At 42.0% G+C, this 288,358-nt stretch overlaps 4 protein-coding genes and 1 long non-coding RNA gene across 21 annotated transcripts in view; 1 reads left to right on the forward strand and 4 right to left on the reverse strand.

The window, feature by feature from the left end:
- Nucleotides 1-10,685: 10,685 nt before the first annotated feature.
- Nucleotides 10,686-15,159, reverse strand: LOC133211603 (uncharacterized). Its single transcript, XM_061352117.1, has 2 exons — nt 14,798-15,159; nt 10,686-13,237 (listed from the first exon to the last, which is right to left on the reverse strand). Exon 2 carries the CDS (start codon nt 13,233-13,235, stop codon nt 12,255-12,257), a length of 981 nt encoding a protein of 326 aa, XP_061208101.1. The 5' UTR covers nt 13,236-13,237; nt 14,798-15,159; the 3' UTR covers nt 10,686-12,254.
- A 6,959-nt stretch (nt 15,160-22,118) lies between these two features.
- Nucleotides 22,119-200,086, reverse strand: LOC133211604 (A disintegrin and metalloproteinase with thrombospondin motifs 2-like). Of its 6 annotated transcripts, XM_061352118.1 has the most exons (22): nt 199,880-200,086; nt 198,639-199,000; nt 133,977-134,136; nt 80,760-80,962; nt 69,759-69,842; nt 59,425-59,581; nt 58,460-58,565; nt 56,693-56,836; nt 54,661-54,793; nt 52,794-52,907; nt 45,816-45,961; nt 44,260-44,435; nt 41,079-41,212; nt 40,151-40,274; nt 39,432-39,512; nt 37,840-38,003; nt 36,161-36,320; nt 35,487-35,619; nt 32,947-33,154; nt 32,439-32,568; nt 31,528-31,617; nt 22,119-27,198 (listed from the first exon to the last, which is right to left on the reverse strand). In XM_061352118.1, the coding sequence occupies exons 1-22, from the start codon at nt 199,965-199,967 to the stop codon at nt 26,735-26,737; spliced, it is 3,561 nt and encodes a 1,186-aa protein (XP_061208102.1). In that variant the 5' UTR covers nt 199,968-200,086; the 3' UTR covers nt 22,119-26,734. The 6 variants fall into 6 exon arrangements, with proteins under 6 accessions (XP_061208102.1, XP_061208104.1, XP_061208103.1 ...); XM_061352120.1 differs by lacking the exons at nt 198,639-199,000; nt 199,880-200,086 and adding an exon at nt 148,477-148,591; XM_061352119.1 differs by lacking the exons at nt 198,639-199,000; nt 199,880-200,086 and adding an exon at nt 142,237-142,410.
- A 47,287-nt stretch (nt 200,087-247,373) lies between these two features.
- LOC133211552 (uncharacterized) lies at nt 247,374-252,111 on the reverse strand. Its single transcript, XR_009725226.1, has 4 exons — nt 251,796-252,111; nt 251,536-251,589; nt 249,533-249,605; nt 247,374-248,591 (listed from the first exon to the last, which is right to left on the reverse strand). It is a non-coding gene; the product is annotated as an uncharacterized LOC133211552 (long non-coding RNA).
- A 12,251-nt stretch (nt 252,112-264,362) lies between these two features.
- RUFY1 (RUN and FYVE domain containing 1) lies at nt 264,363-279,600 on the forward strand. 3 transcript variants are annotated; one of them, XM_061352124.1, is made up of 18 exons: nt 264,363-264,710; nt 267,593-267,766; nt 268,379-268,496; nt 269,108-269,209; nt 269,532-269,655; nt 270,032-270,090; nt 270,677-270,742; nt 271,324-271,393; nt 272,322-272,423; nt 272,840-272,956; nt 273,627-273,794; nt 275,297-275,394; nt 275,854-275,973; nt 276,643-276,772; nt 277,478-277,572; nt 278,009-278,057; nt 278,245-278,322; nt 278,902-279,600. In XM_061352124.1, the coding sequence occupies exons 1-18, from the start codon at nt 264,443-264,445 to the stop codon at nt 279,043-279,045; spliced, it is 2,082 nt and encodes a 693-aa protein (XP_061208108.1). In that variant the 5' UTR covers nt 264,363-264,442; the 3' UTR covers nt 279,046-279,600. The 3 variants fall into 3 exon arrangements, with proteins under 3 accessions (XP_061208108.1, XP_061208110.1, XP_061208109.1); XM_061352126.1 differs by having other exon boundaries at nt 264,529-264,661; XM_061352125.1 differs by lacking the exon at nt 264,363-264,710 and adding an exon at nt 267,136-267,275.
- Nucleotides 279,601-280,585: 985 nt separating this feature from the next.
- HNRNPH1 (heterogeneous nuclear ribonucleoprotein H1) overlaps nt 280,586-288,358 on the reverse strand; it is a 16,199-nt gene continuing 8,426 nt past the window's right edge. For 5 of the 10 annotated variants that reach the window (XM_061352132.1, XM_061352129.1, XM_061352127.1 and 2 more), the window contains 11 exons: nt 287,369-287,524; nt 287,032-287,175; nt 285,413-285,551; nt 284,217-284,395; nt 283,916-283,987; nt 283,702-283,835; nt 283,395-283,530; nt 283,160-283,243; nt 282,975-283,025; nt 281,981-282,073; nt 280,586-281,396 (listed from right to left, as the gene is read on the reverse strand). In XM_061352132.1, coding sequence (XP_061208116.1) covers nt 281,272-281,396; nt 281,981-282,073; nt 282,975-283,025; nt 283,160-283,243; nt 283,395-283,530; nt 283,702-283,835; nt 283,916-283,987; nt 284,217-284,395; nt 285,413-285,551; nt 287,032-287,175; nt 287,369-287,524 — 1,313 coding nt within the window. In that variant the 3' untranslated portion in view covers nt 280,586-281,271. Of the gene's footprint in view, nt 281,512-281,980; nt 282,074-282,725; nt 282,806-282,974; nt 283,026-283,159; nt 283,244-283,394; nt 283,531-283,701; nt 283,836-283,915; nt 283,988-284,216; nt 284,396-285,412; nt 285,552-287,031; nt 287,176-287,368; nt 287,525-288,358 lie in introns of all 10 variants that reach the window. The other 5 variants (XM_061352133.1, XM_061352130.1, XM_061352137.1 and 2 more) reach the window with 4 other exon arrangements.

Consider the following 288,358-nt stretch of genomic DNA (forward strand, 5'->3'; position numbering starts at 1 on the left):
GGAAAGACCAGATGGCACCAAAACAGCTGAGAGAACCTTTGTCAAACAATCCTTCACAGAAAACAGATCCCTGTGTCAAACAAATCTAACTCAGAAGTCTCAATTTCCAGCTATAACATAGAATAAGGCAATAAACAGTGTCTTCACAAAATGAAAATGTTTCCTTCATAGTTTGTAACACAAGAATGGTTAATTGCAATATTTTTGTTTGAGGTGGTTTTGGGTGTTGCCATAATGTACCTTCAGTGTTCTTGTTGTAAAAGCACATAGAGCAAAAGTCACAGAACGTCCTTGGGGTTGAAAGGATTTATTTAGGTTAGACCAGGCTTTTTGTCCACTTACAGTACAGTCAGCCATATCTTGTCTGCTTTTATTTACCTTTACCAAGAGTTCTTGGGTGTCAAAGTGTAAATTGAAATATACCTTTAACTAAAAGAACGGATTAGAGTACAAGACTAATACCACGAGTTACCGCTTTTATAACACAAGGGGGGGGGGGGGAAGAGCATATAAGTCAGTGCGTGTTGTAATTATTTTGTCCTTTTAGCAGCTTTAAAAAGTCCGATTTGGTTAGTATTTGACAAAACTGGGTGTAAGAACATTCTGTGTCAGCGTTTTGGATGCAACTTCAGCTAATCTCAAAGGGTTTTTTGCAACAGAATCAGAAGATAGTTTATGGTTTGCTTTTGCGACCACACAAAAGCTTTAAGAAAGGCAAAATAATTACACCACCACTGGGGAGAAAGAAAAAACCAAACTAATTACACTGTAAAACTTAAAAGATTGAGTTAACTGCTTAAGTAGCAAGCCTTTCTCATCCAGCCAGACACAGTATTTTTTAGTATGTTAACTGCTATTCTTTTCCTTTGGTTGCATAAACTTGTAACACTTTAAGTGTCTTGGTATGTTTAAGTAGTGTCTAAAATAGAGTATCTTAGTCTTTATTCACAGTACTTCTGTATAATGTGTAATGCACTGGACTAACTCTTGTTTACCATTCATGTAACAAAAACCAGCACATTATCTGCACTAAGCTCAAAGAATGTTGCATTTGTCTATAGGCAGCTCTTCAATAAGATAAATGGGAAACTGAATATGGTCTGATGGTAAACAAGGGCTTTTACTGTTCTCTTCAGTGGAACTTTCTTCTTGGTCAAATTTTAACTAGTTAGTATTATATTTATATACAGGGTCTTTTTTTTCTTTACCAATGTATTTTCCTACTCATAGCTGACCAATAAATCCAATATCTGTTTCAAAGCTTCTTGAAGTCTAATTCATATTTTAATTCCTAAAGCTTTTCCTGAAGACTTGCAAGTACAGCAAAGTGAGGGAAGTGGGTAAAATGTAGGAAACTTGATAATCCCTGAAAGACCTTCCCATACTTTGTTATTTTATGGATCTGCAGATCAGAAAGCTGCTTGAATCATTTGGGTTTGGATTGTGAAGACCCAACTAGTAATGCCTCCAAACCCGCGTCCAAACCTACTCCAGTCTCTGCTCCGTATCTTCATCTCTGGCCATCCTCTGATCTTCCCAAGTCAATTAGTAAGGTCAGTTGTGCAGTTTAGGATCCACAAGTTTTGTCTGGATCCTGTAGACCCTGCTCCTTCCTTCCTCTTCCCTTGCCACACCAGAAAGCGTAAAGTACATTTGGTCTGGCAGCAGGAAGGATTCAAATATGCCATTAATTTGTCATTGGAAGCAAAGTAGAGATTTCTTGCATTTAATTTTCCCTCAGGAATGCGATTCAGCCAACTCTTGTTCTATTGGGAGAGATGTCATCTTTATCAGGGCATATGTGTAACAGTGGAGGCTCATGTTTTACATGATGGGCCTATCGCTAACAGCAGAAAACATCTGAGCACACTTGCTGTTTAAAGCCCTGAAGCAGGCAAGACTCCTGATTGGCATCCCTGTGTCTTTTCAGAACTCATGTGCAGTATGTTGGCACTGCTTTGCTTTGAAATAAATGGTCTAGCTAGGTGTTTCCATGAATACCACATGCCCCAGAGTGTTCAGCTTGTTTGTAGTTTTAAATCCGCTGTCTGGAAGCAGCTCTAACTCCCCAACAGGGTGATGAGTCCATCCCAGGCTTCAGCAATGAGTGTTTTGTTTCTGTCTCATGGCTGAGGGTTTAATTTCCATCATCGCATCTGCAGCCTGGCCACTAGATGGTGTGGGTAACACAGGCATCGTGCGCAGAGTGCGGCTGGATTCGAGTACCATCCCGAAAGTGTGGCTTGTAGAATTCTCATTAGGAGTATTTGTGGGAACTCTGGCCCAGGAATGAGCCTTTTCTGGTGGCAGCAGTGGGTTTGGTAACATCCATGCCAATTAAATACTGGCTTTATAGATCCAAATAGGAATAGAAAAGGACCTGCTTGGTCCTCAGTGGTAAAATCAATCTAGGGCCTTTGCTTACTGCATTTAATCTGTTTAGTGCTGTGTTTTGAATACAATTGTTATGTGGTTCCGCATTGGAGTTTATGAGCTCTTAAATAGTATCTGCTAACCTGGCATGTAAGTACTGGGAGATCTATCTGTAGGGAAACTGGGCCAAAATTAATGGAGAACCTGGTGTCCTGTCCAGAGAGTGTGTATGGAAAACAGCATCTCGCACTCGAAGGATGGAGTGTCCTGTGGTCGTAAACCAGGTAGGACAAAATTCAGCTTTCCTTAGCTTGCAGTACAATAACTACAGCTATTTCAATACAATTGCATATACAAATCACTGAGGCCAGACTCTGAGTTACTGGACCTTCATATTTGCTGGCTCTTAGATGGTAGCACAAAGCTGGGTTTGTGCATTATAGGGTGGAGATTTCCCAAATCAGTGCAGGTGACTGCATTCCTTTTCTAGTGACATGGGTAGAGCAGAGGAGCCTTAAAACATCCGGAGTTGAGCCAAGAGAGAGGGAAGGAGGAGAAACGGACAAAGATAAGTGGAACACACAAGACTATGCAAGGTACATGGGGTGACCTTTTGGAAGAAGCTGTACTTCATTAAAGGTGAGTGTTCTGGTTATTTTCTTGCTTTTCATCTTCCCCTCCTAACCTAGAGGCACTAATTGTTCACTCTTCAAATGTTCCCTTACTCTCTTTGCATGGAAAGCAGTAAAGCTGATTTAAGCTACAGGGACCTTTGGTGCATTTGAATGTTTTCTTATTCCAAAATAAGCCTAGTACTCTCACAGATTATCAGTTTTTAGAAGGTAGCAAGGTATGTTCCGGTTAAATCTTCCCAGTGCATTAGTGGGCAGTATTCCTTTTAAAAATGCTAGGAGATTATTGTGCAAAAGTGTACATTGCAGAAGATAAAAACATACACACTCGCTGGGTTTTAATGACCACAAAGATCAAATTGTTCCCAGTTAGTTTTGGGGTTTTTCTAGGTTTTTCCTGGTTTTTTTTCTAGTGCCAGGTGCAGGCTGCTCTCTTTGCTATAGTGACCAACCAGTAGTTTCTCAGCTGTGGTTAATGGTCCTGGTAGCTCTTTGGAGGCTGGATTTCTTGCTTTTATTTCCCCTCTTCCTTTTCAAAGCATAGCACACCAATTAACAGTCTGCTTTTTGGCCAAGAGGGCTAAGACCTGTTGCATCTAAAGGCCTGAACCAAGCTGTGGGCTGGTTTTGCTGACCCTCATAGCAGGGCACCACCAAGACACAGATTGGATGGGGGAAAGCCACAGATGCACACAGACTGCTTTTGGCTCTCACCTTCCCTTGTAAAGCAGTGGGAGAAGGGAGTGTTAGGAATCACAGACAGACTTCTCGTGAGCAGCATGGGTGAAGCATCCTGTCTGACATCGTGTCCGGGATACCCCCTATGGCAGGGCTGTTGCTCCTAAGACATCAGTCATTTGACAAAGCTCCACCTTTTCTTCTCTCATTTAGCTGTTGGGGTACTGCAAACCAAGTTTTTGTTACACATGTGCAGTCACAGAGGTCATGGGGTGCATAAGGTGCGCTCCATGGAGGAGCTGCTGCTGAAGTCACAGAAATACGAATTAGAGGTTCTGTGCAAAGGAAGCCAACAGAGATATTTAATACCTGTCTTGGTTAAGACCTCTGAAGACTGAGCTTCCTTTGTCTCAGCGTGGTTATGAGTTTTCCAGTGAACAATAGCAACTCTAGCCAGTAAAGTGTGTACACATACTGCCCAGTGAGAGAGGAGCAAGTGAAACACCCTTCAGACTACAGTCTGATTTTCTGTTCTCACTTCATTAATTTATGTGTTTTCATCCCCTTTGCAATGTTCTCAAGTGAAGTGTAAAGCAGCTGAAGGTTTATACTGCCCTAGTTGTTCTATGGGGGGCTGTACCTCTGTAGTGATGTGGGCTATTCCTGCAAATGCTTGTGTCTATTAAACTAGAAACATTTCTGACGTAAGGTTAGGTAATGGACTACAGGAAGGGCTGAGATTGCTCTGTGTAACTTATTTCCCCTTAGCTGGGATCCGTTATCCCAGACACTAGTGAGTGAAGAGGGAGATGAACAAAAGGTAGAAATTTGGGATTTGGCCCAAGATGACCAAAAAGTGTTCCATTACATCACTGGGAAAAGAGATATTCAGGAGTACAAGAAGTGAAGGTACCATGCGTGCATGTAGAACAGACTGTCTTCCCTAAGACCTGTCCTAACGCACCAAACCACTGCAGGCAGGAGGGCAAGCCTCTGACTTGCAGCACCGAACATGGGAATTCACATCCTACTGAGCTGGGTTTACCCTTTTTGCTGGGTCCAGCCTTAAGTGCTTGGTCTGGCTGTACAACTTAATTAAGCTTTCCCATCTGACAATGTGAAAACTCTGCTTTCACCTGGTTACATCATCTTCAGCAGCCAGACAGCCTTTCCATTACATTTGTCTTTGTATTACTCATGTCCTGCAGGAGCTATTGAAATGAATAAAGAGAAAGAACTCGCCCAGTGCTGCAGCACGTGCTCCTTTTTTACCCCTGTGATTCTTTGCTGGCTATGAAAAGTTTCTATATAATTACCTTTTCTTGTAGGCTTGGCTGATCTTACAAATCCTCCTGCTTCCCCTAAGAATAATTCTCATTCTACAGAAGGCAAAAAATAACTCAAAAAGCCAGAGTGCCTTCATTCTGCTGGGTGGGTTGGTTCCCTCCTCTGTCCCCAGTAAAAGAAATCCGTGCAGTGCTTTGTTTTCATAGTGATGAAAGATACTGCTGGTTTGGAACATGTTGTACATTGCTCTGAAAGCAGTGGCTCCTTAACTGTCTGCAAAGGCCCTGATCCATAAAGATACATGTTGTCTGTTGCACAACAGAGCTGAAATAGCTTGGGAGTTGATGTGCATCCGGATGGGGGTACTTGTACCAGGAGCAGTAAAATCTTGTACTTTGACTGTTGCATTATGATCCAAACCAGAAAGACCTCTTCAGGAAACAGCATGTATAATGTGACAAACTGCCCTGTAAGTGCAGCCCTTGATACTGGCAATGAAAAGAAAGAATTCCAATAGAACGTTCTGTCTGATAGCTGGGTCCCTGCAGCCCTGTCGTGTCCCAGAGCCTGACAAAGTTGTGACAGACCAGATTAAGTGTTGCTGTTCCTGGAGAGGCAGGAAAATGGGAAGCACGATGCAACTTTGCAGCACGTTTTGAACTTCATTTTGAGATGGAATTGTGGGAATTGACCAAAGAGCGCAGGATGTAGCAGAATTTGGTGGGGAGGTCTGGGGAGGGTTTGTTTCCTTGGCAATTTTGGCAGTGGTTGTTTTCAGCCTGGTTTTCAAACACCAAAATTCCCAAGGCAATGGGCATGCCTCTGCGAGCCCGATGGGATGACATTTAAATGTTGATGTGATTTCCTTTCTGTTCCTTATGGTTTACAATGGGTCGTAGGAAGAAGCTTTTGTCTTTGGGCACAGAATCAGAAGGTTTCTGCTGTTACCAAGTGATTTTCTGTTGCCAGCATTACCCTTAGTGAGACATTTCAAAGGCAGTGAAACCCAATGAAGTGAACTGCTGAGCTCAGAGTGGGTTGTGCTTCCCTTGCTGTCCCACACAGTGCATCGTGCCTTCTGGCCAGTTGTGCCAGGAGCGTTTTTACACTGTCAGAAAGATGTGCAGAGTCTGTCGGGTTTTGTCAGCATCTTCCTAATGGAAAAGACAATCTGGGGGAAAAAAAGACACTTGCTGCCCCAGCTACCAGCTACTCCCCCCATGGTAGTGACCTCCATGAAGCAGCCAGTGGGCATCTGCCTGCATGGAGAGTGAAGTCTGTGTTTCACACAGGATTCTGCTGCTTTGCTTATGTGCAGCAAGACATGATTTCGCCTCTTCTCTCGTGGTAGAAACCATCACTCCTGTTAGCCCCATGACAGTTACCACTAGTGCTGGCTTTTGGATTCAGCTGTTATCCCTGTGTGTTTTTCTGGTTGATGGTATCACACGGTTAAATAACTAATTTATTAAATGGAAGGTAAAACTTGTTTCCTATCTTTAAAGTGAGGGGAGGGTTTCCCCACACACCATAGCATGGACCAGCCGTCACTGTGGTTCTCCAGGACTTCCCAGAGCAGGCGATGCTTTATTATTCTAAGGAAAGAGAAGGCACTGCAATAGGTCCTGCTATTTGCTTGTTGCTAAAACAAAGGTTGGGAAGGGGAGGTGGGGAGGAATCTGCTTCAAATCCAGCTGGTACCAGCCTAGCCCTTCAGGGAAGCACGACACTTCATTTCTCTTGTCTTTCTTTGACCCAGTTAGCATTGCCCAAATGTTCCTGATCACAGGACTGTCTAATCCTCTCTCGACTCCTGCTGACTTTTATCCCGTTGACATCCTGCAGCAATTAATTGCAGGAGATGACCCTGCACAGCAAGGAGGCCTCATGCCTGCTCTCTGAATCATCTACTTTTCGCTTTCCGTCCTTGTTCCAGCCACCAGGTCTGAGCAGAGGCAGCACACGTGTCACCTCGTAGAAGTGATGCTGCAGATGTTTCAGGGAGCACTGTGGGGCTAAAGCAGGCCTGGTAATGACAGCAGCAGAGCCCCAGCTGCAGCATGTCCAGCTCACCCTTACCTGCTCGTCCTGGTCAGGACCAGTAATATCTGCAACAATATCTGTACTACCAGCTTGCTGCTGACTACAAAGCCACTCAGCCCTGCGTCCTTAAATTCCAGGTCCTGCTCGGGACGTGGATGTTTCTGGATTCAAAAGTGGACATCATCAAGCCTGTGCTTTTATTTGCTTCCCCTAAAGCAGTATTGTTCACTAATAGTGATGTCTCTGCTGGAAGCATGCACAGGTTCCTCTGCTCTTCATGCAAATTAATCTTGATCCAACACATCTCACTAATGATGGCTCATAGACTCACAAGTCAGGGATGGATGCTCTCTGCGCATTCATACAGGACCTGCTGGGTAGTTGGCACTGCTGACCCACGAAGGGCAGCTGTGAGCAAACATCACCATGTTTTCTACTTTGGTGCTTCTATACAATCAGCTGAGGGGGAACATGGAGAGCATCTCGAGCAAAGCTGTTGGTTCTTGTGTAATTGCTTTGGAGCCTGGACACTCGAGATGCAGCATCTCCCTTTTCTGAAGCTGAGCCGTGAGCCAGTTAAGTCCCCCCCAGTGCTCCACTGAGTGACTTGGAAAGACAAAAATCTGCAGCCCAGCACCTCTGGTATAAACCAGAGGCCGTTTTCAATCCTACACACTTGTGACCAAGGGGACAATAGCAGAACATTCTGCGAAGCTCAGCAGACTTGTGGGTGTTCATGATTTATCATATTCCACCATCAGATGAGATGTGGCAGCGTCCCTGCTGGCTGATTTTGCTTCCACCTTGCCTGACCATCCTGCTTTGCAGAACAGACTTGCTGATGGCAGAGGGGAAGAGCGACTGTGATCTGGGTGAAGAGCAGGCAGATTAAACCTTGTGGTCAGTGCGGTTTGCTAAGCACACAGCAGGCTGATGGGCTTTCTGCTGGATTAATTCGAAAGCAAAGACAAGCAATGGTTGACAAAATGCAAACACACACACATAAATACACTCATAATTTGATTTCCCTCATCAGCTGCTACTAGAAATCTATGCTTTAAATGCAGCAGAAAATTATTCCCATTACAAGGCCATTCTGAAGCCCTTACAGGCTCCCTTTGATTTCAAATGGCATTTGGTCAAACATTATGGAGCAACTAGACGGCATTCCAAAAATGCCAAGTTTTTCTTCAGCTCTTCACAACAGTCCTTGGAAGTGTTGCCTCCAGGAGCATTAATTCCAGGAAGGCTGCAATTGCCAGGAACATTGTATCTGTATTTACACAACATGCTCATGCCAGGCAAATTAAGTTATACTTGAGAATCCCAGAACATGGGAAAAGGCCACGAGCGCAAGATGTGGTGCTTCAGAGGTCATCACTGCTGTCACCTGTGGCCCACTTGAGTGATGCCAGCCACAAAACCATGCATAGGCTCTGGTGAGCAAGGCACAGAGCTGTGCTTCAGTGATCTGACTCTTCAAACACAAGCAGAAAAGCTTTCAGCATCGTTGCAGGTCTCTCTTCTGCCCATGGTAACAGCTGCAAATGCAGAATGCTTTGCCATTAATCACGCTGCTGATGGCACAGGCAAGGTTTTCGTTCAAAGCGAAGGGATTCCTGCTTAGTCACTAAATGCAGTTTAACTTCATGTGCACCATTTATCATTATCCTCCACTTAGGAAAGCTCAAAGTTAATTAAAATATGCCCTCAACAAGCAATTAGGCCCAATTGCAGACACTTCAGGGCACGGGGAAAGCCTGATGCAGTTCCTGCAAAGCCCCAGCTTTAAGCAGTGGGATGCTGTGTTCTGCCTCAGGCTTGGGTCTGATCCCCTGAAATTAAGCCCCATGTTTTCTCTTGTAGCTTTAAGATTTCTTAAAACAGAAATAGCTGCTTTTATCCCCACTTCAGCGTTCAAAACCATTCTAGAAACTACTTTTGCTAACCCCTGTCACACACCTCCTGCATCTACCTGTCTGTGTGCAGCCCTTAAATCTGCTTCAGCTCATCTCAGGTCATTATAATCCCTTCCTGGGAGCCGGGTTGGTGCCTTACCCCTGTCTGTAATCACGTTGCATTGGCCCATATTTTAGCTTCTGATCGACCTGTGTCTTCCTGCGTGTCTGTGTTGGTACAGAAATCTCCTCCTGGGTGGATAGGGGTCTCTGTAGGAGTTTTTGAGCTGACTCTGCACTGCACAGGTCTAATCACCAAATCCCATTAGCAAGGCTCATGGAGCTGCTGCTTCCTTGCCTTTGGTTTGAGCTGATCAGTATCTTTGTCGTGTGAAAGACAAGCATAGGAGGAAAGAGCAGGGCAGTTTTGTTTCTGCCTCACCAGCCCTGGTTTGTGAATTCCGGTCATGGTTTTCTGTCTCCAAATGCATTTAACGTTTGCAGCAGGAAGAGGCCTCACGATCATGGAAGCAAAATCTCATGTTAGCCCAAAGAGTGCTTGTGAGCTGGTTGTGAAGGCTGAGACTGAAAGCTGCCGGTGGGATGTGGATACCAATTCCCCATTCAAATTACTCCAAATCCCTTTTGCAGTTGTGGCATCTCCATAAATGAGAGTTTGCTGCCAGTGACTTCAAATGCGGAGCCTGCCATGGAACTGGCCATGGAGGCAGCACAGCTTCTGTCGCACTCTGTGACCTAAATTCCTCTATAAGGCTTCCTTTCTTTTCTGGGAACACTTATGAACAGGCTGCAGCTTCTGCAGGTTTATCGTGAGTGGCAATGCCTCATCTGCTGCTTTGAGTAGAGGACAAAAGGGAGAGCATTCGCAATAGCCCCAGATGTACGTCCATGGGCAGTATGGTCACCAAAGGGAAGAACAGGGAGAAAAGTGCTAGATAACTACGTGCCACATCACCTCATCAGACAGTGTCTGATTTACCTTCCTCTGGTAACACTGCATGCTCGCTCTCAGCACCCTGGGGAGTCCTCACTGTTACAGCAGCCGATGCTGGCTGCTACAATGCACCCAATGCTGTGGGGTGAAGGAGCTGCCGCACACCCCAGCTCCTCACCAAACCAGCCCCAAACTTATCCAGGGATCTGTTGAGATTTCATGGGGCCAATGTGCTCATTTCCAGCAGAGATGGTGAAGAAAGTGAGGGCTGTGCTTTCCCAACCAGGATTTATCTGAACCCGGTAGAAACAACTCTCCCTATCTGCTGTTTCTGTACTATGTAAATCAGGTTTCTCTTTCTTACCTCAGCCACAGCCTTTACTGCACAGCTTAAATCCCCCCCCATCCCAAGGCTCCCAGTCCACTGGCATCCCACTCCTGCTGCTTTGTCACCCCACGACCCCCATTTCCCTGTGCTTCTGTTTGTCCCAGCAGCTTTGTTTGCTCCTCTTGCAAAACCCAGTTGCTTGAGTAGAACCTCAGTTTCCACTAAGGGAATAGCACACACCAGAAGAAGCCAATTCACCCCAAAGCTGCATTCCTGAAAGCCTTTCTGCACCTAACACTAAACACCTAGTGCTCCATGTAGCTTTGCAAGGCTTTGAATGGCAGAGGAGAGGGAAGAGCCTGGGAGCTGGTTCTGTTGGTGACCTGGTGGGGTGAGAAGGTGTTGGTGTGGTGAGTCAGAAGCTCATGTGCTATGGACCAGCCCTGCACTGGAAATAATCACCCGTGTTCTACAGTAATGGAAACAGCAAGTGGATGTCATGATTTTATTTGTTTTCTCTGTCGAAAGCAGGGCACATGCAGCTCAAGGCACAAGACAAGGCATTGGTGTCATAAATATTCACGTGGAGAGAAATCAAAATGTCAGCAGGGCAATGAGGACAAGCATCACTTCGGAAGGAAGGGAAAGAGGAGGAGGAGGCAGAGCAGGCTGGCACCCCCACAATCCAAATCTCTCCATCAGCTATAATAAATGCTGGAGCCATCTTCACTTTTGTTCTTGCTGTGTGGTTGGTTCAAAAACCAAGATGAGAAGCAGTTCATGTTAATGAGTTTCAACAGGACAAAAACTACTTGAGGTAAGAGATGTGAAAATGAAAGCCCGAATATGCTCACCTTTTGAACCTCGGGCATATTTACCCTCCTGTTGGTACTGAGCAGAAGTTGCCTTCTGATTTAATCTGCCCGAGGGTGGTTTAGGAATCGTTTGTTAGCATTTTTATAATTGCAGCTTTCCAATGGTGTTTCCCATCTTGGCTGCTGCTGAACAAACAGCCTGGTCCCTGGGCTCTTCTCTGTGCCAAAGGAGTTATTCCTAGTAGTAGTAGTAGTAATAATTAATCTAGTATTGCTTTGCAGTTTTCTCACCTACTGCTCTTGGCTGACTACAGAGACTGTGGTACTAAACACAGGTACACAAGGATGCTCTGACTGCAGGAGAAAGCACCAATGAGAGACAGTTTGAACAGTGAAGCCCAGCAGCTAGGGATGACCTGATGCTCACCACAGCACACCTGATGCGGATGTGACAGTGCAGGAACCAGCGGGATACCTGTTTTACAGCTGGCATCACAGGTTGGTACAGCTCCAGGAGAGCTGCAGCACTGGCACAGCAATGCCCACCTGGGGCTCCTCGCTCAAGGGTGCATCAAGGAGTAAAGATAACAGGGATGTGCCAGGGAAAGCAATGGGAATATCACCACCCGGAGGAGCTGGTGTTCTCCATGCTGCCCTTTAGCAAATCCTCACAAAAGGCTTCTTATGACTTTTAAAAACTGTTTCTTGATGCTACTGCACTAAGAGGTGACCTATCCAGTGGTATTCCGGTTGTTGACACAGTGATCTCTGAAGGGTCTCCTAGTAAATGCATATGTCAGAGAGAGCACATTTAGTATTGTTCAAGCGTTGGTCAAAATGTTCCTTTCAGGATAACAGTACCCAAGTGTGAGCTACATCTGGCTGGCATTTGCTGGAAAACATCAGGAGTTTGATGTTCCTGAAAGTCACTTTTCCTCCAGAACAGACGGGCTTTGTACTCTCTCCAGCTTTCTTCATGCTCAGGGCAGTTCCAGGCAATAGGTGGGGGGAGATGCTCTATGGACTGTTGCCTTTCCAAAATGAGAACTGAGTGCTTGTTTCCTTAGTGGATGAGACTCTGAATCATCCCTTTGCCCACTACTGAGGGATACAACGGGACACAAAGGTCTGCCTGACTTGCATGCACATTCAAGCCATGTTTTCTGTGTAAGAACTCCAGGGATTGCTTCTAGAGCACAGGGTGGTTATATCTTGTGAATAAAATTACTCCGAGCAGCTACTTCTTCACACTTCAGCAATGGCTGGGAGCAAACAAGCTTTTATCTTTGCTTCTTTCCAGATGCATCTGTGCTCTGAAATCCAGTTGTGGATCATGGCTCTTTTAGGTACCTGGAAATATCTCTGCTTGCTGGGAATATCACCCCCTTCATTTTTGTTGTCACAGTGAGAAGTTTCTCTCCCTTCTTGTTCATCAGTGCCTGTTGTATTGAACAAGCAGCTTCTGCCTGAGCAGCGCAAGGCTGGGCTTCCAACCAGCTTCCCTCCGGCTGAGGATGGAGATAGCTCTTCGCCACTGATGAACATGGGGCCATTTTCTTTCTGACTGTGGTTACTCCCTAAAACTGTTCCCTCATCTCTTCTGAGATACTTCATCTCTGAGCAGACTGCTTCTTTCTGCGCTGGTCTTGGGGAGGGAAGCCTTGGAAAACTGAACACTCGTGGAAAAGTGGGTTTCCCTGTGGCTTTTCCTTTCATGGCTGGAGGATGAAGTTCACTGTTCGGGGAGGAAGACTTGCACTGTGAGTATTCAGTGCTGGAGCTTTTGCTGTACAAAGAAGCCTTGGAGGAGCAGAGCTTTCCTGCATGGGTGTAGATCTGAGCCAGGGGGTCCTCTCTGGACCAGAGCTCCGTTTCTGCAGGACCACCCTTTCCCAGCGGCACCACATTTGAGATTAAATTGGTTAATTTACATTTTGACATTTCCTGTTGTATCCCCCCAAGGGATGGAGACCATGAAATGTCTTCAGTGGTCTTCAGGGTCCTCCTGTCCTGGCCCTTGTGGCTGCTTTCAGGAAGGCCCAGGAAGGTGGGGCTGGCGAGGTGGCAAATAGACTGGATGTAATCATCACTGGAGTACGAGTCTGGGCTGGTGGCAGCGCTTCCAGTGCACTTCGGGCTGGTGCTTGAGTCTTCCATCGCCTCCTCGTGGGTTTCACATATGGTTGGGAGAGGCTTTGAAAGGCTTAATCTTATCCGGGGTGCCATGGCTGCAAAGAACAAACCAGACATGGTCAGCGGCAAAGGCAGCTGCCCTAAAGAGATTCTGGGCTTGCTGCTTTGAAGTCCACGCTCCCTGAGACACCTGAGGTTTTCTTGTGGCCAATGGTGGTGTTTACAGAAACTGCACTTGACAAGTCTGATGGGAAAGTGGTTTTATATCCCTGGCTTCATAAGGAGCCAAGGAAGCCATAAGGGTACCAAGGAAGCCAAGTGATTACATGCAGCAGGAAATGAAAGGTTCATTAAATGAGATCAGAAATGATGCTCCCTTCTGAAGCAACACAAGCGCTCAGCAGCTGAAGCAGCATGGTGCAGGTGCACCAGCTCACCTCACTGTCTCTGTTGTAGCAGTGGGGGACAAACTCCTCTCCTTATTTAATACTCCACTGCTCTGCTCACTGTAAAAGGGCTCTGCGTTCACGTTGTGTCCTAACAGGCAAGGGCTGATCTCAACAGGGATGTAATCCATGTCTTTTCTATTCACATGGTTATTCTCAACCCTTTTTAGGATGGATTCCCATCCAGCTGCTCCCACTAGCCAGGTAAACCTTTCCTTTACAAGTATTTCATGATGCAGCATTTGCTAACTGTACTGGTGAGTTTTTTCTCTCTCAAAACACTCTCCCCTGTGCTTTGCTTTATCTCCCTTTCTGGCAGAAATGACCACATAGCATGGGTCCTTTTCATTTTATTTGATATTTTACTATTCCCCCCCCCCCGTGGAATTTATATGTGAATAATCTGCCAACACAATATAGCTTTGTTGTGTGATCAACAACAAAAGTGCTTTGCTAGCTATTTTAACACTGCTTGTCATTGCTGGAAATAAATCAGGCTTTGTTGAACCTCCCTGTGAGCTGTGGATCACATATGGAGCTCAGCTCCTGCTGAGCCCAGGGTGGAGCTGATGGGTTATCCATCCCCACCCTGAGCTGCTGCTGGCTTTTACTGGTTTTCATCTCAGGTACTTCTGATAAAGTCAGCCAAGCTGGTATTGACTGAGAGTAGGAGATGCTTCCTGTAAATGTTATGGCCTGTTTATTCCCTTTCTTTATGCGGTCTGCTCCTTCCTTCTCATTTCTTTAAGCATTAAGAAAGCGACTTGCCCCTTTGCCTTTCATCTCACCCCTTGCCTGAGCTCAGCAGCATCAGCATCTGGGCCTGCTCTGACCCCAGCATTGAGGAGGGCAGCCGGATGCTCCAGCTAATAGGCACACATGTGTCGTGTTAACTTACGATAGCAGTAATCATTAACAGAGTCCTGTTAATGTGCCATTTCTCCGGAAGGAAATTAAATTACCTATTCACAGCAAAACTGTTCTGATGGGATGGATCAGTTCCAGCCCGGATACGATCCCTTTGCCCTGGGCACTGCACCAGCATCCAAGCCAAGCTCCCCTTCCATCAGCACCCAGCAGTCCCCAGAGAGCACAGCCCCTGCCCTGCAGCTTCCCCTCCATCCACACCACAGCATCCCCAGCTGCAGCCCTGCTGGGTCCTGCCCAGCAACACCCAGGACACAGCCCAGCTCCAGACCCAGCCCTTACCTGCACTGCTGCTGGTGCGGAGGGGTGGGCGGCTTTCGTCTCCCCTGGCTCCCACGTCTCTCCCCTGCTGTGTCCCTCCCTGTTTTCAGTACGGAGTATGTGCTGTCTACAACTAAACCATGCATCAGGCTCCCTGCCTCCAGTCAGCTGATTCTGCTGCCTGTTTTGTTGCTGTAGCTAAATATAGCCCTCTGGCTGCCTGCCTGCCCTGGCAAGAGCCCGCATCTCACAAACGCCACGTGCCATCGGGACAGCAAACGGGCACCAGGGAGGCACAGCCAGCCCGACCCAGCAGGATGCTCCACGACAAATCCCTGCCGACCGACTGCCTTGTTCTATTTCCCCATGTGAAATGCGAGCGTGGTGCCGCAGGAGGGGCTGCTCAGGTGAAAAGGGGAGCCACAGTACCATTGTATTTCATTGCTGAAAGGTGGAGCCCCAAGATTTCAGGCTGATTTTGCAACTTCTCTGCTTATATTTCATGAGCAAATTCATGCCACTATGCCAGGTTTATCCAAGGCAGGGCACCTGCAGCATCCTTGTCACTGCTCTCCTCCCTCTCAGTTCTGTGCTTAGCTGTATACTCACTGCAGAGGTACAGCACAGCCAGCTCTGCCACTGCACTGACAGCTTTATCCCTCCCCAGGCCACACAGCATCACCCTTTTGTGTTCTGCTGAGCTGGCAAAGACCAACCACACACTTGCATTATGGCAAATTGCTTTGCCAGGAGGACTGGCAGCATCCAGGTCTGTGGGCAGCAGGGATTTGTCTTTGTTTTATGGCTTATTGACATGCTGCAAACTGATTGCAATTCTAGTGCAATTGCAGTGCCCCTTGCACAGCCTCTTGCAGCATCACATTGGGTGGGGAGGTGAATAGTTATTCTGCAGCAGAACCTTCCTGCTGCTTTCATTTCCCAATACTGTCCTCAGAGGGAGCCTTAACAGACACTGTTCACTACTGAGGAATAGCCACGCTGCACAACACCCCTGTGTGAGCAAGCAGCGTGTGACTGTGTTTCTGAAGCTTGCTGCTCCCCAAACAATCTGCCCTGAGCTGCTGGGAGAGATGAGACTAAGGTAACCCCCTAGATTAAAGATCACTGCTTTAGTTTTAATGCAAATATTCTCAGCATTGGGCTGGAATTGGCTTTGTTGATTTCATCCCCCAAGCCCATGCTCATCATCCAGGGTCTGTCTTTATCTCCAGTGGCAAAAAATAAGCAGCTCAAAAGACCTGTGCATCCCTTCAGGAGGATATGGTTCAAAGCAGAGATTATTTGCTCTCTGGAATTAGCCATTGTTTAGCACTTAAATATAAAAGGTGTGCAAACTTCAGCCATTTGTCTAGTTTTCTGATGCCAAACAGCTGAAGTTAGCTGAAATGACCCTTAAACTTCATGCATTGAATTTGCAATGACCAGCTGGGATCATGCTGTAGTAACAACTTAGAGCTTCTGTTTCTTCTTGCTTGCAGGCACCATTATTACCATCAAATCAAAAAACAAAACCTCAGACCCCAGCTACTCTGAGCAGCTGCAGAGTAAAGCTTGGGAAAGCTATTTCATGAGGAAAATCACTGATCTGGAGAAAACCCATCCCCACCTGCAGATGTGCACAGATACATTCTCTTCATAACACGCTTCAAGATCATTCCCTTCCCCTGGAAAATCCCTCCTCCCAGATGGAGATGTCTCCTTCTCAAAGGCCGCATGATCTGATGGAGCAAGTAGAAACGGGGCTGTGCAAGGTGCCAACCCTCACCCTGCCCTGCGAGCAGCCGAATTAGGCTCAGTGTTGGGTTATCAGGTGTTAGACAGGGTCAAGGCTTATCCTGGTGCTTTGCCATATCTCTTTGGTGGTGGCCATATCATGGCTCTGGTGGTGTCTAGCGGGATGTGGCAGCCTTCTCTAGGAGGATGGGGCAGCAGAGACTCACACCCCGCAATAAGAAGCTGCCCAAAAGCCTCTAAAGTGAGCAAAGTCCTCACTAAATGTGGTTGGGTAAGGTGTTTCTTTAGGAATCTACACTAAAAGTATGGATTTGCAATACAAGTCCCTTCTATCTATTGAAATCAGTTTCTTCCCAGCATTATTTTAGGAAAATCACATTATTGGAATCACAGTTATTGGAATTAAACCCATATAAATGATTTGTTCTCTATCATTGTTTTTACATTCTTGATGATACGAAAATCAAACTGTAAATTTACAAACACCAGATGCAGTGTAATCAGTAGCTATCACTTACCAAATACCATTTACAGCAATACCTCTGCTTTCTTTACCTCAACCCCAGCCATTCGGTTCCCTCTTTACCAAGTGGTTGCTCAAAAACTGGGAATTAGGGAAACCAAAAGAAGCACCTTTGAACGCTTGTGTGTCTCTTTGCAAGGTTTTTCCCAAGCACTTCTGAGGCCAGCTCTGGTTAAACCATCCCGGTCTCCTGTATTTATACTCCCCTGGGAGAGAATGGTGAATCAGCATTCCTGAGTGCATGAAAACAGTAACCAAATGGGATTAAAAACCAAATGGGAAAGAAAACAGCAACAGCAGTGCCGAGGCAAACAGGAGGTATTAGTTCTGCAAGGCTTGGCTGAGTGACTGACATCTTCATGCTACAGAGTGACTTTTTTGTCTGGTTGTTTATCCGTTAGCTCTATTTTTTGAATGCTTCCAGTTTTGGGGAAGGTTTTGTATTCCAGCGGCTTAGCAGAGTTGCACAAGTGTAACAGGCTGCTCTCCTTTGGGCATTTATGAAGCTTGTTGATGTTTGGACAAACAAACCCATTAATCTTTGGGAGCATTAAATGGATACCACAGTCAATTCCCATTTTGGGTTTTCTCAGGAAAAATGCTCTTAATGCCAAGCAGGGGCTTTGGGCCGGCTCCAGCACTGCTGGCTAAAGGCAGTGTCCCCCCAGTGGGGCATCAGCAGTGCTAAGGCTGCTCCATGACTAATTTTTGCTTTGGAATATTGCAAGGAATATTTATTTTCTGGGGAAAGATATCACCTTATGCTTTCCAAAGTGAAAAATCTGCACAGAAAAGCTAGAAGAGAGAAAGCTCCTCCTGCCTGGATTGGCTCGTGGATATCCATGTGGATACGAGGAGCTGGGCATCGTGTTGAGCTCACTGGCTGGATTCAGGCCAGAGCTGGTGGCACCTATGTGATAGCTCAGTGATGGCTGCTTTGCTCCACATCTGAGCCTTGGTTTTGGCACTGGCAGCACTGCAGTAATCCCAGTTTGAAAGAAATCCCAGTTTTCCAGCTCCTCACTGGGAGGCTGTGCTGGGAGACACTGAGATGAAGGTGCATTGCCTTTCTGATCACAAGGTCTCCAAGGGACATTCAGGGTGCCAGATTCAAGCTTTCCCAGTAATCACTAGAACTGTAAATACACTTTCTTTTTCTTCTTATTAAGCGGTTTCCACCCTGATGAGCATCTCTTTGCCTCCACTCACTTCTGCCTTCTCTTCCTGCTGGAGCTGCTGCAGCACCCAAAAGGACTAGCATCACAAAGAGACTGCCATCAGCCAGCACACACCATCCTGCCACACTCCTGCCTTGGAAAGGAGGCTCTTTGGTAAACCAGCAAATACTGTGACTGGTGCATGGTTGGGTGATGCTGCCACTCTGGTTCCTGCCCTGGAGCTGGTATCTAAGAACATGTCAGAGTGCGAGTTAGGGAGCAGAGTTAGTGCCAGGGGACAGGGTCAGCATGACCCTGGGCACCGCCAAGCCTCGGTGCAGCCAGCTGCTTCCCTCTTGCATGTTTGTTGTTAAAAGTCCAGGAAAGGAAAACAGTTTGACCTGATTTGTGCCAGATTCCGCATGATTTGTGCTCCCTAATTATACCCCTCATCCCATTAACCTCCTGTGCATTACAGTGAGCAGCTGCTACGGTACATGGCGAAGATATTCCCATGAAACAGTAATAAGCTGGTTTTGTATTAACCAGCCAGAGCTGGGTTAGAAATGTGGCACCCACAGCTGATGCCTTGACTGCAGCTCACGCAGTAACCGGTGGCAGCTCCTTGTCCAAACACTGCCACTGCTGCACACAGATTTTCTGGAAGTTACCAGGTATTTCTTGTCTCTTGCCATGAGGAACCGGTTGCTGCGAGGGCTGAGCTGCTGCAGCCCATCACAAGGGTTGTTTGCTGAGCTCTCCATCCAGCTGGGAGCACAGGTGGAGCCCTTTCAGGCGGCTTTAACAAGGCTTGCAGTGGGTTAGGCACTTATTTTCCTTAGGATTTCAATTAAGCTTGGAAAATGACTCCAGGGAGTCTTTGCTGGTTCCTAAGTGATGCTGGTGCAATGGGTTCATCTGCCTGGCTCCCACTGGTGCTGGCTGCCCACAGTTCAGTGCTGGTACAGGCTGGTTTTAAAGTAATTGGAGGTCTCACAAAGTGCAAACCGCGGTGGCTGCTGGCTGGAGCTCCCTGGGGAATCCAGGGTTTTTACTTGAAATAACACAAATATTTTTCATTTATATTATTACTGGCCTGCAAAGGTTCCATTGTGCATTTGTGCACTTGCCTTTTCACTGAATCGTAGAACCCCAGACTGGTTTGGGTTGAAGGGACCTTATAGCTCATGCAGTTCCAACCCCTGCCGTGGGACACCTTCCACTGGAGGGGCTTGCTCCAAGCCCCTGTGTCCAACCTGGCCCTGAACACTGCCAGGGATGGGGCAGCCACAGCTTCTCTGGGCACCCTTTGCCAGCGCCTCAGCACCCTCACAGGGAAGAGCTTCTTCATAAAACCTAGTCTCAACCTACTCGCTTTCAGTTTAAAACCGTTCCCCCTTGTCCTGTCACTACATGTCCCTGTTAAAGGGGCATGGGGGTCTAAATGTGCTGTGCTGCTGATCCACCCCCCCTCATGCTGAAAACAAACCCAGATGGACTCCTTTTGCAGTACAAAGGTGCTGTGCAGAAGAATGGGTGAGTGCTCAGCTCCCAGGAAACCCCATGTACTTCCCTTTGCTCTGCAGACCAAAACTGCACCGAAGTCCAGCTTCCATTTTTTTGAGGCCCTTTAAATACAGAGATCAATTTTGTTTTAGAAGCAGTACCCATCATTCCTGCAGAGCCCCCAGCACAGCTTGGAAAGGACCCAAACCATTCCAGTAAACCTGCCATAAATGACTTGTTGCAGTGAGAGACTGCTGAATCACAAACAGCACCAGGAACATCCAGTCACTTAAAACCAGAAAACGGATCCTGTTTTGCTGAATAAATGGTTTATTACGAATTGCTCAGCATTTGGCAGCTAATCCAAGCCGGCAGCTCACCTGAAACAGGTTGGTCTTCCCATAGCTGATGTGATTCTTTAATAGTAGAGCTTTGCCTGATTAAAACAATTGCAAGACCAGTTAATGATAACTGTCAGTGGGAAACCCTGTAAGGGTGTTATCCTCTAAACTTTATTATCAGCCAGAGTTTAGGTATCAGCTGGGCTGTGTTTAGGTGACTGAAGAACTAACACTCCCAGAAAATAGCTTAATTATTGAACTACTTTCTGTCATTTGGGTGCTGGGGGCTGCTCATGGCTCTTTCTCCACTGCTGCTGTTGGATCTGTTTCTTCCTCACAGGATTCATGCTCGTTCTTCAGCAAGGCACAGCCAGCATACAACAGCGTCTTCAAATACCTCCACACTGTGCTGGGGACCGAGTTGAACAGGTTTTACTCCATCTGGTCCTTCCTGCAGCCCTGGGATGCAGAGAGCCCCTCTCACCACATCCAGGGATTTTTCACCCTGCTCCCAAAGTCCAGCTACTGTACCATAACTGTACTTCTTGTGCCGTGCCACCATCTAGTGGTAACTCAGCTAGAAACTCTGCATCCGGAGATGCAATGCAGCCTGAGTGGCTCCTCCATCACTGGCCTGCCTGGAGCCCGGTGCTGCTGGGGGTAGCATGGATGCAAAGTGCAATTTCATTGCCTAGGGCTGGTGGGGGCAATCTGCTGATGAAGTATAAAACCCAGCACATCAACTATGCTGAGGTTTCTCTGCATATGGTATCCTGCTCTGCTTCTCTCTGTAATGAGTGTAAAGAGGGCTCCTCTTGCACTTGATTTGGTTCTGTGCTGTGTACCAAAAAGCTGAGCCCCTGGCACTTCCATTTCTTCACTTGGCACTTGGCATCACCCCCAGGCTAGGGAAATGCTACTCAGGAGCTTTAATACCTAGAGAGGCCAGAGGTGTCCCCATGGGGCCATGTGTACATGTGTGAAGTTCTATGTGCATCTGTCTGGGCTCCCACATAGGCACCAGTTATAGCTCAAGTCTGAAGAATGGAGGGAAATGGGCTAAAAAGGTGATGTAGGACAGGAAAGTAAGAGACAGGCTCCTGTAATTGTCATCTTTAGGCATTTCAGACAGAAAGAGGAAGACCAGGGGGAAAGAGGGGTGTTGGAAGTGTTTGACCCCATGCGTTTGACCCAACATGTTTGACCCATGTTTGTCATGTCTGAGCTTTGGATGTGAAACCCTTCCACATGGCAACTCTAAACTCTCAAAATCTTTGGGTTGGGAAAGCAAAAGCCACTTAAATATAACCCTTGTCACAGCTGGAAATTAGATACTACATGAATTGCTGCAGTAAATGAAACCCAGATTTTGGCTGGGTCACTGTTTTACCAGGACATTTAAGTAAGTAAATGATTTTCCATATTGAAAATGCTGAGGCTGCTCGTTACCTGATTAAAGAACATGTTGGACTTCAACGCACTGCATGGTGCTAAGTGAATAATCAAGGTAAGTGGGGACCTTTCAAATCCTCAAGCAACAAACTTCAATTAGATGGAAGCGATTCAATTACGCATTAAAGGGAACCTGGCTCCGAGCACTCAGGATGTGGCAGGAAAATGTATGCAAAAGAATTTCATGGAAAGGAGCAATTATTTTATCAATAGGACATGCAAAGTGAAATTTGCTCATCAGTCCTGAATAGAAGCCTAAATTTGCTAAGCCTTTTAAAGAGATGATGCACGGACCAGGATGGATTTCAGCCCAGTGTAAAGGCCGAGAGCTTCGAGCAGGTTTAAGTGTATTTGATTAATTTCTGTGTGGTTATCAGCTGAGGTTTTAGTCTTCACAATATTTGGCCTTGGATAATATTAATGTGTTGTAACAAGGGTATAGGACTTTGGCAGTAAGTGTATCCCAATCCCATTTCATTAAGATGATGTTTTGGAAACTGAATTGGGTTTTAGCCTAGAGATGCTGATTCGTCCTCCCCCCACCTCTGCATAATGTCAATTCAGTGAAAAAAGCACAGGGAAAAACCACTTGAACCACTTTGCAAAAGAACACAGACATTTGAATTTAATAAATTATAAAATTAAAGATTCTAATTTGTATATACATTTTTAATATACAAGAAATGGCTATTTATTGCAATTTCTGTTAAGGTATATGTAAGTGAATGGAAGTTGCATATAGATATTCAGATGAAGATAGCTAATACTGTGCTCTGTAGGTGAGTAAATAAGACATTAAATGCATTACGTAATAAAATAAAACATAAACCCCTTTGAGTACTGGTAAAGCACCATTTCTAGAGTTCTCCAAATATCTGAAAGCATTCTATGGAGATGCTGTGAGACTCTAAATACTGAACAGATAAAACGAATATAAAAAGTGATGCATTTATAACAGATTAGAGGAATTTCTAAAGGAATGTTAGTGAAAAACAATGGCAGCAGATTGGAGCCAAAGGCACCAGGAAAGGTTTGGGATTTTTCATGAGGGGCTGTCACTTGGATTTTAAGTTTAGACCAACAGAAAAATGACAATTTAGGAAGCTGTGTACTTGGTGGTTATATCACAAAATGTGTTTTAATGGGAGCAGATTGCTTTAGCTCTGGGATCTCTGAGATGGCCTCTGCAGGGATGTATTACTTATAAATCTGCTTTTGTTTTGGGGGATTAGGTTGCATCAAAGTACCACTCTCTGCTCATTACGGCTCAAAATGCAGTACCCAGGAAACTGCAAAAGGGTACAGAAGACACACTATGACGATGCCCTTGGCCAATGACAGCATTGTAGAAAAGGGGAAAGGGTTGTCAAAGTTCAACCAAACAAAAAATGACCAAAATTTCACTGCATGACATGGAATAAATATCAGCTGAATGCAAATGCCCACCCATTGCCTTGGGATGCTTTTTCTTTATCAATAGAGCTCTGCTCTGTGTTTTCTAGAAGTGAGGTACGTGGTCTTAGGAAACAACCATCGTGAGGAACTGCTGAAAACACCTTCTGAAAAACTGATGCCATCTCGACAAGAAGGCATCTTTCCTGGTCTGAAGAGACTTTTTCCTCCCTTCATACAGCAAGACTGTAAAGAGAAGGCAGCTGGTGGCTCCGCTCCATTAAGGAGATGAACCAGTGTGTGTCCATCAGCATCTGTCTTGAGCAACCTAGACTGAAGCTGCTCCTTCAAATATTATTTCAGTGTTCCTCAAATAACAGCTAGAGAAATGTTCAGTAGAATTAAAAACAGAGAGAAATAAGTTAAATCTCCCAAAGGTGACACTGAGAAAGGAGCAAGCACTTCCTAAATGCAGGCATCAGCAGGCATTACACTGAGTCCCTAATGAACACCAGACCTAGGCTAGCACCACACCAGCCATTTGGAAGTCTGCTCCTGATCCAAGATGCAGCAGAAGTTTCCACTTCATCTGGAAAGATGCTTTTGGTTTGTTTGGTTGAGAACTGACTCACTCTAGAGAAAGAACAAAATGGGCAGGATGCTGAACTTTGAACTAGCTTTGCAAGTTCAGCTTGGGTGTCCACGCCATGCATGTGGATTGCCAGCCTATAGCAGTCTTGGCCCTGGGAGACCCTGGAAATGCTCAGCACAGAACAGCCCACTCCTTTTCAAACGTTGGGTCACTGCACTGGAAGAGCCCTTTCCTTGTGCTGTTTGCAGACAGGTCACTGGAAGTTGCACCAAATAATTCCTGCCCCATTTTCTATTGGGACACAACTTGGAAGTCATTTGTACAGAAGAGGCAGCATTTGAGCTGTAGGCACTTGTCCTGTGGCATTTCTTCATATTACCTGGTTGACTAAGCCTGTTCCAGATGCTAAGGGAGAACAGAAGCTCTTACTTGGGTTATTTCAGGCTTCTGGAGGTCAGAGAAATGTGTCTTCATAGAGCCTCAGAGAATAAGGCAGCAAATTTGTACCTCCTCACCTATATAATTTCAAGACCCAACCCCTGTCTACCTTTGGGTTTGTGAGGGTTTTTCCTAAGTTTATCATATGCTTGGATGTGTGTCTAGGTTATGAAAAAGCTGGAGGTTGTGGTTTATTTTTATTGTCCACAGAGCTAAAAGCAGGATAATAACTTGAAGGGGGAAAGACAAGTTTTACACTAACCACATCTGTGTAAAGGAAACGTGGAAGGCAAGAAGTATTAAGCCCTCAGGCTGGGAACCCCGCTACAGCTTGTGTCTCCCATGGCACACCAGCTGGAGTGATGTTGACTTAGATACATCTTCCTTGCTTATAAATAGCATGATGGGTTTTTTTTCCCTTCAGTGCTCATTGCTACACTGCTCTGTTCTGCACAGATGTGACCTGACCCTATGCTGATACTGAAACTTGTCCTCTCTGTAGGCAACCACAAACCCCTTGCCACAAGGCTTCTGTGCCAGTGCTGGGCTTGCGAGTACATGGTGGCTCTGTAACGACAGGCAGGGAATGGAGCAAGGCTGGCACAAGTGAAGGCCACTAAAGGTAAGCAGTCTTCAACTGCAGGAAAGCGTTTAGTGTCTCATGAGTTAAAGTGTGAGTTGAGACTCCTGTCACTGCCCAGCCAACTGATGCTCAATGCTGCCAAACTGTGGAGCTTTAGTTTTACTTTGCAAAACAAGAACAGATGACTTTGTTGTTTGCTTTCACATCTGCAGCCATGTCTGCTTCGCCCAGGGGATGTTTCCTAGCACTCTGGACTTCTACCAGGCCCATCGCGCTTCCTGGTCTTCATGGTCTTTGGTCTAACTCCCATCCCTGTACTGCCTGAGCTGCTCCTGAATACTCACCCAAATGTATCACCCCAGTCCTTTGTAAGAAGGGATGCTTGATGCCATCACACCAGCTGAATGCATTCCTTCTCTGCTTTGACCAGTATCTCCAAAAGTATCTCTTAAACCAGGTCTTGTCCTTCATACTTCTGGCCACAGTTCAGGCCAGAACAGTTTCACATCTCACTGCTGCAAAGTCTGCTGATCCTGCAGGCTCTTGCCTCCTTTCCAGCAGGACTGGCTTGTTTTGGAGAAGAGACTGGGCAGCTCATTCATCCACGGTGGTTGAGAGCAGAAGGGAAAGAAGCAGGAAGCCACATGTGGTTCACCTTGAGATACTTCTGAAGCTCTTTGCCAGCAGCCCGGCCACAGAAGAGCTGGAAACTCAGCACATTTCCAATAACTATGTGACTATATAGAGGCTTATAACTGGCACTGCAGCAAACTGAGACCAGCTTGGGCTGGAGGACGAGGTCTTACTGGAAAATCTGAACTAGGAGCCATCAGATGTGCTAGTGGTAAAGGAGGATTTCAGGGAAGCCCTGGGCTCTGCAGGAGGTTTACCAGCAAAGAGGAAACAAATGGAAGAGCCCAAGCCAGGAGACGGGAGAAAAACTGCACAGACGTCACCCACGGCAGGAACCAGTCCATGCTCCCATCTCTGCAGTGTTAGAGCCAAGCTGAATTCATCTTCTGATCACCAATCAGGAATTCAAAATGACCTATGAAAACCATGATGACCCTGAGGGGGAAGGAAGTACTCAAAGGGTTGTCAGGTTACAAATCTTAATGTTTCTAGCAGACCTGGTACTGTGAGTACATGTGTGTGTCTGTGTATATGTAAGGGTACAGCAAACGATTGTTCACTTCTACATCAGTAAAGCTGTCATAAGGAAGATAATGCAAAAATGTTTCCTCCAAAATAATCTCATCCTATGGGAGAAAAAGAATGTTTTCTTAACAAAGCACCAAAGAAAAGGCAACAACAATCCAGTCATCTTTAAGTTAAACAGTATGTGGGTAGGAAAAAAATCATACCAGTAAAAAAAGCACCAACCAACAAAGATCACTGAGGCTGTTGCATTACAGGGACTTAAAGACTCAAATATATGGATAATTGTAAACAGAAAGACTCGGATGTTGTCAGTCCAAGTTGGCCGGATCTACCCTATGTCTTGCATGTATTCAAAAGTTTAGGAGAATCCTGTGAAATCATTTACGGAAATATGTAAAGCACTGTTTGCCAGCTCTTAATCTACACATGAATTTATGGCTACAGCATGTTCTATGTATTTTCTTATGCAGGCCCGGTTCAGAAAGCTACATAAGCACATTCCTGGCTGTGACCACCAAGGCAGCTCTACCAAAGTCACCTAAGCTTAGCCTGGCATGTTCTTACGTACCCTCCTGAACCGGGGGCTGAGCCAGTGCCCGGTTATGCAGTGCACAGAAGCATCACAGGGTGCTGGCCACCTGCTTGTCAGTGTGAAGAGGGTTTATCATGTCTTGGGACTGTTTTCCTCCATCCTAAATGTAACTCCCATTACTATTCCCAAGCAGTGTTACACAAGCATAGAAGACTTAAAAAGAGCTCATGAACTAGAAACCTGCTAACCTGGCCTAGGTATTACAGTTTGTTTGGATTCAGTGAAATGCTGTAATGATATTGCACTAATACTCTACCGTACCCTGTAAACCTAGATGTCAAAGTGTTCAGATTAGCACTTGTGAAACAATCTGTCATTTCCATCTATAGTAGGCTTCAAAATTTGGCATCTTTGCCATAGCACCACTTCGATTTTCCCCCATTTTTAGTCTTTATGACACGGGCAATACCATGATGTTGGTGACATCTCTATAAGAGAAAAATGTTGTTTGTGCCACATTCTCAGTTTAGTTTGTTTTCCTAAGAGTCTCTTTTTTCCTTTTCTCGGCAATCAGTTCCTGAATTCTTTTATTCCTTGTCTTTTCATAAGGTATCCTCCTCCGTGTAATGATGTTGTGCTGTGATACTTCATTATCCAGCCCCTCGATTTTATAGGGAACATCCACTGCATTGATTTCTGGGTGCTCCTCAGTTGCATTGGAAGGAGGTGCACGTGTTTTGGGAACAAGAGGAGGGCTGGTGGAAGACTGTGTAGTGGACAGGCCCATGGGAGGGCTGAGAGTGGTCAGGAGCTCCTCCTCAATGACATTATTCTTATTTATGTTAGAATCAGTTACACCGTCCACCTCTGTTACGTTGCTGTACATGTTACAGGACTTGCAACACAGCTTATTGTAACTAGGAAGCGAGCAGTAACGAGAGAGAACTTCCATGCGACAAAACATTGACTTGTCTCCTTGACAATGATCTTCTGAAAGAGAAAAAGGGAACAGATAAATAAAGAGCATCTTCACATTAATCAGAAAAAAAGAAACAAAGCTGAAGCTTTGGCAGTGGGCAGAGAGTTTGATATTTAAAGTGGGATGGGAAACTGGCAAATGAGCCTTCTGTAAGCAGAAGCAGGATTAATATTAAACCTAAAACTCAGTTCACTACAAGGGATGCAAAGCTGATCTGAACTGTTTGTACCAGCCTCATCCACACTATAGACTGTAACACTGATTTTTGCGTTCAGGCTCTGGAAGTGCTACCCTGAAGACCATGCAGCCACGATGAATTCCATTACCGCTTTGGCTTAGAGTTCAAAGCACTCCCATATTACTGTGTTGTTGGTAAAACTACATTAAACCCCCAGAAAGTCATCAAGGTTTATATTGAGAAAACTTTTTTCACTACTTCACTCTCTTTAATGCTCTTCTACGCTCTAGCAGTGAGCAACCACAGTCAGAGGTAATTTATATCTATTTGGACTGTCTCAAGAAAGTCAAGTCTTATTTTCGATGTGTACCATGTAACTGTCAGGATGAATCCATCTCCCGCTGGAGTGATATTTATGCTATTAGAGTGATATTTTTGCCAGGCATCTCTATTCTGAAATAAGCAGCGTTGCCTGAGTATGTCCCTTGCTCAAGAGAAAAGGGGAGATGATATTTTCAGAACAAACTTCAGTGCAAAGGGGCCAACCCAGTCCGTTGATGACCGGGAGACTCAGTAATGAGTCCTGATTTTTGTCTCACTGACTGTAAAACTGTAATAAAAGAGAAAGAAGGATAATTGGTCAATAGCTGTTTTGACAATCTGCACTGCAATAGAGGTGTTACAGCAGATCTTGAGCTTGCTGAAACAGAGGTGGCAGAATGTAGTCTAAGGCATTAAAGGTGAGCTGGCCAAGTTGCACTACTGCCTGAGGAACATAGAAGCCTATTCAGAGATTACTCAAGCCCTTGTCATTTCTGTTCAGAGAAGGAAGAGGACCATATGAATTGGCAGTGGATGGACAGTGAAGGGTCTAGGAGGCTCCTTGGAAAGAAAGCTGCATGTGTCCTACACAAATGGTCTACAGCTCCTCTGCCTTCAGGTTGAAGTGATGGAGTGAGGAACTATTGGGAACTGCAGGGAAGGAAAAACCCCAACACACAACCCATGCTGAGAGAAAGAGGAGTCGGAGGGCTTGTAGGAGAGGAGAGTGCTGAGGAGAAAGGCAGACTGACCAACACTTGGCATAATGAGTAACAAAACATCCCTGTGACCAGAATGCTGAGACAGAGATGAAATCACTTCTGCCTTTCTCCCTGCTCTTACTACATTTCCACCTACTCTTACAGTAAAGGATGAGTAACTCCAATTACTCGCCTTTATTTAGAGCATACCCGATGGCACATGGTGTGCTCAAGTCAGCGTGGTACTGGAGCTCGTATTTCACCATCCTGCTATGAATACTGACTTACCCTGTCAACAACCTTAGAGCAAAGCAGAGAACCAGAGCAGACCCAGAGATATCAAGTGAACTCAGAAAGGGTAGGTGTCACCTCTTCACTCACCCTCAGTTAATGAAATAGGGCATTATAGGTGTTTAATTGGCAAACATATCAGTCTATAATAAACTACTAACTCTTGCTGCTGCTTTAAAATGCTAGTGCTGGCTGATGAAGGTGAAAACACCTTCTCTGCATTGTATTTATGCCCCAATTGTTGCGTTTGTTGCAGAAAAGCAAAATCCTGGCTCCTGTTTTCAAACGCATCAATTCTTTTTCATATTTGTCAAATGCTAAAATGAGATGGTGCTGGAAATAAAGAACAACTTCTTCCTTAGGAACCTAAGAATAGTACCTTGGCTTTGGAGACATTTTGAAACCAGTCTTTAAGAGCTGGAACTGTTCCTACGTGCATGCACAACTCTATACAAAGGACTCCATGTGTCTATACAACTATATATATATATATTTACAAATGATGTAGAGCTCTCTTTGTACATTTTTGCCTTGTGTTGCATGACCTATCCAAGAAGCAAGCTTCTCCAAATAGCTTGCAAAATGAAATCCAGCCATGTTCAAATGTAGTTTTCAACAAGGCAGATCTGTTCTTAGCTTTGTAAGAATCACTAAATGCACCTTTAGAAAAACGTCTTTTCCCCCCCCCCCGCCAAAAAGTATGTAATGACAAGCTTAAAATTACATGAAAATAAAACTGCATTATGTAATCTGTTTAGTGACATCTGATATGTTGTATAAATAAACTCTGTAGCGTATGAATGCTAGAATGAATTTTTTATCCTCTATCCAAACCAAAATATCCAGATTTGCTGAACTTTTATTTATTTTTACTTGCAGTATGCATGACAGACTGGAAGTATATCTCCAAAACATCAGTAAGAAAAAAATAAATCAGTTTCACAGTCACTTTGGTACACATTAGTCCCATAAAAAAATATTGAAAAGCAAACTGAATTGGCACATCTTTAATATTATGTTAAATACATACAAAACACTAATAAAATATCCCTGATAAACCAAAGTGCATATAGACATAGTGCACAATTCCCAGATACCTTATTGCACCATTCTCTATAGCCACCCATCTCTTGAAACATCACTAAACATTGTCTATTTAAAGGTAACAGTCATGAATATATTTATACAGTTAAACACCAATTATTTTACATAACAGTATTCAGTGCCAGATACGTGTCTTTGCTTTTTCACCTTGTCGTGTAAATTGTTAACATGTTTCAGGAAATTATCATATTAACAGCAAAAATTTCAGTATGTGATCACATGATAATGACAAGTTTGAAGTGCTACACTGTTGATGACCCAAAGATGCCAAAATGCCACTTTGCCAAAAGATATGATCAAAGCAATAAGGTAGCAATCTGCTCCAAGGCTGCGGATTTAAAGTGGATGCGCGTCTACTATTGGTACTGACTGTCACAAACAGGTTTATGACTTGTGAATTCCAAATCTTCAACACAAACACGGAAGGTGAAGCAAGAATGCCAGTTAAATTTCAGTAAGTCAGGTCACAATCCTGTCCTGATGAAGATATGGATATGCGCTGTGCAAATTAACCTTGGATTAAATTTACTGCCTTCTAATACTTATCATTCAAGTAAAAACACTCCATATGAAGATTAACTCAAGGTACCAGTGTACTGTTTGTATTTAAAGCTGGATCTGGTAAATTAATGCCATTTACATTTCAACATTAAGGCATTTTTCTAAAATTCTTCTAAGCAAAAAAAAAAAAAAAAAAAAGCAATAAAAATTGAGGTAATTCTGTAGTAGTTCACACTGTTATGTTTGCCAGTTGACACATCTATAGAGCATACACACACACAATCGCACATACAACCGCACCAGTCAAGTCAGACATGCACATGGTGAAAAAAGACCAAAGATGTAATGAGTATAAACAGCTCCTTGCTGAGCAGCTGGAGACATCGTAGGCAATGAAAACACCGTATTGCCTCTGCCAGGTTAAGAAAAACACCACCACACAACCTTCCACATGGACCATGCCTGTTCTGCTCCCGTTCTGTTTCTAAAGTGAAAGTACACAAAACTGGCGAAAAATTGTGCAAGGGGGAAAGGAATGCAGCTTTCCTCAAGGAAAAATATCCCATGTCACCACCAGGAGTTTGGTGAGAGCAGATGGTGTCATAGCAGCACAGAAAGTACCGACAGAAACTGAGCTTCTGCCTCCCACTGAGCCCTCCACAGGTTACAAACATAAATGTGAGGGTCAGGAAGAAAACATGGGCAGCAAGGGTGAGTAAAGCGATGGCACCACAAAGGAAAATGGAATGAGAAAAGTCTTTCACTCATCAGACTACCCTGTCAGCGAACTGAAACTAGAGAGTTATGAGATTTAGGGTTTCTAGATAAAGGAGAACTTTAGCACTACAAGGTGTCATTATTGTGATGTGATCACATTCACAATAAGTTCTCAGTTTTGCTATCAAACTGAACATCATGAACCAGTAAGAGCCTTTTTTCACCATCACCAAGCAACAAGCAAACCGATCCCAGCTCCCTTTCAGAGGACCGCAACATACTTTGGAGATCCAACTTCACACATCCAACACTTCAAGACCTCCATCACCAGTGCTACGCAAGCTCCAGAGAAGAAAGACACCGAGCACCAAGTGCCTGGTGTGAAAAAAAGATTCAGCCCAGGATTTAAACTTGGCAAAGTCAAGGGAACTTTCCGCATAGAGAGAAGAAGAGAGCAAAAGGCAAAGTCCACATTCGATGTGGCATGCATTTAAGGGCAAAGGCAGAGTTATAAATGGGTCTTTTACTTGAAGATATTTTCTGGATGGGGTAGTCTGGATCAGGTCTTGACAGCCATTGTATCATGTAGGTTTTCTTTGAAGGATCAGAAACGTTTCCTTGAATAGAGGGAAAAAAAGATGTAAACATATATTAGCATTACGTAGCTGACCTGTTAGAACCGGATAAGGCATGACCATCAGTGTGCTCCAACAGTGAAGGAGCCTGGGGAAGGACTGTGACTGGGCTGTGTAGTTTTGGGCAGAGAGTGTTATTTTTCAGTTTGCTACTGCAAAAACCAACACTGAAGGCAGCCTGAAGGCCAGCTCTCCAGCAGAACTTCTCACGGCAGCATTAAGTACCTCCTAGGATACACCCGATCTAGTTTAATTATACTGGGTTTTTTAAATCTTTGCATTGGAGACCATAATTGACAGCTTGGTTCTAATTAATTAGGAATCAAAAGCTACCCTGAGAAACACATCAAGAATAAAAGAAAAATATCAATTACTTAATGATAGGAATATATTAAATGATCTCATAAGTATCATTTGCAAACAGCTGAAAAGCTAATAAGGATAAAGGCATTAGTGTCCTGGATTAAGTAAGAATAAATATATTATAGCTTAAAAAAATTGAGTTAGATAACCCCTAAAGACAACTTGTGTTTGACAGAATGGAAAAGAAGCCTGGAACTGTTGCTGGAGATGGGGAAAGCAAAGAGGCATCTTTGTACATGATGCCCTTGATTAGCCACAAGCCCAGCAGCCTCTTGCCAAGCCCAGCACGCTCCACATTTGGGAAGTCTGCTCAAAACCAGAGCTATGAAGAATTGGCACCCCAGGCAGATGCAACACACAAGTATAAATTCAATGAAGGCATTTCAAATAACATAACTTTTTCCAGCAAGTAACATATGCCAGAGAAGACAAGCACTTACTTGAACATGGAGGTAGTCTGCAAATCCTTACAGTCTCTGGTTTATTTTCTTTGCAAAGGCCAATGGCATTGTCCCTGGTCCGGCACAGGACCGGGCGATCCTGCGTGCCATTGCCACAGCTGACAGAGCACTGGAAGGACAAGCACCAGTTAGACCCTAGCCACCCTTGGGAAACAATGGATTAGAAATCAGTGCCAACAGGTAAATGATTGTGGGCAGAATAAAGAGCAGGTAGAAGTCTGCTTTCCTGATGCTGACATCTTGTATGGATGGCTCACAGGATCTGGATCAGCCAGCATCACTGCAGGATGGCTTCAGCAGCTGTTTCTCTACTACCATCTCTCCATCTAACTCACTTTCTGTGGCATTAGTAGCAAGGGAAGTAATACACCCTCCATGTAGTTTATTGTGTCAATACATTTGAATAGAAAGCCCAGAACAAATGCCAAGAATTTATCCCCTGCATTATAAGAGATCAGTTGCTTGAGAACTCCGGAAAGGGACTGACCTGTGACCAGGCTCCAATTCTCCACTGTGCTGGGCAAAGCTCCCGGTTGCAAGGCCTCCTGCCCTCTGGACGGTTGTTGTTGCAGTACTTGGTATGAACGGATCTATTTGTATTATCATGTAGGGGTTGGATACATCGGACAGATCGTACTTGATACCCTGTTTTCCCACAACTTTTGCTGCAAGGCTCCCATTCTCCTGTAACCCATCTGGGTTGGTGAACAGAAAATAAGTTGAGTGAAATTATCTCTCGCCTAAATCAGGTGAGTTCAAACTGTCTGTTGAACAGTAACTCTTAAACACAGGTTTAACAATGTTAATACTAGTTCTGATACGGAAAAAGAATAAGATGTATGAAAAACCGTAAGCAGTCATGGTGAGGGTTATTTTATCATGTCCCTGAAAAGTCAATAGTAAGACCCAGACCTTTAACATGACTCTTTCCTGAGTCTCTCTCTCTTTCTCTTTCTCTTTATCTCTGAGATAAGCATTAATCTTACTTTGCTTCATTTGCTTTGATTTTAAGCTCGCCCTTCCAAGACTGCACATGGAAAATACAGTAGTTTTTATGTCAAAAGCAGCCACCTAAGGGTGCTGCTGAGCTTTCCCAAGTCTTGGCACAAGAACTGCGCCTTGTCTCATAATGTAGCAAACATCAGTCATCCCTACAGCTGGTTCCCACAGGAGTGAATCCAAACCAGCTGGGTTAGAAATGCAGCTCCAGCCTGGCCAATATCTGGATACTCCATTGAGCACATCCCTGGAGATCTCAGACACCATCTGCTGAAGCACTGGCAAACCTAGCTGCACCATCAGTGCTCTGCATGCTGAGCTTGGGGTGACCAAGGGTCCTCAGCATCATAAATGTTTGGTTTAGGCAAAGGCAAAATTACACTGAAAATCAGAAGGTCCGAATTCATAATGTGGAAATCAGTTGGGCCACTGTAAAATGCAACCTATGGTTTGTGATGTGGCATAGTTGAAAACCAATCATCCAAACTGGCTCAAGGATTACAGCTACAACAGTAAGCAACTTAGAGAGGAGTAACAAGGACAGACAGGCCTAGAGGAAATTTATGTAGACTACTGAAAGGTTGGTTATAATCAAGTAATGGAGATATAGAGCAGTCTATAAATACTTACAGAATGTAGAGATATCCAAGAAGGAAATATTGTCCAATAAAAACAGTATTCATGGGATAAACTTAACAGAAAAATATAAAATATAAAATAATATCCCAAGTTCAAAGCAATTGTCCTAAAGTACTCATAAAACCCTGGGTTTAGAAATAGTCAAGAGCGAGCATGGGCAGCAGGCAATGCCCTAAATGCTCAAGTTAAACAAGAAGTGGCAATTTCACCCAACTTTCTCTTTGTAGCCTATTGAAAGTACACAGCTGTAGAGGAAGACAAGCACAGCAGAGCACAATGCCATGAATCCTAAGGTGATTTCAGAGACAAAGATGGCTTTTTCCCAGAAGTGAAGAAGCAGCATATTAGTGTAATGGGTGTCACAGAGCATCATAAAATCTCTTAAATAATGGCCTCTCCTACGTACACGTGTGAAATGCTCCAATACCATTCTATGGAAACAGAAGTGACTAAAACATTCAAGAATCCAAGTACAATTTAGGATCCTATTGAGTCTTTGTGGTACCTGGGTCCAATTATATTTGCAGCTGAAAGAAGAATACAGTGCTTTCCAGAGAGCCTGACATACAGTTAGGTCATTACTTCAGTTTTCCAATAAATAAACGTTAAACCATGACCCATGCTGAGTTTATGGGGCACAGTTTCTGGACTTTTCTATCTTTTTTTTTAAGGGAAGTTAGGAAATACTGTGTGGTATGTTCTACTTGCTGTGCTTCCTGGAATCCAGACTTGGTCCCCAGAGGTAAATGCTGGCATCGACATACTCCTTTCTCGTTGCAGTAGCAACACAAGGATATGTGAGTCCTACATGTGGCAGAAGCAACCTGCTGCCAGTCAAACTGTGAATTAAAGTATTTGTAACACTTGACTATGTCTAGCAAAGGTGAAGGTGTACCAGGCTTTCCATGCTGTACAAGAGTAGTTGGAGAAACCGATCAGGTCAAATATTTTTTCCTGTGTTCAAATGTCCAAAAATATGCTGTGAACTTTAGGAAGATTTGGATCTGAGAGCCTGTATGACAATTGTTTTCTTATGTAGCACTCTGTAAATTTGTTCTTACATGGTTAATTCACACTGTGTAAAATCAACTGGTATAAATTGAATTTATGTCTATTTTTTATTACCTCAAGATGGCCTGAACACAAAAGTCTGGATCAAGACAGCACTTATTTTCTAATCCAACTTATTTCAGCAGTAATAGGAACCAGCAGTCCCAGAAATAGAACTTCTACAAGCAGAACCTAGCATCACGTGCTCACAGTTCTATGTCTCTGCAATGATGCATGGAGAGGAAGCTAAAGTCACCTTCTTTCAGGTGACAAGTGCCATCTGGGTACAGAGCCTGCTGCAGCTGCCACCAAGCAGTGCTCGTGGGCAGTGATGCTTACATGGGCTGGGAGCACTCCTGGAGGTTGCACACCCTGCGAATGGGCTTCGGCTTCTGGATCAGCTCGCAGTAACTCCGATGAACCATCTTGTGGTCTGTCTTCCTCCGGCAGCCGTACTTTGTGAACTGGTAGCCTGAGGAAAGACACTCCTCTTATTTTCAGCACTGGCACATCTAGCACAGGACTCAGGTTTCAAACAAACTGCACAAGCACCGTCAAAGGTTGCAGCTGGAACTACAGGTGAACACACTACAAAAGGAACTGTACATTGCAATGAATGAACACTTATTCATGCAGATTTAGCACCCAGAATTGTTCTGCCCCATGGCACCTTGAGGTCTGGCACCCTGGCAGCTTGGAGACCCTCATCCATGTCTTGCACATTTGTACAGTATTTCAGTCTCACAAACATAAATCAGGAATGAGGCACCCCACATCTGCCCGCAAACCCATTCCAGATCTTTAACTCCATTCATTATTTATTTCTCTGTTTCTTAACTTAAATAAAACCCATAGTCCTGGTCTCCACTAATGTCTTGTGGCAATGAATTCCACATGTAGTGTTCATTCTTTCTCTTAATCAGAATTAAAATGGGTCAGAAGAAAAATGTCTTAAGTGTCATCAATTCTTTCTCTCTTAATCAATTTTGAGCACTCTGGGGTTTTGTTTTTACCTCCTCCGCAAGGTTTTGAGCACTGGGACCATTTCTTCAAAGCCCATTCATATGACACTGAATCCTCTTCCAAAACATTATTATTATCTACATTCAAGGAATCTTCATGGATCATGTACTTGTAAGTCAAAGATATCTTGGCACTTCCATGAGGAATCACCTGGTAAGCAAAACAAACATAGGGAAAAATGATATGAAAGACTCCTATCAGAAGCGATGTGAGATGACGTGAAATAGCAATCATCATGGCTCAGATATAAAAGCATCCCCAGAGGGATTTAAACCTTTTAGCTGCACTCAACACATTTTTTTCTCCTTATAATGAAGTATCTCTATCCTTATGACACACAGTTTCTAAAGTGCATATTAAGACAGACTGTTGTTGATTTAGACTGATTTCTCTTGCCAGCATTGGACTGACTTCACGATACCAAATTTTTTCCATATCCCTTCATAAAGGAAGGAAATGTTGCACTAAAATGATAATGGGTAGTTCCACTGAAAGATGAGGCAAATTCAAGTACACAGATAACTGAAAGTAGTGAAGAAAATTGCTTATATTTCTGATAAAACATGAATGTTCTTATGGTAATCCTGGGAATTCTGTGAAGCGTGCTACTTAATCCTGACAGAAATGTAAACTACTTAGAGTTTTTGCTATCACACTGCACTAAGACAAATGCAAGAAAACAGAACTCAATGTGAATAAAGTGCAAAACATTGGTCCTTCGAAAACATAATATTTATTCCTCCTTTGACATTCAGCTGCTGTAGACCAACACGTTACAGCTGCTTCTTGAACCAAACTACCCCTGTTCATAGTAGTCTATCTTTTGCTGGTATAGTCGGGTGGGTTTGGGAACAGCAGAACTGGATGTGTCCTGACACAGTCAGCCTGGGAGCACAAGAATCCTGCATCTGCCTTTGCAGGTTACATTTTCAAAACACAGACAGGAGGAGGAGCTTGTGGAACCACCTGATATGAACCATTTTGACCTTTTTTTATTTACTGCTCATGAGTCAGATATGGTAAGTAACCAAGAGAGCCTTCACACAGTGCCAGTTTGCTAAGCCATCCACAGGAAATAATCATAGAATCATAGAATAGTTAGGGTTGGAAAGGGCCTTCAGTTCATCAAGTTCCAACCCCCCTGCCATGGGAAGGGACACCTCACACTAAACCATATCACCCAAGGCCTTGTCCAACCTGGCCTTGAACGCTGCCAGGGATGGAGCATTCACAACCTCCCTGGACAACCCATTCCAGTGCCTCACCACCCTCACAGGAAAGAATTTCCTCCTTATATCCAACCTAAACTTCCCCTGTTTGAGTTTGAACCCATTACCCCTTGTCCTATCACTACAGTCCCTAATGAAGAGTCCCTCCCCAGCATCCCTATAGGCCCCCTTCAGATACTGGAAGGCTGCTATGAGGTCTCCACGCAGCCTTCTCTTCATCAAGAGAGCTGGCTACTCAACACATAACCTCTAGTTAGAAAAACTCTTGTACAGAGCAATGAATTAGGAGAAAGGAATTAAAATACATCTTACTATTGCCTTAGAACTGAAGCAGATGTGTTCTTGTAGCTCACAAGAGGAATCTAAAATACATTATAGCACATTATGGCTCTGTAATCCTGACACTGTGTTCCACAGAAGAAGGTTTCCGTTTGACTTACCAGAATGACTATTCCATTACGCAGCGGCCCCATGGTCTGCACGGTTTCTCTATCATCATCATTCCGATATTCCCACTCCACACCCATGTCAATGAATACTTTAGAGTCTGGCACGTAGTTGTCTTCGCTGAGAATGAACTTCCCTGTTTCACGATTTTTAATTGCTAGGAACAACATAAGAAAAGTGAACACGAGAGGTTCTCTTCTCATCTCAAGTTCTGTTGGGCTCTTGTCCCAGGGGATGAAGCAGACAAAGCCAGCGTGTCCTTTCCCTCTGTTCCTTCACTGGTTTGGAAAGACTTTTTCAGGTGTTTCACTCAGCTGCCAATGCTTTCCTGCTCAGCTCCAGAAACATCAATCGTCCTTTTTTATCTTTTTCATAGCCTGCCTTGCCAGCGAAATGAGGCCAGGACAATTGCACCGCATGCCTCCCCCTGTCTGCTCCCAGCTAACAACTTCTAAATCCACCAGCTAAATCTGAGCTAATTTGAGACCTGGTGGGGGTCCCACAGCTACTCAGCTCTCTCACATGTTATAAGGCAGCTTGGGGGGCTGTTACTGCTCCATGAGAGAAAGGCTACTGGGCTAACCCAAGCAGGTCCCCACAGCAGGAGAGGTGCTAGAAATTGCACTAATTCTCTTGCTCAGAACAAGCTCTGACATCAACACGGCCCTGCTTAAACATGTGTTGCTTCAAAGTCCTCTTCCCATTGCACACAGCACCTAATTCCTCTGTTCCAGCTGCCATCAATGCCCCATCCTTCACCTGGAGAGATTTTAGCAACCTTTGTATTAAGACTCTTGGTTTTCTGAAATGGACAATTTTCTCTCCTCGTTAGAAGCAGCAGGGACTGTTTGTTATTTAACACCAGATTTTAATTCCCCTCTGTCTCTAGCAGCTACCTGAGCATCCTGCACCCTCAGCAGTGGCCTAGACAGAGAACAAGCTGCTTGTGTCCCCTGTGCATCACTTGCCTCACACCTAAAGAAGAACCTTGTCTGAATCAGTGCGAGATCACTATCCTCATCCATAGGTCAGGCTGCACTGAGCAGCAAGGGAAGCAAGTTGGGATGACTCAAGACATAATTAAGCCATTCACTGTGAATCTACTTCTAATTAATAATGGCCACTGCTTCCCATTGATTACAGGGCATGGGGAGGAGCAGATTTCAATTACTTTATAAGTTGCTGGATTGATCAGGCAGCCTCGCATCAATACTGTTAGCAATGGGGCAGATCTGAAATGGATTTGGATGTAGCTGGGAAATGACCGAGGATGGGAAGTGCATTACAAAATGCACATGAAGATAACTCATTGCACCTCATAATGTCATTCAGTTCCTCTTCCAACAGCTTTCACACATGCACATGCCAAAGCAGTGATCTTCATGCTAGGACACTGGGGAATCCAGCAGAGGGAAATCGAATTGCCAAACAAGTTTCCTGATTTAACATACTTAAAGGAGGTATGTGGTGTGGGAAGATAATGGGTAAACAAATGCATAAACACGTTGTCAGGCTCCAGAGGCAAAAATAAACAGCAGGAAAAAGATATTCTGACTGAAAGTTTTCCTACTTGTTGCATACTTACCGAGATTATGACTGGTGGCGTCTGTTTCCTGTATAAGTAAATGTCTTGCACCAACAGGAATTTCAAACATCTTAATGTGCCCTTTATTGTAGTATTTGAAAAGACAGAAACTGGTTAGTTTGCCTCAAACAGTAGGAACCTGTCTTAGGTTTTTAAATAAATCTTATTTTTCAAAAGCAGGGTGTATTGCAGCAAGTTGAATCTAATCCAGCATCATTCTCATCCCTATTTCTGTGCCAGGTGATGGAATATAACAGGGACAAAGGGCTTTGGGTCAGCAGAAAAATGTCTTAAGTGTCATCAACAGACTTTGCTTCAGACTAGAATGGGCTTCGAGTGCCATATGCACTCACAGAGAGACTATGCCAGCTCCTGTCTGACAGTGAGTGATGATGACATATTATTGCAGCACTCCAGTGACTCGGACAGATCAGCTGAGTGACAGCAGCAGCACAAATAAGCCCATGGTTCTCCAACAAGCAGCAATGAAGCCCTCCTCTATGCATGCACAGGCCTTGATATCAGCAGATTTAACTGATTACTGGACAAAAGTCTTGGTCTCAAATTCCAGAGGCATCTCAAAGGCAAGTCCAGAGAACTGATTGGAATTAGTGATGCTGTAAACAATTTGTGATTGCTCTGGTACTTTCCATGAAACAGTAGAGTTCAAACAGGAATACCCTGAACTCCCCAGGACAAAACACACTGAATGCACTGACCTTGTTTCTTTGGTATTCTTGAAAATGTTCCTTTCACCACTTTGCAGTGGGAATTATCTCCTCCACAAACACCACACTTATCTTCCTGCTTCGTGGAACCTATGACCCTGTCACACCCAACTTTCTGCGCACAAAAAAGAAAACCAGTCATTCTCATTTATCCACTCTATGATTCAAATGAGCCTTCAGTTATCAACCCCAAACTTCTGCTTCAGCAAAGACATACAAATTGTAGCATTTTCCTGGAAGATCAATATCTAAACAGATTTTAATACCTCCAGTTCCTATAATAGCTGTCAATCAGGTGATTATATTACGCTTCACAGTGGGCCTCTTACTGAAGGAAAGCAGCACGGTTAAGGAAAAGCTCTTAAGCCTCAGCTTCTCTTAAAGCAGATGCCAGGAGAATCAAGGCGTCCATACGAGGATAAGCACCTCCACCAGTGCATTGCTAAGTCAGAGCCTCTAATTCCATTGAAAGATGACCTGCAGCAGATCCCAGCTTAGAGGAATGGTCATTGATCTTTTAAAAATAGCACGATCAAGTACAGAGAATGTACATCAGCTGCATCTTAACACCGCTTTCCTTGAAAGCTGCTGCGTGTTCCTATTTCATTGTACATTCCACCCCCACTAAACCTCAGAAGGAAAAGCTTTCAGTGAATGCTAATCATAATAACTCATCTTCAAATACTGCATTAAATATTACTTGTGTAGGTAGGCGCTGTTGGAATTGAGTCACATGCAATGTGATGGCAACTGTGAATATCACGCATAATATTGTGACAATAATCCTAATGAAATGTCCTCATTGCCCAAAGTGTTTTTATACTTAATTGAATACTCATTCTTGGAGAGAAACACTCAAGCTACCATTTTAATCGTTTTCATAGTACATAAGCTCTGAAAGAAGCCACCAGGAGCTTACCAAGCAGTCTCCCCGCACGCAGATGCTGTAAGCGTCCTTGTAGGAGCAGCGGGTCCCATCGTGCACCATCCTTTTCATATACACCACATCCCCTGTTTCCTTTGATTCACAGTACAGGTGGCACCTTTCCTTAGCTGAAAAATAAAATGACCCAAATTGCATGTGTTCAGTTTAGTTGCTGACTTTGTGAACAGCACTTTCAATAGTATCTCTCCTCTTCCCTGCATACATCCCAGAACGTAACATGGTACCCCATAAATCATCGATGCTTATCCCCGTTCAAAGGCTATGTGATCATTTGGAAGCTGCTGAATCATTAGGGATCCATATTTCATGATTAGGAGACAATCTCAAAAATAACAAAGCATTTACATTGATCGGGGGGACCTCTATTTAATCCTCTGCTGAATCTGGCAGAGGTTTCTGCAGTCTGCTGCATGACTACCCATGAGAGATGCAAGTTTCTGCATCAGTTTTGCCTGCACTGCTCTGAAGTCTAAAGAAAGCACCAATCATTTTACCATTAAAAGCAGCTGCTTGACACAAAGTGAATCTGCCATCCAAAATGTCTTCAGAGACAGCTGTGCTGTAGTGTTTCCTCCTAAACATGAAGTCAATTCTCCCTCATCGTTGGACTTGTATTTACTATAGTTTATATCATTAAACAAGATGAGATGTCAAAGAGATTCAGAAAAAAACCCACATTTTTTTACTGCTAACACATGCACAAACAGCCAGACAAGTGCACCTCTTTCTCCTTACAAAAAAATAAAGCTGAAATGACTAGTCAGTGGCTGAATAAAGTTGTATCCCACCAGTGTATTTCAGTTTACCCATCCCTTTTGCGGTCCTGAGGCTCATAATAGGATTCACTATGCTTTCCTTGGCAGTGAAAAGCAGAAAAGCTTTCTGTTAGATAAAATACATAAAGGTTCTGCCGGTTGGGACACTTTCCCCAACATTTAAAACAGTAACAACCTTCACATTATAGCGGTTCAATTAAAATAAATCTTCACAGGCCCACTGCACTGTACAGTCCCATGGTCCCTGCCCTCTTTTCATAAAGTCCTTGTTATTGCTGTTGATGTCCTCATGGCCACTGGGTACTGGTACATCAGAGACCTTTCTTATGGCTCCCAAATGATGCAGAAATGTCATGTTAAAAATGTGGGGTCTAGAGTATTAGAACAGGCACTTCACTTTTTTGGGTGCAGATTATTAATAGGAGCCCATTAAGACAATGATAACCCCAGATCTGATGCTTTTCAATATATTAGGAACATTAAACTCTGCACAAGACACAGATATGCACACACCCACCCCTGGGTATGTACCCACACCCACCCCAGGCATGCCATACATTCACTGTGCATGATTAAATTATCAGGAGGTCTGACTGGGTGCCAGCAACTGCACGAGGGCTTTATTTTAGTGAGGGTTCTCTTCCCATTGTTCTATGGGAACAGTAAATGTGCAAGTGCTCTTAAATTGCTGTTAACTGCAAAGAATTACCTTCTTTCTACTCATGGTGTTGAGCACAGTAGAGATGCAAGAACATGCGCATCACCGTGTGACTGACTGTTCCCTGCTCCTATGTGTTTCCATCTCATTCAATTGAGGCTGGGAGCTAACAGCCAATGTCACTGTACACTGCCCTGGCAGATGCATGGCACAGGGTATTCGAGCCCATCACGGACTGGTAGGTAGGGTGCATAGGAGACTTGGAGTGGGAGACAGGCCATGCACATCCTGGCTTAAGCATACACTGAGGTGTCCCCAGCTCAGCAGCTTTTCTCTGGCCATGGGATAAGATGCTCCTCTCTGTCCCCATCACATACACAATGTGCCAGACACATCCAGCTGAGCTGTGTGTGAAGTGTATGGATTTATGCCACTTTTGAGCCATGACTGCATTATCTGCACAAAGTATGTAGCTGATAAGCCTTATCTTTACAAAAGGGAATTTAAAATACATTAGAGTTCAAGCACAAGCCACCCTCTGGCCATGGTTTCACACAAAAGCTGTTCCCTCTAATCACCCTGCACAGGTAAATGTAACTCTAAAGGTGGCTACACAAAAGTTATATACCAAAGTTATATGGGAAACCAGCAGTGCCCAGTGATCAGTGCTCAGACATCAGTGAGCTGGCTTCTGACCCAGAAGCCATTGAATTTAACAGAAAAACATCTGATTTGTTTCAGTGGTCTTTGCAGCAAACTGCTCCAAAGGCTAAAGCAGAAGCAAAGGTCCCGCAGGCCACGCAGCGTTCATCCCCTCTCCCTGTGCCAGCAAAGCTATTTCATTAAATTAAGCCATGAGGCTGTGTCTGTGCCTCTGAAAACCCCAGATTGCACAACATGCCATGAAAAGAATGAGGGGACCCTGAGAACTGTTTGGGAACAAAGTCGGGCGAATTAATTACAAGGAATTTGCTATTAACTTCTGGCTGAGTATTCTCGCACTGGAATGCAAAGTGATTCACCCAAAGTGACCCTTCCCCTCCCAGGATGGGTGCTTGGCTGAGGATAGATTGGGTGCCCAGTACCTGCTTCTTGCCAGGCCAACCCTGCCCTGAAGGACTCATCATTCAAACGAATTTAAAACTAGCAAGCACCCATGCTGATCATTGAATGAGTTGAGAACCATCTTCTTAGCATGTTTTCAATATAACATGTTGCCTTCATGGCCCAGATCAACCAGGTGCACCATCATTGACAAGTAAGCAGAGGCATTAACAGGAAAAGGAACATTTTTGTTCTAAGACAACCTCTGCTGAGATACCAGAGCATCACCCTGACCATGCTGGTTCAGACCCAGCACCTATCTAACCCAACACCTCCCTTCAGCAGTGCCAGAAGCTCTTGCAGTTAGATGTAAGAATAAACCTGATACTTTTCTCAGAATATTCTTAAAGCTTATTGCAAACTGCAGCTGAATCTCCCCTCTATCAGTTTAAAGCCATTCCCCCTTGTCTTGTCACTACACTCCCTCATAGAAAGCCCCTCTTTGGAACAAGCCTTCTCTTCTCCAGGCTGAACAAGTCCAACCCTCTCATCATGTCTCCACAGGAGGGGTGCTTATCTCTCCTTGTATAATTTGTATAAGTTTTACCTCTCCTTATATAATTTTTATTTATGTTTGCAACTGATTTTACTTTCCATAGGAAAAGGGACCGCTCACCATCGACATGTTCATAGGGGAGCCAGTGGTGTTTCGTGTTCTGGTACTCGAAGTAAGGATCCCACTGCCTGCACTGCTCCTCTCTGAAATCTTCCAAGTCCTTTGGACAGTCGTGAGTGTTGCACAGCTGGAACTCATAGCTTGGCCCCACACATGTACGGCCTCCATTGGCAGGACTGTGGAGGGAGAGAAACCCATGGTTAGGTTGACCATTAATGCATCAATCAAACATCTATAAAACCATCTGAGGAGCAATTTAATTTCTAGTAATATCAGTAGGCACTTGATGAAGCCAGATACGTATTTCTGATACGGAAAATATTTATTTCCTTTAAAAACCTGCAGTCACAACCTTCTGCAACTACAGCCTTAAACCATTTGATAAAGGTATGAAAGCCATTTTCTTGGTGCAGCCCAGGAAAGGAAAACATGAGCAGATGAAGCAACTCATTCACATTCACCCCTAAGCCAGCAGCAAATCCAGACACAGCCCAGCTCAGTGCTGCATCCCTCAAGCAGGTGAGCATCACTACTGGATCTGGCAACACAGAGCTCAGGAGTGGTAGCTGGGTTTGCACTGTCTACCAGGAAACAAAGAAAACATTTTCAGTAGCCCATTAGGCTTTTCCAACATGAAAATAGATTTTTACAACTAAAACTGTGCCCACAACTATAAAGGTCACTTTCATGTTGCCAGTGTAATAAAGGCTGCAAAGAGAATTGGTACATTTTTTAAAAGAACAATTTCCATCAGAAAATTCTGCTTCATAAAACTTGATCTATTTTGTTTTAGTCAGTGATAAGACAATTTGTAACACCAGTCAAGTTCAATTGTTTTATCAGCACAAACTGAGACAGTCAATGTAAAAAATACTGTGTCTGGCAAAAGCATTTAATTCTGACAATTGCTTCAGGTCTTGCTCTTAGGAGCTTCACATTTTATGATATGGCAATAAATAGCAATGATGATACATCTTGTATCACTTGTACATACCAGTCTTTATTAAATATACTTCCAGTATTACTGGAATTAAGTCATTCTACATTACCTAGGTGAGACATATCAAAGTTATCAAAGCAAACCAATCCAATATCACTAAAATTAACTTTGGGGAAGGTCCTGATCTCTGGAGCTTTGCTCCAACTTGGAATGAAAAGACTTTGAAAATATTTTAAGAACTCCTTGTTGAAATATCAAAAAAGTGGATTAACAAAAATCTGTTAAAAGTATATGCATTTAAAAGAAACCTCCAGCAATTCATTGCCATTATTTCCTACTCACGTATTAAAACAAGACATATGTAGGGCCCCAAACTTTTACTGATGTTTTATGCAACAACATAATAGCACTTTCAAGATACTTGTAACTCTATAAGCAGCTTAATGGATGGATAAACTGAGAAATAAAGATGATTCATGACTTGCTAAGGGCCCAAAGTAGAATTTCTAACAACACAGACTACAGGTCAGATTTAATAAGCACCACTAGCAGTTTAGCAAGGATTCTCACAATTCATTCACTCCACATCAGAACACATGGATCCATCCATACTTACTGTGGATTGTCACATTGACGTGTCCTATACTTCACTCCAGTGCCACAGGTGCGAGAACAAGAGCCAAACTTGCTCCATGCCCCCCAGTGTCCATCCTGCTTCAGGATGTCTGGGGTTAGCCAGATGCAGTGGCCTTTAAAACAATGCTAAAAGACAAAATCATATGTCAAAATGATTAGATGGTGAAATTACGACGTGAGAAGCTGTAGTGCAACAGATTTCATTTTAGGCACAAGTTCTGGAAGTTTTATTCACCTCTCCAGCAGCAACAGTGAGACTCACTGTCAGGTTGTGCCCATGATCCCAAATGCACTCAGATTTTATGAACTTACACACACGTTATCTTGTGCACTTATACTCAAGCCTACCAAGTTTGTTAAACTGCTCTCAGCATTACATTTATTCATCACTTATCTGCAGCAGTGATAACTGATACAGATTTACTTAAGGAAAATAACAGAATTCCAAATCTTGGGAGGCTAAAGGTAAAAGTCTGCCTCCACCATCACATGCAGCCATTTCAGGCAGCGGCAGCACCTGCTCCTGCTGGAGCACCGTCCCTCCCAGCAGCTCCTAACTCAGCATACGGATTCCTGCACTAAATGTGGCCAGGCAAGTGGCATGAAATTAAAGACAGCTCACATTTTAGGTATTAGTGCTATTAAATAAAGAACTCTTGCAGTCTCCGTGGAGATCTTATATTAAAATTGACCAAAATACCAGGAAGTATTCGTTAGAGAGTAGCCTTGCACAGTGCCACTTCTGGGCAGTTAATCATGTGCTGATAGGCTTTCCCTTTACCTGATTCTTAATACAGTCATCCTACAGAGGTTGAAACACATAATTTTACATTCCCCAAACCTATGCGGTATTTGCACATTTCTCTAAGAGCCTTCATAGCTTCAGTACTGATACTCTCTACTGTCTCCTTTCATTAAAGAAACCTGAAAAATGCCTTCCCACCAGTTCCTGCAGTCCCTAATCAAGGAATTTTTACTTAACTGAGGTCAGGGTGAATTCTTCTCAAGGATCACATACTCCAGCCCTTTCTAGCACTATTTCTGCTTTCGCAAAAGCTAACTGATGAAGTGAGGATGCTGGAAAACACTTCCAGCCCAACAAATGACTTTGCATTAGACTGTCGCAGTTCATCTGCGCTAACGGTTACTGCTGGGATGAGAGCTCTGGCTCAGGCACACAGATGGTTATAACAACAAGTGCAATCAGTCACTTACTTTCCTTAACATTCAAGTCAACAACAACATTTTACACAGCTTAACAAGCCCTGGAACGCAGGAATTTGGCAGGCAGCACAAGCCAAGCATATGGCTAAATGCATGCTGCCAGCAAAAACAAAATCAGAAGATATAGAACAGGAGAGTGTTCTTAAGCATAGAGCGATTAGTGATCTAGAAGACAAATGCAAAAGTGATGGATACTCATTAATAATGCTGAATTAAAGAGAGAATCATTAGTAAAATAGGGACAAGACACAGCTTACTGATTTGCTACCCTGCTCTGTGACTGGCTCTTTATTCCTGTAATTTATTTTGGTGCTGATTTGATTGGACAAGGAGTAGAAAAAAGAGGATAAATTAGGTTTCAACTATTCATTCTTTCTCATTACTTCAAATATTCGAAGTCAAAACCTATGAAATAGATGAGTTACCACAAAGCCAATTATACCAATCCTGCTCCAGAGCTGTAATGGGCAGATTTTTCTTAGCTGTTTGACAGAACAAGAGATAATTCAGCAAAGCATGAAAGAAATGCAAAATGCTAATATGTCCTTCTCTTTCCTCTGTTTTGAAGCTCAGCGTTGTAGCCTTCAGGGACTGTTTACTTATGACTTTAGAGAGGTTTGTTTGAGGGAACAGTTTGAGTTGTCAGGCCCCATGTAGCAATGGGACCATTCAGAGATGCAGAGGAAGCTGGCAATGCATCAGCTTGTCAATACAAATTTCAGTTGGGCTTGGAAGCAGATGAGATGTGACAGCTCCTGATCTGTGCTTGCTTACACATCCTTTTTATCAGGGTTCTGCATCCTTCAGGTGTTAAGTTCCACAGCAATTACCAAATCTGTTTCAAGAGCCACGTAGCGTATGTTTGTGATGTGATGATCCAGGATCCAGCACTTGAAGAGGAGGAGAGACATGTGATGTGTTTTCCAGTCTCTTTTCCCTGTTTTAGCCAGGAACAGGGGGATGTGGGCTTGCAACAACCACTAATAAACCACCTATTTGACACGGTGACTGGTCCCTGAATTGGAAGGTAAACATGGAAAAGTCTTACTGACTTTGGTGTGTGAAAGAAAGAGCAGCACTGATTTTTACTGGAGAAGCTGGTCATATGCTGATTGTCAGGAAGCTATTAGGAGACAAGCATTTGTGTAAAATGAGTCATCCCCAGCTCTGCCTTTTTGTTAGTGGATTAAAAGAAAGGAGTCTACATAAAACAAAATGATTCACAACCAAGTCTTACTCTGTGCAGACCCATGCAAGAAAAGGCATGAGAAGGTAAAATTAGAGATGGAGCAAACTCCAGTGCACTAAAGGAAGCTAGAGCCAACCCTTCCTATTGCTACTACATTAACTACATAATGAGGCGGAAAGGAGGCAATTTCAACCGCTATTCCCTTCATAAACAGGGGGGTTAATTTAAAGAATGAAGTACATTAAAGCAATTTTTTCTTTTAATGAGAAAAACCCCCTGGGTGAATGCAAATTGTTTTCCTAGTGGAAGAGAAGATGACTTCTTACAGTCTCGCCTATTTTTCTGGCAAACAGGACAGTCCAAAGCAAGTGCAATTTCCAGGAGAGGAAGCTTAAATCTCTTGCAGTAAAACATTCCACTGCTGTTTTCAGCAGTTCTTTGAAACAGCTGCTGTGGATGCCAAAAAAAGAGCCAGTGTGTTCCTATGGGCTTAACACATCTGCAAGTTAATATTTCAAGAAGACTTGAAGATCTTCCATGGATAACTCTATCTATTTTATATTGGGCAGCAACTTGTGACTTTCCTATCTCTTTGCTTGACACCCCAGTTACCTATAGGTAACCCCTCATACTGCAACACAGCAGGTGTCCCTCAGCTCTCTTCAGCATCCTGAGATCATATCAGGAGAAAGTTACTTATTTATTTGCATTTCCCATCACATGCAGGCTGCTCCATCTGTTTCAGAATAATTAGTTGCAAGGGATAAACTGAAAGCTCTAACACTGAAGTCTACTCTGAGCCAGTAAAAGTTTCTTCAGTGGAGAATCAAGTATCCTCACTGTTTCTGTGGTGACTAACACGGCATACACTTACCCATCTGTCTCCTGTCTCCAAGAGAAGCTGAGGTCAGCTTTCTCAGTGGGAAATTATCTGGATTGCTTTGAGAACACATTAGTGTTTTCAGAAACCTTTTTTTCTCTGTCCATTTTCCTTCTCAATAATATCTATTTATTTCAATATTTAATCATCCCCTTCCTTTCCGGACAGACTAAAAAATCATTCCAAGTTTGACTCAGATCCTCTCATTAGCACGGTGCAAGGAAAGACAAGACCTGCAAGGTTTGTGCTGGATCCTTGGCACGTAAGCCAAATCCAAAAGCAACATCAGCTTGGCTGGCAGGAGCAGGTACCCGGCTCTTGCCTCTCTCCCAGAGAAGAAACAAAAGGGGCTCAGGTGGTGGAACCTTTGTGCTAGTCACTGCAGCAAGCAGATGGACCTGAGCATGCAATCTCCTTTGCATGAATGACTTTGGGTTTTATTTCTGTCCTATGGAGAGCAGTTACCTACTTCAGCTGATACAAATGTCTCTCCAGAAGAGTAATAGCTTAAAAAAATGGAACAAAAGCTGATGATACACCTCAGGAGGTTGCTTGGCTTCAGGAGCCTGAAGCTCACAGTGGAGCTGACAGAACTGTATACAGTAAATAAATTATCATCTGAAAGCATATGTTTTCTTTTAATCCACAGAATGCTATGCAGAGTTAATCTCTGCACAGCTATGCCTCATCTGCATGGTTTACTACAGCAATTTATGGCGTGTCTTTGACTTCACATTAAGACTCCAACCCTCCGTGTGCTTAACTTTACACACTGGAGTAATTTCAAGGAATTTAATGTGAATATTCAGACACAGAAGTAATTGCAAGTTGCTGCATCATCAAAGCTTCACCAAATCGACAGAATCTTCCCTCTTGCTATTGAAAACTCAATCTAGTTTAAAAAAATCAGGCTGGGAGCAATATGAAATACTCCATTTCCTTTAGGATTCTACCACAACAGCACTTTTTTTCCCTGGCTGGGAAGCTGCAAGAGGACATTTTATTTTTCTCTCCCTAGACCCAGCAAATCATTAGTTTGCTGCCAATTACCACCACGGTTGCTCAGTGTCTCCATTTGCACAAGGAGACCCATTAAAAAGTTTCTGAAACAGCAGAACCTCACTCTTCTGGCAACTTCTTTCAGATAACCACATGCACAGAAGAGCTTACATACATTTACATATATTTACTTAAATATACATCTATATGTGTGCATACATACACCTATATAAACAGCATTAGAAAGTCTAATCTTCCTTCCATTTTTAAGGGCCACAGTGCTTAAGTCCATGACAGCCTGGGTGTGCAGACATGACTCTTATCAGCATGCTTGCTGATAATGTGATACGGATCTCATGTCTCCCATCACTGTTCTTGCCCCAGTTAGGAAGGAGGCAGCTGGACTGGATTTTCCTCAACAGCATCTGCTAAGCTTGGGAAAGAGAAGAGACCAGTTCTCAGCTATGTGAACACCAGGCTTAGGTGCAAACATCTACGCACCATACGTCGCTTTAGTCTCGGGAACATCACTTTCGTTTCTGGCATTCGGTCCCCTCAGCTGCTGCAAAGCCAGGATGTTTCTTTGACACATCAGCAGTGTTGTGATTGGTTTGAGCTTAAAATAGGCCCTGGGAATTAGTGGTATGAAATCATGAAAACTGCAAGTCTCTGAAGTGGGGAAAAAAATGGATCTTCTTGAATCGACATCTTTAATTGCTTATGTTTCTGTTCCTTTCTCTTCTGGTATTATTCCAAAGAAAATAGTGTATCACGTTTGAAGTTATCTTCCTCTTCCTCATGTGCTGATGAGGTATCATGGGAGATGTATCTTAAAGGAGGCTGCAACACGTCAACTGAGTCCCAGCTTTGGGCAATATATGCATTTTACTTTTCCTGTCCTTTCAGGTAAGAGTTTCTGGTATTTCCAAATTGATAAAGACAGTGAACAGGGGATGACCAAATCAAAGGCAGGGATGAAAACAAAAGGAACAGATGGAAAAGTACTGATCTGATGTGCCTATACTGAAAACAACAACAACTAATAAATACACTGGTCAAAGGCTGAGCGCCAGTACACAAAGTCAGCTGCATAACCTTCCCAACGTTGCTATTTTCTAAAATGTGTTTAGCTCAGACTGCTCAGCCTTATCTAATAAAATGGTTTTCATTTTCTGTCACTCTCTCTTCTTCTTGAAGGTTGCAGTAGATTTATTTATCAGAAAAACCTGGCACAGCTCCTTTGGGAATAAAACAGTCATAGTCCCATCATCTACTGAAGCTTCAGAATGTGCACATACTCTCTTGCATCTCCACTGAGCTAAAAAGCCTGGCTGTCTGCACAGTTTGCTGGAGCCTTGGATCCCAAATTCCAGTCCAGAGAAAATTTTTACAGCTGAGTTGCATAATATCCTGACAAACTGTTTATAATGGAAGCACTGACAGATCCTTAACTGTACGGTTACAAGTCCTTTTTATCTTCTCATCTCTGTTTAAATACTAATATGAATGAATGGCTTGGGGAAGAGGGTGGTGCAACAAAATGGAATATAGCTGTATTTTGGGGGGGTTTCATTAGTATTTTTAAGGCAAAAATCAAGATGTAGAAAAGTGAACTGAAAGAAACCAAGATTTTGGATTATAATATTTAAATATATATATTTAAACAAGAAACAAAGCTGTTACAAAAGGAATACTCTAAAGAAGAGAAAAGCAGAAAGGCATGGTTTATATAGAGCATGGGAATTAGAGGCTAGGGAATTAATTTAGCATTACATTGTGTTTTCACAAAAAAAACACATTTCAACCCATAAAAGCAGCTGCTAATACAGTTCATTTATCACATAAATGATGTCATCCCTTCGGTTTTACCAAACAAGCTTTCCAAGTAGCAACATCTTCCTCTCCCCCTCAGTCTCTGCATCCAAAGCCCAGGGAAGCCAGACTTTTACAGCAGACTTCAAAGGACTTGGAGTTCAGATCCACTATGAGCACAGCATGACCTCCACAGAAGGATAACAGAGACCTGGAGCAGGTCCAGCATGGTGGCTATGGGGTCTGAGCTGTCTGAGCCCTTGCCACCTTGACCTTCTCTCCACACTTCCTCATGCCTCCCTTGACGCTCATCAAGGCAGCAAATCCACCCCTGCAGATCAGCCCTTCCCTCTTCATCTTTGCCATCATGTTGCTTGTCTCTAACTAATATTCAGCTCCCATATCTATCCTTTCCCTCATGGCAGCTACAGCAGTTGGGCTGTCATCTCCAGGACCTCACTGCTCTCTGCACCCCCTGCACTGGGGAGGCCAGTCAGCATCACCATAACATCACTGACACAAACATAACCCCTCCAGCCTCACAAAACTCACAGATGAGTGGCAATATCCCCAGATTTTGCTCTACCACAAAGACTTGCCAAGAAGCACAGGGCAATCTGCAGATACTTCCATGACTTGCCTGAGGATGGGGTTTGATGTTCACAGAGCTGTCATGAAGGACACACCAACCCTGGCCCCTACCTCCTCCCCTCACACTGCTCAACAGCCTTACTTGCACTCATGAGTTCAGGTCCTCAAGTTAGGTTCTTCTCTCATTCCCCTTGATTTTAAGGAGAACATCCCCAACTGCACACCAACATACATGAACACGCATGAGCAACAGCTGCTCTCACCTTTCCTGGTGCACACATGGTCCCGTCCAGCGGAGGCCCTTTCTTTGTTTTGCAGAAGTAGGGGTTCTCGGGGTGGCTACACCATAGCTGCTTGCAGGGATCAAATGTACGGAACTGAAACACAAGAAAAATCAGAGGGGATGATGCTTCAAGAGAGCTCCCACTGGAAACTGCAATAGGAGCTGCAGCACTGTGGGGCTTTTCCTTCTCTAGCTGTAAATGCCAGCTCTCATCACTGATTCCTGAGGAACACTGTGTGTGATCTGAGCCTTCATGCAAAATCATCAGTGATTCTGAAGTGAGGTCCCACCTGCATTCAAAGTAGGGCAAAAATAGGTTTACAGTAGTGACCAAAGGGACAAGGGGACAAGGAGTCCTCCTGACAGTCAGACACACGCTCTCTTTCCTTACAGCTTCCCCAAATGGTACTGCTTCATTTGACAAAGAAACCAAAAAATCCTTGTGCACTCATGGGAGAAGGAAACTGCTCAGACTGCAGCTCAGCTGCTGCAATCACCTTCTTAAGAGGATAGAAATATGACCCAATGAATAAATCAGCATTTTACCTATAGGTTGTATAGGAGAGGATGAGCACCACCCACCACACAATATACTAAAACATGATGTCTGGGCATGCTTTTGGCTATTCTGAACAAAGAACAGAAAGCCTCTGTCCCCCAGGCTCTGAAGAATGGAGGTAAGAACAGACCCTCTTTGGCTGGGACATTCTTCCAGGGCAGCATCAGTAAGAACTGTGTCAAGACACAGCACTGGAGCTAATGCTTTAAAGGTTCTCATCCATTCTCTAGAGACAAAGCTCGGCACACATATTCCTGCAGATGGGAATGGAAGCAGAGATGTTACGTGTCAGCAGCTGCCACACCAGCTGAAAACATCTCTTTCCATTTAATATTTTGTCCTACTTGAGGAGCTGGAGGTGTGAGGCACAGCCCTGCTGCAAAAGACTGCTTTCTGAAGCCAATCATAGACTCATAGAATAGTTAGGGTCGGAAAGGACCTTAAGATCATCAGGTTCCAACCCCCCTGCCCTGGGCAGGGACACCTCACACTAAACCATATCACCCAAGGCCTCGTCTAACCTGGCCTTGAACACTGCCAGGGATGGAGCATTCACAACATCCCTGGATAACCCATTCCAGTGCCTCACCACCCTAACAGGAAAGAATTTCCTCCTTATATCCAATCTAAACTTCCCCTGTTTAAGTTTTAACCCATTACCCCTTGTCCTATCACTACAGTCCCTAATGAAGAGTCCACCCCCAGCATCCCTATAGGCCCCCTTCAGATACTGGAAGGCTGCTATGAGGTCTCCAATCCAGTGAGAGTTGCACTAATCTTGCCTTGCTTTAGGTTTAGAGTTTGTCTCATGTTTTCCTGGTGCAAGAGAGCCAACCATGTTATCAAGAGTCCTTCCAAGCTGCTCTACTCGCTGTCAAATTTATTTTCTTATGCTAGGCATCAAAATGTATCATACTTTTCATAAAACTGGATCATAAAAGCATAGTGTTCCATGTTTGCACTAAAAGATATGCCACCAAATCCATCTCCTTCACACGTGGGTGGGAGTTTTGCAGCAAAATAGGAGGCTCAATAATGAAGCCAACTTGTTTGCTTGAAGTTAAAAGCTATTTGAGACAACAGAATAATTATTTCTGTAGCTCCAGTTTGAAACAAAAAAGACAGATACTTAAAATAACACATTTGTCAACATTCAATTGTCATTCCTTGCTTACAGCTAAGTGGGCACAACATCTTTCCTTGTGGGCTTCACTACACTGTCTCTATTAAGGGCATTTCACAGACACTTCTGGATAAGAAACAGCAGAAGCCAGACTTAAGTACTCACAGCTGTGCACATCATGTAGCCCAAACCAAAATCAAACCGGCACTGCTCATTCATGGAGTAGTGAATTCCTGGCAGCTGTGGAAGGGAAGGCCAGTCGTGTTCGAAGGGATCATCACGCAGACAATCATAGGAACTGCAACAGGCAAAAATTAGAGTAACAGATGGGGCTGTGAGACTTGCACAGTGTTTGTGGTTTCATTGCCTTTTTGTTCCAAGCTAAACAGAGCCTATGATTTCTCAGATGCTGGTCATGAGGAGCAGCTAATATTGCAATTACATTCACGTTAACTTTAGCATGTTGTATCCACCTTTAATGAATGCTGTATATAGCTTTTCTGAAGCCCTTCCATTGTAATTTCTATTTAGCTTGCAGGTAAATTCCTATCAGTCTCCAGGCTCCTTATGTGAAAGGAATCAAAGGAAGAACCCACATGAGACCAAGAAGAAAAGAAAGTTTAATTAATTTTCCATTTGTGGAATTTCTTGCTGCCTGTAACTGTCTTTCAAGTGAAGCTTTAGAAGCAGACACCAGGGTAAGCACCCGAGATTACCACTAAGCTTTGCAGTTTTTCCTGTGTCCTTGCTGAAAGCAGCAACTCATTTACAAACGTGTGCTTTCCTGCCTGCATTAAAAGCTCATTTGCTCCCTTTCTGTTTCTCCTGATAGCTCTCAGCTCCATCCATACTTTGTACAAAGTTTCCTTTCTGTGAGATGAATATGGGAGTACCTCCCCTCCTCCTATATAGTGCAGACAGCCTGTAATGTACTAAAATCACATCTAAGTTGTTTGGAGGACAAAGGACTGATGCTAATACCAATTAATGGTTAACACAGTATAATCATTGGTTAATTCACAAGACCATCATGGTCAACAGTATCTCTGAAATGTTTCTGAGTTATTTAACAGACATGAGGACAGCATAAACAAGTCTGTTCTGGCAATCATTCAGGTTGCCTTGAAGATACCAATGGCTCAAAGCAGAATTTTGAGGTTAGATTTACTTCAAAGCAAGCCACCATTCTGCTTTGTTACCAGATATTTTCAAATAGCTGTATTTAAAAGAATGTAAAGCAGCTCTAGGCCAGATGACTTTTATTTAATGTCTATGCTCTGAAGGATCTTGCTAATTGAAACAATCACGCTTCCCTCACGATATTTTTATTCCATTGCCATACCTAAGATACCCAAGATAATACAAATATTGACAAAAAGACTGACTTTTTTTTATTTCATGTATTTTGCTGTATTTTTTTTTTTTTTACTCATTTTCAGGTTTTGCTAAGCATCCTTGTAGTTTCTCCATATTTTTGCCATACAACTTCCACTGAACAACAGGGGGAAGTTTTTTTCTATATGGAGCAAAACCATGGTCATAAACATCACAGTCTGTCAAGGAAATCCAGAGCAGGTCTAGTGCCCAAAGTGCCAGGTTCAAAAGAAAGGGAAAGGACACAGATGAAGCTGTTTAAACTGGTTTTACATTTAGGGTACCTGAAGGAAAAGTAACAACTGAAAAATTATTTCTAGAACCATGCCCTTTCTCTGGATATCTTAGAGTCAAGAAAAGCCCTGAGCACTTGAAGGGCAGAATTTCCTCTTTAGGCAGCACCATCTTATCGTTGACAGGTATCATAAGCAGCAAATTGCTTTTGAAGACAAATTTGGTATCTGTAAGATAGACACCACAGTGCTGAGTAGCATAAGCACTCCTCCAGCCAGACACTGCATTAAAGAGGGAGGAAAGTTAGCAATGAGATTTGTAATAGTGCCTTCTCATACCCAGCATATATGCTAGCAATGTCCAGAAAATGAATAGATGCAAATGAAATGAGAAGGATTTAATATGGGCAGAGAACTTGTCTTATTATTTGCAATTGATGGGAAAGTATCTTGTTCCCAATAGGAGGATCCTTTGGTTTAGTCAACCCCATTTGAGTAACTAACAAAAGGCTAAAGCACAAATGTTAGATGCAGAATTGTTCTTACATGCTTCCTAATCGAAGGAGAGAGACTGCTTAACAGCTACTCACTGGAGATATCGATTCAGCTCTTGCTGGCTGCAACGAGACCAGTGGAAGCGATGAAACGCGGCTTGCACAAGAGGGGCCATGATGCTCCCCAGGCGGACTTCGTCCCCACATCTGTTCCCTTGGCCATCGTGCTCCATGCCTAAACTGCCCCGCACAGGAGAAAGCCAGCACAGTTATATTGCAGGTGAACTCTGCGTGCCCAACTGCTTCCCCATCCCAAATGTCACCAGTGGTTGACTGCAACAAGGTTCATAAGCCTCATGACCCTTGTCCACATGAGCAAAGTCATAAGAAATAAACCAGGGTGAGCCTGAAGTTAAACAGCTCACCTGTAGTAGTTTCCACAATGAAGTGTTGACCCTTGAGAGTACTTTCATGTGATTAGCTGAATCCTCTAGACTAAAAATACCTTCTTTGGACTTTGCTGCACATCCACATTTGTGACTTACTACAGCTCAATAAATCCATTTCTGGATTAAAGAGCTAGTCACCCCTGTGGAGTATTAACACAAATTAATTCATACTCCAATCTGGAGCTATTCAGGAGTTTATCTAACTTTTAAAACATCACACCTTAGCTGACTTTGAAGTAATCTGCAATTGCAGACAAGTCCTTTCCATGGGGAAAACAAAAGACACCACACTGAAAGCTAGTTCAGACTAGCTGCTGGAATTGCCCAGTAGCATTCCCACATTGTTACATGTGAAAAAGCCTCGAAAGTATTGGGTGCTTTCCAGAAATTATCCCAAATTACAGATATTTAAAAATTTCAGTTTTATTATATGTTTTCCCCTTCCGTTTGTTAGGATTTTCTGTTGCATTTTTTTACAAGCACTGTTTGACTAATGTGAAATATCTGTCTGCAATTTAAACCAAATTAACAGACTGGGGCTGAATGTGATTTGAAGGATTACAAACATTCTCCTGTGGAATCTCTTTTAAAGCTCACTCTGTCTTCTTTTTAATCCTAATTCAAAAATTCTGGAATCAAATTCCATCTGGGTATCAGTTCTATGTCCCTGTCTAATTAAGATACATTTACAGTGATTTTAACTATTTTTTTTTAAAGCCCTTAATAATTCTGGTACAACAAAGAGAAAAGGGCCTGCAGGCTTTCTTAGGGAAAACAGAATAGACTGAAACTGTTCAGAAAAAGGCTTCTGGGAACTGTTGCTCTACCAAAAAGAAAATGGGAAATCAGTGGGTGTTCTCTGCAAACAGGGAAACTAAAATTCTCAAGGAGAAACCAGAGTCGTGATAAATGCTGCCCAGTAATTGGTTCTAATTGCATCAGTAAGTAAAATGATTGCATTTTTTTATATGAAATATATAGAACAGTTGTAACCTCAGTGCTTGGCACCTCATTTCTATACAGTATTGTATCCTTTCCCAAAAGTAACGTATACAGATGACGTGCTTATTTAATATGGATTGTTTTCAAGACTCATGTATTCCACTGACTCAATGAATTCATACATTATGAGTACTTTACGTTTCCACCAGGAGATTACAATACATCATTCAATCTACTCTCAGAGCAGCTCAGGAAGATATTTTGGTATTAGTTCCTTTTTCCATTTGAAAACACCCAAATATAAAGCTTACTTAAGATCATAAAGAAAGCATTGAGAGAGCTGAGACCTGAAGCCAGAGCCAACCCTGAATATTGCTTCTTAACATAAATGGGCTCATTCCAATGTCATTGCTATTTGTCAGCACCAAAGACATTTTAAGGTAGGGCACAGGATGCCCACAGTTCCACTCACACATGTCCAGTTTCATGAGCCACCACAAAAGCAGATGAAAAACCATCTTCATGGTTCAGAGTGCAGCTTCGAACAGGATGACACATTCCAGTGACCGGAGCATAGCCTGTGAGAAATAGCAAGTGTTCCAGAAGTATGGGAAGGCAGTGTGGTGAGCAGCTCTAGGACAAACATCTGCCTTTTGCTGTGACACAAATATAGTTGATGTGGTCCTCTCAAGAGGCCTCTGTCCCTGAACATTTAATAATGTGCTCCCTCATCTACGAGGCAGATCAAACCAGCCTGTTGAATAAATTAAAACTAAATTCCCAGCTCACCAAGGAAATGCTGTTACCTCTGGACCGTTCTGCAACTGCCTTCCCTAAGTGCATGATGCAACAGGGGTGAAGGACACTACATGCTGCTGGGTTACAGCCCATGAGGAGCTCAGTGCAGTTCCAGCCCTCAGGGGATATGTGAGCAAAGCCCCAGCCCTGTGCTGACAGCAGACCTGGACAGCCCAAAAGAAATGGGAAAGCTCTGAGATTTAACCCCTCCAGTGAACAAACCTGTGCTCACAGGAGCAAAGCCCTGAAGAAAGGAAAAAGTGGACAGCACGTGGCCTTGCTGTTCCAGACCTCACCGTAACAGTATTTCTTGGCAATCCTGCTGGGACACGGCAACAGCTTTGGAGAGTTTAAACACAAAATCTGCTCTTTAATCTTTAGGCATTTTCAGGACTGTTTATGTATAGATCCCATTTTCTTGGCTTCAGCAAGAGGAAAGAAATGATCCAATAAATAATCCCCCCAGTAAGAAAGGATAAAATAGTGACACAATTACAACTAAAAATGGCCCTATGCAGAGCTCCAGGGGAAAGAAAACGTTAACCAAAACTAAGCAAAAGATGCACAATCAAACTTTGCATGACTAGCCTTGCTAAGGGATGAACACAAATACCAAACAAAACCTGATACACCTCTTACCTTGCATTCCAGATGGACCAAAATCCTGCCTTGTGAGAAAGATAGCATGGTCATGGTATTCTGCATGCCCAGTGTCAGGTTTCTGTTGCAAGTAGGCCCAGCGACACACATTCTCCAGGCTTTGTGAAGGGTTCCCAATCTCTATTAGACTCATGGACTGCATGTGCACAGGGGAAAAAGACACCAACAGTTATTTATTAAAAGCTTGGGCAACTGTTTTCCCATCTTGTTCAGTTGGGACTAAACATCCCATTTCCATTACAAGTTTGTTCTTAACAAAGAGGCAATTACACTTCAGAAACAAATTTTACTGGATCAAGAAAGTAAGAGAGTAGCTGAAGTTCATGGTTAGATTAAATATGATTTCCTCAGTTAATGAGATCTAAGATGCAACAAAAGAAAAATAATATAGAAGAAAACCAAAAAGATGAGTATTTTAAAGACAAAGTTGATACTGTGCATTATTATTTATATGCCACCAGCTTGCACCATCACTTCCAGTCTGGTTATACAGTTTCTGATCGAGGCTGTGCCTTTATCAGAACTGCAGTGGCTCTTGGCCAGCAGAGACTAACCTCGCATGGGAAAGAGTAATGTGTAGTGGTGAAGAAAGCAAATCACAACAGCAGCAGACAGACAGCACCCTGCCCTGGTTCATCAGCCACTCTTGCTGTAAAACTGAGGGGTTAGGCTGTTTCGTCAGACCTTGGAATGCTATGGAATCTTCTGTGAGTGTAAAACCTGAGAACGCTCTTTTCAGCTGTACTTGGATCATTGATTTCAGAAATGGACTTTCCCAATGACTGTCTTTTAAAGTGCATTTGCATTATCCCTTCTGTATCTGAAGGTCATTTGGAAGGTAACTGTGACACACCATTCTTCCTATAAACCCCATTACGTGGTGGTGTGCCAACACGGCTTAGCCAACTCAGATGAGTGTTTGGTGTGATGCGAAACGCAATTCTCTTCAGCAAGAAAGAGAAAGAAATGTTAAAATCCAACTACTACATTTGTACTTTCTTAAGAATTCCCAGCTAATTCTACTTAGTTCTGTGCATTGCTAAGACATGAGAAAGCTTATTGTATGTGGGATGCTATAAAATGCATGACTAATTGACCCATCCCAGGCCATCCAGGATTTGTAAGAACTACACATGTGAACCCTGGCTTTTGCTTTGCAAAAATTATATTGCCATGACAACACTGTAATCATAACACAAACCACTACAATTTAGATGTTATACTGTACTGTAAGCATTCGTCATTCCAAAATACTTAATGTAGAGCAAAACCTTGCCTAGGCCAAAAATAAGAAAGAAGTAATATAGTTCGTTTTCAATTACAGATGTATTTGACATGTCCTCTAATTGAGTGCATGATGGAGAACACAGAGTATTGACTACTTGAAAAAGAAAATCCTCAAAGGGTTGTGAAGGAACAACTGGAATTGATAAAAGGAAAGGCTGCCAAATTGAGGTCTGTGTCTGGCAAACCCAGAGTATTACAGTCCTGCAAATGTTCAGAAAAACAAATTAATAAACCAAATAGAGGCACACTTTGGATTCTGATACCACTGTGGAATGAAAAAGCTGTAATATAATCCCACACTGGATCATACTGCTTCCAGCCATAATTCCCTTGAAACTGAACTAATAACTGTATTTAAATGGTGGGACAGTTGTGGTGCCTTTATTGCATCTTTGTATATTTATAAGAACAGACTTAAACAAACTTTAAGTCACTATTACAGGGTAAAATCCTGGATCTTCAAGCAAAAATCCTATTCAGTTTAACAACATTTGGCCATTGTTGAAGTGTTTAATAACATCCATCAGTGGTAAACCAAAAACAAACAAGCAAACAAACAAAACCCCTATCTCCATCATCTCCACCTTGTTCTCATTTCTCCAAAACCTCACAAAAGAAATTGATGCCTTCAAGGAGTTCAGTGAGAAATCTGATTGCAAGATTCAAAAAAGCAAAGAATGCTGTAAAGTGAAGTTGAGAAATCTCAAGGCATGTGTATCACGAATAGTTCTTTGTCTCCTGATGACCTCCTTCTGTACGTTCTACCAAATGAAAATCATCACATTTTAGAAGCTGCACCAATTGAAAAATGGACAAAGCACACACACTATCAACATGTGTGCTTTGGTTTCAGGGTATATGAATACGTACAAAATCTCTGCGTGATCAGCAAACAAGCACAGAATATCAAAAGGTCAGTAATTTCCAAGTAACCACTTTATTATAGCTTTCTTCTGTCATTTGCCACCTCTTCTCTGCCCACTAAACTGAAACCTTGAGAGTGGACTTCAGCACAAAAGCAGAAGATTACTCTTTGAATGAACTAACCTTAAACTGCAGCAGCTTGCAGCACTTTTCTGATGAACATCAAGTCTGCTGCAGTGGAATGCCCAGCAGCTCCCCTGGTTTGGGCATCTGGCATAAGTCAGCAAATGTCTTCACTGTATACTTATGTCCATTCTGAGAGCAAAAACCACTGGTTCAGTCCAAGAGCATGTCGATGTTTGTTTATTAAAACAGTTATTCTTGAGTTTGAAAGGAGGACCAGCTGGTTAATGTGTGGAGCATTGTGGGGTCTTTTGCATCCAACACAATGGGGAAAATGAAGACAATCCCTTTGGCAGTAGAGGGGAACTGAGAACACGCAAGTCCATAAATCATGTTTCAGCTGACAACCTGACTTCTTTGCCAATGACAGAATTTTAACATCAGGAGTGTGGCACATAAAATTGAGCCTTACTGCTCTTTAATTTGGTAAATGAGGTATCCTGTAGGAAGTGAGTTATTTTAAGTGTCCATGTGTTACAGACACAAATAGCAAGTTGAGGTTGTGTGTCAGTGAAGAGGACTTCCAAAGAGAAAATACTCTGTCTACCTGCTGAGTACTCAGAGTCCACTGAGCATTCAAATAATCTGGCCACAAATCCCTTATCTTTCTTCACTGTAAGCAGCCTAAAAAGAGAAATCCACTTGATTCCTAGCAAATTTTCACTCAAATTCCCAGTTTCTGCAACTTGTAAAGGGCTTCCAAATCAGAAAGGTTCCAGCAGTACTAACAGTGAACACTGCATGGCCAGCAAACTGCTGATGTGGGCTCTGAGTCAACCTCACCATGCTATGCAATTGTCCAGGGAAGAGAAATAGAGGAACCCATATATAGCGTAGTATTTCCCTCCACATAACCTCTAAGGCTCAGGTAGTCTTTGGATCAGAGATTTCTTGAGCCAAACATGCCTTTATATTGCATTTTTATTCACTTTTTCAGCTGCCTCACCTTTACAGATAGATACTGCTGTCCTGCAAGAAAGGAGCTTACAAAATCATAGGACCAGGCACAGCTTGTTACTGGATGGGGCAGATGTAATACGTGTTGGAAGTTACTCTTGTAGAGAAATTAGGTAACAGTTGATAAAATTTCCTGTTGGAACTCCATGAGGAGCTTTCATCAGATTCAGAAAAGCCTAGCCCCTCATTAAATGATAGTACAGTAAAAGAGAGAGATGTACAGGAATAAGGACAGAAAGTAAAGGTAAAATCCCTCTTTGTCAGATTGCAAACAGACAAAGTCTGGGGGCTAGCAGGCTGCATGTGGAGAAGAGATGTAGGTGTTACCATTGGCCAGCAAAGGGCACATACTGCCAGCAACATGCAGGTCCTGCCGCTGGCTGGGAGCTCAGACCTGGCCGGGAAGGAGTTCTTTCCAAACAGGACAGCAGGCCTGTGGAGAGCATTACTCAGCTGATCAGCAGGAAATCTGCCAATGGAAAGAGAAACTTTCCTTCTCACAGCAAGAAAAGCAAAAAAAAATCTGTGGGCATTTCAGAGAACTGCTGATGGAAACAGATGGAGATGTTGGCCAAGAAGTGGAAAGGTCTCAGCTGGGAGAACATCCCCCATGCAAGGAGACACCACAGAGGGTTATGAGGACAGTCTGCCCTAGAGAACCAGCTGAGATCTTTGCTCTGAGAAACTCAAGATGTACTAATGCCTTGCATTTTCCTTCTTTTCTGATTCTGCCTTTACTTCTTCTCTACTCCCTTCTTTCTTAGATGGAAGCAGCAGAAGAAATAGACAAAAATAAACAACTGAGTTGCAACTACCACTCATATAAAGAGGGAAAGCAGGGCAACCCAAAACAGGCAAAGCAGGGCAACCAAAACATTCTGTGATTCCATGAAATACAAAGTTATCTTAGAGGAAAACCGCAAATTTAGTTTACATTCTACCCAAACTTGTCAAGAATGTCCACATTGCCAGTCCATGTGAAAGACACACTCGTATCACAAACAGAATGGCACCTTTTCTTAACCAACTGCTTTATTTATCTGCCATTTGGCATAACTGGTACAACTCTGGAACAGTGTTGATGAGCAGGTACTTGATGGTAAGAACTTAAGTTCAGGCTGGTCAGAAGCTTGACGGAAAAGGACCTTTCCTAACTCATCCATTAGGTGGTGCTCCAAGAGTACCAATGGAGAAGGCTTTGCTGCTGCTCCAGAAGGAGCAGAAATATGCTTAACTTGATAGGCTTCAAACTATGGCAGCAAAAGTTGGACCACAGCAGTGCGCACATTGGGGAAAGAACTTAACGCACATCTTGAATATTTAAAGTCTCTGCAAAACACACTGCTTACATTACACTTCTATTGTTCATCACATATTGGATTAGATCTTCTATATTGTTCTCTCATTCTTAACAAGACAAGCAAAAAATAAACAAACACAATTATTGAGTGTCCATGGTAACTGAACTAACAGAAATAACTCATTCAGCAAACTGTCATTTTGCATTCAAAGGATTTGTAAAGCTTTCTTATGGCAACATTTTGTAAACATTTTTCAGTCTCTAATTCTGTATAAATATAAGCAGATCAAGAATACAAAGTACTGTTCATGCCATCAGTCAGCTTTACAATTTTCAAGGTCCTGAGGAAACACAGTAGGAAATTATGAGCTATGAGCCTAATATATAAATAAGGCACAATATCTCCTGTTATCTTTATCTCCACCTTAAACATATGAAAAAGTGCAAAAATATGAACACCAGCCAAAATAATACATAATATATAGGTTCTAGCTTTGCAACTCAGCCTGTGCCAAACTGGTTACTGGATATGGCCAAAAACTTCATCTTCAGACATGTTTATATACCATACTGTAAGATCAGGGCTTGATTCCTGCTGAGCAGGTCTTCTGCATCTCCCAATGGGAGTGGGAAACCAAGATACTCAACTCACATTAGTGATCTGACAAGGAGAGGCTGGAGAAGAGGGGCTCAGGGACATGTCATCAATGTACATAAATACCTATTGGGAAGGGAGTAAAGTCAACTGAGCCAGAGTCTTCTCAAAGGTATCCAGAGAAAGGACAAGAGGCAATGGGCACAAACTGAAATATAAGAAATGGCATTTAAATGCAAGGAAAAAATGGTAAGTATACCATTGTAGTTTTACCGTAGGAATGGCGAAACATTGGGAAAGGTTGCCCAAAGAGGTTGTGGAGTCTCTGTCTTTGGACATATTCAAAACCCAGCTGGATGAGGTCACAAGCAACCTCCTCTAGGTGATCTTGTTTTGAGCAAGGGGTTTGGACTAGATGATGCCCAGAGGTCCTCTCCAAACACAGCTATTCTGTAACTCTAATGTACAGGTAAAAACCTCTTTGCATTGCCAGGCAAAAATGCTCTTAGCCAGAGTCTTTGCATTTTTCCAGGACAAGGAGAACACTCAACCCTTTCCCTCCAACCAAAGTCAACAGCAAAATGGTAAGGATGAACAGCAGATTTAAGGGATAAACCTGGTTTGTCCTTCCACCTCGGCTGTGTCACCTTTGCCACCCCCTGGGGCACAGAGAGGAGAATCTGGCTGAGACTGAGCATCTCCCCTGCTCATCATGCTTAGACTGAAAAGGTCAGATGGCAGAGGTAAAGAAAACACCATTTTATGAAAAGATCAAAGGTAAAATCTTGCCCAAATGAAGACAGTAGGAGCTCTGCTGATACCCTGAACATGCACAATTGATGAATCCCTCTCAGTTGAACAGCCTGGTCCTATGAGACTGTAGACATCCACTCCCTATTACCTTTTTCCTGAACTGCCATCTTGAAGCTATTTGGGTTTTCTTCCCTTCCCTAACCTTTTTGAAAGGCTGTCTGCCTTGGTGGCCATGTTCCTCTTTCAGTTTTACCAAGTTAACACATGGCCAGAGTATGACCACTTTTTGGGTTGGTTTATAGCTAACATGGGTTTTCTCTCCGTATTGGTTGACAGATGTGTACAGAGCAGACACAGCATCCCACCCTGTTCCAGTCTGAATATGGGTGAATCAAGATATGCATGTTGCTCCAATGGACAGTTCAGGGGTGTCCTGCACTGCCACGTTCACATTTCCCAAGAAATAACCCTCATAAACCCTCAGGTGGCTTCATTTGTTTGAAGTCCTGCAGGTCCTGCAAATTTCTTTCTGACTTCTTTTCATTCATAACGGTTTTAACTACACCCATCCCAGCTAAATGTGTGCTCTTCTCTGCTGCTGTGCAAGGGCAGCTCATCTGCACACAAAGTCACCATTGTTGATGGAGTGTGGAGCTGGAGCCAGGAACTTCTGAGGTCTTATCCCAGCCTGCCAGTGGCCTTCCGTGTGGCCTTGGAAAATAACACTTAGCATCTTTGTTTTTGTAGCTGTAAAATGGAAATAATAATCTTTATTCATCCACCTCAAAGAGATGATGAGAGGATTTTATGCAGTGCTCAGGACTTAGATGTTTCCAAACAAATTTTATAATAACCAGTCAGGGTTTTTAAACCCATTCTCAGCTCATCTCTTGCCACCTCCTCTGCACTTGGTGATAGTGGTTCCTTTGCTTATTCTCCTGAGTATTCTAGAGCTAGTTGGATTACAGAGCCGTTACAACCAAAATAGGTCTAAATGGAATCATTTGCCCAAACATTGAATTATATTCATCTCAAATGTATCGACAGCTGCCAAAATTTGGAACCAATCTTCCTACTACTGAAGTCAAACAGGCAGAAGCGAGCCAGCTCATCTTTTTCCCATTTGAAGAAAAATGCACTGCACGTATGCTGTTTACTTATTTGCAGTATTCCATCACATCAAAACAGCCTGTGACTTTGTGAGTCAATGTAAAGAAAACACAAAGAAATGCATGCTGTCTTCCAAGACCACCATAGATGTGGAACACATTTTTCTATCCTACTGATGGAATTGATAAGTGAGTGGGCTTCAGTGAGGCATGGTCAGAGCCTTCATGAAGAATTGCTCATTTGTTTGAAGTACTAAGAGAAGTGGGGAGTCAGGAAAGGGCTGGTAGCTTCAGCACACCTACCCTAGACACAGCACAGCCACATGTTGCCCTCATTTTAAACACAACACCCAGTCAGCCTGCAAGCCTAGTGCTCCTTGGCAGGTCTCCACCTCTACCCTAAGTCCAGATGTTATTACCTACACAACATACTATCTCAGTAAGACTGTGTCAGCTCTTTTGAATTTGCCCCTGGTGTAATTTCAGCATGTGATCACCACAGAACATCTTCCAATTTTTCATCGTACCAGGGCAATGATACAATTACTGGAATTACTTTTGAATGTACAGTTGCCTGTGTTTGAACATATTAAAAAATAAGTACATTTCAAGAAGTGGAGTACCTTCAAGCAAGAACCACCGAAAAGCTGGTTGCTATGCAACTCAAGTATTGTCCATATTATTCTTATCAGCAGATATCATATTGTATAAAATAATTCTCTTTAAAAAACCCAAACCAATACAGTAGAGTAGAAGGCTTTTCAGTGGTGGAGAATTGGCAATAGCTCAGACTGCTGTCATAAACCTGATGCTGATGGTACATAATTCATCAATTACAGAACCGTCATGTAATTATGTTGATTTAAATGGCATCCTTGCTAATATATATAAATTACCTACAATGAAGCAAATGAATCTGAAGATACCAGCTACATGCTTTCAAAAGAAATGCTTACTCAAACAAGACTGGGATAATATTTTCATATTGTGAAGTCTACCAGGCTGCCTCATTCATGCACTGCCTTAACTTGTACACACTCATATCCTTTTATTATGTACTTTGAATATATATTCCTAAAAATCATTAGTGCAGCTGTGTGGGATAGTAAAATATTGAAGGCTTTGTTCAGAACAGATTCAGAAAGTAAGAACTATACACCTTTTCTCTCTGCTTTTCTGCTGCTAAATAATGCCAGCCCTCCAGAGAAGCCTCCTCACCTTCCACCCTTTGGTGCTAGTCCTCCGATCAGTACCTTAAAAACCACAAACATTAGAAGACATATTCTTACGCAGCCAGGGCATGTAGATGCCCACACCACCAGGTAGAGAAGCAATGAAATGATACCTTTTCCATTCCTTTGGCTTTTTTTAGAAAGCCATAAATTGCCTTTCATATAAGTAAGAATCAGATACAGAAATGCAAGAAAAATTATCTTCACAGTTATTTAGGGCAAGCTTGTGATCCAGAATTATTCCATTTTATGCCCTGCTGAAACCAGCAGGATAACTCAGAAACTACACCACCATCCACTGCAGATTACAGATCTAGAATACAGAAATAGACTATCCACAAGCAGATTACATAGTGCTATCTGCTGTGATGTGGCCAAAGACCCATTAAGAAGCGAAAGTTTCTACATTCCACCCCACTCTCCTATCTGAAGATTAATATGAAATCAATAACCTACATATTACCAGTGGACAAACCTTTATTCTTCAACAGAAAATAAAGATTCTTAATGTGAAATGAGCTGTACCATCACTATTTTCTGCCATCAGAAAAATGGCAGGAGTTATTAGTGTTCTGACTGGTGCAGATCTACACAGCTAAAGACAGACACACATAATAATTATGAAATACTTATGAAACAAGAACAGCAAAGAAGTGAGTATCCCATGTGCTGATCCTGTGGGCTTCTACCACTACTGCAATATCAGATTTTTACAAGAATCATTAGTCACTGTGCAATCCCTCAGATTGCAGTCATTACAGCAATCACAGGGCATTTCAATTATTTTGGAATTCAATGTTAACCACACACACCATGAGTTTTCACTCACAACATGGCAAATGTGACCTTTTTAACCTTCAGTTTAGGATACACACTTGATTCAGCTTATCCAAAACACATAACTACGTCATTCTCTATGCCACTGCAGGAAGAGCAAAGATGGATCAGTGCGTTCAGTTCTCAGATAGGGAAGCTCTGATAAAACAGTTTATCCCAAATCCAGGAGACTGGACTCCAGCAGAGTCCAGGCTAAAAGTCAGAGCTCCATCACTTGCACCAGGAAGAAAAATTCTTAGCTTAGTTGAGCAGGGTAAACTGGTGAACGTCAGTGAAGCTTCACCACTGGCACCATTCACGATGGCTTTTCACTGACAGCATTTCAGCAACTTGCATGAACGTACACAGAGTCTTCCAGAGCCAGGTTTATTACATGAACATGCCGATGCCAGCAACTCCAGTCACCGAAAGGTGTTATTCAACACTTTTGAGCAGCTGGGCATTATGTTGTATAAGGAGCACTAAAATCACATGTCCTTAACCAAAGCATTTATCAACATACTTGAAACGCCCTGTTCCTGTTTCCATGGAATTTGATCTTGATTTGGTAAAAGTAGGACACAGATACAGAACGGTGTGATACTTCTGAAAGCCATTTGGCATTTCATTTCTCTTTACCTGAGTTTTGCCTGTAGAGTACTCCCTTCCATAGAAACACCAAGAGAAAGAACGCTTAGTTATTCTTAATTACAGATTTGATCTGCAGAGCTCTTCCCTTCTGGCCCCTAGTCCACAGAACTCACACTTAACTTTAAGCATATGTGTAGCTTTACTAATGTTAAGCATTAAGTTTAAATGATGTCTTGGAATGAGACTGTAGCCCTCAGCATCTTAACAGAACTGATCTCGTGTTTACTGTTACACACAGTTCTTCCTCTACTCCCTCAAAAGTTTTTTTAGGAACCAAAATGTTCACTGTGTTTCATGGATTATTCCAAACAAATCTGAAAAGATAGACTGTGAGGGTAAGCAGCAGCTTATAAAGACACAGGGAAAACCTAGAAGAGATTGAAATTATTTGAAATGTGAAGTTCACATGATGAACAAATACATATAAACATAGAAGTTCTTTATATTCATAGACAATCTATGACTTAAAGTACAAACCCAATACACATCACCAATAACTACATTGCTCATAAAAGAATGAAGCTCAGAGATATTGATGTCCTCCATTTAAATTAACCTTTACTTACCTTGCCGTAGCTCAGCAGGATTATCCTCACCAAGACAACGTTAATGTGAGCACCCAGGGACTCGTCATGATAAATTTCATTAACCTGCAAAAGAGTTCAGTGCTTTAACCACAGGACTGGCACCAAGTAACTCTGACAGCAATGACACAGCAGTACCTTTTATGCACAGTCATTAAGCCAAAGACCACTGTGTGATCACATACAAAACAGGCAAAATCCTACCAGTATGAGAGGGAATGTTTCCTTTTCTGAACTCTGTTGTAGCCTCCCAACAGGCCATAATTCTGGAAATCATTTAAAATCAACATTTCATCAGAGACATCATAATAACAGATATTTAAGTGCAAGCCTAAATGGACTTAAATATATCACAGTGCACTGACACAAGGCAGCTGAGCTGATCTAACAGCTACTGTTGGTAAGAAGGAAGATTCCTGGCTCCTCACTGCCTCATCCTAGCAGTGTGTGCCTGCTAGAGCCCCAAGTGCAGTAATCCAAGCCAAATCCTGAATGGTGCTCTGCTTGGCAAGACTGGGAATGGGATGAGCGAGCAGAAGGACAGGACCAGTCTCCTGAGGGCCACTTGCTGGCTCAGTTCAGCTGTACCCCATAACTCTTCCATCTGGGACTCATCACATCGCACTCTGACAAGAGGATACACCTCCTTCTAAAAACCATGGTCAGCCACATGGGCTGGATTTATTGTGTGTCAAAACTAATCAATGTTAAACTCTGCAAGCAGAACAAAAGCTACCAAATGCCAGCACATTCAAAACTCTCTTATTTTCTTATACCACAGCTGCATAACTGAACATGCACACAGGGAAATCACCCTAGGAACACTGAAAAGAAAACTGTAAATATTTAGAGTAGAGAGTGAAATGTGGATGTATAAAGATTACTTGGGAAACGCTGCTACAAGCAAGCTAGGCAAATATTAACTGTTACAGAGGCTGATTTAGGTATTCGGTGATGAAAGGTTGCATGAGACTCAGCCAAATGGCAGGGGTTTAGCTTTATGAATTAGAAGAGGGAGATGAGAATCCCTGTAAGGCAAGTATCTTTCCTAAAACCTCCTTCCCTTGGTAGAGGTTGCACCAAACTGGACTGCTTTGCTGGCTGGACCTCAATTTCATTTATTCCTACAAAATAGATTCATTGCTACAAGCTAATAAGTAACTTTCAGAAAACCTTTCATTAGAAACACAGTAAATAATGTCCTGTTTCTTCAATCAGCCCTAGTTTTAATGGCCCATCTTTTATCTCTGCAAAAATCATTACAACTAAATACATTACTGTAGGATTTTGCTAAGCAATCCTCGTTGACATTTTAAAGTGGATTTTAATTCCTTTTATTAGTATATTTGGGTAGAAGAGCTTCATTTTATGCCTGCTGAAAGTCCCAAGATTTCAGGAGTCCTGAGCTGATGGTGAGGAGACAGCTTGGTTGAACCGGGGCTCCAGGAGCAGCCTCCCATCCTGCAGGGCATCTGCCTGGGCACCTGGGGAACATGCTGTGGGATGCCCGGGATCCAGGCTCCTTACTGGCTGATGAGCAGCTCTTTGGCTGGAAGATGGTGTGTGAGGAGCCCATGGCCATGAGTAGCTTCAGGGGCCACTGTTTTCATTGTGGTGTAGAAGTGGCTAATCTGTTGGGATCTGCTTTGTAAACACCACCTCTGGAAATCAGATCATTTATTTACATGTCTAAGTAAGACTTTAGAAGACTAACTTTAATTCCTCTATAACAATGTTAGAATCATAGAATCATAGAACAGTTAGGGTTGGAAAGGACCTTAAGATCATCAAGTTCCAACCCCCCTGCCATGGGCAGGGACACCTCACACTAAACCATGCCACACAAGGCCTCGTCCAACCAATGTTCTGCTTTTACTTTGAGGACCATTACTGAACACAGATTACAAAGAGGTGAGACACTAACATGTGTTCTACCTGACCGAAATTCTTTCACCCTGGAAAAAGACCCTTGCGTGTTATCAAGGGAGGAGAGGATATTAATTTGCCTCACTCTTTGTGTAGTGGGCAGAGAGCACATGCATCAAGGATATGAGGCTGAAATAAGCTGTAAATTGCCTATACATGATATGAGTACTAAACAAAACCTTCTGTGTATAGAGGGCAGTAAACATAGCATGTAAATAAGTATTAAATTAGATCATAAAGCATAATCCAAATTGCTGCACACCATTTTCTCATTAACTTCCAGAGTTTAACCTAAGCCTCCTTTAACAATAGTTGAGTAACAGAACAACTGTATCGCTGCTGCGTGCCAAACTGAAACTTGGCTTGAAAACGCTGATGGAACAGAACTAAAACACTGTTTGACTGTTCATGCAAATGACATCTAACAAACAAACTGTGAATGAACACAAGAGCACAAGCACTGTAAAGAGCTGCTTGGTTCTCTTGGGATACTGGATTTTCCACAAGACAGTGGGGCAATTCAAAGCTCTGGGTCTTGGTTTCATTAACACGGATGAGTCCAAGCCCTCTTCACACAGCAGCTGAATTGAACCCTCCACAACCTTCTCTAAGCTAAACTACTGCTTTATTGCTAGTGTCTCACTGCATGCAGATAATACACCGAAAGAGATGCTTTCTTTTTTTCAGCATGGCTTAAATTGCACCTATTTGTTTCAGGAAGTTATTAAAGAGACAAGATCCAAGTGACTGAATGTTGTGCTCTCAAATGCTCCCGAAAAGCGCACACACCAACAGGGCCTCCACAATCCCCAGCTCATGTTCTCCAAATTTCCACAGGCAAGTAGAGGTAAGCTGATGCAGTTCATTGTATAGGGCACAAAATACCCACCCAACCTGTGGAACTGGAAAGCTCCAGGTTCTCATCCAACTCAACCGCTTGTTTGTTTCAAAGCAGGAATAATCAGACAAAGGATATATATGTGCAGATATCTGTATAGTAATTACACAGACATGTGAAAATGATTGCATAGTACTTTTACAGCGCAGTGCCTCCATGTACTTCAATAGGACATCCTGGTTCATATCAACATCTCCTGCTGTTAGTCATCAGTAAGTATAACATTATGTTGCTGCATGGTAAAAGGAAGTACACAGAGACCATCCCAAAATCCCAGCTCTTAAACTGAAGGCAATGAATGCATTACATCTTGTTAGATGTCCTACAGTGATTCGGTATTTACAGAGGGTGATGAAAACGGCTTGGGTAAATCTCAAAGAATTCAAAGCATGGTGGAATACTCTAGAGACTTTCATCAAGCTGTTGTAGCTCACAAATTATTTTGGGATAACTTCAGTTATTTTCCTGGGACATTTCAATCAAAGCAAAACATGCATTTCTATTTAAAGTTTCTGTTTAGAAATCAGGCACAGATTGGTGCTACATAAGAAAACCAAAGACTATTTTTTCTTCTGTTATTTTATAATTCTTCTGCCCTGAGTGAGTTTGAAGTCAGCACAGTAAGCAGGTAGCATACATCAGAATACCCCAACTAAAGACAAGCTAAGCATCTGTGAGACACATCATGCACTGTAAAAGAAGCAGCACAAAGTTTCTATTATTGAGCAAAGTGGGGCTCAATCATAAAAGGGAATTTTCAGAACTGCTGTAACACAAACAGTAATAAAGAGCTTGCAGATTTTCCTGTCCTGGTGCAGAGCAAGTTACCTGCTGACTGAGATGGCAGGATTTAGGGGTAAAGTCAGGTGGTTCCCTGCATCTCTAATTAAACCAACACACTATTGGAGAATAATCTGTATATTTTGGCAAGTCATGGACAAACTCATTCATGCAGCTTGAAGGAGTTCCCAGCCTTGCAAAGTCTGTCAGTATCTTCTATGCAAAAGCCAGCCCAATTCATCACAGGATGGCTCCATCCCACTGAACCATAAATCATTGCCGCTGAGCTCATCCCTCAGGACCCTCTGCGGCTCGATGCACTGCACTTCATGGTCGGGCAGGCACTGCTTCCTCAGGCGCCCTGAGCACATCCCTGATGGACACTGAAGACTTTCAACCTCTGGCTACCATCAACCTCAAATGCATCTGACCCAGCTCCAGCGGCCCTCAGAGGGCATATCTAACCATCTGCAGAGGGCATGATACAAGATGCACTTTCTGCATCTGGCTCTTTAGCCACCACAAATCGCTGATCCATCCAACCCAATTAGACAGCTATTTGATCACCAGCCTCCTTGCTTAACTACTGCTGCAGAAGAGACCGATAGCTATGTGCTCCAGGGCAGAGCAGGGACCATATGTGGATCCCTGCCAGAGCAATAGCAGGCGAACTGGAGAGCATCAGCACCTTCCCTACGGGGTGGCAGAGCTCCTGGCAGCCACTGTTTGCACCCAGCCCAGGATGCGGCTCATTCATCAGATCACAATTATCTGCAGCAAAGCCTGGGTGCCTGGTGGGCATCCAGTGATTGTCTATTTCTGTAAGAAACTGCTGGTTTGAATTACAGAATAGGAACCAGAAACATCACGGTGAACACTGAGCACAAACTTTTGTAATCTGACCCTCCCAAGAGCGTTCCCCTCTCACTTTATGTTCCTCTGTTCCCACTTCAAACACCAGTACCCTCTTCAATTTTCATCACCTCCTTTATGCTTTTGAAGATCCCAAACTAACATTTCTAACATTCCCAAAGCTTCATCTTAATCCCACAGGAATAACATTACATTGATTCCTCACTATAGTGGGTACACTATAGTTGCATAGAAGGTTACCATGCAAAACTCATGGCTCCCAATCTTCTTCTCTAGTCCTTACGAGGCATTTCGTCATTTCCTTAGAGGAGAACTCTTTTTTTCCCTGAAATCTTTGATGAGCAACAAGGAGAAAAGAATAATGAAAGCAGACAACACACATGAAACTTAAAGGTCAAACTGTGATCTCAGATTTGGAAAACATCTATCATTCTGCTCAAAACCACAGGCAACAGGCAGTTTTAGAAGAGCTTGGCAATGTACATTGCAAAACAGAGATAAGTATCCGGCATTTTGAATGCAAACCCGAGTCTGAGTCCTGATTTACCTTCCCTAGTGTGAGAGTCAGTAGATGTTACCAAGTCCAAGTTAGCTGCTTCTGATCAGAATGAAAAACATTCCCCAGAGCAGATGTGTTGGCAAGGTATTAGGTAGCTTCATGTTACAGGTCTCTATCTCATCTTCGACTGTAACATTGGCTTTAGAAAGGTCATAGTCTGTTTTCTGACTTCATGACTAATTTAGTTTTCTTAGTTCCTCCCTCAGGTTCTTGGAACTCCTCATTTTTGCCTACAAACCTCTGCTCTGAGAAGTTTACAGTTTTTCACTGTAAATTACCTTTGCACCAAAAGGCTCAGGATTTTTCTAAATTACAGTCTCAAGATCATATTAATAAAATCAACAATGGTATCATAAATTAATTAAGCAGATTCTTTTATTACATTACTACAAGGGATCGGGGTGTGGTCAATGCAATCAATATGGTGACCTCTTCAAATCTGAAGTGGTTTGGTTAAGAAAAGCATCCAAAATGTGAAAGCTGGTACTAACTATCTACACTCCATCACACAAGCTGCACTATCACAACTCAAAAGTCAGTCAGTGCAATCTTTATGGCTAAAGTTCATATCAGCATTTGGAGTAAAGGAAAAATCTATCTCTTAACAGGATCTACCCTCTTACCTCAAGGATGGTACCAAACCCTGTGTGATGCTTTGGGTCATGTCCAACAGGGCAGCAAAGTACATTCCAGTTAATAATAATGAGCAATGCTCACCCAATTAGCACTGGAAAGAATACCCTTGTAAAAATGAGCAAAAGCTGTAAGAGATCAGAGAGGGTATTTCCTGCAGGACCTCCTGAGTGCCCCTTTGCAAGCATGAATTCCACTCTAGTGTGACAATCAAGATAATGAACAAAAATCATATCATGAGGCATCTTCAGAAACCGTCCTCACTAGTCACAGCCACTGTTTTATAATGAGCAGTCTATAAACGTGGAGATAACTCAGAGGCATATATTTAAATTATCAAACAAGCTGTAATTTAACTGTTGACAGCTGAAGTTCCTCAGACAAATAGAGCTGGACTTGCATTTGGTACATGTGGAACTTCTTAGAGTTAGTTCGGATATGAAATGTACATACTGAAATAAACTGATTTGAGCTAATGAGTATTGGTGCTTATGAATTATTTAATTTCTAGAATTCCAGTCAATTTTCCATTACTGAAATATCCTTCCCATCTAAAAAAAAAAAAAAAAGCTTTTTAGTTTAAAAAACATGATTCTGAATATAGGGTGCATCATTATTTCAAAGTATTCAATCATTCTTTTTACAGCTTGAATTAGACACGCTTTCAGGTTTCCATCCAACTGCCAGTTAGAAACCAATGGCATTTCTGCCCTTTCCTCTCAACAGGGACTTGCTGTTCTGTACCTGCAAATCTTCATCCTTCATCAGCCAGAGACAGGAAAGCAGAAATCTCATCTATAATAGTAGTACCATGTACATCCTATTAAAGAGGACAGATAACATATTCAACAGTGCCTCAGGGCCACAATTTCAAAGACATGTAGCGCTGAAATATGCAGGTGAAAGACTCTGGGACTTTCCAAAGCCCCCAGCTGCATAACTCCCATTGATTTCAGTTATTCAAATGAAAAGTTGGTTAATGTATTTGTTCTGCAGATGAAGTTTCACTTAAAGCCTAGGAGAGACATAATCCCATGGGCTAGTTTTTAGAACTGATTCTTACTGATTTCAAAGGCAGGTAAATGACTAAATACTCAGATAAATCTAGCCCAGAGTGAGGCATAAATCCTATTTATGGTCTATGTCCCTTTGAAATAATGGTAGTTAGGCACCTATCTACTTTGAAGAGATGAGTTTTAACATTCCAAGTATTCTGGCCAGATGTATACAGATGTAAGAGACACTAACCCCTAAATATTGCAGTATCACAACTTTAACAGTAAAGGAATGGAACGGAAATTTCAAGACTTTTGCCCTGAAAATTGCTGAACGTCATACAATTGGCCTCAGCCTATCGATGCAGCCTTTCCAGATGCTTCTGTAGAGCCTTCCTGCCCTCAAGCAGGTCAGCACTCCCACCCTGCTAGGTGTCATCTAAAGTCACTGAAGGTGTGCTTGATCCCCTCATTCAGTTCACTGATAAAGATACTGAACAGAGCTGGCCCCAGTACTGAGCCCTGGGGAGCAACACTTGTGACCAGCCACCAACTGCATTTGACTCCATTCACCACCACTCTTTGGGCTCAGCCATCCAGCCAGAGAACAGTACACCCATCCAAGCCATTTAGCTCAGTAACATCCATTCAGCACCCTGTTCCTCCTCTCAAAGCATCCTGCAGTGAAATACTTTCATTTCCTAAGAACAAGATAATTCTCCAACACCACTTCCAGCCTTTTCTAGTATTTCCCAAACACCTGCACGAGCAAACAAAATCCCTGGGTTTTAGCTTTCTTCTTGCTGAAGCTGAATCACCTTCCATGTTCCTGAGTGAACTACAGAGCTGCAAGATACCGCTCAAATCTCTCTCCTCTGTTGCAATGCTCCTGCATGCTATAAATACAAAGTTAATTTGTGCAATGTGTGGGCTCACGCTTGGAAATGCAGAGGACTGTGCAAGCTAATATCCTTTCCAGGAAAAAACACAGCATGATGTACGAAGGAAACTGGTGCAAGCAAGAGGCAGCCGAGGGTCTCTAATGTGAAAACAATGGCATATTTTCCAAAGATGGACTGAACGTCCTCATGGTGCTGAGCAGAGAAAAGAGAGGATGTCAGGAGAAACCAAAGGGTTTGTCTGAGGAAATGACTGGAGGGTGAAAAGGGGGTGGCAAGAGGCCGAGCTCACTGTGGTGAAGCGGCTGGCGAACAGTCAGGCAATACGTGGCTGCAGCCCAAAGTGTTAAAACTCCTCTGGAGTCAATCACCATTCGTTTGGGAGTGACTTCATTTCCAAACGTTGGGATAAATATTAGCACAGCTATCTGAGATAGCCAGGACACCCGGCCCCTGTTTTTCCTCACTTTATGGCTTTTAGGTGTGGACTGTAACACATCACTTCAGCAGCACAAAACAGATTAACTGAATAAGTCATTGCACTGGGCTTAACAAAAAAATACTGTTTTGATTGGGTTGGTGGTAGGGTTCCACCCAAGATCCCTGGGAAAAGTTAATCAAGGACAACTGCTCACACCATCACATGCAATGAGATCAAGAAAACTGGGGAGAAGAAATCATGCTGCGAGTGGCTTCTGGGAAAGTGACGTCATGTATCCAGGTGCTTGGCACAAGGGAGGATTCACCTGGGATTTATTTCACTTTTGGAATGACAGAAAGTCAACTATTTGATCACCCTTTTATCTCCAGTAAATACTTCCACTAATCTTTTATTTACTTTCTATGCATTCTTTGATTTTATGCTTACTACCTTGTTACCATACGCAGCTAATGGATTACATCCATAAAACCAGCAGGGTACCACACAATCTGACGGCTATGGTAGGACCTTCCACCAGATTTAAAAAGACAGCTGGAACTTTTTGTACCCGTCTCTTCTTTTTTCAGGTACCCTTGGACCTATGCATCTTATAAGAAACATACTGCATACATGTGACTACTAACAGCCAGAGAACCCCCAGGCTTTTTATATTGGGCCCATTTTCTTCAGAAAGTAAAAAACAAAACCAACTACTCAAGGAGGTAAAAGAGAGGACAATGGGGGAGTCACTGTGTGAGCTTCAGCAAAGGAGACCACAGGAATGGTCTAAACAGAAGCATGCTTTGCATTCAGCTAGCAATGAGGGCAAGAGCTGGAGGAGCTGCCAGCTGGAATTACACTGCCAAGGGGAAGGACAAGTTCTGCATTGTGATGTCCCTCAACATGATGCAGGTCTCCAGCATCGCCTGGGATCTGCAGTAACAAACTCTTCTTGCCTCTCTATTCTGGAGCAACACTTGGACAGATGGAAACAGAGCTGGTTACCATCACCCATCGCTCTGCTAAATACAGACTCTAGAAACCAGCTGAGTTTTGAAGAAGAAAAGAACAAGGCAACACTGACAACTGCCAAAGACTATACAGAGCCTCCTCAAGAGGCTTGTGGATTTCAAACTGCTCCTCATATTTGGACACAGGGCAAGTGACACATCCTCAGTCCCCAGAAGACATGTTTCTCCCAACAGAACAACTACAGCCTATGCCAAGAGCTGCTGCAGCCCTATGGGGATGGTTACACAGGCTGTACTTTCTAAACCACTTGCACAGACAGCATGCTGAAGAGCTGTTATTCCTTACAATTTGTGTGTTGGATGGTTTGCTAAAATTAGAGAAAAGTATATTCCATAACTGGAACATTTAGGGCTTCTTTAACCATTACTGTATATTTTAATTCTTAAAAATAGATTTAAATGACATGATAAGTAAAGAGTCCTGTATAATCCATTTCAGTCACATTTCTGGTTTGGCCTGTTTGGCTTGTTAATTTAGAGATGCATAAAACCATCTGTTTCACTGTAGACTTTGTTTTAAGCCTCAGAGGAAACAAACCACACACATAAATGAAATTCACTATGTCATTTCTGTTAGAATATATGTATTTACAGCCGTCAGAGCAGACACTAAGTACCTTATAACTCTAACGTTAGTGCAGGTTTTTAACTATTCACAATATTGTTATAAAAAGTCAGCGCAACTGAATTTACATCACACAAGGGTTTTTCTTAAATTGTATTCCACCTCTCATTTACAGTGAAAAGCGGTGACATTCTGCACATTGTGAACAGAATGCAATAAAGAAAGAAAGAAACACGCTCCATAATTAAAAATATATATCTTGGAAAAAATATATCCCAGGCAAATGTACCTCACAGCCTGGATTTCTGTCCATATACCTGCCTCTATGGTTTGTAGTGCCAAGCAGTCACCTACAGACACTCATCCCCTTGACATCACTTCAGCAGTCATACTCTATTTGTCAAAAACAGAGCAGACCTATGATTTTTCACTCAACAATATTTCACTAAGAGCACCCATTCACTGAACCTGAAGTTTTTAGAGAAGTGGGCTTTATTGAGAAAAGACTCCTGTTGCAGATGGGAATGAGAAGGAAGAAAGTCATTCCGAATGAGTTGCCTGTGAAGGGGGCTACCACTCACTTCCATTATTTTGGCCAGAAGAATAAAACACGCTTTGGTTTTGATCTGTAATAGAAATGATTTTTCAAAACTTGATTCTTTTCCCAGAAAATAGACTCCTTGCTTATTGACCAAGGTACTAGAGGGCTGCTGTGCCTGTTGCACTGATATTTAGAAAGGAAAAATAGTTCTTTCAAATCTAATATTCTCTAGTGTCTCCTTTCATCACTTCTATGCTATATACTCTGCTGTACAGACTATGGTTCTGAAGGGTAAATATTTAACTAAGGAAACCTAAAGATGTCAGTCATGGAGTAAATATTAAAACAATTTCATAAAGTTCAGCGATAAACTGTAATATTTTACTGGAGGGTGAACAAGGAGTAGGTCTTTGGCCTGGGACTTCAGGTGGTTGTTGAGGAATCAAAAGGATTTCACTGAGTGGTTTTAAAAATGTATAAACTAATCAAAGTTTCTAATAGAACCTCATTTGAAGCAAGTTCTCCAAACCATGTTTTTCAGCAGGGAGCTTAGGTTAAGGGAATATGCAACTAAAATGCAATGATTTCCCAGAACCTGAGCCCCTGACTCTGTGCTCCATCCACCAAAGTACATAAGCAGGACTTTGAATATTTTAAGAGTCCCATAGTCAGCTTCTTTCTTGGCCCCTTTTTCTTATTTTCCTTCTCCCCATCTGGCTTTTCTGAAAGTGGCTTTTTCTGAATTTTCCTGCTAGAGTTTTATCTCCTGTCATAAGAAAAACCCGTTATGTCATATTCAAATGGCTAAACCAACCTACATTCACCTTCCGTCCCACAGTGCAGTTAGTGGAGTTATACTCACGATATTCATCAGGGTCAGCAGGTACTTCTGGACATGTTCTTTCCCATGGAATTGAACAACTGAGTCATCAACCCCCAAAAGGACTTCAATGTTGTAATCATCCTCCGTCGCATGCCTTCGATAGCGCTGCCTCGATCTATGCACCCGGTCTTCAATAAAGCTCAACACGCTGTCGAGACTGCCCAGATTAGTGAGGTTAGCAGCTGAAACCAAACAGACAAATGGGTTGTCAACCAAGAGAGGTTCAGGCTCAGGTCTCAGCTATGCTGGTGTGTATGTGAAGTAGCAGAGTTTGTTATGTTCCTTGTATTATATAACAGCATTAGTTTCACTTGATGTCAATTAAAAATAACCTAAATGAGAGAGAAATCTGACCCAAAAGATTTTTACTTTGCAAAGTAAAAGCAAGACTTTCTACAAAGCAATACTGTGTAATAAGTACAAGGTCACAAGGAGAACAAATCATACTGATGTCCTGATGAGAAGAATGCAGATGTTTGTAGTAAATTACTTACTGCTTTAAAGTACTTGTAAAAACATATACTATTTAGCAGTTTTGTGCTACCATGGATAACTTCCATTTCAGAACAACTGAAGATAGACACCATACTTCAAATCCTGATCTTACTGCGCACAAAAGGCAAGTGCAGTTGCCAACATAGCCTTTTTCTATCCAGGCAGGTAGTAACAAACCAATCCCTCCTGCTTCAAAACGTAAGTTACTTTCTTAGATACATACATTCAATTCAACAGTAGTGACATGGATCTTCTTTATCGTTGCAACTCAGGAAGACAATTTAGATATTAAAGTAATTAATTTATAACTAGGTCCACAATGTTTTTAACAGCTTTTCATACTTCATTCCCAATTTGCCATGTCGCTTTGCATTATTGTATGTCAAAGACCAATCCATCAGGCACAATAGCAGCCAACTTTATTACTAATGATTCATAACAGTCCCTGTGATATGAAATGCACGTTCTCTTACAGGATGGGATATAGTTAATGAGACACTTACCTACTAAAAATTAACATGAAAATATAGAAACTTGACATATCACCCTACAGAATAACAATGATTGCCATTAATATCATTATTATCATTTGCATTACAAGAGAAGCCCCGTGGAGAACCTCTTGATTTCAGACAATTTCAGGAAGACTTGCTCAGAGAGGCGAGGAAAGGCATGAGAGCACTCCAGATTGATTAAAGGTTCCCAGTGCTTAGTTCACAGAAACATAACAGGAAGGAAAGGGAGGAAGTTGAAGCCATCATCTTCAAAGCAGAAACAAGAAACAGCTCTTGGAAATGTTACAGAAGTGGATTCTCCATCTTCATTTATTGAAGTTTTCACATCAAAACTGGCTGCTTGGGAAGGGATGAATGAATCACCAGATCACTGGGCTTATTATTACAATGACTGTGCTCTTGCCTTAAGGTTGCTGCCTTGGGCTTCTGCTTCAGCATATGCCAAGCAGCGTGTAGCCTGAGCAGAGACCCCATAGATTCCTACTGCGGTAAGCACAACCTACCAACCTGTACAGCCCCTCATTCCCAGGAGGGATGCACACCCATCCTCCATGGTGCTTCAGGCTGTGCCTTGTGTGATGAGATGCTTGCTTCTGTGCCTCCTAGAAGAGGCCTTCAGTCAAAGGACAGTCCCCAAAAGACACATTTGCCTGGGCAATGTGTCCAGTGTGTCCTTACCATTTCTTCACCAAGCTTCAAGGCCATGATTGTCATGAGACCCAAAGCTGCAGGCCACTGCACTGCACTAGCAGAGCTCAGCTCACACACAGGACAGACAGAAAGCCACATGCAGTGGTCCTACATCCCCATGGAGCCACAACATCCTTCTCCTGGAGTACAGCATTTAATGCAGCTAATAAGCACAACCACGGTGTTCTCATTACCAGCCTTGAGGCTCCAGCAGCTTCTGCTCCTGGGGCTGCAAGTTGGTCAGAATCTATGATTCAGCAGGAAAATTCTCTCTTCATGCAGAGCCCAGCTGTAACTCTCAGGTTTACTGTGGAGAGTGAACAGTTCTGGCCTTGAAGCAATGGGGACAACTCTTCACCAGGGCTCAAAACCAGCCAAGCAGTGAGCTCCAGCCCTACCTCATGTTTCATTCCACCAGGGAAACCTCAGTGTTAATCCTTGCTAGCACCTAGCAGTGATTACCAAGCTAACACAGCAGTCCAAGGGGATTCACTACGGGATTGGGGGTCAATCATACATTGAGTCTATATGGCAAACCACAGTTTCTGTAAAATTCGACCATAAATCTCACAAGTTCCCTAGAAAAGTAAGACGGGGCTGGCAGAGGCTGCAGGTCATGTCCTCTCTGTGCAGCTCACCAAGAGCTACAGCAATCAGCAGCGAGGCCAAAGCCATCAGCCCTGCTGTTGCAGAGCTGCAGTGCTGGGCAAGCAGGAGAGCTGAGCCCGCACTGCGGCTGCAGATGGGCAGCTCTGCTGCTGAGGGGTGTTATTCTGGTGTATGGTTGGCTGTCAAGTTATCAAGAGCTTCTGTGCTTTCATTTCTTTCTCTTATGTGTCAAAGTCAAACTAACTCCTAGTGCAGTAGCTTTATTCCTGTTGTGAGTAAATTAGCCAGAGGCGAAACGTGATCCTACCATCCTGCAGTGAAAACTACTTGTGCTCCCTCTCTGTTCCTCACTTCATCACTGTCACACTAATGCTTACAGTCCTGCCGACTCCCTGAGGAAAGTTATCAGGAGTTTCCCTGGGAGTCGTCTTTCTGCCAGTGGGTACCAACCAAGCACTTTAAGTTTTGCTTGGAAGATAAGAATTCCCCAAATCCACATTTACCTTCACCCCTCGAGTGTTGCCCCTCAAGACAACATGCCCAGTGGGCACTGGTACCTCTGAGGCACCAACCCAATGTCCTTTCCAGCAGAGAGCAAGCCGCATCAGCTCCAGCTGGTGCTGGAATCGTCCCAAGACCAGCAGCACAGCTCAACATGTTTACAGCTGTAGCTGCAAGACTTTTATTCATATCCCACCAGTGTCCTTTCCCAGGAGACTCTTCCGGGAGACAGGCAGGGATGCCTCCACACACAGCCTGACCACACACCACATGGACTCCTCTCCTCCAGCGCTGCTCTTGGTCTCTTGGATGACGAACTGGCCCATGCTGTGCTATTCCCATGTTGGATTTGCTCCTCAGTGACAGCTACATCCATATCAAATTAATACCTGCGTCTTACCAAAGAGGAAGTGAACAAAGTTGTACCTGTAGTAAAGGAGACATTTTTCATGTTTTGGCATCTCAACTTTCCTTAGTTATCATCGGTAACTCGGTTGTATCATTGTACTGCTAACAACGCACTCGGAAAGCTCAAGAGAAAAACTCAACGAACTAAAGAAGACACCAAGCTCCTTCACATTTTCCTTCTGATCAGGCCTGCACTTTCCACAATAACATCCCCAAAGTCATCTCAAATTGCACTGTGTTTAACTAAATCATCCCAAGACCTCTCCATCAGATGTTCATTTTCAGCAACTTTTGCCAAATCAGTGCATCAGCCACTAATTATTGGTGCCAACTTTGTTCTCCATCTCTCCAGAGCAGACACTTGGCATTTGCAGGGGCTAACAGTAGCCTGTATTGAAACCTCCTCCTTGCTCCCGCTAGGAAAAATTCACATTTGTGAAAATTAACCACTGAGAGGCAAGGCTGTGTTCTTCTCTTGTGCTGCTCATGCAGAATAATTCAAAAAGACAGCAGCACTGTAACAGTTCACCCAAAAATCCCTCAAAATCACTCTTTTTTCTAAAGCCAGCTAAAAAAATCATTGATGATTTAGTGATTTTATCCTAGCCCTGCAGACCATCTCCCAGAGGAGGAATAAAAGTGCCCAAGTTGTCAATGGAGGGGAAACTTGTGCTTCTGGTTTCAGCATAAAACCCGGAGCCAGGCAGCCTGGCTTGTGCTCCTGCCCCTGACACAGACTATCCCTGTGGTGCTGGGAGATGCAGAAGGCAGCTGGGAGCCAGGCAGCAAAACTACCAAGGGAAAAGCATGTGCACAATCCTGCTGGGTGCTGGGGTTTTAGGTGCCCTCTATTTTTGCTTTCAGTTCACACAGGCAAATGATCCTTACTACTCCTAGACAGTAAAGTCCGAGTTGTTTGCTGACGCAAAGGTGCCCATCTGTGACAGCCCCAATGATGCATTAATACATGTAGAGTACATCGAGACCTGAAGAGGACAGGTCTTTATGCAGTGCAGGTGCGAACTGCTTACAGCATTGCACGTCATACACGATCCCTCTGCTCTGCTCCCTTCTGAGCAATGTGCAATATCCCAACCTTTTACCCACACTGTTCCACTTTTCAATCTGGTATTTTACTTCTTATGTTAGCTCTACCTGAGCTTCCACATTCACTGGGACCAGAGGTCTCAACATCCAGTACCATGGCAGCATCATGCAGCCATGCTCCAATTCCCATCTGCAGGACAAGGAAAAGTCACACTGACACAAACATCAGTTTTGCCTTTGCAGGTCTCCATAAGAATTCTCCATCTGTGACAGTTTGGGATGTGTGACAACACCTTACTTTCTGGGAATTTTTGCCTTGCTCATTAATCTTTGCTATCATGTGCTTTATAGAAACCTAATTACATGACATCTTCTGATTCTGCCTTACCCATCGTGGCAGGCAAAGCTCAAACAGATGCTGTGAGTTACTGAAGCATAAACACGCTGCCTGACACGAAAACTGCCTCTCCCTGTGTTTTCTGTCACTCCCTTTAGGACATCCACCAAACGCATAGTTGCTGGATTGAGATCTTGTTTTGGTTTTTTCATGATCCCTTTCAAATGGGGTCAGGGAAATACAGCTGCACACACAGTTCTTAAAGAGTCCCTTATGAAGCTTCAACAGGACCGGCTTTAGGGTTCCTCAATCTCCCAGCAGTGATATGGTCTTAATAAAGCAGTTTTTTATGTTTTGCCTCCTCTTTCTAATAGAGGGAAGGGGACTTTCTGGCAAGACCAGAGCAGAGAGACCAGGACAGGGAAACTGAACTGCCTGTCATGTTCACAGCCATCATCTGCAGCTTGTCAGCACAACAACAGAGTGGAATTCCTCTTGCAATAGGAGCATGCAGCATTCAGACCAGCCAGCCACCATTTCAAATGCAGCTTGTTTGGTTGTGCAGACACTTCATCTGACACTGCAGGAGCAGACAAACACCTGAGCCGACTGCTGAGCACCTTCTCTGCAGGCTCACAAGGATCAGCACTTCTGATGTGCTGTTTTGCTGCTGATCTCCATCCCTGGGACACGCTCCTGAAGGAACACCCAGCTTCCCATTCCTTCATATGCCTTGCTGTAAAACACCAGCTAACTTTTGCATTTTAACCCCAGTGACTGAGACTGAGCTCCAGCAAAGCACAACTGGAGCCTGCTGTGTTGTGGTGGCACCATACCTGTGCATGCAGCGCTGCGACAACACAGAAGCACAGGGCACCCATCCCTGCTCAGCTGCACTGAAGCTGGTAGTGATGCCACCCCAAGCCTGGAGCATCACAGCACAGGCAGGAGGCAAACACAGGAGGAACAGTCTGTGTGGCAGGAAAGCAGAAGGAGCCAGGGTGGACTTGCTTTAAGGCTCAGCTTCCCACTGCTCAAGTACATCTGCACCTCTGGAAAAGTACCAGACGCCCTCGACAGCTTGACAAAGAACTGCTCTTTTGGGAATTGCACCTTAAATCACAAGTCATCCTTCTGTAATGCTCCCTGCCACTCGTATGCTGTAGGCTTCTGTTGTGTCTGTCCTCTGAGATCAACCGACTCCCCAGTTAGCCCCCAATTAGCCTGTTCATGTATTCGAAAATCCTCATTTGTCTTCTGTGGTAAACTGAAGCTCAGCTCATGGAGGGTGAAGGAAACAAGGAATAGTCAACGAATCTTGCTTTTTATTCCCTGAAAACCTTTTCTTCCATTTTTAAGTTCCTCTATTTGGGGTTTGTTTTTCATTACAGCTGCACACAGTCAGGACATGTTCTGGTCGCTTGCTCATCAATAGTTTCTCTGATTTCTGCGGGTTTTACAGCCCTGCTCACCTTCCTCTTTGTTTTCTTTTTTGTTTTCCAGATGCCCTCTGTTTGTCTTCTCCCCCGTCACCATCCTGCTCAGCTACATTGGTCTTTCATAATTTATAATTCCCCTTCCCATTCCACAGTCTGCATTTGGACACTTCTGCTATAGATCATTCATAAGAAATCTGGGTAAATCCAGGAAAGTGAATTAAAATGGAAGAGAGCTCCTGTGAGGTGCAAGTAAATTGAAAATGGTCTAAACAAGGGAAGCAAATCACACACAGTGCACTGGGTACATGATACCAAGTTAGCCCTGTTCAAAAGGCACCCCCAGGAAGGCACTGGCTCAACTGGAGCCAATGTTCGGAGCATTCTTGTGATTTCTCCAATCACAGGTTAACCCAGTGGCTGCTATTTGGTAAACCCTTAACAAAGAGCAATTATCACAGCAGAACTCTCTTTGGGTGTGTGTTCAAATTCCATCTCTTCTACTCTTTCACATAAATCAAAAGCAAAACCACACCTAGCAGTCATAAAGACCAGGCATGCACCAGGCATCCTCACCCAGGTTACGAATCCTCATCCTGCCCTTATCTGCAAAGAAGGAATTTAAAAGGAAACTTTTGGGCTGCATGCTTTGCTCACCATATGATCTCATTACGAGCTCCCTGCCTCTTAGTTTAGAGCAATGCCATTTCTAGTCAAATCACATTTTAACACGGAGCCTACTCCACCTTTCATCTGTCCAGGGAAGTTTGCCACGGGTGTCAGGGTAAGCTGGGCTGGGCTCTCAAAAACAGGTCTCAGATTCCAGCTGCAAGAAGGCCAGTAGATATGGCAGCTGAACTAACTCCTGCTGGAATGATCTGCTCATGGTGTGAGGAATCAGAAGTTCAAACTACATAACAGTGTTTCAAATACTGTGTATTTGAGCCTTTATAGAGCAATTCTTGTAAAGCTCTTGGGGGAAAAGAATTGTCCTATATTTGCAGAATGAATGCACATTCTTGCAAACACACAGGCACAATCACTGCTCCCTTTCTTTGTCACCTATACAACAGCACAATGACTTTAAATCTCAAGATATACTCAAGTCCTTGCCTGAATCAAAGCTATAACAAATAACAAAGCTGAAAACTACCAAAGCGGCAGAACCAGGGGAGAACTTTCAAAACTGAAAGGCAAGGAACTGTGTTTTTGGAAGGCTAAACCAATTAGCACTGTGACAAGGGTGCAGTGGACACCATGGCAAATGGCCCAGTGAGAGGCACTGGGAATAGCCACAGGTAGATGTTGCCAGGGAGATCTCTTCTGGCATGTCACAACAAAGAGAAAAGGTATCACAATACTAGAAAGAAAACTTGAAAACTAAATTGATCTCATCAGGGCCACAGTCACACAATGAACAACAAAGATGAGAGATAATTGCACTGTTAAAAGATTAAGTGAGAGCGAGGTAAGAGAACACCCTGGGCTAAAACACTATTTCTTTTTTTCCAAATGGTGAAATATATTGCATTACCATTTTAACTTACGTATTACAACATAATAGTCAGAAAGGGGAAATGAAAGGAATTGCAAACCAGCCAGACAAACCAGTCTGAGTGACCTGGTTGAAATGGTCTTTGAGAACAGAACATATTTTTTTTTGCAGCAGCAAAATTTATCCTTTGAAAGCTTTTCAACTACCAACCTTATTAATGCAAACACAGGTTTCACAACTTATGAACAAGCAAGATGTTTCTAGCTCAGTGCTTCAAAGTAAACTCAAGAAGGGGCAAAAAATGCAACTTACTTTATGGGCCAGTGTCTAAGTTTCACTGATGTAACTGATTGTATCTGGGAAATGCTTATCCTGCAAATATTTGGGCAAGTCATTGTAAACTGGCCTTTCATGCAGAGCCTGTGACTTGCAGAACAGGTTGCCTTTGAGAAACTTGGTCTAGTGGAAGGTGTCTCTGCCCATGGCAGGTGGTTGGAAGTGGATGATCTTTAAGGTCCCTTCCAACCCAAACCGGACTGGGATTCTATGATTTCCTACATCACACCCGTTCAGAGAGCCTATGGCTACCTCAGGAAAAGGGCTCTATCGCTTGCGAACTCGCAAGCACATGTGTGCACTCATGCAAAGCTGGCTTTGTTGTACAGGGCTCATACAGAGCTACAAATGAAGCTCAATACTCTCAATCTCATTTGCAGCTAATGCATGATTAATTAAATTTAATATGTCTCCATGCAGGCTACAGCTTCATGAAGGTGTACAAGCCCCAGAGATCCCACCTGAAGACCCAAACCCTTCCCTTTGCACAAAAAGAATCAGGATCTGACCCACAACTTACTTTTCCTGGCTTTAATGAAGTGCTTACGGCCTATCTGAGTCCAAGTCTGCCACCAAGATACTCCAATGTCCAATCCAAATTCCAAGCATGGTTACATTACAGCAAATTAGCACATTAAATAAGCTGCATAGCTGACCCCTGGCTTTGTAGGTGACATGTCTAACAATCCCACTTGCATTTTTAACAGAATGCCAAACCGTGGTACAGGAACTGAATAACATGTTAAAGGGGATGGCAGTTGTCTTTCCATAGGCCAACTATGCTGCAAGAAGGGAAAATTAGGTTTTAATAGACTTTAACAAATAAATATTAAAGAACACACCTGTGGAAAAAAAAAGAGTCAAATTCCTAGCCAGGGCAAGGGTTGAGAAGAGGGAGAAAAGACAAAGAAATACATAAAATCACCATAAATCATGGGAGGTACTGCTGAAAAATAATGGCTAAAGCAAATATGCATCTTTCCAATGCTTTTTAGCCACAACTACAGAACAATAAATCTTGCCTTTTGGTAGCATTTCAAAATGGAATTATTCCATCCATTTAAAAGTGGAGCTCTTTTGTCAGGTATAAAGTCTCCCAAAGCTGTAAATTATACAATTAAATGTTTTCAATGCCAAGGATAACAAACGTAGTATAAATCTTACCAGTGTAAATAACGTATCACACGAATGACAGTGCAAAGAGCTCCTCCTGTCTTCTACATAATCATAACGATCTTCTAATTAGACAAAGTAAACGATCTGCTCATTTCACCTTGTGAAGAATAACATAGGAAGAAAGTTTTCCAGACTCTAGGGTGAAAAACGCCTGCAATTTGAACTTCAACCAACCTCTTGTTCAGCTCAGACTGTTATGCCAGAAATCAGCAGTCAGCCAGGAAAGAAAAGGAAGGTTAATCTGAGCTTCACAAGAAGAAACCATAATCCGGACAGGCTGAGCAAAGGCAGTGTGATGTATGATGCCTTGGCTACTTACACTGGCAGGATTTGATTCAGAGCAAGAAGGAGTTCTAATTTCACCTGTGTTTTGAAAATATCCTTGTTGCTAAATCTGCTTGGACCTTCTGCAATAACAAAACCAGCTGCAGTTGATTAGAGACTGCAAGAAAGACAAAGCAAACTTGGAGGAAGCAGGGATTTCTTAAACTTCAAAATGACAGCAAAAAACCTTTAAAGAGAGAACCAGTCTCTGCTCTAGTGAAAGCTCAAAGTTTATTCCCAAGGCGTGTCCAAATCAAGGGCAAAGGCTTCCTTTGTTATTTGTATAAGGGCTCTGAATCTGTCAGGCCCTACAAAAGGCAAACTGCTAAATGCTGCCCTTCCTATTGCAGTGGGTAAGAGACGGGGTCCCGGCACCGGTAGCTGAGATGCTTACAAAATGTAGCACTTTTCATGAATGTATAGCAGGGATGGAGAGAGGGGGAAGAAGGGAGGAGGGAAAAAAGCTGGATGGATGCAAGGATCCCAAAACCCTCTGGGGAGATGGCAAATGAAGAGGCAGAAACTGGAACAGCACAAATGCAAAAGAGGAAAGTGAAAAGAGATCATGGTTGGTCTTCACACTGCACATCTCCACTGCCCCCAAGGAATGTGAAGCCAGGGCTGGCTCCCACCTCCCGCTGCCCAGCCCCAAGAGCTACAGGCTGTGAGCAGCCCATAAGTTTCAGGGAGCACAGGGATGAAAGGCTGGCTTTGGAAGGCTCCATCTCCACAGTGCACACGGGATGGGCTTTCAGGTTTCTTTTTCAAGATAAATTTAGCGTTAATAATTGTGGGCTTTAAAGGGATTAGAGACAAGTCAAAATGCAGCTGTTTAGTTTGCTGCCAGGTCCAAGATATTTTTAATTCCTTTTGGGTCAAATGGACTTGAATAGTAAAGTTTTTAGTGAATAAAGAAATGAAATAGTAAAGGTTTTTTTTTAAAGTAAAGAACAAATCAGTTCATCCAAAATCTCTTTTTACTCATTTGATATAAAATCAAGCACTTCAAGTCTCAATTCAGAGAATCATTTAAAAATATGTTTTGAGAGAAAGAAGAGAAATGGTTTCTTTCAAACCCACTGCCATGAAATCCATTCACATTTTGTGAATGAAAAATTAATTTTCAATTGAAAAAGGGTCGATTTAGATTAGACATTAGGAAGAAGTTTTTTCCTGTGGGGGTGTTGAGGCATTGGCACCAGTTGCCCAAAGAAGCTGTGGCTGCCCCATCCCTGGCAGTGTTCAAGACCAGGTTGGACAGGTCTTGGAGCAAGCTGCTCTAGTGGAAGATGTCCCTGCCTGTGGCAGCAGGTTGGAACTGCAAGAGCTTTAAGGCCCTTTCCTCCAAGGGAAGGATCCTCCAGGATCTCTGTATGTCTGTTGGTTATTCACAGGTTATTGATAAGCAAGCTCTACCCTTCCCTGTCTGACTTGTCCTTCAGACTGGCTTGAAGCCTAATCAAACTGAGATCATTTGCCTATTAGACAAGTTGTAGCTGGTAGGATGTAATGCTCTTTGGCAAGGGATAGAGAACTCTCCTATAGGGACAAATCACTGCACATCAAAATAAAAGCCTTTCAAGAATTATGTAGCAAGGAATTTATCTCCTGAGTTAAAGTCAGTCTCATCTTTCTGTAAATAAGTTTTAAAGTGAACAGAAGTCGCATTGCGTTGCTCTGCATTGCTTTGCAGAGCATTATCAAATTGCATTAGTATTAACAACTCCTCTGCTCTTACTATAGAGAATGAAATCAGACTTTGGAAAGCAAATGCACAACGATGTCCAGCTGGGAAGCCCTTTACATATATATATGTGTGTGTATATATATATCTATACACACATGCAGACACACATATAATAATGGCTAAAATGAAAGTGGTTGGAGGGTTAACTTGTTAGCTAACATCTTTATTAGAAATCTTTTTGAAAAGGAGTCAAACGTATTATAAAACTATCAGATACAACTGCAAATTGAGATATTCAGCTTTTAAAAACTCAGTTCAATTCCCTTTGAATGGTGTTAACCCAGCCTGATGCTAAAGAGGCTAGACAGGCCAATAGCTGTTAAAGAAACAAAAGATGTTAAGGGTAAAACCAGACAAAGCTTCACGTAAGTTTCTGCCTCCTGCACAGGAACAGTTTATAGACACCATTTAGCCTCTAACCTGTTCTTTTTGCAGAGTAAATTGGAAACATCAAAGACAACACCAAAAAACCCTTCAAACTGCCTTACAAAGCAGTTCTTGGACTAATCAAGAAGTTAACAGAGAGCTCTGCTGACTTAAGTAGTAAAGCAACCAGTAATTAACACCTTCTGGTAAGAACAGCTGCTCAAGATCTGAGTTTCTGCAATGAGCTACAGGTTTTATCCAAACACTTAACTTGGATAACATGAATTCTATCATCTGTTTCTCCCTAGTTAAGAACTGACTAACCAACCTGCTCCTAGTTCACTTGATTCTAGAAAACGCCTGTGATCAGTTAAACAATGACCATGGAAAGACAGGGAACAAATACAAAAATGATAACATCGTGCTTTAAGTTCCATTTTAGAAACCAAAAGGTAAAAAGCTGACCATGAGTATATCCATCTTCTTAATCTTCAACAAAAATAATGTTTAGATAAAAATACTGCTCAAACACTGAAAATAATAATTATCAACACAAACTGTGCTAACAGAAGTGGTAACATGGTCCCCTCATCTGAAGTCAGAACAGACTCTCTCCTCTTTCAGTTCTTGCTGAGCAAGAGAATATCACTCCGTCAGCTCTTCAACAGAAATATGTTTTACATTTTCCAGTTACCCCAGATGAAGTCTATAAAGCCAAACAGCAAAGCTGAAGTCACTTTAAAGAAATAAAGTGACATCTTATAGCATCAGGGAAGCAAGGCTGGAGGGAAAAGTAATATCTTTTGGTAGCTGAAGAGGGCATAGTCCAGGTGTCAGGGTCTCTTCAAAAGAATATTACACCCTAAGAGCACTGTACCCTGTCTCCTCAGAACACAAGTACCACAAATACTGTCTCATTCAATCCACCTATAGTATCTGTTCATGCAGATCTGAGACCACAAATCAGTGTTGAAAAGTAATGGTTTTGGAAGTCAGACAGAACTGCATTCACTTGACCAACAATGGTGTTATTCAATTATGGAATAACAAAAAGACATGGAAGTACCACAGTCAATAAAGACTCCACTTGGCTTTGGTGCCCTGGAGGCCCCCACGAGTCACTAACCATGATTTTGGACCTGCAGGACTCTCGATGATATTCTGCAGTGTGGGAGCTGGATATGTATTTATTGAAGCTGACACTAATCAATATCCATCACCTTCTTACTGGTTTCAACTCTATTAGAAAAGTGGTATCAACAGCTACTAGTGCCTCACTGAGATTCTAAAGAAAGCAGAGGGTTGATGGTATCTAGGTGTTCCCATTGCCTGGATCTCCAGCTTACCTTCATCTGAGCTCCAGGCTGCCTTCAGTGCAAAGTCTTCCATTTGACCTTTTCTGTATTTCTCTTAGGATCAGAGAACTTTAATACTTTTCCACTCTTTCCAGTCTATTTCTGGCTAATCTCTAAAATTTCTGAAGCATTCAGAAAGGTTTCTTACATTCTGGTGTTAGTCCAAGGAAATACTGCAGTGCAGCTGGGCACCTCGTACATTTTGCTGAATAACTGGTCCACCAAAACCAAGCTGTGATTGTTTTGAAATTATTTCCAAATTGAAGCACAGGCTTTTTGAGGGGTAAAAAATAAAACAATGGAGCAAAACCTCATGTTTCATTTCAGTGAACATATATTCCACAGTATCAAAGTGCCCAACCAGGACAGGCTTCAACAGGGAGAGGAAGGCATGCAACCATGCAAGCTCCTGGGAATGTTTATCTTCCACTGATAGAAGCCACCTCTATCTTAGGAAGTTGCAAACATTGCAATGTATTCAGGAGGCTGAATATTGTCATACAATTCGACTAGAATTATGTTTTAAAACTCATCTGGAAAGCCAAGTCATGGCTCTGGGAGACAAAAAGAGAACATCAGTATCTGGATCACCTAAAGTACAAGGGAAGTTAGCAAAGAACAAAATGTCTGAAACATTAACCTGCCAGGATTATTCCTTAACGTCACAAATTTCAGGCCCATTTGAAGTCTCAAAACAGAGAAACTAAGGCAACTGATTGAACTTCCTTGTGAAAAGATTAAAAAAGAAATCCTATAGAGTACCACATGTGGTCTCGCAGACATGTCCTGAATTCACCCACGGAGACTGATGCCTGTTGCAGAAACTCTCAGTTGCCATTAGTTAAGGCAAAGAGAGGGTAAAAAAAGCTGTACTTTCACATCCAGCTGCAAATGCAGCTCTTCTGTCTTTGTTTCCCAGTTTTCTAGGCCAGGATTTAGCTCAACACAGACATTACCTACAGCTATCGATCTCATCAAGGCCAAAATCACACCTAGTGGCCCGTGAGCAATATCCTGCCCCTTCTCCAGACCATGACATGGGCCTGCTGCCAGAGTTCATGCCAGATCTGCTTGGACTGTAAATCCTGCAGGGCAGGGAGTGTTGCCTACTCTGTGCTGGCAGTGTTACCAAAAGGGACAGCACTAGGTATAACCATCACATACACTGAACCAAAGGACCTGTGGCTGCCCCATCCCTGGCAGTCTTCAAGGCCAGGTTGAACAGGGCTTGGAGCAACCTGGTCTAATGGAAGGTGTTGGCAGGGGTTGGAACTGGATGAGCTTTAATGTCCCTTCCAACCCAAACGAGTCTGGGATTCCATGATTCTATGACCATGCAAGCAGCTGACAGCAACAAGCCTTTTCTTCCCTGGAGCCAACTGCTTCCTCAAATTTCTGTAAATCTCTGCCTCCTAACATGAAATTACCACAGCTCCATAATTATGGCTGTATCATAAGGAGCAGACAAGCTGATTTAGGCTTCCAATTGCATGTCTAATTTATGTACAACTGCAGCAATTACAGATGCAAATTAAATAACTGTGCAGAAAATGGGTTTTATTAGCCATAACTAAAACCCAATAAAACTGAGTAGCTCATGCACATCTCTGCACTGAACATGCCTCTTCAGAATGTCAATTAGAAATGCGAGAAACAACCAGGATTTTCTATTTCCTAATCTGCAAATAAAAAAGGATAAGATGTCAGAACCCATGTCTGACACAACAAAACAAACAGGAGCTCTAATTGGCAATTTCAGAGCGACGCACTGTTTTACACACAGCAGTTCTATGCAGCTTTTAAACACATTATTCGTACTTAGTCTTTCATGCCTGACATGGCTGAGAAAAGTCTCATCTAATAAAACCCTATGCTAAACCTAATTCAGCTTCAGAAGAGGCCCACCCTGACTGCCTGGCAGGTTGGGAATTAAAAGTTTAAACCCAAAGCTGGGAAATACCGTGCTTAACTTCACGGCCCTTTTGAGATTTGGGAAACTGGGGGCTTCTTGGCATCATGTCAGCTTGGTCCAGGCTGTGAAAAGCATCTCTGGATGTTTTAATGCTGAAACCACTCAAATCTACTGTCATTCAGACTTAGCATGAGTGCTGCCATGTTTAAGGATCCAGCACTAACCTGTCAATTTATTTAAAAGCAATAAAAAAAAGAATGCTCCCATTAAATCAAGGTTAATCCTCCTGCATATGTCTCATACAATTTCCTGCTATGCGAGATTAAACCCACTCCATATATATGTAGCACAAATACCTTAATAAAAAGTTTGCCTTTACCATGGTGTGTCTACACTGCAGGTTTCTTCATTCCTTTGCAAGGGAGAGGGGGTTTCCCTGGCTGGCTGCATTACACACATGTGAGTTAATCACCAGACACCAGAAGGGGAGCAGGCAGCATGCCATGGTTAAAAGGTCCCCTTGATTCCAGGGTTCCTCAAACATGGCTTCTACTGGTGCCCTCTTCTTTTGCTGTTGATGCCCATAGATGCTCTCCATTTCCTCAGCTGTCGCACCACACGATGCATTACTTCTAATACATCACCTTCCCCAACTCTAATCCAGATGGGAATTACTATATAAGATTAGCAGGATCATTACTATTCCTATACCACTTCCTGATGGAACTGGTGCCCTCCTGGCCACTGCCCTGAACTTCTTCTGCCAGGGCACAGCATGGAAATTCATTCTAAATGCAGGAACCACCTTCAAAATTTAAATATACCACATTCACTGACTTTCCCTTATCTCTTGGGGCAGTTTTATCCTCAAACAACTCTAGCAAATTACTTAAACATGACCTCCCTTGCCTGAATGTCTGCCAGGTAGTTTTAATTAAACTGTGCGTTCTCATATTCACTCTCCACAACACCCTGTGGAGAGGTTTCCAAGATTTCCTCATTCTGTGTATTCCCTTGGAATCTCTATCATTAAACAGCAATAATAATAAGCAAAGTGAAAAAGGCAGGAATGGGTTTGTATCTGCAGAAAGACAGCACACAAAGAATAACAGTGGCCACCGTGCCTCTCCCCAGACAGAGATCTGGGGATGTGAGCACTTCACTAAGCTACTGAAATGAAAGGTTTTCAAACATTATGGTGGTGAACATGGAGTACCATCCAAAGAAGATGCATTCAGAACAGGTTTTATCATAAGGATAATCTAAGCTGCTGAAAGAGACGAAGCATCAGAAATAGTGACTGCTTACAATTTAAATAATAGCAGTATCTATACAGAAGAATTTTCATCTTTCGTAACTGAATCATATCAAAGGCATTACCGTTTGATAATTATTTTTTATATTGCAGTTCTAGATTCAGATGATCCAAATTCCATAAAAAGCTAAAAGAAACCCCAACCCTCAGTGAGCCCACTGCCCTCTTAAACCAGTGTTAAATCTGCTGCCAGGCTGAGCCGGTGCAGGAGCATCCTGCAGCCACCAACTGCACCCAGCAGAGCTCAGCACAGACTGGTTTGGCACTCGAAGGAAACACCTTCTCTTAGAGGTCAACTGCTCTGGAAACAGTGATTTTGCAACCCTGGGAACAGCCAAAGGACAGAGACTGAACCACTCTCCAATCCTCCAGCTGACAGGCACATTAGTGAGGCTGTAACACAACAGCAGCAGCATCCTGGGTCTCAGGAGCCTGGCACAGAGCATATAACATCCAAACAAGGTAAGCAAGGTAATCTAAGGCACAGGTTATTAATCCTGTCAAAAAGCAATTTAAGGAGATTTAAGATTTACTCTTAGCCCATGCCTGACTTAAAAAGATACATTAAGTCATGGTTTTGTTTCTAGCTGTATTTTGTAGCTGACCTATTTCTAATGAATACTGGTGGTTTGTTTTACTCCAGGATGAAGATAAATAAAGAAAAAATTATCTGGTTGTATTTCAACTGATGCAACAAGATTGTCACCTAAATTCTGAGTCCAAGACTACTGTTGTTGATGATGAGTGAGTAGGAGAGAAACCAACTTGATTCTGTGATCCAAGCCCAACTTTACATAGCTCAGCACTCAAGAAATGCTCTTATTTCTAATAGTGCAGTGAAATCTGGCAACATTTCCACAGCAATGCGTATGGAACTCCACAATGTCAGCTCTGCAAAGTCATTTTTCAGAAGAGAAGTACACCCACAGCTGAACCATGCCATCAAAAAATTCCTCCACTGCAATCCAGCCCAGGAATGTAAGGCAAATAAGAACCCAGCTGGTCACACCAGAGCTATCCCATACATGTAACACAGGAGTAGCAGAAGAGGGAAATAAAATATGATTTTAATTAATACTAATGTTTTAATAATTCAAGAAACTACCTCCTCTTACACCTGCTGCTGGTGGTTGGTTGGCTGAGGATACCAAAGTGGGGCAGAGGGCTGGATGCTGGGGAAGGAGACAAGAGGCAAATGATGGGAAGTTGGGAAAGGGAGAGTTATACACATAGACAAACTCTTCCTCCTTAAAATAGATTTAAAAATCAAGGGATATTATTTTATGGAGCAATGGATCTAATAAGAGGATAGTTATAGTCATTCATGGTGGTGTGGAGAACAGGAAGCTCTATGTGAGATAAATTAATTACACTACAGTAAATGCATGGATACATCTATTTTGGATTTGGACCTTGTACGTGCAACTGGTGTGAAACCACAGACAAGCCTTGGTATTGACATCTGTGGTTTGTGGGCAGCACTTCCATTACGCGGGCAGGATGCAGGCTCACTGCAGCCAGCAGATCTACTGAGGTCCTCTAGTGAGGAGACAGCATTTTCTTACATTGCATACAGTGCAGCTGTGTTTAAAATTCATGAAGGCTCAGGTACAGCTATCAATAAAGTTGGTCAAAAATGAATACTATGTGCAAGAGGTTTCTGTGCACCTGAGGATAAGAGCCACTTTCAGTCTTCCAAGCAGAATACCACACACGGTTCCTTTGCTAGTGCAGCACCCCCAGAAGTCAGTGCTTCACCAGCTGCCATTGATCCGTGCCAGGTTATGCAAGGTCTAGAGCACACTTCCTACAGAAACTTGCCAAAACAGAAATCCTTTCAGTACTTAACTTGAGATTTTGTTAAGATTCACTTAATCTGCCTTCTCAAAGTACATTTACAAGAGCAAAAATCATCAATAACTCCACCATCACATTGCCATTACATTGCATAAGTAATTTGGGACAGCACATTAAGTAAATGAATGAATAATCCTTCAAATCTACATAGTGTAGGACAACAGCTTTAATAGTAAATCTCTGCTGGAGAGAAAACCAGCAATTCGAACAACTCAATTTACAAGGCAACTTATGAAAACCAAAAGACAAACAGTGCCCTACTGGAATCAAGTAGATTATGACACTAATGTAGCTATTTATAGCTATTATGGGGGTTTTGACAACATAAATTTCCAGTTCCAGCAGCCAGAATAGGTGAAGTTTTAAGCACAAAGAGCTCATTGATTCAGCATGCCTGTATAGTTTAGTTCTGAAAAATCAATCATTGTGCATTTCCTCCAACACTTTTTTCTGTAGCATCCTCCTAAACAATTTATTATTACTGCTTATTGCTAAAATAGAAGTAGTGATTCCACCACTCTCTGCCCTACTAAATCGTTATTTAATGCTGCATGGCTGCTCTCCTTATATAAAGGAATAGCTTGGTTTGTTATGAAGAACAGCATTACTAAACACCTCTCAGTTGTGTTTATAACCGGTGGCTATTACTGAAGAACTCTGTTTTCTTTGAACAGATTTCCCTTGCTCCACCTGTGTCATGTCAAGCTCTTGGAATCACCTCTAAGGGAAAGGGTCACTTTTGGCTTATGAGGTGTCCCCAGGCAAAAGCCAGAAGCTAGAAACATGGATTTTTCATTATATTAATTGTCCTTGTTTAACGGTGCAACGTGAATCTTGAAGAGAACCAATACAGAATTTTAATTGTGTGTGAAATATGCAGTCTTTATAAGGCCCCTTCCTAACCTCTTTTATACAGGAGGGAGCTTCTGCCAACAAACACTGCCTCTTAGCTAATGCTCAACTTTCTTTGTAATTCACTTTCCTGACCTTTTATTTTGACATTTTCACCTCATATATTAATTTGTGCCTGCACCGAATACAGCAGCATTATAATTACTTACATATAAACCTTTCATCACACCTTTCTTTAGGCTTTGTTAGAAGATGCTGTATATCAAATAACAGCAAATTTCACATTAATCAGCTGGCCTTTCAGAAGGACAGGCTGACAGCAGCCTGGAGACAATCACACCTAGAGCCTCTGTGCCACCAAGCAAAGGGCAGAGGAGCCTTCTACTTGGAGACAGCAATACTGGGCACCCAAAAGAGAGAAACCTGCCTTCCCAGACCTGCCACATTGCCTGTATATGTGTCCCCAGCCTTATGCTCACCCAGCGCTAGGGCAGCAATAAATTAAGCAGGACACCAAGCACCCTCCCTGCACATCCCAAGAGCCTCACTACCCCAACAAGTCATCGCTTGGAGTTACCTTCCTCACCCTGCGCAATGCATTAGTGGATATCACAGGTAATTTAAACCACATTTTCCAGTGAGTTTATTACCCACATAAAAAAACAAAACAAAACCACCACATAAATCAGGCAGGTTCTATTGTATATTTTTAACTACACACACTCTACTGCAAGAGGGTAAGATGCAGTGACTCACTGAAGTAGTCATGTTCAGTAGATGTCTTTCTCACCTGGTCTCCATGCTAGAAACAAAGAACAGAAACTGCATAGGGCGTAATTCAGGTGATCATCTTTAGCAAGGTGGTGTCCATTGGGCCAGACACCCGAAATCAGCCCAGTAAACCCCCTGAGAGTCTGTCACAGCACTGTGGCATACAGCAAATGGGGCTTAGTGCATCCCTGAGTGCACCGACCCACCACGCAAGGGTCTGACCTGGCACACCAGAGGAGAAGAGACCTGCCCAGTTGGGAACAACCACCGGGTTCAGCAGCTGTTCTCCATGGTATTTGTGATTCTTCAGGATAGAGACGAAAGCCTCCAAACTGCTCAAAGTGATAGCCACATCCCGCAGTGATTACCATACCCCAGCGCAGATTTTAGCCCTCTTCCCACAGCACTGCAGTGTTTAAAGTAGCATCTTCCCAGGGGCAGGCAGGTGTTGGGATGACAAACCCCGGCAAGTGAGAGATTTAATTTCTCTAAGTCCCAGTCTAACTTCTTTACAGTCCTGTTCCAGTAGATATCATAAAAAAGCATTTACATTTTTTCCACAGCAGCTGCCTCAGAAAGTCTCTTGGATGCGATTGCTCTAAATGCAATTCCAGCCTTCTGGGGGTTTTAATCTTTTAGTCGCACTGAAGGAACTGTAGGTCCTTCACAGCTGTCACACATTTTTGATACCTAGACAGAAGGGATTTTCAAACAACGTGTGCAGGCAGCACAGATGTTCTCACATTGTTCTTCCAGCTTCCATGTGGCCAAGGCCCTTCATTCTGTTATTTACCATGGAGACCAGTGAAAAACTAATCCAAATATGTGGGTGAATTGAAGTAACCGTGTCAATAGTTCTGAGAAGTGGGTATGTGCTCAGCAAAGAGAGACAGAAAAACACAGCAAAGCCATTTCAAACATCGGAAGGCATGAGCTGCAGTCACACTGAAACTATGCATCAGTGGAAAATATCCACAACTCTGTTATCCATCCTTTTATTTTAATAGCTAATAAAGATATAACTCAATTGTCTGCAGGCAGACACAGCTGAGTATTCTTCATGTAGAGATCTAAACCATTGTCTAATATCCTGACCATTAAAAAGACTGAGATCCTGGAGAGACACTTGACATCCAGGATAAAACTGCATAAGAAAGGAAAAAAGATGCAACAGCTGATTATGTACATGCTGCCATAGATTAAATACATTTTATGGAGTAGAAAAGTCTATAGGGACAGCATCACAGACATGCTCGTGGGTTGCTCAGCCTTTCCAGTTCCCATAAGGCATTTCACATTTCTCTTCCTCCCTATTGTCCAGGTCCCATCTTGTGTCCAGTTTCAGGACAGTCCTTAAACAAAATCTCTGCTCCAAAATTTACAAGCACATTTTCAAGTCCTGACACTAATAAGAGATTTTACCACTAACTTGGGAGAGCCACAGCTTCATCTTAACCTTCACAAAATAACCACAATGCAACTAAGAACATAAGCATTACTAAGCAGACATCATCTGTGCCAGAGATAATCCTGTCACTGAGAGGACTGTGAGGTATTTATCTCATATTTTTGCTTTCCAAGACCACCAGAATAGTGTTTTGTTAGTGTGGAGATATCATTAGCTCAACTGACTGGTCTCATACTCAAAAAGACAAGTCAGCTCCAAACTCCAACCATGATCTTTGCTTCTAACTTGCTAGGAAGAAGCGAGCAGCTCACAATCAACATCCCACTATTTTTTAAATACCATTTCAAATCTCTGAGCAGATTATTTCAAAGCTTAATCCCAGCTCACTGTAGAGTGATGCTCTTGTGGAACTCCTGGTAATGGGAACAGAGCAAGCAACACAATGGCTATTTATCAGAACACATTGTTGGAGAGAACTTTGTGCCCGTAAAAGCACAGCCAGGCCTCTTGGGTCTGTCCAGACACCAGCACTGCTATTTAATTGCTAGAAGCTGGAGGAACATGTCATGGTTTAAACTCAGTCAAACAGCTCGTTCACTCACTGCCCCCCTTCTTACCCTCCCCCTACTCCCGGAGGGATGGAGAGGAGAACCAAAAAGAATGAACTCCCATGGGTTGAGATAAGAACAGTTTAGTAACTAAGGTATAACACAAATCACTACTGCTGCCACCAGTAATGATAATGATAAAGAAAATAACAAGGGAAAAGAATACAACACCTCAGCACCAGCTGACTGACAACTCACACCCCCAGACCGACCAAGCACCCACCAATACGTCCTCCAACCCTGCAGTCCCCCACCCCTTCCGGGTAACTCCCAGTTACATCCTGGGCATGCCGTGCTGTGGTATGGAATACCTCTGGTCAGTTTGGGTCAGGTGTCCTGTCTCTGCTTCCTCCCGGCTTCCCCTCCTCCCTGGCAGAGTATGAGGCTCACAAAGTCCTTGGTCAGACTAAAACATCATTGTTATCAGCTCTGTTCCCAGGTAGAAAGTCAAAACACAGCACTGCATCAGCTACCAAGAAGGAGAAAAATGACTGCTACTGCTGAACCCAGGACAAACATCCAGGATCCTGGAATGCAAGTCAGTAAATTAAACAAGTGAAGCTTCTCTCTTTAACTGTTACAAGGAATTTTAAGCAAAATTCTGCAGCCCAGGCAGTATGGATGCTTTATTCCCAGCACAAGGAATACAAGCACCAAGTAAGAGACTTTCCCAGGCTCGGCAAAGGACAAATGACTTAATCATTTGGGGGGTTGGGTAATCATGCTGTATGCATTCAGTGCATACCTGCACACTGGAGGACATTTCAGAAGTCACAGCTGCATTTCCACATATTAAGCTGGAGCAAAGCTCCAGCCATTTTCACATGAAGGCTACAGTATGTCACGCCCCAAGTTACACAACTTAATCTCTAAGAATAGCATCCTGCCCTGAGAACGTAGAAACAAATCTGTTTTTTAACTTGCAATTTTAAAGTAATAAAAAATTTGCCCTCCAAGACCCTTGGCACCACACACAGGACCAGATATTTGTTCTTTCTCGCTAAAAAACTGAGCTGTTCTCTTCAGCCTTTCCACTTACACAGAACTCCAGTTTTATGCCATTTTTTATGGGACATTTTCTTCTGTTCCTCTTCAAAGACAAAGTTCTCCTCTTGTAAGAACTAAAGCAAATACTTTTCATTACACCAACCTCCTTTATACAGCAGTCTGACACAGACTGAGCAGCAGCACGATGAATATCCTCACTGCTGCTGCTGCAGGTAATCTCAAGACAAACCCACATCCTCAGGAAAGGTTTCATTCCCATACAGCATGGAAATTTCTGCTGTATCCCTGGCAGTACATCAGGTCATCAAGTGCGACAAATTATATCCTGTCACCAGCCCAGCACTTCACCACTGTCCAGAACCAAGTCCTCAGTATAATGGCCCACCTTCAGATACCTGGCAAGTGGATGCTCAGCAGGACACCAGGTTTGCTTTGCAGAACTGTGCCCATCTCATTGCTTGAGATGAGAATTGGAGCAGCAGTTCCAAGGAAAGTGGCAGGTGGTACTTCACAACAGAAATCTCTGCTTTTCCGAGTACTGTTCCAATGGAAAATATATACTTTAGGTTTCCTTTACATCTCTGTGTCTTCCCTTGCTAAGATTTCACTAAGTATAATCTCAATATCAAATATAGTTCATTTTTATTATTCCTAATACAGGGATAACTGCATCATCCCTAAAATATATTAAGTTTTTACATTAATCCCAATCCTAACTTCAATATACACAGTCATTTTTGGCAATATGCAATTATCAATCAAAAATTACTCTGATTCTTTTCTACCAGAGTTGAAAGTAACTGAGCACAGTTAAATTGGTGCTAGGGAAAACCAAGGTGAAACTTCTCTAACCCAAAATGCAGAAAGATGCTGTCTGCATGGCTAATGAGACACTATCACGAGGAATATATTCTGTGCTACCCCAACCCCATTTATTAACTAAAAGTTGGCTCAGTAATAGCATAAGCATTCCATTTTGTTTAGTGTAGCAATGGCCTATAGTTAAGTGCAGAAACAGAGATTGTTTCTGCACAGAAGGTAACGAGCCCTGGGAGCACAAACACGGAGCCATCGCCATAAAGCAAAGCTGTCTGCGTGAAAGTTGGTTAATCTCTGCTATGAGACATTTCCATTAAAACATGTTTCATAAAGCCACAGGTTTGTCCTGCCAAAACCAGGCAGCTAGACCGACTGTCAGCAAGCAGAACTGGGGAAGACCTCAGTCTGCTCAAGAGCCATTTTAACAAAACTTACATTTACCCAAAGACCAACAGCAATTCATATTCTGCACCATTTCCTGAGCCAGACACCTGAATCCAGACCTCTGTGCCTGCAAACTTTATTTTGCTATAGAAACAGGGATAAATTCTTCTAGGACCTGAATGCTCGTGTATCAGTCAGAAAGAGCACTCCTAAAGCAACAGATTTTTATATTCATCATAATAGTCAACAAGATCCTTAACACTGACTTTACAGTAGGAGGTAATATAAATTTAAGAATTAAAATAAGAATAAACAAGACAGGACAGAAGGCTAAAGCCATTTATTGCAAATACACAAAAGAAATATCACCACAACTTCTAGAAAAGATAGATTACTCTTTTCCAAACAGGCCCCGAAGGTCAGTTGATTTGAATGACTTTGGATAAAAGGAACATGTTAAGTCTGAAGCTGAAAATCCACCGCAGAGAACGTCTAGACAGTGGGTCTTAAATCTCACTCCTAAATCAAGTAAGCTGCAGCTCAGCTGGCCCTGCCATGTCATCATGCCGGGTGAGAGACAAGTCTCAGTGAGGAGAAGTCCCCAAACACCGGTGCAGAGATGAGCTCTGAGGGCCGGGGGCTCCGCACCAAGGGCAGGTGACAGCCCATCCACCCCAGCAGGGATGCTCTGTGTAGATGGTACCATGCTGCGGTGGGTTTTTAAGGAGTCAGTAATGTTGTGCCTGAGCTTCCAGGTGGATTTAACAAACACATCTGCAGCAGCAGCGAAAGCACAAGCAGCAGCCAGCTGTATAAACTACAGGTCTCAAAATGACATGTTCTGTTACGCTATGGTACAGAAGGAGAAAATGCAGCACTGGGAGGGGAGGTAACCAAATGGAGAGTGGATGTCCCAGCCCAGTGCCACCCCAACATCAGCAGCTTCACCAATGCATGTCCTCTGAAGGTGCTCACTCGTTATCCTCCACCTTTAAAAACCAGCTTTTACTCATTTTCTGTATACTCTCAACACAGGCATGAGAACCTATCATAGAATGGTTTGAGTTGGAAGGGACCTTAAAGCTCATGCAGTTCCAACCCCCTTCCACAGGCAGGGAAACCTTCCACAGACCTAGTTGCTCTAAGCCTTGTCCAACCTGGCCTTGAACGCTGCCGGGAATGGGGTATACAATCAAAAGTTTAGTGTCTGTTTTTTCCCCACAGAAAAGAGAATAAAACTCCTTTTCCTAATTCTAATTCCACTGGCTTTCCAAACCTCCTTCAAAGCCTCAGATACAACATTGTGTTGTATTTTGTATACCAGAGGGTAAAAGCTGTAAATTGCATCACTTTGGGTGATGTCTTTTTCAAACGTGATTTATCAGACCCAGCTCACCATGAGGAATATTATGCAGGCGAAGAAGAGTGATAAATGTCATTAATGACTGGCCTGAGAACACGCAGGAGGGAACAACCGGATAATGAATAGTGTGGGACTCCTACCTCCTGGTTATGGTTGTGGACCATTAGACAAGATATTGGTTTATGCTACAACAGGTTCAGGCACACTCCATTCTTTTGTTTTACCCATGAAAAATAGATTTAGCAAAGAACTCACTTTTGAGTGGTAACTCAAAAACAACAGAGAAGCTTTTCCTTTTTCCTCCTTTTCATTTCTCTTTCATTCGTTCCTTTGCTTGTTTCCCCTCTCCCTCCCCAAACACATCCTTTCCCTGCTGTTGGGTTTTTCATGCCCAGATAAAAGACAGAAAGAAGTTGCACCATCATTACTGGGCCTTAATCTTTGCCAGGCCTTGGTTTGATTCTCTCTAATTTCAGAAAAGATCCTGAAGCTAATACGCAATGAAGCGACAGAGGAAAGCCACCTGGAAGATGTGCTGCGGGAAGAATTAAGCAGCAGTTTCTGTATTTCTTTTTTTTTTTTTTTTTTTGCTAAGCAGCCAGAAAATGCAACAGTATTCTGAGTAGTCTGATGGCTTTGGGATCCATGGGGTGAGACTTGTGCATTTGATAGCAATTGTATGCAAATAGCAATAATTTCATATAGCTGTTCCATTGAGGAGAAAAGAGATATATAACAGAAAAGGATCTGAAAGAATAAATGGGAAGAGAAAGAGACTAAGGGGTGGTGCAGAATCCGAAATGTCAGAGAATGTCGCAGGCAGAGGGTAGGTATGGGAATAACAGATCCAGAGCAAATCTGCTGGAGATGTTAAGAACTGGCAAAAGATCAAAGCGATAAGAAGCAGGAATGGAAATAACCTTTAATTCTGTGCCTATAAGAGGACGTGAAAAACTGGTGCAGCAAAGGCCAGCCAAGGTAACATGGAAAGTGGCCTAGCCATGCGCCAGGAACTCTGCTCCTCTCAATACAAACCCAAAGGCTTTTGTCCTGCTTTAAAAAGTGCTCTGCTGAAAAAAGAGCACAGTAAAGCTCTGAAACAAAGCTCAAATACTATTGTAAGCCCAGGCTTTAATCACAGTTTTCTAACTCTTCAGACATCTGTGAAGATGCGTTTTCACTCCTCTTCCAGACATGTAGACAAGTCTTTTCCACTGTCCCTAGCAGTGCTATTTATTGCACCACATTTAATTAGGTGACACAGTAGACAGGCAAATGACCAAATTCTGCCCTTCCTCTCAGCACCCTGTTCCACCTCTGAAGACATTCGGAAAGCCGTTACACATCAGACACCAGATACCCACTGTTACCAAGAAGCTGCACGCTGGCCTGACTCACCACTATTTGCTTACTAAGAAGACAAGCAATGAGTAAATCATCTTTTCATTTGAAATCTGGTCATTACTGTTTTGCAATGGTGTGGGTACAGACCTGCCCAGGAGCTCCAGCAGTGCAGGTCCTACAGCCAAGTCCCTTTTTGGAGTGCACACTAGCTCAGACAAACCCATATCTACTTGTCTTCAAAGCAAAGGAACACAGCTGTGCTGTACACAGGCAAATGCTGATCTTCTCCAAATGCAAGCTAAGATTTTCCTGAATTCAGAAGACTGTATGGAGCTGACACAGAATATAATCTCTGATCTAAACAGGTTTCTATATTTGACCATCTGGTTCCACCTTCCTTCTCCCCATCCCAAAGTGCCAAAACCTGGTCTAGTGGACCCCCATGTAAGGCAGCTGGGACTAGATGATGGGTCCCTTCCAACCCAAACCAGTCTGTGATTTTATGAAAACACAGCCAGGGAATGGTTGGGGATTTTATAGCTTGGTCCCAATCTAGAAATCAGAGAAAAATCTTAACTTTACCTGAGCAACAAACCCAATTTTGCAAATCTTGAGATGCTTCAAAAATCCTGCCTAAAACCTGGAGAACTGCTGAACTTTTGAGCAGCATCTGAACTGAACCACAGGGAAAAACAGAGGTTCGTTCATCACTAATTAAGGACTTAACTGACATTACCAATGCTTAGCATATGTTCTTCCCTATTAGCTTCCAAGAACAACAGTCCACAAGATTATTTTAAGCTTGAGTTGAAACAAGGTGAACCATACCTTAGGCCAACAAAGTTTTCCAGAAGGAGCAAACACTTTGTTTAGTTTGAAGTGAATTCTAAGACACAAGGTGTTTACCCAACTTCAGCACAAACAGCCACAGATCAGCCCCATTCCAGCAAATTGAATTCAGCTTTCTTCTTACTTCTTCACTTCAGCAACTTCAATTTGTTCATATACATCTGAACACTGATAAAAGTTATTATAATAATGCCCATTCCATTAAATAAGCACATTTTTTGAAGTTGCAAAGTTTTTCCACGAGATAGTTTTACAGTATTCTGCTGGTTGTAATAGGGCTGATACTAAGTGTACCTGGCACAATGTTTTCTCTAATGCACATAGACACAATATACAATACATGCAGTATTCATTTTTGATGGGAACTACCTCCGTTAAGCTCTACTAAAGACCTCAAAAAGGCTGAAATGAGCCTCTGTGGAGCACAGAACATGCTCCACAGGAAAAAAGTTAATCCTGAAGTGGATTTCTTGCCATAATTTGATCTAAAACTACAAAGTGCTCAATAACATCCTTATCTGTAGGCACATATGGAGTTCCACAAAACTTGCTGTGATGCTTTTATATGTAAAGGTTTATATGGTCAGAGGCTCAGATGTCATTATTCATGAGCAAATAAAATTTCAGAACTGGAAGGCTCTATGGAAAATGTCAAATGCAATTCACCTCATTGTCACATAACTTTTTGCCATCATCATTTCATCAACATCGTTTAATGCTATTTGTTTGTTACATGGGGGGGGAAATACCACTGCTATTTTTAAAAATGGAACACCCACTTAATAAAGCAGCTTATATATCTATTAAGTTTAAAAAAAAAAAAATCAATCTGGTTCCTACTAAAGCTGGGAGAAAATTTCATTGATTCCACTGGGAAATAGGTCAGGCCTTCAAATACAGGCCCAAAAGGTAAGGTTTCCTACAAAAGTTAAATAGGTATCCTGCTGAAGGCCCTAAAGCCATCAGGTGCCAGCTCTCCTGTAAATACTGGATGGCGGGATGGGGTGGGACAGGAGGTCTCTCCCCTTTCTGGTTCAAGATAACCCATCTCCAGTGCAAGGAGAACTGTGCAGCTCCTTCCGTAATGCCTCTCAGATTTGGTACATGCACGCAGACTGAAAGCGAGTGAAAATGTTGTCATTTTCTTCATGGATCGAAAGTTTCACCGTTCAAAGGTGCTGCTGTTCATTTTTCAATGTCCTGCTACATACCAGCTCAATACACTTATGGCTGAAATCCTGACAGCTCTCCCTACTTACCTCTGGTATCTTTTGCTAAAAAACGAGTATCGCTGGCATAATTAGTTGGCATCAGGCAGATTCGCACTCACTGTGAAAAGGTCAGACACACCCCAAACTATTTTTAGTGTGTATTTAGGGCCCATTCAGATTTGATTTATGCCTCCTTTTAAATCAGAGAGTTAAGAACAATACAAAGTTACAGTACTCTAAAACTCGTTTAAGGAAACATCTCAATGGAAAACATAATGACCAGCAGTGACCTAAGATGGATTTAAGTGTGATTAGTAACAGAAATGAAAATCCATTTTCTTATGCTAAAGGACAGCCAAAGTCATCATTATGTTACAATTTAGTCTTAAACCAATTATATTTAAGCCTTGCTGGTGTCTTCCACTATGTCTGGTGAAATAGTTTTATCTATCAAAATCCAAACAGAAGCTCAATAGCTAGGATCTTCTTGGGCAATAAATGCTTTTTGGTTCCTGACATGTCTTCAATAAGCCTGACTTTGCAGCAAGCATGGCTCAGCAGTTTTTGAAGATGAGGCCATTGCAAAAAGTATTAAAAATTGTATTTTAGCAGCTACCTTCAGAAATGTAGGACACCTGCTGCATTCAGTGGAAAAATAATCAGGATGCTTGTTCTCAAATCTCCAAGCAAGCCAAACTGGCTGCGGAATATGATTTCCCTTCTGCAGACTGCCAAAGTCAACTGTCTGGTGTAAGAGATGCTTGGTTTTGAAGTTGCTCCCTGTGAGGAAAGACTATGCTAAGAACAGATTAAGGGGACTCAACCACAAGTACATCCCAGGCCACAGTCCTCCATGAGAGAGAAAGCACTGTGGAGTTCCTATGCCTGAATTCAGATCTGAAGAGGTACATTCATATTTCAGCAGTATTTCAGGGGCTGAAGGGAGAAAGGTGGTGTGTGTATGGGGGGAAGTTTAAGTGATGCAGCTTGGTGTTTTGTGGCAGTGGATGAAACAGAAAACACAGGATCAATGTACACACTGATAAAGCTTTGAGATACTGTAATGAAATCCTGACCAGTCAGAATCACGGCTGTCTGCTCCAGTGTCTGCAGTCTGAACAAGTCTTATGAGCCCTGTCCTCGGGGGCTGTCCAACAGCAGCATGCTGGTTATCCTACTGGAAAACTGTGTTTGCAGCTTGCCTCATGTTTTATGCATAGGAGACGTAGGATGTCAAGCTGAAGAGCAGTGTACACAGCCAAAAAAGACCTGTGGCTCATTGGTGCCTGAAAGATCAACAAGGAAACCTCTCTCTATCGAGGCATAAGACAGTCTCCATTCCCATCAAATATATTTCAAAGAAATTTTAATGTAGAACAGGGAAAAAAAAATCTCAATTGTTATAGCTGTTATAGTGGGGAAAGTGGGGAATGATTAGAATTCAGATTTAGTCCTTGAGTGGCAACTATGACACTAAAATATTATAGCAGTCACAAATGACCCTAATGAAGGGAGCCAAAGCAGGCATTTATGTCTTCTCTTGGTAGTCAGTTAGTGCATTTACCTCTCTCTGAAGATGTTCTCTTTATTCTATACATATCTATGCATCCAGGAAAGTCTGTCACCCATCCAGAGTGACAAATGTCAAAATCCTAAAAGTCTGCCACTGGAGACTCCACCTGACTCGCAGAAACTGTAATTGCTTTCCTGATCACTAATGAACTGAAACTCTGTCACCAACATCTAAGCTGTCAAATCTTGCAGCTACTAGTACTCATGAAAATCACCATCTCTCTTTTCCCTGCATACAGCACACACTGCTTGCACTGATTAAACTATAGGAAATAGGGGCATTTTTACTGTCTTCATTTCTTAGACTCATGTTGCTTTACTTGGAGAAAATACTTTTTATCTGGAAGAACTAAATTAACTTTAGAAAAAAAACACCATGAAAGAAGTTTTTTTTTTTTTTTTGTATTTGTTGCACATCTCACCCTTAAGAGCCATGCACGCAGTATATCCAGTAGGAAGGCCAAGTCAGTTGTGTACAATGTATGAAGATTTAGCTTTCATGAGCTCTATTCCATCCTGGAATCTATTGTGCGAAAGGTTTGCCCTATGAAAATACTACGTAGATACAGTTGAATCTCCCTGACGCACCCAGCTCCGCAGCTCCTGTTGTCCTTACAACACTTCCTACATCTCTCACACACCTTCCCCTGCAGACAGCTCGAACTAGGCCACTATCCATGGAGTGAGTCATCGTGCCCAACTTTAGCATCTGATGCAGCTCGCTGTTTAGGAATCTGCTCACCTTAGATCCTATAAATAGTTGGCATCTCCAGACGGTGAGTCAGAGAAAGGCAACAACCTAGATGCTCTGAGTCCTTTTTCATGGGAATTTCTCTGTGCTTGCTGACTGTGCAAGATGGAAGCTTAAGGACACAGGGCAGGTGGCTGTGTGTCAGAGCTAGGTGCTACACAGGGTGCTTTCGTATTACAGTGATTGCAAAACCTGGTATGAACCTCCACTTTAAACTCTCGGGGACAGGCACAGAACTCTTTTCCTCTAAAACAAAACTCAGAGAGACCGTATGTAATAACTCTGCTCACGTACCTGTGCTTCTTCCAAGAGGCAGCACCATGGACAAAACAGACTCCCACCATCCCCTACTACAGTCTCAAAACCTTCCCCACACAAGAGAAGTTCCTCCAAGGTTTACTTAATGGCATTATTTTCCCCATGAAAAACTAAGCCCACTTCTGCACAAGCACTAGAGTTCCCAATGGTTGCCCAGTTTTTACAAGCAACAAAACGGGAGGTGGAGGGAAAAAGCTGAACAGACGATCTCTATCCAGCCCCTGCTTGATTTCATCACATAGACATTAGTACTTTACAATTGTTTTCATTCACAAGTGTGACTTGCACCTTCAATGGTGTGACTGTAGCGTTATGTTATGAAAGCAATATTTGCTCTTTTAAACATGCCAAGACATTTCAAGTACATTTTCAAAACCAAGAATATTTAGTAAGATTCAATTATCACTTCTTTTTAACCAGAATCCATATTTCTGCTCAGTAATGTTTCCATAACCTCAACTCCAGCACATTTCAACTCATTGAAACTGCTGGTCAGTTAGCAGCGTGCCATTTAGCTAACATCTGTATGCTGACATGTCTCACTCTGCCCAGCACAGCAGCCATGATTTATTTTTCAGCACATTTTCATCACACCACTCAAGATACAGGCTCTGAAAAGTAAGCTCTGTCTTATGGGAAATCCTAGACTCTGTTAAAATCATGGAAATTTCATGTGCATTGGTATAATTCAAATCTCAGAAGACAAATACCTGCCCCACCCCAGGACTGCAGCAGTGCCTGTCCTCAAGGGCAAAAAAAAACCTCAATATTTTACTGCATAGTCTCCTGATACTTCCTTTTAAGGAATAACATTTCTGGCAATAAGGAAAATCAGTCAAAAGAGCCTAAACTGGCATTTATTACATACGACTTCGTAGCGTACTTAGAGATGATTTAGACTTCTCCAGCAGTCTGGTGCTGGAGAATACCAATGATTTCCCGGAGCTTTGGACTAACTCCCATTGGGGGTTTTTCATGAATCAATCACTGCCCAAGTATCCATCAGAAAACACTTTGGCTCCTAGCAAGTCCAGTAGGAAACAGCAGTAAGTACAGATTGTCCTTCAGCTCTCGAACACAAAAAACAGGAAACCTACATTTAAACAGCAGCAGTGTCAAAGGTTGCCTCAGCTGCAAAGGTTGCTTACTGGAAAAGCCTTAATTAATGCTGTGCACCTTTAACCCTTGTCCCCAGCACTCAGCTATTGCGATGCAAATTTTAACAAGAGGCTCACATACCCTTTTTTCCATTGAACCCCTGGCCACACAACTCCACTGTATCACACACACCACTAGCATTTTCCTTTGCAGGTACCACAGGTATGTGCTCTTCATTTGCTAGCCATCTGGCTCAAAACATCAGCATTTGATTTTCAAACACTTCAAGATCTTCTACCTGCAACTGGGCACTACAGTTCCTCAGTGTGTTTTGAATGTTTAAATCACTTAAACAAAGGTGTCTCAAATGGGCATCCAGAATACAAGGGACGTTTAAGCTCTAACTGCTGGGTACTCAGTTCTCTCCTCTGTAAGACATGGAAAAACACCCTTGTCACGGAGGGCTGGGAAAACAGATGCATTAATGACTGTGAAACATTCTGGCAGAGCAGTGATTAGCGTCAGAAGGAAGTCCAGTCATCAGAGCATGGTCTGAAAAGGAATCAGGAATGAAGGCATGAAGGAATACCCTGGAGACGAAAAAGAAAACAAAATCCTGAGCAGATGCTCCCCTGGAGAGCCTTGTTTACTTTGTTCATCAAGTAGGACCTGAATAGCTTTGCCAAAAGCCAAGCTGGCTGAAGTCTCCAGTGTAACTTGGCCCTGACACAAAAAAACTTCAGCCCAAACCAGTAAAGTTTGGCAAAATTTTAACAAAATTAAATTAAATCCAAGTTCAATAAGAGGAAGCATCATGTAAACTCAGCGATAGCTGATACTACCCACTCTGCTTACAAACTTTGCCACCTCGCAAGATAAACCACCAGCTTCAAACTGCCCACACAGAGATTCATTGAGATGCCCAGAGGAAAGTTCCGCAGTGCTTTGTTCGGGGGAGAGTGTGAAATCTATCATATGCCTTTTATTTTTCATTGCTTTCCCTTTTCCCTGACTTCAGACTGACAAGAACAAATTAAAATTTCACAGCCAGCCTCACGCAGGGAGCACGGAATGCTGATCTGGAGGATTTCGGTAGACTTCTCCAGGATTACATGGATGGCAGGTGCCCAAGTCAGCGACACTGAGCCCACCTGTGGGTAAAAACATCCTGGTGCAAACCTTTAATGGGGAGAAAACGCAGATGAAGCACTAGCAGCATTATTACACATACTCATTTTCATTATTGATAATAAAGAATATTTATGCTGGAAAGTTGAGGCTACAGACACTACATGAATGCACATCTTGTTCTCAGTGTCAGTGCAATAGAGCCACTTACAGGGTAGTCAAAGATAGCCAGAAGGTACTTACATAAAAACACCTAAAAAATAATTAGTACTGAACACAGATTTTCACTGTGTCATTTCTAGAAACAAGAAAGGATTTATAACTTTGGACTCGTTTTTTAGATATTCCCAGGGCTTAGAAGGCTGTTGTTATTTTCTCTCTCCTTCGAGGACCCACTAACCTACTCTGTGTTCTGGGAATGGCTGAGGACAGCAGAACTATTGCTAAACTGCTGACCTTGATCTCTTGAGTACCAGTATTCCATGCTGACCTCAAGAACACTTCTGGCACTGATAAAGATCAGCCATGAAAGAGAGTAGTAGGAGGCAGAAACAAAAGAGAGGAACTTTGGTACTGTGAGGTACTGAGCACCTTTAACTCCCCTATTATGAAAGGTCCCTGTTCCCTTAGCCCTCAGAGACCTCTGGAGATGCCTGACTTTCCAATCATTTTATTAAGTAAAAAAATTGATATCCAAAGCATCTGAACTTCACATACATTCATTCTTACCCCTAATGCCAAACTGCTGCAACATGGCAGGACTGGAGGAGAGAAAGTGTGTGGATGTCAGCAAGCGCCACTTGCTTCTGGAGTTTACATTACCTTGAGCAGTAGAGTTCCATTTTTATAATGTTAAATTCCCACCAGTTCCTGACATTGATGATTCAACTGGCAAGGGCTGAAGGGAACTGCTGAGCAAACCATTTAAAGAAACAGGTTGGATATATTAGCTAGGAATTTTCTGGCACCAGTTCTATGGTTTGGTTAGTATATACCACAGCACAGACATTAAATGACCAATTCTTCTCTTTGCAGAGAACTATACTCTCCCCAGTTTTTAAGACAATCTCGCACATGGAAAAGAAAGAGGTGGGACTAGAGTCAACTCTCAGTTGTGCTGGTAGGTATTCAGTGTGATCTCAATGAATTCAATGGCTTTGGAGAGTTTTGGACCATCACCAGTGTAATTGGGAGAAGTTATTGACTCAGTAGCTCTTAAAAAGCCTTGGCATGACACAGGCCTAGGACTTCAACACCTGCATTACCAACGTTTCTGTTTGTGAATGTATTTGATTAACTCTGAAACCTCTTTCAGTTCAAAGTCAGAATGAGATATCAGATGCCATTGCAACACCACACAGCCACAACACTTGTGGAAAAGTAACCATAACAACACTCCAATGTCAGCACTGCAGGAACAACAGCATCCTCCACATTTCATTACTGCTTTGTTCCAATTCTGAATTTATAAAACCAGCTCTGCTCAGTCAGGATGTTTTAATCACCGAGACATATTTGGGAATACAACCATATGCATAAGCACCATTCCTCCTTCCAATCACCATCAAACCACAGCAGAACATGAACTCTGCTCGAGGACACAGGTTTACTCAGCTGATGACTATCTTGCCAAGCTGCTTACCCATTTGCTTTATTTTTCTTTCATAAGGCCATGGAAATCTTTGTTCACTTAAAGGCATCCTTCTGGTTTATTGTCCTAGATCACTTACCTTCTGGGTGATGATTATCAGTACAAGCAACAGCATGGCTACTGGGATAAAGGTGCCTTATCCCAAGCAGAATTTGTCTTCCCACAGAACTAAGTTACACAACGCCACGAGCGGGGTTGCATCATTTTAACTACAGGAGGTTACATTAGTACAAATTTTGTATTTACATAAAGATGAAGAAAAAAAAAATAATCATCTACAGGAACTAAAAAGTACATCTTGATTGAAAGATGGCTGAGACAACCTGATAACAGCTTATGTGTCTAGAAAACACTGGCACATGGAAGGGAAGGAACATTTTTAAGAAGCAAGTGGGGGAGGGCTAGCTACAAAGGAGAGATTGTGAAAAATTATTAAACCTAGACCCAAGAAAACATTTTTAAGCAATGAGATCATTAAACTACAATGTTGGCTCCAAGTGCAAAATGTTGGATTTGTTTCTCTGGACTCCTTTTATATAAGTCTGAACAAAGCACAGGAGGGAGTGGTGGAACACGGGCTTGGGATGCACTGACTGACCAAAGAGCTTATTTCCATAGTAGACAGAGGATACCGATACAAGTGACCTCAAAGATCTGGAGGGTTTGTTTGGCTTCTGAATCATAAAGAACGATCAACATCTCACTTTCTAACCACATTTCCAAGGTTTTGCTTACTCTGAAAAATCATACATCAGATGGCACGCAGAGCGGTGCGAGGCAGAGACAGATGCAAGGGGAAAGGAAGCATTTGTAACCATTGCAAAGCATCCCTCTGTGGGGAATCTTGCCTTCCTCTGGCTCCCACGGAAGTTAAGTATGTTTCTTGCCCATTTGGTCAGAGGGAGTGAATATGCAGAATGGGAAGTAACAGCCTTTCAAGATAAGTAAAAGTTGAGAATACCGACAGTCAAGAAACATATTGGAAATATCAAAAAGTCAAAACAGGGCTTTCATTTTAATTCAGCAAACCATTATCAAACACTCTTAGATAGGAGAAAAATACAGTCAAACCCAACCAATGGCAAGGAAAATGTCTTCAACCAAATGATCTGAGTGAATGATTCTCCACACTCATGTAGCAAAAGGCTGGTATGTACAAATCTGGTAAGAACTTTAAGCCTTGGTGATAAATCATTTACACCAAATTTTCAACTTCATTTTTAATTCATTTTTTTCCTTCAGCTATTTATACATTTTCTGGAAAATTCAAAATCCATTTCACTCCTGTTTTGATAAGAATGATTACAAAAATCAAAATAGTCTCTGATTTTGGTGAAATTTTATTGTATTTTTCCAGAGGGAAAAAAAAAAACAAAACAAACCAGAAACAGAAAACCAGAAGACATACCTTTGTGGGTGGCCTCCTGCAAAACTGGCAAAAGAAACCCACTGCTTTCCAGTTTCAATTCTATATTCAGACATGTTTGCATAACTTTTGCATTTGGAAAGGATCTTTCATATTTCAGGGGAAGATGGTTCTAGCAGGAAAAAAATATTCTTTAGCCAATAACAAGTTCTTTTTGTATTTTTCATTTTTCAGTTTAGCAAGAAAAGCTTCATCTTGTCCAACACAGTCCAAAAACCACTGACATTTGATTCTTATCAAACACAATCCTAACAAAGCTCTTGAGAATGGCTCATCCTTGAGACTTGAGGTTTTGACATAAGTTGGTTCATCCAGGTTTCCTCCTACTTCTGCTCTTTATCATCCCAGATGTTTTACTCAGGTGGAATCAGAGAACACTGCCTGCTTGTCTCACATCTCTAGATGTCCAGATGTCTGGCCTAGCTACTGGTGTTTTGAACACTCCTGGAAGAGTGGTTCAAAGAAGAGCATCACTGGTCATGAGGTAACCAACTCCATAAGTGCAATAAATCCAGTGCAGCTGCAAAGTACTGGAACAAGTAAGCCACACAAATACCCAGTAAATTTGATAGGTCCTTCAGCACCGTCTTACATGTGCAGAGCATGCCCTAAATTCTTCTGAGCACACGCAGCAAGCAGGGTACAACCGGTATGTACTGGGTTTACAGAGTGTAGGTGGACCAGTGGTGCAGGACATGCACACCAAGTCCCACATATCTTACATATTAAGTCCCACACAACTTGAACACCGCAGATTCACTCTGGTCAAAGCACACACGGATCTGTCTAGAAAATCCTAGACAGAATGATGATCCACAAGGCTTAAAGTATTTGTCCAAGTCCTATTAAAATGTGTCAAAAATCAGGTGACGCCAAAGTTCTTCATGTAACTCGATCATTTAGCTATAAGGATATAGACTTCTTGCAAGATCCAGCTAAATCAGCAAAGAACAACACTTCAGACTGGAAGGCAGATTGGAAGAATCTAGTGTCTTGACACCGCTTAATTAAGCTATGCTGCTTTTCACACCAAGACTGCCAGCAGAAGGCAAAACATATTGCAAGCATACAGTTCTCTCTACAACTAGACAGTAAATGGCACTCCTTCCTCACTTCCTCACTCTGCTACGTGCCGTTCCACCTTGCCTACCAACCATCCTGGCAGGAAACTATAGTGCAATGAGGGTGCACCAGAGCTGCTCTTCTCCAGCAATGAGGGCAGTTGTGCTGCTCTCCTCAGCCAGTGCCCAGGGGCCAAGGGACAGGGCACTACAGGTCTATGCTCTAAACAAAGTTGTTTTCTCCTGGCAAAGGGCAAGAGCACCGAGTGATGAGAGCACGTGCAGCAGTGGTGTGTGTCTTTATACCCCAGAGCAAAGAGAGAGCAGATATTAGTCTGAATTTGCACAGCAGTCCCCTCTTTCAGGCCAAGCTCAGCACTTCCAAGGGAAGGAAATTCACCCTGAGCTCCTGGCAGCATTTCTGAAACATCCTGTTAATCACTTTGCGGTTTTAAGAGCAAAAAGTGAAAAGGAATGAAGTCCAAGGGCTTACCCTGACTTTGTCATTAAGGCAGCTGTGAGGGGGAGAAACAAGTGAGTGGCTAACAGGCACACAAAGGTCAGAGCAGGAGCTTCAAAGTGTGAAGGTGCCTTATTGATTCTCCCTTCAGATCCTGAAACCAAGGCTTCTTTCTGCAGAGGCTGCAGACAGTAATTTCTCCTGGGTATCTAAAGAACTTGAAACCTGTTTTGAACTATTTACATTTATATAGAGGAAGAGAGGAAGGTATTTGCACATGACAGTAACTTCTGGAAGAATGAGGAGATACCAACACTGCTTTTGGTGCAAGTGCACAGAGAAGGGTGTTTCTGTCCTTTTCAGCCATAACAACCGAGAGGTGCTTTGCTTAGATTTAATGCATATTTCAGGATTTGGGGAGCAAGGACTGCCTTTTGGTTTTGTGTTTTGGGCCAAATTTGCCCATGAATGAGAACTTCTCCTAACTACTAATACAATGATATCAAATTATTCCAAGAATTTCACTATAAATAGGAAGAAAATACTGTAAGAGCAGCAAAGGCCACATTCAAAGTGACACCTTGGTATATGGTGGTCAAAGTATTGAGGGGATATGACTGGTTCCTTGAAAAATGTGGATAAGAAACCTAAAGGATATTAGGGTATCTGAGAATGATAGAACTCACCAAGACATCACACCTAGGGACCTAAATTACACCATCTAACTGTTGTGAAAAAATAAGTACCTTACTTGGATGAGACTAAAGGAGAGGAACTGGATGAGCAAACCAGTAATAACAGAGCTGAGGAGTAAAAATGTCAAGCTTCTTACACTTACACCATAAAATTTCAATAGCTTTGGTGATGTGAAGAAGCACAGGGAAGAACCAATCAGCCCAATGCTAATTCAGCCAAATTACTGGTATCAGTTTAGCAGTAGTCAGGAAATCGGAGCAGAGGGATGAGAAGAAGGTACTGCTACAAGAGCACAAAGCAGTGATTTGGGGAAAGTACTATGGGAAAGGAAGGCACTGTGTATGCCCTTCAAATTGGGTTAAAACCAAAGTTTGAATGGAATAATACAATTAAGCACAGTGAAGTGCACATCCCAAGAGAGGGCTGTTCAAAGAAAACTCAAAAAATTATTTAATCAGAAAGCACCAGAAGGAATGGAGGCACCATTATTACTGACAGAGCTTAACGAAATCACATCCCAGATCTGAATGCATCTGGAACAAACACTGGAGGAAGGTGTACCTGACTAGGTCTGTGCTCATTAAAAAAGAGCAGCTTGCACTGAAATCCCAAGACACATAACTTGGTCGCTTATGATCTGGAGGCTCCTTATGAGATTCATTAATGACAAATTGGTTGAACTGGTTGAAACTAATGATGTGTTTCTTGACATAAGGAAGGGCATTGACAAAGTATAAGTGGGGAGGGAAAAAAATCATGTCGTGGTGGCCAAGCTGCTGAAGGCAGAAAATGAGTTTGCCTGAATTTTGAGCAAATTATGTGCATGTGTATGATATTGCCACGAGTTGCTAAGAGGTGAAAGCACATCTGTTGCAATTGTAACAGAGCACATAAAAGAATTCAATCCATGCAAGCAATACAGTGGAAAAACAGTAAAATAATAAAGAGTATTTCCCAAGGGGCTCCGATACTTTTCATGAACAATGAAACATGTTACTGTCTCTTGACAGACATGAAGGAGGTGTCAGAGTGAAAAACCATGTGGTATGGCTTCATTAGGAATACCTGGATCCATCCCAACACATCCGTAGAAATACTCCATCATTAGGAACACACAGGTCATATTCTTAATGCTCAATTCCTACTGTATCTTCAAGTTACAGATTAGTTCCAATGTGTTCAAATAAATCTCAAAGTAAATCATGAAACCTCGAAGGTACAAAATTAATCAGGACACTTTGCAAGTGAGGCAAATTCAGCCACACAGTTTCCCACAGCCTTGCACAGGGGCTGCCCCCACTAAACTCACTGGGAACTTTTCCACTACAATCAGTGTGAACAGGATCAAGTGCATGGCTTGGCTGAACCCTATCCACTTGCCAACCAGTAATTTATTATTACAAAGGTCGTTCCCAGAAAACACATTCATATCAGGTCTGTGAGAATTAGCTATCACATAACTTGCATTGCCTACAGGGATTTTGAAAGAGACTCTGTAATTTATTTGGTGAGTACAGCCCTCCCTCACATTGCAAAGACTCTGAGCTCTCCTTTAAAAACTTCAAAAAATGGAAAAGAAATAATCCTAAGGAAGAAATGTGGCCTTTTAGCTAAGGGATTCTTTGTTCCAGAGGTTGCTGGAAATGCCCCTGCCATCACTTCAGAGACAATCAGGCTTTCCAGTTCTCTGACCTGAGACTCATAAGAACTGTAAATCCTACTAGTGAAATCAATTGTACCTGCTGCAAATCTTCAGAGCTCAGACTTACCAGTTTCCTTGCAAGGAACACTCTGCCCTTTGCCTGTGCTTTCCACCAGGGTTTCAGCAGCACAGAATACAATTTCATTCTCTTTAGGATGTCTGATAAGACAGGTCCCAGATGGAACAGCAGCCTCTTAGTTATTATGGACCAGTAAACACCTCCACGTGGATCTAAGGCTTAACTAATTCAGGGTGTGCACCCTTCCCATCCACATCCTACCATCATCACCAATAGCCCCTACAACAGTAGAACGAAAGCAGTCACCTGAGGCTCTCTAGAAGTCTGTTAGCACCTCTAATAAAAGTGCAATAGGAGTTCTACAACATTTTTACAATCATCCTACTTCTATCACACATCCAGCCACAAATACGAACCAGATCCATAGCCAAGAACTGATAGAAATCAACCCCTTGGGCTGCCATTTGATGTCACTCATCGATAATGGAGTCTTAAACAAAACTTCCACTTAACTTTCAGCCCAGACTTAACTCCCAAGCCTGTGTTTCCTCATCTGCATTTTGTTGCTGTGCTGTTGCCCATGCATTTTGAAGCAGACTGATAGATTTTGCCAGTCTTCCAAACATATTCTGCTTCAGTAATTTATGACCTGCAGGTCAATATCTGAAACGATGCAATGGGTTGCTATGGAAATGTCAATACCATCCGCTTCTCTGCACACATGTAATTGGGATATCCAAGAAAAATACCTGGAAATTTAGAAATGATGTTCAAGTCATCCTATGGTGACTCAAAATCAGATTTTCCCGCTTTGTTATATTTTACACTGGAGACTGAACAGCATTTTAGGGCTGCCTCAGACATGTAATACCCTTAGCCTGTAGCCTATGAGCTGCCTTTTTCTGACCATTTCATAGTTTAACAAGTCTCCAGTGGCTCTGCTTAAAGAAAACAAAGCAAGAAATACTTCAGCTTGCAAGTAGAATATGAAGTTGAAATGTATGATTTTCACCCTGCTTTTTAGTCAGCACTTTGTTAAGAGGGGCTGGGAACAGGCTGAGTAGAACTGGCAGGAAAGATGTCCAGTGAGCCTGTGAACGAGGAATGGAGCTGAGATTTAATCTGTGGCTTCAGAGTATACAACATGTTAAACTCAGATCCCTGAAAGAACAGATTCCCCAATCCCCACAGAATCCAATTCTTGATGTATTGAAAACAAAAACTGCTTTAAAACCACCTAACACATATTCAAGCCCCAAATATCTGGGGATTGGCTTTGACATGAATGAATGTGTGCAAGAGCACTGAAACACAAAGATCTCTGTAAAATGGGAACCAAACTTCTGCCCTGCTCCACAGGGAAAGAGACACACATGACTGATGTGCTCATTACTATATATAACCATGCCTCTCTAAAAAAGGAAAACCCTAGAAAGAAAGAAACCCAGGAGGATGAATGAACTCTGAACACTACGCTATAGTGAAGCTCAATCAGACAAACAGTTGCTGCCCACTCAACAACAACAAAACACAGCTCACAGGATGCAATCCTCAGTGCCTGTTGATTTCATAAATAGTAATAATCAGTCAAGGGCAATTTCTCACATCGCTGATTAGTTACTGTTGCTACCAGTCATGCCACATGCTTGCTCATGAAGTGACCTGGGTTTCCTGACCTATGGAAGGAAGATGCTTCCAAAACATCACCCCTTCCCACATCCAAAACCACATTCAAAACCCACATTAACCACAGTGCCAAGTTATTCTGAAGATACTTCATAAAAAGGAGATCAGAGAAAACAAAACAATGGTTCGTATTTGTTTAAAAGTTAAAAAACCTCCCTAAAGCACCAAGGTGGACTTCCCCTGCTAAGCATGTGAGGTGGTTTGGGGAGGGATATGCATTTTGGAGGCAGCTCCTTCAAGCATAAAACATTTGTCAGTGTCTCTCCCCATTCACAGTCATCAAGCACCTTCAGCAACTGTAATATGTCTCCATATGTGCAAGAGGAACATTATCTTGACAGGCAAACAGAGGTGGTCACAAAGTGCACAGATACTTGACAAGATTATATGTTTAAAACATTCCCACAGGTGGCAACTCATAGAAGGCTTTTTCTTTCAAGTCACTTTTAGGACTGAGCGTGTCTTACGTGCAACTCTTTTAACCAAAGGAGTCCTTCTCCAGTGTTCCATAAATAATCACTCCAACTTTCAAAAAGCTACAAGTGTTGAAGTGATGTTTTTAAATATTAGTGTTACCAGCAAACAAAAATAATCCATGTCTCTTCAAATTGCCAGTCTGCACTGGCCAAAGCCTGCAAAATGGAGCAAAGCCCAGGGAAATGAATGATGTTCCAAGGACAACTGTCTGAAGCTCAGCAATGCTAAAGCACCACCAGGCTCCTGCAGTATGACAGCAGCAAGGGACTGCAGAGGCTGAGCCGCCCAGGACCGCTCCTCCCTGACGCTTGGTCCTTGGGGATTTGTGGCCGCTTTTCCTCGCACACCCATCAGGTGATACTGCAAAGGGCTGCTGTGAAACCTCTGCTGAAAAGCTACCTACCTGCAGAGCTGTCAGCTCTGGAGCTGGAGTCAAACCGATCCCTAACACCCTCACCATCCAGATTGTGATTAATAATTTTTCCCCTTGAAAGCACTATACATTGACGGGCAGACGAGCCATGCCAGATGGTCCGAGCACACACAGAGAGCTGGAACAAGTAAGCGACTGCACAAAAACTCCTAGATAAAAGGAAGAGCAAAGATTCATACCAGGCTTTTCATCAAAGAATCTGATGGAAAAGAAAGTACACGGTATTTAACCCATTAACAAGCACTGTGGTTCCAAGAGTCGTGCAACGTGACAAAGTAAAAGGAATGCCTTGGTCTGCAAGAGACCTCACCCTTTGCATGGGCATGGATGTTCTCTCCTATGAAGACAGGCTAAGAGAGATGGGTTGGTCAGCTTGGAGAAGCTTCTGAGGAGCACTTAAGAGCAGCTTCCAGTGCCTAAAGGGGCCCTCAAGAAGGGCTTTTGACAAGGGCCTGTAGGGGCACCTTTAGGATCCCTTCCAACCCAAACCAGTCTGTGAATCTATGAAAATTAAACTATGAAGAGCAAACACACATGTAAGCTTTATGCCACACAAATATTAGGACAAAGTATTTTGAAAAATAATTACAAATCATACCTAACATGATCATTTAGAAAAAACAGAGTTTGAACTCCTAGTACCCAGTAACACAGCTTCTGCTACTGCTTTATCCTACTCTTTCAAAGCAGTGGTTCTGCTCTATAGAAGAACAGAATTTTTCAAGAGGAAATTAATCTACCACTGTACCGAAGTGCAGATTCAAAGCAACTGAAATCAGAAATCTTACTGTTTATTTCCTGGGCTAAGATCCTCTTGCTTTATAATTGCAGGAAAGCACAGGGGAAAGGAGACTTGCACCAGTTGAAATGAAAGTTAACACTGCTGCTTCTCAATTGAAAGTTATTTTTACCTAGAAAGTCCAGGCACCCCCAAGCATTGCTTAGGGAATTCAAAATGCAGAGAACACAAATAAATAAGCAAAAGCTACAAAACAGCTACATAAAGTTATTACCCAACACAGGCTCTGGCTATAAACCCAGGCTCTGTAGACCAGGCACCTAATTCATACCAACCACCGGCTTATTACAGGTGTACTCCAGCCTCCCATAGAGTGTAACACATGGTTTGCTAAAGTGTAAGCATCAAAGAAGCATGCGCTTCTCTTCTCATCCTGGGAGAAATGTCAGGCCCAAAGAGCTGCATTCCCCTCTTACCTCTTCTACAAAAGGCAAGTGAAGTGCTCTGTATCACCTTGCTCTACCCAGCTCACCCAGCAGGTAGCAGTTGCAAGCAGGAGCTGTCTGCACCGCTAAACTCCCCCAGCACTGCTGCATCTCACAGACCCATGTGGGACCTATGATTACAACAGGGATGGAGGCAGGAGAAGCAGCTGTGGCTGTACTGGGAGGTGGGTTTGGGGCAGTAGGAAGGACTTTTAAAGGGAACAGTACATAATGCAGAGATAAGATGCATTGTATCATGCATCACCTACATATACACAGACAGATTAAAAAAACAACACTTTAGCTCAGGCATTAGCTTGACTGTCTATGTAGCACTAGCTCTGGGACACTAAACACTCTCCCTTTGACCAGCACTGAGCTCACAAGCAACACAGCATTCGCTGATAGGGATATCTGTGGTGTACAGCAGCCACCATGAATTGAATTAGTGAAGAGAAAGACCAAGCCATTGTTTCCCATTCTCCAGCTGGGTCTTGCACTGTTACAAATGCAGTGACCCTTACAGTGCCCCTTCTGCAAGCACTGAGACACCAGCAGCACACAGCATTGCATCACTGGCCAGCCACCAAGGAGCAGATTTCACACAGCTGAGAATAGTCAGAACCAGCTGGAATACATTTTTAAGCCCTGGCCCACTTCACAAGGCCTCACATGTGGCTCTTCTGTCGTAAGAAATGACAAAAATTTACATGTTTGAAGGATATTCATCTCCCTTGCAATGTTGGGCTTGCCCATTGCTTTCATTTGATGATGCCTGCAGCTTTCAGCCTGATCAAACCACTGTATCATCATTATCATGGACAGCAGACAAAATTTATGCTGCTTTTACTCAGAAAACATTTTAAACAGAAAACCTTCAGTGACATTTTCTACTAGAGCTTCTTTCGGTGATGCATACCAGATGCTATTTTGCGTATTGTTATTAAACACAGAGCCTGAATCCCATGGTACAAAACAGCAAACACTACATGCTACCCATATTTGTGAATTCTCACTTTCAGAATCCATTTCCTAAATGGAGATACGGGTTGCAGGACACTTTCAGCTTGTCAGGCCAGAATATTAAGGTCTTTCTGTGAACAAGTTTCTCCCTCTTTGTGCCTGGCAGAGACACCAGAACCCACTGGCTCATCGCCATCCTCTGTCTTTCTCAGCAGGTTGAACATGAACACAGCTTGTAAATAAACAAACCCCAATCGGATGACACTTTGTGGAAAAACTCACCAGCAAATGTGGAACTGCAGAAACCATGTGGGTGTGCACATACATTTTCATCAGCAGAAACTCCTCACATGCCTGTGGGTGGCTGCGCGCACTCCTGCATGCAAACACTCGCACAGGCTCTGAAGGCAAGGCTGGACTCATGACCTGTGCTCCAATGAACTCTGCTCCGATACTGGGCTATTACCAGCAAGAAACAGGATCAGCTTTCAGTAAAAACAAGCTTTATGTTGCTCTGGTCCAAAAGGCAAATATTTTGTTCTCTCTTTCCTCCCAGGAGACCGAGTGACTAAGTTCATTAAGGATTGTGAGATCAATGGATATTATAAAGAAGAATTAAAATGAATCTCAGTGAAATCTGTTGTCTCCCTAAATGTATCTGTAAACAAACAAGCGCTAACTAAATGCAAACATAAACAAACAAGTGATTCATCAAGCTTAGTTTCACACACCCCTAGTGCTGAATTAATTGAGAAAAGAATGTGAAAGATAAAATAAGCACATCCCCTATGCTTTCATCAGAGCTTCTCACTGAAGTTTTGCAGGACTATACGTATGAGAACTGGAAACTGTTGCTTTATACACCAGTATCAGATTTATTATTGTTCTGTTGTAGTTAGCAGTGTTTGGTAATACTCAACTCCAGCTGGAAACTGTTCACAACATTCACTTAGGAGAGCCTCATCACAGTGTTTTAATTCAGTGGAGAAGCTGAAATGAACTCAACAATTAAGAATGAAATTAGTTCTCTTTTTACATTAGCTAACGATACAAGCAAATCAGTGATATTTAAATAAGCACCAATAATTAAGTTGTTTCTCTTTAATTCATGCATAGCCGAATGAAAGCAACTTGCTCCAGTAAATTCCTCATCACCAACCCAGGAGCCCAGTTCCCCCATTCAGCATACAAAGCATTTAGCATGAGGTATATAGCTGAGTCCCGCTGAAATCAATTTGCCTTAAGAACCTGCTCAAAGTTAAGCATGCACTGAGGTGTTTCCTTGAAGTATATATAGGTCTCAAACTACCTAATGAGAAATAAGGAGATAAATACAGAAACTGAGCTTCTCAACACGCCATTACTATGTTCCTATATTCTATGTTCAGTTACAGTTTATTACAGGAATGACTCCACAACATCCCACCTATTTTTACTTACTAAAAGAGGATTTATGTTACTGGTGAAACAAAACAAGGCTGCAGTGGCTACAGATTTGATATCATGAAGAAATAATAATGAGAAAGTATTTAATGAATGTTCAATCATTCTGAAAGCAATTTTTAGATTCTGGAAAAGAAATGTTTAATTAAAAGCAATAATCCTTTGAAGATGGAATATATTTTCCAAGAGTCAAAAAAGCCCACTGCAAAAGTAGCCCACACAGCTTTACTGTGGTCCTGATCACACATGGGCATCACCATGTGTCTTTAGTCACATGAGCACTTCCCCTCTGATAAAAATACAGCAAAACTACTAATATTAACCAAAAAAAAAAAAAGTTCAAATAATCTCATAATTTTATTTCCAGCCAAAAGAAAACTGTGTGCCCCAGAAGCACTGGAAAGGTTGACTTTTTACCTGATACCATCCCATGGCCCAGCTAAGGCCACCCACTGGGGAGGTCTTATGGTAGAAAATTCCAGAAATTCTGGAAAAAGGAGACTATTCCTTTGTATTTTACACCAAGCACATCTAAGAGCACTGTTCGTTAGCTTTCACCTAATCATCCCAGATGATTTATTGCACTGTTATAAAATCAAAACCTTTAGATTTATCTTAAAGTTTCATATTCAAATTGCTTCAAGGGTCTTATTTGCCTGTGCTAGCACAGAACTGCTTCATCAGCTGTGCCTCTGGTTGGGCAGGGTGACATCCCATGGCCTAATGCCACCCCCTGGAGACTTGTTTTGTCAGGAGTGCATAACCTTGCTTCTTATTCAGAAGTTGATTCGCAAGTGAAATCTCAGTCTTTCTCTTCCCAGAAAAGCCCCACAAATCTGGAATGTGAAATTCAGAGAACACCCAAGCCAGGAGAGAAAGTCAGATGTATTTATCATGCACAGATGATGTAGGAAGGAGACAAAAAATATTGTCATCAGTGCCTTACTGACTGCAAAATAAGGCAACATTAATTAATCAGCAGGAGTACATGCTGAGAGGAAATATTGACTGAATTTTGGAGAAACTTCAGTTTCCTGAAGGAACTGCTCCCCTGCAAAGGTAACCGGGAAAGTTTCTGTAAATTAGGATGGCAAGCAGCCAGCCCTCAGCCAACCTGAGTGTCATTTCAGGAAGTCCAGAGAAATATACACTAGATGCATGTTGGTTTCTAAAAAGTAATTTAAACACATTAGTAAATCAATGGCATTGACAGCTTGATGGACTATGATGGAGAAGTCTTCCTTTGCAATATCATCTCGAAAACCTGCAAAGCTCTGGCAACCGAGTTGTTACAACTTTACTGTATTTTCATCTTTTCCAACAGCTTCTGGTGTTCGGTTGTTTCAGCTTCAATTAACATGGATTTCTCTCCTGCTGAATTGACACCCAACCCCTCAGGGCTCCAAAACACCCCATCAGTGTGAAGAGGAGGAAAGGCTTTTGTCCTTCTGCACCATGGACAGTCAGGAAGTGTCAGTAACAGGACTGAGGAGCAGTCCTGCTCTGATGAGGTTTTGGGTCAGAAAGGAGTTGTTTGCCTCTATGGACTAGAAACAGCAACTTGTTTCTGTCCTTTTACCTGACTTTTTGGTAGTGTTTATGGCTGGGGGGATGTTACCCACCCTCCACATAAAGAAAGGAGAGAGTAGTAAAACTAAAACAAACACGGTTAAAAAACACAACATAAAGATGATGGGTTTTGCCCCAAGAAGTACATCAGGGGGTCACACAAAACGATCACATCTTCCAGCATCAAGCACCACCCTCTGAAAGTCTGACCAAAAGCAAACCCAGGTATTGCTGTGGGAAAGAGTCATGAGTCTTCAGCAGAGGCTGGGAGCCTGTGAGTCTGTCCATCCCACCTGCCCAGAGCACATTCGTGATGGGACTTGCATCATACTGGGTTTGGCCATTCCAAGGGATTTAATTAGCAGTTACAGAAACAACTGTCTGCCTGGTTTAAGCACATTTGGAGTTACCTTGCTGTCTTCCTCAGTAATAAACTGTTCTGGGCTAAGGTCATCTTTCATCTGTGCAGTAAATAAAACTGTCAACTAAAGCTGAGTTTCTGTTTCTCATCACTCAAGCAATACAATAAAACTCTGAGCAGCGTATTTAGACAATGATTTTGAGGGAGAAGGAAAACCTTAAGGAAGTTTTAGCATAATCACTTCCTTTCAGTTGATCAACATAACAGACACCATAATTGAGCTGGGGAAATGTGACATTAAAGCTTATAAGCCTGATAATCAGATTGTCTTTAGAGGCAAAAATCAAGCTGGTTTTCCAGACCTCATCATACCCATTAATTAAATACTTGCCATCTCTTCACTTAAGATCTAAAGAACATTTAAGCAAAAACCCAGCAGTTTCAAGAAAAAACAACCTCCTCTAACTTGCCTGTTTAATTCTAGCTCTCTCATGTAGGAAGTTTTACTGCTGTCAAGCAACATTTCTCATCTTCGTAAGAAGGAATTCAACTGGAAATATTCAAATATTTTCAACATGTTGCTTATTTTTATCTAGAGGCAGATAAATTGTAATATGAGTGCAAGCAGTAAAAGCAGTTGCCAGAAAAAGAAATAGGGTTTATTCCTACCATACCTACAATACATTAACCACTACATGAAAATATTTCTCTTTCCAACACAATTAAGCCTAATCTGCAGTGAGCTCGCACAGACTTTCATCGCACTACTCTGCTGCAGATTATTAGTTGCCTGAAATATGATGCTTACACTTTTCCAGTATATTAACAAATAGTACTGTTTGAGAGGGGAAAAACAAGTAGAAATATTGCACCCTTTACCCTGTGATTCTTGCAAACACCAGATAATCCTACACCAGTCAAAACACAATGATTCACACTGCCAAAACAAGTGCTTACTTTACCCAAGATCTGATAGCATTTATGTAAACGCAGAAGCAAACCTGGCAGGGTCTGAAATCAGACCTGATTCACGTCCGTCCTTTCCCAGCACATTCCACTTCTTAAAACCCAGCACGTCAGCAGAGCCTTCATAAAAGAAGATGCATACCTTGAGCTCCCCGGGGTTTAGGAGGTTGTTCGGTTTGTTTGTTCATACTTTTTAAACAGATGGCATAAAATCGTAATTTCCCTTACTGTGATATAAATGATAGATAATAGAATCATTGAATCATGGAATGGTTTGGGTTGGAAAGGACCTTAAAGCTCAGCTAGTTCTAGCCCTCTGCCACAGGCAGCGACACCTTCCACTAGATCAGGTTGTAGCATATAGAAAATGCTAGAAAAACCCTGCTGTCAGACCCACCTCACTGTATCTGTCAGCACAACCTAGAACTTACTTCCACGGTTGGGAAAATGCTTTTTTTTTCCCCTTTATGCATGAATCTACCCTCACAACTGGTCAATGGATATTCCTAGTTGCCTTTGGAGAAGATCAGCTGCAGGGACCTCTCTCCCACTGTCCTGCAGCTCTCTGCCTAAGCAGACATCGGGGCACGTACACTGACTCAGGGCACTGAGAGCTCCAACAAACCACCATCCAGAAGAACAGCATTTAGGAGACTATGTCCCCATATATGTTCCTTACGAGAATAATTAAACTTAAAACAAGGAGGGTCTCATGCGCCCATCTGGGTTCTTCTGCTCCACAGACCCAGCTCCACAAGGAGCACGGGAGAACCTGGAGAGATTTCCCTAACAGCAATATCCCAACAGAGCAGCTGATGGTGGGAGTAAATCCCAACACCCTTGTGCCATGCAAGATCCCATGCAACCCCTGTGCAAACCCCAAGTCCTTGAAATGACGACTGACCCACCCAACTCCAAGTTCATGGAGCTTTCAATTCCTTCACCCTGTTTCACTGGAGAGAGAACAGTTTGTCCTGTTCCTCATGAGAAGAGAGCCAGAGATAGGGATAGTTGTAAGGAATTTGTATCTATCTATCCAAACCCAAACATTCAAAAATTATGACTCACAATCCCCTCCCAAATCATGGGATTAAATTAACATATCATGGGACTTTGAAAGATGCCGTCTTAAAAATTATGGAACACTCTATACTTTGTGTTGCTACTTCAAAATGTTTACACAGTCAGAAACTGCAAAGTTCTTATCAACAGTTAAAAGAGACAGAAGCTCACCTAGGAAAAAAAAAAAAATCATCATCACATATTCATAAGATTCCTGGAGGCTGGACCTTTAAAAATAGAGCAAGTGTTACAATTCATCGCATGTAAATTTAGGGGACTTGGCAACAATGCAGATGTCTCCAGGGATGGTGGAAGAGGGGGAGTGCTCTTGGTTAACCTCATTTTTTTAAATGGATACAGTATGCTGAAAGGGCCCTACTAAGTATTTCCCAAATAAGCCCATTGATTAATGGAGAGCACTATGGAAACAGCAGCACAATGAGCTTAACACCCAGTCACTAAATATTTTGACGTTTGTTAACCAAAACTAGATGCATTCCTGAAAAAGACAAACTGGGAAATAAAATTACAGTTTTTGAAAGCGTGTCCTTTCCATGCCTGTTGCCTCGAGCAGAGCAGAGGTGGGAAGCCAGGTTTAATAAAAGATAGAGGAGAACAGACCAGTTTTGAAGTGGATGCTCACGTTTCTGGTTAAAGGCAAAGAGAATTTCATGGAGGGAAAAGCCCGTATAGTACAGTCGGGTTTCTTCCAAAATAAAAATTAATCTTTAATCAATTTCACAAATCAAAAGAGGGTGGGTGGAGGGGAATATTGCTCCTCTCACCATTTCTTCCTTATTTTTAAATCTGAAATATGAAAAATCACAGCTATTCCTCCCTACCACCAACACCTGCTGTTCCAGACATGGTCGGTGCTACATCTCAGCCCGACCTGCATGAGTTCAGCCTGGCTTTTGCTCTTTAATCCCACAGTACTGGCTGTTGGCTATTATTACCTTGTGCCTTTGTACCAGAGCCTGCAAGGTTCAGCCCTCCAGCGAGGTGACAGATGCAGAGGCCTGGTGGCATCACACACAGCATGTAGCTTTGCTGCCAGTCACGGTGGGCAGCCACTGAGTAGCTCCACGAGAAGCCAGGCAGCACAGAGCTGCATTTCAGAGAGGTGTTTTCAGCCCCTGCTGTCAGAGCCTTCCCCCAGCAGGTACCACATGCCAATAACTGGAGCTGGTGCACAGTTTATGCTTTTTCTGTGTACCAGACTCCTACTCCTGAGGAATATTTACCATCCCAAAACAAAAATACTGCCATAAGGTGTGAATAAAATCAAGTCTCTTTTGTTTAAGAGGAAACACAGTGACTGGATGATATTTTCCAACACTGCAATAATTTTATAAACATCTACTAACAGAGCAGCTTCCATCCTATGAACCTGAGATTTTGGTGCTGACTCCTGTGTTCCCCAGCTCTGCTCCATAACAAGTAGAAGGCAACCAGAAGAGCCCAGCAGAGCACTGTGTCAGCCACAAAATTCATGGGTTGTTTTGATGGCCAAAGTGGGGAAAAAATAGGTGAATGCTCTTGCTTGCAACCTTCTCTTACCCCATTTCAGCTTCACATTGAGAAACGTATATGGCTCACTTGGCCCTAATTTCAGTGCCTCATCCCTGTGGCTCTGTTCCTTCAAGCAGTTTCTGGGGATTGCTGTATGCAAGAGTAGAATTTTTACAGCAGTTGCCATGCTCATTATCTTTTGAAAATGCTTAAGGTAGCATAGTAGAGGGATGGGGATCACTGGGAAGATTTCTACAAAGGACAATCTAACACATCGCATTATACTTGAAAACATATTATACTGACAGAAGATAATACTAGGGTATGAGTGGCAAATAACTCTGCAGTTTGGTAGACACAGTTGGAACAAAAATGGAGCTATTTTGCTGTTTCCACTCAAATGACCCAGTTAATCTCAGTGTTAACACCGGCTGTCAAAACATCCACTTAGCAGATTTGCATCCCTTGTTTACTCAGAAAACAAGGTGCAACATCCAAGCAGTTACCACAGGAATAGAAAATACTACATAGAACAGGTGGTTATGTTTAGCTCCAGTTACTCCATCACTGTCTATCACATGCTTAGTACTATGCTATACTACATTCGATCTCAGCCAAAAGGCCAAGAACATTAAATTCCACACTTGGAAACACATAAATAAAGCAAGAAAGTTTGTGTCCATATCTGAAGATACCATTATTTTCTTGCTGGGATTAAATCCAGCCCAGTGAAGACACTGTCAGTGAGAAGCCTGTGTACCACATCAGCTTTGGTATCCTTGCCGCAGCCTTCCAACACAGTCTTTTCAACTGGTCCCTAGTAGGCAGAAGCACCTCATGCACCATCCCCTTGTTCTGCTCTGACTTGAGGACTCAGCAGGACACAGGACACTTCCACCATCCCGGAGATGGTTTTGACTGCTGCAGTGCTTGCTTAGCACTCCCCTACCTTTTCATTTACAGTGGGAGAAGAACACATTTCCATTTTCAAGGATAAAAAGCCAGAGACAGCAGATCATGATGGCCACGTGCCTTCAGCTACACTCTACACATCAGCTGGCATTAACATCTCTGCCTTACCTTCATACAGGGTATCCACATTCTCAATAGGAAGCTGCTTCTTGGCAGCTGCTCTGCGATAGACCACGTGCGTCCGGCCTCCTCCCTCCTCCTCCTCCTGGGCCCCCTTCTCCAGAGGTTCAATGAAGAACTCATCCTTGTCTGTGCGGATCATGCCAGCCTGCAGCGACAGGGCAGAGATCGACCACTTTGCATTACTGCACGTACAGCAGACGTGGTGAGTAAACAGTTGCAATATGCTTAAGCACACTTTAGTGCTCTCTAGAGAGCAATTAGGATGCAGAGAGGAAACCAGGTGAATCCTTTATTACAGCAAAACCAAGCATCATTTCTCCAACTTGACAAGAAAGGACAAAAGGTACAACCCTGAACCGAAAAGACTTCTCCTGAAACCACAGGAGTGAAGTGCAAGTCTAAGGACCTGCCCCATTAGTAGAAAGCTACAGTGAAAGTTACTACAACTTTAGCTATCCGTCAGGCCCAGGGTGATCCAGTGTTTACTCTCTGCTAAGTAAAAGATCACTTCAGCACTATAAGCTGGTCCTGATGGACAGTTCAACAACCAAAAAACACAGCCCTTGTGTACAGAAGCAAGGCAGAAAAGTAGCACATCTTCCGTGAAGGCAACTGAGCTTTATGACTATTTCCCCCTCGACAAAAAGGGTTCAGCTTTACAAAATACTCTGAAGAATTAGCCACAACTAGTTCAGGAAAGGTATCAGTAGTGCATTGCTATGAAATAAATACTTATTCAGACTGGACCAGGTACCCTGGCATGGAAAAAAAAAGAGAAATCTGCATTTCTGCAAAGCACTCTGAAGGAACATCACCCCAGCAATTCCCACTGTGTTCAGGGGAAGCCCTCATAAAGACTGAAGACATTCAAATGAAAACACCTTTTCAGCATCTTCATGCAGGAGGAATGTCTCAGTCACCTGGTCCAAGGCATTTGCCTCCTCTTGCAATCCTGCCCCACTGCAGAAGGTCACAGAAGCCAGTAGCTGGCTTGCAGAGATGCTTGGCTTGAATCAATTTTTCTGCATGTGTTTGCATATCTGTGTTTGAGAACTTAAACTAATGAACTCTTTGCTTGTAAACAGAAAGTTTTACTCTTCATGTGAGAGAAATAGCTCAGATTACTGTTGAGAGAAGCCCCAGAACCAACCTTCAGAAGCTCCTTCATCCTGCTCTTTCCTATTCTGCTCACTGATTATCCTGGAGTCACCAGACTTTCAAACTGGGCACAGAAGAATATCTGGACATTGACACACATCACCTTGCTACCTGAGCTTCTGGGAGCCTAAATCCTCTGTTGAGTGAAGCCCCATTTCAAGCTTCCAGGAGAACCAGTTTGACTCCTTTGAACCCAGTACCTTCACTTGAAACAAGCATCATCTAAACACTCTTATCATATCCTAGCACTGAAGTTCTCATACAACACATATTTTTTCTTCTACAAGCAGCAAACTATATTCCTACTGCTATAAATACAGTATGTTCTTTGGTTCCCTCCTTGGAAAAATGTCAGGTTCATTTGTCATATCTGAACTTACATTAGGCAAGATTTCCAGTCCCAGATTTCATATATATAATGTACACAAAAACAGATTGAAAGGGAAGGATTAAAGAAGCAAAATTACATCGAAGCAATTTAAACCTATGCCATTCTGCCTGTATAAAGGAAACTGAATTTGAAATCCTGTCCTGCTTCTTCTTATCTAATTTAGATTCCACATCAGACACAAAAAAGGTGAGACAGGCTGAGCAACTCAAGGAAGCTAAAACAAGCAGGAAAATACGTCCTGAACCCAGAGACAGCAACTGATCTTTTACTGTAAACAGGAATATATGAAAAATTCAGAATTGGTGTTATTCTCCTATTAATGCATAGTTTAATTGTATGTACACACACTTCTTCTGGATCTTAAATATTATATCCAGGCATTTTAAAGCCTTTTTATGAGAAATGCACAACTAAAGATCAAGAAGGAACAAGAGTTTGCATGCTCAGCTGCACAGACTGCAATCCACACACCATGCGTAGACCCAGGAGAAATACACACAGAGCTCGACTGTCAGGAAATAAAAAATGGGATTTTGCTCATTGCAAGTGAGCTCCATGGTTGTGAACATGCTCAGATGTATTCCTGGATTTATAAACCTAGTGTTAAGTAAGAAGACAATGCCAGGTCTTGATTTAAAATGCAAACCATACTTTGGGATCCTGGGGGAGACACTGCTGTACACTGTATGCAGCAGGGAGCACTGATGGGAGTTTGGAGGAATTGAGATCTCCTCCTCAGGTTTACAGATAAGCAACTTCTACAGTCAGCACTTGAACTGATTAGACAGAAGAGCAACTTTTATAGGTGAGCTTTAGCTTCCAGGGCATGATGGCCTTTTGGAAAAGCAAACATCTGGGTCAGAGTGAAGACCCCTTGCTGAGATCATGAAGACGACAGCCTGGGACAGGCTGTAAGACTAAACAATAGAGATGCTTGAATGCTGGTTCCCTATTTCACACACTGCTTCTGGGATAGACACAAGACCATGCTGCACATTTCCACGGCAGTATCCTCCCTAATTCCATCGGATTGTAGAAAGGAAGGAATTTAACTTTCAAACATGATTGAATATTTCTTTTCTCCTAATCGTGGACTACACTGGAATTTCTCTTTTTCCCTTAGTTCTGAGAAATATATCAGTTATTTTTGGAGAGAATTATTAAGAAGGAGTCCATTTGTGTTTGAACTGTAAAAGATTTACATATTTTTATATATTGTCTATCCTACATAGTCCTTGATTTAGCCAACAATGTTCTTATGAAATAAAAAAAAGAAAAAAATGGCCGTTTAAGACTTTAAGAAGAAAATTATTCCAATGGCAAGACAGAGTTCCTACAGCAATCCATGGTTCAAGCCATCTGCCTAATAATATACACACAGTTATTAATGATTCATTAAGAAATATGTGGGGCTCCTCAATGTCTCCACCACACATTTCCTTGCTGCTTTCAGCAAGACATTTAACCTCTTTACTTCCATTTCTCCACCTCTGAGCCAGCAGAACAACAGTCTTGCAGGATAATTACAAGGACTGATTTGTTATCTTTTTGCCAAGAGCTTGGAACATGAAAAGCTCAAGATGAATTTCCTAATGCATTTGTCCTGATATCACTCAGAACAGCTTCAAAAAAGCCACTGAGAAGCTCACAATGAGGGTGGTGATAAATTGGTACAGGTCACCCAAGGAAACTGTGGAAGTGTTCAGGGCCAGACTGGATGGGGTTTGGAGCAACCTGGCCTAGTAGAAGGTGTCCCTGCCCGTGGCAGGGGGTTGGAATCAGATGAGCTTTGAGGTCCCTACCAACGCAAACCAGTCTGGTATTCTATGACTTCAGAAAGCTCTCGGGCCATTGTCTGGCCATTCACTCCAGGGGATGTGAAAGCAGAATTAAGCCCTTCTATTACCAGTTTCCCCAAGTTCTGAACAGAAGAACTGTAGTTACTGTCATAAACGAAGAGCTTAAAAGCAGCATACATCAACAGCATTTTTCTGTCCTATACTGCTTGTTACCTATCTGGGACTGCTGTACTTGCAGGAGTTTGGGATTAGCGGTGCTCCCGCAGCACTACACCCTGCAGCCACACATGGACTGTGTGATGCAGAACTGGGTGTGGGATGGGGCATCTCCATGGAAAGGACTTCCAGTTCTGGAAAAAACGCTGAGCTGTTACCTCTTCCCCTCCTTTTCTGGGACTTTTAACTTGAAAATAAAGCAAATACGGGAATATTGCTAAATAATGATGGCAACAGCGACTGTGTCCTGTGACTAATAAAAAATATAAATTAATTGAAAAATTGTTTGCCTTTGGAATGCACCAAACTGCAGCAAAGACCCTGTAATATCCCGCTATTTCCCTAAATGGGACATCCCCAGGCATTGCTTCCAAGGGCTTTTAGATCCCAGCTACAAATTACTCAAGTCAAGCACTGCTTAGCACTCATTAATATGCATTAAAGACTCAAGCAGAAGACACTTAATCAAAAGGAAACTGCAGTTCAGAGAATCAAAACCATTGCTAAGGTTAGCAAGGCTGTTATTTAGGAGTAAAAGCAACACTGGAAAAAACTCACAAGGAAGGCAGGGAATGACTGTCCTGTCTAATTAAGACAAAAATTACATTGATAAGCCACAAATGAGTCCATTGCAATAGACAGGGCTGAGGTTTAAAGCTCAACTGATCTCTTTTGGGGATACTGGGACGCTCTGAAGACCACAGGATCTACATATACTGGCAACAGCAGTGGCCACATCAGCTTTCAGCCCAAGGTAATTCCACTAATCCTATCCAACAGGATGGAGAGCTCCTCTCCAGCGCAGAGCCCAGTGAAGAGCAGGTTTATTCTCCAGTCTTTTCAACATCCTCAACTCTCCCTGCACTCCTAAAGACACTCTTTAGAAGTCCAATTTGACTGGAAACCTGCCTGGCGTATTTAGATCCACAGAAAACTCCAGGTTTTAGAGCATTAGCTCCTATGGCTAATTAAATGTCTCGGCGGCTCTGCAGTTGGTGAGCGACTTAATTGTCTCCTCATTCCCATTCACATCACAGCTCCCTGTTCTAGGCTGTAATGAAGTAACCCATCTAGCTGCTGCTTCAGGACTCCAGAGCCTCAGCCCATTCTGTAACCACAAGTTTAATTAATGCTCATTTTCTTCCTCATTAGTACAAAGTTTCTCATTGCCATATAAAGGCAGATTTACTCCTCAAGCTCCAAGCACATGATACAGACAGGAAGCTAAAATTAAATGTGAACAAACCTGAAATTAATATATAAAAAAAGTCCACGTGCCTGCTTAATGAAATTAGTAACCTACAAAAGCAGAGTGCTTCAGAAACTGTATTCCTATGGAGAGAGCTCTATTTTCCTATTTGATTCTGAAAAGGGCAACCAGCCACACGACATGCCTGCGCATAAACAAATCCTAACACAGTCCTGAATTTCAGGTGATTTTCTTTGAGGTCAAACGGCAGTTCAAAATACCTGATTCTTAACCTCAGTGCCTGGGTTAGGAGCCTGCACTCCCTGCAATGTCAGCGAAGTCTCCAAAGGGGAATTTGCAATATGGGATCCTCCCAACAGTCAGTTCACAGAGAAACACAGAGAGGACATTTGCATTTCACTGTATGGATGCCAATAAATACTCTGTAGATGACTTGAAAGAGGAAGTATTTATATTTCCAGGACAGCTTATTGGACAAGGTCTTATTCTATTTTTGCATCAATGTGCCTCTACCCTAAATAAACAACTGCTATTATGTTTGACCAAAACTGGCACCAGCAGAGCAGAGCAGCTGAAAGCAAATTCCACGTTATTTTATTTATGATCTTTCCCTAGGTCCTAGAACCACAGGAACATGCTTTTCCCAAACAACAACAGATATGTCCTCCCAGCACTCAAGTCAAGTACGGAAATACTATTAGTTTAATTACATTAGAATGAGCCTGATGCACCAGGAGCTCTGATGGCTGGAGTAAGAACACCTGGGAAGCCTGCAGCAGAACTAAGGACATAACAAAGACCTTCCAAACTCATCCCTGCCCATACAGGATCTCTCAACGTTTCCAGTTCTACAATTCATTCCCAATCACACAGTACGTTTCTTCAGGAACAGACGCATTTTATTTCCCTTCAGCTTCATTCACACAGATAACAATGCAAAAAGAAAGCTTCTTATGTCAAATTTGCATTTGATTTTTTGAGAACGTACCTCAAACTACTGAAGCATTGCAGAGGGAGAATTGTGCAGTGCTGCAAATTCATCTGTCTTTACAGTGAATGGAGGTATTGAAGGAATTGTGGCAAACATTTGAAACATGCTGCCACTTACTGTGCTCTATGCTGCTGCCCTAGAGCTACACTGATTTATTCAGTCCCACATTGGATGGGGAAGGGGAGAAAGTTTTTAACTGAGCATACAGACTTTAATTACCATTAATCTAAAGGAGTATTTTTCAGCTTTTCTTCAAGTCAGTTTGCAATTAAGCTGATTTATTTTCACATAGCCTCAAAAAGATATGGAGAGAAATAATTATGCATAAAGACAGGAATCAGTCTGTCTATCAGACTGACAAAGGGGCAGAGCCTGCTGGGTAGCCTTATGAAAGCTGTGTGTTTCTTAGGGCCCCTATTTCTCCTCTGTAGAATGGGGATAAGGTCACATTTTTAATGTACTTTGAGATCCACTAATGAAAAGCACCATCCGAGAGCTGTTTGTGTGATGAGTGCTTTCATGATGGGCTGCTTCTGCACAGTCCTTGTAGCTCAAGGGAGGATGGGTATCCATCCATCCATCCATTCATTCATGCATCTGTACACTTCCTCTGCTACCAAAAATAAAGTTTTGTCCCTGGAGCCCAGCTTAGTCACTACACAATTGCAGGTGTGATTAACAATAGCAGTGAGACAAATCTGCAACCAGTATAACCTGAAGCTAAAAGAACTGCCTTATTTTATAGCAGATGAGAATCTGGACCCAAATCTTGTAGGGTATAACTCATTTTAGAAACTCAAAAGGTTTTTCTGTGGTTTTGAAAGACACAATAGTCAGACAGACTGTGTCTCGTCCTCACTGAGCATCGAGAAAACAGACACAATTAAAGTGCTTTCACAAAGCAATGCCAACAGATTTCAAGACAAGCATCCTGGCCACAGCGCCTGGGCTTTTACCAGTGGACAATGCTAAAAACTTTGCTTCCAACTTCTCTGCCTTCAAAGGAAATTCCCAAAGTCTCACCTCTGTCACTCAGTGCCTGCCTGGAGCCAGCAGCCATACAGGAGACCAGGATCATGATCAGTCTCCTGCCTCTGCCCCCTACAACCTGTCCCATCCCAGCAGCCACTCACCCCTGAATCCAGGTAGATCACAAGAGGTAAACCTCATTTTCAAGGGTTTAGGTAATACACAAAAGCATGGTTTTCTGCAAAATTAGTATCTGCAGCAAATACAAAGTACAGCCTGCAAAAAGTATAATGGAGACTCGAGCAGGCAAATTCAGAGTGTGATGCAGGTTGGCTTCCACCTTTCAGATGCCTCCACCTCCACCATAAGGAGCCTTGTTTCCAAAGAGTTCAGCTGCAGCAGCTATTAGAATTCCGTAGCTCTTTAAACAGTTCTTTTAGCTAAAATAATGCATAAGCAAGAACATTTTGGAAAGTCTCTAGGCTTGATGTCCACAGGTATGTATAATTCCAAGTGGGAAAGAGGTGAGTTATTAAATAGCTGTTAAGAATGAAAATGATAAATGCAGCAGATCTTGCAGACTCAGGGGATTGTAAACTTGATTGCTGTTGTTGCAAGCAGGGAATAGCAATTGCTGTTCCCTGCAACAGAGTTTCTCAATTTTAATCTTTCAGGGAGGAAAAGCATGAATATCAAGTCCTTGAATTTGCTAACAGCAAGATCTGAAAGCATTAACTTTCCCAGTTCTAACACAAGGAACCATTTGAAATAAAGCAGTTCTGAGGTCCCTTTGACAAAATGCAGAGTTGAGTCCTACCCTTAGCAATAAAATTGAATTGACGTTCTGCAAGAAAACAAAACCAGTCTGACTGGAAAGCTCTTCAGCTCTAACTCACAAAATGGGAGAGTTGCTACACAAGTTTCTTTACAAAAATATATTTGCTTAAGTCACAAACCACCACCCACTGAAGTCAACGGGTGTCACATTCATAAATCTCACGGTCAGGTTTCATAAATGGAATCATAAATATTAAAGCAGTTTAGTCTGACCTTCTACATAACACAGGCCAAAGACTCTCACCAAAGCATTGCTGCAATGATTCCCAAAACCAGTCTTCATCCTGAATTCACCAGAGCTGGATCAGATCCATTATTGGGTAGGAATGGAGTCTAGGTCTCTTATATGGTGAACAACATAAAAGGATCCAGACCACAAATTGGAGAAAAAGTTGTATATATTACATTAATCTGAGTTGAAATTTAACATTTAAATTCATTCAAAATTGTGTTATAGAAATCACCAATCTTCCCTTCGGAAGATGTCACTGCAGCAACGTTTCATGTTCCAAAGGGGTGCATGAGTTGCAATGGCCTGAGCCATTCCCACCTCTCCCTCTTCCTCTTTTCTCTGCCACCCCTTCTCACACAAGCAGCCCCAGTGTCGATGTAGCCACACAATGAGTGGGCTCAGGATGCTCACCCTAAAATCATGATCCCAGAAAGACTTGCACCTTGTCAGAACCAGCTCCTCCTGGTCTGCAGTTTCTGACATCATTGACAGTGAGACCCCCAGCAGATAAAAATTCCCACCTGGAATAGAGCATCTCACACCTACTTCACACAGTTCCATGCAACAGCTCTAAATCCAACCACATGTCCAGGGGTGATCAACGCTTTTATGCATGATGTGGAAATGAGGTAAGGTCCTTCCATGCTAAATGTAAGTTTGACTTCAACTTGATGCCTATAAGGGTGAAGGGAAACCAAAACACCAAACATGCTATAGCCTGGGCTTATTTTCCTTTCCATGTCCTATAGCCAGGCTTATTTTAACCTTCCTTGTCTTGCCCTGAATTGGAGGAATGAACCTGAAAAGCAGTTATCCAAATGAGAGCATGAAAAACTAATGAGAGATGAGCTTTCCATTTTATACTGCACTCCGATCCAGGCTCCCAGTACAAGATGTCAACAAAGTGCAAGATTCAGTACAGAAACTAAAATAATTAATCCCTGGAGGAACAAGCTTATTAAGAAGGATTAAATCAAAGAATTAATGTGCACTATTTGTCTGTATGACAAAGAGGAAGGGAGGCATATGATAACACTCCAAGATTTGAAAGCACAGGGAGAATGCGAATTGCTGATGAGAAAAGCATGGACATATCAGGAAACAAACAAAAAGGAAACTCTGATAGAAATTTTAGTTTGTGATGCTATAGGCAGTCTTGTGCAGCTTAAAAATCCTTACATTAACATCCCTTATTCATTACATTGCACTAGTACATACAGTTCAAGGAAAAAACTTTAGGCATTGCACAATAACAAACACATTTTAGCAACTTCTGCAGAGGAAAAAATGACATCATAGAATCACAGAATAGTTAGGGTTGGAAAGGACCTTAAGATCATCAAGTTCCAACCCCCCTGCCATGGGCAGGGACACCTCACACTAACCCATGTCACCCAAGGGTCTGTCCAACCTGGCCTTGAACACCGCCAGGGATGGAGCATTCACAACCTCCCTGGGCAACCCATTCCAGTGCCTCAGCACTCTAACAGGAAAGAATTTCCTCCTTATATCCAATCTAAACTTCCCCTGTTTAAGTTTTAACCCATTACCCCTTGTCCTATCACTACAGTCTCTAATGAAGAGTCCCTCCCCAGCATCCCTATAGCCCAAACCTGGATCAGGGAACTCGGCTGTAGCTGGTGAACCATGTCCTTGGAAAAGCAAAATCAAACATGAGCTGGGCCTTTTCTATGAGTCCCTTGCTTGAGCAAAGGGAACCCAGCCTGTCCCAGGGCTCTGCTTCGCCCTGACGCAGCCAGCATGGCAAAGGAGAGTTTCAGGGCAGTGGGAGCTTAGATGTAGCTGGAAAGAAGCTGGAGGCTCTTTGTTGCTACCTTCACAGGCCAGCCACAGAAACAGAAGCCAGACAGACCACCCAGAGACACCTGAAGCAACCTCCTCACTGCTACAGGTGAAATAAAGTGCACTCTCACAAAAATGAATAACAGTCCTTAAGGGCAATGTACATGCAACCATATGGCAATCTGACTGCTAAAGCAGATATGGTGGACCTCACGCCTAGAGGTCTACAGGTCTCTTAAGAAGCACTGGGGACGAGCTGGTGCTCATGGCCGTCATAGGTATGAGGACAGAGGTACTGGATGTCAAGATGCAAGTTGAAACCAGGGGTTTCATTATGACAGTGCTGAGGAAATGAGGTGCGGATTCAGTGGATATGGAAACAGGAGTTTGGTACTGGGGAAAACTATGGAGTGGATAAAGTCGGTACAATAGAGATCAGTTTCTGCCACATCATCCCTGTATTGAATACTGGAAAGAATGTAAAGAGTACTTTAAATTAAAGGAAGGATGGTACAGAAGGCCAAGTTTGATGTATACCGGTAAGAAAATATCAGACGCTCGGTGAAAGAAGACATTCTGGGGACATTTAACAGCAGGATAGAAGGCATACAGGAACAAACCAGCCTGCCAGCAGAAAATAGAGCCTAGAATTAACTCAGATTAACCATTTAACTATGTTAAAGAAGATTCCAGAATCCATTTAAATGAAATTTCTAGGTGTATATAGGAAAAGATAGGCATAGGGTGATACTGTCAACGGCTTAACCAGGACATCAACAGCAGCTGAGACACACTGGGGAAGAACAGAAGTGCAGAAAGCACGTAGTAATGGAAGGTGTGTACACCCTCTGTGGAGACAGAGCAAATATAATCTGAGGAGTGGGGCTGAGGATGGATTTTTAGGTATCATTAGTGATTGCTTCTCAAGCTCTTGAGACCCAGCCCTCAAAAGGGATGCAGCCCTCACCTTCCTAATCAGTACAGTTAACTGTTGCCATTGAAGAATACCCATTAACACTGACCACATCATGCTCATGTTTGATGTCCTGACAAGAGCAACAAGACCTGTAATACTTCTGCAGTGTTCACTTCCAGAAAGGATGAGTACATAAGAATAAAGAACTTGCACGAGAAGAATGAAGTGTACACCTAAAAAAGAACCTCATTGCAGGTAGCATTAAAGACAGTGTATTGAAGTCCCAGAGCAAGCATCCACCAAACAAGTTCAGACAGAGCAAATGAAAGTCAGCATTGCTGAACAGCAAGGCAAGGGAGCATGGAAGCATACAGGCATCCTACCAAAGGAAAACTGAAAGGGCCGTAAACTGGCAGATGAAAGATAAAATCACAATATGGCATGCCAAAAGAGAGTCTGAGGGATAACTTGCAGGAAGCATAAAAACTAATTATAAAACCTTTCTGAAATACATCATGACCTGAAAACTCATCAGGGTATCTGTAAGGCCAACAGATTATGCAGGTTTAAAGGAGAACACATAGACAGTACTGTAACAGCAAAATTAAACGAGGTTCTTCAAACCATGCCCACCTAAGAGAACCTGGAGGAGGCCCCTGTAGAAGAGCTCTTCCCATCTAAGGCTGAACTGAAGGGTCTGCATCAGACTGAAAAATCAGAAGAGGAGGTCATAGCATAAAATCTACAATAAAGAGGCTACAGGACTTAATCCTGACAAAACTAAGACATGAAACCATCTAGCTACTGCATGTGTCATGGTTTGCTCAAAACTGCTTTGGAACCAAAGGACTGATTGCAGATGAAAAGGCAGAGCCAGGTTCTAAAAGGAGCTCCCCAAGCACCCTTGGGTACAAAGACCAATAAGCCAGACAGACAATGGGGATACAGCTTCATACAACACACATGTCAGTTTTGGAACCCCTTGCCATAGGAAAGGGTCTACTAAGAAAACAGGAGGCCACTAATGCTGCAACACCAGACAATCACTCACTACTGGGGGTCTTTGAAGACAGAATAAGGACTTACATGGACATCTGGCCCAACACAGTATGGCTCATGTGACTGTCTTTCCCTCATCTTGATCACCTCCAGTTTTTTATGTTTTTTTTTTTGTTTGTGCTTTTCCTGATTATTTTTCCCCTCTGCTCCCTCTGAGGCTGCAACTACCAATAAAACAATTTAATATTGCCTGAGCTGAAGAACAAGAATGTTCCCTCTGTCTGTTCCTTAGACTATGGCTCCAGTTACCATAAACTTTTCACCAATCCTCAAGCATCACAAAAGAACTTAAAATACTCACATGCATTCTAAAGAATACACCCACAGTTAGATAATAACTGTAGAAACATAAAAAGTTAGCAGGTGTAGACTGTTGATAACATTTTATTTTGGAAAAAAAAACAGCACCTCTACTCTTGGGCAAAAGCTAAAATAAAAGTCCCTGTTTTCTCACAGAAATAGAAATGAAGTTCCAACCTTTTTGCAGGAACTAGGTAGAAGTTGAACACAACATACACTGAGTCAAAGGGAGCCTGTATAGAGGATGCACTCCCTGAAAATAAGAGAGCATGGGAAATAAATGCAAAGAAACATAAATCAGCCTGTAAATCCTTCAGAACTACTAGAAATCAAATTACATACCATATGTCAGTGGGCTCGTATATTCACACCAGTAGAGCTGGGTTAGTGCCACCACACATTCTGGTAAGTTTACAAGTAGCATGTGTTTATTTGGACAATACTATTACCACAAAAGATATTAAGGAAGTTCTTCAGGAGGCGGTTTCCATACTTTACATGTCTTCTATAAAACAACGAGGCTTTCTTATTTAAAGTTGCCTGTAAATCTCATGAGATAGAACTAAACAGACATTATAAATTTATACTACTAGGCAGAGAGAGAAAAAAAAAGAAACAAAAACATTTGTAGCACTTGAGCCAGCAACAGCGCTTACAAACTTCTTAAAGTCAACTGTTCAAAAATAGTTACCAGAACGACAGCTAGGAATCTAGACCAGAGGAAATACTGTAGTAAGAAAACCAATTATCTCCCCTTACAAATGGACAAAAAATGTTAGTTTTCAAAAGGAATTATCAGATCATAGAATCATAGAATAGTTAGGGTTAGAAAGGACCTTAAGATCATCCAGTTCCAACCCCCCTGCCATGGGCAGGGACACCTCGCTCTAAACCATATCACCCAAGGCCTCGTCCAACCTGGCCTTGAACACTGCCAGGGATGGAGCATTCACAACCTCCTTGGGCAACCCATTCCAGTGCCTCACCACCCTAACAGGAAAGAATTTCCTCCTTATATCCAATCTAAACTTCCCCTGTTTAAGTTTTAACCCATTACCCCTTGTCCTGTCACTACAGTCCCTAATGAAGAGTCCATCCCAGCATCCCTATAGGCCCCCTTCAGATACTGGAAGGCTGCTATGAGGTCTCCATGCAGCCTTCTCTTCTCCAGGCTGAACAGCCCCAACTTTCTCAGCCTATCTTCATATGGGAGGTGCTCCAGTCCCTGATCATCCTCATGCCCTTGTCTGGATTTGTTCCAACAGTTCCATGTCCTTTTTATGTTGAGGACACCAGAACTGCACACAATACTGCAGGTGAGGTCTATTCTATGAACTTCACCACCCAAACCAAGGTCAGGTATCGCAATGATGTCTCGAAATCCTGCCTAGAGGGGGAACAAATATCCAGCACAGGGCAAAACTTGGCTGCTCTGTGCCTTTGAGGGCATCCCAAATGAGGATGTCCATCAGTAACATGGTAGGGCGTGACAGTGAAACCTCTCTCATCCAGAAAGTAAGAGTTTCCAATCAACTCGTGTGTAACCCAGACCAGATGGACAAGCACACTGGTGGCAGGACATTGCCATGTGACTGCTGAGCCACTGAGCTTCACAATGAACTTCCAACATCTCTGAAAAATTACAGAGGAGGGCAACAAAGTCCTCACTTTCCCACTTTAAATTTGCTGTTAACTACATGATTGACATAGCACAATTCAGGCAGACCAGGGAATGAACACACAGGGAACTGTCAAATGGAAGCTAACGCTGACAGAAAACTAAAATGCAGAAGCATTAAACCAACCTACACTTCTTACAACATCCTTAATTAGCTGCATGAGGAATGGATGACTACTGCAACCAGTTCAGTGAAGGTTTCCTCTCACTGCACAGCCAAAGTCAGCCAGCACCTAAATAAATAAATAAATAAAAGTCTGTTTGAATACGGGATAAAAAAAGATGAGACAGATGGCATTATTATTTTGTTACACAAGTCAGTGGCAAAGCTGCATTGAAAACACTGGAATCAGGATGCAAATACAACCAAAGTGAAACGCTTCCAAAGCAGTTGAATAGGAATGACCAGGACCTCAAAACCACTCATTTTAGCAGGGAGACTAAAGACATTAAATATTTGGTTTAATATGAATGAGAAAGGGGAAAACAATTAATGGTGCAATAAGGAATACCTGAAAGTCATCATTTCACAGTAAAGACAAAGAGAGGAACAATTAGATTAAAACAAGATTTCACCTGCCTACCTCTGCCTAAAACAAACCACAGAGTAACTCCACAGCTTTCAATCTCCAGCTAACATCTTATAGCAAATTAAAGACCTTTAATACAAACAGTGAGGAGCCACAAAAGCTCTAGGGTGCCCCAGAAAGAACAGAAGCAGGTCTGGACTTCTTGGTCCTGGACTCCTGCCAGACCAAAAGACTTTATTAAATGAAAATGCCCAGAGGATCCTAAAGACTAAAATCTGTTTTAGTTTATTTGTTTAACGAGTGATATTAGTTCATATATACAGGTTGAGTTTGTACTGGGAGCTTTCTGGTTTTACAAGTCTATGTTCCAGCTGACCCTGGTTTCACAGTACGTACACCCACTGTGACAGTTTTACAACCTGTTGTAGCTGCCCCACGCAAAACAGCCAAAGCCATGCTGCTCTTTTGGTAACACCATCAGGTTTCATTGCTCTCCTTCAACAGGTTTCAGATTCTATTTAGGTCCCTAATCTCTATGGTAACTGCCAACCCTACGGAGCCTCACAGCACCGTGACGGAGGAAAACAATCCTCTGTTCCTCACTGGGGATATGGGATGCAGGAAAACAATGACTTGCCCAAGGACCTGCAGGAACTCTGGCAGAAATGGGAAACCAGGCTAGAGCATGAACCACAAGATACTCTTTGCTCTCCTACCAGCAAAACCTCATGCTCCAAGTGGCTGTCAGCATCAGAGTCACTTCCATCCATACCACAGTTCTCAGTTTACAAAGCAGAAGCTTTAAGGGATAAGTCATTACGTTCTCTGTGCCTTCACTACTCTCCTGAAAGAGTGGGTCAACGTACAGCCCTCTCTTCTAGCTGTTTACCACCAGCAGGGCCACCAGCCCAGGGCCAGTGGCTGCAGCACAGTTTGGAGCTTAACACAATTAGACTTTCATGGGATTCATCTGAACTCTGGGAAGCAGGAATTTCACAAAGCTATAAAGGTCGCTTTAAAAAGTTTTCCAGATTTTATCATTTTTCACACAGTCTGCAGTTCTCCTTCCTGGCTTTTGAAAAACGGCACACAGCTGTGCCTTGGATCAGGGCTGTGACTTTTGGCAGCAGGCAGAGGAGGCCCGATGCGAGGCTGGGGCAGGCAGCATCACCCCGAGCCACCCTGCATCTCTTGTCACTGAGGAGGGACAGGTCCCCCTCACCCGCAGTGCTGCAGGCTCCCGCTGTACCACAGCACTTCTGAACTACTAAATACCAACCTGGATCTGCTCTCCTGAATAGGATCAATGTGAAAAATGAACACACACATGAAAAGCAATGAGGAAGATACAGGAGAAAGATCTAATGAATGTTGGATTTCCCCCCATTTCAGGGCAGGTTTTCTTTCCTGTATTTTCTCCTTGAAGTTTTTGTTTTGTTACTTTCAGGCTGTTCTGGTGTTATCCAGGCTCCTACCAATTCTCAGCATCTTATTTTCACATCCATCTTCACTCCAGATTCGGAACATATTTTCTGCCTTTTCCAAAGAGCTCACAGGGTTTCTTGTAGTTGCAGAACAGATGGCACAACACTTAGATTTGCTTTAGTAAATGGACAAATGTGATTGCTTTGTTCCTCTCCCCTCGCATCTGTGCTCAGTGGAGGTCTGCCTCTGTGAGCAGGCAGCCAAGGACAGTGATGCTGCAGCCATCAGATAGCAGTGGGGCAGGACCAGGCACTTGCCGAATCTCCTGGAGACAAACCAGCTCTAGGGCAGTATGGTTGGGCACAGACACAGCATTTCCCAGTCAGCAGCACAAGAACCAGATGCAAACGGTCACCTTCCCCCAGGATCTGCAGGACTAACAAACCTTTGGAAACATTAAAGCGCAAGGGGAGGTAGGGAAAATGAGGAGCACAAAAGAACACGATACACTGGCTCCCTTAGAAGAGCCTGAGGACAAGCACTGTCATTTTTAGCCATATTTCAACTTTTGAAGCAGCCTTCCATCAGTCAGAATTACCGTATGTGCAAGGAACCTGTTCTGTCTTGGAAAGCCAGAGGTTACTTACTCTCATGACAGCAGACCGTGATCAGACCCAGCTTCCTGCAGAGAGCATGGGGCAGTGGGAATTAACCCTTGTCCTGCCAAGCTCTCTCCTGTGGTGGCATGCACACACACAGAGCAAGTCATCCCTGAAGGTTTTAACTGGTGATGGATGAAACAGTCTTTAAAAATGCTTATACAGAGGTCTCCACTCATTCTTCAAGCGGGCTCTCACACACCCGTGAAGCACAAACATACAGGGCCAACAATGGCATCTCCAGGGGTGTCCCTCACTTAGTGGTCCAGATTTCTTCTGGGCACAAATGCCTCATAAGCAAGAAGATAATGGTGAATTCGCACTTCAAAATGATCACATCAGCAACCAGGAATGCATTTGAAAGAGGTCTAAGCTATGAAAACATTTCATGTCACCCCTGCTTTGGGAAGGACTTCAGCCCACTCCAATTCACTAAGGAATTTTCAGATACCCATTTTTGTTTTCCATTTGGGGTAATACCCATTTAGAAATGTGGTAAATCACCACAAGAAGGAGATGGAATTTTTCAACCCATGGGGATGATCCCTGGGAAGGAAGAGAGGAAATGCAAGGAAGGTAAATTAGCTTTGGGAAAAAACACAGCACATGAAGAAAGGGATTTCAAAAATACCCGTGTGCTCCCAGAGCTAAGACTCCCCCTGGTTGTACACTGGGCTTGTGATCCTCAATGTGCTGCATTTGGGATGTCTTCACTTTATCATCCATCATTAACACAGACACAATTTTAAATGCACTAATGCATCCTTACTTATAAACACATCAGTATGTGCAGGGGAACCAAGTGATTTTAGCATGAACCAACTTGTTCATCCACTCCCTAAATTCCGCATTCACAAGCGTATTGTCTTTGTACAACTGGTCACTGCAGGTATTGACACTTAATCACAGCCTGACAGCAACAACCTTTGGTAGCTACTTCCTACCTGAGCTGAAGAAGAGGAAGAGAAGAGAGCAGAGTTGTGAAGGTCACTATTTAATATCCATTTCTTTAAGGATTTTCTTACAGAGTTTCCACTGAATTTTAATAGTTTATTGCAGGAAAAGAAAAAGTCATTTTAGTTCAATCTCACAGGAATTGAAAACTACTTTTTTTCATGTCTTGCAGAGATTTTTAAAAATTAGCATGATGCTTGATACTTAATTGCATTTTTAAAATAAGAAGAACTTCAGCTTTCTTGCAGGCAGCTTCTGAAGTGAATCACATGATTATGCAAAGCACAACCACTATTTTGGTGCCAAAAATACATCTCAACAGAGAGATGTATAAATACTGGCCAAACCTTGGAAAATAAGGGTTACAGACGCAGATAACAGAACGCTCCTTTCAGCAGCTATTCAAATTTCCTTCCTTTTAAACTTCCTTGGAAAGGAATCAATTAAGAAACAAACATTTCTGCAGCTTCTGCACCATCCTTTTTTATTGCTTCTGTCTCATGGGGGAAATTAAATCGCACCTTAAAAACTCCCCTTAATGTTTCCTTTCAGAATGCAAAGTCACTCACTATGGCCAGAGCTGTTGATGCTCAGCTCTGTATCCCAAGTCAAGGGCCTATAAAATGCAAAGCCTTGAGAACTACAAATCCAGGGAGCAGCATCTGGTCTTTGGGACTCTGCTCTCCAAGACCTGCTTGTGGCTCTGCAGCGATGAAGATACTTGGCATAGGTGAAAGATGTGCACAGACAGAGGGTTTTCCCATCTTACAAGTGATTCATAGGGGAAAAATTGCTGAAAGATCCATTTACTTTCAAATTCCTTTTTGCTCTCTGCCAAGGCAAACTTGGGCATTTGTACGTTTTAGTTCAGTGCTTGTAGAAATTTTATAGAGGGCTAAAATTAACATGCAGGGACTCTTAACTCGTTCAAAAAGAGCTGAAATATAACTAAATATTTGAATGCATAAAAAAGTAAGTAAACTTGCTTTTCAAACGGGACCTAATCTTTCCTCAGCAAAGCACACAGCAATTCTAAAACAACAGCCAGGGGATGAAATCAGGAGGCCCCTGTGGATTTAATGGAAAAAAAAAAATCATCAAATTAGAATATCAGTACCACAGAGCAGCTTTGCAGCGTAAATACATATACAGATCAGCACAGACCATGTGATCACAGTCTAATGTGCCTACAATGCTTTTTTAAAGCATTTGATTCATATGGAAAACATGTGGATAGAGAAGCCTAGGCAGAGACTCCCCCATCTGCCTGTTTCCTCCAGTAACTCCTGTCTCACCCACTAGTCGTGCTGAACCTGCAGCTCTTCCTAGCAAGGAAGGGATTAACTGTACTCTTGCTGGAAATGCCTAAACCAGAATAGCCAATGTTCTTGCTATCAAGACTGTAGCAAAGACTGGAGACACTGTCCTTAGAAAAGCACGTCCCTTCAGGCAGTACACACCTATGGGTATCCGCTCACATTCTACTGCTATACAGAAAAAGATGAGTGACATAATTGCTGAGTTTTTTTCCATTTGTTCTCCACTAATCTGTTTTGCATCCAAAAGTTGAGCAATACAGATAAGAGCTAGGTCCTACCAAGAGAGCTAATGCTCATTAATAATACACACATTAACAATGGAATTTTTTCTTTCCCTTTCCTTTGACCCAAGTGTAAGGAGCTCTGCACTGAAAAAAAACATAGCTATTAATATTTTTGTCTTTTTGTGCATTTCAGACAGCCCGATGTGCCTCCCTTACACACCCCATTTAGGGATGTATAACGTCAAATCAAAACAGGTCATGTTCTTCTCATCTATTATTAACCAAGAATTTTCTGTACAGATCTGAGTATATGTTTACTCTGTAAAAACTACACACTGCAAGTTACAGTGAAGAGCAATACCGGACACCTACGTAAACAGAGCAAAAAACAGGGAGAACTTTGCGAAGCAAATGAGCAAATGCTAAATAGAGCCTATTATATTGCTCTCTGTTGCAGTGGAAAAGGGAGAATAAATACTGACCATGCAGTATTGGTATTTATTTTTACTGCAGTAGCTCAGTAGAGTTGGGCATCGCAGGCACATACAACCCACAAACTGCTTATGCTCAAACCACAGCCCTGCGCACTAGGACTAGATACAAAAAACAAACCAGGACTGGGGTAAACATCAGGGTAATCAGAAAGAATTCTGATCTGCCAACACAGAGCAGCTGGAGAAGTTGAGCTAGTGTAAGTGAAGCGTGGTTACCCAGGTGCACGGGGCAGAGTCTGCACTGCCCAGTGATGCAGGGCTACGCAGCTCAGGCACCTGCCTCCTGCAGTCTGCATAGAGAATACATCATAGAGGCATTTAAGTTGGACAAGACCTTTAAGATCATAGAGTCCAACCGTAATACACACGATCAGGGCACAAAGCCCTGGAGGCTGACTCCATATGGGAGTCACATGTCAGGCTGAAGGCACAACCATGCAAGAAATGACGAAAAACAAAACGGGTTACAACCGACTGCCAGGTATCAATTCAAATGTGACAAATGATCACCATGGGCAATGCTATTTCAAGAAGTGTCTTCCTGGCAGGGCAGCAGCCAAGTACTGAATCATAGAATCATAGAATCATAGAATAGTTAGGGTTGGAAAGGACCTTAAGATCATCCAGTTCCAACCCCCCTGCCATGGGCAGGGACACCTCGCTCTAAACCATATCACCCAAGGCCTCGTCCAACCTGGCCTTGAACACTGCCAGGGATGGAGCATTCACAACCTCCTTGGGCAACCCATTCCAGTGCCTCACCACCCTAACAGGAAAGAATTTCCTCCTTATATCCAATCTAAACTTCCCCTGTTTAAGTTTTAACCCATTACCCCTTGTCCTGTCACTACAGTCCCTAATGAAGAGTGCATCCCCAGCATCCCTATAGGCCCCCTTCAGATACTGGAAGGCTGCTATGAGGTCTCCATGCAGCCTTCTCTTCTCCAGGCTGAACAGCCCCAACTTTCTCAGCCGATCTTCATATGGGAGGTGCTCCAGTCCCCTGATCATTCTCGTGGCCCTCGTCTGGACTTGTTCCAACAGATCCATGTCCTCTTTATGTTGAGGACACCATGGCATGGGCTGCCAGTCTGTGCTGTCCTGAAGTTGCACTTTCAGTGCTCATCCAACAACATAAATTAGAGCTGGGGTGGATAACACACACTTCTTGAAGTTCTAATAGGATTTAACTGCATCAATAATGACAACTCGATCACTGAGGCAGACTAGAAGGAGAGACAACAAACCAGGGTGTTTCCTAAGGTCAGCATCACTTCCCAGTTTGCAGGAGTCCCAAAGCTCAGCACAGTGTAACCAACAGCATGCATTCAGAGCTACTGCAGCCAGCAAACCTGCAGCATGCATCACCCTGTCACATAAGCAGCAGTATACATGTCTAATGACTTTAATATTGTATATTGCAATCTGGTGCATAAATAAAGCCTATTATAGTGGGCAAAAGAAACACTGGAGCAGTTTCTACAGATCAGTGTAGAGGAGAAGTATTGGATGAGCTTGAAGCTTTGAAAAAGTGCAAAGATACATGGCTCTCATTAGCTGATGAGGTTTGTGAGTTATGGAAAAGATATTTGGAGGTAACTAATTCGTGCTACTGTGTGACTGAGTCAATGTTGTTCAAAACAAACAAAACCCACACAAAAAACACACAAAGCCAAAACCTATTTATGTAAAACTTCACAATCTCTGGACCTGACATGGACTTGTTCGCACCCGTTATTAGGAACAGAGAAACAGACAAAAAAGTCAGCACTCCTCCTCATTCACTCTGCAAACTTAAGCCTGAAAAAGTCAACACTAGAGTCTGGTGATGTTGCCATGATGGAAACAGCCTTTGTATATTGATTACTATGAAGATCAGAAGTTAAGCTTCAGAGTAGGTAGAAGACAGGAATAAATTTGGCAGCTTACTTTTGTTAATGAAATTGTTTCATCTGCCTTCTAATGAAATAATGCTTTGGCAGAACAGCTGGCCAGAACTGGAAATTCTGGCAAATACTACAATATCCTCATACAGTCATGAACTGGAGCACTGGAATATTAGACAACTCTTTCAATAAAGCAAAGACCAGCAAGTCAGGACAATGTAATCAAGAAATGGAAAAATAAATCCTGGAATTTCTGTGTCCAGTGAACATCAACTGCTCACAATAAATTGCTTGTGAACGAGCTACAAAGTAAGGATTGCTGACAGAAATTATTTGGTGTGTAATTTTAATGAACAACTAAATTCCAGCAAGTCACGCTTTACTCCCAGGCAATTCAAACTAGGAAAAGGTGACATTCATAAAATAAATTACTTTCTATGAATTATTCACCCAGTTCTAATATCCTTTTCAGAATTTCCAATCTGCTCACTAAACCCTCCTGTGAAAAGTTCAATAATATTCATTAAAATAAACTTAACGTAAGTGAACCCTGAAGGAAAGCATACAGGAATTGGTCATTACAACCAACCGTTCTGCATCTGAAATGCCTGTTCTACACAAACATAGCATGTGCTATCTTACCTGCAGTGTAAAAGACGTATCAACACCTGGATTACAAGTGTGATTCTTCAAAAGAAACTAAAGGCATCTGGACATGACCTACTGACCTACTTGAAGACAATCACTGGCATACTTAAAAGACATGGCCTCTCTCCCAACAGTACCTGGGTGTTGTAAATATCAAGATGAAGCCCACATCATAGACCTTGTCCCTTGCCATGTGAGAGAACATACCTAAGGTAAGGTGAATCACAGGCTAAGGGAGTAAACCGTCCACATCCTGACCTTCCCCTTGCACTAAATCACCACCTGGGTCTGTCCTCCAACAAGATCAGGAAAGAGGTGCACACGCTACTGAAATAGCAATTCCCTGGATCTATGCTGCCAGGATGCAATCACAGACCCTCTGGTGATTCATGAACGTAAATCCTACAATGGAGTCACACAAACCAAATATATCCACTGACCTTTGCTTGGGGAAAGCAGTACAGTGATGAATGAAGAGGAACTGGAGCTGCCACTATCTGTATTAGTCACCACGGAGAGTTCACTTCTCCCCTATTAGTAAATATGAAAATATGTAGTTTCATCGGCAGCCAAATAGCCAGGCTGTGGTCCTCAGAGGATAATCTGGCAGTCATTGCTGCAAAGTTTCCCTATTTGGTTTGATATTAAGTTAAATAAGATGTCTCAGATCTCTCTTGTAACACTCATCTGGTGTGTTATCTCCCATGTACATTAGCAGGGCTGTTTTCCTGAAAACCTAATGTCTCATTGTAACTAGCATATGTCAGGGAATTGCAAATCAGCACATTACAGAGCACTGCTGTAGTCCCAGCTGAGAACAAAATACAGTACCAGAGAACAGGGCCGTACGTCAGCAAAGAAGCTTCTGCTCTGCTGGGAAGCTGAATGAGTGCTGCTCTGGGCACACTGGGATCCCAAATGTCGGCAGCGCTGAAAGGAGACCCACAGTGCAAACCTCATATGTACATTCATTCCCAGAATCTTAGCCATACTGTCAGCTGGCAGTTTGAGCAAACCCATGGAAGTGTATAAAAACAGGAAAAGAAACAGGATTGTGCATTACCTGAGGATAAACAGGAGGGTCCAGTACACATGGTGATGGACCTCAGAGCAAGTTCTGTCTCTCCAGGTCCCCATGACAGAGTGGGAGGCCTGTGCTTGCAGAGGATTGACAAGTGACGTTGCTCTGCTCAGTGCTTATGTGCAGAGGTGATGGAAAAACAGAGGAGGGGAGAGCAGAGAGGAAGGGTGACTCTTTGAAAGGCTGGAAAGGGGCTCCCCATCCACTTCCTGAGACATGTTCTCAGCTAAATAAAACCATTTTCAATGTCTGAGTCTCTACAACTCTCAAAAACAAGTTGCTGTTTCTCAGTTTTTAATGATAATCTATTTATATAGACACTTCTGAGTAAATTTAGTGTTTGGGCAGAGTGGGAGTGATCTTTTCAGGGGGAAAATGGACCAAAACCTTCCACCTAACCCTTATGCATCTACAGCTGTGTTCCCTCTTCTACGTCACCACTCTGACCCTACACAGCCCCAGCCTCTGGTTTGCATCCAAGAAGCATGACTAACGTGCTGAAGGGGTAATGTGATGACTCAAAACTCTGACAGTGACCTCTGAGGCAGCCTGAACACAGCACACTCTGACCTAGCACCGGTTCATGCACCTCTTGAACAAGGACAGACAGCAGAGGCAGGCAGAGGAGCAAAAGGAAAGCAGGCCCCACAAGTTGCTGACCTGGTCCCTGCGGCTCTGTCCACTCCATGCCAGCCTAACAGCCCAGGAAGCATTTTGCTTGGAGTCTCAGCACACCTGAAAAGCACTTAAGATAAATCCTCTATTTGCTGTGAGCAGGAAGGAAGATGGAATGGGAAGACCCATGACTCAAAACACCAAAGGGAGGAAAGAAAAGAGATGGAAAAGGCAGAACGGGAGTGAAAGCAGAACTTTCAGTAAGGAGCAAAAAGGTCCAACAGAAAAGAATTGAGCAGCGAGGAGGAGAACATGGTTTCAACTGAACAGTCACAAGTGGTTTCCTATCCAGCTGCCACCAGTGAAATTTTAGAAACAAGAAATTTGTATGACAGGAAATACAAGCTGATGAAATACGAGCCTCACCATATGTATACCTGTAATTATTTCTTATTATTATTATTTCTTTAAAGGAGAGGGAGAGCAAACCAAGCCCATGTCACTGTTCTGCAAGATCATCGCCTGGGTGCAGCAATGCAATACATCCAGCAGGAAAGACCCATGGCAAGTGAACACTCATGTGGAGTTTAACAGCTGCACGTTGTTTGAAAGATGAACAGAAGCAGACAAAATACATTTTGTGTTATTTTAATATCTACATATATAAACATATCTAGTAGGTAAAGGAAATGGAAATCTAAAGCACCAGCAGACTGCCAAAAGCAAAAACAACAATGGTATTGCTGTTGGATCCAAAGAAAATGGTTCATCTACCTTCTTCCAGGAACTTTAAAAGATAGTGATTGAAAGCAAAAGGAGAGGAAAAAAGATAGATACAGATATATAAAAAAAAGAACAAAATCATCATATAAATTGAAACCACATATGGGATCCCATATATGTACCACATATTCCAGGTCATGGTATGTATCAACCCTGTAACTCACTACTTCAGGTCTATTTCTCCACACTAGAGAACAACTTCACTGCACCATGTAGATGCTGCTGCAACTGATTTTAAAACAGGGCTGTGGGCACCAATCATGAAAGGAGATCTCAAAATATGTGTAAGGGGAAAATCTGCATGAGATGTTTCAGGCACTTGGAGTACTTTGGAAAAATGTCATGGCTTAGCAGGCTTCCTACCAGATAAAAAGGCACCACAATCCAAAGATGGAAGGGTGAGCTGAATAAGCAGAGGTAAGTGCATCAATTTGTGCCACAAAGCTGATGCACATAAATTAAAAAGCTCATTAAACTCATCTGGAACAGGCATTTGTTCATAATAACTTAATCCACCCAGCAGATGAACATACAGCAACTACACTCCCTTTACTGACATAGAAGACTGTTCTGGCAGAGGCTTGATACGCTCTAACTAATCCCTGGCAACTTCACAATTTTAGTGAGGTTTGATCATTTTTGGAGGGTCTTCAAATAAACAATCCTCCAGCATTGTTAAAGAAACCTTAAGGCAAGTAAATAAATCGTCATCTTTACAAGCAAAAAGCAACAACTCACAGCTTCGAAGTGGGATGACTTTATGTCCGCTACTAATCTCCGTGTACCTGCAACTGAGGCACTTGGCTTTGGCCAAAAAACAGACTAATGGGAAAACAGACGTCAACTGAAGTGATAAAGCACTTATTCCTGACACGCAGAAAGGACCCAATCTCATCTACATACAGTGCAACCCACTGCAGTACAATCCCAGCTCCTGCTCCACAGCTGTGTTTCCTCAAGGAAGAGGAGAAGGATCAAGAATGTGAACAGGCAGAATTCCTGTTGGTAGAGAGGCAACAAAAACAATATTGTACAGTCTGTGAATTCAGACTGATAACCTAAGCTTTTGCCACCACATTTCTTCTCCTTGCACCACCAAAATTACATGAACTTGGAGCTAGTTATAAATTGACCTTTACAAAACCAGGATTTGTTTTCTTTATATGCACAGAGCTCTACCATCCTATGATACATGAATTCTGCAGCCTTTGCACTTTAAGGGACATTAATTCAAATGAATACAGTAGCATACCACTACTACATATTACACTTTGTTTTTACAGATGTAAATAGTTTTCAAATTGAAAGATAAAATAATGCAAACCTAGGCAGAAGAATTAGGTGTGCAGGCAAAGCCAATGTACAGGTATGAAATACTAAGCAGGACTGGCATGCTGACAGGACGTTGCTATTCTCTAGAGAAAACTAACATTATAAGAGGGTAGACCGTGCAGCTTGAGAACATCTGAGTGCTCAACACAGTTTCCTGTTTACATAAATTAATAGAAGATTAGTCTTTTCCAAGGTTTCAGTTCAGCAAGTGACGTGTAAATTCCATGTGACTCACAAATTCTTTGCATGTGACCCAAGTGCATAGGATTTTCCATCTCAGGTCAGAACTTGGGTCCAGCATTTTCGTGTAGCAGTGATTTCCAGGAAGGGGGATAGAAACTCTAAGTCACGGCAATCTATTTTTCAATCCACCCTCCTAAAGACATGTGGGACCGGTAACTTTGTTTTATGGGAGGAAGCCTGGGAAAAATGTGGACCAGATGGAAATATACAGCTATTATGAACCATCCTGAGAAACACTTATTGTCTTCAGTCTGAAGCCAATGTCCCTGCTCAGCACTTGGTATTTTTCCTGCAGCATGGTAAATGACCTTATCTACTCCATTCCCAACATAGGGAATAAAAGTGGAAGGACTCCTTTAGAGATAGCAAATAGTCTACCATTATAAGATGGTAAGAAAGATAGTAAGCAAAATCCTACCATGTTGAGAATTGCATCTAGGGTCTGTATTCCTCAAGGAAAATATTCACATCCACCTCTGCTGAATTTTCAAACCTCATGCATGCCACAAAGCCCAAGAAGATCAGAAAATCCTTGTGGCTTCGTTTTCCACTGGGGATAAGCGCTATTTACTATGAACAGGGCCTCTTTGATGACTGCCCAATGCCAGAGAGGAAAAGGCACACTCCCAGCAAGGACAGGCACCACACTTGCTGAACTCTAATTGGAAGAATCTTCCGTTTTAGCTGGCCTTGCAACCTCTTCACACACAGTCCAAACACTCCTCATGGGAAAGCTGGCAAAAGCCCCAGGGAACTACAGAATGATGAATTTTGCTTGGACAAGAGAGTTTGCCAGAGTTAATTATGAACCATTATTTAGACATATTGGTGAGGAAGACATAACAATCCTCAATACTCAGACTTATTATCAGGCCTGCCAAATTCATGCCTCTGGGTACAACACTGCACATAGACCAAGAAATTTCTTCAGAAATTGGCACTGATGAGATTTTATGAATAAGCAAAACATCCCATTAGCGAGGGGTCTCTGAACATCCATTAGTCAGAGCAGCAATAAAAGCATAGGATGGAGCAGCCTACATAGTCACTTCTCCCCCTGTCCCAATGACATGGATTGTGAGAAACAGATTTTCAGCCATAAAGAGACCCAAGGATGTTGATAGCTTGGAAATAGGTTGAATTTTTGCACTGTTAACTGGAGGGACCAGGGAAATGAATTTCCACATTGCCAAGAAATGGAACCAAATTTAATTTCCCATCTTGGGCTTTTTTGTGTCTTCTCAACTTCTTGCAAATCAGTCATTATGCCAAGAAAATATCTTAAAAATATCCCAAGGAACACAAACCCCATACTGCTAAAGAAAATGGTGACTAAGAGAAAGAAATCATTTTCTCCAGTGTCTGAAAAGCTTCAATGTCAACTAACAGAAGATGGGAGAAGTAGTATGATAAGAAACTAAGGAAGGTTAATCCATGGAGAACAATGGGATATTTGAACAATATAATACAGGAAAGCTACTGAGAACTGCATTGGGCAGAAGTTCTTCCCTGTGAGGGTGCTGAGGCGCTGGCACATGGTGCCCAGAGAAGCTGTGGCTCCCCCATCCCTGTTCAAGGCCAGGTTGGACACAGGGGCTTGGAGCAAGCTGCTCTAGTGGAAGGTGTCCCTGCCCATGGCAAGGGGTTGGATGAGCTGTAAGGTCCGTTTCAACCCAGATCAGTCTGGGATTCTGTAATAGCACTGCACTTCAGAGCTTTTTTTCATATCATTTGGTTATTACACATCATGCCTCCTTCAAACTCGCTGCAAAGATGCCATCTACCTGTTTATTCTCAATTCAACATGGAGCTCCAATCTGAATACAACATTTCCAAGTTATAATTCAAGATGACAGAAACACTGTAGTTGATGAAAAGTGACAGACAGCAAAATCAGCAGTTTATCTTACACAACCACAGTCTCTTCTATCCGGTGAAGTCTTTTTCCTACCACTGTAAAGTTCAAGCAATTCATGCTTAGAGGAAAGAACTCATTTCACAATTTTATCACTGTTGTTATGATACCAGCAGAGGTTTCTTTTAAAGCCTACTCTGGCAGGGGCATAACTCCCTGTGATTCTCTCCTTGCATTTAGAACAAAACTACTCTAGCTGTTGTGGTTGCAAAGAAATGTTTGAACCTTAACGCAATCTTAGTAGCTCAGAGGAGGCAGCAGATACAAATCCAAACATGATGAGAAATTAAACAACAAATCTGAGGATTTTGAACCAAATCTCATTTTTTGAGCAATTGGATTTAGTGCATGAACCTCCCTCTACACTCTATGGGCTGTCTTGTTTCTTAACATTGTGCTGACAGCTCATGCAGGCTAAGACTGAGCAAGTTTAAAATGGGCTCCTTAGGTATTCATTTCACTATGAAGTTCAGCTTAGGCTTACCAACATTTTGGGGAGGAGGAAGGCTGCAGTTACAGGTTGGTTTGTGGGGGTTGCAACCACTCCATCTAGCTCTTGCTGCCTCAGCAATACTATTACCACTATTCAATTCAGTTATTTTAAAGCATGTAGCCTACACAGGCTGTAATCAAACCTTTGATTCGGAGGTGATACACCTAAATTGAGTACAGGAGGACTCCAGGGTGGATCAGCAGCTCAGAGATTCCCTCCACTGCTTTACACAGTTGAGAGTACAACCGAAGCATCTTTCTCATTCTGTACATCAAACCATGTTACAAAATAAACTCAAACGTACTCTGACATTCATGTTGTAGTTTGTATCCAACTTCTGCATATTCTTGTCTATTTATATTAAACTGTTGCATATTTAAGGCTTTACATAAGTTGAGAACCTAGAAATGGTGAGAGCTGCTCTAGGAAATTGGTATTCTCTTACAGTTTGTTTACATTCAATTCAGAACCTCTTTTTCAAAGCTCCTCTGAATTATTATTAACAGCTTTTATAGGATGCTGAAAACATACAGATCATTTTACAAATAACACAAAAAACATTCTCTGTCCTGAAAAGTTTGTCATGGACTGAGTTAAGTTGAAGTTAGATTTCACAATCACCTTCTCAATTTGAGAATATAAATGCAATATGCACTCATTTAAACAAAAGGGCTCAGAAGTCAGCTAAAGACACGTTTACCTGAATGAAGCAGGCATTTATCTGACAATCTTGGTGTGTATAAAACTTACTTAGAGCAAATAAAAACCCCGCAGAGCTTGAAAATAGAAAGCTTCAAAATTCAGTGTTATAAAATTGCTCTGCAGTCGTTCTCGACACGATCAGTGGCACTCACCAGCTCCATTTCGCGCCCAGCTCTGGGAACTGACCCTCCCACCTCCCTTAATTTGTTTTTGGCTTCTGACTTGGCAAACTCTTGGCCTGTTGCTCACTCTCTCAAGCCCTGACACGCTTCCCCAGCGCCACGTTCAGGCCTCAGTGGTTTCCAACCACATGCGAACACATTCACAAATGCTCCCGGGAAATTCCCTCCGATGTTTCAAGGTAGCTCTCTGAGCTGCTCCAGCCATGACACAGCGATTCCTTTTCCTATTCTCACACCAGACTTTCACATTCTGTATGTTCCAGTCAAAACAAAGGCTTTTTCTTTTTCCTCACTTTAAATACCGTGTGTTCGAACACATGTCAGTGTTCTGTCACTGACCAGGCAGCCTAGACTCGAGAAAGCCATGATGGAACCACAGGCTATAACTAGCAGTTTAAACTGTGCAGAGCATTTGCATCCTGCCTGCAGCTCACCAGGAAAAGCCACCAAATGTACAACAGTTAAGACCGCATTAAAAAGTCTTTATGAAGCCTTTCCACTACTTGATGAAGACTGCTTTATTTTTTGTAATATAACCTAAAGAAAGTCTTTAGGCATACATACAGGTAGGATGCTGAAATAAAAGCTGAATTGGAAGCTGACCATAATTTCTCCAGGAAAAAAACAACCAAATTGAATATCATTAAAGCAAATGAGCTGACAAGTGGATGCTGCAGGTCAGAGATAGCATTACATGGGATTTCCACAAATCGTTCAAATTTGGCTCTTCACAAAGTAAGGCCACAGACAGTACCTTAATCAGGTAGATGGATTGGTGGAGAATCATGCGTGCTTCTAAACATACAGGAGAACAGGACCTCAGCTGAGCACCTTCAAGGAAAGAGGACTAACAAATCCTTTGAACTGAATATAAAAATGCCATCCTTCATGTAAGGAAAAGGTCCTTAGTCCTACATACCATGCCCAAATTCATACCAACACAGACTCCTGAAAAGTATACCAGGCTGTTGTACAACGTATTCAAACACATTTCATTTGGGCATTCCCCAGCAGACAAAAGGAGCATTCAGCATTTTGCAGCTGCTCTCAGCATCCATTCCCAGAGCCAGGAGGTGTTTCTATGGGATGTCAAGGGGAAATAGGTATTTGGAAAGGGAAGTCTACCATTACCACTTTAAAACATGTTTGGTCCTTTTGAATGAGAATGTCCTTCTCATGGAGCTGCTAGGTAGGAGAGGATAAGGAAAGGAACATCTTTTCCTGAGGACCTTCTAGTGTGCCTTTGTGAAGATACCAAAGGAAGAGCTCTCCTATCCATCTTCCACAATTGTCATCGCTAACACTCCTGTGGGCTACTGCTCTGGTTTAAGTGTCAGCTGCAGTCAAAGCAATCAAATCCAGAGTGGCCAGATATGACTTATGAACCCTGACAGTTTTTGTTCATTTACGTGAAAGTATGTAAGTAAAAAAGAAGACAGAAAAACTTCATCCCTGCATACAGAGATACGCCTTAAGCACGAGCCAAAACCCTGAGACAGGCCGGACCCCATTTATCTGGAGAACCTGACAACAACTCCTGACATGTAAAGCCAGACCTTCTAATCTAGCCAATTTGTAAACCTACAGGAATTCATTCCAATGCTACACAGCAAGCACACTCCAGCAGAAAATCAATTCCAACGAGCAAAGGACTGCAAAGAGCACAGAATACTTATTTCACTGTTTGGGGAAGGCTGAGATGGTGGCTGATTTAGCTTTACCATTATTATCAATATATTTCCTAATGTGTGTATTTAAAAAACTGCCCAGGGAAACAGGGGCAAGGTGACACAGAGATAACCTTCCTGCTCAGAGGTCTGATGGTTTTGGTACCTTTGAGAACCTCTTCAAAACATGTCACAGACCCCAGTGGATGATGAACTGCAGAGAGAAAAAGACTTTTCCAGTGCATTCACAAACCCTCACAGTTTTAGACACAAGGTCCAGCTCTTACTCTACAGCTCCATTCCATCCACTCTAAAGGGTTTTTATACTGGCAACACTTATTCGTGCTTTTTAAAAAAACATGCTTCCTATGTCTCACTTATGGGAGAGATCCAAGTATGGAGCCATACTGTTCTCTCACCATTAAGTCAGGTTTCGCTGCTTAACAAACCACTATTTCTAAGCACTCCAAAATTTACAATGCAATCTTGGGCATAAAACAGGACAGACCAGAACTGCAGATCCCCAAACTCCAGATCTCGACAGCAATCAAAATCCTAAAGCAGAGTGGATTCTCCTCTTGAGCTCACAAAGTGAACTTAAACACTTATATTCAAGAGCAGATTGTTTTCTCTACCTCGTTATGTATTTAAACAACACACTACGGCAGGACATTCTGCATGTTGTCCGTTCACAGCAAACAAATGAGAACTCGGGAAAAATCCTACCACATCCCAAATATTTGCTGAAGGGCTGAGAAGTGCCACTCTCCATTGATGGGCTCTTACAAAGCACAGCTCTGGGAGGTCTGACAGATCACTGTGTCAGGGAAAAACTCCCGCTGCAAGGACCTTGTCTGCAGGGTCAAGCACTGAGCAGCTCTGAGCCGTGTTCAGCAACCAGTGATGGGAGCACACCCTGGAGATGATATTGAAGGAACTCTCTGCAACCCTTACTGATTATTCAGATCACAGGGGTATTCTGAGGAACTGAGTATCAACCAGAGTGCTTGCTCCTCCTGTTCCCACTGGGACCAGAATATGGTACAGAAGGAATCTAATAGACTCCCAGACCTAAAATCAATCTCTCATTACTTGAAATCTATTGTCTTTTTAATTGTAGGCAACTGTGCGTTTACTCTCCTGGTTTTGCCAAAAGCCTCACAGGATCAACTTTCAGTTCCTGTTACAAACACATACAATGATATTCATACAGCGGGCTTTTAAGAAGAATTTAATTAAAGCAGTAATCACAGTATGTAAACAACAACTTGAAAATACAACAGAAAAAGCATGTTCAGGGTGAAGAAACACAAAGAGATTGTGAATAACTTACAAAAAATGATATTTTTATTCTTTGTTTTAACATGATCCTGTAATGGGGGGGAGGAGAAGGACTGAGCTTTAAATTGGTTTTAATGCAACACATCACCAGGAGGATTTTAACACATCAAATGAGAGCAGAAGCCCTGGGGTTCATCCCAATAGCTGACTGGATCAGAGGTTACAGAGGACATCATGAGACCACATAAGCATTTGTCCTTCGATATGTGGGACCTCTCTGATACCAGGTTCTGCTCAAATTCTCCACAAAATAACTGTTTACAGTGATGATACCTATAAAATGTGTTTATAATGCAATGAAAAGGCATTTTTTTCATTCTTCAAAGGGATTAGTGGATTTCACACTGTGCCAGCAAAGCAGAGAACTCTTAATCTTTCCATTTCTTTTGCAACCAAATGATGACAGTTTAAGCACATTTTTTCCTTTGGACTTTGCTTGAGTACTGGAATATCTTATGCACATGAATTGGGCTCCTATGACCTCTGTTACCCCATGCAAACTGCATACTTTAAAAGACTATTTAATTACAATAATACCAGCACACCACAATGAGCTTATTCCACAATAGTAATTTCTGTTGGAATTGTGATCAGTTATTTTTCACACTCGGTGACAAGGTTACAGCACAAAGAGCTCCATCAGATACACCTGCCAAGGCACAACAAACTGAGAACAACATTAAACATCCTGTTTATAGCACTAACTATATGTTTATGGAGCCTAAATGCCAAAGTATCCTTTCTCCCACGTCCTTCCCCATGAAGTTAGGTAAGCGTTAAGTGCAGCTGGCTTGTCTGGAACTGAAACGTGCATTTTTCTATGGCAGCTTATCTTAAATTAAAGCTTTCAACCTTAAGGGGTAAATAGCGTGAGGCTGTGAAACATACGGAAGATTTACTATAGGCTATTTGGAAAAGTATGAGGCAAGAAGCATTCTGACAGAAAAATTATTCAGGTCACTGGGACAACTCATTGTATATGCCCTAGAATTTACAATGCCACTCATTTACTATATTGTATGTATATGTTAACAGGTACATTATATTACATGCACTTCACAAGCACTTTTATATTCAATAAACATCTTTATACTGAGAAGATACCTTTTCCTAAGGGCCAGCAACCTTATCTCTTTTTTCCCATGTCATCTCCAGTACTGACACATGAATCCACAACAGTCTCAAACCACTCTGTAAAATGAGCTGCCTTCCACAAAGCGCAAATACCCTCCAGAGTTTTTAATTCTCCTCATACCTCCTACCTGCTGACCACACAAAACACTCTCATTCCTCAGTACCACTTCAATCTCATCCGAGTGGATTTTAAGAACAATGGTTTTCATATCTTTACCTCGATATCAGGCGACCAAGAGGACCATGTGAGAGTGCCACCTGAAAAGGCATGTTACTGTTAATGTGAGAATGCTGGAGAACTGACATACTCCCCTCTGCCTCCCAGGCCTATTTCCAATCAGCTCCACTCAACTTTAGCATAGAGAGACCATCTGCAGGAAGAGAAGAAATTTTGTTCCGTATTTTTTCCATTAACAACCACGGGATTTCAGAGTGCTTCACTTCCTCAAATCAGGTCCAGTGTCAACATTCATACCTTTGGAGAGTAAGGAAATTCCTCTGGCCTGCTCTATGCTACTCAAGTGTTGTGCTGTGAGGCCAGCAATCCACCTAAAGTCACAAATCAGGGTGATAACCCTTTGGGGAGCTCTACTAATTGCTCTGACCGCTATTAAAAGAGCATGTACCTACTGGTAAACCAGCTGTGAAAAAGAAGTTCTTCAGCAACATTGTTTTCTAAATGCTTTGCAAAAATTTATCATCATTTCCAGCTGTTTTCCAAAAGCTGCAGTAATGAAGAAATGAACTACGAAAGATTCTTATCTCCCCCTTCTTTTGCTCTTGAATTTGCTAATTATCCATAGCCCAAGAGGCAGCCAACTAACGAAGAAGTAAATCTCTTGGCTTGAAAGGACACCAGCCGGTAGCTATTACTGCATGCTCATTTTCAGTCTTTGCAGCTTTCCACGATGTTTGTCAACATTTCCTTTGTCTTTGTGTATTTATTCTTTGCTATTTCTCAACAATAAGTTACCTGTAAGGAGAACAGATGCCACTTCTACTTCATCTTCTCTTTCTGTTAAATGCAATGCACAGAGTCTGCAAAACCAACCCAGTGCTGGAAGCAGCAGGTTTCAGTTACTGCAGCTTCTGAATGAGCAGGAAACTCATAATGACTTGTGGCTTCACATCTACAAGACAGAACTCTATCCTCCAGCTCGCCATGTCCTAAACAGACACGAGACCATAAAATGGGCCCTTAAGCTCTTTATGTTCATGTAACAATTTTACTGACCACAGCAGAGCTACTGCTTATTTTCATTAGTGTGTGGCAGGGAATGGTACCTTCAAATGTCTTCATCCTGAAGTACTGAAGACTGTTCTCAGATTCAAATTGTTTTAAGACAAATATGTGTATCACAAAGGATTTTCATTTTAATTATTCCATGTGTTTCAGAAATTTAAAACAAGAAAAATGGTTGCCATTATCTGATGCTATTTGTAATCGCCAAGGTCTTCTGCACTGGGTGAATATTGTGTTTAGAGGACAGCAGAATAACTGCAACAGAAACCCCCAGCTTTGTCACGGCCTTGCCATGGGTACTGCAAGGAGAAGGCTCATGTGCTGTGACTGCCCATGTCTGCATGCAGAACACACACAGCAGCTCAGGAGGTTTCTCACATTCCATGCTCTTAAAAAATTGGAGTTTATGTAAAATTCTTTGAGGCCCTTAAAAAACCATTATTTGATTGAAGCTCTTTTTATAGGGCATTTTGTACCAGTTGCCTATGAAATATAACATGGAAGGAAATAATTTTGGGAAACATCACTAATAAGTATATAATCTGACTAATGCACTTACTATTTTAACTTTAATCCAGACTTACCTTGTTCAAAGGACACCAATAAAATATGTATTCTATTGCAGTGGAAAAGTGTAGGCGTACAAAATAAACTGTAACTACAAAGTCAAGTTCTAAAAACAAAACCCAACCAAACCCAAGATGGATATATCCGCAGCCTATCATTACTCCAGGCGCCACTTCCAAGCCTTTCCTATCATCAGTTGTTTTCAGTGACGTTACATCGCAGTAAACTGAGCTATGCAGAGAAGTTGGAATTTAGAGACAGTGCTAAACAGTCCTTCAGCTGCTTCCCTATAAAAGCCAGGGCCAGCTTGGGGTAATCCAGCTTCACAAGTTTACAAGGAAACTTCCTGTGTGCAGAGCAAGGCGAGCCCCGTGGGTCACGCTGGAGGACGACAGGCACCAAACCCCAGAGAACATTCTGTGCAGTGCGAGTCACCCTCACAGCCTGGATGGGAGCATCCTGATATGCAGCATTTGGCCATAACAGCGCCTATTCCAAAACTCAGAGGAGGAGGGAAATGTCTTGTGATGAAAGTCTTAACGGGTACAGTGAAATAGGTAATGGTGGAGGCTGTGAAATCTCAGTTTGCGATTCTTATGAACAGATTAAATTCTTACAGTTGGATTACAAAAGTGCATTTTAAAAAGCATTGCTCTTTTCTTGCTTTGGGTTTGGAAAAGGATCAAAGCAGGAGGAACTGGGATGAGAAACTGCCTGCAAAACTCAGTGCAACAGGAAAGGGAAAAAAAACTCACACGTAAAGCCAAGAAACTAATGGGATAACTGGAGAGAAGAATCTCTCCCTCTCTCATCATCTTCTCCTAAGTTTCGGGCAGACTTTAATTGTAGGCTGGGAGCCGTGAGGAAAGAGATGGTGTATTTGAAATCACTATGGAAGCTGCAGAATATATAAAAACAGCTCTAGGCACAAATACATCAGCTGGTACAGCAAGCCCACTGCCTAAGCCTACCACAGCTCCCTGCCCTAGCCATAAATTAATCCCAACATAACAGGATTTTAGTTCTCAATGCTCCTCCCACACTCCTGGGTGTCCCATTTGTTTTTATACATATCTGCAGGGTATGAAAATACATTTAATGAACAAATGGCTCTCGTCTGCTTTTGGCTTTGACTGGGAGGCATCATCACAGAAGAGGTAGACCTTGCTTCTGGGAGCCAAAGAGGGAAACAGACCAAGAGAAGAGAGGAGAAGAAATTCCAGCACTGATCTCCAGCGATGCTGTTACCGGTGCTTCCTGCACAGGTCGCTGAGCTGGGGCTCTCCTGCTCCCTCTGCTAATAGTACAGATGCTCCACACAGCCCGAGGCAATGGGAGGGACACAGGGATTTGGCAATGCCTCAATGTGGTCTTTTTAATATCGTTTATTTAAAGCCTTTCTGCAATCTCCTTTCAAACTACAGCAGAGCAAGGGAAGAGCAATTAAAAATAAAAGGAAGTTTTCATCTGTTTCATCATGATCAAAGGAGAAGGTAAAGGAGTGTACAAGTCCTGAGGGACCCACGTTTCCCACCACTGCACAGGCAGCTATTGTCATGAAACATGGAACTGTATTTTATTCACACAGTTTTGCTTAACAGGATATTCTACAATGCAACATCTCATTTTCATGAAGGGCCTAAGGGAACAGAGTCAAAACACCCATCCTGACCAAGTAACAGCATTTAAATATCAAAGTAAGAGAAAAAAAAGGTACAGCAGAAAGCCTTGTCCAGCAACAGAGTGTAACAAACCCAGGTTCATATACCATCAGCTAACTGAACTTTCATATTGTAAGCAGGTCTTGGGATAAACTGGGACACTTACTCCAGATGACAAGACTAGAGTAAACAAATAGATGCTTTTTAATTTCCCTTTTTACTCAGGGGGGCATAAAAATTCGATGGCAAAGAGACCTCACAGGGGAAGACATAGATTTAGATTAGCACAAGAAATAGAACTTTGCCACGTGAGCAAAGGTTTGCCTTAAGAAACAAAAAGGAGCCTTTTAAGTCCAGAAGGGCTCATCCTTAGAGGAAAGGACGATGACTTTTACCCTGAACATTACATTCCTTGTACGCATTCCTGCTCACCTCTCTTTTCTACTGGCACATCAATGTCCTGAGCATCCCTTGCTCCCTTCTTCACAAAAGCAGCAATGGTTTAAAACTCTCTCATATCTTGTGAGGAAAACAAAACACACACAATCACACCCAGTTAAACTAAACCTGGAACAATCTGTGTGTATGTGTGTGTGTGTGTGTGTTTGGCTTTTCAAACCCTTATCTGAACACTTAAAAATGAACTAATTTTAAAAGCTACTTGAACACCCACCTTGCTTTCATTCCATTGAAAATTGTGGAGCTGGGTCAATCGTTACACTGGCTGCAGCTAAGTGTGTCATCAGCCCAAAGAGAATACAGCCCTGGTGTCACAGCAGAAGCAGCACTTCAGTGACAATTAAAGGAGTTTAAGAACACCATAGATACTTTATCCCTGAGTAAAATAACACCACCCTATCTTATGCAGCAAAGCATACACCAAGCAAAACCAGTTATAGTTGTGCTATGTGTATCTGCTAAACAGGACCACAGGATATCATAGAAAGCACTATCCCATGATCATTTAAGAACAAGAAAATTAAGCAACACGGTGACAGGCATGTAATGTTAAAAGGACTTTACACAGAGCATCAAGTTATACTACCTATAGGAGCTATTTCCTTTATTAAGGATAACACCTTGTTCAGTATATTGATTTTTCATAAAATTTTATCTCACTCCTTATTGCTGTTAAGCCTCAGAAATCAAGATTTATCCAAACCCTTTCCCTAATGCAGAGAAAACCCAAAAGCTTTAGGAATCTACTGCATTCATACTTTCCTTTCAGCTCTCTGTTTTGAAGGCTTTTTTAATTACAAGAGGAAAATGGCTTTTGGAAGGCACAAGAGTGGTTCAGCAAACTACTGCACAGCAGAAACCACAGTGCCAATGAGGGAGCACATTCAGAATTTCAGCCTTAAAGGTCAGAAATACCAGCTGTAATGAAAGATGGTTCAATTCCAAAGTGCTCAGTGACAGCTGTGGTCCAGAGATTTTAGTCAGATGTGCAGGAAGACAGACTCCGAAAGAGGAGACACTGGTGCGTGCACATCTGGTACAACAGCACCCAGTAATTTACTATGGGCATAACAGGGCCTTTGCTTATAAGGCAGTACAACTGGACATGTTTGGCCATGGTTTTAAAAGGAAGCTTTCAAAAAATGTACCAAAAAAAGGTATCATACATATCAAACCTCTATACAAGTAGCTAAGAAATTTGCTATCTTGCTTTTGGATCTGCTCCATTGCCTGGAGACAACTGTGGAAACCCTCACTTGACATCAGTGATCGAGGTCTGGAGAGCTCCAGTACAGCAAGGGAAAAGAACAGGAACTCTGCATGGAGCAGTCTTTCAGATACACAGATTTAAATCTCACTTTTTCTATGTGAGGAGGGGGAAGAGCTCCACCACTCTGGAAGAACTTCAGCCAAAGATCAATACTATTCTTAAGAGTAACACTAATACATATGGTTGATCCTGCAGAATTCTAGTCATCACAAAAATAAGGTAAAAATACACACAGTGAAGACTCTGGAACTTTACAGCATGACTTTTGCTTTGCAGATTATTTTTGTTCTGATCATTTCAGATGATGACCAGATGTATGAAGCACCTCTGATAAATGCAAAGCCATTTTTTCAAATTAAAAGGAATGGTTTTGTTCCAGATCCAACTCAGCATACATTTTGTGTGAAGAAATGCTGCCAAATTTCATAACTTAATTTGAAAAAATCATCTTTTTCTTTAGTGTACAAATTGCTACATTCCAAGCACATCCTACACAGCCTGGGCAAATTAACATCTCTAATAAAGCTTAGCAGACACCATTTTCACTTGTCCTGGCAAGTCAATATGACAGGAATGAATGCTGCCTATGATGCTACTAGGAATATGTAGAAATGAGGGGACAAAACATGGACAACAACAATGTCAGTAGTATAGGACATGTCTAGTTTTCTTCCCCCAAATCACATTCTAAGCCACCATTCTCTAACATCAGAGCCTATTGTCCAACAGATCATTTGTAATTTGGGCCTTTTAATTGCAAGCTCATGTCTTCTGCATTTTAAATCCAGACTATTTCAGGGAGTTCTGCTCCAGTCTTTCCTCAGTTTACACACTTGCATCAGGAAACCTTATTAACAATTACAATCTGTCAAAGGCTCTCTTCTGCCTGGAACCACAGAAAGAACTGAACTGAGGCAGGCATCATTTCAGCAATAAGTCAGGCTATTTCCAGCAAGGCAAACTAAATTTTCTGTCCTAATTACTTTGGATAATCTTGAATTTAGCCTTATGCCACCTCTCTATGCAGTATTTAGCTGTGAACTGGAAACCTGCTAACACACTCTGACCTGCTTAATTGGAAGCTGAATCATAATTGATATCAAAACAGATATGGGAGGGAAGCGTTAGCCAGTTCACTAAATTTCCCATCCCTTCCCATGCCTGAAACATCTTCAACTAACTCATTAAGAAATTACTTCAAGAAATGAAATATGGAAGAGCAAAGACATCCTAATTAACACAACAGGAAACATAACCACAAGGAGAACCATTTCGTGCAGTGGGGGCACTGCCAGGTTTTTCAAGGAAAGCAGGCAGAGGCTGTGCTCACTCTCATCCTTCCCTGCACTGATGGCACAGTTTTCTCAATAGCAAATAATACTGTGAGTTCAAATAAACCAGCCCAACAGTCAATAATCGGTAATCTGCCTACCAAAGGTACGTCATTTTAAAGGATGTTCAAAATCTTAATCTCATCTCTTGAGATTACAAACTTCTCCTTTCTGTTTCAAGGTTTTTTAAAAGAATACTTTTGCTCCATTGCAGAAGAATGTATTTTAACCAGAAATAGGCCAAGACCAAAACGTTTCTTCCAAGTCCTTAACAATTCAGGTGGGGCGCCCATCCAAATCTGCTTTGGATGCAAGTCAGATCCAAAGCTTGAGAAAAACTGTTTTCTTGTTCCAGTTCAAATATGGACAAAATCTCAAAATCTGTCTTGAGACAATGAACACATGCCTCAGATGAAACACGATTAAAAATACTGTTCTCCTTTCATCTCTTGCTTTAATTCTGAGTACATGGTCCCACTTTGCCCTCTTGCAGCACTATACCCAGCTCTGCGGATAGTCCACATGACGTTAAAGCAAAGCAATCTCCTTTTGCCAGCTTCTTTCCACCACTTCCTCCTGTTCCAACACAGATTTAACACTTCAATGAAATATGGTCTAGTCCTGCCCGTTTCCAAAGTAGATTCCCACAATTTGATACACATGGATTTATGAATCAACACACTGGAGGTTTAACTTGAGAAGTTCCTCCCTTTGCCCTTTCTTTCAGTAACTGCACTCCAGATTTTCAGCTACAGGAACTGTGTTAGAGTTACTTCCAAATTCATTAATTAATACCTTAATTCATCCTACAGGAAACTAGCAGAGGATTCTTCTTCTGCAAAACCCTGCTGGTAAGGCAAGCTGGTCTACACTTACCACATGTCTGAAATTAGCAGTTCTCCCCCTCCTTTACCCCTCATTCATTTTCATTGCTACCTCATAAATACAGCTTTCAAAACCCCAAAACATCAAATCTTTTTAAAACAAGGAAATCTGACTTGCACAGGGTTTCCTACAGGGTGACCACCTTTCTCACACCAGTCTTGGAGTCCAAGCAGACCAGATCATCACACCTGGCTGATGACAAACACCTCTCTGCATCCTGCAGTGAGGCCTTGCAACACAACCAAGCCACGTCCTGAGAATGTGAAGGTAAGATAAAGAGGCACAGACCAAAGTTACTCTTTACCCTCTGTACTCCGAGGCACCAGGAAGCAATTTGTTATTTGGGTGGTAACTACCTTCTCCTTTCATGTTATAGGGAAAATGGGTTAGTCCAGTTTCACAGAAGCTTAAGAGTTCAGCATAACATATAAGAAACACTTTTTTTCCTACAACAATCTGCTCTTTGGCACAGCCACAGAATACTTTACTGCCACGTCTTACTTTGAAATGGGAGGATGCCAAGAATGAGATAAGTGCAGACATCCATGACTGGGAAACACGAGTAAAAGGCCTTCTCCAGAGCCAATTACAGCCTTCAACAGACAAAAAAACCCACCTAAACAAACAAAGAAAAAGCAAGAGTAAATTCGTCTCTGTATTAGAAGAGAAACACTGCATTTATTTCTTTAGATTAAAAGGCTCTATCTCTTATATTGAAATTTAAAAAATATGCAGCCAAATTGAAATAAAGCCTTTGTTTCTTCAGAACTTGAGACTCAATTCTCAAAAAAAATACATTATTGCATTGAAGAAGAGATCATTTTTTATCTGCTATTACCCATTCCATGAATGGAAACTTAGATTACAGCAGAGACTTGCCATGAGATGTACTTCTTTAGTAGCCAGATTTGCCTCCTGCCAGCTCCATTTAGCTTTTGCTTCCTAAAAAGTCTGATAAAGTTTTATCATGTAGTTTTATCAGCAGTTTTTACACTACTAAATGTTGTAAGCAAGATGAGACAAAAATGTCAATGTGACTACAATCTTTATGTGAAACCATATAGTTTGCTGTATTTCCTGTTGGAAAAGGAGGAGTTAAGTCAATTAGGCAAAATGTGGTATGAATACCTTAAGCACTATCAGGAGAGAAAAAACTGAGTGTAAGTAAATAAGCCACAGCAAGTAACTGACTCCTTAGATTCAGCTTCATACACACTTAAGCCTATCAAGGTTCCCAAACTGACCCATTCTGCATCACCATTCTTACCTGGTTAGAAAAATCACTTCCTCAGGAGTCTACAGAGTAGACCCAACAAAAGCCAACAGTTCAACATTCAGAAATTCACCTGTTCGGGGTTATATATCCAAAGGTATTTACATCCCCAAGACAAAGTTAGTAGGATATGGAAAGCCCCCATCCACAGTGAGTTGGTACTTTAAAATCACTGGAGTTTAACCAGCAAGTTATGACCATACCTTAAATGCATGTGGAAATTTCACTAGATGCCAAGTATCTTTACTAGTTCCATATATAACTCTAGTAAGATTTGGACTTTGGACTGGATTATGGAGAGGGTAGGTATACATGGAGTAGTTCAGAAAATCCATCATAGCCATTGGCATCAGTGGAAGTTTCAAAATCTTGTTTTTATGAGAAGGTTGATTTGGGTCTCAGACACTTGACTGGGTTGGCTACAGGCACAACTACAGGAGATGCTGCAGACTGTGTCATACAAGAGATCAGTCATCAGCGTCAGAAACGTTCTTGGTGATACCAGTAAAAGGCCATAGCAATATTTTGTTGCACATGTGCAAAAACATTCATTGCTGACAACTTAGACTACTGAACTAACTTCAGCTGGTCAGCATGAACTCCACAGAAGCAGCTAACTCCCCCTGGACCTCTCTCTGCTGTAGTACCGTTCACACAGGGGTGATAAAGTGCCAGGAGCACCGCTGAGAGGGAGAATTCAAACGCAGATTGAATGGGTTTTGTTGAAACTTTCCACACAGAGAAGGAGAATTTACCTTTGGCCTAAGACCAGGAATGAAAATCTCTCAGTCTAAAAAGAATGTTTTGGCCAAGGCTGAATACAGCTTGAAAAGGGGGCTCCTCGTGAGAGCCTGAGTGCTGTGGTTAGTCTGGCATCTGCTATCACATGTTTTACATTTTCCTTTCTTAATGATATTATGTTCGCTGTAAGCACTGAAAGTAAGAAAGATTTGCTTATTTTACCCATTTTTCCCACATGCTGTAGAGGTGCGTTAGCACAATTTGCCAATTTATTTTGTTTTTAAAGTATTTTAGGGATTTTGAATGTACAACAATTGAAACTATTCAGCCCAAATTTCATTTGATCGATATTTCATGTTCGGCCCCTCTGAGTTCCACGAAAAGGTCTTTTGCAGAAGGTGGTACTTGGACTATCTTAAAAATACAATATGGCGTTACAGCGAAATATAACGGTATCCACAGACCACTCCAGGAAACCTCTCTTCTCCAGTAGTTTCCATAAAACTTCATCCATAAATGAAAAAGATTCCTTTTTTCCAAAGAAAAGAAGGATATATACTTGGTAAGGTAACTCTGCAGAGGATTAAAGTGAAGGGTGCATGCAAATACATTGCTGAATTGGAGCTTTTATGCTCTCTTAAGTACTTCTCGGTCTCTCTTAACATCAAATTACTCTGATAGCATTCTCTGAAAGGCAGCTGAGTAGTAGTGGCCCAAGGCAACCACAAGAACAAGAAGAAAAACATGAACCTGACGCTTGATAAAAAGAAAACTATTGTTACCTTCACTTTCATCTGTTAGTTTTAATTGGCCCAAATAATTGAGGAATTCTCAGTTTCAGAATTCATGTGGCTGCTGTTTTATGTAAGTAAAATAATGGTACAGACACTCAGCTGAGACCACCTCTTTCAAGCCAGTGCTGTGTTTCCACTTCAGTTGATCTTCCGGAAATGGGAAAGGGAGCTCAGAGGGTTAGAGTGCCGCCAAGAAGAAGGGGAACAGACTCACAGCAACAGACACCAACACTGGGACACGGATCTCCTGTGGAAGAGGCACTCTGATTTCCTTAACTGGGAAGCAGTGAATGCAGCAGGTAATGTTATATTTAGTTTGGGACACAAGACATAGAAGAGGCATAAATGAAATAAGGAGATGAATCAAAGAAGAACATTTTAGGAGAGTTCATGTAAGGACAACTCAGGAGAATAGGTGGTGTTCCTTACAAACCAGGAGCAAAAAAGGGAATTCTGAAACTGTAGTTCCCTCAGCAACAACAGAACAGAACCTTCCCAGACCTCGAAGATGATTGGAAGGTTGCATTTATTGGATTACACTTCAGTGAGCAAAAGATGCAGAAAACTAACAGAGGAGAGCAATGTGTGTGTTTACATACCTAGAATTTCAAGAGAAGCAGCTGTATTTCGAAAGGAAGGAAAGGCCACTCTCTGGTCTAAAACTGCATTTAAGGAACACAGAAAACGCAAAGCTTTATGTGATTTGTACTAAGGGTTTGATTGGTTCAGAAGCAAAAAAAGAAATTCTTTAGCTGAAAATTAAAGTCTGCAAAGTGACCAGAGGCTTTTCTTTTTTCCAAAAAAAAAAGACCTGTTATATAAATTATCTCATTTCCTGATTAGCAAACTAAAAGTATGAAATTCTTTTCCCCCTGGCTATATCCCAGCTGGATCAAAGCACTGGCCCAAGAACATACTGTACCAGTTTAGTTATTGAGAAAGTCCAGGAGAAATTCAAGCATCTACTTCTCATCTCTCTTGATAAAGTTATCAACCATGGAATTTAAACATAGGCTGCATATTTAATACATGGCCAGATACTTGTTGGGATAGTTTTATACCTGGTTCTTGTTGCACTGTTACTCCTCAGCACAAACAGCACCTGCCCTGCTTTGGAGCAGTCCTGGAGGACAAATCACAACAGTTCATTACACCACCACTTCTCTTTCCAGAACAACAAGGACTGGAGGGATACAGCTCACAGAGATTGTGTAGCGCATGGGGTAGCTATGGCACAGGGGCAGCCTGTAAGGAGCAATGTATGGGTGGGGTGCTTGAGCAAACTCCTAAACATCACTGTGATACCTATTTTCAGTAAATACAGAGGAAAGAATCTACACCCACATCTTCTGAATGCACAGTTATCCATGAAAGGAAACTTCTGCTCCAAGCCATAAAGTCACAAATCAAAGCAAACCAAGCCATTAACCTTTTTCTGTTTTAACATGGAGATATACCACTAAAGATTTAAGGCCTTGACAAGTACTTCTGGGTAAAACATCTCTCTCCTATATAATTACATGAAAGATAAATCCAAATACACACTGACAACCAAAAAAGGAGAGCAGTGTTGTGCTGGATTGACCCTAGCTGGGAGCCAAGTGCCCACTAAAGCCATTCCATCACACTCAGCTGGAGAAGGGAGAGAAAATATGACAAAAGGCTCAAGGGTCCAGATAAGGACACTGTGTTTTGCCAACACACATAAAACAGGGGAAAGTAGTTTAATTTATTACCAGTCAAATCAGAGCAGGATAATAAGAAATAAAAACAAATCTTAGAAACAATTCCCCCCCCACCCCTCCCTTCTTCCTGGGCTCAGCTTCACTCACAAACTTCTCTACCTCCTCCCCTCCAGTGGTGCATGGGGATGGTGAACGTGGTCAGTTCATCACATGTTGTCTCTGCTGCTCCTTCCTCCTCAGGGGAGGCCTCCTCATATTCATTCCCTGCTCTATCATGGGGTCCCTCCCATGAGAGACACTCCTCCATGGACTTCTCCAACATGAGTCCTTCCCATGGGCTGCAGTTCTTTATTAACTGCCCCAGTGTGGGTCCTCTGCAGGGTCACAGCTTCCTTCAGACATCCCCCTGCTCCGGTGTGGGGTCCTCCATAGATGGATATCTGCTCCACCTCTGACATTGGCTATGTTGGACATAGGGGAAGCTTCTAGCAGCTTCTCACAAAAGCCACCCCCGTGGTGCCCCCCCCGCTACCAAAACCTTGCCACTCAAACCCAATACAAGTATCCTCTGTTTGGAACAAATAGAGCTATCCTTCAGGAAGGTGCCTGTATAAATACTACAGTAAGTGACAACTGATGTTAAGATAGGCTTTAAAAAGAGATCGATAGGCATTTTTTATTAGTCACATTTTTGGCAGCTTGCCTATATCTACAAATACGTATTTGAGAAGCTCAAATCAGCAGCCAAACCACACTACATACAGAAAAAGGAAGATAGTAAAAGCACATCTCATAGAATTATATAGTGTTTTCTCCTACCTATAAGAGAACGTTTTACAATTATGTCTGGCCATTCAAACTAATTGCTCTTTACTGCTGACTGGAATACCATCCCTTCTAGTCCTTCCTACCTGAAGAAGTCTTTTCTGTTCCCCTTCCTCACCTCTTCTATTTCATAGTTTTGCAAATACACTATCAGTTGGATTAGATTGCACATAAACTGCAGTTCACCATTCACTGGGTTTAAAGCAAGAAGCAACACAGGAACAGAGAGAGACCTGGTGTACATTACTGTCCAAAGCCTTGTGTGTCCAGTCAGGAGCAACTCTGCTGAGCATGGTACAGACTGAGAAGCAGGCACACCTGAGGAAACTCAGAGGCAGCCCAAAACCACACAGTACAGAGAATCAGACACAAAACCCAGACAAAGAGCCCTAGGGGAAAACTAGACTTTGAGTAAGCTGTTGGGTGAAGCAGCCTTTGAGCTGAGAGCAGGAATCTGTGTCCCTCTGCATGGGTTCAGTGAAACAGGAGTTCACAGAATCATGGAATCACAGAATTGTTTGGGTTGAAGGGACTTTAAAGCTCATCCAGCTCCAACTCCTTGCCGTGGGCAGGGACACCTTCCACTAGAGCAGGTTGCTGCAAGCCCCTGTGTCCAACCTGGCCTTGAACACTGCAGGGATGGGGCAGCCACAGCTTCTCTGGACACCCTGTGCCAGTGTAAAGTTCTTATATACACGTAAGTTCTCATATTCTTTGTAAACAAGCAGGAGGTATGAAGAATACCTGACTCCATCACCCTTCCCTGACTTCAACTACCTGTAAGAACCCAGGTTTTGGCAAACCTCCCTCAGGTCCGAAGAGGCAGAGGTTTGTGTGAATGCTTTATAGTTTAAAATGTCATGTGTTGATGCTGATAAGTTCAAGACAGAAGAAGAAGTTGCTATGGAAACGCACGCTATATTGCCTGGAACATGTGGCAACGTTTCACTTTAGAAACAGGAAAGAAAACTTGGACCAACAATTGCCAAATCAGGTTTGGGGTAGGGGAAAATTAGTTTGTTATTTGCTCTCAGCAGAAATATTTTAATATAGAAACAATGAAGCTAAATGTGATGACAACATTTACATTATGTTTTGGGTTGTTTCCCTTGCCTCAGAACCTCAGAGCAAAAAGTAAGTGTATATTGAAAGACTTTTCTTTTGAGGTCCATACCTAGCAAATCCATCCTTATATTCCCATGCGCTGCAGTCTCCATTTAATTTTCCTATTATAAGTGATAAAATCACTTCAATGGATAGTCAGGTTCTTTGAGGAGTTAATCCTGTGTCTCTTCTGTAACCTAACTTACCTGTGTGCCCACACTGGCCAACAGAACTAATATAAGAGCAGAACTGATCACTAATGCACTTGGACAGTCGAGCATCTCTTAGTTGCTCTATAAACCCCCTTTTAGAACCTGTCACTGCTGCGAGGTGACACCTGCCCTTCTGGGCTATGGCTGTGCTGTGGTACCTCTCAATCACCGTCTCTTCTGCTTCACCCTCTGCCCTCTCAATGAGCACAAGAACAATGTTGAATTCCCCAAACAACAATTTCACTCTGCAGGCTCCATCAAAAGCCTGATCTAAGGCACAATTCCCACACAGCCATTTCCTCAAAAGACAAAAGACCGCTCTTTCCAATTCATCTTTCACACATAAAACAAGTACACAGACTTTTTTTCTAGACACTTTCTATTAAGCATCCACTGGATTTGAAGGGGAAGAATTTAAAAGAAGGAGAGATGGGGTTCTACTTTAGTCGCTTTCTATTTGGAAGCACAGAAGAAAGTCAGGGTTGTTGATTAGCACCAAGACTGATCCTTTCATCCTCTCCTGAGTACTCTAGGAAATTCGATTTTACCAGGCATTTATTTGGTTCGGATTTTTGTCACAAAAGTGGCAAACCCACAGGTCTGCAATTCAACTTTAATTTATCTCCAACCCGCAGCTAATGAGACCTTCATGAATTTTGCAAGCAGAAGGCCAAGATATGCTTATAAACACAGCAGACAGAATTACAGTATCACTGTGTTAATATCAACCTTTTTGACTGATAACTTTAATAAAAATATAAAACAAATTGCAGATGCTGTTTCTTCATAAGTACGTGAGCAGCAAAGGCATGAACAACCTCCTTTTTGCTAACTACATGTAAGAGAGAGGATGTTTGGTAGACTCTAGCATGCCTGAAGACTAATATCTGAAATGGAAATAACCCTGTGAAGTGGCATGGGAGCGCTACCCCTCACTGTCAATGCATCAGCAGGCAAACGATGCTAGAAAGGTGCTTTTAGCAAATTTCTCTTTTAGGGTTGTATTTTCAAAGATGCCAAAGGAGAACTGACACCCAAACAATGACAGGCAACTGGTGTCTTCAGCACTCACATGCTTACAGTTGATTTCCACACATCCCACTTGTTTAAAATGTGGGGGGTTCCAACCATCGCACTGCCATAAGGAAACTCCATAACTGCTCTTTGTGAGTGCTAACCTGTGTATCACCAGTGCTGTAGCTACTGAATCCGAGGACGACTGCTGCCACCCAGGCAAAGCGGATCACAGCAAAAGGAAGGACGAACAGCATTTCTGAGGTTTAAATGCCAGACCATTTCTGCACGCATCCAGCAGCACATATAAATTCATTTATTACTGTATGTTTAACCTGTCTGTATGTGATTGATTCTGTGGTTAGTTCCATAATAGCATATTTTAAAAATATTATTATTAGTTTCAAATGTAACCCGCTTTTTCTGTGGACCTTCCAGATGTGTAGTATAGGCACTTTTCCCCTTACCTTCTATTTATAGCATCAGGAACACAGAAAAACTGTTTCTCTTTTCTTTGGACCGTAGAAACTCTGTGTTCCTTAAAAACCTTACAAGAATATTCAAGCCAAGTGCAAATCATTAGCACTTGAGTTCAATATTGTTTAAATCCTGTTTTTAACTTCTTCACACCTCACTCCCTTTTTTTTCCTCATTATTAGCTTCATTGAATAAACGTGTCTATGTTGTAAATAAGGAGGACAAAAGTGAGGATTTTTATAAATTCAGTTCCCTTGAAAATCCACGGTATCTATTTCAAAAGGACTGAAGCTCATCTGTAAAGATACTGAGACTTTGGCTACAGTTCACTCAACCTCACAGGGTTCATCACAACAGTATTTGGCTCTCTTCTGTTTTCTTCACTGTTAATGGACACTTTACTATTTAATTACTGCACCATGATCCAAACCCCATCAAAGTCAATAAAACTCTTTTCATTTACGTTAATGGGCTTTGGACCAACTCCTGAATTATTACCAGAATCAAATAAAACACCCTTAGGAAAAGAATAGATACACCAAGCTTACATTTCAAAGTACAACCTCAAAACCCTCCTCAGGTTTTTACTCACTTTAAAGCAAACTGAACATCTTACACAGGCAGTGGACAGCCCTTCTTTGCCAGCCTGATTAAAGTGTCACAAGGAATCTAAATGTATGCACCCCTGCCCATGAGAAATGTCCCCATGATTAGGACAGCAAATGTTACATCTTCCTGAAGCTATTCCTGAGGCTCCTATATTGTGCAAGTACGGGAGGGTTCACCCTGCGGAAGGAGAGATGTGGCAATACAAGATCCTGCCCTGGGACACTTGCTATTTCTCCAGGACCACCTTAACTGTGCCAACACAACTGTATGCTGGGCTGCTCTGAAGGAAGCTTCACCATGATTAACCCATTAAGGCTGTTTGGCCAGACAACACCAAAGCCTGCCCGAGTGACAGAAAGATAGTGATCAGCTGCAGAAACCTCCATTCAGTGGAGCATACCAGATCGTATGTATGAAGCTGAACTACCTACTACTTTAATCAAATTAGCTGGAGAAAGCCCCAGCTATTTGTATTGTAGAGAGCAGTGAGGAGGCTTTCTGCTCCTGGACTATACCCTAGACGCTGCAGAAATTAATGAACCACAAAGCAAGCAAGATGATACTATGTAAACAGGGATATTAAACCTTCCTCTGATACTTCTGACCCATTTTGGCTACACCAAGCAAGCCACACAAAGCCACCGCATCATTTCTCGCATAGCAGCATGCATTATTTGACTGGCACATTCACTATTATAGCTTTTTGCAAAGTTTGACCACAGAAATCACATTCCACCAGTGCTGCCTCAGCAGCAGAGCCACAGAATACAGTTTAAATTCCCAAAAGCCCAAACAAAAGAATCAAACCTGCACTGGGGGTTTGGATAGGGTTTTTTTAGTTCACACTAATCCATCCCGGCAGCACCGCAGGCTGGGAAACAACTTCCCTTGAAAACAGCTTTGGCAGAATATTAACAGAGAAGGAAGAAGATTCAGGATGAGGATGAGAGGTGCTTCAGTCTCTCCTGGGCTGGAGCTATGAACCTTTCCCATGGAATCAATCACGGCAGCTCTGGAGGGGACTGCCCTGCAGCACAGGGGACACACTGGTGAGGTGCACACGTGTCTCCAGCCCTCTGCTCCCGTCTGCCCAGTGCCCTGGGCAGCCCTGACTCACCTCATACTGACACATGTACTGGTTGGTGAGATGCAAGAAGTTCAGTGTGCTCTCAGATGGAGTCAGTGTTCCAGCCCTGCCCTGCAGACTAGCACTGAGGATAAATGGGGACATCACTTCTTGCTTTATTCTCCCTTCTGGAGGTACTTGTTAAAGAAGAATATTCACTGAACAAAGATTTTGTTGTGAATAACCAAGAAATACAGTGTTTCCTGCTCATTCCTATTGCATGGGCTGCTCATAAGCTATTCTCATCACCTCAGCACTCCAGTGCCAGGGCTCATCGATCAGATGTCTCTAACCACTCTTTCTTTTGGCCTCTTTTCTGACCCATCCCTTTCTCTCCCCCAGGTCACACACACAGACACAATCATCTCATTGCTCTCAACGCTGCTCTCCTCCACAGGAACCACAGTGCATTTTTCTCCAGTGAAAGCGGTCTTTCCAGCTGATGAAAAGGGGAGCAGCATTGCCCACCAGCCCATGAGCAGCCTGTGGGGAGGTAGACTTCCAAACCATTTGTGTGGCTTTGGAACTCAAACCCGTTAACCGTGGTGGAACACATTAACCACCTCTTGGCAGCGATTTCAAAGATGGCCATTTGCTCCACATTCCTCGGCAAAGGAGTGATGCTGACAAGGTCCCTGGCTCCGTGAAGGTGAGGAGTGAGAACCTACAGGCTCACTGTCACCTAGACCAAGCTTCAGGGAGGACATCATCACAAGGAGAAAGCTGATCTTTAAAGCCCCTCAGGATCTGTCCCCAGTAGCATAGCTCACTAAGCGGCTTCTCTAGATGAGGTTCTGCCTGTGAACCTGCCTTTTTAATTAAGAATGTCATGTCCTAACATCAAAATAAAGAATAAACTTAAGGAGTTAGTAGACTACTTTCAGATGTCATCATTGCATTACATCAAAGCAATGGACTCAGTGGCACAGAAGAGATATATAGAGGATTAAATTTGACATGATAGGTCTCTGATGTCAGTGAAAAGTGATCTTAATATAAACAAATATAGACTGAAAAGAGAAACAATCAGCAGTTTACCACAGTAGGATAGCTAGAATGTACTGCAGGACTTGCAGGCAGCGATTCAGTACTCCAAAATTATATCCTTGGGTTAAATAAAGGCTGTATGGAGGTCATTCTGGAAGTGCTCTATAAAAGTGTTACCTAGGCACAAACATTTCTTAGTCAAAGAAACACCTCCTTCCACCACTACAAAGGAACACAAAATTGCCAGAAGCAACTAAACCCTTCGAAGACCTGAGTATATCCATCACAGACCAATTTCACACTGCTAACATTGTATTTATTCAATAGTTTTGCCAGTGGTGTCATGATTTCTTCAGGCTTGCATGATAACACAAAAAATGTCACACAAATCACATCAGAATGGTAATTCAGAGACAGGATGCCATGAGGCCCATCAGCAAGCCTATACTCTGCATGAGAGCAAGTGGCTCCCACAGCTGTGGGTTTAACCCATCTGCCCATTTGTGACTCTGAGAAAGGCTCCAGGATCCCTGGTCCCCTCTTCCAATGCATTGTTCAATTTCCAAACAAATACTGAATACATTACCTAACAAAATCTCATGTGAACAGCACATACACATTCCCAGATCTTATGTGTCCTCCTGCCTCCAAAAACGAGTGTATCTCCCTGCAAACCATGGTAGACTGTACTCCAGACTGTCAGAGGAGGGCATGTCACCAGAAGAGTGTGAAAACATCTAATTACATAAGGCCAGGTCCTCAGCTAATGCCAAGTGACAGAGCTCCCAGAAATCCATGGAGACACGGCGATGCAGATTAGCAGAGGTTTGGCTCATAATAATTGAATAGACCCAACTTCTCATTTTCCCATCTAGTGACAGATTGTTGGAATCCTGACCACCAGAATCTCAGAGGGCAATGGGGAGTCGAAAGGAGATTGCATCAGAGAAAATAAACTCCAGTTTGGCTGAAAGCATATTTACAATCCAGGAGTTTCAATTAGCCGTTGCTGAGTTATCGCAAAAGTCTGTGGAACAGATGTGCAATTAGAATTTTTCTCATGTTGCTCTCTCTTATGACTAGGGGTTTTTATTGGGGGGGTTGTATTTGGTATTGGGGGGCGCTTTTGCAAGTGATGCTAGTTTTACTGAGGTCAGAGCGAGTATCTCAGGCAGAGAAAGCTCTTCCCACCACTACATTTCCAGTGGAGCAGAAGCAAGGAGGGGCAGTCTCACAAAGCAGGAAAACTCTTCTCGTTCCTGGCCCATTCTTCACAGGAAGGAGGAGAGAGAAGAGCTGTCAAAATGAGCCTGCAAATTCAAGGCAGCTGGAATTGCCTCATCCTCCTGGCATGGACAAGAGGAGGGTTTCTCCTGATCCCTCCCCCTTGCTTAATGCATCCCCTCTTCTGTGGTGGGGATGTGGTGTAAGGCAGAAGGGGAAGAAGGTTTAGCAGAGCTATTTCAGTTTTAGGAGCATGCAGTTCTGTCTTGTTCCATCCAGCATACGGGATATAAACAGCAATGGGAAAAGCTGCACTTGAGCCTCTTGTACTCACCTCCCTCCCCAGCACCACACACCAGGGACAGAGAACAAGGTGAAAGACAAGGTCAGGATGTGGAATACTCCATGGCCTGCTTTTTGTCCCAGATTCTTTGCTAATCAAGCTGCCTATACAAAGCCAAATGAAGCCAGTGAAACTAAACACACCCTCTTCAACAGCTTTGGAACAAACCCAAAGCTCAGCTACTTGCTATGGACCTTCCTGACCTTTATGCAACATGATGCTGGACCATGACACAAACATTGACATAGGTCTATTACTTCTGTCTGATTCTTTGTTTAGTTAAATGTACTATATTTTTGTAGGTTCAGCATTTTTATTCATTTTATAAGTTATGTATGACTATTGTTGGCTTTGAATGCAGTGAACTAACAGCTTTATTTTCATAGTAAATTCATTACCCTCTCCTACTGAGGAGTTTAAATGAATTCAAAATATTTCTTTCCTTGGCTATTACTTATGAGACTGAGCTTCATATTCCTCTTACAGAGTGGTAAACCAGCCTTTGATTAATCACAGTCCTACACTTAAGTCAGCCTTAATGTGCCATAACTTTGCAAACAAACACAGTATTGACAGATGCCTAGAGGTCATTCCTTTGGGGAATAAATATGTTGGTTTACTGATGAATGGTGGATCTGCCATTACCATAATGAAACATAAAACTATAAGGAAACTGATTTCAAGCCTTGTTATAAATCTGAAATCAATCCAAATTCATCCCTAAAACATCTTTATCCCTAAGCTCTTCATTGGCATTGAACTGAGGTGATGTAAAGTTTGCGCTCTGGGGTTTGGGGGGTTTATTATTGCAAGTAGGTAAAAGACTGTGACCTTCAGCAGGCCCACACTGCTCTACAGAGAGGCGGTTTGAGAAGTTTCAAAGCCATATTTTTATCCATTACTTACCTGGTTCAATGTATGAAAATTTGTAGACATTTTCAGCCTTGCAAGCTTCAGAGCCTGCCAGCTTCCAATCTAACTCCTGTCACATGAGAGTGCTGGCACGTGAAAGCCTCTTGGCCAGCTCAGCTGTCTTCATCATCAGGTAGTGATTTATTTCTCACAGACTGTTTTTTAAATACATTCTGGTTTGCAGAATGCTTTCCAAACAGCATCTCTCACATTCCTTCCACAGCCCCTCTGCTTGAGGAAAGAATAAAGCCCATCAATTTTAACACGCTGAAGAATCAAGAAGTATATATTCTTCTGTGTATGAACTGGACGAACATGATTTACAAAAAAACCATGATTTAAACCAAATACAGCCACTATTAAAACAGTAACCACAGCCTGTGCTGCCACCTATCCTTAGTTAATCTCTGCATTTTCTGCATGCTCTTTTTCCACCTCGGAATGATGAGCTCTGGCCTGTAGGCAGGGCTGCCCTTCACCTGATGTAACAGCCATGGACATCGGTCCTTGACCCAGCCTGGGGAGCCACACGCTTGACCATGGGAGAACTTGCAAGATGCATTGCGTAGGGCAGGTATTGGATGTTAGCTCTGTCTTTTACACATAGGGGGAAGTATCAGCAAAATTAACACATCTTTGGAGTAAAACTTGTGCTTTCCCCTTCTCCTTTCCAAATTCTATAATTTTACTATGTTTGTATTAAAATTTAAATGGTTTATTACTATGTTTAGCTCTTAAAATATTTTTACTCCCAAGAAAATAAGCCTTTTCTTTCCTGTTGGACTCGACTTATTATTTTGACTTTCTCCATCCTGTACTGTACAATATTCATGATATCATGACAAAAAGCCCATGTTCAGAAGCGCAACTTGAAAAAGAAACCTCTCCTGTAGGGCAAACTGTGCAGTAGTAGCAGTGAATCTGCAGCCCCTGTCCTGCACAGTGCTAAGGGGCCTTTGGGTGGGTTTGCCTCAGGGGGCTAATCCATGCCCAGAGCTCCACCACCTGCAACCCAGCAGTTCCACAGTAGGAGGAGGAAGCATGGAAGAACTACCCAGAGACAGAGGGAAGCAGGCACAACACCAGCCTGAGAGGCTTCTGCAAGAACATCCTGTATTGGATGCAAAATGCAATCACTGCCATTTCATGGACTGCTTCCTGTAAGAACTGGAATTAATGGGGTAAGAGCAAAGAGGTGAGGAAGAGCTGCTGGCAAGCTAGCTGGTCAGCCATGCAGGTTCTTCTCTACACATCATCTTCATTATTCTTACAGAGGCAGTAAATCAGAAAACAATTTAATAAAGGCATAATACTCAGGGCTTACATCACGATATGGCACTGTGCCGTCCTAAAACCTCAGAAAAATATTGTGCTTTTATGTCTTCTAAAGACCAGTTTAAATGTTGACCATATGCCAGGTACTTCTAGTTTTCTTGCTTCAAAGATCTTGTAGAAATCATTCATCTTCATTAAAGGGCAGTAACAGCAGCAACCTATAGTCAATACACTTAGTGAAGAGGAATAACTTAAATGCAATAACTTAGCTTCATCTAGTTACAGGTAGTAGAAGCTCTTCTTATCCACAAAGATATCAGTGATATCCACTGACTCTCACCAAAGGATTAGCAGGTTTCATGCTTAATTTCAGTAGCAAATACATTGTAATCTGTCCCCTGAGGTCCACTGGGGTAGAGGTTAAATGCTGGGAAAAGGTGGTCTGACCATATAATGAAATTCAAACACAGAGATGGCAACTACAGGAACTGTTAAAGAGAATGACAGCAGGAAAGTAGCTCAAGTAGCTTTATTTACAGCTCACCACATCAAAAGAATAGTGATAATATTGTACTTTGCAGGTGTAAGAGTCAGAAAGTACCATAGACACTGGGTAATTTCTACCTCTGAATTCCCCAGGGAAAGCTGCACAAGTGAAGAATAAATTCTATTTATTTCTTTTTGAAGATAAAGGTCACAAGTGCAGCAATAAGGAGGCAAAATAATAAGTTTGACATAAAGCAATATAAAGGGAATAAGAAGGAATATAAATCTGAAAAGAACACTGATGAAATATTACACACTTAGGATACCAAGACCAAAGAGCAACAGGAAGTTATACAAATGGGACTTCAATTTTAGCAAGGCAAAGTTTTGGAAAGCAAACAGATGAGTAGATACAGTCCTACAAGGGACATGAAGGAAGGAAAAGAAAAGCAAGTGTATAAGTTATTGTTCAGGGCAGGTTCTCTGTGGGATCAGAGAGGGTAAAATGATACTGAGGTTACCATGTTCAATGTGTGAGCTCACATAACACGCCAGCAGACAAACTCTCTCAGAAACACACAGAGCACAGGAGAGATCCTGTCTCTTGCTTTGCTTTTACCATTCAGCAACTTGCATTTCCCACCCTCTGCTTCTCTCACCCTCCCTTCCACTATCAGAACGTCTCTTCTCCCCATGGCAGCAAATCCCCCTCCTTTCTCAGATCCCATCACACTCTCCTCCAATGGAGATGGAATTTCATTGTAAAGTACAAAAAGAAAGAATCGGGCAGAGCTACAAAGTGGAAAGCCACCATCCACTGAGCAGAACAAAAAGGTCGTCCAAAGCTGCAGTTCCAACTTCTGATGCTCAAAGGCACAAGTCAAGCTCCCTTAAATAGACCCATTTCAAAACCATAAGGATGTGGGTTTGCATTATGGCTTGAGCCTACGTTTCTGCAGGAGCGATATCATTTTTCTCCTCCAACCCAGCTGAGGGTATTCCCACTTTCATCCCTTTGCCTATAAAAAGTTCATCTCACCCCATAGAGAGCCAGTTCAAGCAGCTAAACTGGCAGGCAGCAATTCAGGCTGCTGTGAAGGAAGCTGCGAATGCTCCATCCCTGGAAGTGTTCAAGGCCAGGTTGGATGGGGCTTGGAGCAACCTGCTCTAGTGGAGGGTGTCCCTCCCTCTGGCAGGGGTTGGAACTGGATGATCTTGAGGTCGTTTCCAACCTAAAGCATTCCAAGATTCTATGATTCTATAAATTCACTGGTCTGGCCGCTCATCCACTGGGTTAACGTAAGACAAGCAGGGTGCTGGAGCAGGGAGGAATGGGAGCACACAACTGGAAGCAGCCAAGGGAACAGGGTTACTCCCCTCAGCAGCCATGAGGTGTTAAGAGAGACTCATTTGTACTCTAAACCACCTTCCAATGGACAAACTTGGGATGATTTTCACTGACCTGGTGATTTCTGAGACTTCAAGAAACACAACTCCTTCTGTCTTTTCCTTGAGGGAAACTCTTACTTAAAAATACTTACTTGAAACAGAAAATAGTTACTTTGAAGTAAAAAAAAAAAAAATGCTGAGATTCACACTTATGACTCCAGGACCTCCAGATCTGAGGAAAGCACCAAACATTTTGAGACCTGGGAATAACTCAGAAGATCTAAAGCTGAGACTGTGATTTAGATACGAGGAAGCAACATGCTCTTCAGCAGTTGAAGGGGACACTCTTCTTTTCAATGTTACAGTTTAATAGAACAATGCTGAAAATAGCATGTGAAATGTGGGCCTTTCAGTCTGCAGACTATTAAAACTGGGAACCCGCTGTGTCAAGTCTCTGCAAACAAAGATGAATTTAAAACACACGCAGATAAAGGGGCTAAAGAAACCAGATGTGGTGTGATAAAGAACGTACTGGAACTTTGGAAGAAGGAAAGCAGTAGAAGGAGAAGATGATCTGAAAAAGAGGGTGTGCACATTGGAGCTGTTCATGGGAAGCAAATGCAAGATCATGAAACCCCTACAAGAGACTGAAGACCCGCTTCCTGTTTCTCTGCTTTAATCAGACCCAGAATGAGAAATGTCCTAGTGTGCAATGAGGTAATGGTATGACCTTCTTACCAAACAACAGTCACCATTAATAAAAAGGGCTCAGAAGTAGGTCGAATAATATACTAGTGCGATTTGTGGAGCAGTAGGTGGAATTCGGACTGATCCAAAGAACTATTTTCCCCACCTTCTGTAGCAAAATGTCAGTAACTCACAATGTGGGAATACCTCACCATTTGCAGGAATCTGTTCTGCCAAATTCTCAGGGAATGCTGGAACACCTTGATGCACTAGGAGGAAGCAGTGAGCTGGTAGCTCAGTAAGATATGAGCATCTTTTGAGGGACACCTCTAGAAGCTGAAAACGGGACAGACTTCTCAGAATAGATGTGCTGCTTACCCCAGAAAGTAATTATGACCTTATCAGAATTGGTTGCTATATTTGGATCTTCCAAGATGGAAAGTAGAAGGAGCCATTAGGTATGTTTTCTGGGGTGTATACGGTTTAATATTCTGGTTGGAAAATTAGTTCTTGTGTGGTCAAAGAGAGTAGTACAGCTGAGATACTACTACAATGAGGACAAGGCAACACAAGGTCAAGTAGAACATAAGGAAATGCCTCTTTTATCCAAAGGCCTACAACATACCATAAGATAGCAGTTCTGATTGCCTGAGGATATTCTGTCCAGATGGTGTCCACCTGTATGATGTAGGAAATTACTTACTCTGCTCTCTGATAAAATGTAGGTGACATGATCCATGCACAGAAGATGCAAAGGAAAAACAACAGTACTCACTGATGACAGAGTTTCTTCTAAGGACAGCAAAATGAGGATAATTTGCTCCAGTCAGAGGCTGAATCATAGTGTTTACACTCTCTGAGTTTCATACTACAACTTGTAAAAGGGAAAGTCCCTGCAGTTTACACAGCAGAAGGGGCTGTCCAGCCAGGCTAGTGTTGCCCAGGGACATGAACAAGAGAAACCCAGAGAAGGGGTTATGAAGCAAAGTCTCTGTCCTGCAAAGGTATATCAATATGCTTGAGTGTTGAGCATCAAAAGAGCTCCATTGCTTTCTGTCAGGCAACGCAGGTCTTTCATATCATAAGCGTGTATGTGCAGTCCAGCTCTGATTGTACTAAACTGCACATACATGCTTAGGCTAAACATACAGAGACCCAGGCTGAATTCAAAGGACTATATGGGTTAATGGAGACCCCACTCTGACCATTTGCAGAGGAAGAGCTGCTGTTTTCTTAGAGATAATGGCTTTTAAGTTGTGTTCTATATTCTGCCACAGGAATTATTTGCATTTCTTCTGCCACTCTATTATAGTTCTACGCGTCCAAAAAGCAAAAAGCTCACAGTGGTTTTTGCCATGGCACAAAAAACAGATGGCAACTATGGTTTGATTTGGTTTTAATTTAAAGAGAAAATGCTCCCAAATGAAGAGATTATATATGCCAAATTTTAATCCACTAAAAATGGATGCAAGCCCATCATAATGTAAAGGCTAAGAACTTAGCCTATAAAAAAGAATTACTGGAATTATTTGTAGCAGGCATCTGTTTTAACTGTCAGGCACTCGACCTGACCAGACTCTGAAGACAATATTGTGCTACCTTAAGTTCTGCTTTTTTGCTACCTCACAAACCAGTGTAATCCAAAAACCAGATAAAACTGAAACAAACCTAAATTATAAATCCATATGAAAGCAGGAGATGGATGTCTAAAAGGAAAAATAATGCAGTTATATAAGCAAGTTTGTCTTCTCCTGGCATATTCATTGTGAGTAGAGCCTTCACCCTCTTATCCAGGTAAATTCCATGACCCACCTAAGGTAAGTTCAATGCATCTTCAGCCCTGTGGCCAGCTCCAAGGGAGCATCTCTTTCAGAAAGGTATTTAAGAATATAACCTTAAAATTCACCAATTTCAAAGAGCTCAGGCTCATGCTCACAGTGAAGCAAGGTTACACTAAGCAAGGATAGATTTCATAAAGTGTTTAAATGTCTTCAGGAATGCAGGGAACATGGCAGGAAAGAGGGGGGGAATATTTTCCCAGGAAAGAGAGGTGGGCATGTCACCTGGGGAGTTGGAATTGCTCTTAGGAAGCACCACTGACTGAATTGGGAAGCCACATTCACAATTCACAGGCTTTATGCATACACCCCTGTAAATGAAAGACTGCAAAAAATCAAATTATTCCATTATTTGATTTAAAAAAACAGTAACTAAAATAGGAATAGTACAAATAACAGATGACACAGTCTTGGGACAACTGACATGCACTTCCATCCACAGCATCAAAGCACCAGTCAACTCAAGACTCATGACTGGCCAGTAAAGTAAATGGATCACCACAAACCCACCCAAGTCAGCCCACTACTATGGTTCCTGTCAGTATTGGGCACGAGCCTACAAAGCACTGCTGTCGGCCCAAGCATTTCTAGAAGAAATAGGATCTGGGCAAGCAGCCAGGCACCAGGCTTCTCTCCAATGGTTTGTGAGGGTTGTTACAGCACACAGTAAAGACTGAGATGTTGTACAGCAAACCCTGCCTGTTTCATCACATAAGAAGGAGCACTTATGTCCATTGTATTGGTGAGGTGACTATGGCTTGGTACCCCCAGACATGTAAGACAGTGCCATAAGAAAACATACAGCCACAGATTCCCTGAATAATGGAAAGTAAGCTATTAAAATAATAGAATTTATATATGACTGCTCGTAGTAACTTTCCATTTTAATGACAATATAGTGACATTTTTTGACAGCTGATATTTTTAACTTTTAAAAAAGGAAGAGGATTATAGTAATGAAGCAGAGCTGAGACATGTTGTTACTGAAACTGCTGTTCCTCTCTTTGCTTCTCTGGGAGCTAGATCATACAGATTCTTACATAGATCTGTGATCCTCTGTCCTTCTGGATCCTGTCAGTAAGCCTGAATCTGCACTGCAGCCTAATTTAATCATGTGCTCATTATCCATACCAGATGTGGTGCTGATACTGTGTTTCTCCTGTACCTGCTTGTGTTTAATCACACATTCATTCTAGCCCACAAACAATGAATATTATGAGGAGAGTGAGAGAGAGTTTCTATCTCTGAAGTTCCACAACCAAATACTGCCATTCTGTCAGCCTGAAGAAGACATTTTTGGCATATCTGCCTCAAGCACTGCAGTGGTATTTATCACAATAAGAAATTGAGGCACATAAAGAGTTATTCTACAATAGTATGTTCATCCACTGGGGTGAAGAAAGGGAGCTGCCATAGCTCAGGCAATAATCTGGAAGGACTCCCATAATCCTATTTTATTTAGTTCATGGCATTTTCACAGCCTCCAACCACTTCTCCTTTATAGCTAACCCTTAGAGAGGACAGCCAGGTCCTTCATCCTCCAGCTGTAGCCACAAGTAAGGATCTGGCCAAGGACCAAGAACATACTCAAAGTGCAGTACCTTCCACAGCAGCCAGCAGGCCACAGGCAGCTGACCATGTGGGCTCTGCCACTCTGTGGAAAATGAGTTTGATGCTATCATGCCAACCACAGTGATACCAAGTTGTCCAGAGTGGTTTTATCTTAAGTGGGAAAGCTTTATAAAACTTTGGTTTTAATATGGTGAAAATCACATCCATGACTCAAGAGAGCTGTTAAAAATAGCTATTGATTAGCTTTAACTTTCCAATGATCTGTAAAGACCCATTTCAGCTCTGAAAACACGCCTCAACTGCATACTTCAGAATTTCTCTTCATCTGTCTCTGATTTGATTTTTAGATCAATAAAACTGATTTTGTCATTGACTTCTGTTATGGAAAACTGGGAGTGCCCAAACTCAGTCAGGGCAGCAGATAATTCTGTACTTGCATTCATTTGTACTTTTTCATTTACAATTAGATTTCAATTAGAATTATTGCATGTTAAAAACCTTCACCATTTATAGCACAGCTCAAAATCTGTTTGCAGACCTACTATTTTCATGTAAATGCTTCCAATAACTTCTCCTTTTGGCAATACCAACACCACCAGACAGACTCTTCTCAGACAATAATTGGAAAATAAGACACAGTTGGCAGTAAAGTGCAAACCAGAGAGGATGTTCAGAGGAAATAACACCACAAGTTGGCAATGCGGCAGATGCATTCACTGACTTGAACCAGATTCAGTCAACAGAAGTTTGCAATGTAAAGATCAAACTATGAAACTCCAATTCAAATATTATTTCAGCCCTAATGACTGGAGGTAAAAGCTGTAAGCCCACCAGAAACCCAGGCAGATGTCAAACCACCTTCAAAAGCGAGCACTTTGAGAAATACTAGGAATTAAATGAAGCAGGTTTATAACAAACAACTCAGCACTTATCAGTTTACAGCTCAGTTATCAGAGAGCTCCATCATCTTTATCTCCAGAGTAACCTAGAAAAGGAGGCAGAAGTACTTGGGCTATGTTAGAACATTGGCCATGGTGTGCATATTGTAGGCAACTGAAAGAAAATCCATGATATGAAGGCATTTCTCCACCAAATTAAACTAGGTGTGAAGAAAAAAGACATAGAAACCTAGTTGAGAATAGCCTAGTCCGTGTCTTCAGATACATCTAAAATACCAGTAACTCTGCGAAGACACAGCTCACTGGTCTCTAAGAATGTCTTCCTGCCAATACATTGCTCTACAAAGTCTTCAATACTCTCTGCAAACACCAGAAATAAAAAGGAAAACCAAGAGACAGTTAAGTGCAGTATTCACTTTAGAGTGGGTCAGTTGCTCATTATTACTGTCCATGGACCAGTGGCTTTTGGGAAACCGCTGGTATCATTTCTTGGAGTCTGTGTCATCCTATTGATATCTGTTCTAAACTCTCCCGTCCCAAGAAAGAAGGAAGCTGAGATGGAGGGAATGGCTAGAGATGGAACATAGTACCCAAGGGACTGGAGTTCAATTTGTTGCTCCACAATAGATTTACTGCACAATCTCAGGGAAATCATTATGGGGAGATGCTTAGAATTATTGAGGCAATGATTCCTGCAGGAAAGCTTCAGTGACCTGGGCAAAACCAAACAGGTCTCTGCCCTGCAGCATTTACAACGTAGATACACACTGGAAGAAACAGTAAGCCATTTCCAAATGTATTAGCAGAACCACAGAAGTTGTAGTGCCATGCAAGAGTCAGTGTGACAGCCAGGTTATTACACAGCAGCTCCTCCACTAGACCAACTCTCCTGCTTCTAATGATAACGAGTGCTGGAAAGAGGCAGACACACATGCAGTGGACACAGGTCAAAAACTGAATTCCTTTGGTAGCTCTCTGGATTCTAGCCATTTATGACTGCCATTTGAGTTGAGGCCTGGCTTCATTCCCTTGTACTTGAGAAGCTCCTTACAAATGCAAAACCAGCAGCATTTCATGAACACTTAGTCATTTACACACGCAACATGAGGCATTGACTGTTTAGACTCTTATCCATACTTTGGCCTTAACTCCTGTTATATTTTATCATAAGCTCTTCTTCAAATATAAGGACCCAGCTAACACTTGGAAGAAAAAGGAACAAGCTTCCCCACTGCCTTTATAGTCAGCAGCTGTGCTGATGAGAGAGCACAAGGCAAGCAGCAGCCATCAACAGGATCTTCCTCCACCTTTCAGCACAGATGGACAAGGAAGAAGAGCTTTGGCTCCACCCCAGTTCTGCAAGGCACAGAGCAAGTAAATCAGACAAAATGATCTGTGCTAGGTGTGGGGAGAGCAAAGCACTTCTGCTTCCTCCCTAGAGGCAGGTCTGCAGGCTCACACTGCTTTCTGAACTGCTCTCCTTCCTCAGTCCTAATGCTCCTCTTGCCCTCAGCCAGCTGTCCACATCAAACAACTGCAGCACCAAAACCTGCTCCTCAAAACAGGAATGCATGCAGCTAGGAGAAACCACAGGAAAGGAAAGAGTAAGGGGGAAAGTATTTGATTCCCTTCTATTCTCAGGCAGCCAACACACTATCTCCATACATGTTATCTTCTTGGCACAGCAAATGAACAACTTTCTATGATTCAGTAAACAGAAATACAACTCATACTGGCTTTTTAGGCAGAGAAGAGAATGCATTAAAATTAAGTAATCTCAGAATCATGAATTCTAAAGGGTATAGTAAGAAAACATTGGCTGGATAAACTGTTCATTACAAGACACACAGCCCTTTTCTCACTAAGGAAACTGCTGTGCAGTAACCACTGTTCAAACGATGGTGTGACAGTTTGGATGTCAGGGACAAGCAGTTGTAACTTGGCTGCTGAACATGCACTCCAGGGCAGAAAGCTGCAGCAAGTTTTAAACACAGAGACTTGCAAAATGCCTCACAGGGAGCTGCTTTGCTGTAAAACTCAAACTCTTTTGTGACTTTCCATCAATCACTTGATCAGGCAATGAAACTCACCGAGTGAAAGATTCGTGAAAACAGACTCTGAATGCATTAAAATTTTCCAGGGCAAACCCATTTTTACCTCTCAAATTTGCATCCAGGGGAGCCCAGCCCATTATCTGAGGTTAAATCTTCTAAAATCTGCCTTTGCAAACTGGAAGTGGAAAGTGTAAAAAGCTGCTGAGAACCTGCTATTTCATCCCAGGTTTCAAAGCATCAGGCACCTCAAGTAACTTCCCCACAAATCAACATAAATTCTGGCTTCAGCTGCTCTGTTCCAGCGTAGCTACCACAGAGCATGTGCTCAAACTTCTAGTGCCACTGTCTGTAAAGAAGTGCCTGGTGCAGCGCAGCTATTCCCACACAAGGGAACATTAGTTAATTTGCATTCACAGTTACCATATGAGGTGTGAGTTTCTGACAGTCCACACATTTTATATTTAAAGGCTGGAGGAAATTAATGTAATTATCTTTGATAGAATAACAAAAGTAACTTACCAGCCCATCGCAATTGCTGATAGCGACTGAAGCATTTGGCAAATCAGTGATATCCCCAACATAGAGGCAATTCCCATAGAGAGGTTCAATGTGAGTCTCATCAGAGTCCTCCTGCCACTCAACTGTTGCTCCAGGGGCCACGAGCCTGGAGTTTGGCCGCAGCCTGAAGTGAAACTCTCTTCCAAAAACAGTGACATTGTAAAATATTTGCTCATTTGCTGCTTCATGTTGCAAGTCCCCCGTGGCTCTCCTGAAGCGCGCTTTTGGAGGTCCAGACACTAAGTGGGATAGGAACCTGCCTTCTGAATCGGTGCTGGTGGGGATGACAAAGCTGTACTCCTCTGTATTCCTCAGAATTGAATCTTTACGGGGAGAAAGCAGGAAAGAGACACTAGAACTAAACATATCCTGATGCCGCGGGATTTTTATTCCATTATTCATTAGCACAGCAGACACTTACATAAGGCAGATGGACACTGCACTCTGCACAGGCACAAGCATGAAGTGTGCAGAGTTCATTCAAACTTGCTTTTTGCTCCCCAAAACACCAGACGGCAGCTTGAGCCTCCCCGCCCCGCCGGGACCCCTCACTCCTGCCCATGCAACGCGGTCCCATTACCCTTTGCCCACCCCGCCGGGACCCCGCACCGCTGCCCACCCGGTGGGTGCTCAGGTCGCCCCCGGGACTTTGGGGCTACCCGGGCTGCCCTCGATGATGAGAGGACGCTGATCCACTTAGGGACTGGTCTGAGGGGCTGGGGTAGGGGTTGGCTTGCAGGTGACAAGCCTGCAAGGGAAAGGCGCGTCCCTCAAACTACCCCGGTGCGGCGGGAATGCGTCGGGTGGCGACAGTAACGCCAGGGGCAGCGACCGGCAGCGCGCTCAGCGGGAGCCCCGAGAGTTTGGCACGGCGGCGATGCCCGGGGCAGGAGGAGGAGGAGGGGGCGGCAGAGGAGCTGCCATGTGCTTCATCCCGCATGGGGAACTCCAGGCTACGCGCCCTGCCCGCCGGGGTTCGCGGGGCGTCCCTTCCCCTCCGGCGGCCCCGGGTGCCTCCGTACACGTCCCCGTCCCCGCCTGCCGCTTGCAGGAAACAACTGGAAACCCGGCAAAAAGTAGCCGCAGAAGAAGTTCAAGGGGAGCCGGAAAGCCGCGGGGAGACGAGCCGCCACTTCAGACGGGAGGGCTGCAAGGCACCGGGGCAAAGCCAGCAGCCCAAAGGCGTCTCGGCGGAGACCTACCTCTGTGCCCGGGGCGCCGCAGGGCGCCGGCGGGCAGGGCGAGAGCGCAGCAGAGCAGGACGAGGGCGATGCCCGCGGGAGGGTCCATCGCGGTGGCCCCGGCCCGACGCGGGGGGCCGGTGCCCGGGCTGCCCGCAGCCGGGGCGGGCCAGGCGGCAGCCCCGCTCCGCTCCTCTCCGCGCCGCTCAGCGTTGCCCCGCGCCCCGCCGCCCGCGCATTCGCCCAGCCGCAGCCGCAGCGGCAGTGGCGGCCGCGCTCCCGGCTCGCAGCGAAGCAGAGACACCAGGAGGCGGCGGGGGTATAATACTGGATACACAGGGCGTGCGGGAGTGGAGTCAGGCTGATTGACAGAGGCGCTGCCACACGGCGCAGCCGGGCCGAGGGGAGAGGGGACCGCCCGCCCCGCCGGGCAGCTCCGGGGACCGCCCGGCCCCGCCGCCAGGCACCCCCTGCCGGGACCCGCCTCTGCGCCGCTCGGGACGGGACCCGGGAGCGGCTGGGGGGCGGCGGACAAAAGCGAATACACACACACACACACACACACACACACCGGGATCGGGAGCCCCCGGAGCCGGGACGGAGCCCTGGGATCTCGATGCGCGGTCCCGGGAATTCACACGGAATTCCCTAGAAAACCCGAGCCCGACGGGACAAACGCTGGGCTCCTACGGGTGAGTTCCCTTGGAGCCTCAGGTTCACGTTGAAAGCAAGGACCCGAATGGGAGAAGTGCCACCAACACACGTGAACCATGATCAGAGATCTTCACCCCACAAAATCAGTGACCCCACACAGCCATTTCACAGGAATAACTGTTTGGACTGTTCACCAGTAAGACCGAAATTACTTGCTGCAAAGCCATCTGAGACTAAATATCTGCAAATGGAGAGAAAGGCCAGGAAAACGAAAGGAATACTATAAATATGATGTAGAAGAAGATTTTTTTTAAATAATTCAATAACCAAGAGCAGCCCTCATGGAAAAAAAATAAAAAAAAATCCAAGTTATATTTGTTTCCATATGGCCAGGATAAATGCCATCCTGCTTCTTCCTTTCAGATAATGTATGTATTTCTCAAGCTGTTCCATTATCAGGTTTGCAGGTTTCTCCTCCCTTCAGCCTTGCAGAGTCCTCCAGCCCGTCCTGGGCACTCGTTGTTCCAAGGCCTCACCCACCACAGGTAGAGCTGAGCTGCATCCACATGGGTTGAACCCTGTTGGAAACCAGCATGTGATGGCTTCCTGCGGGAAGCTGGTCCTCTGCCAAGGAATTTTCCTGGGTATCCTTGACTATTCTTGCTCCTTTATGACAAAGGGCCCAGTTATAACCTCCCATCCCAATATTATGCACAACAAGTGAAGGGTATAGAAGAAAAATAACATTTGCCTAGTGCTACCCACACTGGTGACTGGGTTTTATGGACCTCAGGCCTGATTAGTTAGGGCAGTACATGATTTTTCTGCTTGTTTAGTTTGTTATTCAGGTTTGGTTTTCCCATTTCTTCAGGTTAAGGATAAAAAGGGAAAGATTATTCTGAATAATGGAGTAGATCAATTTGCACGCTACATTCAAGCATCCCTTTACTTATCTTCTCAAATGACTTCTGTTGGGATTGCTTCCGTACCGGGCTTTCCCAGTTCTTCCTTTTGCTTTGTTTTTCTGTTTTTCTTTGGTTTGTTTTGTTTGTGAGTCCATATTGAGCAGCTTCTCTTACTTAAAATCTCATACACTTTCATCAGTACACAGCTGGTAAAGTTCCAACTTCGTTTTTATTGGACTTGTATTTTAAGCTGATGATGTGGCTTTTTAATGTTCCATCCATCCCATCCTGCTGAAATTGAAATAACTTCTGCTCATAAACTTGAAAGGGAGAGGGGTTGGCCCTGTGTTTGAAATCAGACTTTTTATTTGTATCTGATACAGCCAGAAAAAATAAGGAGACAGAGTATATTATAGAAATACAAAACAGCCCAGACAATGGTTCTACTAATTAAGATGGATTTTTACTCTTGAAGCTATTGGAGATTAGCAAATATGCTTTAATATGGATAACAGCTGCACTGCAGAGTAATGATATAAACAAAAAGCATCAGTAACTGCCTTCATGTAGAAGTTCATTTCTATATGGAAACCAAGCTCCGTGTGCTCGTTAGCTTACTACATGGGGCCAGGACCCCGAAGCTCCTCAAGCTCGAGGAGTTCCTGGAGCTGTTTTACAACCTTCTTTAAAATCTTAAACAAAACCAAACTGAGAACAAGTGTCAAACAACAGAGCCAGATCTGCAGCTGGTAAGAGTTGTGCTTCCCCTGAACTCACTGGAATAAATCCTGGTTCCACTCTGAAGTCAGTAAGAGTTTTGCCATTGACTTCAACAGAGCCAAGATTTCCTGCCATAGATAGACGATGCCAATTTAGACTGACTGAGGATGCGCCCCACAGCACAGCAATGGGCCCATTATGCTGCCAGAGCAAAACTGGATCCGTGTTTGATCCTGGGGAGGAGATCCAAAGCACACCAACCACCACAGAGCCTGAATGAGTGAAATTCAAGAACAGTGCTTCCCTCCTTGCTCTTACACCACTGTAGCAGAGACATTCAGGGGAACACCCTCTGCAAGACCAGTTCTTCCCCATTTCCTAAAGTATTTGCCCAGGATTTTTGGCACAGGCAGCCGAGGTGCTGCCTGGTTTCCATGGCAGGGCCTCGCCATGGCTGCCTCCAGCAGGACACTTCACATGGTTTTAGAATAAGCTAGAAACACTCAGTGTGGAACGTATGTACTGCTGCGTTACTCAGAGCCCACAGACCTCTACATTAATTGGTGTGAACGAAGCCACCTCATGTTTCATTTCTTGGAATAAAGGGAGGAGGGCTATATACTGTAACTGTGCTCCCAAAATTTGATCTGAGGGTATCCAGTGCTGCTGCCATCACATGCACAGGTGGGTGCCTTTGCTGGTGGCAGGCCTGTAGAAAGGAGAAAATAATACTGTGTCCCCTGGAGGAACACCAGGCTAAAGGAAAGGTGTTCGAGCAGCATATGCTCAAAATACCCGAAGTAGCTTTACACAAGGTACCTGAGGAACAAACAGTTCTGTAACTGAACCAGTATATTGCTCAGCACAGATTGCCCAAGTATTTACTTGGATTTACAGATCTTCTAGTCCACACCGAGTTTGTGCTGTCAGTTCCTGTTCTAGCAATGGCAGAATCTGTATAAACTGCAGCCAGACCTTCCCTGAGAAGATGCTCTCACATTTAATTTTGCATCCTAAAATGAAAAGATCCTAAGCTGAAATCACCAGCTACTGCTAGGAAAGTGTTCAAAACACGTTGAACTGCACATGACGAGGAGGAACCTTGTCTCTGAGAATTCTGTTTCTGAGGGTCAATCAATCTTTTCCCTGTGTCAGTGGTGCTGTGAGGGGAGATGCAGGATGGCAGCGCTGTGCCCTCTCAAAAGGGCCACGCCATCACCTGCGCAGGTAACAGGCTGCTCACAGCCCTCATGAGCCTAAGCACTCCAAGCTCTTCAGCAAGAGGCTTCCCAGGAAAGGAGAGTTCTCATGTCTGACCTCCCTATGGGGTACAGGAATCCTTTCTGCATTAGGGCTGTGTGCTGCCTGCAGTATAGTCCTTATGCAGACGTTTCATCCTTACCTGATACGCAGCATTTGTGACTATGCAACATTATAAGGATTAATAAAAAGAGAAATTACAATAGCATGCCAGTTCATTCCCTCCACACTTGCCATGTCCAAGCTCTGTATTGTTTGAACCCTTTGCCGCTATATGGCAATGTTACATACTGCCTAGAAAAAATGCATGTATTTAATGCTGACTTTGAAGTAGCGTATGCTAAAGAGCAGTAACTAGAACTGGAACAGTCCTGCCTTTCCCCCCTTTACATGAGCACAGTAATGAAATGATCCATCACACAGGAAGCAGACCAATGTAACAGTTAATAAATTACCAATTTTTTTTTCTCTTTTTACAAAAGAAAGTGCCAAAGAAACATTCTAAGAAAAAAAAGTGACAAGAAACTAAATTAAAACAGTAATACCCAGGCTAGTCTCTTTGATTCCTGGAGTAAGAAATGAGGTACTATTACAGAGAATATGTACATCTTTAATTGGTAACTAATAAAGTTCTGCCTGCAACAGGAGAGCTACTGACTGTATAAAAGGGCATCTCAGCCTGAGATTTCCAATAGCCAGCTCCCCAGCCCTTGCCAGTTAGGTTCAGAGTGCCCAGGCAGACAGGTCCTCACCAGACATGAGTGATCCTGCTAAGACAGGAGCAGCACAGGATGTGTCCCACAACTTCAGGGGCTTAAGGAACTATATTGACAAAAACTGAAGCCACTATATACGGTAGTTTTGAACCCTGGTACTGTTGGACTACTGGACTTAACTCTCACTTCAGTATCTAAGATTCAAGTGTACAGTCTTCCAAGGTGGAACGGAGCAGCAGGCATTCATCCCAGCCTCACCCCGTGTGTCGGTGCTACCCATGTGTTAGGTATACCAAAGGTGAGGAGGCTACCTGAAATCACAGAGCCTAAAGATTAATCTGGCCACGTAAAGACCAGCTGTGGACACCCTCTCAGGTTGTTGATAGCACAGGATGAAATTCCGTCTGCACTGGCCAAAGCTCCTACCTGACCAGAGGCTTGCAGCTGAAGTGTACACACACACACCAGTTTGTACTCAGATGCAGGGAAGGAAGGAATAGAACTAGGGGGGGTGGATGCAAGTTTCCTTCAGCTTCTTCTGTATTTGGTTCAGCCACTTTGTCCTGATTCAGTGGCCCACCGTAAATGTTCCATCCTGATTCCCCTTTACATTTTCTCTGCCAGCGTAACACATAAAATGTCATTGTTAACACTTCTTTCACTAATCATCGGTATTTAACTGCTGGTTGTAATTGTCTTTTGATAAATAGTACAATCCCTCCCCTACATTTTCACCTTGATTCTTTCTGTGCAGAGTTATTGCCTCGCTATTAATATTCCAGCTATGTGATTTATCCCAGCATGTTCCCAGAATACTTGCCTTCCCTATATAAATATTTGAATGATCTTAATTTCAACTAATTAGTACTGGGACATTTGATTTCCCTCTTGAAGAATTCTCATTTGTTACTAACCAGTTCCTTCCCAGTTTATGAGAGATCTATTTTGAAGGGAGAAAATAGCCACTGAATGAAACAAACACTTTTGCCAACTGTTCTACCCTTCTTCATATTGTTCACATCAATATGGTGCCAAAATGACTCTCCTAGGTCTGAAATCTCAGAAACATCACATACACAGGCAGTGAAAATAAAGCATTCCTACCCTATCAATCAGTTATTACAGAAAGACAGACCTCATTTAACATCTTATTATGGCACAAAATTGGGCAAGGCACCAAGTTCAGATTTGTGCAAGATCTGGGAGACAAAACCAAAGTTAGATGGCCCTAAGATCTATCACTCTCTGGGGCATCCCTTTCCCTGTCAGCTTTACATACAACACAAGCTTACAGCAACCCAGCCCCAGTAAAGGGGTTGGGTTTTTTTCCCAGTGCAATTGTAGCCATACATCATTTCCCCTGAAAAACATTTAGCAAGTTTGGTCGAGATATTTTGGCTCTGTCTGCCCTGACATTTTAACAAGAGAAGACTCAACATCTTCCAGAAGAAACATTTCTGGAGGAAAAAAACATGTTTCTAGTCAACATCCTAATTTATTGTTGAGAAACAGTTTTAATGGAGCCGTTTCAACCAGCCATGCTTGCAGATTGTTCTGCTAGAAAGAAACAGTCTCCAAAGCATTTCAGCCATGCAGATTTCTTCACCCTCCAGAAAACCACACCACTCATTTTCACTGATTCACCCACTGCTGACAGCATTCACCACTTGTTCAGTCTAGGCATTGTTTTAGCAAGTAAGGACACAGAGAGAGTATATGCACATAAAGAGTATACATTTAAGAGTGCATACACATAAAGAGTATACCTTAAGAAATAAAGCAAAAGTATTCTTTACAACTACTAGAAAATGTCTCTGAAATATTTATTTATAAATCTAATTAAGTATAGACAAAAACCAGCATTTTCCCCAAAATAAGGGAGTTAAGAAACATGAAAAGTTTTTAAATGAAGCCTTATCAAGATCTTCAGATTCAATTCTCTCTTCAAATAACACAAATTCTACTTCCCAGTTGCCTGTTTCACAGCTGCAACTCTGATAATAGGACGTCTTAGTAATTTATATCTTCACTAAAAACAAATACCCATTTAAAATAGACCAGGAGATTTTCCAGCCTCAGAATCATTATTTGTATATTTGTATTGAAGTTATGCCTAGAAGGCCCCGTGGAGACTGAGGTCTATTGAGTTAGTGAGACAGTGAAGAAAGTGACCTGCCTAAGTCCAAAGTTCAACGCAGCAATTCAGCAAACAAGCAGAAAAATAAGGATTTCCACCCCAAAATGCAGGCAGGTGGTAGAATGTTTCCAAAAGTCATCCCTGCAACCCCTATCTCTCACTTGTAGACGGCACCTTTCAACTCATATTTAGTCCTTACATTTACAAACAATTTATCTGAATAATTATTTCCTTTAACAACACAAGTCTCAAGCTATTTCCCTTCTCCCTTCTCACCGCCCACCCACCACCTCGAAGGATGCTGAGCATTTGCAACTCAGCTTTCCTTTTTTTTTTTAACTTAATCATGCTTTCTGGGAGCCATAAAGCTGAAAGGGAGAAAACCGTAAATAATTGCATCTTCAGAGATGAGTTTAAGCTTTAAGCAGTGGAAGAAATACCGAGTTCATGTGCTGGCACCCCTCTTGATCAGAGAAGTCCTTACAAATTAGGTTAAGGGAAATGTACTGCTGTCCAGGATCCTGTATTTTAAGAGGGTTTTCATCAGCCACAGAAATGACAGAATTTCTGTAGCTTCCGTTTAAGTATATAAGTAACACAGAAGGAAAAGCACAGCAGATTACTGGGATCTTGTCCAATATGGAATATCTGCAGCCTCAAGTCAAAGAAGCTCAGAGGGTTCATGGAATTTGCCTCAGTGAGAACTGCCAACTCAGGGGGAAGGTCATAGCCACACTGCCTAAGAGATAAAGGAAAACACTTCTCAGGCAGTCAGGAGGTGGAGAACTTTTGGGAATGTGCATTTTCTACCTTACAAAAAGCAGATTTATATTGAAGCTGTGAATTTTGCATTTCCTTTAGCTCCAGTCTCCAAACCTGCCAAATTATGCGACACTGCACATGGAAGCTCTACCTAATCCTTCAATCATTCAGATGAAGGAATGAGGGCAGGAATTCTTTAGGAATATTTGAAAGCAAGCTTTCTGCATCATTTGGCACTAAAAACCTCAACACAAGGACTATGACTAGAATAGTTCTTATTCACCTTTATAATGCAGAAACTGAATCCCAACCCTGCCTTCCTTTTAACTCCAGAACAGAACTTCCTTGAGTGTGAGCTGGCACTCCTAGGCTCTACTATAAATTGTGTCTGCCTGGCATCAAAGGAGAATAGCATGGAAAAACTCTAGTAAGCCCAGGGCCATTACTGAAACACATACAGTAAAATAACCAAATGTTTCTGGCTGTTCTTCAGCTTATTCTTATGCCATGTTAGGGTCTAGTCCACAATAACTCTAACTTGGGTACACATGCTGCATGTTTGCCTTATAAACTAAATAAAACCTGGGTTATACAACAAGTTGTTGCAGCTTAAGAAAGTCTGGTTTAGTGGAAATAATAAAGCAAGTTCACAGAAATGGAAACTTAGGGGAACATATTCAGAAAGAAAAATATGAAGCCATTTTCACCTGAAAATTCAAAGCTGTGAAAAGCTGGCTTGGGGCAGCAAATGCAAATCACACATTAGGCATTTCAGTGCCCTGAGGGGAATATCTGGATGTTTCTAATGACCTTCTTCATTTCACAAGTGTAAGAAAATCGGTTTCAAACAGATATCTAATGTTTAGCAAATTTATAGCTGGTTTTTGCTCCACTTTCAACCAATGGCTGGCAAGTAGACTGCAGCGCTCAGTCCATGACCTGAAAGCTTGTTAGCAGCCTTCCTTGTTCTTTGGTTCTTTGTATTGATTTCGGAGTATCACAGGGAGTATCTTATGATTGTTCCTGTCCTTTATAGACATATAAATCAAGAGTAAATTCACTGAACTCAGAGCTGTGACCCTCATGTGAAATGGATGTTAATACAATCAGAATCGCCTACTGACAACACGGGTTTGAATTATTCCAGCCTGCTGTGCTTGCAGCGTCCCAGCCTCTAACATGTAGTTTTTGACAATTATTTTAAGTGCCTTTCATAGTCAGACAGCAAAGAATCCCTAAATACAGAAGTAGCTGCCTACTAAATGTGATACCCTACAGTTTATTTCCTCAGCTATCATGTGGTAATTTGGGGCTTTGGGGGCTGCTTAAGTTTCAAAACAGTTAACTGCCTGCAGTGGAGTACTTTATCGATCTGTTTTCATGCTCACAGTAATGATGTGATACTACATAAGGGATACTCTATCAATGATCAAAGCGCATAAGCTTTGCATTCCCTGACAGCCTTTTCTACCTGTAACTTCTAGGTTCTGTCTGCTTTAGGCAGTGCTATACACGAATTACTGAACTTCAAAAGCGGTCCAGGGGTCTTGTCTATGTCAAAGATGAATTCTTTAAAAGCAGGAACAACTCTTTAATTTCTCATCTGTCTCTGTCCACAAGTGTGAGGCCTCTCCATGTCTCCAAAGCAGCAGGACAGACCTGCAGGACTCCCTGCAGCTTCCTCCAGCTGGAAGGCATGTTTTGGTTGAGTGGACAGAGCTGTCAGCCACCAGGAATAGATGTGCCTTTCACTTTGCATACATCCTTCCAGCATTCCCGTTTACAAATGGTAAAGATTGTAGCATGCAGCTCTGCCAGGGCATTGCCTGAGTACAAGCATGATCAAACACTGCCAGTGAAACAGTAGGTAAAATGACATCTGCCTTTTAATTACAACTGATGAAATTCTCGATAGAACGTGTCTGCTTTATGTTTCACAGTTTAATAAAACTGGGTAAAATATTCATCATCATTAGATGGCATATTACAAAAGGATCTAAACAGGATTAAATTACAAATAATCTCTCTACACTGAGCTTCTGGCAAGTTCTGTAGAGACGGAGAACGCAACTGCCATCAAGTAGAATACAGAATAACACACCTCCTGCCCAAACATGGTCAGTCTCTCATTGCTGCTTAGACTGAAGACACCAAAAAAGCCTGTCCATGGGTCAGACCCTATCAGTTCTGTAGGCTCCAGGCTTCTGGCCCTCTCTGGAAATGTTCCATTCACTACGGAAGAGAATTAAACTGTTTTTCTTTTTAAATCAAACCTACACAGGCTCATAATCCATCAGGCAACTTCACAGCATATACACATCTGCATAATCCTCCTGAAGTTGCATAACTCTTCCAGCTGTCCTCAGGAGAGGGATTTCATTCTGTGCCTGACAGGTTTTGCAAGAAGTACAATGTTCTGCAGAGTATGCATGGACTGATGTGTGTGATACTGGGGAGGATTCTTAAAACTAATCAGGTTTTAATCTGCCTACCTCCCTTCTGTAAAACCTGCCTTCACTGCTATTGTCCCTTCACAACTAAGGGACAGACATCAACTCCTTTGGTTCTAAAAGTGACTCCATTTAAATGTTTTAACAAGAGCCAAATATTCTTCTAAACCGTGTCCTCTCTTAGAATAGAAATGGCATATTTATCATGTCAACTGGCAGTAGCTAAATTAATAATTTAGTATGATGGTAATCATGAGACTTCTCATATACATACAGCGTGTTAAAATACATGTAGAATCTTTACAGTTTTCAGTGTTACAGCCATTTCCTCAGAATGGTAAAGCCCAACATCTGTTCTATTTTACAGAATAGAATAGAACCTTTAATCAAAACCATAGACTTTCAAAAATCTTCTCCTTAGTTTATTGTAGTTCAGCGATCTCACAGACCATACAGGCATTACCACTAGTAACGATTCTTTTCTTAACCCCAGAGCCATACTACAGGTAGTATCTGAATCATAGAATCATAGAATCAACTAGGTTGGAAAAGACCTTGAAGATCAGCAACCCCAGGGCTGCCAAGACCACCACTATGTCACTGAGAATAGTTTCTCAGGTTCCTGACCCACTGTCTCAAGAAGAAATAATTCTGATTATAAATTATGCTGATTATGAAGAATCACATCAAGAACAAAAGCTGAAGTGCAGCTATAGCACAAACCATACACAAATCTGACTTTTTCCCCATGGAAAATGAATCTCTTCCTGGAGAGCTGCAAATACCATCTCCATGACTCCTTCATCCCTTCACTCTAAGTTGCTACTGAAACATTATTTGCTGCTGGATATGTATGAATCAAAAATATGAGCAATTTTGGCTTTGAGGGACAAGGGAAAAACAGTTGAGTTTAGTGTATTCAAGAAACCTGCAGTATTTCTTCCTCCAGCTGGCAGCGTAGCATAGCTGGTAGCTGCCATGTTCCATGGGAGAAGAGAGAAAAGCAAATGCTCCTTACGACCAGACTAAGTATTTCTAAAATGCTCTTTCCCAAGGTTACTAAGACAAAGAGTTATTTCATTCTTTTTCAAGCTTTTTTAGACATTTCCCTGTTGCAGTGTTACACATCTTTTGCCTACTGATGATGTTCCACCTGGCTTCATTCCTTAATGCCATTTTAGCACTGGCATTACTATAACATTGTACAAACTTGAAGCTTCTCATGAAGTTGATATTCTCCTGGTTTTAACCAGACATTTCAAGCAGGAGGGAAAAAGGGAAACAAAGTTCAAAATACCAAGTAAACCTGATGGAAACCAAAGGGTGAGCAATACCTGGTGAGTTCGTAAAATCTCTGCCCTCACACTGAAGGAAGGACTGAGTACAACCCAACCTAGCTCTTTACTGGAGCCTAAATCCAATAGTTCTCAAAGTTCTCTGAGGCCATTAACTACCTAGATTTGAATTTTGCAGTTCAACCTCTTACAACTGTAATATCATTACAAAAATGACAAGAGAGGATTAATGTAGATTCCCTAAAAAAAAATGTGCCATTGGCAACTGCAGTGAATTAAGAGCCGTGATTATAAGTAATTATTTGAATCACTGTAATGCCAAGCAGATTCAAAAAAGACCAGACCATATTGTGCTAAATCCTATTAAATACAGTAAATTACTCACTTTTTTGTTAATATCTTACTCTTTACATACACAAGACATGATAAACATGGTAAGAAAATCACTGGCAGGGAGTAATGCCCATATTCATACAGCAGGTCAGCTGAAAAATCAAGACTAGAGCACAAGTCTCAATGGACCATGTAATCATTATCTCAAAACATAATCTAGCATCACCATAATGAATCTGCATTACACTTGGATAAACATTTGTTCACTGTTACAAGGTTTGGTAATTTGGTACATCAGAACAGTGAAAGAACAACTTACATAAAACATCTGCATTCAATTCTTTCTTGGATATTACTTCATGTTAGATGTTGATCAAACAGTATTTCAAATGATGCAAGAAATTAAAAAGGGGCAACATATACATTGCTAAATGCTTTTACACTGAGAAAAGCAAACAGAACTATTGATTCTGGTTTCAAGGTCAGCCATGTGCATGTCTTCCCTCTAATAGGGCTAATTACAAAAGAGAAAAGTTGGTCCTTGCTGTTATAATCATTAAACTCTTCTTAGACAAATTGCCACCTATGTCATAATGAAAAGAAACTATTTTGCTTAGGTTTATATTTCCGTTACCCCAAAATACCCAAATATTACACTTTCTACACCGGTGTGCCTGTGTGTCGCATGGTGTCTCCTTTTCAAAACAAATGAGAAGTTGAGCCCCATGGACCTACACCCAGGAACCACAGTATCTCACATAACACTAACATGACATGGGATTTCAAGGTAAAGGTTATCCCCTTAGCACCTTTCCCATCTCATTCAATGGGCTTCTGAATCCACCATTTCCGTCTTCTTCCTAGGAACTCTGTTGAGGTGTGCAGTGATTAATATGTTTTCATTCCTAACATGACATTTTAAATTGTTTGAACTGAGGGAGCAGAGAGATTGTTATTGTAACCAATCTGCAGATACTGAGACCTCTCACACACACACCGCGTGGCTGCTTGGAACATCATGGCAATAGCAGTAATAGACGGCTGGATAATACTAATGAAAAAAAGCCTGCATATTTATTTTACAACATGGCATCAAGGGAAATTAAAATTGAGCTGAAAGTTCAGCACTCAATTTGGGTTCCAATACAAGATTGTTTGGAGGCTCATCCACTTTTTACTCTGCAAGCTGATCTTGCATCTGCCTGTATTCTCTCTGTGCACACTGTGACAGCTACTGAGACAAAGGCACAGCTTACTGCGAGCACCAGTTGATGATGTACACTCCTTTCCAGAAGAACTGGGAGAAAATGTTGGTGTTTTTTAAACAAAGACAGAGGAGCAGGCATTTCCGACTGAGACAAAGCAGATGGCTGCCAGAAAATGGTAAAGAATTCAGGAAGATGAAGGGTGAGGCAGCCTGTGGGCTTTGGAAAAGAGACAAGAACCCAAGAGCAAATATAGTGCTCTGGGTACATGGGGCAGAAAGGTTCTGAGTGGCAAAAGTGTGTAGGAGTATGCATTTGTGCCTTTTAGTCCTGCTGCCACAAGCCTCCCATTGCAAATTCAGTTCTAAACACAAGTGTTGCACATCAGCAATAAGCCAGCATTCCACGTATGACAAGCAAATGTGTCTATAAGTGCACTGCTCTGCCCTTTTTGGCCTTTTGTCAATACAACTGTAACTGGAGCTGTATTTCCTGGGAAAGGTGGCCTTATTCTGGTACAGCAGTTCTGCAAATGCTTTTCTTAATATTGCAAACAGTTAGCATTGGAAGGGTTTAGACAATTCCACAGGAAACCCATCTAGCTGTGGAGCTTAAGAAACATTTTATTAGCAGTACTAACAACCTTTAGAATAATAACAGGGAAAGTCACTCTTTCCGTCCATTTATATTGGGAGGTGTTGATACAGATGCTTTCTTTTGCAATATATGTTATTGTAATGATCACATTTCAGGAGGGTGGGACAGGAATTTCTTCTGTAACTATCTAAAAAAGCTTTCTGAGCTATCCCCAATGCAGGCACTTTTAGTTTCTCATTCTCAACTGTTCTGCAATTGCTCATCTAAAGCCTCAGAATAAAATGTAATCAGATGCATTAGCACAAGACCACACGTAACAGCTCAAAAGTGTTTTATCTGATCATGGCCGGGGTTCAGGGTGTTGTGATTAGAATGTATCCCCATTCTGGGGTCTGCTTTGGCACTGGTTTCTAGCAGTTCATAGCCATCTACATAGGGAGCTAAGTTTTCAGCATAGCTCAGCTCCTGCTTCAGAGTCCCAACGAAATAGCCATGTTATCTGAAGAGTCCAGCACCCTGACATACTCAGCCTTCTCCAAGGCAATGGCAAACTGCGTTGCAATCCAATTCCTTTTCATCAAAATACAACAAATGCAGGCACTGCTGACTGATTGCAACCCCCAAACAATCCCTTCCAGTGAAAATACCCATTCGAAGGATTAGATTGTCTGAAAAGCCATTGTTTCCTCCCTAATCCATTTGAATATCTAAGGTGATTATCTGAAAATTAAGAAGAAATGCTGTGAATGCAAAATACAAAATTCATCAGCTCTCTGAGCTGTTTATTAAACAAGTCCCAAACTTACTGCACACCAGATACAAAGAACAGTTATTGCAGGGGGAAATATTCATCATTTATGAAAATACAAAGACATGAGGTTTCACAGTAGTCTTTATGGACCACAGGGGCTCATCAGTATTTACTATTCTGTTTAAGGTCATTTTGTACACCTCTTCCACCACACACACTAATAAAAACACCTATACATCTTCTGAACGCAAGTTAGTAGCTGAAACTATCTCATATGGTTAGCCAGCTCTTGAAGTCAGTGTGTATGTACTGCAGTTGTCCTCTGCAAGGCCTATGGCCTTACATGAGATAGATTAGAGGCAACTCAGCACCGTGCCTGCTTTTGCATATTATCCACAGGAAGTTCTTTAGCTCAAAGGAGATGTACACAGGGTTGAAGTATAAGAACAGCCACTTTCACCACCAGTTGCTAGCAATGGCATTCAACCAAGCAGTGATTCTTAGATCTATGTATTGTTCATGATGCAATATTTATAGAAACAATTTCTTCATAGAGTCTCTATTGTTGTTGGAAGCTATTGTAAAAATTATGCTACTGGGAATGTTGCTAGACATCCTTTACAATACAGAACATCCACATTACAATCCCAAATCCTATGTTCCTAATTAAAAGCAAACAGAAAACTACTTTCCCCCTATTTTCTCACCTCAAGTGGCTGCTCAAGGCTTTCAGAACATTCTCATGAATGTAATCTACATTTGTGCATTAGAAGAAAGGGAGATCCAGGTGAGGACTAGCTGAAAATGTGCACACACCCTCAAGACTGATTTCCTTTTTTAGTTGCATTTCATTTGTGTACAGCTTCTTCTTTCTGCACTAAAATATTTCATTTCATTTATCAGAAGTGCACTGCTGTCAGGAAAGTAAGAGAGGGAACATAAAATTCATGTAAGGGATGTTGGAAGCTCACAAACATCAGGAAGCAATGGCTCAGCAAGCCTGTGCTTCATTTTACCGGAGCTGGTGGAGCAGCAGCATGAGACTCACAGCTCTCACCAACTCCATAGAATAACACGGAGAAAAATTCCACCAAGACACTCTGCTCCTACCTCCCACCATTGTAGGAACGGTCTGAACTCTTGTTTTTATTGGCATCTTGATTAATTCTACAGAGCAATCAACATAATTCGTTCCAACTGTTTTCTTCCCAAACAACTCACACGAACACTGCCACACCTCTGACAAGAAAGCAAATTGTTAACAAACGGGTGAGGTCTCAGTCACCATTAAAACAACAGTTATGAAGCAGAAATAACAAGACAAACACAGCCCCATCCAGAGCTTGCTGGGGTAAGTTATTCCTGCACAGACATGGAGCTGTAACCCAAGGGTTACAATTGGCTTAGTGATCTGTCACAAACTAAGAAGCATTAACTGCAAAGTAGTGCTGCTAATAGTTATTAGCAACAATGCCCTCTAGTAGCTGGTGTGCAGACACTGAATAGTGGTACAGTACTTTCCCTCAGTTCTACCTTAAAAACACAAGCTTATCTTGTCCGATTTAAAGCACATATGACATACAGTAATTGCTGATCTTGACTGCAACATATGGTTACTGGTGAGCACTTCCCAAAAGCTGGCATGATCAACTTGTGGCAAAAGATTTTAAATCAGACGTGCCCGTGTTTCGAAGACTTGAGTGCACTTACATCTCAGGAGATGTCATTGGCATCATCCACACGGAGACACAGCCAAGCACCAAACAAAAAGTTTGGGAATAAACACGTTGATTTCTGACAATATGAGATTAGCTGCCATTCTACTCACCTACAGAACAGATGCTCAGCTTCCCAGTCACCTGAAACCATCCTCAAGGAACACCTGATTTGTATCTAGCTGCCTGTATTTTAAACATCATGTATGGACAGTGCAATCATTAACAGATTCAAACAGTTCACAACACACGAAATGGCGATTGTTACTTTTGCATCTATGTGTTTAGCAATAAATTGTTGAAAAGTACATTGAACTGCTGATGGCTTTAATGGCAAGGGATAGAAAAAAAGGATGTCAAGAACATTGTATATAATCATAGTGAAAAAACATATATGTAGCTCTGAAATACATGCTGCTCTTGATACTGAAATATACATTGAAATACCAGCCGTAAATGAATTTTCAAATGAAATACCCTCAAGGCTCAGGTGTGCTGGAAAATGTTATCTTTCAATTCACCAAGTTTTTGTGTTGGACTACACAATGACCATGGCAGCTAAACTTCACCACTGCCATTATGCAATTTTAAAATACAGGAAATTACTCAATAGACAAGATTATAGAAATTCCTATTGTGCTCAGTTTTAGTAAACATTTTATTAATGTAGTCTTAATTTGAATATGAGAAATTGGAATTAATTTATGTCCGTTTTAATCTGAGATCAAATGCAAATGCACCAACCTCTTTAGACCATTTCACATGCAAGCAATATCTTGCAGTCAAACGCATGCCATTCTCATCACATGTGCAGATTCTACCTTCTGTTTCACAACCCCACACTAACCTCACATTCTTTTACCTTACTTACAATCCTTTAACTTCTCCAGCCAGTAGAAAGAAAATCACTTGTAGGTAATAAGCACACAAGCAGCCCAAACACCTATGGAATAAGAAACCAGAGATAAAATGGTCTGGTTTTCTTTCTAGACTGTCCTGATGCTGATGCAGACTTGTTCCATGGGAAATACTGTGCCTCCTGTGGTTTACTGCACTTAAGTTTGGGCAGTTTCTATCTTTCAACCTCCCTTCCCTTAAGCTTATCCTCATTATCTGTTCATCTGAACACTAATGATACTCTTATTGGGCTGAGAACAGGAATAGATTCTAGAATACCATGATCACCTAACATTAGCTGAGTAAGGACAGCCTACTTGGTGCTATTCACTGCTCTGCAGAAGCTCTGCCTTGCCTCTTAATAATTTGTTGGTTGTCTCTAAATTCCTTTCACATTTCTGCTATTGAGCTGGCCAGAGCTGAATTTATTATTTCCTCCAGACATATTAACTTGCATTTCTCCAGCTTGAATCCCATTTTGCTTCCTGCATGGATTTCTGAGCCCTTTAGATCCCTTTTTATTATTTCTCCTTGCTTGCTTACAACTGCAACACCTGTCAGTTTAGAGAATGACTGCACTATTAGGAAGCAGTGCAGGCAATGCCACAGTGCCCTGGGGAAACTCCACGCAATACTGGCTTTGACTTTTGGAATTTCACCCATGGCAGAGAGGAAGCATCGGGAACAGGTATAGGTGAGCCGGTGCTTAAAGTAACCTGCATGCAGATGAAGAGCAGCGCTGCTTCAGAGATATACAGGCTGTCTGTTGTCATCATTTTGACTGAAGTTGCCCAAGTATGATTTTACCTGGGAATGAGAGACCTGAAGCCTCTTCATTAGGCAGGGAACACTGACAAATGTGCCCATACACAGGTGTGCCTCTGCATCCCCCCACTGCCTCCCCTTTGGGGAGCACTCATCTCCAAGGCAGTCCCTTGAAGCTATGCTTCAAGTACATCAGATGTTAAAATATTTTTGGATGCTTAGGACTTAAAAGAAAAATGGAACAGCCTGTAAGTTTGGTATTGATGTTCTGAATTCCCTTGATATTCAGCTTTGAAATGGAAGCACAGGGATTACAAGTTCGGGACATCCTGTTCACACTGGGTGAGTACAGGCATTCCTTTCACTTTGTGAATTTGTAACTTCTATCTGGAACTGAATGTTCAGATTTTCCATGACATTTTACATAGAATTAACTGTTCTCCCCATGTCTTATTATTCCCCATGGCAGATCCCAGGGTGATTAAATGACAATAATGAGAGCTACCTCCAGGGAGCACTGAGTTCCTATACATGTGACCAGCTGGGTACTGCTGGTGCAGTGCGCTGGTTTTGCTTGCCTTTGAGGAAAGTCAGAGTTTAAAACATGCACGTTGGCTCTCTCTGAAGAGAGGAGGCTTTTCACTGAACTCATGGTACTGCCTTGAGAAAAATGTCTCCCCAGAAATTTACCTTCACCTATTTGATTCAGAAAATGATTCGTTGGGTGTTTTATGCCACTTTTCTCTTACTAGTCCAAACAGGAATGTGAGTTACTGAATCCATGTACTAATCAATTGTAATTTCAGGTGCCACCTCTTTCTTAATACTGCCTCAGCTGTATAAAAAGCAGACTTCAGTGAGGAATTTGCTGGGAGTAATGCCTGTCAGGATCTTCTTTCAGAGCCATGGAACTGGGAGGGACAAGCCTGTGCTCTGCCCTTCCTCAGCCCGCAATAACCAGTCAGGGCCTCACCCTTATTCTTTACCCTGGCTGCAGTTTTGGTCTGAGTAAATTAGTCAAAGATGTTGATCCACTGACAACAGGCTTAGAATTAGAGTATTAAAGAACTGAGGACTACGTGTAAAATATCCCCTTTACTGACAAGAGAGGAGGAAATTTTACCACTCCCTTAACAGCAGCATCCTCATTCAAAAATACAATATTTAAAGAATAGCTAAAAAAAAAAAAACCTTTCCTTGTTCCTGTCTTTTTCTTACAATTTGGAAAACAGCTTTTATAAACAAATTATCTTACTGAACACTTACCGGAATCACCCACCCCAATTTAAATACAGTATGCACTATGGTGTACCTATACAGACAGCTCAACATCTAGCATGATCCATCTGTAATAAATGTATATATTATATATTAGAATAAACATCTTCTTAGCATTAAAGGGGGTTTCCCTGAAGGTTTTTTCCCATCATTTCTATTCAATAATTTACTAAGGTAATTATGTTTAGCTTGAAATTAATTGTCCTCTCATCACTATTAACCTAAAAGAATAATTACTTAATAAACACCGCCCTTACTTTTAATGGATTTTTATCCTGACTTCACAAAGTGCCATTTAAAAAATTATTTTAGTTCCTAAACAATATTTATGATTTTATTTTCTTTTTCAATAGCGAGATTTCAATGGCAGATGAGGCAGCTCCTCCAAAACTTGCTGAGTAAAAACTTATTTAGCTTTAGGACCATCTCTTTTCCTTTCTGCCTCACTCTCCTTCACAGACCCAGATCACAACTCCCACATTTCCAATGACCCCTCATTTTAGGCAACTGTCTCCCATCAGGCAAATTCAGTACTATGGTCACCCAGTATATAGTCAGTGGAGCCTGGAGAGGGTAATGCAGAGCATCCTCACTACTTAGCTCTCCTCACAGTATAATTTCCTGATTATATACAGGCTCAAAGGGCCTGTTTCAGGCAACTGAATTAAATATCTAAATTTGGATGATAAGAATAGTTTAACCTTAACCTCTTGGGTTTGACATACAGGAAGCTGACAGAGATGTGCATTTTACTATAGAATTGAGGTCTTCATCAAAGCAGAAATGGCTTAATTCAGAGGCCATATGATGATGTTTAAGACAGTTGGGAGACCTGATTTAAATTCCTGTTCTGCCACAGACTCCGCCTGTGAGGTTATGCAAGTCACTCGGGGCAAGATTTTTATGGGCATCTGGACATCTGACCCCAGGGGATTTTAACTAAGTAACTTTGCAATTCCAGCCATTGAGCTCCACTCTAGTTTTCCATTTGCAAAATGCAGACAGTGGCACTTCCCCACTCACCTTTTACCAACAAAAGCTTCTAGGTGGAATTCTCTGTTAAAAGAATAACTTAAGGCTGAGAGACCCCATGCCATGGTCAAAAATTCCACTACTTCAAAGTATTCTCTAAAATGATGATGACTTTCTATAACCCCTTGGTTGGAAGTTTTGGGAACAATTCTTTTGATTCCTTACAGATGAATAATTAAAGTTTCTTCACAAGTATTTGCTGCCTCCATCTCAAAAGGACAACAGCCACCACTAAAGCAGGCAGGTGAAGTTATATATCATTGTTTCGAATCCCAAAATAGAATGCAAAATATTCTGATATCTGCAATTCAGATATCTGCCCATTTAACTTTAAAATTGCATTTCCAAGATCTGTCAGCTACCTGAGTCGCACCAAGTGAGGGCAGCTCCAAGTGATGGTAGCGCAGCCTCTCTCCCACTCTCGACCCCAGGTATCCTTTATCTGCCAGGCACGTCTGTGTCCAGGGTCACAGGACATGGAAGGGGACACAGCACTGAACCTGGCGCTGAGCTTCTGTTGGAACAACTTAACTTCTTCAAATGGTCCTGCTAGGTGGCACTGAAAGGTTGTGGCACTGATTTACATCCACTCCCACAGCGTACGATGACATTTCTGGTATGCACCCCCTGACATGGCTCAAGGCCACACTGTTTCAGAAGCCAAAGCAAAGAAAACTCAGAAGGTTTCCATTGATGCTTGCCTATGCTACTTGGATTCACTTTCTGCAGACGTTTTGCCAATACATCACAGTACAAGCCAGAATTCCTCTTGCCATCCTTTCTGATGAGCAGATGACTTGTGGATATGCCATTCAGCTGGCTTTTCACCTGGAAGAAAGCAGCATACTGCCTATACTGAGGTAACTTCCTACTAGCTTCCATTGGCACATCTTTTGCATCATTCTGTGCTCATAAGCATGCCTTGGCTGAATCCGATGGAATATATTTTACATGTATTAGCACTTCCAATATACTGAAAGCTTGAAATACATATGCTGGGCATCACTTCAAATATATATGACCTCATAAGTTTTCATGAATTTTGGATATTAACTTGTTCTGCAGTTATTCTTAGTGTACAGAAATGGAAGGTTTGAATAAGAGTACCTACACTAAACTGCAATGTGCCAAAGGGATCATAGAAACTACACAAATGAAGCTTGAAACCCAGAATGACTTCCAGTAAATGTATGTAAAATGACATTTTGTTCACTAAGCTGTTTGTCATCAGCTCTTGCACAAGTTAAACAGGCCTCCAAGAACAATTTCTAATGTATTTTAGCAAGCTACTGCATTGTGGTGAGCAGTACTTTGCCCTCTGAATAGTCCTATTGATTTTAGTTCAGAGTAAGGTTGGCAGAATGGGGACTTAGCAACTGCAGATGGACAGCAATTCCTTTCTTAATTTATATTCACTGGGTCATGTTTGACAACCATTTTTTTTAAAGGAGGATCTGCCTCCTCTCAAATCAAATCAAAATCTTCCCAGTGCACCCAATCTGAGCATTTTTCCTTGTTATTTCCCACTGACTTCTGTTGGAAGGTATTGATCCCACTCAATAACAAAAGTTTTGGTTTCCATGAGGCAGGGGTTTGCTCATATTCTCTGGGTATTATTGCCTGCTATATTCATCTTTGGCATATTTCACCATTTCTCTGCCACAGACTTCATTAATAAAATATTTCCTTCTAATAAAGCTCTGCAGTATAAACCCCAGCATGTTTCTAGGGCACATTTCTTCTTTTCCAAGTTCAAATTTTTGGCAGCCACTACTCACTTCCATGTTGGTTTTAATCCCAAGTCTGTTGCTGCTATGATCCTTGCTTAAGTGCTTTCCCTATTATAGATTCAGTTGTGCCTCCAATACGGCTTAATACCATATCTAGAAGGATACCCATCTTTGTCACCTGATGCACATATTAATTTGGGGTTCACGGTCACATCCTTGATTTCCAGTATTAATTATACAGTTCAATGTACACTTCTTACATACTACTATATTTTACGTGTTGGCATAAATACCATCTCAGATCATCTAACCATAGCAATGAGCTGCAGCAGCCAGCTTACCCCATGCTACCTCATTCTCACAAGACAAAAAACAACAGCCTCCCTCTTTGACAGCACATGAAGTAAATCATGGTACATTTAAATTGCTCTAACATATTCCTTCCCCTGTGAGAGTTCTCAGCTCTTTTACTGTAATCTCCACCACTGAAAAAGGAACTTTTCATTCACTGTTATGTAAGTACTGAAAAAAAAACAAGAGGAAAGTTTCTGTAATGTCCTAGGTCAGTTTGTCCCTTGGAAGACAGTAAAGCTTTTTATCTTTGGAATGGATACCTAAAATTAAAGTTCTTCCTTCCTACAGTTTTCTGCTGGCTTTATTCCAAATGCAGCAACAAATGGTTTAGCATACTCTGTATAGGTCCTGCCTTAGTGGGGCAAATGGGAGGAAAATTCAGATGGCTCCAACACAAAAATGTTATTTGCCATTTCATGTTGGGTTCTTCCCTAACATTTCATAATAGTTCATCTTCTTCCCTAAAAGTCTGGTAATAATATTTTATTTAACATCTCACTTCATTGTGCTTTGACCGCACTCTGACTTCCCAATGAGAGCCAAGCACCTCCTTCTTCTATTGACAAACTGCTACAACAGGTATAGGAATCAAAAACCAGGGAGATGCGTTAAAGAGGAAAGGGAACACCACCATTACCACAAGCTGCTTCCACCTGCCATGCTTTACTTCCGCTTCTCCCTCTCAGTTTCCCAGCAACAGCATGTTCACCCAGTCCCCCAGTCAATAAACAGCACTGAGCCCAGCAAGGAATTGCTCCAGATGCTTCAACCAAAAGTCTAGAAAACAACAGAGCCACTGAAGTGACAACTATCACTTCAATGAAATTACATCCCTTGCATGGGATGGCATTTTATAAAGCTTGGATACCGTAAATGACCTCCAATGACCTCCTGTCCTTTTGCGTGAGTATGTGCTAAGAGTATTGGACAGAGCTTAATACCATGTGATTATACCAGAGATCAAGTTGATCCATGACTATTTTTACAGGAAGCACCACAGCAGAGATATAGTCACACTCAGGTATATGTGTATTTTGCCCTGCAATGGAAACTAAATAAATGAGATAACCTTTAATCACCTTTTCCACATGCCTGTTAGAATTTATGTTCACTGCCCGATTTTCAGGGGTGCTGTATAACACAGCCAGGACAATATTTTATGTTGTATTACACTCTTTTTCAGATGGGACATCTGATTATGCTGATGCATTTCATTAATTCAGTCCTGGGCAAATCAACATCTGTCCAACCTGGAGCACTGCTGCAAAATTCTACCTCCATGCTGGCATCTCCAGCCATGCTGATGGAAAGATTCTGTTCTGTTCTATAAGAAACAAATTCTCTGTAAGAAAACACTAAGAATTTCTGTAGCTGGATCAGAACCTGTAATCCAGGAGATCTGACCTGAAATGGGCAATGAAACATTACAGAAGAACATGTAGATACACTAAACTAGTTAAGTCAGGAAAGGCTCTAGCTCCTACAGAAGAGATTCAAAGACTGGAGTAGTAGCTTTCAAAGCTGCTTGAGGCCTTCAGTTTGACGCCCACCATAAGAAAACACCTTCAGAATTCCATGGTGTTATTCCTGCCTTGGAGCTCAACAGTTTGTGTCACAGGTTCCAGGCATCAGAAAGACAGCGGGCATTGCAGAACAGTTTTGCATGAGAGTTTTTCCTCTGTTAATAGAGCTGCCAAAGATCTCCCAGTAGGATGGAACAGCAAGGTTTCATGGACACTTCATTGGGCTCTGTGAAATGTATTTGGATGACTATTGATTTTGCCAGAGAATTCTGCATTTATAATGGGACTTTTAACTTGCCTATGGAATCTGACAGGGACAGAATTCCTCACTAAAATTTATCAGATGTTTCAAAAATCTTAGAGAGATGAGCTTTTCACTTAAGGTTGTAAAATGGTGCCATAAGGAAAGAATTAAGATGCAGAAAATTTTAAGGCAGCTATAATTCAGTCTGTATTTCTGTCAGTGGTGTATTTTCAGCAGTATAAACGTCCTCCCAAAGACAGATCTAGCTAAGTGTTTTGTGATACCCAGATTAAAAAAACTATGTTTTCATTAGGCCAGGTCCAAAATTTAATGAAAGTCAACTGAACGACTATTATTTGCTCAGTTTAGTGAACAGTAACAAAATTCCTATGGAATTAGCCTTGTCCTCATTTTTTCTCCGAAACCCAATCAATTTGTCAATGAAGTTCCTGCTGAGCATGGACAGTGACTTTTACCTCCAGCCTCAGAAGTGCAGTGGGATCAGCAGAAAGGCTTTCTTACTTCTGTGGCACCTCTTCTGCTAGAGAAGGCATAAATTGCATTGGCAAATGTACTGAAAATGTTTAATTTCACACCATTATTTTTGTTCTTTTCTTACTAACTTCACAAGGGATGAAAAGGAGACCTTGATTCAGGTGAGTTTGTCTGAATTGAAATGATGTACCCATATATGTTTTGTGAACTCCAACAGAAGTTAATACTGCTCATTTATTCCTGGCCAGAGCAAGTCACAACCCTATAGCAGCTTTGCTGCATTTGAAAGAACCATGTTTGTCCCTTCCCACTGCAATAAACACTATTTTTATTTTAGTTTCTACTCATTTTACTTCAGACTTTAATCTGGTATTAGTGAATCTCAGCCAGGGGGATGTTTTTAGTGAGAGTGGCTATTTCACTGCAATATAAATTAAGCAGTCTCTTTATTAGGCCCATAAAAAGTCTTCAACATTATTACGTTTGTATAGAGTGACTGTGACTTTTATCATCTTATGTAAAACCTTAATGAGGTCTGAGTGTAAAATGAGATCAGAGTTTTACTTTACCATTTCTTTCCTTTTCTCCTTCTGACCCACGCAGACCTGACAGATAGAGAATACTGATTTAGCTGTTACCTCTCTTTTAGCTTTATTGAAAGATCTCTGCAGGGATAAACAGACTCTTCTGGAGGGTTTTTTTGTTTTTAATTAAAAGTGAATACTAAAGGAGAACGATCTGATAATGACATGGACATACAGTCACACTCCTCTGAAATTTGTATGAAATTATTTAACAGTGGAGTTTCATGAAGTCCAGCACATTACACTATCTCTCTACTTTCAGTCTGTGCGAATCCTTCATCACTACAGTCAGTCCAGTTGACTGCGTATTTTCCTCTTTCTTTATTCTCTGGAGTAGTGGAACCTTTCTCCATTACTATCGTGAAAACACATAGGATAGCAGTAGTTGGAGTGCAAGGAAAGATTACCCCTGTGCTATGCAAATATAGAATAAAACCCAGTCTTGCCTCAAAAGGTTTTGATGTCAAGAGAGATGTGAACAGAGAAGCAGGTACAAGGTGATAGCATGCAGGCACATGAACAGCATGAAAAGTTGAAGTATATTTGTAAGAAGTATGCTTCTTGTTCTGTTAGGTTTTGTTTCCTTAATAGAGATGTAATATGAATAGCTGGCATGGGGAATTAGGTGCTTGTATGAGGTACAAGTAAAAGAAGGCAAAGAGTGAATAGAACAGTCAAAGCTCACTAGTGGGCTCTGGGTGCCCAGAAGATACATCAAGGCTGAAAAGAATCTGAGAGATTGAAGAGAGAGAAGATGTAATGGTGTGGCTCTGGGTTTTATTGTAAGATTTCTTTTTTAAATTAAGCATGTGGGAGAATGCAAAAGAGTATTTGTTAAAAGAGCACTGCCTACTACATCACATACCCAGACATGGGGAGAAAACCTTTGTAAGGTTCACATCTGCAAGTTCAGAACACAGAAACCCTTCTGGCTTTTCCACACTGTTTAAAATACTGTCTACATGGTTATATTGAGCAGGATAATGATAAACAAACAAGTTTCAGACCCTAAGCATTGTCATGTATCTCCTTTCTGCACATATTCTATTTTAGAATAAAGGATTTAAAGGATTATTCTGGAACAGAACATTCCCACAGGAGAGAAGAGGCAGACTGGCATCATTACAGAGGAATAATAACACCCTGTAAACATGACCTATGTTTTACTCCACCTTATGTCAAGGCATTCCAAATCCCTGCAGAAACATTCAGGTGCTCAGCAGCCAAGTTACTATACTGTTGATCTCTGCAGTGCCCTGTTCTTTAGGGAGGTTTCTCTTGCTGCAGTGAAGTGCTGCACTCTCTGGAAACTCAGTGAAACTAAGTTATGTTTATGGCAGGAATTTCTGTCAGCTGACTGTGATTCTCAGGCTATGCACACAGCAAGATAGGACAATAAAATGTCTGGTGCAAACAAGGGCAAGTGAGAAAAGTCAACTGAGAACTGCTTCAGAGAGGCTCAAACTAGCTTCAGCAAAACTGTTATGGTAAACAGCTATTTAGGGGTAACTGGATTTTGCACAGCCAAGTTTAAATGCACTGAGAATGTCATCTTCCAAATGGAATGAGACATTTTTGGGCTGTACTTCTCTTTAAATTCAGTTCTAGAGATTACCCACTGCTGTTGTAGTGAGTCTTAATTCTGACATCATTTACCATAACCCATCAAACACCGCACCGTATTAGAAACACCTGATATTGCTACATCCTTTTTCTTTTCATCTGAATCGTAGAATCATAGAATGGTGTGGGTTGGAAAGGACCTTTAGATCATCAAGTTCCAATCCCCCTGCCATGGGCAGGGACACCTCACAATAAACCATCTCACCCAAGGCTTCGTCCAACCTGGCCTTGAAAATCACTACAGCTTCTTGGAGTTATTCTGATTAACGCCACGGGAGAGAGTAACTCCATGTGCAGGAAGGGTTTTCAGTTCATTCATGGACAGTTCTGGTCTTTAAAATCAAGTTGCTATTTGGTAATTCGCTACTTGTGTTTAACTTTTATCATCCCTGATTCTACTACAGAAAAACACACGCAATGGAGAAAACTATCCCAGGTGGCAGCAGAACCAGCCAGGTCATAAACCAAAACCTTTTATTCCTCCTTCTGTGCAAAAAAGAACACCATGTATGGACTGAATCCTGAATCACAAAGCCCTAAGTTCTATAAATCTTTCCTAGAATGAAGAGTAACAAACGTATTGTGTAACTCAGATGATCTCTCTGCCACTGTGGCTCAGGACCAGCCTCTTTGAGTACAAAGCAAAAATAGCCACGTAACACTCTGAGGACTCATCAGTGCCCACTTTCCATTTTAGATTCATCTTCATGCAGTCTAATTTGCAAATAAAGGTGAAATAGACATGCTGACTCCTGTCAGGAGTTAAAGTCAAACTGACCATTTGTAATTTATCAACTCCTCAAAACCATATAGAAACTGAACAATAATGAGGATTATTTGTGCCTACTGAAAATGCAGACACCAAAATGAGCTTTTCACTGCAAAAAAAGGAAAGAAAATTGTATCCACAGATGGAAAAATTTAGAAGAAATTAGGGATCCTGTGAAGGAATTTACACATATTAATCCTAGCGAGGAGCTGAAAGAAAAGGATTAGTTGAGGTTGAAGCTTATTTTTCATAATCAGATATTTGGGGGGGTTTGGGTAAAAGACAAGTTTTATTGCACATCCATAGTGGCTGGAATGTTAGGAATGTTGCTGCAACTGTACTATGGTGAATGGTAGCCTGCAGGACATGGAAGGACATGTACTGGGATAAACTGAAGTTCAGTATCTTCATTGGATAACATAACTTGCTCATTCATACAACAATGCAATAAATTGCTTCCCACCTACCTATGATACCGTCACTCCTGTGTAAGGATGGGGCTTCATAACCAGTTTAAGCCAATCTAAAACTGCATTGTCACCAAATGGGTCCAATACTAACCTCACTGGGTCCTAGATCACTCTGCTAACTTGTGTTTGTGTGGATACATGTACAGCAAAGTCTCTGAACCACCTGTGGGCAGATCAGTTGCAGTTTAGAACACCCCCAGCTCACTGTTGAACCTGGTTTTCTCTATGAACCAGCTTGATCTCCGGTGCTGTCAGTCTGACACTGTCACAGACAGCGCTTAATAACAATGAACTCAGATTCTTGGGTACAGGTTTGGTTTAGGAAAATGATGCTGACCACTTCCAGAAACAAACACAAACACCATGGATTCACTATAAACAGAGCAGAAAAGGAACATCTTTTCCCAGACTAACTCTCCATGATTGTATTGATGGGATGTTCCCAAGCTGCAGTGTACTATTTGAATTTGCCCAAAATGAGTTTTGAACAGTATTTTGTATACAGAAACAAAAAAAAAAAGAGTGGTTTGGGGATACATTACAGCTAATTTATGTCAAACATGCTGTCCAGGGCTTTATCTGTAACATTTTCAACAGTAGTTGGATCTCGTAATACTTCATTCCCTAGCCTGTATTTATTACAGTAGGAATCAGCATAAAAAAGGAAGTGCCGTTCTTTACTCACTCTCCTGCATGGCATTGCTTTTAAAGTACAGCTGTATACCAGATGCAAGCAAATTAAGATGTTTAATTTCCTCTCCCTGTGCATACCCCCCGTCAACGTTAATGGCAGCTCAGTATGGGAGCAGAGGGAGAGCTACTGCGAACAGACTGAACACAACAGCTCACCCATTTCAAATAAAGCTGGTTGTGTCCAGAAGAAAGGCGGAAAAAGAGTCACATCACATCACACTTCTGCTTCAGCATGTGAGACATACAAATTCATATTCGATTGACTTCAGAGCCACCATGGACGTGGTGTGCTAAACAATGTTAACCCTCAAATGCATCACCTTGATATCCAGTAAAACTTTAGAGTCATTGTGTATAAAACCACAGTTATTGGCTTCATCTATTTTAAAGTGCAGCTCCTGTGATGATTTCTTGGAAATAATTTAAATAAAAAAAATCTTTTCCCTGTTTTGTCAGTTGTAGTTTTTAATCTACCTGGATCACCAGATGTTTTGTTCTCTTTGGTTTGGTCAAGGGCACTTTCAGACATACTAATAGTTGGGGCAGATCAGAAGCAAAACAGTGTATTTGGAGTTTGCTGTACACCTGTATTTGCCAACCATGGGTATAACTCCATCAGTTAGACCATCGAGGGAACTGGCAGAAAAGCTTTGCAATGCACAGAATGCCATGGTATTTGTACTTGGAATGCAATGGTTCAGACTGCTCATCTGAACTACATGGCTTGATTCCAGAGCTGCACAGACTCGTTGGGACATCTCTACCACTACTTTATTTCAGGCAGAATCATATTAATGTCTCTATTTTACTATTGTCCTTTGTAGTTTATACTGCCTTCATGCTGGGTGGCATCTAGATGTCATTAATGAAAAAGTGTAAACTTTGTCCTGTTAGTCTCATTATTCTCTGCACATTTATATCAAATAAAATTTTAAATCACAGAATGGGAACAATGAGAAAGACCCTTCCAAATGTCCTCAGTCATCATTCCTGAATTTCTGTTACTGTGAGGAACAAAACAATCCTTGGCTTCTTTGAGAACCAGTGCTACTTTCCTGAGCCATGACTGAATGGGAGCAATGCAGCATGTGTAGCTATTCCATGATCCAGCAAAGAAGTTTCTTTTTCAGTTCCAGTTTCAATGCCAAAGCATGTACCAATAAACCAACGTAGCATCTCTCAGAGCTACTTTTGACACATTTAGCAGCTCCTCCAACCCACCAGCAACCCTGGAATAATCAATTCTAACATTTCCTTGCTGTTCCATACAGTGTTTACGGTTGAGTAAAAAGTGATTCTAAATAATATATACTTGTCGAACAAGGTATTTATGTGCATATTACCTGATGTGGGTTTTGAACAGATTAAGAATTTCTTGGAGGTCATTTCCTATGACGTAGAGATTCAAGCTTGTGACACAGAGGAATTACAGGATTAAAATTCTTGTTACAGATACATCACGAAACTAAACTCACTGCTGTGCTGAAACCTTCTGTTCTGTTCAATGCATTATATCGCTTGTTCATGGTTGATTGAGATATAAGTCTGATTAATCTGCAGTGCTACAGAGGCAGATTTTAAGGTTAATTGCAGAATTTCACTGTTTAAGCTTTGAAGTGGTCAGTGTCCTAAAGTTGGACCTCGCTGCTTTTCACATGTCATCTGCTCTCTGTGGTTCAAGGTATAAGCCACACAAGAGTCTTACCACAGATTAATTGTCTCTGCCTATTAAGTAGTGCATATCCATGCTTGCAATACAGCAGACTTTCAAATTCAGGAACCTAGACGCTCCTGAAAGCAGCTTTTGAAATGTATAGGTTCCTTCTGAAGATTCATAGCCCTTTGAGACTGTCATTAATTGCATTTGTTAATGGGGTGAAGTTTGTTTCCCGGGTTCTGAGCTTCCACAGAACAGGGCCTCAGCACCACAGCAATAGAACACAGGCAGCCAACTATTCCTGTATAGCCTTTTAACACGTCCTCCTGCATCCCTATCTAGATCTGTGATAATGCTCTCCTGTTTGCTCTTAATGCTCTGGCTACCAGGAAAGAATAATAACATACATTTTTCAGTATCTCTGTCACAGGTAATCCAGGAGCTGCTTTGAACTCGACTGGAAATGGGGGCTTATCCATCCTTTCTGGTCCAGTGTCCAACACTCAGCACCCTTAGAATCTATTCTCTGCCACCATACAAATCTTAAACTAACTTACCTTCTGGCTTCACCAAGAAATACATTTCAGGAAGTCATAAACTCTGCTACCTTCTCCTTTGGCTGCTGTTACTATGTCCACTACAGTTCTGTGGAACGCATCAGTTTAAAACTGTATAAACTAATTCTTAAACAAACCTTGCTTCCAAAACCACCATCCACCAAAAATTTGTCTGCACGTGGTTCATTTCCTTTACCTTTTCCAGTTACATAATACTTATTTTATTAGCTAACTTTATTGTATGTTATGTTCCTATCACAGAAAAATGTTAATAATTTTGCTAAACATGCAAAATAACTTAAATAATTGCTTTCAGATTGTTTTTAAATGGAAGAGCTGTTAATCTGTAAGAGGGACTATAAATGAAGGAAGTTTAAATCACCAGCCCTTTGCCAAACGTTCTGGCACCAGTGAGTTTTACATATATGAATGCTCTGAAGATACAACTATTCAAACATTTGTAAAGCCCATGGCTTTATAAACAATGGATCATAATCAGTGAGGACATCAGAGAGAAAAAAATCACATTGAACACGTCAAACATAAGAAACTCTTTGAGAGTAGAAGTGTCTTTGTAATCTCAGACAGAACACTTCAGGAGAAAAAGGACTTGGAGTGCTTAGAAAGAAATCAAACAATACTAGTCCAAAATCAGCAGCAAGAAGATACTTAAACTCCATGGTCAGGACATTTAGGAGAGGTGGCTATTCATCCAGACTCCTCCAAATCAGAGCTGTTAGATACTCCTGAAGTACAAACTTAACCACATTTTAGTCCCATCCTTCAGAATCTCATCCCACACTTATGCATTCGTTTTTAATCAAGGTAAACAGAATAATCTTAATCTGGAATGCCATAGATTAGTTCGCATCATTTACTCTATTTTTCTGGTACATCACTATCAACTTATAATATAGTTACTGTTACTGCAGGAAAAAAAAGCACTCTATGGAAATACAGCTATTTTGGTGAAGATTTTCCAGTCTACTGACTATCATTTCCTAATGCAGCTAGATTCCTTATTCATACTTAAATATCAGCCTTAAATATTGCTGCAAGCATTTGACTTGTTCCCAATGGCTTATCTACATGTGCAGGAACCAGTTAGTTCTTTGAGATCCCTTTTTTAATTAAGGCTCAAATCACAGACTTTTTTCATAAGAATTTGACCCAGGATGTGCAAAATCTTCAATATCAAGTATTGCAAAAGAATTTGGAATAATAAAACCCTTCTGACTTCAGCACAGAAACAACTATTCAGGCACAGATTTGCAACTTTCTGGTTGACTTTGAAATCTCACTGATGAGATCAGCAGGTTCAACACTGACATTCTCATCACAACTGTAAGAATCATCAAAATGTGAACTGCAGCAAAAAATAAAAGACCAAATTCCTGATAGACGGCACAAGTTTCACCATTCTTGGAAATTTCCTGGCCAAACTGCTTCCAGATCCCCACACAGCTCAAAGTGAAAAACTCAGTCTCTTGCCCACAAAGTTGAGAATTACACTGGGATGTAATGTGCTCCTTTACTTTGATCTGCTTCCACTTCAACAAATGTTTCTCATCTTGACCTGATGATGATACCCCACAAGTGCAAAACAGACACCCTGTTAGTGTTGGCACTGCTAAGTACTGTCTGCACCAGGTTGCAATTGGTGCTGAAAGCTCCATGTGTAGTACATCTGTACATGATCAACCACAATAGCACTATCCCCATTCAAATAGCAAGAGATAACTTTGTAATATTATCTAGTATTATGAAGATTAAAGGGAAATATATATAAAGTTAAAAATTGTCACAAAACTATTATTTCTATACATTAGTTTCAGAGTTGATTTTGTATTAGTAAAGATTTTTGTACAGAGAAGGGTGAAGGTTCTTCCATGTTTAACCAGAAACAAGGGAAAGGCTATCAGAGCTCTACTTCCCTTCTTGGCTCTCTCTGGCATCAAGGAAATCAATGTCTGTCTGTTTCCCAGCTGTACTCTACACAGTACCTGCTCTTTTCAAATGCAGGGTTGCCTCTTCAGTAAAGGTAAAACTGGCCCAGGCCTTCTCAGCACAGCCAGACAAGCAAGAAGTACTGGCATCGGAAGCAAGAGTGACAGGTCACACCTTGCCTAGGATGCAGAAGGAAAAACTGGATGGAGGTCTTGAAAGGGAGCAAAACTTGGCACTGTACAAAGGAATGAGATAATATAGCATGGGGTGACAGGTTTTTCAGAGGGGTTTGCTGTGTTCACAGGTGAAGTGATGCTGTAGTATTACATACACTGGCTTCTCCTCAGGCATCAGCAAAAGCCAGCTTATCAGTGCTCTGGCAGTGGGTCAGGGCTGCATTTTGCTGCCCCTAATTGTCCTGCTGCCTTAGGTGACTACTGCTCTGCTGTGCCTACTGTGGGTCCTGAGGAGAGGTATAGAAAATGCAGTTTAATTCCAATCCTTTTGAGAAAAGCCTTAGCAATTCATCATGTGAGTTGCTTCTTTACCATTAGAGGTCACTGTCCTGATGGTGACAACCATTAGCTACACTGCACTTCAGGAAGATGTGGCACACAAAGGGGTGGGCATTCTAGAACCTGCTAAACAGGAAGGGTACAAGCCATTCTTTAATTCAACGTTTAAAAAATATCTCGTTGATATACAAATCCTGTAGAAAATTGAAAAATAATCAAGAAAAATAAAGAATATCTATTAGACAATGACAATTTTCTGTTCTTAAAGATCCAATAAGGTATTAAGCATATGGTTTTACAAGTATGATCAAGAAAATTACTTAGCCAAAGAGATATTGTCTTTAAAATGCTTCTCTTTTTAACACTGAGTTTTAATTCTTGAATAAGTATCAACCACTGCTTCCTTTTACATCTTTTACATTGTGAGTATATGTCACCATGCTGCTCTTGCAATGTCACAGAAATAAACCTAAATCATATGTCTGTCATGTCATACGAAGTTGGAAACACACCACAGGACATAGTAACTTTCACATCTCTAAAGTGACTTCTCTTAGGAACAGAGTGCAATTGGATTAGGAAAAACACACAGACGAAGATGCCTGATCACCAATTCTCTTTAGTTCATTCTAATGCCCTGAGAAAAGGATTCTCTGGTCACTGCAGTTTGTACGCAGTGCCTCACATGTACAACATGGGGAAAACTCAAATTTGTTAGTATAAAGAACCATTTAATGCTTTATGATACTCTTTGGATTAAACCCAAAGTTATGGAAAGGAGTTTTCTAAAATTCATTATACCTCCTGTAAAACAATGTCATGAGTTTATAATCCAATGATTGCCACTTCTGCCATTTATCTTTATGTGGTCCATAATGAACTTTATTGAAGCATAAATGCACATCATATAAGTTAAGAGAGTGAGAACATGAAGATGGCAAATATGGCATTCATTTGCTTCTCAGTTTTAATTAGGCCAACTGGGAGTATTTCAGCATAACATATTTCAGCTATAAAAAATACCACCTTTATAGATGTACACCCCCAGCATAGCATTTGCACTATTTTATCATCATGCTCAGCATTGTTTCTCAGCTTCAAATACTTCATCACTAGAAAGAAACTCAATAACATCTTTGAAAGCAAAAGTCATGAGCCCTGCAAGCTACATCCTTATTACAGGATGATGATCTTGGTGAAACTAGGTCACCCTCATTCTAGAGGGAATAAAATCTAGAGGAGAAAGAGCCATCTCCTGTGCTTGTAACAACTCCTCTGTTAATATTCCAGGGCCTCATCATACTCTGTATACTCCACTACTTGAAGGACACTTCAATCCTGCAGAGGTGCTGGGCTGGTCATGGTAAAAGCCATTCATGGTACATAACACAACTTTTTCCATAACATTCCAGAAACTGATGTCAGCTAGTGGTACCTCCCTTGGGAAAAGAGAATTTGGAACTGCCACAATGGTCCTGATTAAGTGTTCTTGGAACAGGGAAATGGCAATGCTAGGGAGATTATGAAGTTAACATTTTCATTAGTCTTCAAACCCTATTTCTGAATTCCTCCTCACATACTTATTAGATAATACTTATATTTTATTACACTAATGAAAATAAAGAAGTGTAACTCCCACTACTTAATCCACTGCTCTCCCCCTGTGATGGAGACCAAGTTATAAAGAGGTTGGCAAACTTGGTGCAGAACTTGCGGAGATACTTTAACCACAGTCACAGACAGTAGGTTTTTTTGTTGACAGGACACTTTGGGTGGACCTTGTACTAATCACACATTTCCATGAAACATCTCTATTTTGAACAGCTGCTCAAAAGACTGTCATAGACACTAAGGTGATTGTGCAGAGAACTCAGGAAGCCAAAACCCAGTATTACCATCATATTAACAAGTCCCTGAAAGTAAGAAGAGAGGAAGGATAGATTTAACTTGTTTCTTCTTTGATGTTGTTCTTTGTATTAAAATACAGAATCTTGCAGGAGCGAGAGAAAAAGAAAAAAAGCCTTTTGGAAGTTGCACCCTTTATTTATCTCTTTTGCAATGTAACAAATATTTGCCATCTTTAGGCGGGTTACTCATACAAGGAGGAATTCAAAATGTCATTCCAATTTAAAACAACTTTGAAAAATAAGAGCTCTTTAGGGCTAGGCCAGAGCATTTAGATAAGTCAAGTATGCAAAGATCAGACATCTTTTCAATCACTGATGGATTTATAGGATGATTTTTTAAAGTATTTAAGGATAAAAAGTGACTAGGAAATCCAAGGCCCAGTTCTTCTAAGGCAATTTCACCCTGATGGTAGTGGGTAAAAAGTAAGTCACAGGAAAAGTAAAGGACATGAAGTAACGAAACACTTTTACACTTTTCATATAATTTAAATGCCCTCTTACTTTATGAAGGGAGTGTGATTAACAGGCACACTTTAAATGACAATTAGAAGGTCTAAAACTAACCAAGGACTCACTGTTTCTAAGCAGCAGAAAATAAGGGACATAATCTGGAAACCTTCCTCTGGACATTTTTTTTACCAGTTGCAGCTGAATTGCTCTGTCAGTGAGGAGGCTTTTCCTAAATCAGAGCATTAGCATCTGGGGCACTGAAATTTAACCCTGAGCATTTGACCATTCAACGCAGCTCAAAGTCATTATGAGCTGACTCACTTGCAAGAACTCGCAGTGTGGAACTGTTAGCGCAGGTTTACTACTAAGCAGTTACTGACACATGCAGACAAATACACACTCCTCTCAGGCAGGGTCATGGAGTGGTGATGTTGCTGAGGAAGTAACGTGACGGACAAATTCCAACCTGCCTTTCTGTGATCTAGTGCCACATTAAACTATAGAAACCCCCAAAACACTCCACATTGAGATAAAACTAATACAAGGAGCAGCCTTATACTTTGAAACCTTTGTTATTATTTCCAACTACTGACAATGTATACTTTTTACACCATGTTCAAGTTGTACTTGTATCTGAAGAAGGGGACCAGGTAAGGTGTTGCAGTCCTTTGCAGATCACTAAATGAAAAACAGAAGGGGAGCCAGAATACATTGTCCTAGCAGTTTTCCCCTGTAAGAATAGTACACCTTGCTTTAAAAGCATCCTTGTTCAGTGTTGGCAGAGAGTCCATATGTGCTTCATTATTAAGAAAGGAAATGTACAACAAGCACCTGAGCTTAATGAGATTTTGGAAAGTAAATATGCATTGAGTTGTCTGTGTGGTGGCACTTTATAATGAGTTTAACTTTTGGTGTATAAATAAATATTCTTTTAGATACAACCTGAATAATGTGCAAATTAGAAGAGGCACAGGGTAAGCGCTTCCGTGCAAAATGTCATTCTTTCTACAGTACAATATTTGTTGTTTGTTATCTTCTGTAGGCAGCAACTGATCATTATTTCCAGGATGTGTTTGGGGAAATCATGAAGTGTTTGTTTTAGATAATGATGTGCAGCATTCGCAGCTACTTGTGACTTTCAGAAACTGAAATTAGAGATTCTGAAATATCAAGCATATCATTAAAAATTCCTTCATTGCTCATGACTTCTGGTAGCTTCGTTTTCATGTCATTGGGGAAAAAAAAATGTTTTCTTGAATGTTTTGTAATCTAAGTTAAGCATAAGATCAGCCAGGTGAGTGGATGCAGTTTGATTTCATAAGACTTGAAATACACCGGGCAAAACTAGTGACCTACTCGTCTGACCTGCTGAAGCCTGTGCATCAATACATACAAATAACCATCACGATAATAATACACTTCATAATCCCTCTAACAAATGAGTAAAGAACAGCAGCCTTGTTTAACAAAACACTTTTTCCTCCATTCCCAGTTAACCCTTCCAGTTACTACATTGCTATTAACTGGCCATGGTCTTTCTTCAGGACTCTGTATGCTAATAAGAAGGAAAGTAAATACAAGTTGGCTTGTAAACACTGTTTTAGAACCTAGAGAGTATACTAAACTTTGTCTTTCACCCTGAGGAACATGACCAGTGTCACTTCTTGGATTCACCACATGGATTTATACTGTTATTTTTTTCCCCTTTCATGCTATGATTCAGCAAAACATTTGCTTATGGTTTATATCTTACAAAGATATCAATTCAAAAACATCTTAGATATTTTTTTCAGTAATAAACATTGAGTTATTTTCATTTGTTTTAATGCTTTTTGGGTCTTTATGGTCCACTTTTTAGCCTACTTCTCCAACTAGCTGTTCCACTTAATGGAATTACTGTCACTCCATTTGATAAATTGGGACAGTGAAGGTCAGGAGCCCAGAGCAGCCCAATTTAGCCTTGAAATGGCAACAGAGATTCACTGTGATGGGCACAGGTTAGAGGTGAGAAGAGTCTGAAGCATGGCAAAGTTGAGTGGTATTTGAATAACATTATCCTTGCCGTGACACTACAGAGGATTCTTAGCCAAGGGTTAGGACCCAGCCACACAGTGTGGGTAGCAATACACAATCAAAACAATATCTCTTAAACAAAACAGAAACAAAACAGAGAGACCTTAATCTCATACACACAAAGGGAGTGGAGACGTGAACAAGCAGACCACAGTGAACCAAGTACATAACTACTTGTTAGTGCCATAAGCTGAGGTGTCAGTACAGCAGCAACCTAAGCACAGCCAATTCTTTTTACAAGCCTTGCTGGAAATCAGGTTTTTAAAGAGAAATACAAAATTTCATTTGAGGACATCCTACTGAGACCTGATTAGTGAAAAGACTTCTCCATATTAGAATTATAGGATTTAAGAATGCATTTTTTCTCCTTGGAGAGCTTTCAAAGTGTTATTCAGAAGCAGATTCATTTCCCATAAATTCATCAAGAAACATCTGGACTTAGAATACTCTTTCATCCTTTGCACATCATTTTAGCACTTTCCCCTGATACTGTTTTTGTCTTCTTGGATTTATTAACTCCTAAGTAATTGCCTTTTGTTTCTCTTCGGTGGAATCATTGTTTGAGTCATAGAATCACAGTCAATATTTTCAAGACCTCACAGCTTTAAAAACGTGGTAATAAACATTTTTGAATCATTATTGGCTGTGCTTGTCTTCTTTGCCCCCTCTGCAATGACTGACAAAGCATTTCTTCTAGCTCTTTATGTCCTGCATGTGCATTCAAGCACTTCCTTCATTCTACCTTCTGGGGGTTGACTATTATCTCCTTTTAATTCAAAACTGATCTCTAATTGATATATTGACTTGAGCACACAAGAGAGTCAGCAAGAAGGAAGCTGAGATGGAGAGTAGGCAAGATTCTCCCACTTCCACATGCAGCTGGTGGCTATACCGTTGGTTTATGCAAAGATATCTTCCCAGAACTCCCTCTTCTTTTATCATACACAGAATGAAAAAGTCCCATAAACCTCCAGAAGTTCATACACAAGGCTCCTGCAGCACTATTCCTCTGCAAAGCAGGTATTTACAAGCTTTGCAGGAAAGCAAAGAGAGCACCTGTAAAACCCTTTAGCTATCCTATGAGATCTGTGGCCATGGTTACACAGCTGCTTTAATCCAGCATAAATCCAGTCTGCCAGTGAAATGGGGTACTCCTAAATTCCCTTTCTATGAAACTAGTGCTTCTCATTGCCTTTCTAATGATGGTTTGAGCTCTCCCAGGGTTGCACGCTGAGTCCGATAAGGGAACTGATGTAACTGCAAACTAACCCAGCAACAGCCCCCCAGATATTTATTTCTGGTCAAATTAGCTCCCTGATCCAACTCACTGTGTAGCTCTACAGGCACCAGCAATGGAGAACAGGGGACATATGCTGCTGAGGGTGAAGTGTTGAGGCTGCAGATATTGCTCTGTTTAGTGGAAGAGAGCTGAAAATCAACTAAAAGTAAGTATAAGGCTTCCTTTCTGTGCCTGAAATTGCAGCTCCATTTCCAAGCTTACTGCCACTGGTTTGTCCTCTCACCTCCTTGTACTCACAGTCTGAATGCATGCTAACACCGTTTTCTGCTGAACACAGGGAAGAACATGCTTCAAACAGACTCAGCTCCTGGTAAACAGCTCTCAAGCAATGTGCAAACACTGCAGACTGCTCAAGACTCATCTTTCTCAAAGTGTTCCCCTGTGTTCAGGTGTGCAATGGGAGAAGGAAGGCACTCACAGCCATCTGCTATAGCTGAGGTTTGTTGTTTTTGCTAGGGTTCTTCAGAGCCTGGGCTTCCACTGTGTAAGCAAGACTTCAGCCTCTCTCCTGCTCTGCATCCCCACAGCCAGATGCAAGTCCTGAGTCAGGTCAATCAGATCCAATCTGTCTCACAGAGCCATGAAGAGGCATTGGTGTTGGTTGAGATACAAAACTAGAAGAAACATGGCACAAGGAGAGAGCCAGGCCGTGTGCCTCCTGGTGCAGGAGGCTTGGCAGGTTTGGTGTAGTCTCACCAGATGGCTTGTTGAGATGTTTGCATTAAATTAACTTCCCGTTTTCTTCAGTGTGAGGATTCCCAGCTGCTTTCCCAACAAAATGGGGTGCATTGCAAACAACGTGACCAAAGCAAGCAACAAAAAGCTGATCCCTAAGAAAATAGACCGACGACGTTATTCGATTCTAATGACACTGTAAGATATAACCTTGTCATCTTCACACTTAGGAAATGAACAGCACAGAAACCATTAACCTTGATTGCCACACATATATCTCTTTCCCAATTAAGTAAGTGAAAAAATGCAATTGGTCAGCTGGATTTAACCCATCATCAGAATCTCATCTACTGCAAACTGTGGTGAACAACAGAAAAGTCCTTTTAACAGCCAGAAAGAGCCCTTGTTTGCTCCCATACAAATCAACAGGATCCTGAATCAAAGCAAAAGATTCAATAACAGAGCATAATCCATGACCTCATATATATTAAAAGTAGTTTTCAAATAGTCAGCAATCATTGGTTCTATCAAAATAAGCAACTACTGCCATTAAAATTACTCCCATCTTGCTCCAGTTCCATCCAAAGAAAATGCTTCCTCTGACTATCTCTGCCACAGTGCTGCAACACCAGATCTGCAAAGCCAAATCCTATAACAGCTTTGGTCCAGTTTAGACTTCCCTTTTTTTGCATATGCTTCATTCTGTAGAGAAGTGCAAGTCTGGGGAAGCTGCAGATGCCTCCATATTGTTAGCTCAGAATCTCCAAGTTCAGATCTATCTTTACTGAATTAAGGGGTCAGGGGAGTCCTCGTGACCATATGTGCAAACCTCACACACACCATTTATCACCTGCTAGTAATGGCTGTATCATTCATTGCATCAGTTCAATAAACTGAGTGTTACAAGGAAGGATTTTTGCTCTTGTCATTAAAAATGGACACTGAAGAATAAAACATTTGGGAATTACACGATCCTGTGGTCAAGGTTTAAAATTGCAGCCTATGTTGAAATAGCACTTGATCTACATGAAAATAATTCCTCCAACACTCAGTTATGAGGTCAAAAAGAAACATTTTGACAACTTTTATGATACCTGGACAGTGGAAGGTCAGCAGGGTTCAGCAGAAGGGTGAGCCATCTTAAAGATCCAACTATGAAGAATCCACACTCACTCGTTCAGAAAGCAGAAATACTTTAGCTTTAGGGGAAAAAAAAACCCTCAATTAAAAATCCTTCTAGTAAGAACTTTCCTAAGGAGATGTATCTTCTAATTTTTCTCTCTTCTTGCACCTATGTATAAGGACTTAATGTATGTTCTACAAGTACAGTTATATAATGACAAAAAACCCCACAGCAGAACTAAAAACTGACGTGAAACTGTATTATTTTAAAATGTATAGCCACATGCCCATGTATGATGGCCCAAATACAAGAAATGTTAATAAATAAACAAAAAATACATATAATTTTAAAGCATTAAAACATATATTACCGCTTCCCTGCTGCACTAACTCACAAAGCTGGCTAAAGAAACCTGGATAATTTTAAAGAGCAAATCTGGTGTTGCTCAGCAACAGCACACCCTGACAGAAAGGATGCAGGATGTTGGAAGATTTAATATTAGGAAACTGTGCTTACAAGGGGAAGAAGAAGAACAAATACAATTTATTCATACAACGTCCAAAAAATTGGGACAGCTTAAAAAATAATAATCAGATGAAGTGACCATGCTAATATTAATCTTTGTATAGTACAGATAAGTAAAATGTTATTGCCTGGAACCAACGAGCTGGCATCACAGTTCATTAAATGGCATTGACGTTTGCACTGCCTTGATATGATGAGAAAAAGAAGCAGTGCATTGTACGAGATTTGAGAGCAATCCCACGGCTGAAGATTTCTGTTCTGGCATAGGCTTGGATGAGTATTTTCCAAAGTGAGAACTAAATAAGAACCCAGAGCTCTACACTTTCTCCTGAATTAGAGGACAGCCGATGCTCTCAAAGGAGAAAATGCCTTAGACAATGCATGCCTCACCTTTGCTTTGGTCCCACAGAAGCATCTCTCCCATTCGTTCACACCTGATCAGAGCAGCAAGCCCTTTTCTGGTTAAAAGATGAGTACTGTAATTTCTCATTTTGAAGTCACTTTGGCTAAATGCTCCATGGGGCTCCTTCTCACTGAACATAAAAACATTCCATTCTTTACTGAGCTGCCCCCTGCACTACTGTTTGATATTATTGAGAGCAACTGCAAGAGAGGCTGAGGCTGCTTTGATGACAGAAGGCTTGACAGGGCCTAAGCAGCAGCAAAGACAAATATGACAGAATCAGTGCTTTGACAACCAAGCAGCTAGACCTGTATGAAGGAGAGAGCGTATCACACACCAGAGCTCACTTGTAAGCTTGCTTATAAACAACATGTTTTGGAAATCGTGACATTTTACATCATCAGCTCTGAGGATAAGTTACTACAAATCCATACTGCAGTCCCCATGTACAACAGAGTGCTAGTGCACCTCCATTGGTTGCACCAACTCAAAAGATATCACTTGTAATCCAGTACAATATGGACACAAATTCTCTGGCTTGGTCAGTTTTAACACTAATGATTTTGGAGGGTTTTTTTATGCCAAAATCCAGGACAAAGAGTGTAAAGGTACTTCTACTCACAAACCGTTAGGACAGAGTCAAGATGTGAGGCTGGTTGCAGGAGAAGAGTCTTTCCATCAGCTGGCCCTGAAAGAGACTCTCTTTAATCATCTGCCTCATTGTGTTGTGCATATAAACCCTTCTTGCTCCTCCTAGACACATGATTTAGTGTGCACTTAAAACAGGCCATAAAGTCCTAACTGCCTGCAATGTTACCAGCCTGCTCAGGAAACGGAAAAGAGACTTTCTCAGTCTTCAGGACTCTAAAAAGTGCACCTGAACAGAAGGACATGAGCTCCTGCTCAGCAATGTGCTGTTGAAACAGAATTATTAGAACTGAGCAAAAAACCTGTTGCTATAATGTTTGGGTCTTAGACACCTGGTGGTAATAACACAGACATAAGGCAACTGCATTACTCTTCTCTCAGTTTTAAATGTCAAATACTGCAAGATTCTTTGTTGCTTCTTTAAGGTAAAATCCATTGCATTAAGCAAGAGTGATACCATCTTGCCTATTAAATGATTGTATGCATGGGAAACAAGCCTGACAGCACTTCTCAAAGAAACTGTCCTCTGGATGACTACCTTTGGCATGACCCAGCCATTCCCTCAGCTTGCCAGAAGCTATTTACATCAAATAACATCAAACTTCCACTGAAAACTCAAAGCAAACAGAAGCCCTTCAAGCACCTGCTGTCCCAAAATGACAGTGAAAAATGTATGATAAATATTTCATAAAAATAAGCATTTCATTTAAATTTTATAATTTCCCTTCCATTCTGAGAAACGGGTTTTAATTAAAAGCTATGAGGCACACATATAGGGTGAAAGGCAGAATTAATATCCTCAGGAGAATAAAAAAATACAAGGAAGAAATCATTTCCTAGGGAAAATCTATGATCATGGTAATACCAGAGCCCTCAGCTTCCCCCATCGATGACATCCTCACTCTCAAAAGGCACAAAGATCTCAGCACATTCCTCTAAGTTATATTAGAGTTTTGCTGAATCTTTGTTTTTAGACTGTTGGGATGGGTTTGCTGCAATCTACAGAGCAGCTTGAAGTCATTTTTCTATCAGAGCAATGCCAGGACCATGATTGAGCCCTTACCTACATATCACACAGTATCACAGTATTACAGTATGTTAGGGATTGGAAGGGACCTCAAAAGATCATCTAGTCCAATCTCCCTGCCAGAGCAGGAACACCTAGATAAGGTTACACAGGAACGTGTCCAGGCGGGTTTTGAATGTCTCCAGAGAAGGAAACTCCACAACCTCCCTGGGCAGCCTGTTCCAGTGTTCTGTCACCCTCACTGAGAAGAAATTTCTTCTCAAGTGTAAGTGGAACCTCTTGTGTTCCAGTTTGTACCCATTGCCCCTTGTCCTATCATTGTTTGCCACTGAGAAGAGCCTGTCAAGGACAAATTGTCCTTTATTGAATGCTAACCAGGAATGCTATTTACAAAGGAATTGTGAGGATGTGGAATTATAACTCAGAAGCAAATTGCTGAGATGAAGTGGGAGAAGGGCAAAATAACCATGCTTGGAAACAAGTCAGCTACCCTAAGTAGAGCTCTTCTTTCTATCCTCTTCCTAGCCCTGACTTTATAGAGTATTTTTATTTAGTAGAAATGTATTGAAAAGCACATTTATTCTGCAAGTTCTTGTTATACTTCTCAGCTATGCAGCTCTGGAAAGGTAATTGTCTACTGCCTTTATGACCATGTTTTCCTGACCTGTGTATCCCCAAGTTCAGAGCAACAGTAACACTTGAGATGCACGCATTGAGGAGGACGCATGCTTGTTTCACAGATGCCACCTTGTTCATTCTCAGTGGTTCAGATTCTAGATCTCTTATGTAAAACAGTTTCCTTTTGGAAAAGAAAAACCTTTTCTGAAGAACGGAGTTTGTGCAGATTATTTAAACCACAAGATAAACAAATGGCCTAAGCCTATTCCAGAACTGTATTTTTTGCTAGAAAGCTTTTAAACAATCCTAATCTCTTCGAAAATATCACTAAGCCGAAGACTTGGAAGTCTGCACATGACAAAGTATTTTAACTAGTAGCATGTGGATTATAGTTTATAAATTCATGTAATAACCATCAGTTATGAAAACTATCTTCCAAATTCATTTTAACTGCCATATTTAATGGAATATATCTCATATAAAGGATACACCTTTTATATCTCATATAAGCAATGAAGGAAAAGATGAGGTGTGTTCTATAACAGACTTATCATAAAAGTAGAAACAGTAACTTTAAGATCACTTTCTTGAAGACAGAAAAGGGTTTGGGAGGGAAATGGACTAAAACAAGTATCTGTGAAGCAGATGGGCACATTTCCATGAAAAGAAATCATACGGCACTAGGAAGGCCTGTTTCAAAGTCATTACTACAGAAGGTATCAAACCTGCAGGTATTCCATTTTGCAGCATCCCTGAAAGAAGGCTGCACTGCAAACTTGATTCTGCAATTTTTTTCCTTACACCTTGGACACAGATATATAAAAGGTATTGGAGCCAGTTCTGCCTTGTCAACGCTTCCTTCGAATTCTACACCAGCAACAATTCCACAGTTCACCATGAGACCAGAATTTGACTGCATCCTTCAATGCTCAAGTATGATTAATAGTTGGGTTTCATCTTCATACCCTTCAACCATGCAGTGGATTAACATATCAGAATATGAAACTAACTTCTGGCAGGTAATATACTTCATGTTCCCACGGAAAGTTACTGATACCAGTTACCTGCTTCAAGACCCCATCTTTCTAACTCTTTCAAGAGCCAAAATGTATCCTAAAGAGTCAGCAAGTATTCCCCTGACAGGTAACTTGCATTCTTTAGAGCATTCAGCAGTGACTGAGGAATGTTTTACCTTCAATTCTAAACACATTCTAAATTGTAATCTGTTTTGGAGAGATCTGCATGTGATGAAAAAGGAGCTTGTTGCCCTTTTCAGTTTATAATGTCACCAGAAATTAAGTCTATTTAACAGATGTGGAATTCATCATTTCAGTCTTTAACTTGCATTAGAAAGTCACCTTTTTGATAACTGATCCCACTGTGTGTTGTATATACTGCAAGTACCGAAGGAATTCACATAAAAACAAGTCTTCCTCAAATGAAAAAGATGCACATTCCCTATATAATAACTGAAGAGCCAAGTCTCCTAACACCACATTTCTAAGCAATTTATCAAAGTAAAATCCTTGCAAGCAAAATAAAGTGAAATAAAAAGTAGTTCCACTTTAAAACCTGGATCTTCAGCAGACAACAGGAACTCTGTTTTATCTGACCCATCAAGGCTCACTAGAGTTTACAGTAATCAGCCACTTCTCACAACCCAACATCATTTCAAAGGCCCATTTAAACACTTTAAGAGAGACACCTAATAAATATTGAAGTCTTTTTCTCAATATTCACTTTTACTCTGAGAAATGCCACTGGAGTGTAACCCACGTTTTGTTGCAGAGAGAAGTCTTAAAACATCTCCCCATCACACTCTGACAAGGAGAACAACGGTTTCCCCAGATTCCTTAAAAATAAGGTGGACTCATGTTACACTTCTTGTAACTGAAAATATTCGAGTAACATATAAAGTGACCGTGATTAAACTAATGTTGGTGTTCCAAATCAATTTCCCTTACACAAATTTACAATACCAGAATTCATTTAAGGCAGGAGGAAGCAGGTCTGATATATGAAATAATATTTACCTAGAAGCTTCAGCCAAGGTAACTTATCCTTGAATTCCAACAGCAAATTAGTTCCTTTCTTCTACTCCACTACATTTCATTTACATATATACCAGGCCCTTTCATAATAATACCAATTCCCTCAGCATATTGAAATAAACATTAATTCAAAAGAAATACATCAACATGCAGATTCCCAGACTGAGCAGGGGGAAGAACAGAAATCAGTGCCCATCAATCCCCACAGATTACAAATTCCCGTACTGTGAAACTGTGATCAGTCATGAGCTTAAACTACAAACAAAAATGTTAGTTTCCTACCAAACCAGGAGGCAATTCAAAGAAGTGCTCACGATTTTTCCAGACAAATGAGAACACTTACCTGATTTTTCAGCATTCCCTTATTTTCTCCTTTCCTAATGAAAGGAAACACAAACAGGAAAAGGCTTGATCCAACACTCAGTTACATTATTTCTACAGTACTGTGTCACTGTCTAACAGCTTCAGTCATGTTGTTCATTTACTTAAAGTTAGGGACAAACTGAAGAGCTGGAATCTACAGGAAACAGGAGACTCAGTTTTAAACCTAAAGATGCATTCATGTTAAGGGAATTCCATGACAGTCATCAACATATCAAACTCATAATTATTTGTTTTTTTCTTAATTCTGTCCTGTGATCCATTTCTTTTTTACCAAAGTAGAAAGAAATCAGAGTAGGAGCTCTCACACTGAGGAAGCTGGGCAGCTCCACCAAAATCAGTGGAGCTACCTCCAGCTGACATAAACCTCCCTGGGACCACTGACATTAATCAAGAGCTCACCACTTGGAATCAATTCATTTACTCCTACTAAAATCAATGATGTTACTCAATTTACAGCCACTGAAGGAGTGGTGCCATGTTATTTATCAAACAAAACAGAAAAATGGGATATGCGTGTAGGAAAATGTTGGGAGGGGAGCCCCAGGACTTTATATAAACATGGAGAGCCTGAAGCTGGTGTAGCTGTTTGGAATACAAGGGGGGCTTAATTTTGACTGTCGTTTTCCCAGGCTCAAGGACTATTGAAATGATGAAGCTTTTCCCCTATATCTGTCTTCAAAGTCAAATCTTGCATAACATGAAGATACTACAGGCACTCGTGTCTCCTTCATACTAAACTAGGCGCACACTTGTGCAGGTAGGCAGCAGGAAGCTCAAAACCCTGAGGGCAGCTTAAAGCAGGAGTCTGGTGCTAATAGGGCTTTAACCCTCAGGAGGAGGAAATGCCCCTCTCTTGCCCTGCTCCCTTTTCCTTTATGACTGTAAGATTGCAAAAGGGTGTGAAAGCTACTCCTAAGATTTTGGCTGTACACTTCTATGCCCCTTCTAGTTATCCACCCCTCCTGTAAGGAGCTGTACAATATGTTAGTGACAGGGACTCTCACACCAGTCTACACCATGCATTAGAGCTTATGAACTACTTTACATAGCCCAGTAATTTAGAATAAAGAGGACACTAAGTGTTTGGCTGTACACAAAATAAACACAAGTACGATGCCTCCCCAGTCTCTCTCATTACTTGCCCCAGTTTTTCCCAGCTCAGTCTAAACCACACCATTCTTCCCATTGCCAGAGGTAACCACCTCTGCCTCACCCCTTTACTTTCTCCACAGTAGCAAAGGGAGGAAAGCATATGGCTGCTTTTAGGATTCATACTACTCCTTTCTCCCAATCCAGCTGGGCCATTCCGCACTTGCTGCCATGTCTGTTTCTATTTCTTTGTGCCTAGCACAGCAGTGTTGTTACAGTCCTGTAAGACATGGCTTTCCTTAAGGGTTTTCATTTTCTGATTTACAGGAGTGTTTTCAAACTCCCAGAAATTGTTGTAATAATTCGAATCCCTGGCATAAAAACAGTATTTCCTCAACAATTTATCTTTTAGATCTTTTGCTCTTTACTTCTCTGGAAACAGAAGAAAGGATGATGGGTATTCAGGTTATCTATTAGTTAATAATTGTCACTTTTCTTCTCAGACAAGTGTGAAAACATCTTTTCTCATTAAAATCAAGCTCTATTTGAATTATGTTTCCAGAATAACAGCACGGTTTGTATATACACATTACTGGAATAATGTCAAAGTTCAGTCATACACAGAATTTATTAGATTTTGGTTTATTCTTTCCCTTGAATTATTCATTGACTATCTATAATTTCCCAAAGAATAATTTCATAAAGCGCTGCAGCAATAAAATTCTCCATATATTAGCACACCAATGTGGATGGTATTTATGACGTACTCAAAGAAAAATCAGCCTGTTACATTAATCATGTGAAAATATTGAAAAATTGTATTTAATCATTCCTATTTGAAAATAAAACCTGCTAAGAGAGCTTTAAAATGTGCATGAAACCTGCAATTACATTTCATACAACATTTCCTGCAACAATCTACATAATTATTCAATACTTCCATGTTTGTCTGGTGTTCTATAATCTGTTATCTCATTTTCTCTGAATTGTGAGTTGTATTCAATCTTCTTTATTTAGCAAGTTTTGCTTAGAACATTCCAGATTCAATAAGGAGAAACAGCGAGACACATAAAGCCCCATCCTTTGATCACAAGAAGCTGAGCAGCAAAACATCTCCTTCCTGAAACCCAGTTCAGATTCTGAGGACCACCAGAACCCTAACACAGCTTTGAGTACCTTCTGTTCTTATCCCATCCTCTGCAACCAGAAGCCCCTTTGCAGCCTTTGTGCCACTTAGGGGTGGGAACAGTGTGTTCTTACAGACTACCACAGATTTTCTTCAGGACCATGTATGAGGATGACTGTCCATTCAGCCACTGGATGAAGGAATCAAAGGTGTTGCCTACTGGAGTTTACCACTAAAGTGTAGTGACATGAACTGTAAGCAGCATTAGTGAGACCAGAAAGTTCTTTTGAATGCCACTCAGTTAGAAAACAATTTTTTCCCTATATTTGACTTCTGAGAGCACTGAACCACAAGTATCTCCACTTGAGCTGTCAATTAAACTGCAGGCATTGCTACACTCTGCCTGTCCAAAATCAAGAGAAGTCTGAAGACACAACCTGCTCTTCAGTGGGCCAAAAAGCCAGAGTTCTGCCCAGTACTTCCTGCAGACTCAGAAGCACTGTAAGCCAAATCATGCTAACACCTTCCAGATGTCTGAAAAGCTAAACAGGGTTTACCAATACTCCTAGTTTGTGGATTATGAACTAAAATGGAAAATGAATGAGGATGATTCCTGACGAATCAGAATATAGAGCCACAGAGGTTTAACTCTGTCGCACCAAAGTAAAGTTCCATAAAGTCAGTTCTTGGAAAGCTGCAATCTGCAAATAAACAAACATGTACTAAATTAGAAAAGAAATTGTTGAAAATACAATAATGCCCTTAGGAACTCTAACAAGCCAAGTGTTTGTCTATAGAATATATAAATATAAAGACATATAAATGAAATGAAATGCTTTTTCCAGAATGTCAGGTCTCCTGCAAAGAAAGCAAAGAATGAACAATTGGTATAATACTGACAAGCTCAGCTTATAGTTTTGACCATTAATAACTTATTTCAAAAAGCTCAGACTCCTGTACATGAGCCACCCTGTAGTGTTTCAGCTGATTCTAATTCTCTTTGTGCAGAAACCTTTTAGCTAATCATTTTCATCTCTGTGTGTCAATAAATCTTGCATCTCTGGGGCAATGACTTTTACTCAGCAAATGTTAAGCAGAAATAAAACCACCCTGAACAGTCTAAGCATGAGAATTTCAATAAGAATTTAGCAATATATTGATCCACTTCTTCCCTTTCTGACTTTTCATTACTGTCACTTTCACCTCCTGAATTCAATAAGATAAAAAGCTAAAATAATATGTGACTTACAGACTTTAGCCAGCCCTACTAAAATGATTTTTTAATTCTTTAATTCCACAAGAGCAAACTTAAAGAAATGTTTTATAATACTGAAGGCACTAGAAAATGGTCAATAATCTATTCTTAAAGGGAAGAGTTGGCAGTCACAGACTAAAGTGAATGACCTCTTCTATAAATACAGACAGAATACACAAAAGACATTAAAAGATTAAGATATGAAATAGTAGGAAAACAAAATCTGCAATGAAAAACCATGTTTCCACAGGTTTATGAATGTAACATATTACATCCCTACATCTCCTCTTCCTTGGAAGCCAGCTGACAAAGTATTTACATCTTACACTGTTGCTTAAATAAAGTAAAATTAAGTTAACTCTTGCGTAATTATTTATAAGCATCTACCACCTAAAAGCCACTTGGATATGCCAAATCACACTTCCTGCACACCAGTAGAACAAATGGTATTTCCATTTTCCTAAAATTTATCAATGAGAATTAGAAGATAACCAATAGTCACCAAAAAAATATTGAAAACTCATCTTAGCATTAAAAACAGTCACTGAGAAACTTCTCACTAATCTTATTTTCAAAGCTTGAGTTCTAGCACAAGCAGATGGTCGAGATACTCTGACTCTTCCATCCTAACGTGTATGTACGATAAACAGTGCTGAGCATCAATTCTTCCTTAAGTTCACAAGGTAGATAATTTTATATTTCTATGATCATCATGACAACTGCTGAATGTCCATCAATATTGCATAGACATTTATTCTTACAGCACCCTGTGAGAGGCTGAGACACATATCAGTGAATGAATGTGCCAACATGTTGGGGAAAATCACCATGCATGCAGTACTGTGCTCTCATTCAAACGTATTGAGTACAGGTGGATTAATGCACAGCTGAATTCACAGTGACTGCCAGAGGAAATACAGTAGTTACTGTATAGTGTCACAGAATGAGCTGTTAAAGAATTTTAAATGTTTACTGATAAAAATGTCATAGAAAATAATGTGAATCATTGCCTTAGCAACAAAAAACTCATACAAGTCAGCACATCCATCTTCTTTTTTCTTCTTGTTTCTATTTCTCACCATTATAATAACCCACATTATCCCATCACATAGGAAGCAGTCAAGAATTATTTTCTTTAAAAATAAGACCATATACAAACCTTTTACTGTATGTAAGCACAAGAAGTCTGATCCAGATAAACAGAAGTTCAAGACTACAAGATCAAGAATCTTTTTTAACCAGTGGAACCCATAATCTAAGCAAAGAGGTCTCTTTTACCACCTATTTTTGGCCTATAACTACCTCTCTCTGGTTTATAATCAAATTTCTTCTGTCAAAACTGTTATTCAAACTGTACAAGCCTCAAACAGAAAAAAGGCCAACAAAATAAAACCTACTGAAGTCCATGCTATATATTTCTTTAATATGTAGCACAGCCAACCCAATATTACATACATAATTGTATCTGGTCTGCTGGCCAACTCACTGCTTGTGGTTCCTAAGATGCAGTCTCACAGACTGATGTGGGTCTTTTCAAAGCACTAAATCAGTTTGTTGTCATTGTGAAAAGGAAGTGCACAGACAACAGCTGGTTCATAGAGCCACACAGATGGGCCACTCTGATGCTGATGCAACTGCTGGTTCTAGAAACATTAGTGCAATTGGACTGGTTGAGTTGATCTGAAGATCTGTCCCAAGGCAGATGCTATCGATTTCAGTGCAGTGACATGGACTGCCATTAGCTGGAATCTCATCACAAAAATCCATGCACTGATTAGTATAAATAAGTTTCAGAGTCTTTATTTGGCTGAAAATGTATTCAAACTCTAAAGAGTTGGAGAACACACGTGGTATCCTCCTGTTGCTCATCCTTCCTTCATCCTCTTAAGTCATCTGCTCCTGCCATATCTATTTGTGTGTGCAAACACAGACTGTGATTTCTTACCTTCTTTCAGAATCTCCTGAATCAATTAAATGGAAAACAATTAACAAAGCTTTCTGTAAGTCATTAACAGCTACATTAACACTTCTCTAGAGGCCTTTAGAGTATCCAGTCTGTGTTTGCTCTCAGCTGAGTGAAATGCAAATCATTAGTACTTATTTCTGCTTGCTCCTTCACAGTTATTCAAACCACAAGGGCTTCAAGGACATCCACTTTACTGAAGAACTGCACAGGACAATGGATCAGAGAAACACCACTGGGCAGCAGTTTTCAGCAGGTTTTGCAGGCACAAAGCTGGCCCCAAACTGATAAACTGTAAATCCAGTGAAACTGTAACAGGAACAGTGTGACTGACTGTTCTCTGTCAATGATGCCGCAGCACAACTTCCCAAACAGATCTGAGTTCTGGGACAAGGTCTATTTTGTTTCCCTTTTAAAGCAGACGTACCAGAGTGGGATCATGATGCAGGTGTTACACTCCTGCATATTCCTCCTGCAAACACTGAAAAAAAAAAATGGTAATGGAAATAAATCAATTTGACCATCAAATGGAGTCTACACTTCAAAATGTGGAAAGCGAGTCCAAGGTAAAAGGACTATTTGCAACCATGTTACCAAACCTTAGAAGTAAAATTAACAGTATTCATAATACTCTGTGTATTTTGTGACAATGTCATTACTTTGTTTCCCAAAGGACAGAGGACATACCTGAAGGTGTCCAGAATGCACCATAATAAAGTCTTACATAGCAAAGCAGCCATTGGAAAAATTATGTTGTGCTATTATAGGCAATTTTTGCCATCAGTGTGCCAGTTTAAACAAAGCTGCATTCAGGACTTGCTTTTGAAAGTGCATTGCTTCCTATCCTGAGCTGAAAACAAACCACGGCATTCAGAACTTCCTACAGACTGAAAATTACAAATTTGTATCAGCTCCATTCTGCATAAAAACACCAATTCAGTACTGACCCAGATCTCCCACACTTATTCCTACATAAACTTCAGTAACAAAAACAAGGTTTGTATGCTACAGCCAACCCAAATGTTAACAAACCAACTCTGTAAGTTGGCCTCATCCTCCCCAAGCATCACTTTCATCATGCCATGAGTGTTTATCATGTTTGTCCTAGCAGAATGTAACACTTCAACAGAATGCATACCAACAAGGACGTCATGTACATATTCAGGAAGGTTCCCTGGGGCACATTTTCTGCAGCACTTCATGCAAACCTGTATTCTAATTCATTGATTTAGGTAGATACCTGCCTAGAAAACACCAGTAATGGTTTTACTTATTCAAGATAGAAATGAAAAAATAGATTTAGAGTTGCTTTGTGTTTAAATACCAACATGAGTGTATTTTCTATCTTGTCTGATATAAGATTTCAGCCTTGGTTTTCATAATACTTTGTTCTGGAAGTGTCAGAAGAAAGAAAGAGATTCCAGTATCCCAATAATTTGTTATTACACGGGTGATATGGTGCCCATAAAACTTCATGTAACCATGTGATAACACTGAATGTGTCTGTCTCAAATAAAAGCTGAACTCATCACAGAGTTCTGAGTGCCTCAAATATTTTTCAAGGTCATACCATAAATTCATAAACTTTACCATAATGAATGTCCCAATAATGTGAAGTTTGAGGCAGAGTCTTTCACAGATCTCTCCCATAGCATCCTCATATAATAAAAGGAAATTGTGTAATTAGTGGTGACAATGGACTTCTTCAAAAGGTAATATTAGCTCTGGTTTCAGCGAGAGCCTGCCCTTTATTAGCTGCAGTTCAGATGCATGAGCTACAAAGTGTGCTTGTTCACTCCCTGTGTGTGTCCCTTCTAAGATTAGGAACAGGAACAATCTAATTAGAAATAATCCTGCCAAGAACAAATATCAAAGAAGAAGAGCTAGAAGAAAAAGCTGCCAGATGAGCCCATTAACTATGATGTGAACTGTGGTCTTACCTCAAGCAAAGGATGCTGCATTAGTCCATTTCACAACTATTTGTTGATTGTATCTTTTAAAAATATTGTGCTATTTCCTAAACATAAACCTGCTGATTGTTAAAAATACAGGCTACAGTTTCAACGCACACAATATATTTAACACTGAGTAAATGGAACTGCAGAGAAGAAACAAGCCTTGGTTTATGTAATGTTGTTACTTAATCTCTAAGTCTCATAATGGGAAATAAAGTGCCTTTTATGAGGTTGTAGTCCCTCCACTTATTTGGTAATAATGACTGACCAGGCAATGTTTGAAAGTAAAGCCAAGTTTTAAGTGAGCCAAAATCAGAGCTCTTTGGAGATTACCACTGGAGATCAAAGTCAGCAACAAATGCCCAGAGCCGAGCAGAGAATGTCAGGGTTGTTTCCTTAGTTCTGAGTTTTACATGGTTCCTTGTTAATTAAGATTCGACAGACCCGTTAGCTGTGATCTTTGGTGTATTCCACACCTGAATAATATTTCCTGACATTTAAGTCAAGCTATAACTGAGTGTCTTGATGACAGCAATGAACTGTATACTCAGATCTATATTAAAATAAAGATTCCTAGGTTGCGTTTCATAAGTTTCTTTGCCAATGCAGAGGTAGCAGCAGACTGAGCTTTTTTAAATATATTCCCATGCCTTGTTAAAACATGTCAAAATTCAAATTAAAATTGAATGCATCAGGGTAAACAGAAAATGTAGAACCTTGTAACATCTGTATTTTATTTCCTATATTATAACACAGTGTTTCTGCAAGTAGTACAAAATAAATTTCGCTCTATTTAATACTGAAAGGTCTGGGAATTGTGAGAGACAAAAATTCAGTCCAGCAAAAGCTGCTACTTCTATAAAGGCATAGTTCCTGTTTCCTATTATCATAATAGAACAAACCCCATAACATCAGGTTATTTCTTTGTCCTTTATAATTCAGCGTATCGATCAGAAACACCTCAGAGAAACAGGTTTATGTGAGATTCTCAGGTGGCTGGTACTAAAACAGCAGATAAATGACAGGTAGGAGAAATGTGTCCAAAAGCCACAATCATATTGCTGTATTAATTTGCCCAACAAAATATAACCCATTCAACTCAGGAATAACAGCTTACTCAGCAAATGTGTCAGGCTACCTGCCAGCTGCTGAGTCACAGCACAGTGTTGGTGCCACATGTTCCTCACAGCAGCTGAATTCTCATCAAACTCTGCAGTATAGCAGGAAACTACCACAGTCAAAGGAGAAAGACAAGTGTGTGTGTGTAGACAGTGACATGAAAATCAGACACGTCATTAACAGGCCTGACCAGCTAAGCAGAATGAGAACCGTAAAAATTAGAACACAGCATTTCTGCAGGTGCCTCATTTTTTGTGTTATCAAGGGTCAAATTCTGTCCATTCCATTCCTAAGTAAAACCACTCAAATCAGCAAAACGAAGCATATGCTACAGTTAAGAATATTGTTAAGTGCCACCTATGGAATGCTGCTTGCTCAAACTGAAGCAAATACAGAAGCGGTGCTTGCCAGCTTGCATGATTCACGAAGATTAGATTTATGTATTGATGGTCTCCTAACAACAGAGAAGAAAAATGTAAAATCCCAACTAATTAATATTTGACATGTTTTTAAAAGAATACATACAGGAAAATTCAAAAGGTTTCTAATTTGTGAGAGGGAGAGGCTTACTAAAAATCAAAAGGATTGCACTTAGATTTTTGATTTCATAACAAATCTAGCTCTGCAACTGAAGTGCTTTGTAATTTCTCATGGAGAGAAAAAGCTCCTCTTCCAATTACATGTTCTCAGCCTTGCACTGACTCTGCCACTCATTTGACCCTCAGTGAGTTGATTCAGCTCTCAAAACCAGAAGGAAAATACTGAGGGCTTTTTTCAGGGGTTACTTTTCTCCTCACTCAGCCAGATGAATCCACTTATGGTAGTGTCAGATGAGCAGCTGAGACAACAGAGGGAAAATGAAGGGAGGAGCACACTGGCTCAAGCTTAATACAGGATTTAATACAAAACATGTACCACAGAAACCTATGCAGGAAAATATCTGAGGATTTTTCATTTCTTACGATTTGTTATCAGCCCTAATTTCATCTCTGCTTCCTATGGTCCCTAATAGCAGTACATGTTGTAGTTGATCACATTCCACTTTTCCACTACTAGTACCTAAAGTGCTCCACATCCAGCCTTGGCAATAAAGGTTTTCTGGAATGTTGAATAAAAGTAACAGTAAGCCTCACAGTTACGATCATGAAGAAGGTTCTTATCCCGAGGAGCCTTCCCAAAGCAAGTTCTTACCAGCCTTCTGTAGCTTCTGTCCTGTTCATGAGTATAAATTAATGTTACTTAAAGAGATTGAGATGTCCTATTCATTATTCACTGCAGAGATTGAAACTTTGACTAGCAAGATCTAAAATCCCTTGGTCACATTATGTTTATTTGTTTCCTCCTCTAATAGCAGGCATCATATCTTAAGTTAATGCCAGCAAAGTTCATCTTCAGGAAGCAATATAAATTTTAGCTAAGAAAACAATGTGACCATAACACCATCAACTGCTCACTTAGGGAACACAAAGGAGTAAGACAAACACAAAAAGCAGAACTGTGATCAGTATTCTGAGGCACAAAGTTCAGATCTACCTCCAGTCTATCACAAGACTAGATTTAATAAATGTCAGAGACGTTTTAGCCACAAAGCAGGTATTTTCCTTTGGACTCTCTGCTCTGTGCATCTCAGAGCTGCTCTAGAAGTTAAACTTTATGTAATGAGCAAAATCAGAATTCAAACAGCTCACTGCTCTGATCCTGATCTAAAATAGCATTTAAAAAGAAGTGGGAAATTAGAAAGTGCTACAGAGTGTCAGTCAAATGAAGAGAGATCTGTATCAGAAATTAGTTTTTAAAATAGTTAACTTGCCACCTAGATCCACAGTTCCATTACTTTTTGTATCTGCACTAAACAGAGACTAGCCTGAAAGAAAGCTAAAGGTTTTATGCTAAAATTGTGGCAATGCCTGTATTAGCAATCAAACTGGATTTTCTTCAATTGGGTTTTATAAAATACATGCACAATGGTGAGAGAACGATGAATCAGTCATATAAGGAAAAACTTTCCTCTGTTATCATACAGTCCTAGTACTCTACAGCTGCACCATCAGAAAGTTGAAATATGTTCAAATTACTCTCTCACATCCAGTCTGTTCAGGGCAAAATGCTGCTGTCTTTCTTTTCTTTCCTCCTTCTTATTTTGGGATCCAGCATACCCACATCATTTCTCAAGCACATATGGGTTATGCAGTTCAGCCTTTACAAATAACTAAGGTGCTTTACTTTCAAAGATGTGTCAGGAGCTGAAGTTAGAAGCCTCTGGCAAATTGAGTTGGTTTTATTAATGAAAATTTATAGCTTCCATTGTGAAACATTTTCTCTATGACCAGACATAAGAGTAGCCTTAACTGGAAGCACTCCAATTCAGCAGCAGCACTTTAAAATCATTTAAAAAAAACAGTAGCATTAAATATATATCTACGTACCCAAACCACATTAGCTCTGATTGTGCCAGGCATGATATATGCATTCAGTAATACAATAAGAAAGCCCCATTCCAAACAGCCTGCAGTCTGAGCAGACAAAATGAAGGAAGATAGTGGCTATGCTGTAGAAAGCAAGCTAAGGCAAAGTTCTGAATCATAAACAATATGAGCATTAGGATATAAATAAATTACCACAGATCTGGGAACAGAACAAAGATCTTTTAAGTCCTTCTTCCATGTCTTAGCCATAAGGCTTCTTCAGCTGAGTAAAATGCAGCACGACTTAGTATTGAACCATGAAGTTTATTAATCAAGTAGTATTTGTAATATTTTCTCCAAAACCAAACCCAGCTAGTTTTCTGACTCCATGCAACTCTTTAATGACTTTTCAATTTACAGCTAAAATGCAACCAACTGTGACTGCATTTATATCCCATTTACTCATCTTCTTCAACAGCATGTGCAGATTTTCTCCTTTACCCAAAACTACTTGTGTGTTTTTCAGAAATAAAGAAAACAGTAATAGTAAAACTGAGATTTGCTCATCCTAGAAGTGGATTCCTGACTGGCAAGAACCATCATATTTAGAGCAATTGGAGAAGCACCTGAAATACCATCCTTTTTTAAGAGGTCCAAGAAAGCACAGGTAACGCACCAGTACAACACTGTGAAACAAAAGAGATCTTTTCCTTCATTATTTACAGGCTGCATATGGCAGCACTGAAACAGTTAAAGACCAATGTAGGGCCTCAGCACCATGTGACAGCCTTGGGTGGCCTTATGCCCTAAACCATTAGAAAGCATTGACTCAAGGGAGATAGATACCAGCATATCCTGGCAGTACTGGAGTTTGGAGCTTATGCAATCTGACAAGATCACAGCCTGAAATGGTAATTGGCAGAGAATGACAGGATATTTTTATTGCTCCTATTAGGCTTTTTTAAAACAAATATGTTTTGTTTTATGTTTATTAAAAAAACAAACCTGCTTAACTTCAGCCTTTGTTACTATTTTAGGGCCTTACATATTTCTTCCCTGCTCCAGTCAATACAGCCATTTTCAGATGAGGGTTTGGGGGTTTGGATTAAAAGAGATTATTTAAATACCTGACTAGAAAATGTTGCTACTGTTAGGAACATCATATTTACAAGTAGCAGTCAGGGCAATGTGTAGTATCTTCTAGAATTAATAGAACAAAGAGGAAAAGGAAAGATGGCAATACAGTGTATCTGAACAGCTGGGTGCCAATTACTGTTCTCTGTTAACAGCACACAGCCATCTACCGGAGGCGTCTGTGTCTCCCCACCTGCACAAAGTGGCAATTGAATTAGAGGTCTCTTTCTTTCACACAGCTCGAAATTTCAAACAACTTTCACCCAAAAAGATTAATGTTCTCCACTTCATTTCATTCAAGCCATTATTACGCTTCTTTATTGCGACCCTTGTTGTTATAAATTATGGCTCTTTCACCATTTGATAAATTCTGTAACTTTCATCTTTGTATGCTTTTAAAGTTCACCCCAAAGAAGGAGGCTTTCTGTGTAGAAAGGAACTCTCTTGATCATATGAGATAGTTTAGAGACATCTGTATTACAGGAGGTGAGATGTCAACAGAAATTGGCCATGGAGTGCAATTGTAATTAATGACACCTGTAGCACACTATCTGGCATTATTAGACCCTTCTATTTTTTATTTCTTTTTTTTCTAACTGAGAAACCTGTAGCGTTTTCTTGGTTGCTCCATTTCCCAGGATTTAAGGAAAAAAGTTACATATGACAGTGTTCAAGGTTAAAAGTATAAGTCAGAAAGAGTATATATTGAGGATTGAAATAGAACAGATTTGAAAGAATAACCATCTGAAGGCTTCTGGGGAGGGCTTGGTTCTGGGCATATAAACCTTCACTCTGTACTCAGATCATGTTTTCCTATTTCTTCTCTTTATCGAAAGATAGCTACCTCAAATGCAACTCCTAATCACAAAGTCCCTAATCCATTGGTTACTAGAAGCTTTGGGGATTTTGCAAGGTAATGATTTCACTTTCTAATTCTGGTCTTTTTCCCCCTATGGATTTACTGCTTGTGTGATGCTTCTATGATTGACAAAAGATGGAAAGAAGGATGTTTAAGAAAAAACACTCCCGCAGTAAGTCTGTCATCTGTTTTGCTAATCTGCCACGTGGAGTCTCTGTGAAGAACTCAGGGCAGGCAGAAAACTGGGGGATGTACAGGACATTCATATATTGAGCAATTCTTCCAACACACAATTTGGAAAATATGAGCCATTTCAGTGCATTAAATCAGCACAAAAGCTATTCACTTTTGTTGTATTAGTTTTCTGCCAAGTCAGTGCACTGAAATGGCTCAGCAACCCAGTGACCAGGGGAGTCAGGGAAAGGGTTTGGCCAGAGGCAAGAGATAGCAAAAAAGCAGCCAGCAGTTAGATTGCCTTAGGCTGCTAGAGAGCTACAGCCTTTATTTCCTGACATTTTTTACCTTTGATTGGCTTATCAAGAGGTCATATGGGGAGCAGCACTGTTGTAAAGAAATGAGAACACACAGCTGGAGGAAAAGAACAGCAACACTCCAGTGGCCTGGCTTAGATTAGTTTAAACCAATTGAATCACTAGTGCCCTAAGTTTTTCAGTTCTTTTTCCAAAGGTGAGATGCTTACGTATGATTAATTCCCTCAAATGGAGTAGTGAAGATATTCCTAAAGGATTCTTGGTGAGAGATTGCTAAACAATCCAACTGTTAACATCTAACCTGCATACTTAAGTTTCCATCTTACCCCTGATGTATGGAAAGGCCTTAAGAGAAATTAGCTAACTTGTAATGTAAGGGGAGCTGGTAACACAGAAACAGTAAAGCTAACTGAGCTACACATTTGAATCATTCAAAAGCTTAGGTTTCCCTTTTATTCTGTCAGTAACTAAGGTGCTTTTTCACATTTGTAGAACACCTAGTCCATTTTTCCCTTCTTTCCCCCATAAAAATTCCTATTGAATCAAAGGGTCTATACTTAAGTGTGGCAAATCAATTATTAGTTACAGCTCTGCAAAGACAAAAGCTCTGAGAAAAGAAATGAGGTAGAGAAGATATTGTTTCTATTTAAAACAATGAAAAAATCTAGATAAAAATATACTGACTTCAGTTTAGTTTCTTCAGATATCTTACTAATTCATATGCAGTGTCATTCACTGAGAAGGTAACAAGAAAGCCAGGAGCTGCACTTCTCACACTACCTATTGCAATCTTTTCCAGCTGCCTGTTCACTTCATCTTACAGGTGTGACTCAGTTGTAACACCTCAACTACTTGTGGAGGAGAGTTAGCCAGTTTGTGCCACACTCTGCCCTCAGGCATACAAGTGCATTTTCACCAGAACTGTGTGCAAGCACCCAAATATTGTTTAGGATCTTAAATGGAAAAGTCTTTCAGTATTCCTTTTGGAGAAGAAATTTACCACTTCAGTATATTGTAGGAGACTAAATATCCTTTTGCCTAATTTTTCTTTTCTCCTTTTTACCAAAGCAGCAAAACACTATGATATGTGCAAAAAATTAAATTCCTCTTGAACTCTGCTATTCTTATAATACCATTATTTAGTAACTTTCAAATCATTTTTCAACATCTCTATTGTATCCAGTGAACCCAAGCTTTTCAGAAAGTGACTGTGGAGCCTAGAACTAAATTTGTATGTGATTGGGCAGGAAAGGAAGAAGAAAAACCTGGAAGTGCAGCTGGATGCCAAAAGGGTACTTGGCAGGAAGAAAACACTGGGAACCACTCACCATAGATAAAGTGATTGCCTCAGTATTTTTTGTAGCCATGATATAGCAAATCATGTCATGTTACTGGAGGAAGGAGAAATTGTCTTTTAAGTTGAAGTCTGAATTTTTTTTTCAGCTTCATGGATAATGGATTTTTAATGATTTTCTAATTATTTTTTTTTTTAATATATAACTAAACTAACAACGTGGGTTTTTTTCCTAGACTTGTCTAGGGACTATATAATGTATTTCAATGGCTTATCATATATATATGTATACCTAACAACATTTTCTTCTGCAATTTGCAACATTTCTGTTACATTGAGTGATATGAGCCCATTTCTTCCTCTAATTAAGTCCTGTATAAGTATTCTCATGTGTGTTAGTTGAAAACTGCATTAAGTAGCAAAGCAGTTCAAAGATGCTGCATTCATCTCATATTAGGATTCAGCTTGTAATAACATTTATAATTCCTTTGACCCTATGCCCCCTCAGTTGAGTCAATTTACAGCACTTCTATAAAACCTTCAAATTTATACTTGATCCATAACTGTCTGCATGCAATATCAGAATAAAGCCAAGCTAGTGAGAGCCAAAAAAAAAAATCTGAATCACATAAGCCGTGAAAAATGTAACCCAAAATCACACAGGTCATCAAGTCTCTAAATTATACTCTGTAAGCAGATGTGCTCTGATTTCTGATTTAGTATGTAGCCTAAATCAAATTATACCATTTATCCAAACTTTTTGACTCTTGTGAAGTGCTTGGAACATTCTTTAACAACTGTTAACATATTAAAATCTTTTGTAAAACACTAATCATTTCATAATCCCACCTGAGACTCTAGAACTGGGAAATGACCCTGAATTCATTAACAGAAAGTATTACATTAGAGAATATTCCTGGACACATATTCAAGTCAAAAGTTGAACTTCTTATAAAAGCTGGCAGCGTGACTACTTCCTTTTCCCCAAGTGGTCTCTGCTAGCACAGATTGTATAACAGAGCACCACAACGTTTCTTTACCTATTTTACAAACTTTGTTCCAAGAAAGTAAAGCTTTCAAGGAGACGTTGTTGCACTGTCATCAGTTCTTTTCTCAACAGAGGACCACTTAAAGACCAAGTCTAAACCACGTCTATTAAGGCTGGCATAAAGACCTGGTGTTTACAGCTGCACCTGGGAAGGTGACACCTTATGAGCTATTTGTTTTTTCCTAGGTAGCTTCACAACTTGGCATTTGCTCTCAGTGTGGCCTTCCTGTATGTTAGATGCTGCTCTGTGAATAAAGCAGTGCCGTGATGTCACCTAGTGGGTAGTTCTGCTTACTGCCTCTCTTCTACAGTGCCAACATATTAAAAAAAAAAAAAGGAAAATCGGTGTGGCTTTTACTTGCTTTATGATATTCCACATTTCAGTCCACTATACTCCTACTAAAAGCTTTTCTTTTTGTTTGTTTTATCCTATAAAAGCAGGTGATAGTTCAGAGTAGAGCAATACATAATACTACAATTTTATTGGTATTTGATGCCACTGTAATCACTGGAAGATGACCTTTGATAGTTGCACCACTATCAGCTATACTAATACATAACTTATTGCCCTCATCCTAGCACAAAGTGGCTGCTCAGAACTTGGAGGATCCAGCTCTACTCACCAACCACTGAATCCTTCTCACTGAATACTGTGACTTCTATTGCCATGTGAATGTTCTATAATATGCTGTTAAACACACAACACACTTGGTTTTGGGGAGGTTTTGAACGTTATTCTAACTACAGCTACATTTGGTATTTACTGCTACTACCCTTTTAAAGGTCAAAAACTTGATTAGCTCATTTGTAATGCAATCTATATTTTGCTGATTGAAAATGCTATAGGAATGCAAGGTATAACTGACAGCTAATCATGAAAGTTCTCCCTTTAGCATACAGTGGCATTTTTCTGATTTTAAATATTTAAAGGGTGTGATTCACTTGAAATGGTAAATGGCAAAAAAGTTTCTTAAAACATTAATCCCCCCCCAAAAAAAAATCAAAGATAAAGCAGAATTAATCAAATAAATTGTATCACTAAGTATCATTGCATTAAAATTAATATTCTTTCAATACCACTGAATGCAAATGACAGAGCTTCTCCTACTCTAAAATTCTCCTACTCTAAAATGAGCTACCTACCATTTTGGCTAGCCAGGCTTTTGTCTTAAATGGACAGTTTCCTGATTAAAAGAGACTCCTTCAAGAATAATCTTTCTATATATTTCATATTCATTGTTATTTAAATATTTTAAATGTGATTCTTCCCTCTTTAAGAAGACACTTGGTAAACAAAACAAACATTTAACTTAGGGCTCACTTACAAGGTTACAAGACTTTCTGCCTGCTTTAAAATAAGAAGAGCGTGGAAAGAGGGCATTTAACACATTCAGTGGCTGACTTCATAACATTTAAGTCATTTTGGCCAAAGTAATAAGGAAGTACAATCAAACCATATGGCTGTGTAGCAAAAAAAACACAGGAAATTTCTTACACCCAGTATAAAGTTTCCTATTTGATTTCTGCAGGCCCCTGAAATAAAATGATCAAATGTTTCTTCAATAGTAACATAAGAAACAATGATCATCCACTATGTGGTGGTTTCACTAAATATTTTTACAAAGTAGCTAATTGTAAGGCTGTAAAGGGGCATCTGACATATCATTCCCTTACGGAAGTAACACTAAGAGGTCAATAGAAGATTTGGTTTGCTCTTACTCTCAGTCACACAACTTTCATGCCCTATTCTGCAAGATGTATTGAAAAAGAAAAGTTACTTCAATGCTTAGAATTCTGCTTTGCTTCTCTAGTCAATATTGCCCTGACTCTAATGGTGGATAGCAGAAGTCAGAAAAACAATGTCAAGTTTTAGCCAGATCAAACAGAGGTATATTCATAGAGTCAGCTGCAAGATAGCTGCAATCTTACAAAGCTGTTAGATTATACTTCCTTATAAACTCAGCCAAATACTGCTGGAGTCCACAAGATGGAGTAAAACTTACCTTTATAACCTTTGAGCAAAAGGAACTTAAAGCCTATAGTTAGCTCCTATGATTCATGGGTGAGTAAGATGCTGATGATCTCTGAATTCTCAACAAAAATTTAAGAACTTCCCTGTGCTTTGAGGAACAAAAGTTGTTAAGTTTGCAGTGTCTGAGACGCCAAGAGCACAGAATCACTCTTAAATTAGCTTACTGATGGAGAACAAATATGATACAGACCTGAAGATTTATTTTACTGCAAGACTACTGAAATCGATGTTTAACTCTCTTAACAAAACAAACAAAAAAACAAAAAAACACAACCAAACAAAAGCCTTTCTTTATGTAGCAAAAAAGCTAATATAACTAATGAGTGATGTATCTCAAGCACATAGAGTTGCTGGATGGAAAAATGGATAATAAGCCATGCACTAGTAGACTCCATCAATATTTAAGACATGAAAATGGATCAAAATTTCATACCAGGATAATTTTAGTTCCCCTTCATGACAGATCTTTTCTACTAAATGCAGCCCAAATACATTCACGACGTGTCCTTACTGCCTATAGCCATTTCGTAATGTCAGTGATGCAAGCAAGTGCTTTTCACAACAGTGAACCTGTCACACCAACTCACTATTCTAATCAAGATACAGCGACTTGAACTGCAGGCAAAGTAATAGAGATTTCTTTGATTTGTCACAATTTAATTGCATAAATCTGTGATGTCAAAAGATACTACACATTTTTGTTTGAGAATGCAGTGAGAAAATTATGTGAAGCGTAATTTTGTTACTTTCATAACTTGTTTAAAAGTAAATTTTCTTGGTCTTCCGCATCCCCCTTCCCCCTTCACTCTTTCCTCCCCAGAGCCTTTAGCTCTGCACATCAAGCAAGCTGCTCCGCGCTGGGCACGTTTGTCTTTTGGCCCTGCTTATACAGGCGGATGCTTTCCCAAGGCTGAGCGGGCCCGTGGGTACCTGCGGCGGGCCGGGAGCGGGGCCGCGGCTCGATTGCTCAGGACTAGTGTCATATGACACGTTAAAGATGGCTGAAGGGGAGAGTTGCACGGCATCTGCGGCGGAGAGAAAGGAAGACTTTGAGATTATTGACAAAACCCAGATCCCAAACGCGACCGAGCTGAAAAACCAGGAACAAGGGCGAACGGAAGAAGGGAGGTGGTCTGCGCCCATCTTGTCGCTGGCCAAGAGAGCCTCGGAAAACTTAGCGCTGAGCTATGGCCACGCTCTGAAGTCTGCATCTTTGGTAGGATTCATGTCCAAACCAGTCAGCAATGACAGCACAGCAAAAACAAGTATGCCTATGCTTATTTAGTAAACTTGCTTTAATGGTGCGCAAATAAGTTTGCTCCCGTAAGTGCTGCTGATTAGCGCCAGTGATGCATGGTTATTACTTTGAATTTATTGTTAACAATCTGATGCTGCAGTTTTATTTAAGCAGATCTGGAAAAGCAACACAGACGGAGAACTTAACAGAATTTATTATTATCAGAAAAATTCTGAACTCTAAATATAGTTGGGAAAATGTATGTTAGTTTTATGCAGTCAGCTTCTATTTGGTTCCTCTTCCTTCTCTCCCTTAAAGTTCACCTCAGTAGCAGCTTCACTGCTCCATAAGTGATCTGTCAACTCCATATCCTTCTGGGTGTGCTGGCTCAGAGAAGGAGCTACGCTGCACTTCTTGGATAGCTTCATGTCAGAAAAGGGACAAGTGAACTAAAATACAAATTTGTTATAAATTACTTCTTAACTGCACTAAAAATATCTTCTTTTTAACCACAACTTGCTTTATTAAGCATGTGTGTTTATGGATATAGCAGCCACACAGATTTATGGAACCAGTCTCTTTTGAACTGAATTAAAAGGGCGTTAGTTGAATTCATAGGGAAATTATAAATTCCTATAAATTATAAATCTCGATTATATTAATAACATGGAACAAAACATTAAATGGAGCAGTGACTGGGCCTGGAGTCTTGTTCTCCAGGGTCTCAGTGCAGTCTGTAATGGTTTTGGAGCAGTGGGGCACAGTTTTGCTAACTGGTGCTGACCTTTTTGTTTTTAATGGTATTAAGTATTCAAGCAGGAGTTCTGTGGGGATGGATTGTCGCTTCATGGTGAAATAAGTTACTGCTGGTTCTTTATTTTTTGCGAAAATTCATGTGTTGCATAGGCAGAGTCCTGAAAACCCTAGATTCTTTCTGTCCCTGCATCTCTTAAGCCTCACACCAAATTTCTCACAGATTTGTTTCCTGGGAGCCCATCTTGAGCACTCAGGATCCAACCTGACAATGTGCAGAATATCCATTGTCTTCAGCTGCATTTGGAATAATGCTGTACATAGACGTAATTCCACACAACATGCAGCATCTGGCAAGGGGAAATAACATCTTAACATCTTCTCTTGCCTGAAATGGAGCTCCCACACTTAATAGAACTTTTACCATAATCTGCCAACTTCTTGTCTGTAAAGAGATTAAAACGCTACCTCCCCCAAGCACTACAAATACAATTGAAAGCAGGTATTTTTAAGAAATAAGATGAGGCCTGCAAGACCACATGTGGAAAACTAGCAACTCATTCTCTGCTGCCATCTTTTCCCCAGAGATCCTCTGCCTGCTACTTCAGCGCTGTTGATCCCATGTAAGCTGTGCTGCACACTGTGCTGTCAGCTGGACATACAGAAAGGCAGATCATAAAGCCAGTCTGCCATTGAAGAAACTGTGTCCTGCCTTGCAGAGAAGGGAGAGAGCTACAAATCTAAATACAAATCCAGAAAGACTTGTAGCCTTAAAGATCAAGAGATGGAGAACTGCTCGCTTTGTTTCAGTGTTTTCTGACTTCAAAGTGTGCAGAGTAATTACAGTGATCAAGGCATGGGGCGTCAAAAAGATGTTAAAATGAATCTGTTGAATCCAATGAGATACAAGACTCTGTGACTTCATTCTTAAGGATTGCAGCATAATGTCTGTGATGTTTTCACTTGGGTAACCCAGTTCCCAGTCTTTGAGGCTTGTGTCTGTTTTGTCTACATACCTATTTTACATGTACCAACTTGTACACAGCTTTACAGATGTGGTTGACTGTGTGAATTTGCAAGAGTCTAAAAATACCATTTAAGGAATCATTTAACTTAATACAAACCCTTACTTAAATTTATATTCAGAAAACACATTTCATGGTTGGTTGGTTGGATTGTTGGTTTGTCTTGTGGGTAATACAATGTGTGTACCCTGAGCATGGCTTACGAGCCATCATAAAGTAAAAAATTCAGGACACAGTCAAAATAAGCTGACATTACTACTGAAACACCCCAGGACCCAAAGAAAGTCACTGACTTTTGTGTTTCTTCAGTCAGCTTTTTTTCTGTTCCTGATGTGTAACATCACAATATAGATACGAAAAATTCTGACTATCACAGACTTTTTAATCCTTGTTCTTCCACAACTGCTGTTTCTGCAAAGGAGTACAGCCATGTTTGATCCACAGGTGACAGCAGCGTTCTCCTAATGCAACCGCGTTTGCTCAAAAACACCATTTAGGTAGGCAGTGGTCAGCAGCAGGCAGTGTCTCTCAGAACTTGTTGTTGACTGAAGGCAAAGCGGTAGCTGGCAGCCTGATTTCATCTCGCCCTCTCGTCAGGGCTGAGGACAAGAATCACCTACCCGGCCCACCACCACCGCCACCCACTTCAGCCACCACAACCTCTTTCCAAAATGGCGCCTGGCGCGGCGCGCAGCCCGCCCTCGCCTCGTTCTGTCTCGCGAGATCTCCCGGGGTCGGTGGTCGTGGTGGCGCGTGAGCCGTCGCCGTGGTAACGAGGGCGGGACCTGCCCTCTGGCACCGCGCCCGCCGCTCAGGTAGGCCTTCCACCCCCCGCGGGCGCTGAGGTGGTGCTAGGCCCGGGCCCGGGGGTCTGGTTTCACCCCCCGGGGGCCGGTGGTGGCGGGGTCGGAGAGCGGCAGGGCTCGGGCAGCGGCCTCCGACCCCACGGTGAGCGTATACAGGTGTTGCGTGAGGGGGTTCACTCGTGCCTTACACCCAGCGCTTCCGAAGCCGTTCACCTCCGCAAGATGGAGATCGAGACGGGAAAGCATCGCTCTTGTCAGCGCTGAGGGGTTCTGGAGTGCGTCTCTAAAAGCAGCCTTTCTTCCTCCACCCATGTCTCCCGACGCAGGTGCACGGTGTCACGCCATGGAGGAGCGCGCCAACCTCATGAACATGATGAAGCTCAGCATCAAGACCCTGATCCAGTCGGCCCTGAGCCTGGGCCGGACGCTGGACTCTGACTTCCCACCCTTGCAGCAGTTCTTCGTGGTGCTGGAGCACTGCCTCAAGCATGGGCTGAAAGGTGGGCGCCCACTCCCCACCCCGGCTCCGGCTGCCACGCCAGGAGGGGCAGATACATGAGTTTGTGTTGTGTCCCCCCGTGTCTCCAGTTTGACTCCTGTATGATGCTGATATTAATCACATACACTGTATAATGCTCATTTGTATTACAGATAGAATCATAGAATGATTTGGGATGGAGGGGACCTTAAAGCTCATTTAATTCCAAACTGCTGTCGCAGGCAGGGACACCTTCCACTAGAGCAGCTTGCTCCAAGCCCCTGTGTCGAACCTGGCCTTGAACACTGCCAGGGATGGGGCAGCCACAGCTTCTCTGGGCACCCTGTGCCAGTGCCTCAGCACCCTCACAGGGAAGAGCTTGTGCCTAAGAGCTCATCTCAGTCTCGCCTCTGTCAGGTTAAAGCCATTCCCCCTTGCCCTGTCCCTACCTGCCCTTGCCTTCTCCTATGCCCTGTATTTTGTGCTTACTAAATTGTCGAGGTATTATTAATGCCCCCTTTTTATTGACATATGAGGAGCTGTAAGACAAAGTAAAAGGTAGACTAAATTCTACAATTTTGGGATTGGAAACCTGTCACTTTACCTCACAAACTTCTCTGTATACTCCCTCTAGTGAAGAAGACTTTTATTGGACAGAACAAATCATTCTTTGGTCCTTTGGAGCTAGTGGAAAAACTTTGTCCTGAAGCATCAGATATAGCAACTAGTGTTAAAAATCTGCCGGAGTTGAAGTAAGTTGGTTGTTGGGGATGACGCATTTCATTTATACTTCTGGGAAAAAAGAGTCCTTCTTGTAGCCTCTCGCCTTCCTTAATGAGTCTTACACCCAAAGAGAAGAACAGGATATGTAGGAGGCATTGACTTCTTCAAGAAATAAGGGAGTATCTCAAAATACACAGTGCTTCTGATTCAGATAATGCTGCAAGTTTAAAACCAGCATCTGGAAGCTCCTATCACCTTGCTAAAAGTAACTGTAAAGTCTTTACATGTATTTGCCTTCTTCTTTCCCTTGCTTTTATTTTTCGTGTCACTTTGTGCATATTCTAGTAGTATTCAATGTGGGTAATTCAGGATGATGCAAAGAGACTTGTTTCAAGGCTAGGATGCATCAATACTCAGGTTATGCTATTAGCTGAAAGTATGTATGTCTTTCCAAGTTAGGAAGACTTTACAATATACTTTCCCTTTGATGAAGCGATGGGATATACTTAATTGCTTTGTGTTCTGGAAACAGCATTTGATTTCCCCAAGACTTTTATTACTATTTTTGTATTTTCAGTAAGTAGCAAACTTCATCTCCCTTTGCTTTGTTTTTACCAAAACATGCAACTTTCGCTTTTAGGACTGCTGTGGGAAGAGGAAGGGCTTGGCTTTATCTAGCACTCATGCAAAAGAAGCTGGCAGATTATCTCAAAGTACTGTTGGACCATAAGCATCTATTGAGGTAACAGTACAGACACAGGTAGATTGTATTCAGTGAATCACTGAAACCTTGTTTTGTTGTAGCAATAGGTCAATAACTGACCAGTTTAAGCTTGCTCTTACAACCTGCAGAGGAGCAAATTGTTAATCGTTTTTTGCAGTGAACCTACAAGAACAAGCAGAATATTTTCTGTAATACTTCTGCATCTTCTGCCTTGTACAATAAGATAGTGAGAAGGGGATGATCAGCTGAGCTTTATAAGGGCTACATTACTGTTTATATGATTTTGGTGATAAAAATATCATAATAATCTTGATGTGTAGTGATGTCTTATATCTTCTAGTGAATTTTACGAACCTGATGCATTGATGATGGAGGAGGAAGGAGCAGTCATTGTGGGTCTGCTGGTTGGACTGAATGTTATTGATGCAAACCTTTGCTTAAAAGGAGAAGACTTGGATTCTCAGGTAAAGATTCATGCTTAAATGAGATCAATCAGTGTAAGATTGTAGTAGAATTAAGCACATCCATAAAGACTTTATTGAGATGGGTGCAGAATTCTGTCCAGAATGGCCTGTGTTGAATCGAAATAGTACGTAAGTATCCATCCCTAAGCAGCAGTTTATGGAAATGCTCTCAAATAACTGCCAGGAAACTGAGCACACCAGATGTAACTATTTTGATGCTTTCATGTTTGCTTCAGCTCTGAAGAATGTAGGTATTACCTTCCCTGTCTACACTTAAACTTCAGGTTTTAACCTTTTTCCAAATACAAAGGAATGCCTGCTGCTACACAGAATTGCACTGGGAAGGCGTCTTAATATTTTAAATATATTCTTTCAGGTTGGAGTGATTGATTTTTCCCTGTACCTGAAGGAAACCCAGGACGGGGATGGCAAACAGTAAGTATGGTGAATTAGTGATTGTAAATTGTTACAGGTTTTGTCAAACAAATATGTCAGTCTGTGGCAGTGCACGAGTGCTGGAGACCTCAAACTCTTTTAATCATCAAAAAAAAGAATCCAAAATAGATTTTGTTAACTAAACAAAACTGCTAACTTTTAAAAGTTGAGCCCATGGGACTTCTAACAACAGTACAGTGTGGAGAGTTTGTGTCTTGAGCTGGGACCAAATTAAAAGCACCCAGACTTTTAGATTGTGGTTTCTATTTGGTTTTACGAGATGCCAAGTCACCCACTACTAAATCACTGCTTTGTTTCTTAAGTGCTGTTTCAGAAATGCTCTCAATTAAGTAGCTGTGTATGTGGGAAAGAGAAGTTACAGGGGAAAAAACCCTAGCTCTAGCTGAAACGTTAGGTGGGTTAAAAACTGCAACTGTTAGAAGCACTGTGATGAATGCAGCGGACTTGGTAGTTTGTGTGCTTCTGGACTCAGTGTGCAAGTCTGTGCTGAAAACCCTGGTACAAACTAGCCTTTTAGAATGAAGGAATTTCTTATCAATCAATAAATTCTCACTTTTACAACTAGAGATGGAGGGATTACAGCTGTCCTTGACCAGAAGCATTATGTGGAAGAACTGAACCGACATCTAAGGTGGGATTTTCCTCTGTTCTAATGTACAAACACTTGTCCTGCTTAGTTTTCTGGTATGGCTTTGAATGTCTCTGCTGATGAAATGCCTTTTCTGGTTATTTCCCAAAATCTTAGTTTCATTTTGTAATCTTACTCCTCTGATGGCATATGAAATGCAAAAAAAAGTCTGTGTAACAGTAGCTTACTTTTTGAGATTTTGGAGCGACTTTTGCAAGAGAAACTGTTACAAGTGTGTCTGGAAATTCATTCCTTAAAGGAAGTCTCTATTCTTCTGCATAGAAAATTGCTCTGTGGGAGGAGCAGGCCTCACTTACCCTCTTGAACACAAGAGGTTTTAAGACTGCAAAAGCTAAGCCTGAACAGGGCTCCCAGTTAATACGGTAGGCTGCCAAATGGAGGAAATGCATATTCCTCTCAGTGCTTAAGAGGGACAGTTGTCCTTCCTCTGGATTTTTTGCCAGCTCATGAAAGTATTTCATTGTTAACAAATGCAAGATGGTAGAAGTATGATTGAGGATAGGAATAAATGCTGAACATTGGCACTTCTTTTGTTTTTATGCATCTTTTCTTTCTGGCTGCAGTTGCACAGTTGCAGATCTTCAGAACAAAATAGACTGTTTAGAAAAGACCAATTCAAAACTCCAGGAAGAGGTTTGTGCCTCCTCTCTTAAATATTCTAATAGCTCTTTACCAAAAGCAAAGGCAAAAATCCCTGAGAATATACCTTAGACCTGAAATGTTTGAGTTGACACTGGTGGAATGTGGGGGATTGGTAGGACTGGCGTGGGTTGGCATGTGGGAAAGGCTCTGTGGAGAGCTTCCACATTATGCTAGTTGTTAGAATGCTTTGGAGCACCTATACGGTAGACAGGGTTTCCTTAAGTTTTTGTCTTGCAATGGTGCCTGCACCCAAAACTGTCACTATAATGAACATGACTTGTCACTCTTTCTTCTGCTTATGTGAGTTAACAGAACTTGGAAAAAGACAAGAATCACACTTCAATTAGGAAATCTTTCCTAACTGGGAACTAAAATAGAGTCCAGCAGTATGCATGACAGGGGTGGATGGGGGGGGGGGGCGAGGTATATGTATATGTATACCTATATTTATATCCGTATATAGATACACACATATATTTGTATCTGTATAGTCCAGTTTCTGATACTTTTGGGGGGTACCTCCACTTGAAAATGCCATAAGGTTCCACCAGTGAATGTCATCCCTGACTTGCTGTGTGACTTCTAGTTCATGGCAGAATGAATACACAGATCTGTGATCTCTGGTGGATTTTAGCCTTTTACACTAGGATGCATTTCTTTGCACAGTTAATATTTAAGACTAATTGATGAGGGAGTGAAGCAGAGGACAAGTCAACAAATGGTGGTGGGCCCATTAATTTGGGCTGTTCAGTGAAAGTGGCTGCAAATGGGCCAGGAAGCTCTTGGGGAGAATGAAAGGGATGAAAGGGGAAGTGAGCAGTGCACCTGCTACAAAGGCTGAGCTATTGACTTTAGAATTCCTCCAGATGTTGCATGCTTGCACAGTGATTAAATATAGGTATGTTCTCTTTGTAAACAGCTGGCAGCGGCCACTGACCGGATCGGATCACTTCAGGAGGAGCAGCAGCAGCTAAAACAACAGAATGAATTAATTCGTGAACACAGTGAAAAAAGCGTAGAGGTGGGACACCCAGTTAAAGATGATGGATCCTTGAAATAAGTGATCTTTTGATTAGCTGTAGCTGCTGCCCTCAACAGCCCTTTGAACTGCAATGCTAAGCACAGTTTGGCACGCTGCTGTGTAGATCACTGTTCTTGTGTATTGTATGCACAGGCATTAGATTTTGCTGTTCTTTACTACACATTTAAACATATACTTGAAGAAGAAGAAAACATTAAAAGTATTAGAATGATTTCTTTTTATTCTGTTATTTGAAATTTCAGCTTATTAACATTTTCCAGCTTGTAACTGTAAAATAGTGGGATTTTACTTGGAATAACTCCTAAGTTCTTGTGTGTGACACAGTATTTCTAAGGCATGTTTTAGATACATAGCTCTGTGATCTTATGTGGCTTTTTTGCTGATGTTTCTTGTAGGTAACGAAGGAGGATACAAAAGTAGAGTTGGATACTTACAAGCAGTCATGCCAGGGCCTTGATGAAATGTACAGTGATGTTTGGAAGCAGTTGAAAGAAGAAAAAAAAATTAGGCTGGTAAGGAAACTTAACTCTTGAAATTGAAATGAAAGATCCAGGATTCTGCATGGTTTAAGGGAGCATTACAACTAAAAGATGTGTGCTGTGCACTTTTTGCAGCTATTCAGAATTCATAAAGGAATTGCAAGTAGGAATTGGTTATTAACAGTGTCTGTAAGGAACTGGGACTTGGGGCTTTTGGAATGCTGAAAATAAAAGGTCTTTCCCTTTTTAAGAACCTACCAGCATTATTATCGCAGAGACTAAGATCAGAACACAGAGAAGCAGCTGTCTTTAGGGAAGGAAATGTGGTACATGCACATCATTTGCACAGTTACTGCTAATTTGTGGCTGGCGAAGAGGCTGCCCAGGCTTGCTGAAGCAGATGGATCTAAGTCAGCTGAAGTCCAGCTGCCAGGAGAAATGCTTCAGTTGACAGGCTGCTAAGTTACACTGAGCTCTGCACTTCATGTCAGCAGCACCCTTGCCCTGAACTGAAGAGCTGAAATAAGAATTCGGTTTTATTAACTTAAGGTATCATTTAAAACCTAGTTCTTCTGTAAAGCCATAGCTCTACATTATCTTGGAGTAGGACGTTGTTTCTATATGGGGTTGGCTAAATGGGTTTTGGAAATGCATATCTCTGACATACGACCACATAGCCATAACTGGGAAACCTCTTTGTAAGGAACTAGAGAAAGAGTTGGAACTGCAAATTGGAATGAAAACAGAAATGGAGATTGCCATGAAACTTCTGGAGAAAGATACTCATGAAAAACAAGACACTTTAGTTGCACTTCGCCAACAGTTAGAAGAAGTGAAGGCTATAAACCTGCAGATGTTTCACAAATCTCAGGTATGTACAGACTGGAGAAGAGAAAGAGCAGCTGTAGTGCTGATCTTTACATTATAAACATGCACTGGGGTTGCAAATGCACTTATATGAACCTGAAGGAATACTTAGATGCCACAATTTTCTTAAGAACATTTTAAAATTGTAGAAGGAATGATTTCATTTTTTCATTATACTTCATTATTGGTATGATATTGGGTATGTTTGGAAAGAAAGGGGGTTTCCTTGGATATGCTGCACAGGATCATCAACAAATGCTGAGACAATTGGATAGCTCTCCCAGGGGAGAAGGTGTTTGCAAGAGTCTTTTGTCCTAACCAGTAAACAATTAGTCTTTAAAAATTGACTTACTGCAGCCTAGAACTGTCTTGCTGCTGCTTCCCATCCATGTTGTGTTGTCTTGCCTTTCACCTGCACCATATTTAACATTGTTTACTCTGTTAAACCAACAATAGGCCTCCCTAAACCAATAGAAAACCTGGGTATTTTTGTCTATCATCTGCAGTCTTTACCCAGATGGTCAGCTGAGTGCTATAAGTGGTGGAAAGGCAACACTGGATTTGAGGAGGGAGGAACTCTGTGCTCAGTCTGGTCTCTGGAGCTACCAGAATGTTTTTGGATGGGTTTAGGTATATTGTTACACCCCTTTTGGTATAAGGCCTGGCTTTCCAGAGGTAAGATGGCTAGAGAAGAGGAAAACTTGCTTTCTGGGCATGTCTCCCTTCCTCAGTCTTTTCCTGCCCTGGCAGTTTTTAGACACTCCTTTGCATATCTACTGCAGCGGTTTGGGGATGGTTTTGTGTCTTTCTGTTGTTTGGCTGGGGTTTTTTTTGTCTTGTTTTGTCTTGATTTTTCAGTTGGACAAAACATACTGACAGGCAGGGAAGCGATGGAGGAGTGTTCACACAAAACATGTCTCCCCTAATGAAGTGAGAGCTCAGTTAAACCTCCCTTGCCATAGCTGGGGCCACAAATGCAGAAGAGATTTCTCTCAATTTTATGGACTGTTCCCAGATGCCTGTTCAGGCCTTTGGCTGCTCCAGAGATGCACAGAAACTTGCCAGGCATTGGCCAGTGGAACCCCAGTGCTGGGTGAGACCTTTGCTTTCCAAAGCATTACTTGTTTTATTTGGCTTCCTGGTTCCATGCCCACTGAGTGCAGTTGTTACATTCAAATCATAATTGACCCTGTCAACTGAATCTGAGAATTTCTTTCTTCGAGTTTGTTCCAAAATTTAGGGAAGGTTTTGGGATTGCAGCTGATCTCACAGGTCATAACTTAGTACAGTTAAGGGGGCTTTTTTGCTGAGCTCTTGCAAAAATAAATTGGGGAGTGTCTGCTCTGGCGTTATCAGCATTTTGTTTGTACATTCCAGTTAGACCCAGTCATGGCCTCTAACAAGCTGAACATTCTTTATCTAGTGGCAGACATTGATTAAACATAAGACTTTGTGCTTTAGAGAACTGAAATATATTATCTGGAATCTGTTCCCTTATTCCTACAGAATGCAGAGTGCTCATTACAACAGAAAACAGAAGCAATATCCTCCTTTGAAGGAAAAACAAATGAGATGATGTCTTCTATGAAACAAATGGAAGAGAGGTAATAATTAGATTCTGAAAAGTCAACACTGGAGTCAGTAGAAAGTTTCCAGCTGAAAAGATGACCTTCTGTACACCTCCCATAGACCTTTGGGCATGTGTGTCAGCACAACGTTCCTTTTCCTTCCTCCTCCTTGTCATCCCCAGCGCTTGCCTGTTCTCTTTTCCCAGGCCAACATGTCCATATTGGCCCATTCAAACACCATAGCCCTTTCCATAGGCAGGCTGTTTTGAAAACATGTTGACTTTAGTTTAAGGACAGGTAGGACTGCAGCTTTGGGGCAGGGGGGAGTGTGTGCAGGAACAGCTGGAGGCTTTCCTGGTGTTGGTTTGTGGGGTTTTTTCTCCATTAGCATTTTCAATTTAAGCTTTTATAAAGGTCTGAGTGGTAAATCTAAAAGAGCAGAATGAGAGGGTGCGGGTAAGGAGCATGTGAATTAACATGTTTGTTCCTTTGCAGATTGCAACATGCAGAAAAGGCAAGGCAGGCTGCAGAAGAAAGGTGCAACAAGATGAAGCAAGAGCTTGCTGGGAGGCTTGATTCCTGCCAGCAGCAGATGTCCCAGCTGGACAGTAAATGGTATTTAGTCTCATTGTGGTTTTTAACTTCCCTTCTGCCATTGCTTTAAGAAGTGCTTTCTACTCCTGTGGTGCTCAGGTCTCAAAGGGCCAGGTCACAGTTTGGCAAGTACTGACCCAGGAAAGCACAACCCTTCTGTACATCACTGGTGGCAGGAGGGGTTGGAAATGTGGGTTTTTTTCCAGAACATCCAGTTTAGAGCATGAAATGCCAGTGGAAGTCTGGCCATTCTGAGTGGCCTTGGAGCTTTCCATTGCTTTTCCACAAAATAAACATCGTCATGGTTGTAGGCTGAGCAAGTGACTGGCATCCAAACAGGTTGGAGGTTGGGAGTGGTTTGGGGATTCATAACAGAGTGTCATTTTTAAACATGGCAGTTTAAACAGAGGGGGTCGAGTATGTGGCTGTGGGGATTGGGTTTGGGGGTTTGGTTTGGGTTTTTTCCTTTTTTCTTCTAGCCATTCACTGCTGCTTGCTTTCTGTGATCTGAAAATGCTAATACAGCTTTTGATGTCTGCTGCCATAGCACCCCTGTTCTTTCCCAGAACACCACTCAAGTTTTTGCGCTCTTGTGCAGTAGGATTTTGCTTCTCATCCTGTTGCTATCAATAAGCGCTGTGCGGTATTTTTCTGCTATAGAGTTTCTTAGAATGAGTTCTTTTTAAATAGCTCAACTCTGGAAAAGGAATTAAAGTCTGAAAAGGAACAGAGACAGACTTTGCAAAGAGAACTCCACCAGGAGAAGGATGCTGCCAGCCTGCTTAAAACAGAACTGCAGCAAATGGAAGGACTGAAAAAGGTATGCACAGTGCAAGTTCAGGCCTGGAGCTGACTCAGCACCAATGCTGTATTTATATCTGCAGTAGAGGGTTTCCTCTGAGGGCTTCCAAAGCTTGGCTGATGTAAGACAAGTCTGCACATGAGATGCTAACACAGGGCTCAGGCCTGACAAAAGTCAAGCAGCCTCATCAGCCACCTCCAGTTCCCTGCCCTGCCTCAGCCACATGACTGAGCCGTGGCCCGTCAGGAGCTGCAGCTGAGATGGGATAGCTGGGGACACAAAGCTCCTCTGCTGTCCCCTGGTGGGACAGCCCTGTTCCTGTAGAGTGGCAAGTTCTTGGCTTTCGGTGACTGTGGGAGGTCTTACAACTGTGTTTAAACAAACCTAAGAACATGTTTTCAAGCATTTGCTGCTGTCTCTGGGAGTTTAGATTTTGAAGACACAATTGTACACCAGTGTCTGTGTATGTACTCATGTGCAGGCACAGCATTGCTGCACTCCAGCAATGCTCAAGGAGGTCTAAAGCCTGAAAATCTCCCTCTCTCTGGTACGTCTGGCTAATGGTTTGTGCAGAGCCCATGGGTAGTTCACCCACGTCATCTAAAAATTACACCTTAGAAACAGGTAGTATTGTAAGGAGCTTACTTGTGTGAACTGCTTGGGTAGCTTGGACAGACTGACCGAGGCTATGGGTCAAACTTGGGTTTGTGCTTGATTTTGTAGGAACTGAGAAAACTGCAAGATGAGAAGCAGCAGTTAGAGAAGGTCTGTGAGGAGCAGGAGCAAGCTCTGCAGGAAATGGGACTTCATCTCAGCCAGTAAGTCCTAGAAACTGAACTCCTGGAAGTGGCATGGAGGAGGGAGAACCAGGCTGATACAGATCATTTTGGAACACATCCAGTGTGTTAATAAACCTGAGAAGTTCAGGAGGCAGCTCCTATGCACAGGGAACTAAACAGCTATGAAATAAAAGCAAGGGGAGATCCTTGCATGACTAAGATGGCCAAGACAGGAACCAGTACAGGAAATGCTTAGTTCTCAGGAGGAACTGCACTTGTCCCACATTCCTCCGAATACACGGAAAAGAGGCAAACCATGAGGTGACAATGACAAAGGTTTCCTGGTGATACTGAGCATGGAACCGACTGAAGAATCAGTTCCGATTCAGTGGCTGGCAGTGGGACTGCAGGTCAGAGGGAACGTGCCTGAAGGTAAAGTCATGCAGAGGGAATCATTTTGTTCTTTATTTTTCAGATCAAAGCTGAAGATGGAAGATATTAAAGAAGTAAATAAAGCACTAAAGGTACTTCCACCTCATGGGTGATCTGACTGAACATACACATTTCATTTGGTACCTTCACGTTTCACCCTGGTTAGCCTGCTCCCAAAGGTGGCTGTGGAAGAACATCAGCACCATTGGCAAACTGCCCTTCAATTGTATTTTAGAAATGAACTTGTACCTGCAGTGACTTTTTGTTCCCATTTTCTAGGGTCATACCTGGCTGAAGGATGATGAAGCCACACACTGCAAGCAATGTGACAAGGAGTTCTCGATCTCCAGAAGGAAGGTAGTGGTGTTCCGGGGCTTGTTTTTTCCTTTTTGTCATGGAAAACAGAAACTGTGCTGTTGTTTGCTGGGGAAGATGCTTCCGTTCCAGATCTGGTTGGCATGAAAACTACAGGGAGAAGTAATTCGGCATTTCCTGTGCTAAAAATAGTGGTGTTGTGCTTGGTAGGGAGCTGTTGGAGGCTGAATTCTCCTGTACTGTGTTCTCCTCTCCTCCCTGTTGGAGGTCTGGGTGCTCTGTGCCTCAGTGCTGGGGTCCTGCTGGTGGGTTGGGACAGCTGGAGGTGGCTGCATGGGGTCCCCAGCAGCCCCGCCACCAGCTCTCCTCCCATAGAGCTCTGCTGGAAGCAGGGGCTGCCCGCTTGGTGAGCTGCAGAGCAGCAGCAGAGCAGCTCCTCCAGCCCAGGCGGGCAGCTGGGCTGTGCAGGCATCACAGCAGAGCAGAGCTGTGGAGAGGGCTGGGCCTGTTGGGAGTGGAGGGTGATGTAAGTCTGCTCCAAAAGCTGCTTTGAGGTCTGATTTCACTTTCCCTCGTGCTGGGTTTTCTGGCATTGTGCTGATTGTAACCCTGTGTTTGCAGCACCACTGCAGGAACTGCGGGGACATCTTCTGCAACACTTGTTCCAGTAACGAACTGGCGCTGCCATCATACCCTAAACCCGTCCGTGTCTGTGACACTTGTCACACTTTACTCCTCCAGCGGTGTTCCTCTAACTCCTCCTAAGGCTGTCGGAACCTTGCCCTTTACCATGGAAAGTAGCCATTATTTTTGTAACTGAATTGCAGGCATTGTCCATGGAGCAGGTGCTGCTCTGTGGTGGTTTCCACTGTACCCCAGCAGCGTGAAACAAGGTGTAGGGATGATGCAAACGCATGTTTCTCCCACTGGAATAATTAAGGAAACTGTATTAGTTGTAACTTCCCTGATAGTTCTATTTGAAACTAAAATGTAACTTCACTTTTCTGATTTTTATAGATATTTGTATTAAAATTTGTATATGGCCTTTCTACGTCCGTTTGATCCCACAGACATCTCTGTTGCTCTGCACATTAACTTTAGTTCCTCCCTACGCTGCTGTAGGTGCTTCTGTTCCTCCACAGGCTGATGCTCAGTCCGTGTCTGCTTCCAGTGTGGGGAGGAAAAGCCAATTTATGGTTGTCTCTAGAAAGAGCTTTATGGTGTCAATGAAGGTGCCTTCTGGTCACTGCCATCAGAAACTACACATTGTACTTGTCCTGAGTCACTGTTACACAATAAAGCCTTTTGCAAGAACAGAAAGTGAGATCGAGTTCTGATGTTTAACAGCTGTCAGAGGGGTTGCGTACGGCCCCACCAGGTGAGGGCTCAATCTGGGGCTGCTGCAGTGCACCTCCTGGGGTTTTCTGCTTCCATTCCCAGCTCACTGTAAACACGCCAGGACAACCGGGCAGCCACCTCCCCCTCCACCAGCCCCCACCTGAGTGAGGCAGGTTCCAAAGTCCAGTTTGTACTCAATAGACCCCGCTAATGGATCACCAGCTCTGCTGCTGGTGTCAGGGCACTGAGCCCTGCAGTAACACCAAGCACAGCAGTGATGGGGGCAGCAGTGGCCATGCTGCCGCATCAGTGCCATGTGATGCGGCGGCGGCCATGCACGTGATGATGCACAGACTCATTCAATGGCTTCATTCAGACCCAAGCAAACGCGGCTGCTCCAGCCACCTCCCATGGGAGCAGCAGGGACACAGGGCTGTCCTGAGCCAGGCACACGGTGGCTTTACTGCGGCAATGGGATGGAATTATCCCAATTTAAGCCCCAGAACATGGGAGATTTCCTTCAGCGCAGGAATGGCCCTTCCCTTTCCAACCCTCAGGGAAGAACTGTTTGAAAGGGCAAGCAGATTCACCCTGGCACATCTGTGGAAGCAGATTTGTTTCAGTGCTCAAAAGCTGGACCCAAGCTGCTTGTAAACCCCCCACCTTTGATAAGCATGACCTTCGACAAGCTCAATTTGTTGCAGCACAGCTACACTGTGCTGCCCTGTCCACTGCTGCAGTAATGCAGCTGAGGCCATGCAGAATCACCTCTTGCCTCACATGCTCAGTCCCACCACAGCTATGCCATGCTCTGACTCAATTCCCACCCTGCAGGTGGTCATCACCACTGTCCCACTGGGGTGAAAATGCTCCTTAGGAGCAGGCACACTGCTCATGGCAGGCACATGTTAGGTGTCAAGAGTTCCCAAGGCCCCCCCCCACAGGCAGCTACAAGAAGGAGGGAGAGTTCCAGTTTTTAAAAGGAAGATTTATTTAACAAGTTTCACTTAGCGCAATACACCTAAAAAGGAAATCACAATACAATGAAAAGATTAAATCAAGGCCTCAGAATTGTATACGAACACCAAGACCCAAATCCTAAAGTAGCCGTATTGCGTCTCAACATGTTTCCCCATTAACTTAAAAAAAATCCAAAATAAAGAAGCTTTAACATGCCTTACAGGGTATTAAAAGAAAGAAACTAGAACTAACATGCCAAATGTTCACTTTGAATTTCAGACACAGCTCCTATAGCATCAGTTCTTTACAAAAAGAAGCATCTCCTTCCACACGTATTCAAAACAGTGTCGGATGTAATATGGTATAAGAGCAACATTTAACGTAATTCAAACAGCTTTAACCTAAATATGCTTATTACTGCTTAAATACACTCCTACAACAAAACTAACTTGAGAAACGCCTGAAGTTGTTTAACAGTTATAGTCTTTTACTCAACTCGGTTATTACATCCTAGGTGAATGGTTTGATTTCGGTATGTTCAAAAATACTGAACCTGAAGGGTTTTTAAAAGACCAATCGTGGGTTCACTGACAGTCAAGCAGAAATCACAAGCTCGTATTGCAAAACTGTTAAACTTAGTTTTTTGTTTTTTTGTTTTTTAAAAAAAGGATGTGACCAAAAGTCAGCGCTCGGTTACATTCCCCAGCCACCACTCATGTTGGGCATGTTGGACATGCCGCCCATGCCGTTCACTCCCATGGACGTGCGATTCCCGCTGCTGTAGTAACTGCTGTTCATGGCGCCCTGGCTCCCGGGGTCTGGGGGGGAAACCGACAGCAGGTTCACAGCTGGTTCAGGCCGATTCGTAGCATCCTTCCCCCAACGCCTGTCCTTGCTGGGCCACCTCGTAAATACCGTCTACTGTGCCCAACGCTGCAAAGTGGCAGTTTACAGCTCCGTACCCAACGTCATGGAGTTTGGTGGTTGTTAATGAAAAGAGCCAGCTCTGTCTCACCCCGCTTCCAAGCTCAGCTGAACTGCCCCATAGAAGCGGGGAGGACCCAGCCTCCCATGTGCCCCATCCCCCCCCTTGCTTCATGCTGTATTGAAGCCAGGCTGGTCTCCAGCTTCCACACCAAGTAAGCGAGCAGAGCAACACAAGCCCAGGGACCAGCACTGCTGACCCCTTTTCAGAATGGTTTCCCACATTCCCACCCCCAGCACCAAGTTTCCACTTTGAATATATCCCCGCCAGCTCCCCGTTAGTGCAGGTTCACACCAGCCAAGCTGTCAGCTTGCAGCACTGCCCAGCCTGAAGTACAACCCCTCGATGCCAGCGAGCAGTGCTGTGAGCCCTGCTCAGCCAGCTGCACCTTCTGACCCAGACAAAAGCTGTCCTTACCATAGCCACCCACGCTGCTCTGCCCGCCGTATCCTCCTCCGTAACCACCGCTCAGCTGCTGGTTGGCTGGGCCACCATAATTGGATTGGCTTCCTTTGGAGTTAAGGATAGAAGCGGTAAGAGTTTGCTTGTCCAAGTCTGCTCATCATAAGCAAACCTACCCCTTACCTAAAGCTCACTAAGGGTTTACTTGTGCAGCTTCTAGGGGCTAGAGGTAGCGGGATCAATCTGCTACTGTATATCACAGACACCCCAACAGACTTGAGCTCGGCTTTAGTGCCCTTACACAGCACTGCAGCTGTCATCAACACACTGACTCATCAAATAGAGTCACCCCAGCACATTCCCTGGCAGGGACTCACTCCCATTCCACATTGGCTGTGTATCATGGCAGCACTATGGCTCACCACACAGGGGACCTTCTGCTTCAGCTCACCAAACACTGCTCTTCACCTCATCACTTGTCTATGCTCCCATAACACCTGCCATTAGAACAGCAGCACTAAACTTCAAGCGTTTTGTTATCAAAGTACTACAACCCCAACCAACCCCCCCCAAAACCCAACCACCACTATGATCTCCAAGAAACCAGACAAGTCAGGTATCAAGAAGGGTATCTGCTCTACAGAGTGGCATTGCTTGTTTAACTCATGTTGCAAACATAGTTTAGATTTTCAAGCACTCCTGGAGTTCGCTAAAGCAATCCAGGCAGTCTCTCCAAATTCCAGATCAGTTTTTCCCTTACCACCAAGCCCAGACTTGAACAGCAGGTCACAGGTGGTGCCACAGATACACCCTCCATCACCAGATGACATTCCAGTTTCCAAAATCAAGGGAGAGGGAAGTAAGGTAAGAGCACAGGCATCCCCTACACTGCTTTCACACCACCACCCCCTCCCAAAAGCCTCTCACCCCACTACACACACCACAGTCAGCATCACAGTTTATTCAGCCTATTAACTGTTTGAATGTATTCCAAAAAGGTATACAGTACCTGCCAATGTGCTAGTATTCCAATCTTGGACTACCCCTTCCGATTCCTTGACTGTGTGATTAAGACAGAATGTTGGATTTCAGTTTGTGCCAGGCACAGAACAAGCAGGAGCTGTACAACATGAGCCAGCTTCATTAAATATCAAGCGCTGGCTCAGAAGCACACTCAAGACTGTCTACACATACCCATTGCGCCCATCATCTGAGTGCCATAAGCACCACCACTTCCTCCTGCTGTAGAATTCAAGAAGAGTTCTACGTATCTGTGTTCTGGAAGAAGAAGAATTTGCCATGAGAACATTTCACATGAATCCCACAGAGTCTGCCACACCGTGAGCAGGGCTGCAGGAACACCACCAGCTCTCCAGTGAGAGGAGAGACATAGCAGTGCTGCTCCCCCTTGAAGAACAGGCGCACTTACGCATATTTGCCTTGTCTTTGGACATCGCAGCCACTGCATCCTCATGAGTAGCAAACTCCACATCTGCCTCTCCAGTTACTCTGCCGTCTGGTCCGATTTCAATGTGTACTCTTACGGGGTTCAGAGGTGAGAAGAACTACACGGAACAGTCACACAGATTAAAACGCACCAACGCAAGAGCTGAGTCCCACAGCAAACTGCTTCCTCTTAATAGAGCACTCGTTAACTGCTGTGCCATGGGCACCTCCAGTAACGGGTACAGAATGTGGAAGCCATGCACTGGGAGAAGAGTTGCTCTGTGACTCACGTTATAGATGTCGTTCTCCGTAGCTCTGTAGGGCAGCCCTCTCATGTGGACACAGTGGCCAGTCGTGCTCTGGAAGGTGGACGTCCCGTCGCCGTATCTGTGGTCCGACATCCCTGCAGAGAAGAGAGTCCATTCTAGGTCTTTCAGATGTATTTTAGGTTCTTTTGAGACGTATTGTAAGTTCAGTTACTATTCCTATTAAGAGATCTCTTACCTCTTCCAAATCTATCAGAACCAAAACCATAGCCATCATTATACCCATTGTAGTCATCATAACCTCCATAACCTATAAATAGATTGGACAACATGTTCATTTCAACTACAGAAAAATCCAAATGCACATGAGCACACTGCAGACAACTAGTATTAGGAAGTTTCTTTTCTTCCAGAAGAAGTAAAGCCAACGACATATACACATATACAAACCAGCAATTACAAAGTATGGAGGACACTACCAGGTCCAAGTGTTGCTGCTTCTCAGATGAGCAGCTCTCTCTTGGACACCATCTACTTACCTCCTCCGTAGGCTCCACGCCTCATCCTTTCCAAGCTACTTCCTCTACCAAGACTGTTATATCCACGTGTGAGACCAGGTCTGTCATAAGGACCAGGTCTCTGCATTGCCAGCAGCTTGCGGGGAGGGTCGTAGTGAGTGCGCACCTCTGCTCGACTACTCTTGAAGATCTCAATGTACCTACAAAGCGTTTCCACAGAAAGAAGTCAGGCTTTGATTACTTCCACAAACACAACTTTACATTAAAACAAGCCATTTCGTCATAGCCTTGAAACTGGCAGTGTATTTTAAGCCAGGTTTCTTTACATTATGTAGGCAATGACATACTATTTTAAGCACTACATTACTTCCAAATCAGTGTATTTTCAAGAAATTACAATTACTGAAGGGTTTACATGCTCCTAACATACTTTGCAGTATCCCAACCTTAAGGGTGGGGGAGCAATATTGATTCCCAACCCTCCTCCCCCCAAATTTAAAGTGTTAGTCAGAAAAAAAAAAAAAAAAAAACACCATAGGAGGGACTGTGTCCACTCAACTCAGCACTGTTTTGCTCACATGGCAATGGAAATAGAGGGTTAAAAACCTGGCCTCCACCAGGACTTCAACCCATCAGGATGCTACAAGAAGCTTGGCATATGCTACTGAACCCAGCCTATGCTTCAGAGACTCAGCGTAGGCAAAAAGTGCATGCTTCAATGAAAAATAGTCACAAGTCAAATAGAATAAAACCCCTTTGTGACAATTTCTTGAAAGCTATGCTTATTACATTGAAGATTAATACAGTAAGTAAAATTTGTTACATTTCAACTTATAAGACAAGTTTAGAAAGTATCACATTTTCTTATGGTAGTAAGAGTACTGTGCATGTCTTTAGAGCTAAAGGCATAATTGGTGCTATTTGAGAAGTTAAAGCCATAGTCTCTCAACTTTGTCACATTCAAGCTATCAAGTTTTGTACTCTCCATTATTACTCAGTTTCCAAAGCACATTTCAGCTTGGCCCAATTTCATCTTTCATTTTGGGTAGATCCAAACAACCTGTGCCACAGGCACATTAGCAACAGCATTACTTATAGCCAAGTTAGAGACCAGCAGAGTGTTTCTGGTGAGATGTTAAAGCTTTCAGAAGAGAGAATATGGATTTAATGGTTTACCATAAGAAAAGTGACAGAGCCAACCAACCATCCATCCCCACCTGTGCCCTATTCTTTCCTTGTGTTTCTTTAGAGCCTTTTCAGCTATTTCCTGTGAAGCAAACTGCACGAAGGCCTCCCCCGTACTCCTCCCCTGGAAGTCCACCGGCAATGTTATCCCATTTGGCACGATTTCCAACCCTTCAACCCAAGGACAAATAACCCCAGTAGGGGGGCAATATTAACATCACAAGCCCAGTCATGAGTTCTTATAGCTTTAAATACACCAGAACTTTAACACTTGTAAGTGAATGGTATGTTGATTCCAGAACAGCAGAATAAAAAGCATGTCAACAACATACCATTCAGTTTATGTTCTTAATGCACCCTGCAGAGCACAGAAAACATTCTGAGTGTCAGGGACAACTCCTCAGACCAGGCATCTAATGCAGGGCACATTAAGAAGTTCACATATTACAAACCTTCAATTCTGTGAAAGTATTTAAGATGATCTTTAACTTAAATTCAAACACAGCAAGTTAAACAGATCTATATATGACACGTATTTTTACTAGAAGTCACTAAGGTAAAATTATTAGTCTTATGCAAGTATCAGTTTCAGCATTAATTTCTTTTATCTTTAGGAGTGCTTAATTAAGAAAAAATCATGAAGTAATTTCAAAAGTATTAGTTTCTGAACAGAAGAGGCACATTTTGTATATTAAGCACATTAACGGTTTTTAAAGCTTGAATTACGTAACCATGTAAGAAAGAAACAACTTAAAATGCATATGCTTAGGAACTGCTCTTGTTCGAAATATACGGATTTAGAAAACAAAAAACAAGTTCTGAAGTTGCAAAATCGGAAATATTTATACCGTATTTTAAAGCAAAACAGCAAACTCCATCATATCCTGCTATAGCAAAACATTTCAGCTAATTTTAAATGCTCACATTTAGAAATTTGCTACTTTGAAAACACTAACAAACCCTAAGTAAATCAGCAGAGTTCTTTCTCAGGCATTTATAACAGTATTCCAGGGCATAAAATATACAACAGCTGTAAAAAAGTGAAAATGAGTCAATGCAAAACAAAGTTTTTATGGATGATGAGATAAAGTTAGACAAAACCAAAGATTGTTTCAGGGTTTTTTTCCCCAGGAAGCGGAGGGGGAAGATCCGTACTTGGGCAGAGTTCAGCATGTTGATGTTTTTCTGGAATCTTACTCAATACTAACTCGATGTTTCTGACAGGCCATGCACACACTGCACACCCTTCCTCAGACCCTGCTCCTGTACTGAACCCAGCACTAGGGGTGTTGTACAGCCTTTGCTGAACAACATGAGCCACCTGAGACTGGGGGTGGAAATATCCTCCCACCTGAACTGTTCACTTTGAGTTTACAAAGTGAAACACTTGTTTTCTGCTACCCTTACTTGGGACTGTATGTCCCATTAAATATAAACAAGAGCTGATTTTTTGAGTTCCCTCAATTATTTAGTAAGTACTTCAGGAATTGAGCCTTCAAGCCCAGATAAGTAACAAGAACTGTTTATTTACTTTTAACACCCATCAGTTACTGCTGGAAATACTACTGGGCATCCACAGCTGCTTGGTTATTGTTGGTTTCTTTTTAGCATAAACCAATACTGCTATAGCTACTACTTTTATCCCACATACCTGAAAAAAATTGTACAATTTCTTCTTTACTACAGCCAAATGGGAGTCCTCTAAGACGTACAAAACCATCATTAGCTGTATCAGGGCTGTTGGGACCAGTATGCTTCAGAACCCAATCCATTTCAACGTTGTTTGACTTGAAAACTGTAAAAGGCACTTAGAATTAATGCATTCTGGAATATGCAACAGCTGTAACAACCATTTGCCTTGAAACTAGTCAGGTTATGACATAGAAGTCCACTTGTCCTTTCCCATGCATTTTAAAGAAACAAAAGGCAATTAACCAAAAACCCATTAAGCACAAACATATTTAGTCAGTTACAAAACCGAGTCAAACCTTCAACATATCTGTGTCCCATTGTTTCTCTGTCTTTTTTAAGAGCCAATTTCACATCCTCCTCTGATTCAAGTTCAGCAAATGCTTCTCCACTTGGTCTGCCCTCCCTGGTGTAGATGAAACGGATTCCCAAAGCCCCATTCAGAATCTTGCAATCTGGAAGTGAAAAAGGCAGGCCAAAATTGATTTGTTACAGGAACACTGCAATGCTCTTTACACACTGTAATGCAACTCTACAAGTTTCAGACATTCTGAAAGGGAAGGACTAACAACTACCATGTCAAGAAGACAAAGCCAGCAGTATTCTAGTTCTGATTTTGTTAGTGACCAGGAATACTGACCAAAGGAATAACTAAAATCAAGTCACTCTTCTTGCAGACTCTGAAAATTAGCAAAACGTGAAGGACAAATGCAAATTAGCTGTTTTCAAAGGTTTACTGCCTCAAGTCAAGTTCATGTGTTGGCCATAGCTGACGCAACTTTCTCATCAGTATGAACTGAAGCAAGGAGTAATATCAATCAACAGAAGTGTAATGAACAGAATAAGAACCAAGTCCAACACACCAAATTCCTGAAGCATTTTAAGATCCTCAGCCACTGAGAAAAGTACGTATTTATCACAACTATTTACTACTGTAAAACGTTAGTCATTTATAAAATGTTAATGAGGAGGAAGTACACAACACATTGCGCACTTCACACAAGACATCCTACTAAGACAACATCAAGGACTAAATCGATTAGTTCACTCTAAAGTAAGAATTTCAAAGTTTTCTGAGAGCTTCTTTCTTCATGCTCCTCAGGAGACTAAGGCAGCTGCGCATATCCTAGTGACTTGATGACTGAGCTCCTTTGTGTCCAGTTCCTGCTATCTAGAGAACGGCTTTCCACACCATGTCCTAGCTGAGGCACCTGCTGTATTACAAACTTTATTAGCTACTGAAATTCCCTGAACGCTTCTTGGAACTGCTCACTGCAGCATTCCCACTG

Source organism: Neopsephotus bourkii, unplaced genomic scaffold (genome assembly GCF_033783945.1).
Source record: "Neopsephotus bourkii isolate Nb327-2 ecotype Australia unplaced genomic scaffold, CSIRO-AGI_Nbou_v1 NB_620, whole genome shotgun sequence".
NCBI classification, from domain to species: domain Eukaryota; kingdom Metazoa; phylum Chordata; class Aves; order Psittaciformes; family Psittacidae; genus Neopsephotus; species Neopsephotus bourkii.

Bases quoted from the DNA above. Each gene is read 5' to 3' on its own strand.
- LOC133211603 (XM_061352117.1), bottom strand. From the start codon at position 13,235: ATGGCACCCCGGATAAGATTAAGCCTTTCAAAGCCTCTCCCAACCATA.
- LOC133211604 (XM_061352118.1), bottom strand. From the start codon at position 199,967: ATGGACCCTCCCGCGGGCATCGCCCTCGTCCTGCTCTGCTGCGCTCTC. The intron at 56,837-58,459 runs GTGAGTGGAACT...TGTGCGGGGCAG, and splicing joins GCTCATGAAACTGGACATGT to TTTAGGCATGGAGCACGATG. The intron at 32,569-32,946 runs GTCAGTCCCTTT...TTGTCCTTCCAG, and splicing joins GAATTGGAGCCTGGTCACAG to TGCTCTGTCAGCTGTGGCAA.
- RUFY1 (XM_061352124.1), top strand. From the start codon at position 264,443: ATGGCTGAAGGGGAGAGTTGCACGGCATCTGCGGCGGAGAGAAAGGAA. The intron at 270,091-270,676 runs GTAAGTATGGTG...TTTTACAACTAG, and splicing joins CAGGACGGGGATGGCAAACA to AGATGGAGGGATTACAGCTG. The intron at 272,424-272,839 runs GTGGGACACCCA...TGTTTCTTGTAG, and splicing joins ACAGTGAAAAAAGCGTAGAG to GTAACGAAGGAGGATACAAA.